The following is a 259,094-nucleotide window of genomic DNA, read 5'->3' on the forward strand; positions in this document are numbered from 1 at the left end:
TTTAATTACATAGTTGTGAAGCTGCTTCCACATTTTCAGGTATTTGTTGTAGTAACAGCTCCACCTCTTAGTGCCAATTTTCTTTCTTAGTCTGTTTTGTTCTGCTGTAACAGAATACCACAGACTGGGTAATTTATAATAAACATAAATCTATCAGCTCATGCTTCTGGAGGCTGGAAAGTCCAAGATCGAGGGGCTGCATGTGGTGAGGGTCTTGCTGCATTTTCCTATGGCAGGAGGGCAGAGAGCAAGAGAGAGAAAGAGAGAGAAAAGGGGACCAAAGGTACTCTTTTATAAGGAACCCACTCCTGCAATAAAGGCATTAATTCATTCACGAGGGTATAGACTTCATGGCCTACTCACCTCTCATTAAGATCCACCTCCTAACACTGTTGAGTTGGGTATTAAATTTCCAACTCATGCCTTTTGGGGGACACATTCAAACTATAGCAAATACTAAGTTAAGGAAGTTTCAGCTCTGTCTGGCAGCCTCATAATATTTCAATGCTTCATCATTTGAATGCTTATTAATTAACCAACTTCCTGTATGCCATGTGATCAGATGTCACAAGAGGAGTTCCTTTGGGATGAACTTAGTTCTTTGTGCACCATTGTGAAGTAACACTGTAGTGATGGTGACAAGACACATCTGGAGCAGTTACCTAGACAAGCACCAAGTATTAGAAGCCTTAGTGTTTCAATTTGCCATCAACTTGCTCTGCAAGCCCAGACCAAACCCTGAGCTTCCCTCTGGCTTTCTCTTTGGTTAAACAAGAAGCCTTTATCTTCATCTCTCCATCAGAACCAGTGGCCTGCTCCTCTCTCCCTTCTCTGCTTTCATTGTCCACCAACACTGAAGTCATAAATGACTAGAGGGAGCTGGAGTGTGAGGGTCCAGAAACTTGTATGATCCAGGTATTCGTTTATTGATTTTTTTTCAAGTAATTAGTGAGCATTTACCATGTATGAAGTGCTGAGGATAAATAATGAGCAAGGCAAGCAGGCTTCTGCCCTCACAAAGCTCATATTCTAGTCCTGCGTATGTGTGTTGGTGGGGGAAATGTAAACAATATACAAGTAAACAAACAAATGAAAGAATTTCAGATGGAGATAAGTGCTATGAAGTAGAACAAGGTATTGTGATAGTGACTAGAGCAGTGCCTGTGGCTAGTCTAGTGAGGGAAGACCTCTTTGAGGAGAGACGTGGATGTTGAGAAGAGCCAAAGAAGAAGCACTCCAGCCAGAGAACCCTGAGTATGCTGTGTTGGGGATACAGAGAGAAGGCCTGTTGACTGTGGGTTAGTAGTCAAGGGGAAATGCATGGCAGACAAAGAGAAAGAGGTGGACAACACAAAGAAATCAATGAGTTTTAATCTGGTCAATTGAGTGACTGGACAATTGCTTCTATTTTTAAAAGAGCGTTCAAGCTGTTACCTGTAGAATGGTTTGAAAGGGATAATAGTAGAAAAGGTAAGATGATAGGCAAGGTTGTCAGGCACAGTGGCTTGTGAATATAATCCCAGCTACTTGGGAGGTTGAGGCAGGAGGATCACTTGTATCCAGGAGTTCAAGATGAGCCTGAGCAACACGGCAAGACTCTGTCTCTTTAAAAACACAAAAAATTAGCCAAATGTGGTGGCATGTGCCTTGAGTCCCAGCTACTCAGGAAGCTGAGGTGGGAGGATCACTTGAACCTAGGAGTTCAAGGCTTCATTGAGCTATGATCATGCCACTGCACCCCTGCCTGGGTGACAGAGTGAGACTATATATATATATATATATATATATGGCTATTTCAGTAGTCCAGGTGGGTGCCAAGATCAAACATCACAGTGGAGACTGAGAGAAGTGGCTGGATTTAGGATCTGTTCTGGAAGCAGAAGAAACAGGACCTGTTGAGGGATTGGATGTGATGTCCTTGGTAGTGATGGTAAAAGGAAAGCAGAAATCAAGGATGACTCATTAAGTTGGAGCTTGAACAACTAGGTCGGTGGCGTGCCTTTTTTTTCTTTTGAGTGGAATGTTGAGAGATGAACAGTTTGAGTGGGAGGTGTGGTAGTCCGTAGGTCTGTTGTGGGTGTGCTAAATTGGAGATGCCTCTGAGACTCCAGGTAAGGATATGCAGTCGGCATGTGGAAGTACTTTTCTTTGGTGTCTCCAGTCTTAAAGGATTAGCATTCTCTCTAACACTCATATAATAATCCCAGCCTTGATTTGTTCGACCATGTATTTTATAATATTCCCTCCCCCCTGGAATTTCTGGGACTCCTTAGAGATATATTGATTCAATGGGATCCATCCTAGTTTCTGCATTTCACCTCTGCCAGCCATCCTGCCCCCACCTCTGTTCAACCCCTTGCCACTACCTGGCTCCCTCTGCCCACCTACTTGGCCCCACATGGTCATCTTTAAGGGACTGATATATGCTGTCAAATTAGTCTTCCCAGAGATTAAGCCATTTGCATTCCCATTAGCAGGGCAGGATTTGTCCATTTCCCCACATTTTCACCAATATCAGGCACTAGCCAGTTAGATAGATGGTAACACATTTCAATTTGCATTGCAAAGATATGCTCCTGAACAGCAGAGTATTCTATGTCTGTAAATAGAAACACAGAATCAATTCAAGTGCCCAGAAACCACATGCAATTATTAGGGAATTTCAGGATGCAGATGATAACAACAGTTAACATTTGTTGAGATCTCGTTATGTGCCGGGCACTGTACTAAAGCACTCTGCAGGTATTATTACAACGTCTTGATAGGGTGGATGTTATGATCAGCCTTCATTTTCTAGATGTGGAAACTGAGGCAAAGGGAAATTAAGTCATTTGTTCAAGGGGCAGAGCTGGAATTCAGATCCCAGGTCTGTCAAAGCCTAATCCCAGCCAGCCTTCCTTCTGTTGCTCCAACGGGGAGTCCTACTCAAAACTGTTCCTGGTCCTGTATGACAGCATTGATAAGACTCCTGGAAATTTTTGTTACTTCCTAGCCTCCACTTTCTACCTTCCCATTTTCTCCTAATTTTCTCAATCTTTGTTGGGGTTTTCTCCTTCTTGACACCTGGCCAATATAATCCTGCAGGATCCTCACTCAACAAAACATCCCAGTCATGAGTGGGGCAGGTAAGGAAAGCCTCCCGCAGGTTTACAGGGTTGGGAGGGGACTCCCTGGCAGGTAGACCGCCATCTCCTCCACCTCGCTTTCCTACTCACAGGAGTGAGGTAAACTTTGTTCTTTCCTGATAATAATAATGAGATAAAGTATATTGAGGGCCTACTGTTTGTGCATGCACTGTTTTAAGTACTACAACTACCCAATGGGGTACTCACCATGATAGAAATTTTATGTGCATATTGTAAAAAATGTGAATAATAGAGTATCTAAAGACTGCCACTGCTAAGATATTGGTGTATTCCCTTCCAGTATTTTTGCCTAACATAAGTATTTTTAATATTTTTCTAGAATGCCATGTCATACATCCAATAAAATTCAACTCTGCAAGCATGAGAGAGAAGAGGAAGGAAAAGAGAGAATCTGAAGTGTGAGTGATTCTGTTTACCATTCCACAGAGTAAGTGGCTGCCTGGGAGTGTGTGTGAGATGGGAGTGGGAGAGAATCTTCTGTTCTTCCCTTGGACCTCAGTTCCACGGAGCTTTTCAGCGTGTAAAACATCTTACCATGGACATTCTGGGTTTCGGTTTAAAAAGATGTATTTTTGGTTTGACACAGTCTCTCACTGAAACCAGCTGCTTCAGCTGACAGTCAAACTAAGAGTCAAGGATTAACTGTACAGTTAGGGACACAGCAGCCATGGCAAAACTTACTGAGAAATGGCCATCTCCCATGTAGCATTCTGCTAAGGGATTTCAAGGGCATTTTGACTTTTGACTTTTTTACCTGGCACGCTGACTTGGCGAGCTAACCCCTGTGCAAGATGCCACTCAAGAAGCCACTCCGTTGTTTATAATTAAGACAGCAGGTGAGGTGGCCCTGTACTTTGAGATTTAAACAATAGTGACTTAAGCTCTTTCTCCTGTTTTCTGTAGGAAGTCCAGCATGCTTACTGAGACTCCCTCCATCCCTGGGGCTGACAGTCCCGTGGGTTTGTTCTGGCTCTAGGTGTCCACCCCCGAGGAGCTCTGAATTCACAGTGTCGCATGAAGGGACAGCACCCTGCTCTCCCTGTGCAAGGCACTGAGCTTCATGTCAAACTTGGCCTCTGTGTTTTGTTCCCACCAGGCCCTTCTCCCAAGAAATGTACACGTAGCAAACTTTACTCAAAGTGTGAGGACTCAGGAGGGATTTTAAAAAATCATAAAAATGCCGAGTTTAAAATTAGATCGTATTAGTGTTGTTTTCCTTAGAAGGAAGAAAAAAAGTTTAAAAATTAAAAAAAGAGATAAAATTAGATCTTATATATCTCTCTCCTGGAAAGTTCCTTAACAGCCTTGCTGTAGGGGAAATGTCTTTCTCACCGAACACTTTTCTTGGAAGATTCCGGCCTTCCACCTTGTTGTTTGCCTTCTCTGTCTGTAAAACATTCAAATTCTCTCATTTATCCTAGAAGGCAGTTTAGCTCTACAGCCCCTACACAGTCCTAGACCTCCTTTCTGTATCTACTATTAAGTACCATTCACACCAAGGGTCACCTACTCTGAGTTTCAATCATTATTAATAAAGAAGGGAAAGTGGAGGCTTTGAAATTCCCATATTTTCTTCATGTCTCTCCACCAGTCTTTGTAAGTGAAATAGAGGCTGATAGAGATTTACTTTCTCATTGATATTAACTATGCTTCTCCTCTTAGAAGACAGAGGCATCTGTAGTCAGTGTCAAATATTTCCCACCCTACCATATATATATATGAAATACATGGATTATGTTCTATGGACAATTGGGTATCTTGTTTGTTTTAGTTACTATTGCTGTATAACAAATCATTCCAAACTTACAGGTTAATCAACAACAATTTATTATGCCCACAGATTCTGCAGATCAGGGATTTGAGAGGATCATGGTGGAATCACTTGTTTCTGTTCCATGATGTCTGGGGCCTCAAATGGGGAGATACAGAGGTTGGGGATGGCTTCGTGGGTGAGGGCTAGAATTATTAAGAGGGTTATCACTTACATGCCTGGCAGTTGATGTAAGTCATCAGCTGAGATGTCAGCTGGGGACATCCACTGAAATACCTACTCATGGCCTGTCCATGTGGTGCCTTAGGCCTCGTCACAGCATGGTGGCTGGGTCCCAAGAGTGAGCATCTCAAGAGAGCAAGGTGAAAGTGCATGACATTTTAATGAGTCAGCCTTGAAAGTCACATAATGTTAGTTCTGCACTATTCTTGGTCAAGGCAGACACTGAGATCTGCCCAGCTTCAAGGGGACGTGGCAAAGACCCCATCATTTGATAGGAGGATCGTCGAGGTCACATTGTAGTGAAAGCCTGTGAGACGAGTGGTGATGTTTCTGCCATGTTGGAAAATGCAATCTGCTACACTGCTCTTTTCATTTAACATATCATACCATTAAAATAATCCATCAACTCTGTGAATACATCCATAGAACTTATTCATTTACTAGTTCCTTAGTATAGGACTTTTCTCATCACTTCCCCATAAGAGAGAAGAAGGAGGTATGGTTATTTTCCTTCCCTAAAACCAAGAGAGAGAGGCCCAAAGAGAATTATTTGACAAGTGGGATTCCTATTCCTGCAGTGTCGACTCCATTAATTTGGGGTCTGTTATCTTTCCTTTGATGGTTTTTGAGTCTTGGACCAGCAGGAGCACCTGAGGCTGCTTAGGACATGGATATAGGGGTCTGTGGCTTCTCAGGTGTGTCAAGGACACATACATTTCTCCTGGGTCGAGGGAACACCTTAGGAAGTGGGACTTGAGCTGTTCTGCCATTATTCCCCAAGTGGGTTTCCCACTGGATGAGATACCCCTGGTAGAAGGAAAGTGTGGGGAAGACTGTGGTTGGGGAGGAAAAGGAAAGGAAGCAGCTGGAGCCCTAGCCAGGCCACCCATGTAGGTGAATATGCAGGGGATGGCCCTACGACATTCTCCAAAGAACCCAATGGATGAGCCCCATGAAGGAGCCACACAGCAGGAGTCAAAGCTCAGTCTGCATTATCCAGGAACCAGTGACCACTGAAATAAAAAGGATCAGCTCCTCATCATAAGCAGCTAAATGAGGAAACATCTCTGTCCTTCCCTCTTTCCATCCTGCCCCAACAGCAGAGGGCATGCGCATAGGAGATGGCGTGGTGAGAAGAGACCATCCTCTTTCCCCTACAACCTTTAAGCAGCTTAGAAACTCAAGTCTAGGTTTGTGTATGTGTTTGGGCGTGGTGAGGAAAAGAGAGTCATTACAAGAAAACAAGTTTCAAGTTTTGAAATGCATGGGACTGAGTCCTACAGAAACAAAAATGTCACTGAATAACCCTTAATAACTGGAAATAAATGGAATTGCACTAAGATGATGTCAAGCACCATTAAAGAGGATTTGAGAACACACAGTTGGTGGCAATTCTGTGTTTGAAACAGTGGTAAGCTGAGACTCCTTGATAAACTAGGTACAATTGTAGTTATTGGGTATCAGCCTTTTTTAAAGACTTAATTCTTAGCCAAAATGCCCTTCCAGGAAGGCTGTACTTTTCCCAGCTCCTTGAAGATGCCCACTTCACGGGATGACATTTATTCAGGCCTGGAGAGGTGCAATCTCATTATGTGGGTCATTAGAGCAACACATTAAAGGCGACAAAGGGAGTGTCGCCAAAAGACTTTGTAGCAAGTTATGTGGAAGTGAGCAAGAGAACACGACTGCCTCACCTCTTGGGGGTGGCGAAGGGTTATGTTTAGATGGGGTGTATATGAGTGTCTGGGGTTTTTTACTCATATTGATGGCCAAATTATTTTCCCCTTCTGATTCCCTTTGAGAATCCACTTCACTACCTGCTTCTTGCTGCAAACTGGGAGTTGTAAAATCAGAGAGTCTAGGGTGTCACCCGAATTGCCCTCATGTATGGCATAGCTGTGTGTGTAGAGCAGAACGAGGTAGGGAGGAAAAGTCATGCTGAGCTCAGGCTGAGAAAGAAGAGGGAATCAGAAAGATGGGCCATTTGAAAGCAAAACTGCCTTGAAATCTCTAATAGGCTCTGTCTTGCAAACAAGAAGGGGAAGATAGGGTGAGAGGGGATGTTAGTTTTTAGCAACTGTTTTAAAACTGACAACAGAGGAAGAGAGACCAGACCACAAAGTTAACATTTGCAACTTAGGCATCATTTGATTGTTTAAAAAAGTCCCCAGTCTTAGGAGGGGCTGTCCTTGGGTGAAGGGTTCTGTTTTGAACTGGAGGGAGATCTGGGTGAAGCATGGATGAAGTATATACTCCCTTCCTCAAATCACTCTCCATCTGCATCACCTGATGCTGGAAATCCCCAGGATTAGCTTTTATAAAGTTTTGGCTACATTATGAAGTTCATTTAATGCCTTCCACAATGGCGTCTCAATTTACAGGTGAGCTAACTGAGGCTTGGAGCAGTTAAGGCAATGAGTGTAAGTCTGCGCAGCTGGTGAAGCACACAGCCCAGGATTTGGACCTAGATCTGTCCGATTCTAAATTCTTTCGATCACACCAGTGGCCCCAGCAGATGCTCACTCCTTTAGATTAAGTACCCTCTCCGTCAACTGCATTACACAGTTTCTTAAGCAAATAGCATGGAGGCTCAGACTATGAGCTTTGGAGTCAGTAGGGCTTGAATTTAAATTTTGACTCCAGCCTTGATCATTTATGTGACTTTGGGCACACAACGCAAAGTCTACTCAAAAAAAGCTGTGAGGAGGATGTGCAGCACAGCTGTGGTAAACACTCTACTAGATTATTATTATTGTTATTATTATTATTTTGAGACGGAGACTCTCTCTCTGTCGCCCAGGCTGGAGTGCAGTGACACGGCCTTGGCTCACTGCAGCCTCAACCTCCTGGGCTCGAGCCATTATCCTACCTCAGCCTCCCAAGTAGCTGGGACAACAGGTGCATGCCACCACGCCTGGCTAATTTTTGTTTTTTAATTGAGATAGAGTTTCACTATGTTGCCCAGGCTTGTCTCAAATTCCTGGGCTCAAGAAGTGATCCTCCCACCTCAGCCTCCTAAAGTCCTGGGATTACAAGTGTAAGCCACCACGCCTGGCCTATTGTTAATTTTTAAAAAGCTGTTGTCTCTCTTTGATCCATAAGTGTGTGATAATAGAACAGGAGGGGGACAGTTAACAATGATCAGAACACTAGCTAACACTTCTTGAGCACTTAGGATGCATCAGACACTGTGCGAATTGCTTTCCATGGTACTATCTTAATCTTCCTAACAATTCAACGATATGTACCATTAGTCAACCTCAACGTATAAATAGAAAGCACATCCAGCTACAGGTAGAGGAGCCAGGATCTGAACCTAGGTGGGTGAACTCTGGAGCCTGTGCTTACACCAGGAGGTAAGCTTGCAGGGGCCCTGCGGGACTTTGGGAGTAGATGGGGATGCTTAAGGAGGGTTGAGTAGGAGGCTGTGGTCCTGGGGTAGTGTGTGGGCTTTGGGCATTGGAGGGTGGGGAAGAAGGTGACAAGAACGGGGTGAGATAAGGTAACCATGGAGTGGGGATTTGGACATTTGAAACAGTTGTCACCTGTAGGATGATGTCTTAGTTCATTCTTGCACTGCTATAAAAGCACACCTGAGACTAGGTTATTTATAAAGAAAAGAGGTTTGATTGGCTCACAGTTCTGCAGGCTGTACAGGAAGCAAAGCAGCTTCTGCTTCTGGGGAGGCCTTTGGAAGCTTCCAATCATGGCAGAGGGCAAAGGGGGAGTGAGGTATTTCATGGGGCAGGAGCAGGAGCAAAAGAGAGTGAGAGGAGGAGGTGCTGCACACTTTTAAACAACCAGATCTCGTGAGATCTCACTCACTGTCATGAGAACAGCACCAAGGAGATGGTGCTAAACCATTCATGAGAAACTGCTCCCATGATCCAGTCACCTCCCATGGGGCCCCACCTTCAACACTGGAGATAATAATTCAGCCTGAGATTTGGTGGGGACACAGATCCAAACCATATCGGATGGTTTCCAGGGAAAGGCATTTGCATCTGAATCCCAAAGGCGAATCACAGACTGTCAGGGCTGGGAGTTCCTTAGACATGGTCTAGTCTGATGGTCTTTTAAACTGTACATATGGAAGCTTAGAGTCCGTCAAGGGTATGAATCGATAGAGGCAGTGGGATGGAGGCTGAGCAAAGGGGTCTTCAAGACCTTCTGGTTTGCATCAACCAAAGTCGTTCCATTTCTCTTTTTACCCTTTTTGTTGTTGTTGAGGTACAGCTTATATATAATAAAGCACACGAATTTCAATTCATGTGATGAGGCTGGGCATGGTGATGCATGCCTGGAATCCCAGCATTCTGGGAAGCTGAGGTGGGTGGATATCTTGAGCTCAGGAGTTCAAGACCAGTTTGGGCAACATGGCAAAACCCCAACTCTACAAGAAATACAAAAATTAGCTGGGCATGGTGGCTCATGGCTGTAGTCTCAGCTACTTAGGAGGCTGAGGTGGGTGGATCACTTGAGCCCGTGAGGTTGAGGCTGCAGTGAGCTTTGATTGTGTCACTGCACTCCAGCCTGGGTGACAGAGTGAGGCCCTGTCTCAAAAGATACATGAAATAAAATAAAGCCTGATGAGTTTGTATAAACTTATGCACCCATGTAACCACAGATCAAGATAAAGAATCTTTCCAAAGTCCCAGTAAGCTCTCTCTGGTTCTTTCCCATCAGTGCTGTCACCAAAGAGAACCACCATTTTCATATTATCTGTTTTCGAACTCATATAAATGGAATCGTAGAGCATGCGTTCATTTTGTCTAACTTCTTTTGTTCAAAATTATGTCTGGGAGATTCATCCATGTTCTAGCATGTAGGAGCCGCCCACCCTTTTTCATTGCTGTGTAGTATTCTGTTGTGTGACTATACCAGAATTTATTTAGCTTTTCTGCTTTTGATGGACATTTGGGTTGTTTCCATATTTTGATGTTATGAACATAGCTGCTATGAACACTCTTGCACAGCCTTTTTGGGGAAAAACGAACACATTTCTGTCGGGTATATACCCAGAGTGGTATTGCAGGGTTACTGGGTGGCTGCATGTTTAGCTTTGGTGGGTAGGGCAGCTCTATTTTTGAACAGATGTTTCATAGAGTAGGAATCCTCATGTAAGATTTTGCCTGGAGAAAGGGTGTGATTGCTTACATTTTTCTTTACATGGAAAAAGTTTCAATTCCTGTAGTGCAATCTTCTGCATTTACAGATGGTGAAACTGACACTCAGAAAGTGATTTGCTCAGACTCAAACTGCGGTAAAGCCACAGCCAGATCACTAGACTGAACATTTTGTATTGACTTTCAAACTCTGTGAAACAGATCCTAAATATCACTCAAACTGGTTGCTGGTCAGATGTGGACAGGAACCCATAATTAGAGTCAGAAGCCTTGGGTTCAGTCTCAAAACTCTCACTAACAAATGTGTGAGTCAGGGTGAGGCACTGCTGTGGACCTCCATCTCCCTAACAGGGAAATGGATGTATTTGCTTCACAGCGTTGCTGGATGGAAGGAGGTAATGATGGGGAGACATTTTATAGCTGGGAAGCTCTTAGCAAATTGTTATTATCATTATCAAAATGTATTCTAAGGGGATGCTTGGGCAAGCATGCTGTTTTCTTGTGGTATGAATGTTTATTCACTATTTTCTGTTTTATATTTTAGCCTGAGTTAATAGTTTTTAATGAACATTTCTTCCCCCTCATTAAAGAGCTAGTATGGCAGTTAGTATTTTCCGGAGATAGCCACACCAAGTATAGCCCATCCTCCATGCTGCTCTTACACTGGGGACATTTTTATAATGAGACACACCTGCATTGAAGCGGGGGTCTGTGTTTCCTCCCCTTGAACCTGGGCAGGCTTTTGTAACTGCCTTGACTCACTGAAAGTGCAGAAATGGCAGTGCGCAAGGAGGAATGCAGAGTTAGAAAGGAAAAGTCTAGATTTCGGGGTGTTTCCTGCAGAGAACAGAAACCCTCCCTGGGAGGAGACACTGCTGTGGCTTTTACTTTTCTGGTTTTACACTGTGGTCCTATTCACTTTTCAGATTTCTTCATTAAAACCTTCCCCCAAAGAGGAAAGCCTATGTCTAGGAACCACCCTGACAAGTTAAAGCTGAGGTGAGAACTGAGTGCTCCATAGCTTCCAATTCAGGCAGAGTTTTAGTCATTTTGGGGGAGCCTGTTGACTCTGGGAGAAAGGCCTAGAGCTCAGATTATCCTGGGGTTGTGGGGGCTGGGAACAGGAGCTTTGAGTGACAGTATACAGGGGAATAGTGACAGCTCCCCTTTGCCTGAGGGGCAGATGGACTCCTAGCACCCAGAACCCTAGACGCAGAATGGCGCCCATGGGGGTGAGTGGTCGAGAGGCACACAGAGAGAGCTGGATTTCTGCCCCTTGACTTTCCCCTCCCTGAGAGCTCCAGGTTTCCAAGAAAAAAGGTCCTCACCACAGTTCTAAAAATAATAACTATCTTGGCTGGGCACAGCGGTTCACACCTGTAATGCCAGCACTTTGGGAGGCTGAGGTGGGAGGTTTGCTTGAGCCCAGGAGTTGGAGACCAGCCTGGGAAACATAGTGAGATCCTGTCTCTACAAAAAATACAGAAAACTTAGCCAAGCGTGGTGGCTCCTACCTGTAGTCCCAGCTACTCAGAAGGCTGAGGCAGGATGATTGCTTGAGCCCAGGAGTTGAAGGTTACAGTGAGCTATGACCACACAACTGCACTTCAGCCTGGGCAACAGAGAGAGACCATGTCTCAAACACATACATTCAACACATACATACATGCCTTATATGTGCAAATCACTTTACATACTGGGAGGCAGTTTCATACATGTGACTTTTTTTTATTTTTCCAATGACCCTGTAAATAAACCAGAGAATTGTATCATCGTCATCATCATCTTAATGTTATGTTTAAATAAACTGAGAGGGTGAATAAAGGCTTCACCCAAGGTCACACAGTAGCAGGTGGAAATGCCAGTGGGAAAACCAGGTATTCTGGCTTCGTGAGTTTTCTTTCATTGCATTGCATACTTGATCCGTGGAGGGGTGGGAGTTTGGGGCACACAGCAGATCAATGGCAGAGCTAACTTGGGGGAGAGGCACCTTTCACCCCTCAGATTGCCCCCAGAAGGTAGCTGTCTCTTTGGCTGGCAGCATGGTGTTGATTCTATGTGAGAATAAAATGTCCTGGGCTGGCCACCTCTGCCCCACCTTTGTCCCCCTACCTCCACCACCCCATGACTCCCCAGCCCCTATCAGAAAAGAACCATTCTCAGTCATTTACACCCTCATTACCATTTAAGGGCTTATGCTTTCTCTTTTAGCAATATTTGCTTTTAAATCTTATCGCTTATTATGATTTTTGTCTCCTGGAAAACATGGTTTCTGGCATCAGTAAGCTGATAGAAAAGCATTATCTCAGGGGCAGGGTGGGAGTGAGTGAGAGAGATTTTATAGACACCCTCCTCGTGTGTCAGCAGATCCTAGCTACTTGAATCACAGCAAGTCACTTATCAAATATCTGAGTGCTGGATGCCCGGGACAGAGTGATGAATAGAAAGTGGTCCATGCAGGTGCTGGGATACAGCATGAAGAGAGTGCAGTTCATGGCAGGGGCCACAGACTGGTGGGCGAGACAGGCAAGGAAGCAAGTAATTATGATCTGCTAAGTGCTACTATAGCTGTAAGTGTTCAGGGTGCCTGGGAGCATGAAGTAACTGGGGTCGGAGTGGGGTGGAGGTGATGTTGTTTGGCGGAATCTGGAAAGGTAATAGAACTTCCCTTTATTGAATATCTTAGTCCAGATACTCTAGACAAGCAAATCTGAGGGATCGTGTGCTCAAACCAGGGCAGGAGTGTGACCTTAGGGAAGAAGGCATGAGGGAAAGGGCGTGCGGTGGTGAAGGAGGAGAGTAACGTGAAGGAATGTGTTACGGTTGTGACCACCGTTCTGCAGCAGCCCTGTAGGCTACTCCATCTTGCTGGACAGTCCCAAGAGGTCTTACGGACCTCTGCCGCCTGAGCAGGGCTCTACAGGAGGGCAAACACCTCTTCTGCTTTTTTCCCATTTTGAGTCCCCCAGTAGCTAAGCTTGCTCCATGGGGAGTCACCTTTTGTGCATTTCTAGTTTGAGTCACATGCCCTGCAGCTGGCAAGTCTGGGGGTGATGGGAACTGCCAGAGATGGCTGGTGTCAGCCATAAGGGCAAGCAGAGATCTAGCAGCCAAGATGCCAGCAGAGACTATAAAAGGAGTCTCTTTGAGATGTCGGAGCATTTGCACACAGTGGATTGTCAAATCCTCACAATGGCCCTGTGTTGTTCATTGAATTGTGTACCCCAAAAAGATAGGTTGAAGTCCTAACCCCTGGTACCTGTGAATGTGACCCCATTTAGAAATAGGGTCTTTGCAGATGTAATCAAGATGTGTTTAAGATGAGGTCATGCTGGAGTAGGGCAGGCCCTTAATCTGATATGAATGTTATCCTTTAGGAAGAGAAGAGATACAGAGGCAGGTGCACATAGAGAGGAGAATGCCACATGAGGACACAGATGCACGGGTGAATGCTCTGTGATGATGGAGACAGAGACTGCAGGGGCACATCTACAAGCCAAGGAATACCAAGGACTTCTGGCAACACCAGAAGCTAAGAGAACGGTGTGAAATGGGTTCTCTCTGCGAGCCTCTAGAGAGAGCATGGCCCTGCCAACACCTTGATTTTGGACTTTGGTTTTAGAAGTGTCAGAGAATACATTTCTGTTATTTTAAGCACCCCCGCCCTTTATGGTACTTTGTAACGGCAGCCCCAGGAAATCAAATGAAACAAGGATCTTGCATTTTCACAGCTAATAATTAGAGGAGCTGGGGTCTGAAGCCAGGTTTGCCTGTTGCTTAGATTTGATTTGAAAAATGGTGAAGGCTTTGCAGGGGTGGGATGGGGGAGACCAAAACATGTTCATGTCTGTGGGTAAATTGTAGGTGTATATATTTTTGAGGTACATGAGATATTTTGATACAGGCGTGCAATGCATAACAATCACACCAGGGTAAATGGGGTATCCATCACCTCAAACATTTATCCTTTGTGTTGCAAGTAATCCAATTCTATTCTTTTAGTTATTTAAAAATGAACAATTATTATTATTATTTTACTATAGTCGCTGTTGTGCTAGCAAACACTAGGGCTTATTTATTCTTTCTATTTTTTTGTACCCATTAACTATCCCCACTGACTACCCTTCCCAGCCTCTGGTAACCATCCTTCTACCTCTATCTCCATGAGTTCAATTGTTTTCATTCTTAGCTCCCACAGATAAGTGAGAACATGTGATGTTTGTCTTTCTGTATCTGGCTTGTTTCACTTAACATAATGACCTCTGGTTCCGTCCATGTTGTTGGAAATGACAGGATCTCATTCTCTTTTATGGCTGAATAGCTCTCTATTGTGTGTATGTACCACATTTTCTTTATCCATTTGTCTGTTAATGGACACTTAGTTTGCTTCTAAGTCTTGGCTATTATGCATAGTGCTGCAATAAGCATAGAAGTGAAGATAACTCTTCAATATACTGATTAAAATAAAAAATTAAAAAACAAGGTGGTGCTCCCTCACACACACAAGAGAGCAGCTCTGTCCAATACAGAGGCCTTGTGGCTACTGAGTGCCTGAACTGTGGCCAGTCTACACTGAAAGGGGCTGTGTGTGAAAAATACGTACTGGGTTTAGAAGACCTAGCACAGAAAAGAATGTAAAGTATCCAATTACTAATTTTTAATATTGATGACATATCAGAATGATTATATTTTGGATATAGTGGGCTAAATAAAATATATCATTAAGCTTCCTTGCACCTGTTAAAAAAAGCAACCACAAGAAAATTATAGTCACATATGTGCTTGTGGGATTTCTGTTGAACAGCACTGCTCTGGAATGTGAGTTCTTTGAAGGCAGAGACCATCTCTGTACTGCTGACTGTGGTCCAAGAGCCAGAGCAGGGCCTGACATACAAGAGTTTCTCAACACATAATTGTGGATAATTAAATGAATGAATAAACGAATGACCAAATCCAATCCAACTCTGAATCTGCTCGTCTGGTCCCTGTGAACATAGGATTGGATGTAATTTTCACCTTGCCTTGTCTCTCTGGGCAGTTCTTCAATGGCTGAGGCTTACAGAGAGAATGCATGCCGCACAGTGCTAGCTAATGGAGAGGCTGGATGTGTGGTGGAATTTGGAGAATAAAAATGGCCAGAGTATTTCCAACCACAATGGCAGTGACCACTTACTGGATACAAATTCTGTGCCTGGCATCATTCTAGGCACATTATATGGAGTGACTCATTTTAATTCTAACAACCTATGACATCAGTCCCACCATCAACTCTATTTGACAGACAGAGGAAATTAAAGCTCAGACAGATAAAATTATGCCCCCAGGGTTACAGAGCTGTTTTTTTTCCGAGTTCTGTCTGACATGACACTTGCACTCTTCACCACCATCACAGAACACAGAGAAGAGGGGACTGGGGGTCCTGCCAACACAGGGTGACACTGAACCAGGTCTGTTCAATTCTGAGGCCCCAGCTCCTGAAAGCAGGTGGCCCCAGCCCTCCAGGATTTGGAAGACTCATTGTCTGTGTCTGGTACCGTGGAGCATTTGGCCACATATCGTCTGTGCATCTAGACAAGTCCTGGCATGCATCCAGCCATATCTTGCCCATGCATCTTCTTCACCAGATGGCGGGACCACCCTCTGTACCTATGATGTGGCAATGACTGCACAGGTGAGTGAGCATTCCCTGTGTTGGAGGAGGGGCCCTGTGGGCGGTGGTTGAATCATGGGGGTGTTCCTTCATGAATGGTTTAGCACCATCTCCCTTGGTACTGTCATCGCGATAGTGAGTGAGTTCTTGTGAGATCTGGTTGTTCGAAAGTGTGTAGCACCTCCTCCTTCTCTCTTGCTCCCACTCCCACCATGTGAGATGTCTCACTCCCCCTTTGCCTTCCACCATGATTAGAAGCTTCCTGAGACCTCCCCAGAAGGAGAAGGAACTATGCTTCCTGTACAGCCTGCAGAACCATGAGCCAATTAAATCTCTTTTCTTTATAAATTACCCAGTCTTAGGTATTTCTTTACAGCCTCGGGAGAATGGACTAATACAATGGGCAATCCAGACTGAGCAAACCAAAGGGGAAAAAGCACAAAGATATAAACCTATGGTTTACATTTGGGGAAGTAAGTAGTCCAGAGTGGCAGTGGTATGTGTGTTTGAGGTGGGTGGACAGAGGGAACATCTTATGGAGAGAAAGCATCAGGGAAGGGGGCTGGAGGCAGATTGTATGAAAATCTGAAGGCCAGGTAAGGGGCTTGGACTCTCTCTGGGGTCCCTGAGGAGCAGGGATAGGATGGGCATTGCTGAATGCTGCCAAGTCTGTTTTGGCTGTTTAGTGGAGAACCGATTAGAGGCAGGAGGCCAGATGCTGTTTGAAGCCAGTTCATTCTGTGTGCTCATGGTAAGTGGGCATTAAGAGTAGATGGCACAGGAACTGTGTCCATCTGCATGTCTTCCCTTACAGCTCTATGGAAAGACTTGTCCCATGTAGGTCCCAGCAGCCTCATTTTCAGGAGTTAGTTTGCTAACAGGTGCAAAGCTTTCTGGGAATCAAGCAAAATTACAATGAGTCTTCATATAATGGAGCACGTAATGGAATTATCTTCCACCTGATCTTGGGACTTCCTTTCCACCCAAGCTCTTTGTACAGCAGGTCATCTGTGGGCCCTAGGAAGCAGGCAGAAATAACAGCAAGCAGGCACCTGCTAAGTGTCAGCCACTGTTCAAGGCTCTTGACATGTGTTAACAACTTTAGTTCCCACAATGTATCATGGAGACAGGAGCAATTGTTATCCCCATTTTACAGATTAGACAATCAGATAGGTCAAGTGACTCGTTGAAGGTCACACAGCCAGTGAGTGGAAGAGCTGGATTCAAACTCCAGAGACCACAGTCTTAACTGCTATCTTATATTGCCTCTCCCTTTTTAGATACGATACTTATTATTTCTACAATGATCACAGCTCCTTATGAAATCGGTAATACCATTACTTTTCAGTTTATAGATGAACAAACCAAGGTTCAAAGAGGATTCATAGTTGTCACAGGTCACACAGCCAGAAAGTGGCTGAGCTAGAACTTGAACCCAGGTCTGTCTGACTTTGTAGCCTCATCCCTGTTTTCCAGGAAGGGGTGAGGAAAGAGGAGAGAAGGTGAATGCAGGGGCCTGCCTTGTGATTCCTCACCAGAGGGCAGGCATCCTCCAGCCTATGATGTTTGGGTCTCATGTCTCCATAAGAATGAGATTTTTTGTTTTCATAATTTGAAAAGTCCACAGTAGGGCACAAACATCGTGACTCTACCCTTGGCCACATCCACCTCTTCTCTTGGCCAGGCCTTTGGCTCTTTCAAGTTGTGACAGCAAAGCCCTGTCTCAGAGCTGGAGCTTGTAAATTTCAGGGCTCCCATCTGGGTCTGGAGGATAGTGGTTTCAGGGAGTGGTTTCTTTATGTGCAAAGAAAACTGCTATTCAAATCCCATCTCACTTCACATTTCAAAACTCTGCTCATAGGCCAGTGTGTGTGCACATCCGTGATTGTCAACAGGCATCCAGGGATGGGGCGGGAAGTGATGCTCCATGGCCACCATAGGTCAGATAGGAACTGGGAGGCTGACATATAATGAATTAGGCGTTGCTTCATTTTCTGATCAGCATCACCTTCAGCTGATGCTCATCTAGCAAGGCTGCCTTTGAGGAAATCTGAGCAGTGTGTAGTAATAACATATTTGAGCACTCATTACAAGCCAGGAACTACATTAAGCATGATATACACACCACCTCACTTAGTGCTCAAACAATGCTATCACAGATTTCATTACCCCTGGTTGAGAGATGGGGAAACCAAGTGGCAAAGTGGGTTGCCCCATGGCTGAGGCAAGATTCGGACCCAGGTCAGACTCTTTAAGTGTACAAATTGAACACCTGTATCTCTGACTACTGTGTGAAAAATAGAATGTAGGAGAGCAAAGACGGATGCAGAGAGACCAGTTAGGAGGCAACTGAAGTAGTCCAGGTAAGACAAAACAGTTGCTTGGACTAAGATGGTACTATGGAAGTAGTAAGAAGTGGGTGAATTCAGAATATAGTTGAAAGAAAGGCAAAACAACAGGGCTTGTCAATGGAGTGGAGGTGAGCCATATGGGAAAGAGATGAATCAAGGATAAGACCTAGACTTTTGGCCTCAGCAACAAAGTACAAGGAGGTGCCGTTTAGTGAGATGGAGTTGTTAAGGGCAGGAGAGAGTTTGGCGGTGGGTGTCCAGAGTTAACTTGGTGGGTCAATTAGACAACCATGTGGAGACATGACCAGGGGAGAGGTGGGGGAAGGAGGTGTGGATTTGTCACCAGTTTATGGATCCAATTTAAAGTCTTGGGGTGGGTGGATGAGATCATCAAATGGAGGATTATAAATAGAAAAATAGCCAAGGGCAGAACTTTGTAGAGCCTAACAATTAAAGGTCAAGTTGAGGAGGGGTAGTGGGCAGAGGAGACTGAGAAGGAATAGCAGCAGGTAGGAGGACAACCAGGTACTGATCAAAGAGGAACCATGTTTTAAGAAGGAGGGGTGATCATCTGCTCACTGGCACAGAAGGTCAAGTAAGACAAGGAGACAGTTGGCCAGTGGCTTTGGCAAAGTATAGCCCATTGTTGACTTTGACATTTCAGGAGGAATGAATGGTTTAGACCTGTCATGTTGGCTGTCCTTGAATTTCTGGGCAAGAATTCCCAAGATTATGGCGCCTAGAGATGGCAGAGCTGACATTCAGACAGTCCCAGGTTTGAACCTCAGATCTGCCAGTAGCTGTGTGACCTTGGGCAGTTACTATCCCTTCTTGAACTTCATTTTCCTCATCTATGCAATGGGAGTGATAATGCTTACAACTTGAGGCAAGGATTGAATGAAATAATAAGTAAAAACATAAAGCAGCAAATACTTAGGAGGTATTAGATATTTTTATTCTTTTTATTTTAAAAATAAAGACAGGATCTCACTCTATCACCCAGGCCGGAGTGCAGTGATATGATCATAGTTCACTGCAGCCTCGACCTCCTGGGCTCAAGTGATCCTCCTGCCTCAGCCACCTGAGTAGCTGGAACTACAGGCATGCACCACCATGCCTGGAGAATTTTTTATTTTTAGTAGAGATGGGGGTCTCACTATGTTGCCCAGGCTGGTCTTGATCTCCTGACCTCAAGTGATCCTCCCGCCTTGGCCTACCAAAGTGCTGAGATTACAGGCATGAGTTACTGTGCCTGGCTTATTATTTTAATTTTTATATATTTTTAAAACCATTGTTAGCACAAGAGTGATACCTATATTTCTGAGAAAAACCAATGACCTAATTTTGAGCAGAGCTTTATTAATGCCAGGGAATCTGACGGAAAATTCTTTGAGGGTTGAGACATTCTTTTCCCTGTGCCACCCCAAATGTCCAGCACCTAAGTAGATTTAATCCAATCAGGTCAATCCCTATTCTGAGCAGTTTTATATTGCTCCCTAGGAAGAGACCTAGATCCCTACCTGGGCTCACAAGACTGGGTAGTCTGGTTCCACCTACCTGTGCTGCCTGGTCACACACCATACTCCCCCGGCGACTCTCAGTTCCCCAACGACGGCACTGTGCTTGGTCCATGCGCTATGGGGCGCTGCACATTCTGTTGCCTCCCCTACACACTTCCTTCCCTGTCCTCTTCCCTGTGTTCATTTCTTCTTGTCTCCTGGGGCAGTGGTTACTTCCCCAGGAAGCCCTTCCTGAACTTCTGGACCAGGTCGATTCCTTTCTTAGAGGCTACCAGAGCCCCTGTTCCTCTCCTTCCTGGCACTTAACATATTTCTGGTCATACATTCTTGGTGCACATCTTAGTTTAACACCTGACTTTATCACTAGACTCTAAGCACATGGGGGCAGGAGCAGACCTGTTTTGCTCACCAGTGTGTGCCTTGTATTGAGCCCAGGGCCTGGTACACAGTAGGAGGGCAACACATAATTGTGGACTGAGTGAGTGAGTGGGTATTTAATGCAATGAATACATGAGCAGATGGCTTTCCCTTTGTAGAGCAAAGCAGGTGTCTCCAAAAGGTTGTTGGAAAGGCAAATATAATACCAAATCCTATTTCATTTACTTTAATTACAATACTAAGGAGTGGAATAAATCTTGCCCTTGAAATGTAATAAAAGCATACTTTAAAATCCCAGCTGTCTTTTTCACTGGCTTATTTTTAAAAATGATAATTTCCTGATAAGCCACAAGTAAGACCACTTAAAATAGATTCCTGACTTGGCTCGGCCACTAACTAGCTGCTGATCATAGACAAGTCACTTACACTCTGCATGTCAGCATTTGCAGTGTATGGTTCTTGTGAGGCTCTGGGTCGATGGCGTGAGAGCCCTTTGATAGCAAGCTCTTATTTATTATCCATTATTCTCAGTCTTATTAATAATAAGAAGGAACAGGCTGCGTGCCAGAGATAGTTGAGTAGATTTGCAGGGCTGGAGGATTGAGGCCACAGAGAAAAATGAAAAGAAATAAGATTGGTTGAGAAATATTTAAGGGGGGGGGGGTTGGGAAATGAAGGGTGGAGGGGACCAGAGACAATAATGGCTGGGGGTTTATGTCTATCAGGCTGAGTAAAAGGTGGGGCTGTTGGTGACCTGAATAAAATCCCTCTCATGGCCAAATTCTTAGAAACTGCACAGGGAAGGAGAGAAAGGAATCAACTCCTTGGCTCACCATGTGGTGGCATAAGAGAGATGCCGAGTGACTCCCAGGTGACCTTGGCTGATCAGAGCTGTGGCTCTGAGGTCGGGGAGGCTGGCAGCTACTGGTGAGGAGGGTGAAGCTGGTGGTGCTTGGTCCACCAGGCAAATTATGCTGCCCAGCGCAACCTGAGCTCCACCACTAGGAGGGGACACAGAAGCCCCCAGGCCTGGGAGAAGGAGCAAAGCCAGCAGGACAGGGAGGGGAGGGGTGTGGAATCCAGGCCTTCAGGGCTGGGCAGAAAATGGAAAAAATTGGGCAGCCCAGAGGCGATGGGGTCTCGAAGAGCCCAGCCCAGTTAAAGGGCAGCAGCACGTCAGCAACAAGCAGCTTGCGCTGTGTGAGGATGCGGCACCCACCGTCTCTATCTAGCTTTTCCAGAGAGGTTGCGCGTCCTTAGTTTTAAATGTGGAATCATGCCATTTGCAGAAAAACAAAAAGCAACCAAGCAAACAACAACAACAACACCTCTGCAGGCCAAACAGGACAGGTCTGATGACTGTGCCTGGGCTGCTCTTTTGTGATCTCATTTGATGCCCCACTTCGGGGCTCCAGACAGGTCCCTGCCCTCCCCGTTCCGGGGTGGGGATGGAGAAGACCATTTGACTCTGTGGGAAAGGGTCCTGTAAGCTCACCTAACCCATCTTCCATCTTTAAGAAAACCACTAGAAGTGAACAAACATAGAGTAAAATGTCAGCTCGCCGTAGGTGCTATGAATAAAGATAATGCAGGGTCAAGGGGAGAGAGAGTGATGGAAGCATTGATTTTCGGTTGGACGACCAGGAGAGGTCTCTGTATCCTTCCTCCTCCTGCGCTCTCAGCGGCTTAACAAGATTTCACCAGGTTTCCCGGGCTTCATTCATAGGTGCTAATGAGCAGCTGGGGGTTGACTGAGTAGCTACAGTAATCCAAAAGGGCTTCCCTTCCACCCTCTACATCCCTGGCCTTAGAATTAGCCTCAGCCCCAGCAAAGGTAGCAGGTGCAAAGCCAAAATCCTGATTACGAGTAAGTATTTTTGCCTCTACAGCTGGAAGCAGCTGGCCGCTGAGTCTGGGATGGGAGGAGGCTGCATGCTGCAGGACAGCAGCTGGGGGAGGGGAGGAAGCAGGAGCCACCAGCTTCTGGCCATGGTTGTTCATCTCCCGCTCAGCCTTACTCAGAGGGCACTTGACAGACATAAGGGATGTGGTCAGTCAGGGCCGGTCCCGCTGCCTCACATATGTCTTCTCTCACCCAGGTCTCCCTGCCTGAAATCTTATCATCAGACAGTAACTTTCCTGAAAGCTGCAGTGGCATCTCTAAATCTCTTCTTTTCCAAGACAGAAAACTGTGGGAGTTGTAATGCTTCCCATCTCAAAGAGAAAAAGAGTTCTCACTGTGAGCTGTAAGGCCATCTGTGATATGCAGCCCCAACTCACTGGGATGGCTACATAATTTTGGGGGCCCAGTGCAAAATGACAAATTGGCCTGCAGCATTATTGCCATCTCCCTGAGCACAGAGATTTCTGTCTTTTTGTTTTGGCTTGATGATGGCTCTATCTTCAGTGCCTGGCACCTGATAGAGGCTTACTATTTTGTTGTTAGTGTTGAATAAAAGCATAGTGTTTGAGTCATGATGTGGATGTATTGGTAGGACTTCTTTCAACATTTATTAAGTTTTTTTGGCATTGGGCTAAGGAAGTGGGGTTTCAGCCCTGGCTTCACAGGGGAATTGCTCCAGCAATTCTTAAAAATCCCAATGCCAGGCTTTACTTTGGACTAGTTATGTCAGAATCTAGTGGGGGTGTGTGAGGGGCCGTCAGCATTTTCAAGCTCCCCAGCTGATTTCAATGTGCAGCCAAGTTTGAGGACCGGTGCGCTGGCTCAACCGCACTTGCTCTCAGTGGCTGTTGTGTATTGTTAGGCAGCTTGTTAACTGCTCAGAAGGTCCAGGGCCATTTTCAGATTTTCCAGATTGTTAAATTTGAGAAGGAGGGTCTGTCCTGTTAATAAGCTTGCCAGGGAATTTTGCTTATACCAAAGTTTGCAAACCTAAACTGTTCTCAATCCTATTCATTTTACAGACAGGAAAAAAGAGACAGAGAGAGGTTAAGTAGTTTGCCCACGGTAACAAAGTAGGTAACTGGCAGAACCAGGATTTGAACCTAAGGCTTCTGAGCTTACCTAGTAGCTTCTCTGCTTTTTCTTTTTGTTTTTGTTTTTTTAAGATGGAGCCTCGCTCTGTCACCCAGGCTGGAGTGCCGTGGTGCGATCTCAGCTCACTGCAACCTCTGCCTCCCGGGTTCAAGCGATTCTCCTACCTCAGCCTCCTGAGTAGCTGGGATTACAGGTGCGCGCCACCACACCCGGCTAATTTTTGTATTTTTAGTAGCAATGGTGTTTCACCATGTTGATCAGGCTGGTCTCCAACTCCTGACCTCATGATGTGCCTGCCTCGGCCTCCTAAAGTGCTGGGATTACAGGCGTGAGCCACTGTGCCTGGCGCTTCTCTGCTTTTTCTTTGTGATAAAAATCTAAGTGTGCTCCAGGAGTTGGTTGTGAAAATAAAATAAAGATAAGGTTAGGTGCAGTGGTTCATGCCTGTAATCCCAGCACTTTGGGAGACCAAGGTGGGAGGATCACTTGAGCTCAGGAGTTTGAGACCAGCCCAGGCAACATAACCTAGTAAGACCCCACCCCCATCTCTACAAATAATAAAAAAGATAAGATTAAGAGGATATGCATGTTATATTGTATATTTTGAAGATGGAGAAGTTGGTATTTCTACTCCATGGTGAGGAAACAGGTCCAGCCTGGGGGACTAACTCCCACTCCCAGGGTCTTTGGGGCTTTAAGAGGCAGAGCTGGGATTGCAGATGTGGGCCATTTTCTCCAGACTCTTAGGTTTTGCAGGTGAATCATTCAACACCTAGGGCATCCCAGAATCCATGTTGATTGGTGCCTAATAGGCCTGTAACCAATGATGAGAAAGTGAGTGGCGGGAAGGCTGGCTAGGTGAGTGAGTGAACCAGTGAGTGTGAAGGAGTCATTTGTCTATTTCATGGATTCTTTCTATTTTTCAAGTAGAGTTGGATCACTAGAGGGCAATATCGGCCAAGAGAAAGAAGAATTCTTCACCACCGTTTCTAGGACTGGTGAAGGTAAGACATCTGTGTCTGTGGATTTAAACCAAAAAGGGAGACTCTAATTTACAGAGCAGTTAAAGTGAGCTTTGCTTTCCCCTGGGCTTTCAGGCTGATGAGAACCTTTCTCAAGCCCCATTAACACGTACAGCCACTCCAGACCTTTCTAGACTTAAAACCAACAGGGCAAACGGGAGAGGAGGGAAATCTTGGTTGGCCTGAAAAGTGGATGTTTATAGATAATAGGAGGTTTTAGAAAAAGACATTTTGTAGCTTCTCAGACTTTTACAACATTGATGGGAGTTAATGTTTCGAGAAATGGTATTATGATGAAGTTGTATGCTGAATTAATTTTCCATAAATAAGACCATACATTTCCACAGATTGCTTTGCCTGCTGTATAATGAGAGTGTGTGCTCTTGCTGGATGAGCATTCTCTCCCCTTCCTCCACCTACCGCCTCTTCTCTCCATGAGCCCTAGAGTAAAAGTGATCTGGGTATGTCTCCACTGGTTGTAAGGCCTTGAGTAAGTCACTTAATTCTTCTGAATCTCAGGGTCATCAATGGTGACATTGCAAGTTTGTCCTGAGGTTTAAACACAGAACATGTGGGTCTCCTTGGAACTCCTTTCAAGCTTCTGTTTCTTTGTCTTCTCTTCTCTGCTGTTCCATTAAGCACCAAAAGTTCTGATGTCAAAAGAGCAGCTAAGTCTTTACTGAGAATTCACCAGTTGCCCCTCCCTGGGGCCATCACTAACCCCAAGATGTGCATTTTGGAAGCTATCTGAATTGGAGGGGGCCCCTAAGGAATGAATTTCAAGTGAAAGCCTTTCAGACTCAGCACCTACTCAGTGCTAATAATCATTACTCCTATTAAGGACATACGATGTGCTAAGCATTGTGCTGAAGGTTTTGTAGGCATTACCTCCCTTAATCCTTGCCACAAACCTTATGAGGTAGGTGTTTTGTTACATCTTTTTTACAGATGGGGAAACTGAGGATCAGAGAACTTAAGTAACCTAGCCAAGGTCACACAGCTATTAAGTGGCAAAGCTGGAGTCAATCCCAGGTCTGATTCCAACCCTTATGGTCAAGAAGGGGGCTAGGAATAACATATGTGTATCATTCACCCCATGCCAGGGTGACTTCCATAGAAAGGTTGTATGTCCAGGATACCAGAAGGAAGAGGAGGCCACACACGATAGAAACACCTGGAGACACTTCCCAGAAGTGGGGTCATTTGAGCAGGGCCCTGAGGATTAGTCTGGGTTCTGGCAGACAGAGATGAGGAGGGAAGAGAGTATTAGAGGAAAGACCAAATGCAAAGACAAGGAGACTGGAGAGCATGGCATTTGTTTTGGGGATGTGGATGTATCCAGTAATGTGCCACCATATGAGCGGGTGCTACCTATCATTATTTGCATTTTACACATTAGGAAAATGAGGCACAGAGAGGGTAACTGATTTGGCCAAGGTCACACAGCTAAGTGGCAGGGCTGGAATTTAAACTGCCATCTCTCTGACTCCACTTCCACAGGGTAGAGAGCACATATGGATCTCAATTCAGTCACAACTAAGAGAAAGGCTTTAGTACCTGCGGCTTCTCGGAGGATCCCAGGGCCAGCAGCCCAGCCATGCCAGAGGTTTGCACATCAATATGCCCCTGACCTGGAAATGTAGCGGGGAGAATAGTGGGGACAGGACAATGTTCAAGTTCTAAGACACCAACAGTAAGAATCTACCTTTGCGCCACACCCAGCTTTCTTCTCACTCCCGCCTTGGGATCAGATTACTCTCTTGCATTCTTTTACATTTCATAAAAACTGTTCATTAACCATGTGCCAGACCCTTAAACAATACTGAGGCAGAAGGTTGGTTTAGAAACCTGTGGGAGGTCATGTAGTGAGCAAGTGGTAGATGGAGGATTCATTCCCAGCCTGGGCTGCTCACTGCTGTGCTATTCCCCTCTCTTGGGGAAAAGAGCAGGGGACAGATGAAGAGATGGGCTCTTGTGAAGCCCATCCTGTTTCTCCTAATGGCCCCACAAGGCAGCTGGTTATAGGTGAGGCTCAGGAGCTCTGAATGGTTTACCAGGGCTGGTGGAATCAACACAGGAGTCCAGATCCTGACCCTTCATGCTGCGCCACGTCCACCTGCCCTCAGAGTCTCCAGGCCACCACCTCTCCTCCAGTCTGTCCCCAGGCAGCAGTTGCTGGTGGACCCTGGGTGTCTCCAACACCACCACAGCCAAGGTCCTGGCCTCAGGCTCTTGTTAACCTGAGAACTTCTGCCTGCAGGGGGCAGGGACCCCAGGCCCCTGGTAGTTCTGTTTATGTGGGTTTTGGAATCAATGGAGTCATGGCTGGTTTCATTCTATGGCCAGAAACTGCCTTGGTCCTAGAGGGACATTTATAGGGCCCCAGGCAATATCCACAGATGGACCAGATGCTGATGTTGGCATACACACAGAAATCCTGTTTGGAGAAAAGTAAGGTATAAAGGGCACCAGAGGGGATCCCCTGCCATGGAATTAAGGGGAATCACCAAGGTAGTGATGAGAGTGGAGACTCATCTCCATGTGTTTGTGGAGGAAAGAAGGGAGTATGTGCATTTATTCATTCATTCATTTATACATATTATTCACTCAACAGACACAGGTGGGGAGCCTATTATGTACCAAGGAATGTGCTAGGCATCAGAGAAATAGCGGGGTACAGAACAGAGTGAATCCTTACCCTCACAGAGCCCCCTCACTATACTGGTGATGACAGGCATTGGGGAAGGGGAACAGCTGATGAGCACATAAATCAAATACCTAAGTTAGGTGATGGGGGAAAGTGACATGGATGGAAACAAACCAGGGAAGGGGCTGGGAGGTCTGGTGGGTGGGATTTGTTTGGAATGGATCATCATCCTCACTCCAAAAGGAGCTAGAATTTGGTTCTTTATCTCGTAAACAAATGGGTCTTAATTTAGAGAATCCAGATTCACTCCTCAGGGGTAAACTGCAGGCAAAGCTCCAATACCTCAGCGGGGAATGCTTGGAGCCAAAATGACATGAGAGTGAAGTTTCTCTTGGCTCCTCACAGCATCAGTGAACTCTCAGCTGATGGGGTAAGGGAGGTGGTTTGCACCCAGAAGCCCGGGCCCATTCTCATAAGGTGGGGATGGCAGTAGCACTTCCAGGAGAAGGTGTCGGTGAAGACCAGAATGTTCTGGTGTCCTATCACACAGTAGGGTGACTACGTCAACAGTAAGGTGTTTTATATGTCAAAATAGCTAGAAGTGAGAATTTTGAATGTTCCCACTACAAAGAAGTGGTAGATGCTGGCAGAGATGGGTACACTAATTACCCTGAGCTGATTATTACACAATGCATACATGTACCAAAACATCACACTGTATGTACCCCATAAATATGCACAATCGTTATGCATCAATTTCTTAAACAGACCAAAATGAATATGTGTCCCTGTGCCACGGGTTGCCTGTAGAGGTGCAGGGCTTCTTGCTGTCTGTTATGGAAGCAGTCGGGCCTTTTCCCGACTCCCAGTGAGATGGCCAGGAGATCTGGGGCTCAGTTTTCCTGAAACAAAGATAAGGACCCAGAGTGTGACTTCAGCTCACCATGTTGTTACACGTTAAAGCGTGGTCTTGGTGCCCGAACTAAATTTGAATCAGCTGCCTTCTATTAGGGCCTCCTTTCGAAGTCTCTGGTGGCCAAAGAAACACAAATTTATGACAGAGTGGCTTTGCTTTGTAAACTTAAGCCCTCAAAAGGGGACTTCACTGGGAATCTCTATTAAGATATTTATGAACTTCATTTTTTAAAAAAATAGTAAATATGATCAGCTTTGAATTATTTGATTTATTTTCATTAATTGCCAGTCATCCAAAAGAATTTATTGAGCACTTGTAGGTACCAGACACTGTTCTAGGCACAGATGTGAGCAAGATACATATGGCCCCTGTTCTAATGTAGCACACAGTGTGGTATTGACACAGAGTAAATGGGTAGTCGTAACATGGGGCTCTGAGAGGGGAAGGAAGCGGGTATCTTAGGAGATACTTAAAGGTCAGGGATGGCTTCATGGAGGAAGGAGTTAGCTGGATGAAGAGTGGTGGGAGCAATGTAGATGCCCAGGTGAGAGTGGGGCCAGCCTGGAGTGGAGAGGGCATTGAGCACACAGCTAGAGTGTCATAACCTGGGGAGGGCGGTTTAGGGAGGTGAAGGAGAGAGATGCTAGGGCTGCCAGAGCAAAGTATCACCGACTGGGTGGTTAAAACAACAGAAATGTATGTTCTCATCATTCTGGAGGCAGGAAGTTTGAGATCCAGGTGTTAGCTGGGTTGGTTTCTCCTGAGGCCTCTCTCCTTGGGTGGTAATGGCCATTTTCCTCTTTGCCTTCACATGGGCTTCCCTCTGTTCGTGTCTGTGTCCTTATCTCCTTTTTGTATAAAGACGTCAGGCATATTGAATTAAGGGCCCCCACACATGACCTCATTTTAACTTAATTACCTCGTTAAAGACTCTATCTACAAATACAGTCATGTTCTGAATTACTGGAGGCTGGGGCTTCAATGTATGAATTTTATGGGACACAATTCAGCCTGTAATGGATGCATAGTCACTGGATCAAGCAAGGCCTTGGAACCATGTTAAGAAACATGGACTTTATCTGGAAGGCAAGGGGGAGTCACTGAAGAGTCTTACACAGAGCGGCGATGCTCATGTTTACATTTGGCAGAGATCTTACAGCAGCGAGGGGAAAATTGGAGAAGGATAGAGTTGGGTTCAGAAGCTATGAGGATGTTGTCTAAGAAAATTCTTGGCAGAGGGAGATTAGGAGGTAGAAACTGCAGAACCTGTGATGGGTCACTCCTGAGGGGCAGAGCAGGGGAGTGTCAAGGTAAGCTGGATTTCTGGTTTGGGCCACTGGGTGCACCATGGAAATCTTCACTGAGAGTCGTGGTCTGGGTGAGGGAAAGGAGGTGAGTCCAACATTAGGGGGGCATGCTGAGTTTCAGGGCCCTTTGGGACATCTGAGTGGGGCAGGTCTCAAGCTCCTGAAATAATTCTGGGTTGGAGATATGGATTTAGGACTCATTAGCTTGGATGGTAGTTGAAGCCATGGGAATGGATGCGGGAGGGGGGCTAGCCATGAGTTTGAATATTCAGAAGGGAGCTGGCAACTCTTCTTACTAATGCTGGAGACGTGTATGTGCCCAGAATGACTAACACCTCCGCTCATATGAAGGCCCAGTTAATCTTCAAGCCCAGGTTTTCCTCTCTGAGGAACCACTGGGGTCCTGGGGTAAGAGAGGATCTTGGGTCTCCTGGGCATTTTCTCCCTTCCCAAGACCTGAGGATGTTTAATCAATTTTTGATAGTTGATGAGTCACTGGATGCCTTCCCAGCTGAGTCAGCGAAGGTACCCCTCCTGGGAAGCACAACCCAGGCAGTTCCAAGTACCGGCCTTGTTTATCAGAGGGATGGGACGAGAGGGTGAGGTGTGACTTCCCAGAGCAGCGAGCTTCAGTGTCTGACTACATGGGGCAAGGAAAGACACCAGTGGACAAAAGGTATTTGCTGGGCTTAAGGGTGCGTGACGCATGTTTTTGGTAGTAGTAGCAGATTTGTCTTTTTAAGATGTCTTTTTTGAGCCACTTTTAAAATAACAACAGCTGACATTTATAGAATCTTCATCAGCTTCCAGACAATGTGCTAAGCATTTTACCTGCATTGTCTCAATTCGTCCTTACAGGGAAGCACTGTGGTTATTCCGATTGTACTAAGGATGTGATAGAAGTCACACGATGTGACTTCTGAGGCTAGGACATGAAAGCGTCTACCTGGCTCTCTCAGTCTGTCTCAGGATGTATGCCAGGGAGCCACAAGCCAACTTGTGAAATGTTTGGTTACCCTGCAGGTGCTGTGCTGGAGAGAGCATGTGGAGAGACACCACAGAGAGTGATGTCCAAGGATCCTCTGCTGTTCTAGCCTCCAGATGTTTGGTACCAAATGGAGAGTGAGTGAGGCTTCCAACCCCACCTTTGAGCCACCCCAGCTGATCCCAGTAGAGCAGAGATGAGCTGTCCCCACCAAGTCTTGCCCAGATTGCAGATCTGTGAACAAATAAGAATTTTTGCTTGAAGCCTCTATGTTTTGGGGTACTTGGTCACGTAGCCCTAGGGCTAACTGAAGTATAGTGAGAAGTGACAAGATTCAAGGTTGTATAGCTGCTTAGGGGAAGAACAAAGAAAGTACACTCTCCTTGCATTCAAAGGATATTTCTTCAATTTGCTTGCAGTGTGACCTTTGGCAAGCTACTGAACCTCTCTGTGCCTCAGTTTTCTCATCTGTATGATAGGGATGAAGATGGTATTTCTTCAGAAGGTAGTGATGAGGAATAAATATCTCATTCTTGGCATGTAGGAAAAAGCTAGTAAGTAGCTGGGTTGGGGTTTCAATTCAGGCAGTCTAACCCTAGACTCTTTACTGGTAAGCTCAGGTCCAGAACATTCCCACCAATCCCTGAAAAGGAGGCCAGACGGCAATATCCCAGGTACTCCCATTATTTTCCCCCATACGGCATGATTCTGAGTCCTCCTTGGCCGCCCTTCTCTGTTCACTGGGCCTTGATACATGATTCTCTGAACTGAAGGCCGCACCATCACTCCTCTCTGTTTAGTGCAGCCCGAGATTACACTGGCTTTTTTGGCAGTCACATCACATTGTTGACTCATTCTGAGCTGGCAGTCAAAATCCTAAGTGTTTTTATCACATGTGCTAGCATCAAGCTGCATTCCTTCCCATCTAGGATTGGTGCAATTGGAGTTTTAAAAAATCCAACTGCAGAATTGTTTAGTTTATTAGATTTTGCTCATTGTGGTAGTGTGCCTAGGAAAGAATCCAGATGAGCTCCTCTCCAGGGTTCTCGGAGACACCCTGTATCCTTTTAATATACCTTTCCTTTATTTCTGTAGTCCATTTGAGTGGCTTACTGGTACTCACAACACAAAAAGTAAGCCATAGAGTGACTTCTGGGTGGTCCTTGCTCAGGAGGAAAAGAGGTGTGGCAGGGATGCTGTGGTAGAGGGCAGAGAAAGCAAATGGCAGGAGCGTGTGCCGGGTGCCACGTCTGAGCCGTGGCAGACCTTGCAGCTGATCATGACTCTCTTTTCTGCTGAGTCAGGAAATGGCCTCTACTTTGATTAGCTGCCACCTGAATAGGACAGAGTTGAGGACTGAGGACAGAGACTGCTTTCGAAGTGGACCCTGGCATAATTAATCAGGCTTCAAGCACATCGGTTGTTCGGATGGTTCCCAATTCCCCCAAATGTGCTGCCATCTTACCCTCATTTTCTCAGCTTGCCCACAAAGATAAAATGATATTTTTATCAAGTCTCATTTCTTGCTGAACTACAAGTTCTCTAAGTGGCCGCATCACTTGATCCTGCTACTCTGGCGATACTATGTACAGTGCTTGCTGAAGTGGTCACTCTGGTTGGTGGGTGCCACAGAAGGTGGGTGGCTCAGAGTGGACTGAAGAAAGTACCAGAGTCTGATGGACCTCATTTCTGCAGTCAGTGGTGAGGTGCTGGCTCCCATGGTGGGGGGATTTTCCCAGGTGCCTTAGCTCAGGAAACATATGGTGCTCAGTGGAATGGACCCTGGTGTGTCTCCAGTGGTCTGCATAGCTCCTGGGCAATATGGAAGGACAGTGCTGACTCAAGCAGAGCCTGAGCCATCTCTAGACGCTTTCCCACCTTGTCCTTGAGTCCTACAAATTAGGTCCTAATTGGTCTGTATTCTCCCCGCCCCCTTACTCTCCAGCCTAGGGACGTCTTTCCATTCTGGGAATAGGACGCCTTACCTTTACTCCACTCATATTCTCTCAAATATGTTGTATGTGCACGAAGCCTTCCTATTTGCCTATGCTTAAGCTCTTGAAGCTCAAGGTTAATCATTAACTTCTTTTTTTTGCCACCCCTTTGCTTTCTTTTATGTCAGCTCTTCCTTGAGGGAATGAAGGCAGACTGCTGGGCTGAACACAAAAAGGGGAGCAGCCCGGGGTAAAAGGAAATTCTAGAATAAAGAGCACATTGGTTAATAGCTTAGAAATGTTATCCCCCTAGACGAGTAATAGAAAGTTCCTCAAACTCGCCTCAGCAAATTATGGGAACTGATTGTAAGAGGCAGCTTAGGGAAGCCAGGGGTGGAAATGGCTGATTGGACCGGAAGTGGCACAGGCGCCTTGGGGACGTGCTCTCACAGCTTCTCACTTTGGGTGCCACAGTCTCTCATCTCTGGCTCCTCTGAATGTCTACCTCATCTCTTCTCTCTCTGGACTGGCTTTCACTGCATTGGTGGACGTATGACATGAGGATACCCAGCCCTGCCCATGGCCCAATTGCACCAATTAGAAAAGCTGCCCCTTCAAGAAATATTGTAATTGCCATCTGCCAGGAGACTCAGTTAAAAACACACAAATAAGTGAGGACCATACATGCTCAATGGACTGCTGCTGCACGTTTGTGTGCAGTGATGGCAAGTGGGACCCGGAACTCTGGCCTCTGCTTATCCTCAGAAGTGGGCGGCAGAGAAGGAGGAACGTGCTTGAGTCGCAGTCCCCAAAAAGGGAGGAACTCATTGGCCCAGCTTAGGCCTGGTGTCTGCCTACCTGTGGTTCAGTCAGCTGTGGTCGGTGGGCAGGACACACCTGAAGGAGCATATCTTGGCTGTGTGGGTTGGGCAGACATCCCACAATGCTCATGTAGGGGGATTCATCTCATTAACTCTGAGTGTTTCTTCGGCATTCCCCCACTATTTTTAACATATCATTTACAATATTGAATTAATAAGACTGGGAATGAAAGTTCTTTGACAGAACACACATGGTAGTTACTTTTGGGACTAATTGCTCTGCAGGTCGCCTCGTGCATTACCGTCTGCTATTTTTGCTTAAATTATATGTATCTGCTTTTATGTCACTTCCTAGGTAAACCTTACTTCCCCCTATAGGAAACATGGTTCACTCAAACAAAGTAAATAAAAGGGCTTTCCTGAAGGTGTGGGCAGATTTAAGGGAATCTGACAAGAAAAGTACGAGCTAAGAAGGTCTGGCAGCCACTCCCCTGCTAAGCTAGAACAGGCAGGAAGGGAGCACTTACTGGGGCCAGGTGGTGGTAGCTGTAGGGATGTAGGACAGGGCAACTCAGGGGACCTGTGGCCTCATGCAGAGGGAGGCAGCCAATCTATAGCCACCTATCAGGGAGGGAGCTGGGCAAATAAATGTCTCCATCTTGTTCTCCTCCTTCTTCTCTCCAATCTCCTGCCAGTGCCTCCACTGGTTGAACCTAGCTGGGAGCCAGTGGATCAAAGATCCAGTGGACCAAAGGATCCATAAATGTGATCCTCCTGGGGGTATAAAAAAGGATAGAAATAGGTGGAAAGTGGATCTGGGAGTGGCTAAATGGAAAATATCCAGGATGTTCCAAATTGCATTCCTCTGCTATATGCCTTCCCAGACCATTGCACTGCCCCATCACAATGCTCATCCTAGTTTGTCATATCTGCTGAAGGATTAGGCATGCAGAGCATATGCCTCATGGAAGTTAAGGACTGTATCTGACTTGTCATTGCTGTATGCCCAGAACCTATCCCTGCATCTGATTATCAATGATGTGTAATGGAGCTTGGAACGTGAATGGGCACATATGTCTGATGTCCTCACCTGACCATTCTTTGGGAGCCCTTTGGGGATAGTGAATCTCCCAGTACCCTACTTGGGCACAATAAGGACTATTTAGTGAAAGAACATTCACAATTGAGTGAATGGATGAATTCTAAGGGTGGATCACTTTGAAAATACCTGAATGTCAATCTCATGGTACCAAGTTTATATCAGAATTCAACCTCAAATTAACTAACTTCCATTCCAGATCTGTTCCTTTCTTGGTGACATGGCAGCATATACATGCCTCATTTTCTCCTGCCTTATATCCATATCCTCTTGGTCTGGTGGCACACCTTCCATTTCTTCACAAGCAACCTGGGATGATTAGCTTAGGTCCCCAGCCCAGCCCTACTCAATGGATGAGCTTCAACTAAGATGGGGACAAGGAGGCTCTCCTGGGATTTTGCCTCTCAAAACCATGGATCATGTGCCTCTCCTCTCCTTCCACTTTCTTTCTTTTTTTTTTTTTTTGGCTTAAATTAAGCAGAGGTGCCATTTTTTGCTTATATTCAAAGAACTCATATCCTCAGACACCAGGAGGGGAGTTCCAGACTTATGAGGCTATACAATGGTATGGTTAAGGTCTTGGGCATTGCAGCTACATTGCTTGGGCTTGGATCCCAGTTCTGCCATTTTTTGGCTATGTGACCCTAGGCAAGTTACTTATGTTCTCTGTGCCTCAGATTTCTGATCTTCAAAGTGGAAACATTAGCTGAGATAAAGCATGCAAACACTCTTAAAACAGTTTCTAGTGCATGGTGAACACGCAGTATATATCACAGGGTCTTGACCATCCAAGCAACTTGAGAAGAAAAAAAAATGATGGAATTATACTTCTTTAAACAAAAAAGAAAAAAATCACAAATCACAGAATAAATTGGAATGAATTCAATGAGTTTTCAAGGGCTGCTATGTCTTCCTACCCACTCTGATGTGGGGTATGTACAGAGAAAAACGAATCTGGAGCTGTTTCTAAAGGAGACATTTGAAAATGAGCTTGTGCCTTTTTATTTTTCAAGAAAAATCAGAGGCCAGTGGCTATATGTGCTGTTCTCTCTTTCTTTTCTGGGAAAGTTCATGAGTTCTTGGCCCCAAATAAGCTTAGTTCTCTACCGCTTCCCACAAGGAAATTAAATTTTCAGGTCCTGCACAAAAGTTTAGTTATCGCTAATATAATCATTGGTGCTGTCACTGTAGGTCTGTAGGAGCTGAGTGGAAGGATGGAATTTGACAGCAATAAAAAAGTTCTCCCTCTTCCCCTGCTCTCAGACACTTGGATACCCATTTACACATATGTGCACAATGTGACACACACCCTCAGGCACACATGCACAACCACACACACACATACATAAAGGGATGGCTTTCCCAGAGACAGTTATCCTGAGTGATGTTTTTAATCCTGAGTTTTATCCTGAGTGATTTTTAAAAAAACTAAATCCATCCAGTATTTTTGGGTGCCCACATAGCCAGAGCTGGGCATGGGGAAATGGGGAAGAAATTGGTGCTATAAGCATGATTAAAGCTGTAGTCCTGGTCCTGCCTTCTAGGAGATTCTGAAGCAGTGTTTTGGGAGTGAGAGACACCTACCAGTATCTAATAAAAGGTAGGTTGTGAAAAGGTTATATGAGAGGTTAAAAAGTTGCTAAAGGTTGCTTTGCTTTCTTTCTTTAATTTTTAATGTGACTCTGGAGTAGTTTCACAGGTTCTCAGTCTAGCTTTGGAGTCAACCAGCCTTGTTCTGCATTGGTCTGGATTTAAATACTGGATTTGCTGCTTATGAGTAGTGACACTTACTGAGCCTTGGTTTCCCAGTCTGTGAACAAGGTACGAACATCACCTGTCTATATGTGTTAAGATTGCATGTGCTGGAAATCACAGAGGTTAGATGGCAGTGACTTAACCAAATAGGAGTTTGTTTTTCTCATGCAATAAGTAGTTCAGAAGTGGGCAAGCCAGGGTTGGTACCATTGTTCCAGGGACTCATCAAGGACACAGGCTCCCAGAATCATCCAGAGCCACAGGGTGGCTGCCCTGGTTGCAGGCAAGATAAAGGGGAATGGAGAAAATGGCAGGAAGCTGAAGACGTGAGCCAGCCACATCTGTACCCCTTTGGAGAGCTTTCTGGAAAGCCCCATTCACTGACTACATCTTATACTTTGTTGGACACACTATGCCAAGATGACCAACACTATCTGCAAAAAAAAAGCTGGGATATCAAGTATTTTAACTGAACATATAGTTGCCTCAAACAAAATTGAAGTCCTGTCACAAAGGAGGAAGAAGAGACTCCAGCTGTATCTGCCACATGATATTGGGAGAGTTGTTGAAGAGATTCCCTGAGATAATTCATGCCAAACTCTTGGCCCAATGCCTGACATGTGGTGACTATTATTATTAGCTGGGACTCTCCCCATTGTCTTCTCAGAGGATCCTCCAGCAAGGTGACAAATGTAAATGCAGCCTCCTCAGTGTTCAGGGACTCCCCCTTCCACCAGCCACTTTCTGTCTGAATCTGAGTCATGCTCATGACTCAGGCCATCTCATCTCTTCCAGAAAGTCTCCCCTCACCTCTGTGGTCCTCCAAGATATCACCTGCTATTTTCAGAACCTGTAGCATGAAATGACTATATCACCCAAATGTAATTTCAAACATATTTCCTAGTGTGAATAGATCTATATCTCTGTGTTTATTTTTTCTCCCAACTAGGTTACAAGTATCTTGATGGCAGGAATTACATTTTATTCCTACAGCCCTGCCACAAAGCTCTGATTACTGGTTCTTATGCATCTCAGATGCCCACACTGAGTAGACTGTAGGACATTCTGAGGTAGCTAGCTTTTGTTTAATTTGCTGTTGGGCTGAAGTGTGGTGTGCCAGGGATTTGTTCATGTATGTGCAATAATGAATCATGCTCTTTTGGGCATTTGCTGTTTTTTTAAATGTTTTTTGAATTTTTTTATTGATATATAATGGGGTACATGTGATATTTTGTTTCATGCATCAAATGTGTAATAATCGAGTCAGGGTATTTAGGGTTTCCATCACCTTGAGTATTTGTCATTCCTCTATGTTGGGAACATTTTAATTCCTCTCTTCTAGCTATTTTGAAATATATAATACATTGTTGTTAATTATAGTTACTCTACTCTGCTATAAAACAGAACTTACTGTAACTCAGGAATGGAAAACCAAATACCATATGTTCTCACTTATAAGTGAGAGCTAAGCTATGAGGATGCAAAAGCATAAGAATGACATAATGGACTTTGGAGACTCAAGAGGAAGGGAGGGAGGGGGGTGGGGGATGAAAGACTGCATAGTGGGCAAAGACTACTGCTCAGGTGACAGGTGCACCAAGGGCATTTCCTGTTCTATCTGCATCAATTTTGGAAGCTCAGATAGCCAAGGTGTTGTCTAGTAACATACACCAGGGTGACCCCAGAACAAAGGGGGATCAAACGTGAGGTTTAGGCCAGGCGCGGTGGCTCACACCTGTAATCTCAGCACTGGGAGACCAAAGCAGGCAGATCACCTGAGGTCAGGAGTTCGAGACCAGCCTGGCCAACATGGCAAAACCCCATCTTTACTAAAAATACAAAAATTAGCTGGGCGTGGTGGTGGGTGTCTGTAATCCCAGCTACTCAGGAGGCTGAGGCAGGGAGAATTGCTTCAACCCAGGAGGCAGAGGTTGCAGTGAGCTGAGATTATGCCACTGCACTCCAGCCTGGGTGACAGAGCAAGACCCCATCTCAAAACAAAAAAACAACAAACAAACAAACAAACAAAAAACATGAAGTTTAGAATGCCCATCTGGAAGCATTCATTCATTCATTCATTCACTCGTTCACCATTTATGTTCCCGATGTATGCGAGGCACAGTTCTGAGGCCCTCCTGTTGCTGTGTCACCTCCCACAGCTGCTTCCCATCAGCTGCATCCCAAACATAAGAGGAGTGTGTTTAATCAGCAATACTCACTTTCTTCTGATTTTGACTCAAGGGTACTTCCCTGCACCCATCAATTTCAAAACCACTTCCTAAATCTGACTTAGCCACTTGATTTCATGGGGTGCCCTGTCAAATAATTGTGAAAGAAGAACATGAAGCAGGACTACTGTGGGTGGGAAAGCCCCATACTTACCTGCCCCTTTTCTAGCCAACTCATATCCTGGTCCCTTCGGGGTCCCCAGATGAAGTACCAGCAACCCCTTTCCCCACACCCCACCAGTTCAGTGGAAAGGACTTATCTTCAGGAAGATTGGATTTTATGCCTCAAAATGAATGAATTCAGCAAAGAATTTCTGAGCTCTTCTTACGTGTAAGGTACTGTGCCGGCATGGGTGACGAGAACACAGCTATATTAACAAATCAATCAAGTAACTGATTACATATTAGACTGTGCTAGCTGATGAGGATACTTTAATCTTTGTAAGATGGATAGAGCACTTTCTCTGTGCCAGGCCCCATGCTTAATGTCTTATGTACATTTTCTCCTTGGATACTCTAAGGATTCACATCAACACTCTGAACAGGTTGAAGATAGAATGATTATCCTCTACCTGCCCCTTCCCTCCTGCTTTGTGTAGAACCCATCAAGGAGTGGAGAGGGCTGGAGATCTAAAAACAGGATCTAAATCCTGGGAAGAGACCACTTGTCTGTTGGGGTGCCCCATGCCAACATGAGGTGGCCTCAGTTGAGCAGTATGCTGGCATTTTGAGTGGAAAGGATTTGAGATATTCCCCAGTACTCTGTCTCTGAGTTTCCCTCAGGTCCAGTGGGTGTGTGTGAGATCTGAAAATGTTCAATGCCCTGTGGTAGAGTAGAGGAAGGTAGTTAAGAAGTCAGAACCAGTTATTTGCATGGGATCATTGTGATGTGGTTTGAGGGGACACTGTGGCAGAGTCTTAGTATGGATGAGCCAAAAGTTGGGGCTGAGAGAGAGAGCACAACAGGATCAAGAGAACCAAGTGGAGGCCGAGTCACAGGGAGGACAACCTACATTTACTGTGCCACTGTCGCATCAGCTGTGGACACTTTAGAAGTGTGTGTGATAAGGAAAAAAGCCAATGCCCAGCCATGACATTGGGTGTTACCTAGACCAGCCAGGATGACAGGTGTTACCTGCCTGGAACAGATGCCCTTCCCAAGGAAGGGGAGAACAAGTCAGGAGGGTATAACAAGTCTGGGAACTTAATTTCGCTCCTGGGGAGACAAGAAGGAGAAAAGGGAGAGAGAGAACTTTCAATTCAGGTGAATAAATTACTCAAAAGAGATGGGCTGTAATCTCTTTTGAGTGGTGTTATCTTGATGTAAAAAGATTGATTTGGTTTTTTTGTGTCAATCATAGAAACAGTTTTTCCAGAATTGTGACTGTGAATTTTATACCCACAACAGGAGTTTAGGTGAAAATATCCTCAACTATTTTCTTTTCTAATCTTTTGCTCTTGGCTTCCTTCTCAGAGTGCCTCCTCATAACCTGACGCACCTGCCAGGACCAAAGTAGATCTTAAACATATAAATAATGGCTGAGGTTTCATCCTTAGACTGCATGGTTTCCCCCAGGGGAGTACATATTTATATTCTTCTTTTAATCAATGGAGAAACCAGAGGATGACTCATTCCCTCAGAGTGGAAGAGGAAGTCATGGTGCCCTTGACTAGAGTCCCTCCGGGTTTTGGTTTCTTCTCGGTGGGGTTGCAGCAGCCCTGTAAGGAATGCATGAGGGAAGGGGGCAAAAGGTGCTGGGAAGAGAGATGGTGGCTGTTTGGACAAAGGGCTCTTTCTGTCAGTGGCTCCATCTCCACCCAGACTCAGGCTCCCGTTCAGAAGTTCAGCTCTCTTCCTTTCACCCACTCTGAGATTCACATGCTCACACTCAAAGCTATTCCCTCACCACCAGGGCTGGGAGGGACCCTGCCTACAAGCCCTTTCCTCTTCCAGATGCTGAAAGAAGAAGTAATTATAGAAAACAAACAAAACAAAACAAAACAATGGCAACACTATGGAGACAGTGAAAAGACCAGTGGTTGCTAGGGGTTAGCCTGGAGAGAGTAATAAATAAGCACAGTGCAGAGAATTTTTAGGTCAGTGAAACTACCCTGTATGAGACTATCATGGTGGATGCATGTCATCATACATTTGTCCAAATCTACAGTATGTACACCAAGGGTGAACCCTTATGTGGTAGTCTCCCTTATCTGAGGTTTTGCTTTCCAAGGTTTCAGTCACCTGTGATCAACTGTGGTCCAAAAATAGTAAACAAAAATTCCAGAAATAAACAATTGGCAAGTTTTAAATTGCACACCATTCTGAGTGGCGTGGATGAAATCTTGAGCCATCTTGCTCTGTCCTACCTGGGACTTAAATCTTCCCTTGGTCCAGCATATCCACACTGTCTATGCTACCCACTCGTTAGGACTGAAAAACATATTGTGTATGGGGTTCAGTACTATCCCAGGTTTCAGGCGTCCACTGGGGGTCTTGGAACTATTCCTTGGGGATAAGCGGGCACTACTGTATACATTATGGACTTTGGGTGATGATGTGTCGATGGAGGTTCATCAGTTGTAACCAATGCACCACTGGGGTGGGAGATGTTGATAATACAGGAGGCTACGCTTGTGTCAGGGCAGAGGGTGTATGGGATATTCCGTACCTTCCTTTCAATTTTGATATGAACCTAAAACTGCTCTAAGAAATTAAAGCTTTAAACAACAGCAACAGTAACCTATCCTATAGAAAGCAGTGGGGGCAGCTTCATCCTTCCCCTTCTCAAAGCATAAAATAATTGCACCTAATTTTTTTTTTTAACCAATGAGGTATCTGGGGAAATTGAAATGGAGAGATCCTCATGGTGTAGATTCAACTTATGGAAACTCAATATACCAACTTACAAGCCGGATCATTTAGGAGGTGATACTTTATTTTATAGGCAACTGCATTACTTCAACACAGGATTCCTATCAACATAATTCCCTAAGGCATTTAAGAATTTGCTTATAGATCATGACTATTTTAGAGAAAGCAGAGGCAGGCAGAAAATCATTTTGGAGCCATCATCTGTTATAATTCTGGCAGAAGTAAAGTAAAAAGATGAAGTATCTCTGAAATCAAGTAAATCAATAGGAAAACAGGATGGATTTCCCAAATTCAATTTATACACAACTTTTTATAGCATTATAAAATATAGGCCGGGCACAGTGGCTCATGCCTGTAATCCTAGCACTTTGGGAGGCCGAGGCGGGCAGATTGCCTGAGCTTAGGAGTTCAATACCAGGCTGGGCAACACGGTGAAACCCCATCACTACTAAAATACAAAAAAAATTAGCCAAGCCTGGCAGCGTGCACCTGTAGTCCCAGCTATTCAGGAGGCTGAGGCAGGAGAATTGCTTGAACCTGGGAAGCGGAGGTTGCAGTGAGCTGAGATTGTGCCACTGCACTCTGCCTGGGCGACACAGCGAGACTCCATCTCTCCAAAAAAAAAAAATTAACCTTTCCAAAGACTCAACGTTGACTATATATGCTGAACTAGACAGTTTATTTGCATGAATCCTCCTAACAGCCATGAGAGGTAGCTATCAGTCTCCTCATTTTATAGATGAATAAACCGAGGCCTGGGATAGGGAAAAGACTTGTCGAAGGTCACAGATGTTTCAAGTTCGTATTACTGTAGTCCATAAATCCAACTGTGTGTGTGGCTCTTTTTTGGGAGCATGGGGAACAAAACACAAGGGGCTAGTCAGCATTCACTCCTCTATTTGAAAAATATTCTTTAAAAAGGAAACTATTTTTGGATAGGGAATTAAAGAGTAAACATGAGTCTCTGCTAGTTTATTTTCACTGAGTGCACACACTCCTCCAACGATAATTCATTCAGGATGTGAGCTGGAACTCATTAGAAGTCACCAGGCCTGGGGGAGTAGATAAAACCACGATTAAAGACATCTGAGCCCTTTAGGACAATTTATTATCTTGGATTTCATATTTAATAGGAGACATTAATTCACAAAAGAAGTCCTCAGGGCAAGCAAATAATGCCCTATAATTGCTGTAGGGCTCTGGGGTTTCCAAGCATGCACTTGCTCCTGGGCTGGGCGAGGTCCTAGGTTTGCTGGGAGGTTCCAGGCCCAGGAACTCCTCTGAAGCTCTGTCAGTTTGGCATTGCAGGAGGAAGAGCTCTTGCCAAAAACCAGAACATAGCTTCAAGTTATTTGTTATAAGTTGGCTATTTTTTTTTCCTCAAAAGCCTCTCCATTCATGCCAATGGGAGGGGAAACAACCCAGTAGATAGGTCTGAAGCATTAAAACAGGTGACAGAGTGGCTATTCTTTTTTTTTTTTTTGAGACAGGGCCTCACTCTGTCACCCAGGCTGGAGTGCAGTGGCATGATCACGGTTCACTGCAGCTTCGACCTCCCTGGCTCAGACATTCCTCGCATCTCTGCCTGCTGAGCAGCTGGGACTATAGGCTCACCACCATGCCTGGCTAATTTTTGTTATTTATTGTAGAGACGAGGTCTCACCATGTTGCCCAGGCTGGTCTTGAATCCCTGGGCTCAAGGGATCCACCCGCCTTGACTTCCCAATGTGCTGGGATTACAAGTGTGAATCAATGTGCCAGGCCAAGAGTGGCTATTCTGAGAGCCCTGTTTTCCATGGTAGCGAAGTGTGTAAGAATGATCCTTGGTGGGCCTCTGGTCCCCTGTTTGTGAAACGAAGAGTTTGGATGACAGAGTCTCTAAAGTCCTTTTCAAATCTGTGGCAGAGTTAGAGAGGCAGAGTGGGGAAAAGCGTCCTGGAGTTCAAATCCCTGCTCAGTCCCTTCCTGCATGTGGAATGTTGGAACTATAATCACAATACCAGCAAAAGAGTGTTGATTATCTACTAAGTGCCAGACATTATGCTGAATCCTAGAAACACTGAGGCGATCCTATGAAGTAGGTACTGCAATATCTCCATTTCATTGTTGAGGCAACGGGAGCATAAAGGGACTAAGTGACTTGCACAAGGTCATATGGAGCAGGATATTTTGGATCCAGGTAGTCTGACTTCAGCATCTGCACTTCTACCCACCACCATCTTCACCCATAAGATGGGATAACTGCCCACCTTATAGCGTTATAGTGAGGATGAAAGGTTGTCCTGAATCAAAGTGCTTAGCATGGATAGTTCCTGACCCATAGTAATAGCTTGTGAAGTAAATTGGGTTTGTTTAACTGGAGAAGCTAATGAGAATAGGAGACTTAATTATTGCCTTCAAATATATGAAAGATTTTTAATGATTCACTTATGTTTGATGAATATCAAGCCTCCACAGAGCCAGACTAAATGCTTTGTATTATTCTTAAGTCTGTGTCATCCAGGAAGAAAATTCAATTTAAACAGGAGAAATTTAATTAGACATAAAAATAACTTGACCTTCATACTGGGTATAAAATTTCAGAATAAATGATTGCAATTAGCTGTGAAGTTTGTATACATGATGTTGAAATAGAGAATTACTATTTGAAGGCCTGCCATGGACAATTGTGCAAGTTGTTTACTGCACGTAACCAGGGACTGCCATTTACACCATAGTCTATGTGAATGGTACCCTCTGGAGATGTGCAATACATAATTTGCATATCCTTTTATCCTGACTATTAACCCTGAAATGTTTAGATTGAGGCTGGTCCCATTCTAGCTGTAGGAATCCATGGCTTTGAATGAAAGTTGAGAGTTCAGACAATTATCTAAGAAAGGTAAATATGTGTTTTGTACAATATGACTCACCACTCAGGATTCCATGGCAGTCACAGATAGTAGACCAAGGCCTCAGAATCTTCTCAATGCAACACTCCAGGGAATTGCTATCAACAAATCAGATCTGCCACTTTATCTAAAACACAAAAGCTGTTTAACATAGTGATCAGAAGCCTAGGCTGGAGCTATAATGACTGGGTTCAAATCTAAGCTCTGATACTTATTAAACTGATGACCTTTGAATCAGAAAGGAAGCATTTTACTGCAAATAATAGAAACCAAACTAAAAGTGTGTTAACAATAAGAAAAAATTGTTAGCCCCCTTTTTATAACCTAAGAAGCATGCACACGTGTGTATACACACACATACATTTTATATTTTTAACATCTCTGATATGAGGTATGTTATGCAATTGCTGTTGCTAAGCATTGCCTGCCCTTGTGCTTCGAACCTGCAGAATGGTGATGGCCTCTTGGGAACAACTCCAGAGATTACAGAAGGGCACTTTCTTAAGAAACACAGCATCACCAATGTTCTTCATGTTACAGAGGACAAGCGTATGTGGAAAAACTAGAACATTGATAACTCTGATTGGACAAGTGATTCAAGAGAGTTTGACTCAATGTAAAGCAGATTTAGGAATACCTTGACTAATTTACTTTATTTATGTATGTATTTATTTATGTATTTATTTATTTTTGGAGATGGAGTCTCACTCTGTCATCCACGCTGGAGTGTAATGGCGCTATCTTGGCTCACTGCACCCTCTGCCTCCTGGGTTCAAGCAATTCTCCTGCCTCAGCCTCCCAAGTAGCTGGAACTACAGGCGCACGCCACCACACCCGGCTAATTTTTGGTATTTTGGTACAGACGGGATTTCACTGTGTTGCCCAGGCTGGTCTCAAACTCCTGAGCTCAGGCAATCTGCCTGCCTTGGCCTCCCAAAGTGCTAGCATTACAGGCATGGGCCACTGTGCCCAGCTAAATTTACTTTAAATTAGTAAATTTATATTTAAATTTAAATGCACAGGAGTGATATGTGGTATAAAAAATCTAGGCATAAGTAAATCTAAATGGACTTTTTCATTAGCTATATTCAAAAATTCTAAAAGTATATTCTAAAAATATATTCTAAAAATTCTAAATGATAATATAGCATCATAGTTAATTTGACAGCATTACAATTTTTTTTAGTCAGAGACAATGTAATGGTGCATCTCACAATTGATGGCATCTTAAATGAGAAGAAATGTGGCATATCATATTACAAGGCCAGAGAAAAGACAGTGCTGGGGTTGGCCAATTTGGCAGCTTAATAACATTGTTAAGGACAAATTTCTTTTTATTCTTTTAGGCTGTCATCCTCCTTCTATCAGCTTGTTCTTTGAGCTGACTCCTCTTGTTACTGGCTGGGAAGTCTTGACTATGAGTTGTTCAGGTTCTTGGCACATTGAGCAAAGAATTGAACAAAATGCACAAACAAAGCAATGGAAGATGAAGGCACAGATTTGTTAATATTAAAGCGAAAGTATATTCCATAGAGTGTTTGTGGGCTTGAGCAAGCAGCTCAAGAGCCTTGAGTATAATGTCCCCTGGGGTTTTTATTAACTAGAAGAACTTAATAACACCCTTTAGAGGCTTCCAGTTGGTTAAACCCTATGCGAATGAAGAATTGGCCTGTGACCAATCAGAGGCTAGAGCCCCTATGCAAATGAAGGCTTTGCCTGTGGCCATTCAAAGGGCTAGGTAAAGGCTGGGCTCATGGCCAATCAGAGGCATTTCCTATTTGTTGACGGGGAAAGGAGTTTTGCTGAGGGAGGGGCCTCCAGCCCATTTTCACCTGGGCATGGAGAGGTGGGGTTTTCCTTTTGGTTCAATTCTAAGAAGAGAGCCATGAGTTGCTCTTAAGCTCCCTGTCTCTAGACCCTATTCTCCTACCTTACTCTCATGATTCTATGAAGACTGCTGCAGTTCTAGGTACTCCAGACAGATGACAATGTCCAGAGACAGAAAGAAAGTCTCTCTCATGTATCTCCTTTTAGTCTGCAAGGATTCCTAGCAGACTTCTTTTCATTTCTTCTTGTGTACAATTGTGTCTCATATGCATAATCATGACCAATGCGAATGGGATTACCATTGACTTAAGCCAATTATGACGTCCCCCTGGGCCTAGGGTAGGACTCCACTCCCCTGCAACACACGATCCTCTGAACAAAACTGAGGTTCTTCTAGCAAGGAGAAGACAGGGAGAATGACTATCAGTTAGTCAATCAGAAGTATCCACCATACTCCGCAAATTGCTTATCTTTTTTGGCTTTAGTATTTTCATGTGTAAAATGGCAATAGTAATAATAATAATAATGACAACTACCTCAAAGGGTAGTGAGGATTAAATAATGCATGTAGGGCTGAGCACAGTGGCTCATGCTTGTAACCCCAGCACTTTGGGAGGCCTAGATAGGAGAATTGCTTGAGGCCAGGAGTTCAAGATCAGCCTGGGCAACAAGGCAAGACCTTATTTCTAAATATATATATGTGTGTGTTTTATATATATATATATATATATTTATATATATGTATACTGCTTGTATATATATACTGCTTATATATATATAAACTGCTTATATATATATAAACTGCTTATATATATATAAACTGCTTATATATATATAAACTGCTTATATATATAAATAAACTGCATATATATATATAAATAAACTGCATATATATATATATATATATATATATATATATATATATACTGCTTAGAATAGTGCCTGATATATGGTAAGGGCTCAAGAGATGTTTAGCATTGATTGATACTGTTCCTGTTTTCACTGTTGTTATCATTATATTACCCTATATCTAGATAGGCAAAGTCTCAACCTGCCACTGAAGAAAAGGAAAATGAGGGCTTAAACTAGCCTTAGATATTAGTACAGATAGTCGTTGGTCAACAGACTTTTTTCTTGAGCAAGTCCTCTATACTAGGTATTGTTCCCAATGTAGAAAGAATTCAAAACACAGCTCTGAGGAGTTTATGTTCTGGTTGTAGAGGCAACTAGAGAGTTGGAAAAAAAAGTAGAGATCTCTTGCCTTCTAGCCTCTTCGTATACTCTTTCCTTTGTCTGAAACACAATTTATCACCACCTCTCTCCTACCTTAGCCTGGTGAACTCGTATTCACCTTATTACGTCAGCTTAATTGCTTCCCTGACCCCAGATTTTAGGTAAACTGTCTATGCGAATGCTTTCATAATTGCCATCATAATAGCAATATTATATTGAAGTGTGTCAGTCTTTTGTCAGTCTTCCCACTTTATGTCTAACTTCCATGAGGGCAGAGACTATGTCTGTCTGTTTCATGACTGTATCTCCTATTCACAGTGCCTGATACAAATGTAGGCAGGCAGGGTGAACCTGTTGAATAAGGGAGTGAATAAAGGAATGTGTTTCACTTAGAACTCTTTCTGTTGTAAGTGACAGATATAACCTGGTTTAATTAAAAAAGAGATTTATAAATCTCATAACTGAAAAGCCCAGAGGTTGGTCTGATTTCAGTCGTGATTTGATTTAGGGGACTCAAATGATGGCATTAATATTCTGTCAGATCTGCCTTTTCCAGTGTGGGTTTCATTTCCAGGCTTCCCATGGTGTTCTTGGCACTTCCAGAGTCTCATCTTTCCAATTCACCTACAAAGGCAAAGAACATATGCCTCTCTCCCACCAGTTCCACCAATATGTGATTCTCACTGGGTCACATGCCCATCACTGAAAGAGTCACTGTGACCAAAGCTGGACTTGAGGTGGGATTTTTCTCCACGGAGTACGTGTACGGTAACCTTACATGTTACCTGAGAGTGCGGGATGTAGTGACTCCCAGGGATAAGTTTGGGATATTATAATTAGAAATGGGGTAAATAGATGCCGGACCACAAAACAACAGATGTTCACTATAGAATGAATGACTGAATCATACAGGACCATGTGATAAAATCAGATGTAGAGAAGAAAGTCCTGCAGAATTTGTGGTAGGATAGAAAAATGCACCCGCCCCTGCACCCCCCACCCCCGGACTTGTTAATATATTACCTTACATGGCAAAGAGGAATTTAGGTTGCAGATGGAATTAAGGTTGCTAATCTACTGATCTTAAAATAAGGTTATCTGGGATTGTTTGGATGGACTCACTGTAATCACAAGGGTCGTTAAAAGGGAGAAACAGAGGTACAAGAGGAGGGCAGAGTGCTGTCATGTGAGAGGAATTCAACCCTCTGTTGCCGGCCTTGAAGATGGAGGAAGGGGGCCATGAACTAAGACATTCAGGTAGCCTCTTGCAGGTAGAAAAGACAAGGAAATGGATTTTCTCCTAGAGCCTCCAGAAAGAAACACAGCCCTGTTGACACCTTGAGTTTAGCCCAGTGAGACCCATGTTGGACTTCTGGCCTAGAGAATTGTGAGATAATATATTTGTGTTGTTTTAAACCACTACATTTGTGGTAATTGGTTATAGCAATCAAAAACTAATGGCGTTTAAACAAAATAACAGACAGTTCTCATAGAAAGAACAAATGAATGAATGAATGAATGGTACAAGACCATGTAATGAAATCAGGGATAGAGAGAAAAATGCTACAGAGTTTCAAACAGGGAGAGCTTTTTGTTGGTGTAGTCAAGAAAGGGCTCTCAGAGAAGGCAGGATGGTAGCTACAGTATTTTATGAGCTTCACACACAAAAAAGAGGGATTTGGGGCTGAGAAAAGTGGAATGTTCAAAGGCAGGAATGAATCAACACATTGGGAACTTCACTGAAATTGCAGGTTGTGGTGGGAGAAGGGTATGAGATGGGGTTGGGTAGGTAAGAAAGGGGGTCTGATGGAGCTTCTGCAAATCTGGGAGGAGATGTTTCCATTTATTCCAGTTAGCCATGAGAAGGCAGTGTAGGTTTTGAGCAGAAGCCTATCATGGTGCACACACACAGAGGTGCCCAGGATGAACTGGGGACAAAGGAGACCAGAGATGAGCCAGGCTGGCAATGTGGAAATGCTGGGTAGGTAGCCTGTCTGCAGGATCCATGGGTGACTCTCTGCAATTGAGTAGAAATGGGAGTGAAAATTACAAAGAAAGCAGAGAATCCTGGAAGGCAGGGAATCTTCACTTGGGGCTCATGGGTCCTCTCTCCTCTGTTCGTGATTTCAGGGAGTCAATGAGACTCCCAAGATTAGATGCACAGTTAGGGGTTTTGTGAGTTTTTCTGGGGAGAGGGCCACATCCTTTATCAGATTTTCAAAGGGCTCTGTGACTCGAGACAGGTAAAAGTCACTGATGTAAGTTTAAAAAATATGCTTTATTGAAGAATAATACACATGTAGAAAAGTGCACATGTCATAAATGTACAGCTTGATGGACTTGCATAAACTGAATACCCCTGAGGAACCAGCACCCAGATAAAAAATCAGAATCATACCAGCACTCTAGAAGTTCCTTCTCAAGCCCTGCCCTCTTCCTGCCACAGTAACCACTGCTTTGATTGCTAACTCAGCTGTAAGGTATTAAGCCAGGGCTGTATCATGTTCGACCTCCTAGAAATTGGACCACCATTATTAAAAGCAACTATAGGCTAGAAAACACATATTGTGGATTTTCTCCAGGGGATTTCAGATAGAATTGGATGAGAAAACCACTGTGGTGCTTTGCAATCATCCCCAGGTTGTTTTGACACTGGGCAGGACTGCTCCAAGCAGTTTCCTTCCCTGGGTTTCTAACCCTCTGACATGCAGCCAAAGCTGTGCTTCCCGCGCCGGGCTGAAAATCTCTGTGCTTCACTCCATTTGCTGCATTAGTCACCGTAATCCTGGGGGCTGGGCCACGGGAAGAACAAAATCTAATTTGGGCATTTCATTTTATGAGTTGATCATTATTTGGTTTCCTTTCCTGGTTCAGAATCAAGGGCCAAGAACACAGGCTCTTAAGTACATAGTTACCATGGCATGTTTTTATGCTGCAGCGAGTGGCTAAAACACATTGGAGGGTAAGAGGATTAGACAGCAAATGGCACCCGCTAAATGTGAAGAGCGAGTCATCCTGCAAGGGGGTTACAGTGCACTCCAGCAGGCCCGATGCTGGAGGGGACATGGATGGGCTATAATAGGGTTCAGAACTGATCTATTTGCGTTTTCAAACAACAGTCAAGTGAATAACAGTAACTGGATTACAGATTCGGCTTCTGCCTAAGCACATAAAAGCAGAGAACCCAAAACAAAAGAAATGAGACAAAGGTTTTGTGGTATCACCAAGAATTAGGGATTCTGGCAGGAAGAAGAACCCCCCAGAAAGAAATTAAATTTCCTTAGAGAAACAGAGAGGGAGGGAACATAACCATACCCTCCTTGGTCCCATTCCTGGTGCCCCCACCCTTCCCACTGACCACATTAGATATCTCTGAGGTCAGAGACCATTGCAATGGGTTTTGTGGGACTGCCCTAATTCTCGAGTTTGGTTGGGATTTTGTGGCATTGATTTCCGTTAGATTTGACATCGCCTGGCCTCTCAAACTCTTTTTGTTTTGGAAAGCGTTTTATTATGATGGTATTTATTCTACTTGGCAGGGCCTCACTCTGGAGAGGTCTGTGAAGAAAGTGGGATTTGTTGGTATGACTTCTTCCCCACCCTCTCTTGGCCAAGCCCTTCTTCTCTTTGCATTTTCCTTCCACTGCTTTTCACATTTCTGCTGTCTCTCTCTCTCTAACCCCGAACTGGCCCTACAGGCCAAGGAATCGCCAGCCTTTTCCAGGACCTGAGCTGAGTTTTCATGTAAAAAAGCTGTCACAGAAAGAGATAGTACTTTTAGTGTCACCTGCTTTTTTTTTTCTTCTTTTTTTAGAAAATATATGGTCAAAGCTAATAGGATCTCAGAAAAGCCCTTAAAATGTTTATTTTCCCTAATTATAATGGGAAATAAATAAAATATATTTATATTACCATAAATAACATACAAAATCAAGGTGCTTTAATATAAAAAAATCAAGATGCCCTGAAAACTTCCATTTAAATGTCACAGAGTGAACAGATGTATTAATTTTGGTTTCTTCCCCAAACTCAGCTAAAATGACATTGATTGAATGAAGGTGGTAAAACCCACAAAGACAAAGAAAGTGGGAAAATGAGAGAAGTCAACAGAATGCAAGCTGGGATGCAGAACTCATAAGGGTCTTCTTAGAGCCAAAGGAAAGCCTGGGAGGCAAGAGGATAGAGAATCATAAAGAGCAAGTCAGCTCACCCCACAGAACCTCTGGCATCTTAGGAATTGGAGGCTCAGAGCTCCTCTGCAAGCCAAGGTGTAGGTGGGTCTGAACATAGGAGGATGGGTTTAAGTCTGATTAAAGAGCAACTGGGGCTGGGCGCGGTGGCTCACGCCTGTAATCCCAGCACTTTGGGAGGCCGAGGCGGGCGGATCACGAGGTCAGGAGATCGAGACCATTCTATCCTGGCTAACACGGTGAAACCCTGTCTCTACTAAAAACACAAAAAATTAGCCGGGCTTGGTGGCGGGCGCCTGTAGTCCCAGCTACTCAGGAGGCTAAGGCAGGAGAATGGCATGAACCCAGGAGGCGGAGTTTGCAGTGAGCCGAGATCGCGCCACTGCACTCCAGCCTGGGCGACAGAGCGAAACTGTGTCTCAAAAAAAAAAAAAAAAAAAAAAAAAAAAAAAAAAAAAAGTAATTGGATTCTCAGAGTCCATCCCCCAGCCTGAGCAATTAGGCAACTTGCCTTTCCTTAATCCAGCAGAAAACAGAATGTGTCCTCTCCAGAGAGTTGAAACTGAGACATTCTGGGCTCAGGACACAGCTGGGCACAGAGACAGAGAACATCACATGTGCTTTATTAAAAGCAGGGGGATTAAGTGAAAGATGCTACACTGAATGTGGAGGACTCCAGCTGCCTTCCAGCGCTCAGCTCCCAGAATGCAGCAGCCAGGCTCACCGCACTACACATTAGATTGTTGTTCTCAGGGAAAGTAGACCAGCACAAGAAAAGAATCCCACAGTTACTGCCCTTTGGGTATCCCCAGTGGAGTGGTGGTGGGTCCTTTCTGGTCAGTATTTCTCTCTTAAGTCAAAGAATAGCCAAAGGCTCCCCTCGATGTAGTCAAAGACTAAGCATGGCTTCTAACTTGAAATGTAGATAGCAAAGTAAATTAACAGGGAAAATAAAACACTGAGAAAACAAAGACAATGCAGTGAAAAAAAGATTTAAAAAATATGTCAGTATTCACTTTGGGAGGCCAAGGCAGGCAGATCGCGAGGTCAGGAGATTGAGACCATCCTGGCTAACACGGTGAAACCCTGTCTCTACTAAAAATACAAAAAATTAGCCAGGCATGGTGGCGGGCACCTGTAGTCCCAGCTACTCAGGAGGCTGAGGCAGGAGAATGGCGTGAACTCAGGAGGCAGAGCTTGCGGTGAGCCGAGATCGCGCCACTGCACACCAGCCTGGGCGACAGAGCGAGACTTGGTCTCAAAACAAACAATCAAACAATAAGTCAGTATTTTCTTCATAGAGATAAAACATTATCTCTATGAAACAATAAGAGGATGGTATAGAAAAGGAACGAGTTTTTCTCCCAGCTTTGTTGAAGTGCGATTGGCAAATAAAAACTGTATATATTTAAGGTGTACAAGATGATGTTTTGATATACATATACTTTGTAAAATGATCACCACAAGCAAGCTAATTAGCAGCCCTCACATAGTGACCTTTTTGGAGGTGGAACGCTTGAGGTCTACTCTCCTGGCAAATTTCAAATATAAAATACATTTCTAACTATAGGTACAAACTACATTTGTACCTTTTGAACAACATCTCTTTCTCCCCACACTCCAGTTTCTGATAGTCACCATTCTACTTTCTGTTAATATGAGTTCAACTTTTTTTTTAGATTTTACATATAAGTGAGATCAGGCAGTGTTTGTATTTCTGTTTGTCTTATTTCACTTAGCATAACGTCCTCCTGGTTCATCCATGGTATCACAAATAGCAGGATTTCCTTCTTTTTAAATGCCAAATAACATTCCATTGTGTACATATACCACATTTTCTTTAGTCTTTCATCTGTTGACGGATTCTTAGGCTATTTCCGTATCTTGGCTATTGTGAATAATGCTACAATAAACAGGGGAGTGCAGATATCTCTTCAAGTTAGAAATTTTACTTCCTTTGGACATATACCCAGAGGTGTAATTGCTGGATCATATGTTAATAATACTTTTAATTTTTTTGAGAGACTTCCATTCTGTTTTCCACAATGACTGTATCAATTTTCTTTCCCACCAACAGTGTGCAATAGTACCCTTTCTTACACACCCTTGCCAACATTTATCTTTTGTTTTTTTGATAACAGCCATTCTAACAGGTATGAAGTAATATTTTATTATAGTTTTGATTTGCATGTCCCTGATGATTAGTGATGTTGAGCATCTTTTCATATACATGTTGACCATATGTATGCCTTCTTTGGAAAAATGACCATTCTGGTCCTTTACTCATTTTTTAATTGGGTTATTTGTTTTTTGGTATTGTGTTCTATGAGTTCCTTACACATTTGGGATATTAACTATCTTGCTGTTTTCCTTTATAATTTGATTATTTTCTGTAGTAGTGTGCTTTAATTCCTTTGTATCTTTTGTGTATTAACTACAGATTTTTGCTTCAGGGTCACAATGAGACATAAGAGCCTATTTAAGCCAATAACAACTTAACTTTGAATGCATACAAAAAGTATACTTCCCCTCCCCATTTAATGTATTTGATTTCATAATTTACATCTTCTTATATTGTGTATCTATTAGCAAGTTATTGTAGCTATAGTTATTTTAAGACTTTTGTCTTTTGACCTTTATGCTAGAATTAAAAATAATTTACACATCTTGATATTACAATATTAGAATATTGTGAATTTGGCTATATACTTACCTTTACCGGTGGGCTTTATACTGTCATATGTTTGCATTTTATTAGTTAGCAGCCTTTTATTTCAATTTGAAAAACTCCCTTTAGCATTTCTGGTAAGGCAGGTCTAGTGGTAATGAACTTCCCCAGTTTTTGTTTGTCTGAGAAAGACTTTATCTCTTCTTCATTTCTAAATGATAGCTTTTCTAGCTAAAGTGTTCTTGGTTGCCTTTTTTTCCCCAACACTTTGACTATATCATCCTACTCTCTCCTGGCCTGTAAGGTTTCTGCTGAGAAGTCCTCTGATGATCTTACAGTGTTCTTTTGTATTTGGTGAGTTTCTTTTCTCTTGCTGCTCTCAAAATTCTTTCTTTGTCTTTGATTTTTGAAGTTTTTATTGCAACAGGTTTGATGAAGTACTCTTTGGGTTGAACCTGTTTGAAGACATTTGAGCTTCATATACCTGGACGTCCATATCTCTCCCCACATTTGGAAAGTTTTCAGCCATTATTTCTTTAAATAAGTTTTTTGCCCTTTTCTCCTCTCCTCCTCCTTCCATAAGACTTATGGAACACATGGTTCTCAACTTACAGTGGTCCAACTTAAAACTTTTCAACTTTATGATGCCATGAAAGCGATACACATTCAGTAGAAACCATGCTTCAAGTACCCATATAATCATTCTGTTTTTCACTTTCAGTACAATATTTAATAAATGACATGAGATATTCAGCACTTTATTATAAAATAGGCTTTTTGTTAGATAATTTTGCCCAGGTTTAGGCTACTGTAAGTGTTCTGAGCATGTTTAAGATAGACTGACTGAGCTATGATGTTAGGTAGGTCAGGTGTATTAAATGCATTTTTGACTTATGATATTTTCAACTTATGATGGGTTTATTGAGACATAACCCCATTCTAAGTCAAGGAGCATCTCTAGCAATTCTCTTAATGGCATCCCACAAATTCTGTAGGCTCTCTTTTCTCTTTCTCATTCTTTTTTCTTTTGTGACAGGATAATTTCAAATGACCTGTCTTTGAGTTCATAGATTCTTTATTTTCTGCTTGATTGAGTCTACTGTTGAAGGCCTCTATTGCATTTTTCACTTCATTCATTGTATTGTTCAGTTCCAGAATTGTTTTTTTAATCATTTCTTTTTGTTGAGTTCATTGTTTTGTTCATGTGTTGTTTTTCTGATAATGTTGAGTTATCTATCTCAACAAAGAGAAGGGTTATTCTCTTCTAGCTCACTGAGCTTCCTTTAAACAATTATATCAAATTCTTTTTCAGGGAATTCATAGATCTCCATTCCTTTGGGAGTGGTTACTGAAAAATTGTTCCTTTGTTGGTGTCATGGTCCTTTGTTAGTGTCACAATTATTTTCTGTGTTCCCTGAAGTGTTACCTTGCTGTCTTTGCATTTGAAGAAGCAATTACCTCCTCTAGTCTTTACTGACCAGCTTTGAGAGAGAAACACCTTCACCAGTCAGTCTGACTAGGGATTCTGAGACTCTCTCCTAACTTTTATATGAATATTCCCCCTCCACACCTCTTGTTCTGTCTTGGGGGGTGAATTATTAAGATTCTCTGCCTTCTCTTGGTCCTGCAGAGCCAAGCCAGGTGCTGAGATCCTCTCATTTGTTTTCCCAAGATGGTGCCCTGAAATACTCAACTTTGTGTACTTTTTTCCTATCTTGCCAAGTCAGGCTGTCTGTCTGCATGTACTTGTAAACCTCCTGCTGAGATGCACACTTTCAGTCCATGAGGCCACAAGTGGGAAGCTGGCATGGGGGTAGGGGAGATATGTGAGGCATGCATAACATTGCAGAGGCCTGTGGGCCAGCTGGGGAGTCTGCATGTGTGTTGTCCCAAGTAGTTTTGGACAAGCTTCCTGATGAAGTTCATGAAGCAGTTAATAAAAACTGCATCCCTTTTCTGAATACTGAGTATTGGTTGCTATGAGTCTCTTCTCTTCTCTACTCGCAATCTCTCCTAACTGCTGAGCTCTACCAACCACCATGGTACTTTGAGTGGCAAAAGAAAGGTGCAGCCCTCTTGGGCAGCATTCCACATGACTGGGGAAGCCAGGTACTCACTTCCTATGTTCTCAGTTTCTCTCATGGGAGAAATCACAGGCTGAGAGATTCTCTCTTTGTACTGAGCTGTACTGTCCTAGGAGAGGAGTGACATGGGTATAGTGAAATTTTTTTTCTTACCCTCTTTAGTGTGCTTTTCTCAGATTTTTTTTCCCCAAAAGTGTGTTGGAACTTCTTTGCTGGATTCTCAGACTCCCACAAAGGTAGTATGATCCATTAGTCGTTGTCAAAAGTGATGCTCTGTGGGGAGATAATCGTAGAAAACTCCTATTTCACCATTTTGCTGATGTTACTTATACTGAGCTTCTTGAGAGTTAAAAATATGGTAACAAGAATAGAAGTTTCAATAAAAGATCTGTGTGATAAAGTAGAGGAAATATTGAAAGTAGGTAGAAAAGAGGAGAGAAAAGCTAGAAGACAAAGAGAAAACAGAGGAGATGTATGTAGGAGGTCTTTCATTTACTTAATAAAAATTCTAAAAAAGGGAATAAAAAACCAAAATGAAAAAATAATACCTAAGAAATAATAAACATATTCAACAACAGATGGACGTGAGTTTCTAGCTGGAAAGCATCAACCAAACTGTTCAAAACAATGACATTTAAAGGGCCCTCACAAAGCACAATATTGTTAAATTCCAGAATGCCAGAAATAGAGGTTTTAAAGCTTTCAGAGAGAAGAAATAGGTCATATACAGAAAAGAGAAATCAGAATGGCATGAGACTTTTAAACAGCTACCTTGGAAGTTAGAAGTCAATGAAGTGCCCTTCTATTACTAAGGGAAAATGACTTTCATTCTAGAATTGCTTTTCCAGATAAACTGTGAATCAAGTGTTAGGATTAAAAGATGCTTTCCAACATGTAAGGTTTTAAAAATGTTACATCTCATGGTAACTCTTCTCAGTTTGTGTTCAACCATATTGAGAGAATAAAACAACAAATAGAAAATCATGGGATACTGGAAGTGGGGGATCCAATACAGGAGAGAGCTGAAGGGAATTCCCAGGCTGATGGTGAAAGATGGCCCACAATGACAGCTGTTTGGCAGGTCTAGAAACCCATTACAGGTTGAAGGGAAAAGGTGGAAGTCTCCACGGTGGATGTTCCTAAGAAGAGTGGAACTGAGAGACTACTAATGGATTCAGGTATATTGAGAGAAATTCTTAGGGCTCCATGGGAGAGTTGGGGGGATAAATTAGTGACAGGCACACAGAAAACTAAGCAAAAAATAATGTTAATCCCAATGACAGCAAAAACAAAGACAATTCCAGAAAAAAACCACAAAGTTGTACAAGAAAGAAAATAAAGTCATAGTATAGTCACTTCAGTGAGTAATACATAGTTACAGTATTGGGAATGGTGATGTTGAAAATTTAGTTACAATGTTAGTAATGCTAGTATTGGACATTTAAGTATTTTTAAAAATACTTAACAAAAGCATGATATAAATGTGTTAGGAGAACAGAGAGAGAGGAAGGGTATGTAGGAAGGGGATCTGTGTGGGAATGTTAAGACCAGAGTAGAAAGTCAATCAATGAGGTATGAAATGCAAAAATCAGAACGTACTGGTTTACAAACATTATTTTTATATATGGAAGGAAATAACCAAGAGAAATATCCCAAAGCTGAAAGTGATTGGCCCTAGAGAGAAGATAAGGGTTACAAAGAGAAATAATGAGAAATCTTGTTTTTCCAGTATAAACCTTGTAGAACTATCTGATTTTTAAAAAGATGTTTTATACAAATTACTCTGATAAATTTAAACTTAAGTTTAACAAAGGGAAATAAAAGCATCTTCTAATCTCACTGTCTGCATATTAATTGTAAATAGTCTAGTGAATATTCTTTTGGACTTTGTTTTCTATGTGTAGTATAACAGAAATATAATTTTTAATTTTCCCATGATTAGATAGTACTATGCAAATTGTGTTCCATTTCTCTTTTTCACTTGTATCTTGGATATTTTTTCCACCTTAGAGAGGGTAATAGTAATACTTTTTAACGAGTTATGTTTTACTAGTCACAACTGCAACTTTTTGCATTGGGGAAATAGCAGTACCTATAAGTAGAAGAATAATTAGGGGCTCCATTTCTTTGGGCCTTCCCTTCAGCTTGCTTAACATTGGGTATCATTTGTTCAAACTCCTACTTAGGTGTTAATCAATAAGGGCTTAATAAAATATGACTTTTTTTTTTTTTTTGAGACAAAGTCTCACTCTGTTGCCCAAGCTGGAGTGCAATGGTGCAATCTCGCCCCACTGTAACCTCCACTTCCCAGGTTAAAGCTATTCTCCTGCCTCAGCCTCCCGGGTACCTGGGATTACAGGCATGCACCACCACACCCAGCTAATTTTTGTATTTTGAGTAGAGATGGGGTTTCACCGTGTTGGCCAGGCTGGTCTCAAACTCCTGACCTCAAGTGATCAACCCGCCTTGGCCTCCCAAAGTGCTGGGATTACAGGCGTAAGCCATCACACCTGGTCTAAAATATGACTTCTCCCAGAGATATTTATGACTTAATAGATAACTCCCGAAGATTAAAGGACCTTATAACTTTAAGAATGAGCTACTAATGAGGAAATTCCAGGTACTTTCATAGAAAGTAGAAGAGATCATTTTTGGGTAGAGGATATCCATTAGATATCTTCTCTCTCTCTCTGTGTATATATATATTAAATATATAAAAAGATATATAATATATATAAATATATAATTCATACATATACATTATATATAAAATATATGTAAACTCTATGTATATTTCAAATATAAAAATTATATATTATAAAATTATATGTTATATGTAGCAATTTATATATATATATATATATATTTTTTTTTTTTTCCTAACCCTGCTTCCTGTGTGAGAAGGGGAACTCCCTATTGTGGGTGCCCTGCCCCCCACTATGAAAATCCTTCCTCTCTCCCTGTAACCACAGACAACTAGGGCATGGGCACCTGCTCCAGTCCTGACACCCTTCTGCCCAGGGCTTTGATCTTGAGAGAGCAACACAGAAATGGACAGAGGCTCATGTTTTGTGGTGGTATGCCATGACAGCAGTTGCATCCCCCCTCTTCCTCCCATTTTTCTCATCTGGTGTCCATGCTGTCATCCGTTGCTGTCTGTTCCTGCTACCCAATCTCTGGCTTTGGGGGTGGGTCTCTGCCGTCCTAGTACATCTCCATCTTAGGGCTGAGCAGAAACCTAGCTCTTCCATGTCCACAGTGCCAAGAGGCCTCGCTGCAGTGTCTAAGGAGAAAGTAGCAATGACTGGAGACAGTGGAAGAGGAACACACATCAAAGAACAATACTGCACAGGATAGAACTGCCTTTGGGTCTAGGGCAGATCCATCTTGCTTAAGACCTGCCTTTATGTGACTGGCAGCAGCAACTATGCCTTCAACTCTCCCCTCTCCTGGAAGTTCTCTAGTCATCTTCCGTATCGATTTCAAACCCCAAACAGAGCAAGAAGTGTTTCCCTCATAGCTGTATAAGGACTGGCCTCTTCTTAGGATGACCGGTAGTAAGAACACCATTTCTCTTTAGGGGAAACCCCACCCTCTCTGCAGAGCTTTGGTCAGACCCTGTGGCTCAGATAAGACTATCACAAAGGAGTTTTAGATGGGTACCTTTCCTGAACTCTGGGGAATTGAGTCTTATGACTAACACTTTGCCACCCTAACAAGAAAGATGCAATTAACAATGCTGTTTGTGATTAGCAGTTGGTAATCTGTCACTCAACGCTTGCACCTGCCTATCTGATGGAGGACCAATACACATGCTCAGTAATCATAGTCCTAATAGCCAAATGAGTACCCATTATTCACATGCAAAAATTCTGGCTGAAGCTGGAGTAGAATACATAGCTTAGGTCCAAGGCCGATAAGGCCTTTCCTTCTCATCCTCAATCTAAATCCTGGGACCTCCATGCTCAGGCATGTCAATAGGTAGTGAGAGACAAGGAGCAGACACTGCATTCATTTGCCCACCAGTGATGTGAGCAAGGATGGCAGGCTTGCCTCAACCATTCACCTGTGGGTGGGCCAGGAGAGCCCACACGAGTAACACTGCTCATGGTATAATAAAATGTCAAAGGATGATCAATCAGATTAGCTTCTCCTCTTTTCTTCCCTCTCTGTGGAGGAGTTGGGTAAAGGGTGGAGGGATAGAAGGAAGTATGTCCTTTCAGGAAAACAAGGAGGAAGACCTTCCCTGCAACATCTAACAGTGTCTGGAACACAGTGGCTACTTAGTAAATGCTTATTAATGAGAAGCAGCAAATGATCAGATTCTAATGAGAGGCACAAAAAGAAAAGGAACTCAGAGAAGGCTTCTTGGAGGAGAGGGCATTTAGAGTCATCTCCTCCATCCTTCTGTGGCCTATCTGCATCTGGGGCACAGCCCATGTAAGCTTCAGTAATTAAAACGTTTTCCTAAGTAGCTAATTCACACTAAGAGATATGATCATGAAGTATTACTACCTGTCATTACTTTGGTTGGATGTTGGCTAGGACTTTTGGATCAATTAGTAATAGTCATGGAAGTTGGATACAAATAATGATATGATCTGGGATCTGGATGTTCTTAAATTTTATTCCACTAAAATTATAAAACTCAGGCCTTCTGAAAGATTATTGACAAAAGGAGAGGAAATCTCAATAAAGCCTCCAGGTACACTTGACTAACAACTGAATCATATCCAAAAATTATATACTATGTATGGAGGCTTTCAACCCACTGCTCTTCTCAGTAAGTCACCCCTGCAGCCAGTCCACACCCACACACAGATTTTGGATGACAGGTGGCACAATTGAAAAAAGTGGGTGTCCATAGAGTCAGTGGCAGAAAGGAAGAAAGGCATTGAGGTGGGAGCATTGTGTATGCAGAAGGAGTGTGCAAGAAACATTCAGGGGATGATGAGCACACCCATTTGGCTGACTAGTTAATCTGCTCATTAATCGCTCTGCCTCTCTGTCAAAAGGAAGCATTTCACTCCGGTCCTGAGAAATTGCCTTCCTAAGGAAAGAACGTTATTGATGGAAATTTAGGGGTGTTTGGGGAATATTACTAAAATTTGTGTGTAACCAAATTTGTGACCTTCTAACAAATGTCCCCCTGTAGACCTGTGAGAAACAATATTAGGGTTGACCCACTCAGTTCATGCTTTTTTTTTTTTCTGTTAAAAAAAGCCAGCATTTCAAGCAGTGAGTAGACCAGTAAGCTTTACCCCAGGCCTTATAGGTCAACAAACCTGCACCAGGGATCCAAATCTTTCTCAGAGTGATCATACCACTGTGTTAGAGTTCTTCAGAGAAACTGAACCAATAGGAGACGATATAGATATGTGGAAAGACTTATGAGGACTTGATTCACTGGATTATGGAGGCTGAGAAGTCTCATTATCTGATATCTGCAAGCTGGAGGCCCAGGAAAACCAGTGAGGTAGTTGCAGTCCAAACCCAAAGGCCTGAGAACCAGAGGGGCCGGTGGTGTAAATCCCAGCCAGAGCCTGCAGGCCTGACAACCAGGAACACTGATGTCTGAGGGCAGGAGAAGACAGATGTCCCAACTCAAGCAGAAAGAGCCAATCCACCCATCCCCTGCCTTTTTGTTCTTTTCAGATCCTTAATAGATAGGATCATGCTTACCCACAGTCTACAGATCCACGTGCTGATCTCCTCCAGAAACACCCTCACAGACACACCCAGAAATAATGTTTTATCAGCTATTTGGGCATTCCTTAGCCTAGTCAGGTTGACTCACACAATTAGCCAACATACCAACCTCACACTTATTTATTTATGTATTTATGTACTTGTTTATTTATATTTTTAGAACTTTTATTTGAGGTTCACAGGTCCATGTGCAGTTTTGTTATATAGGTAAACTTGTATCCCAGGGGTTTGTTAAACAGATTATTTCATCACCTAGGCACTAAGCCTAGTACCCAATAGTTATTTTTCTGATCCTCTCCCTCCTCCCACCCTCCACCTGCTAATAAGCCCCAATGTCTGCTTGTCTCCTCTGTGTATCCATGCATTCTCATTATTTAGTTCTCACTTACGAGTGAGAGCATGCAGTATTTGGTTTTCTATTCCTGTGTTAGTTTGCTAACAATGATGGCCTCCAACTTCATCCATGTTTTTGCAAAGGACATGATCTCGTTCTTTTGTGTGACTGCATAGTATTCCATGCTAACCTCACACTTTTGTTGTTAGGGCAGGCTCTGGGAGCTTTGGGATAAAGGAGACCTTTAAAATTTGCCCCCTTCATTTAGTCATACTAGATACAGAGCCTCTAATTGGTCAACAGGACCCACCAGCCGCTCCCTCTCCATCTCTATACTCAGGCCTCCTTAGCTTGTGCTGTGGATGAGCTTCCACCACATGGCAGAGGGTAAAGGGGGGGTGGCCACAGTCAGCTCCAAGCTCATATCAACCAAGCCTAGCAACCTTGGGAGAAAAACAATTCCCCCAATCCATTTCAGAAGATTTAGAAATGTGGAAAGGACTGATTACTATGGCTTGGGTCACTTGCCTATCCTGTGAACCAATCACCTTAGCCAGGGAAATAAAGATGGGCCATGCACTAATTCTCTCAGAGGGATCATCAGAGTTGGCAGTCCCATCAGACTCACATGGGAAGCCTAACAAGGGGGCAGTGATCCCATGAACGGAGGTGTGTGTGTTGAGCAAGGCTGTTATCTGAAGAACCAGAGGAGAGAAATACTGATAAACCAAAGTAGCAGATGTCCCCAAACTGGGAAAGCTAGAAAAGAGAGCAATGAAATTTAGAATGAAAAGTAAGAAGCAGAACTTGGAGAAACTCCCAAGTAGAAGGCAATACGTTCAAAAGATTTTAGGGTACTGGAGGTTTTAAGTGTGTATGGGGAAGGAAGCTGTTAATGGCATTGGCCAGGCCTTGACACTGCTGGAAAAGTGACTTCAAGAGCCAGTCACACTTCTTATATGAAGGTCAGTAGACTCTTTTTGGCTAGAAGAACAAGGACACTGACCTGTGGGGACATCGTGGTTTTCTTTTTACTAACTTAAGAATAAAGATGTCAGGGTTTCTTTCCCACTGCAGTGGGAAGTTTCTTTCCCATGGCTGGAGATCACTGAACTGGTAGGAAGATTGCCACGTTGGCCAAAGGAAATCTGCCACTTTTGTTTAAGTCCTGGAGATACTCATTGCCTCTAGAAAGGTAGTCCGCATTATGATGTGGTGAGCTCTGATGGAACACCATGGATAGGGAGTGGCACTGAATCTTTAGAAACTCAAAAGTGAGCAGGGGAACCAGAGGGAAGTTTGGATCGACTGAAAGGACAGTCTGCTGAGTTCCTAGGAAAGGGAAGTAAGTGAAAGTGTCATTTTCCCCTGACATATCTCCAAGATAAAATTTTGATGTGATGATACTGATCAAGCTCATTAATTTGTTTGGCACTGGTTACTGAGGTTGAATGATGGAGACTGCTTGGAGTATTGTGTTAAGAAGAATTCTGAAGCAGTATTGGGCTCAGCCAGGAACAGTGCTATAAATGACAAAGCAAAACCTGGCAGTATCATAGAAATAGAACATGGTAGTATGTATCAATCATATTTGCCTTCCCCAGGGAATCTATTTCCCGAGGATTTCTCCCAGGAAACTATTACAAAGGAAGAAAAAAATGCTATATGCCACAAAGATGTTCTCCTTGGTGTTATTTACCATAGCAGCAATTTGTTCTGCAGAAGGAGAATGGTCACTTGTCAGAATTAAATTGTTGATCATGAAGGCCATTTGAAAACATGGGAAAATATGGGACATAAAAAGCTGAGTAAAAAGAAAACATTTATATACATAATATTTGCAGTGAGATAAAAAATGACATATCACACACACACACACATGTATTTTTGTGCATCTAGGGCTCATTTATTTCATATTCACTTGTGTTTGAAACCCAGCTGCTATTATCACACAGTAGGTACACAATAAATACTTTCAACTATTTTGTTGCTAGCTTTACATATTTTTTTGCGATAAAAATAGCTTTTCCCAAAAGGAATAAAAACTAAAACAAAAAATTCAAACATCCAAAAGTTAACATCCAAAAGTGTTGGTTTTTCTTCTCAGAAATAGCAATTTGTTCTGCTTCTCATCAGTCCCACTTAGGCTCTCTCTAGGACTTAACTGAGCAACTCCTAAGATCCAAGTTCCCTTAAATTCCTACAGGCAGTGGTCCCACCAACAAAGACTTCTCTACTCTTCCTTTGCCTCCAGATGCTCAGACTTGGGCTTCTGGTATTCTGAAAGCATCCTTGTTTATTTTCCTACCAGAGATTGTTGATTTGCCCCAAAGGAAGTTTTTTTCTTCCATTTTGTGTAGTGTGAGTGGTGACTAACTATGAGAATGGTCTCAATGGCATCTCTGAGGCCAGAGGAAAGCTTCTGATGCAATTCAAAATTCAGATCTGAAGCCTATGAATATGGTTACTGGGCGTGATCGACAGATTGAGGCCAGGTATCAAACAGATCTCAGATATTGACAGAACCTCTGCTCATTGGAATGACCTCTCACTATGAGGGCAAGTGATCAATTACTGTGTACCTTCACTAACTTCAGAAACTCTCCTAATATTCCCTAATTCCATCTAACAGTATTTTTTTTTCCTCCAAACCACACAAAGCACCCGTAGCCCTTGACTAGGAAATTAAAATTTATTTTCAATTTCCTCAGGCAAGGCAAAAGCAAGTGTAAATTAACAGTCTGTAGCTTGTCTGGGACTAGAAAAGCATTGAAAATGTAGTGAGGAGTCACAATGTAGGAAAATTGTCCAAAGACAATGCAATATTTAGCTGATGGTAATCTCAGACGATATACTGGCAGGACAGCGGCAGTTGGACGAATGGGCAATATCTCTAGAAGCAAAGGAAAAGAGGAGAGGGGAGGCAGTTATTGCAATGATTTAGACCAAGAAAAAAGCCATGGTTTATCTGTCTGTACCAATCTAATATACTAGATGACACAATATCTGTCCGTTTCACTGGGTCCAAAATAGTCAACTCACTGTCACATGTAATTTACTCATTGTAAAGTAATAGTTTTGTCTGTCTTTATTTCTCACCTGAATACCTTCTGTTCCCAGCCCTTTCTTTTTAATAACATCATTTTTTTCTTACCATAACAATTCTTGCGTATATCTATTCTACACATTTTTATTGAATTTCTACCATGAGCAGGCACTATGTGAGGCACAAAAGAAAGAATGGTCAATAAAAACCGGTCAGGGATTGGCCGGGCGCGGTGGCTCACGCCTGTAATCCCAGCACTTTGGGAGGCCGAGGAGGGTGGATCACAAGGTCAGGAGTACGAGACCAGCCTGGCCAAGATGGTGAAACCCTGTATCTACTAAAAATACAGAAATTAGCTGGGCATGGTAGCAGGCGCCTGTAATCCCAGCTGCTCAGGAGGCTGAGGCAAGAGAATAGCTTGAACCTGGGAGGCAGAGGTTGCAGTGAGTCGAGATCGTGCCACTGAACTCTAGCCTGGGTGACAGAGCAAGACTCCATCTCGAAAACAAATAAACAAACAAACAAACAAACAATGGTCAGGGACACAGGTAAATTAAAGAGAAAACTACAATTCAGTGCTATGATGCGAGGATGTAGTAGGGGCTCTCAAAGCACTAAGGAGGGGGCCTAACCCAGGCTGGGGAAGGCTTTTTGGAGGAGGCAATAGATAAGCTAGTTTTGAAGATAAAATGGCTTAGATGGTAGAGGAAACATCCTATAGCACCTTTGATCCCTCTTAGATAAAAGAGCTGTTAACATATATGTGTGTTTTCCTTCAGTATTTTAAACACACACACACACACCACTTGATGAAGAATCAAACACGGGATTTTAGGGCACACACACACAGAGAGAAAGACTGGATTTATAGATATCATAATAATTATCTAGATGTACATAGATGTATAGAACTGTGATCTCTATAGGATTCAATGTTGTTTTTTCCATGTCTTTAAATATGTGTTGAAAACATGGATTTTGATAGATTAATATTATATTTAATAGATGTTTCGTAATATATTTGATCATTCTCTGTGTCTGTCAGAGTTTTTGTTTGTAAGCCACAGAAAACAACACTGGCTATATTAAGCAAAAGATGAATTTACTGGAATCATATTAGGTAGCTATAGGATCTATGGGAGGCATGGAAAAATAGGCTAACAAAAGGGACAGCAATCAAAATAGGCTCAGCAGTGGGACCCCTAGCCAGCGCTGACCACAGAAACAATCTGTCCCTGGAATTTTTGTTTTCTATACTTAGGTTTCAATGTTCTGAATAGGGGCATCTTGCTGACCAAGCCTAGGTGATGTGTCCCACTTTACCTACAAGGGGACAGGCAGTAGGAAGGATTGATTTTGTAGTGAGAAGTAAGGCCCCAACTCCCATTAAGAGTCCCCATGGGGTCCATCTCTCAAACAGGAAAGGCATTAGGACATGACTAGCAGGAAACCACCAAGAACATCTTACTACCTCCCCATCGTTAGATGTTTGGGTTGTTTCTTTTTTCCCCTATTCTATTGTATTATAAAACTGTGAAACATTTTTTCTCTGCAAAATTATTGAGTACCTCTCTGATTATCTCTAAGATAAATTCTCTAGCAATGGAATTTCTGGATGAAAGGGTATGAATGTTTTCTCATCTCTTAATAGATACTGCCAAATTGCTTCTCTGGAAAGTAGCATCCGTTTAAGCTCACTCTTGGAGTGGGTATGAGGTGTGCCTGGTTTCTTACCCAGCTTTGGCATGATTATTTTTAGGAATCATCACGCCCACGCCTTTCTAGGCTGTACTCATTTGTGCAGCCTGTACATCACTTAAATTATGGTTCTCTGAAGTTGAAACACCTAGTGGCAAAGTGAACAACTGAGTAAATAAGTTGTTTATTTTCTTAATTTTATTTGTGATAATTACTTTTATTGATTTTCTTCCTCATTAATTTGATTAATACAGGGGCTGCTTCTTTTACTATGCTGTAGACAAGCTGTTTCTTTTTCTCTTCTGGAAAGATAGCATTTACAAAGCGGCAAGTGCATCTGAAATAATGAAAGGTTGAGTTCTAGAAATGAGGTTCTAGGAGGTGCTCACCCTGCCTTGGCAGGTGGCTCTCACGGATAATGTCCAGGGTATCTCTCAGACCTCCTGGGAACAGGCGGAGAGCTCATCTCCAGAAGCAGATCCATTCAGAAGTCATAGCAGTGATTCAACTCCTATGGCCCCTAAGTTGGGATGAACACGAAACCCAGAGAGGTGATGACGTATTTCGTGACTTTTCTATTAACTTAGAGGAACATCTTTCTAGCAAGAAATTGAAAGGCATGAAAAATATTAGGGTCTGGGCTTCCATCAAGAGAGTCCTAATGATGCCCAAGAAGGACCACTTGATGAAGAATCAAACACAGGGGATTTTAGGGCAGTGAAACATCATATGGCAATTGAAGTATCATATTATAGGTGATACTATAATGGTAGATACATGATGTCACACATTTGTCAAAACTCATAGACCCATGTTGCACACAGAGTGAACTCTAATGTAAACTATGAACTGAATAATAATGTATCAATATTGATTCCTTAATTATAACAAATGCACCACACTCATGCAAGATGTTAATAATAGGGAAAGCTGTGCTGGGGTAGGGGACTGTATATGGGAACTCTCTGCACTATCTGCTCAATTTTTCAGAAAATGGAAAACTGTTCTAAAATATAAAGTCTATTAACTAAAAAACATTTCAAAAATACACACAGAGAAATACAGTGTATTCAGGAAGTAGCACTTGACTAGGAGTCTGGGTCCCGGAATGCTGGTCCTACTCACTAGCTGTGTGGCTTTGGAGAAGTCACTTCACCTCTCTGGATTTTACCATAGGGTTGGACCACATGATCTTTAAAGCGATTCTCCCTTCTGATAGCATAAGATCTCAGGATTACTTACTTTAGATTTGTCACCCGTGTCCAGACTGTGAATGTCGGTAGTAATCAAAACGTGCCTTTCACTTTGCTGTCTGGCAAGAAATAATGGAATGAATAAAACACACATCTTTCCCCCTTACCTTGGGGCTCAGAAGCCTCTCTAGAGCTAGCAAGACCTATATAAAAGTCAGGCATAAAGCAAATAAGGCAAGCTGATTTTTTTTTTCCAGAGAAAGCCACTTTTTTTTCTCTTTGCATAATTTGATTTTAGTGTTCTGCCCTTGTTAAGTTCTCTCCCACTTGTAGACATTTACACAATGGGTTATAATCATATTATTTTATTGTTGGTCATTAACCATGGGTTAACCTTTTACATGGACTTATGTGGTGTATTAAGTATGCCATTCACGAAGACTAGAGATAAGGCCTGATTTTGGATCATGGGTATGAATAAACATCTCTGGGTGTCTGTGCTTGGCCGGTAGCCAGCTTGATGCTGAGCTCTGATTGGTTGGATGCTCTTGGGGCCATGCAACCGTGACCTCAGGTCCAGGCAATGGTGCACATTCATGGGATGGTGGGCTGAGGTAACCTCACTGGTCTTGAAGGAATGTCGATCTCATTAGAAAGTGTATATAGCAAAGAATAATTTTCAATTTTCCCTAAGTAAATATCTGGCAAAGCCTAGAATTGGATCATGTCCAATTCTGCAGATAAAATGCCCCCAAACACGTTTCCTCTGAAGAAAGGCTGAAAATATATGGACATTTATATTTGTCTAATTTAAGTAAATCTCATTAATGTGAATAATGCAGAATAATGTACAGTGATATAGTGGTTTATATTCTCGTGCTAGTCTAGAAGGGAGTTCATTATGGTCCAACAGGAGGTTAGGACTTACTGAGGCCTTCTCTATATGAGGTCTTTACACATGTAAGCTCTTACATAGTCCAGGAATAGCAAATACACAGCAGCACTTGTGCCTCAACTCTCCCTCCTGAGCTCAAAGCAGACATTACTAATGTAAAATGACATTCTTGCCTGCAAAGATGGCCAGTAGACCTCGAACGGGGCTTTCAAGAAGACCTAATGAAGGCTTGTAAGAAGAACCTCCCTGCCCAATTAAGTCAACAAGCTTATCTTCATGGGAAGCCACCTTTCCTGGAGAAGAAAGATCTTGCTTCTTGGAGACGACTGTCTTTAAACTCATGGACTAATGTACCAGGTTGTTAAATTGACTTTCATTGTATTCTTAGAGACTTAACTGAGTCCCCAGAACAGATGTCAGTGATTGCTAAGCGCCCATTCTTTCTGGAAAACATAGATGCTAGACATATCCTTGGGAAGTTTCTGAGAGAGAGCAAAAATGGTCCCTCATGTCCATCATTCACATCCGTCCCATGTAAGAGAAAGAAGACCAGACATTTTAAAAGATAGAATGAAATGAAGGTATGTCTTGGGAGAGAGTAATTCTCCCCAACCACCACTACTACTTCCAGGCAAATAAAATAGCTGCAAGAGTAAATGGTGGAGGTATTTGGGATGCATTCCTCTGCCTAGAAGACTCTGAAAGCTGGAGGCTGGCTGGAAATGACAGTGATGGTGGAGCTAGGAGACAGGGTGGAAGTAGGAGCAACAGCACTTATATCATTTGTAGGGCAAGATGAATGGGTTTACCCATGGGCTGAGTAGACACAGAGGAGGGCAGTCAGGCTCAGCCTCTCTGAAAGCGCTCCACCCCAGAGGGCTGCCTGTCTGTTTCTTTTATGCAAATGTCAGTTCAAATGTTACATCCTCAGAGATGCCTCCCCTGACCACCAGGGCAATATAGTGTTCCTTGCAGTCACACTTTATTACACCACCTGGTTTATTTCCTTGACACCACTTACAATATAAACTTACATTTTCCTTTGTTAGTTTATTTATTGTCTGGTACCTGTCCAAAGTTTTGCAGGAAGAATTAGAGGTGGAGAAGTGAGGAAGGAATCTCAAAGAGGTCATTCTTTACAAAGTAAAATCATCTTATTAAATTTAAGTTCCATGAGAGCAGGACTTTATTCATCTTATTCACCGCTATTCCAGATACTTGGAACAGAACCTGGCACATAGTAGCTACTCAACAAAAATGTATAAACTAAGTACATCTCTGCCAAGCAAGAGCCCTAAGAGATAAATAGACATCAGCTGGTTCTGAGAATGGCATTTTTTCCAGTCCATGGCCTGCTTGTAAATGTCTATGTTAAAAGGGTGTAGAGGGAGAAGCAAGTAGGAACTATAAACTGGAATAATTTTTTTGTCCTCTCTGGGTTTCTATTATGCCTATGCTTCAGTGTCTGGATAACCAGTAAGTAACACTTTAGGGAAGTTTTTTCCTTCTCCTTTCCTCCTAGCCTCTGCTTATAATCTGCAAAGTCTGCTGGCCCCTGGAAACTCACGTGGGCACTTAGTTGGTTTTGACTGATTGGATTGGCAGTGATGAGCTCTCCCCAGCCTTGATATGCCTCCAGGCTTCAGGGAAAGTTGAGACTCTGGCCAGATGTTTGGAGACAATTTGGGAAGGTGGAAATATACAAAGGATATGCATTTGCTAGTGTTATTCATGGCTTTTGTGCACATCCTCCTGAGTCATGTTAAATTAAAATTGTTTACTTTGAGCAAGTGTATGTCTTCAGTGATTGGGACCCCCGAAAAACAAATTTATTGAAAAAACATGGGTAAACCAGGGTATTTTAAAAGCCATTCATTTCTCATGCTTTTGATTAGAGCCACAAATTAAATCTCCATAAACCTAGTCATACAGTGAAGTGAGAAATTACAGCCTTTCCTTTCTGTAAGAATTTTTTTGAAAGATTGAAATAAAAATCAAAATACATTTGAATAGCACTTTGCAGTTTACCGGCGCTTCTACCTATATTATATCATGTGGTTGAAAAAAGATATATCATTTAGTAAACTTTAAACTGATAAAGTCATAAAGCTGAAGAAACTTCTGGGTGTTCAGTGAGTAAATGAATGTTTGAGTGCAATGTGGAGACAGAATCATCATTGCACGTCTTATTTATAATTAGGATTGTTCATCAGGTTGACCTTGAATCATGGATCCCATAACAGAAAGTTAGATACGGCTGCTTTGAGAACTAAAAGGCCCAAAAAGTGCAGTCAGATCCATGTTAAGATTTGTGGAGCCCAGAGTAAGACTAATAGAGAGGCCTATTTACATACGTATGAATATTTTAAATGTGTAAATAAAGCTAGAAAACTGTTAAATTAAAATACAGTCGATCCTTCTACCTTGACAAGTAGAACTTCATGACTTTCTGGAAGGCCAGATCTGAACTGCGAATTCTTGGATGCCTCGGGTGGATGTTTCTGATGGAACATGGAAGGGTCAGACGAGTCTCACTTGGGTGCCACCTCCTTCCCTTTCCACTCCCAGCTCCATCTTATACCACAGGGGCCTTGAGTGCAGGCAAGTGGATATCCCAACTCCATATCCAGTCTCCATCCACACCTCATCAGAAAGGTGGGCCCTGGGGAAGAGGTCTGCCTGGTCCTCAGAAGTGAACTCAGGGCCATAAAGTCAGGCAATTCCAGGGTGCTGGGTACTTAGTATGAACAAGATGGGTGCAGGCTCTGGGTGGACATGTTTCCTTGGGCCCTGGGAGTGCTCACTCCATGAGGAGAGGTATAGTCAGCGGAGGAACAAACAGCCCTCTCTAAAGTGCAGGAACCTGGGCAGGGCCCCTTGTGCCTGGATCTAAAGGTAGTACTAAATTTAATGATAGTTAGTGCTATGGTCTGAATGTTTGTGTGCCTCCCAAGTTCATGCATTAAAATTCTAACCCCCAAGATGATGATATTAGGAGGTGAGGCTTTGAGAGGTGATTAGGTGATGGGATTAGTGCCCCCTATAAAAGAAGCCTGAGAAGGACCTTCACCCCTTTCTCCAGATTAGGTTACAATAAGAAGACCACTGTCTATGAACAAGGGAAATGGGCCCTTATTATATGCCAAATCTGCCAGTGCCTCGATCTTGGACTTCCCAGCCTCCAGAATTATGAGAAATAAATTTATGTTTTTCACAAGTCACCTAGTTTCAGGAGTTGTTGTTGCAGCAGCTCAAATAGACAAAGATAGTTGAAATTAAACTGAGCGTTGTTTGCTTCTCAACTTTTGTCTTAGGTACTCTTTTCTTTAAGTAAACCATTTGTAAATGCTATAGTACCTAAAGCTACCCTAACCAAAGACCTATTTTAAATGATGCTCAATTTAGTTTTAAAAAACATATTGAAAAGGGGCCACTTGGGATGAAGAATCCAGTAGTTAGGACAAATGAACCAAAATTTGAAATAGAAAACAGATAAAGCATTCCATCTCAAGTATAGACAGGTGAACTAAAAGAGCTATAATTACAATAATAGTGCCTTTCAAAGTATAACTTCTTGTTTCCAAAACACTTTCACTTGTATATGTATCATTGAGTTCTTATGAAATTAAGCATCAATTCTTTGAAGTTTGAAATATATATATATATATATATATATACTCCAGACAAATATAAAAAGGAACACTTGACACTGTGAAGAGTAAATTTATAGACTCCATTAGCCAAGGAATGGTGGAAATGAGAGGTGGAACAATGTAGAAAGAGAAATCAAAGGCAGCAAACAGGCTTCAGCCTGGGTCAGCTCTGATCTTTGGATAGTGGCCACTGAAGTGCTAGACTGAGAAAATCTTAGGTCATGCCTAGCCTCAGTGGTTAGTAATAAATTAGCCATGCCTGTTACAATCAAAGAAGGGGCCATGATGGCATGTGAGCTGTGAATGTGCCATTTCTGGGCTGGACAAATGCATGTGGCTGACAGTAAGGGCAAGCAGGATGCTTGGGGTTATCCTTAGTCTTTTGAGGTTGTTGGCAAGGAGAACAATCAATGCAAATTCTCAGAAAGAATTCTCATGTTCTTGAATATTTCTGTCTTTCTCCAGCAAAAACAATTTGGGTTTCTTTGAAAAAGACGTTGCTTTCAACTTACTTTCTGATATGGAAAAAAGATGAGATAGACACCTGTTAAGGTGTTGATTGGTGATAACTGGATGCATAGAAGACTTGGATTCTTTTCTCAACTCTGTCACTAACTAGCTGTGTGACCTTGAGCAAATCCCTTAACCCCTCCAGACCTCTATTTCCTTGTCTCCAAAATAGGGATATTATCTGAGTGATCTCTCAGAGATTTGTGAGGCTTAAAGGAGTTAGTAACAAGGCAATCACTTGAAATATAAAACATTACACCATTGTAAGCCATTATGATTCCACTGAAAAATTAGCACATTAGTCTAGGGTAGCATTTCCCAAAGTGTGTTTTTGGAACATCAGTTCTATGGGATGTCAACCGGTATTACGCTAAAGCTATCAAACAAACAAACAAACAAAAAAGTGTTTTCTGGCCAAATAAATTTAGAAAACTCAAGGCTAAGCAAGCTTACATAGTTATTTTACCACATAAATTATTAGTCTTAATAATTTAATGTGCACTGTGAATCATTAAAATGAGGAAATTATATGCAGTAATTCAGACACTTCTTTGGACACAAGACTCTTATTTTCTCAACATATTAGTCCTTCAGAACACAGTCTTTTGGAAATTATTAAACCATCTACTCTTCAAGTTCTCTTCTGACTTGAATGCCCTCTGATTCATTCATCTGTTTAACAAATATTTATAGAGTCCCTATTATATGCCAGGCACTGTTCAGTGTAAAAAAAATACATCAGTGTACAACACAGAGAAACAAATCCTTGCTTTCATGGAGCTTACATTCTAGCAGGATTTGATGTCACTCACTCAAAGTGTACTCATACTTTGAGAAGTGACTGCTATCCCTTAACTCAAAGATACAAAGTTGTAAAGTAGGATCATTAAAAACAAAGAAAGGCCAGTGGGGAAGGATAGTTTGTGGGGAAAGGAGGGAAGACTGTGTGTCACTCTGCCTCCCTATCCCTCAGCCTCTGAGTTGAGGTTAAACTATGAACTCAGATCTGAAGAAGCAGATGGCTTCTACATCAGGGGCGCACAATCCCATTTGTTTATTTGTTTATTTACTCATTAATGTCACTATTCAGCACATACTTATAGGCATGACATATGTCATACACAACAATGCATAAGACCAAATTTGTACCCCCAGAGCTGACTCCCAGGTGGGCAGGCAGATCAGGACATGAGAGATTGTGCCTGTGTGTTTTATGTGCTATGGGGGAGAGGACAGAGTAATGTGGGGGCACATTGCAGGGGCACTGAACCCTAGACATCAGAGAAGACATCTTAAAGTGACATTTAATTTGAATTATCCAGAGAGCAATAGGAGTTTGTTTAGCAAACTGGCTTAGGGTGAATTGGGGAAACAGTGAGTAGGAAAAGCGCTCTAGTCAGCGGACACAATATGTAACTAACAAAACTCCCATGACAAGTTTACACAGTGGAACTGGCATGGAAGACATATGTATATATTAGAGTTCTGTGTATGATTTTCTTTGAAAAAGGGTTCTGTTATTGAAATAAAACTTGAAAACCATTAGTGGTTTCCCAAAGGAAATTTTTGAGGCTACTCTATGTTTATAATTCTTAAATTCTACTGCTTATGTAAGTCTTTCTGTCAAAAGTATTTGCATTTTCATGGGGAGTTTAGGAAGACTGAGATTTCTTTCAAATCTGAGGTACACATTGCTGCTGGCAGATAGTATTCATTGAAATGATTTTTGTTATAAATGACAGAAACCTCAATTCAAGATGACTTTAGCAAAATAGGAAATTAATTATCTTACATGACAAAACAATTCAAATGGAGAGAGACTTCAAATCCAGTCTCTCTCCATTTCAGTTGTCTGGCCTTCATTCTCAGTCTTAGCATTGCAGCAAGAGGGCTGCCAATGTCTCCATGTCTGCATCTTTCATGTCCAAGTCTAGTGGAAAAGAGGGTTGTCTTCCTGAAGCTGCGACATAAATCCCTGTATTCACTCTGATTGTACCATCTTATCTCATGTGCTCATCCCCAAACCAATCACTGTAGCCAAGAGGGTGAAACTACAAAGATTGGATAGGCCTGGATCACATAATCCAATCCTGGAGCAGGAAGTGTAGTCCCATCCAAACCACATGACTGAGAATGATTTCCTAAAAAGTCCTGAGGCTATAAGCAGAAGAATAGGGAGGGAGGCAGAAGGGGAAGGAGAGAGAGATGGAGATAGGGAGAGAGAGAGAAAGAGAGTCAAGGATGAAGGGAAAAAAGAGAAAGAAGCATCACGGAAAACAGTGATGGATTAAAAAAGGGAGAAAGCAAAAAAGAAAAGAAAAAGAATGAAACTGGAAGTAATACAGTCTAGTGAGTTCTTCCTTAAAGCATCACCTTGAGGGTAATGTTTACTTTCTCCAGTGATACTGCTTTGGCTCAAAAGGATTTTCAAACTCCTCTTGAAATTTTTTTCAGAGCCTGAAGCACGTTCTTTGAATATGCTCATTGGTGGCGAATCCTCATTCTTTGGGGGTGGTTTTGATTTTTGAAAGAAGCCAAAAGTCACTGAGAGCTGAGTGTTGACCAACATGGTGGCTGCTGCATCTGCCTCATCTTTCTTGTGTCCAAAGTAAAGTGCAATGATGTGTTCATAAGTCTGAGATCCTTGTAGGTTCCTTTTAATTAATTCATTCATTTATTGTTTTATTTTAATTTCATTAACTTAATAACCAACACTTTCACATGTTTCACATTTTCAAAGGCACAAAAGAATATATAGTAAAAAGTCCTTTCCCTTCCCTTGCCGCCCAGCCACCTGGTTTACCTTCCATGTTTTGCGTGTATCCTTCCAGAAAGAGCCTACTCCTATCCCTTAATTGACTTGAAGAAGGCCCAGAGAGGTATCTCTAAGTAACTGAAGAACTGCTTGAATGCTGGCTGAAGAGCACTGCAGTGTGTGTAAGCTGTGATAGGTTTATGCCAAATGCAGGTGTCAATACTTTATCCTTAGGACCCTGAGAAGTCTCTGTAATATGAGGCAGTTTCCTGGCTCAGATACCTGAGCTGTGCGAGATCAGGTGGGTAACTTTTTCTCTTGAGCTTTGGTTTTCTCATCTGTAAAATGGCGATAATGTCAACAACCTCCTTCGCAGGGTATTATGCGGTTTAAGTGCAATGATGTACGAAAATGTCCTAAGGAGGTTTATTGTATGTGTCGACTTAGCTCAACCACAGTACCCAGTGGTTTAGTCAAATACTAGTCTAGATGTCTCTGTGAAGGTATTTTGTAGATGTGATTAACATCTGCAATCATTTAACTTTAAGTAAAGCAGATTACCCTCCGTATTGTAGGTGAACCCCATCCAATCAGTTGAAAGCTTAGAACAAAACCTGAAGTTTTCTAGAGAAGAAATTCAGCATTAAGACTGTAGCCTAGAAATCCTGCCCAAGTTTCCAACCTGCTGGCCTGTCCTATGGATTTCAGACTCAACACTGCAACATCAACTCTTACTTGAATTTCCAGCTTCCTGGCCTGCCCTACAGGTTTGGGACTTACCAGCTGCCACATTTGTGTCAGCCAGTTTCTGAAAATAAATCTCTCTCTCTATATATATATATTCTATTTTATTCTATTGATTGTTTTCTCTGGAGAACTCTGACTGATACAGAGGGAGAAAACTGCATTGCAATGAGGCGGGGTGTTGAAATAAACCTAGGTTTTAGTCCTAGGTCTCTTTCTGACTGGCTAAGCAGCTAAGCAGCCCTGGGAAAGACCCTTGATACTACCGAGCTTCTAGTGTCATCACCTGCCTAATGCCTCTCAACATTGCTGGGAAGATGGACATCATGAAAATGACTCGTCAAGCATCATATACGTGTAGGTTATAATTATTCGAGTCGGTCCTCCTTTGATTGCACACATATCCTTAAAAGTCGTGCTTTGGTGGCTCCCAGACCTATAACTTCTTCAGAGATGTTTCCTTCCCAGCATTGATTCTTGGCTCTGTCTCTATGAAGTTCATAGTCAGGGAATGAAATCCAGTCCAGCCTCAAGTAGTTGTCAAGGGGGCTAGAGGGCTCCACCCAAGGCCTCAGTGGGCTCTGCACCCACAGGCAAGGGGAAGCAGAGGGAGGAGGGTAGGGGAAAGTGGAGGGAGGAACTTATGGAGGCGGGAGTAGGAGGGGGAAGGGAACGAGAATGAGAGAGGAAGGAGGACATGTGTTAAGATGGGTCCCCAGGGGTCCAGGGCTGATTTGCTGGGGTTGCTGGGTCTGCTCTGCAGATTGCAGGCTGATTGCAGCAGATTAGCTGGGACCTAAAAGGGGCCTTGTCACAGCCCATGAATCCAGTGCTGAATATTCTGATATTTCTCTTATCTTGGGGTTAGAGCCAATCAAAACAGAGAGGACCGGGGGATGGCAGGGAGAAGCACTATGAATAACCTGCCTCCTTTGCCATCACAATGCGTCAAAACACCACTCAGTCCCATTTCCACTTGTTTTCTCCTTTGCCAGGGATTCAAGAACTGGCACTTGAGAGGGATGAAACTTTCTGTGGTGTCTAAGAGGCTCATGTTGCTTTCCACCCCACCTTGGTGTTCTTTATTTCATCACTCAAATCTTTTCTTTCATACCACTTATCATAAGCTGAACTTATTTGATAAAAAATTATTTACCAAAAACTGCTCTCTCAACCAGAAAGTGCCACCTTATCTTATTTGCCTGCCCCTGTAGTGCCAGTTCCCAACAGAGTGGTGTATGGTAATGCCCCTAAAAATGTTTATTAAGGAATGGGATGGATGAATACCATTTACTAATGGGATGGATGGATGAATACCATTTACTAAGGGCCCTCTTTGTGCCAGGCAAGGAGCCCAGAGCTGTACAGGCATTTGTCATCTGCTTTTAATGATAGTTCTGTGAAGAAGGTATGATAATCTTTATTTTACTGATAAGAAAACTAAAGTCCAGAAAGGTCAAGTAACAAGGCCATGGTCACACAGTCAGACCTGGGATTCTAATCTAGGTTTGACTGACTCCAAAGTACATGGTCTTAATTACTATACCATGGATAAAATATGCGTTTTCTGCCATGCCAGCATTGATTGGCAATTGCTGCCAGGAGCCCTTAACTGAGAAGAATATCGAGGCAATGTCCAACTTGGTGGAGAAGAGTGCAGAGATCAATTAGTAATGTCTGCAAGGGGTGAAGTAGAATGTCTAGCGGCACATGTACCATCTGTTTTTCATTTTAACACATATTATATCACCTCCCTAAAGATGTGCACTAGAGGCAAAGAAAAAAAAAAGAGAGAGCGAAACTAGGAGGCAGAAATGCTTAACTTCTTTTCTGGCCCTAGTTTTCACCCCTTCTTGTTGAACTTTTCTTTAAAATGAGAACACATCTATCTACATGCTTATTTGGAGGACAGAATGCAATCAGAAGTAGGAAAAAGCTTTGAAAAGTCTTGGAAGCAAAGGTTGTAATATTGCTTCTTAAGCTGACTTTATGATGCTTCAGGGGCTTTGGGTCACCTGATATTTCTGTAGGACTCCAACACTCCTGGCAAAGATGCTGTTATTATTTCCCAAAAGCCTTTCAAAGAAATCAGGGGCAGGGAATGAGGGGAGGTGACAGTCAGGCTGCAGAGCTGGACATTGGGAATTGGAGCCTATTGCACTTAAGACTTTGTAATCTGTTGGCCATGGAATAATCATCATGCATTTACCCTGCCAGACTAAAGCCTGGGAGTAGGACAGTAGATTGGTTAAGAGTGGGGCCTGTAGAGTTTAAGTCCCAATATTACTGCTTACTGTGTAATCTTGGACAAGTTATTTAATCTCTTTGAGCCTTGATTTCTTATGTAAAATAGCATCTATCCAAGGGCCTGATATGAGAATTAAATGAGACAGTTTGAGGCCAGGCGCGGTGGCTCATGCTTGTAATCTCAGCACTTTGGGAGGCTGAGGCGGGCGGGTCACTTGAGGCCAGGAGTTTGAGAGCAGCCTGGCCAACATGGTGAAACCCCGTCTCTACTAAAAATACAAAAATTACCTGGAGGTGGTAGCGCACGTACCTGTAATTCCAGCTACTTGGGAGGCTGAGGTACGAGAATCACTTGAACCCGGGAGGTGGAGGTTTGCAGTAAGCTGAGATTGCGCCACTGCACTCCAGCTTGGGTGACTGAGACTCTGTCTCAAAAAAAAAAAAAAATTAAAATAAAATAAATAAAAACATAAGACAGTTTGTAGAAGAAAACAATATGGCCCTGGCATACAACAAGCACAAAATGCATGTTAATTACTGTCTATGAGGAATCTGTATGCACACGTGGAAAATGGAAAATCAGAGCAATGATCTGAATCTGTGTTGTTCCAAGCCAGATAACTGGTGGTATTTTGGTTTTTGTTTGTTTTCCTACTTTTTTGTTTGCATCTGGATGTTCTGAATACCCAAACTTGGTGTTTTTCTCAGAAAGGAGACAGGCAAGCTTGTTCTAAACTGTTCATCTCCTTCAAGTATCCAGTCTATATAGTTCTTGCTGCTGTTAGGCCTCTCTCTAATTGAACAAGGGGAAAAATCACCCTCTCACTGCGTGTTGAAAAACTGGATTTTAAGAATATAAAGTTGGGCATTGCCCCACTTGCCCTTCATGAAACACACTGGCCCAGAACAGACTTTCTTCTCTTCATCTTCTGTAAGAAAGAGCTTAGGCCATGGTTATGTATGGTGATAGCTACCATTTACTATGAGGCACTAATTGTGTGCCAGGAACTTCATTCTCCTGATAGCCCTATAAGGTGGCCACTGTTGCCACTCTTGGTTTGCAGATAATGAGATTACAGCCAAGTATGTTTAGCTCACCTGTCCTAAGTCACACAGTGAGAAAGTAGCAAAGCTGGGATTCAAACCCAGGTCAGTCAGGCCTCAGTATCCCTGTGCTAACCACTTAGTCATATTACCTAATGGGAATTCTGGCTTAGTGAATAATCTGTTTGGCAGAAGGGATGAAATGTCAGATTCATAAAAAATGATAAAGGGGATATCACCACTGATCCCACAGAAATACAAACTACCATCAGAGAATACTACAAACACCTCTACGCAAATAAACTAGAAAATCTAGAAGAAATAGGTAAATTCCTCGACACATACACCCTCCCAACACTAAACTAGGAAGAAGTTGAATCTCTGAATAGACCAATAACAGGCTCTGAAATTGTGGCAATAATCAATAGCTTACCAACCAAAAAGAGTCCAGGACCAGATGGATTCACAGCCGAATTCTACCAGAGGTACAAGGAGGAACTGGTACCATTCCTTCTGAAACTATTCCAATCAATAGAAAAAGAGGGAATCCTCCCTAACTCATTTTATGAGGCCAGCATCATCCTGATACCAAAGCCGGGCAGAGACACAACCAAAAAAGAGAATTTTAGACCAATATCCTTGATGAACATTGATGCAAAAATCCTCAATAAAATACTGGCAAACCGAATCCAGCAGCACATCAAAAAGCTTAGCCACCATGATCAAGTGGGCTTCATCCCTGGGACGCAAGGCTGGTTCAATATACACAAATCAATAAATGTAATCCAGCATATAAACAGAACCAAAGACAAAAACCACATGATTATCTCAATACATGCAGAAAAGGCCTTTGACAAAATTCAACAACCCCTCATGCTAAAAACTCTTAATAAATTAGGTATTGATGGGACGTATCTCAAAATAATAAGAGCTATCTATGACAAACCCACAGCCAATATCATACTGAATGGGCAAAAACTGGAAGCATTCCCTTTGAAAACTGTCACAAGACAGGGATGCCCTCTTTCACCACTCCTATTCAACATAGTGTTGGAAGTTCTGGCCAGGGCAATTAGGCAGGAGAAGGAAATAAAGGGTATTCAATTAGGAAAAGAGGAAGTCAAATTGTCCCTGTTTGCAGATGGCATGATTGTATATCTAGAAAACCCCATTGTCTCAGCCCAAAATCTCCTTAAGGTGATAAGCAACTTCAGCAAAGTCCCAGGATACAAAATCAATGTACAAAAATCACAAGCATTCTTATACACCAATAACAGACAAACAGAGAGCCAAATCATGAGTGAACTCCCATTCACAATTGCTTCAAAGAGAATAAAATACCTAGGAATCCAACTTACAAGGGACGTGAAGGACCTCTTCAAGGAGAACTACAAACCACTGCTCAATGAAATAAAAGAGGATACAAACAAATGGAAGAACATTCCATGCTCATGGGTAGGAAGAATCAATATCATGAAAATGGCCATACTGCCCAAGGTAATTTATATATTCAATGCCATCCCCATCAAGCTACCAATGACTTTCCTCACAGAATTGGAAAAAACTACTTTAAAGTTCATATGGAACCAAAAAAGAGCCCACATCGCCAAGTCAATCCTAAGCCAAAAGAACAAAGCTGGAGGCATCACGCTATCTGACTTCAAACTATACTACAAGGCTACAGTAACCAAAACAGCAAGGTACTGGTACGAAAACAGAGATCTAGATCAATGGAACAGAACAGAGCCCTCAGAAATAACACCACATATCTGCAACTATCTGATCTTTGACAAACCTGAGAAAAACAAGCAATGGGGAAAGGATTCCCTATTTAATAAATGGTGCTGGGAAAACTGGCTAGCCATATGTAGAAAGCTGAAACTGGATCCCTTCCTTACACCTTATACAAAAATTAATTCAAGATGGATTAAAGACTTAAACGTTAGACCTAAAACCATAAAAACCCTAGAAGAAAACCTAGGCATTACCATTCAGGACATAGGCATGGGCAAGGACTTCATGTCTAAAACACCAAAAGCAATGGCAACAAAAGACAAAATTGACAAATGGGATCTAATTAAACTAAAGAGCTTCTACACAGCAAAAGAAACTACCATCAGACTGAACAGGCAACCCACAAAATGGGAGAAAATTTTCGCAACCTACTCATCTGACAAAGGGCTAATATCCAGAATCTACAATGAACTCAAACAAATTTACAAGAAAAAAAAACAACCCCATCAAAAAGTGGGCGAGGGACATGAACAGACACTTCTCAAAAGAAGACATTTATGCAACCAAAAAACACATGAAAAAATGCTCACCATCACTGGCCATCAGAGAAACGCAAATCAAAACCACAATGAGATACCATCTTACACCAGTTAGAATGGCGATCATTAAAAAGTCAGGAAAGAACAGGTGCTGGAGAGGATGTGGAGAAATAGGAACACTTTTACACTGTTGGTGGGACTGTAAACTAGTTCAACCCTTGTGGAAGTCAGTGTGGTGATTCCTCAGGGATCTATAACTAGAAATACCATTTGATCCAACCATCCCATTACTGGGTATATACCCAAAGGACTATAAATCATGCTGCTATAAAGACACATGCACGTGTATGTTTATTGCGGCACTATTCACGATAGCAAAGACTTGGAACCAACCCAAACGTCCAACAATGATAGACTGGATTAAGAAAATGTGGCACATATACACCATGGAATACTATGCAGCCATAAAAAACGATGAGTTCATGTCCTTTGTAGGGACATGGATGAAACTGGAAATCATCATTCTCAGTAAACTATCGCAAGAACAAAAAACCAAACACTGCATATTCTCACTCATAGGTGGGAATTGAACAATGAGAACACATGGACACAGGAAGGGGAACATCACACTCTGCGGACAGTTGTGGGGTGGGGGAAGGGGGGAAGGATAGCTTTAGGAGATATACCTAATGCTAAATGACGAGTTAATGGGTGCAGCACACCAGCATGGCACATGTATACATATGTAACTAACCTGCACATTGTGCACATGTACCCTAAAACTTAAAGTATAATAATAATAAAATTAAAAAAAAAAAAGAAATGTCAGATTCATAAACGAGGGGCTGTGAGAAATGGTGGAGGGGTCGCAGCCATGGTTCTCATGCCCAGCTGCTCAGCTGAATCCCCTGAGGAGCATTCATGAAATAGAGATTCCTGGTACCCACCCGCAAAACTGTTGATGCACTTGATCTAAGATGGAGCCAGAGCTTTCCAGGTGATTCTGATGGGCTTCTAGGCTTGAGAACCACTGGGGCAGAGGAAGAAGGTTTGGGGAGAGATTTAGCAAATTCCTTGTGGTTAGGAACTTTTCCATTCCCTCGTAGGAAGTGGCTAATTCACATTCCAGGTGGTGTACCTTTATCTCAGTATCTCCGTTTGCAGGATGGGGGCAGTGGAGCTTGACAACATTGCAGGCTGCTGTGTGGATAAACAGCTCGTAATGTGCCATTTAAATGGGAAGCATTGGGATGAAGTGTTCCTGGGGCTTGAAGTGACCCCATTTTATTTTCAGTGTGGAGGTGCCCAGGCCACATCTTAAGCAACTTTGAACCATCTGGAACCACTGGACAGCAAATGGTTAATCCTGTAAGGCCAGGGTGTGAGGGATCCGGTCATGCAGCTGGGGGTAACTGGGGAACTCTCATTGTCCCACCCTTTGGTTGAGGAACAGTGTGAGCCGACACATAATTAGAACCACTAACTGGCTTTCAATATGGAGAATGAGATTTGTGGCTCCTGCTCACTAAGGAAATATGAAACGGTAAACACACTTCCAGTTATGGATGGGGCTAAACACACCATTAAACTGAATGCTAATAGCTGCCTCCTTCTCCCTTCGAACATTTCACCGTGGCAACCAGTAGGTGCCCTTTTCTTGCCTTCTCTTTCAGCTTCCCATAATTCTCTTCTGCCGTGGTTCTTTGGATGATAATGGGCACATGCTTGAAATAGTAGTTAGAGAATAAGAATTTAATAACAACAAGAACAAAAAAGCAAATGAGGCTGGAGTAGGTTTCCAGCTCCTCATATTATTTGCTTGTAGGCTGTAGCAATCTCAGGTATTGAGAATAAACCAAAATAGACTGAGATGAACATCTTTAATTGAATGTGAGTGTCTTAAATATACTGCATGCTAAAGGCATTAAGCTTGACTTCTGAAGCTCAGTCACTAAGTTGTGGGAGCACCATTACTCAGGGTTTAACAACAGGAGGCCAGGAGTTTGACATACTTGAGTATAAATCCTTCCCTATTGCCTAATGGCTGTGTGGCCTTGGATGAATAACCTTCTCTCTCTGTACCTAAGCTTTTCCATCTATAAATCATGGCTAATAATAATAAACTTTTCCTCACAGAGCTATTGCTGGGGTGGAGTGGTTAAAGACACATGGGTATAAAGCTTTCAGTATAGTGTCTGGCACAAAGATTCTCAATAATCAATAGCTATTCTGATGATGATGATATGATTAACAACTTGCTGGGCAACGTTAGGCCTGTAACTTCCCTGAGCTTCAAATTTTTCATCTGCAAAAGGCAAGCTAATCACAGTACTTGAGTCATTTGCTTAAGGCTCTAGATAAGAATTAAATGATGAAAAGGACTTGGTACAGGTCTTGGCATATAATAAGAGCTCAAGGAGGACTTGCTGAATGAATGGGAAAAAAATAAATGAATGCTATGTCGGCTGGAGAAACTCAGTCATCAGACCCAAAGTGTTTAATATGAGACACAGAGGAAGAAAAATACAAACAGCCCTGGACTCTTTGTCAGTTACATTTTTTAGCAGCCGAAGACCTTCCGTTGCTTCCTTTCTCCTTGTTGCGTCCGTTCCTCCCGCCCCTTATCAAGACTGTCTGCTGGAAAAGAGAAAGCATAATGCTGACACACACAAATGAAACCCCAGTATCACAAGGGGCTCCTAGCAAGGCCTCAGACAGGAAGGGCCATAAATAACCGAGTGGCCTGTGCAACAGGCTCAGCCTGTAAAGCTGGTCAGTAGGACCTCTTCAGTCCCTGCCCTGGCCCCTCAAGTGGCCAGTGTCCTCACCTTGAGCCCCACACCTCCTTCCCCATCTAGTGCCCCTCCTAGGTCTGTTCCCCAGGGCAGTGACTCATACTCTGAATTGCTTCTCCCTCCTCTGCCAAACTCCAGCTTTCCCTGGGAGAAAACTATCTGGTAAGCCAGTCACTAAAATCATTGCTTAGTCAGCCACTCTCGTGGGGGTAATTGAAATGTCTTTTAAACAGCATTTATGGTTTTAATTTCTAATTATAAAAGTGATACATATTTATTTTAGAAAACTTTGGGGAAAAAATCTAGGGAAAGTATCCAAGCATGTGGAAGAAAATACGAATCCTGAGGCCCAGGTCACAGCCCAGGCCAATTTGATCAGAATTTCTAGGGATGGTATCCTAGAGCAGGATTGTTTTATTAAGTTCCCCAGGTGATTCCATTGCAGAAAAGGTTCTTTACTTAGAGATACCTGCCAATAATACTTTGAAGTATTCTCTTTACCTTTTATATTGATATTCAGATTATACTGTGTATGTTATTCAAAACGCGAATTTTTTTGCCCAGTGATATATTATGAACATCTTCCCATATCATCAAATATTCTTTGAAAACATGATTTTTAAAACGGGCATGTAATGTTCCATCTTATGGATCCACATAATTAGTTTAGCTAACAATCCATTATTAGACATGTTTCTAAATGTTGTCAATTAAAATAATACTGAGATGTATTTCTACTTCTCTCTCTGATCACTTACTTAGCTCACACATAGCATGTAATCGTATGCTGGACATCATTCTAAGGCATTCCATATATTTCATTTAATCCTCACAACCAGCCTATGATATTATCCCCATTTTAGAGATGAGGAAACTGAGGTTCAGAGAGCCTAAATCACATGGCTGGTAAATGGTGGAGCCCATTCATGCTCTGGAATTAAAATTGTGGGGTTCAAAAAAAAATGAACATTTTTAAGGCTTTTGAGGCACACTGCCAAATAACCTACCAGGAAGGTTGTAATGATTCACTTCTTCACCAGCAGCATGGGGAAGACAGTGCAAGGGTCTCTGAATTTGAAAATAATTCTATAAACCAATGGAATCCCTCCATTTAAAAACCCTCCTTATTGCAGGTCTACTATGTATGGAAAGAGTTTTTTGGAGTAGGGTTTTAAAAAATGATATCTAATAGCTGCATAGCATGGCTTTACAGTTTGTAAGTGATGTTCCAAGCATAAGACAGCATATTGCTTTTGTGGAGGGAGGGAAGGGGGACTGCCCAGAATCCTTCAGCTTGTGCCACCCAGTGGCCTGCCCTGTGGGAGAGTTCTAAGACTGTTCCTGAGCACTGGTCCCTCTCTAATTGTCTTTTCTTCCCACCCTTCTTTTGGGGAAAATGCTTCTGGTAAGACAGAGAAAAGAGACAAACATTTCCAAATGCAGTAGTTAATGGAAGAGGTGCTGTGAGAGGAGAGATGGCATTGTTAGAGCAAAATTTGCTGAGCTTTTGATGTTTTACCAAAGAGCCCAAAGCCCCCTTCCATGAAGGAATCTGACTCAACTCTCTTCAGCTCCCAATGGGAGTGAATGGAGCTGCTTTTCTGGGAGCCCTGGAGGGAGGGCAGGGGAGCCCAAAGGGCCAACTGGACAAGGGAATCCCAAGAAAGGAAGGAAAAGCTAGGCAAGAGAGAAAAGATGTCTGGAAGCCCAATGAGAGGCTCGAGGTGGGCTGATGTGTCTCAATGAGAAACATACAAAGCTCTGCGCACCACCCTTTGGCTCCTGTGTGTATCTGTCAAGTGTGATAATTAGCTTGGTCATTATTATTTATCTTTTGGAAGAGGATTGTGCCTCCCCTGCCATTCCCTCTCCCACCACACATACCTACACTGACATCATCAACCTTTCTGAAGGATTTCCTATTTGTAGCAGGAAAGCAAAAAACTTCCCATGACTATGAGTTTCTTGAGGACAGAGCTCCATGCCTTTTTAAAAAAATTATATTCATTCTCAGCGGCTCCAGCAGGTCAAAATTTTAATTTCCATTCACAGGGCAACCTATTGAGGTTTGATTGAGGCTTCAATGGGAGTTATGTTAGTGAACTCTATTTTGGCTGCCAGCTAGAGAAACTCACTTCAAACTTCCTTAAATATAAAAAAGAGTACTATACACCCATAAAAAAGAATGAGATCCCATCATTTCCAACGACAGGGATGGAACTGTAGGTCATTATGTTAAGTGAAACAAGCCAGATACAGAAAGACAAAAAGCACATGTTCTCACTTATCTGTGGCAGCTAGAAATGAAAACAACTGGACTCTTTGATTATGGCCCAATAAAGGAGAAAGTCCAGGATGGGGAGCAGATTTGGCTAGATTCAGAGTTTTGAAGGTTGTTGTTTGTTTTTCTCTCTCTCTCCATCTTTCTTTGGACTGGCCTCATTTTTTCCTACTTATGAATGGGCTTCCTTCACATGTCCAGAGATCCTTTCTTCGGATTTTACGTATGGGTGCTGAGAGAGAGAAATCCCCTTTGCCCAGGTCATTGCTAATCTGTGTTGCTCATGCGTGGGGGGCTGCTTAAGCCTTTCTCTTGCGTGACCCCAGCTTCACAATCTAATGGAGAGAGAAGACTGCTCTTCCAATGCCCATACACCAATCTCAGAGAGACAGACTGGCTGGCTTAGTTTGAGTCACATTAGGTCAACTGACTACTGTTTCCAGTGGCATGAAGTATCACAAGTGGCCAGACCATTTACAGGACAACCCATGTGGTCAGGAATGGCATCTGTTGCCCAAAGAAAAGGGTGAACAAACAGTGTGTCAGGAAAGATACAACTCCCCGAGAACCCTGTAGTGGTTCAGACTCATGTTTTCCCAGTCCAGAGTCTCAGCTGGTCCAGTTAATTTGGATTTTTATTTCTGTCTCTAATAGCATGTCTTTCTTGCACTTTTCTATCTGCAAAATAAGATAAGCACTCATTTTTATTAAAGTCTGATTTTTTAACCTTTCCTCTTGATTCATTGCTTCCCTGTAATTTTAAAACATGCAGATATCATTATATTTACTGCTATTCTTGAATGAGTAGGTCTACTTTAGAAGCCTCGATTTCTCAACCAGTTGCTTGCTGTAAACTGCTTTAAATATCAGGTCTGGACACACTCCTCTGTTGAAGCAGCCTCTTGAGGGCCACTAATGACCCCTGGGTGCTGAACCCATTGTCCTTTCTTGGCTGCATTGTCCTGGCTGCTGCAGCAGTTCGTGATGGGCAATCTTACTTTCCGGCACCATCTCCATTTTGGGAGTAAAAATGTCCTCATAAAGGACCCAGAAAAACTATTTTCCTTCTTGGCACTTCTGCCCTTTTGGGCTGTCTGGTTTTGTTCTCTGTCTATAAATAGAGGAGGGACTCATTGTTCACCCCTCCACCTTTCAGCAGGGCTGCAATTTTGCCTTTGGAACGCAGACCGAACTTGTAGAAAGAGCATGAGCTTTGGAATCAGGCGAACTTGGAATCACATCCCAGCCCCACACTTACTAGTCATAGGATTATCAGTGAGGCCTTTTTGTTTTGTTTTTTTGTTTTTTTTTTGAACACTTCTCTGAGCATGAGTTCCTGCTCCTGTAAATGGAGGGAAACAATAGTGTCTGTCTCATAGGATAGCAACAGAGTTTCATAACAAGGTACTGCACCCAGTAAATGTTCAATGCATGTGAGTTCTCTTCCTCCCTCAAAGATACTTGGTTTGTCCTCTGTCACTGTATTAGTTCTGTGCTGACTCACTCCTTCTGTATATCTTATGAGAATTGCCACTCATTAAATTGTTTAAAGTATATCAATGTCTTCTGTATTCTAATAAAGCTGGCCATTAGCAACAATCCTAAAACTACTCTTTGGTAAAGTCCTTTTCTACCTTTTCTTTTGGAAAACAAGTTTTTCCTTTTATTCCTTCTGGTGTAACAGACGTCTCTCTCTGCCTCCTCCTCTCCATCCTATTCAGCATCTACTCCCTTTCTATGGAAAGGCACCCTCCTTGCTGTGGGGAACTGTTCGTTTGCACCATGTGGTTCTGGTGGGTGAGCTGTGTCATGTGACCAAGGTTTGACCAATCATGGGATCTCACGCATCTTGCGACAGTGATTGGCTTCATGATGGCCACATGACCTAAGTTTGGTTTATTGGTGTTCTTCCCTTGAATTTTACCTCTGAGTGCTAGGAGAGAGAAATCTTTGTTTCCTTGGGAGTTGCAAATCTAGGTTGATGAAGCCTGGAGCTGCCCATGCCACGTCTCCTGCAGTGTGAATAAAGCTCTGCTATGTGAGGAAAGAATGAGTCCAACAGATGGAGAGAAGCAGAGATCTGAGATATGGAATGAGATGGGGTGGGAGAGGAAGGAGAGAGGGAGAGACGATATCATTATTTGAATTCCTGAGGACAGCTCTAGTCCTAGCCTTTGTGGATATGAGCCAGTAAATTCTAATTTTTCTTTATGCCAGATTGGGTTAGGTTTCTGTTCCTTGAATTCGAGGGTCCTGATAAATTCATCAGTTTATTTAAAGTAACTGTTACATTATAAATGAGAGTTGTGTATATGTTGCAACAAAATCCCAACAGTTAGTTTAAGTTGCTAATAAGGAATGGATTCCTATACTGAACTCCTTCTAAGAGCACAGAGGTCTGGGGTTACAGAGCCCCTTCTATGTTTGTATCACTGGAACCTAGCATAGAGCTTGGCACATGGAAGTTCTCAATATGTATTTGGAGAACACAGTAAGGCACGAGAGAGAATCTGATTGGCTCAATGGGTCAGTACCATCCAGCACAGGAGAGTCCTACTGGCTGGACCACGGTTCCCACATGGGCCAACATCTTGGCTACCTATGGGTTAGGAACCTCACCCACGGTCTGGCCAGCTGTGAGTAGAGAATAATAACTTCTGGTGTAGAAAATCACCTCTTTTTCTCATGGTGTAGAAAATAACCCCTTTTGTTAAATATTTATTTAAATTTGACTATGGGTATGGCAGGTACTCTGAGTCTCACAAAGGGAACAGAATAGCAGACAAGTGCTTCACTTGGCTTGTTCAGGCCGTGTGAGTCCTCCCATTAAATCCCTCAGTGAGGGGTCTGAAGAGCGACCGGGGAAGTTCCAGAAAATGCTGGTCTGCTTCCTGCCGAGGGTCTGCCCTTGAGCTTCTCTTCCAGAGGAGAACCGTGACTCTGACCAAGGGGGCAGTTCTGGGAAACTGTGGGAGCCTGCAGCAAATGACAGAAAAGGGGCTGACTCCAGAGTGACCCTGCCAGGCCTTCTGGTGAGAAACACGCCCCTTGCTATGGTGAGGCCGGCCACAGCCTGACACTGCCTCTGCTGGGGATGAGAGCATGGGGAAGCAACAGCATTCCAGTGTCAGCCTGGCTCTGGCTGTGCCCCAGGCCCTGTTCCCACTGTAAGCTGACACTGGCTGGGAGGGGCCTCTCATCTCCTCTTTGAGGGCTCCAGGGCAGAGTCTGTTCTCAGATTTGAGCAGCAGCCTGTGGATGCTGCAGAGAGTGTGAAGAAAGCAAACCAACCTCTGTGGGCCCAGTGAGTCGGGTAGGGCCCTCTGATTTGTGTCTGAGAGGTTGGCGTTTGCAGTAGATTTTAGTCTTGACCTTGTCGACTTGGCAACAGGGTTAAATGGGAGACAGTGAACTGTATCTGGAGGGTCTGGATTGGGGCCTGAAGGCCTAGGGGTTAGCCCAGTTCTCTCTGTAAGCTGTTTTGGGGCCAGGGGCCAGCCTTTGGTACCTGGGCCTCAGGCTCCTCAGTGGTAAATTGAGGAGGTTTGTCGGGCCATGTGCACTTGGAGGTTCCTTCCAACCTGAGTAATCCCCACTCACCATCAAGTAATGGCTCTAAATTCATTTGCTCTGTGGAGATAACCAATATGGAAAAGATTGGCCTCAAATTTAACTTTTTTTTATAGGCAGTAAAGGATAGATGAGAAGTAACATTATTCCAAATAGAATGACAGGAATAATAATTATTACAGTAATAACAATAACAAAACAATGCTTTCAAAATAGTCACTGTAGGCCAGGTACTCTAATCAAGATTTTACATACCTTACCTTATTTATTCCTTTCCAACACTCCCCTGGGTGGATATCATGGTACTTGTTTAGGAGACGAAACTATTGAGGTGCAGAGAGGCTCAGTTACTTGCCCAACAGCTCATTGTTCAAAGGTAGCAGTGCTGGGATTTGAACCCAGGGTCCACTTGATTCTAAAGCCTACATTCTCACCTCCTCCGTTATCAGGTAGGTGAGAGGTGCCTTCTACTTTCTGCTGTGAAAGTGCAGATACAGAGGAGCAGCAGCTGTCCACTTGCTTCTCCAGTGTTCATATGTCATAAATCCCTCAGGGATGTAGCCTTAGACTTATTGTTCCTACCCCATTACTGGCCATTCCCTACCATCCCCACCAAACCCATGCTCCTTCTCCACTCACCACTTCTCCACAGGTCACAGTGGTCTGTGCCTCAGAGCCTTCATAGGTGCTGGTCCTTGTTCTTGAAACCCTAGTCATCTCTCTTACTTCTGGAACATTCCTACTCGGCAAGGTTCAGATGCCGTCTCCCTTTTAAAAGATGCTCTGATTTTCAAATAGCCACAGCCCACTTTTGCTTCTGTCATAGTCTGTATCATGTTCTGTAATTATTTGTTTTAGTCAACTCTCATTCAATAAATATTTGCTGAGTGACTCTTTGTGCTTGGCACTGTGTTAGGTGCTGGGGAATTTTCTCCTGTCCACTTTTCCTGTCCTCTAGACACCCATCACACAATCAAACTCATAGTTTTTTTTTTTTTTTTTTTAACAGAGATGTGCCTTATTTCCCCCGAATCCCAGGTAACTGACAAAGCCTAATACATAGAAAATGCTCAATAGCCACTTGATGAGTGGATCCATGACCCAGTACTTATCTTACCTTTGAATAATTGCCTCTTTCTTTCCATCCTCTACTAGATTCTTAGACTCTTGTGGACAGGGGTTGGGACTTATTTTGCTTTTGTCCCTGTTGCTTAGCACAGAGAAGTAATTTAATATGGTTTGTTGAATGAACGATTATGAGAAGTGTGAGTTCTGGGAGTGGATATGCTAATTCTACAAGCATATGCTAATTTGGGGAGTGGATATGTTCTGGGTTCTGGGAGTGGATATGGTAATTCTACAAGCTAATTCTACAAGCATGTGACCCACTGTGTATCTAGTGCCAATCATTGCTTGGGTGGGCACCATGAAAAGCAAATACCATGCAGATCTCACACCCTCAGGATCCTGAGTGCATGGTGACCGGGCGTATACACACAAAGTTGCAAGAGAAAGATTCAGCAGGGGAAGAGCCCAGGTGCCAACCAGACAGTCACCTTGTCCAGAATCTCTGCTGGTCCCTGGCCCTGTCCTCAGCCGCCTGTGGCTCTAATTTCGATGAATGACTTCCTTCCCTTAGAGGGCTCCTTGCCTCTGGAGAGAAATGAACATCACCTGTGAAAGAGGCTTGCAGAGATTATTGTTCCATCTAATTGAATGTGAATTAAAGTAGAAAGAAAGATTGGCATTCTTACTGTGCCCAGAATCATTGAACTTATGACTGAAAGATGCCACAACTGATCATTTGGCCTTGTTCTCATCTTCTGTCTGCAGAAATACATTGTAGTGGGCCAGCCTCAGAATTCTCTTTTGGGAGAAGACTGCCTTGAAATCCTGAGGGCAAAGTTGGTAGGAGACAAAGTGATAAAGAGAGAAATAATTTTTTTTTTTTTGCATAACATAGGTAGCTTGGATGAGGGGGTTTCAAGAAAGAGAAGAAATAGAGGCAGAGAGGATCTGGCAGAGAGAAACTAGAATTTGAAGTTTGCATTGGTTAAACCTTTTAAGAACAGGGTTGTCTAACTTTTTATTGTACTTTTTTTTGTGTGTGAGTTCTATAAACCTTTTTCTCTCTTTATCAAAGACTGCTACACACACACACACACACACACACACACACCACCTTGTATAAGTGGGCTTTATTTGGGAGGGGGTAGAACAGAGAGAAGTTGAAGAAAGTTGCTGAGTTTTTTTTTTTTTATTGGTAAAGACAGCCCACAGAGGATGGTGAGACCATCGGTAAACTAAAATAACTCACTGGAAACAAGTGAAATAAGGCAAGAGATAATACGAATTCTCCAGAAGGGTGAGGGTCGTTCATCGTGTGTAGGTTGGGGTCTAAAACCATATTTTTATTTGACTCTCAAAGAACAAAGGCACTCACCAGACTTCTTTAGTAGTAAATAACAGAAATCGATAGGCTAAAAAGCCAACAAAGGGTTCCATTGGGAGGATTCTGGGTGGCACGTAGAACTGAAGGGGAAGTTGAACAGTCAGGTCCCAATAAGCAGGAACAAGTAGACCCCACTTCAGGGCAACCCCATGGGGGTGAATTGGCCCAGGGGTTTACCATGATAAGGAGGCTTCCACCAAGTTCAAACCTTAGGAAGAGAAGTTCGATGGCCTGAGTCTGGGTCACATCCCCACCCTCCTTGTCTGGGGTAGCATGGAGTAAGGGTGTCGAAATTGACCGGCCATCTTCTCGGGACCACATAGGAGAATAAAAGATTTGACCAAGGAAGGAAAGGGGGTACTTTTGCCAAAAAACTTGGAGGAAGGGATGCCAGGCAAGCAGAATTAGCAGATGCCCATGCTCACAGGGTACCTCAGCTGTGAGATGTTGCTGCTGACACACAAGAGTGGAGCAGGTGAAATGACTCCCCACCTCTACAATTAATTTCACAATAGGTCTACAGTTAGAACTGAGCAGTGCTGTGGTGTGTCGCTAACAGACGAAGGAGGAAGGAGAAGGGCTGAGGGACCAATCCTTTATCTTCCAGTGCTAGGCCCTTTCCCAAACACCAAGCTACTGCCCTGGCGCCCCTATACCTCCAAGCCTTTGCTTGAGCTCCCTCTACCTGGAGTTCCCTCTTCTTTCTTCGTTACCTATTGATTTTGTTCTTTAGAACTAGAGAGTATCACCTGGAAGAAATCGTTTCTAATCTTGCCCTTCTCCGTGGGTTAGGAGTCTATCCTCTATGTAGACCCGTATTTTATTTCATCATTAAAAGATGTATTGTTTGTAAAAATAGTTAACATAAACACACGGTAAAAAGTTCAAGCACACAAACTGATATAAATGGAAAAGTTGGGCGTTCCTTTGCCTCTGACCCCAGTTTCCCTCTCAGAGGCCACCACTGTTTCCTGTGTCTCCTTCCAGAACACACACGCACACACACACACACGCACACACACCTCTGCACACACCCCCACTGTAAATGGCCTACCTCCCCAGACTCCGAACCCTCCGAAGGCGGGGTCTCCTTGTTTGCCTCCAGGGCCCTAACGACTAGGGCAGCCTGATTCCCTGCACAAATTCAGCAACAGACTGCTGAAAGCCATGCTCTTGCACAAGGAAAAGTGGGAGGGAAGGGGATGGATTCTGTCTGAGATCACTGGGTGCCACGCTCTATGATCTACGAGTTGCTTTTAATTTCCTGTGCTCGGCCGCCGGCAGCCTGATGAAATGAAGCAGATAGCAGGGCTTCAGATCTAGCCCTTCCTGGGCTAGGGCTTGTCTGCTTGCTGCAAGGTTATAATCTCCAGACTCTGAAGAGAGAAGAGCTACGTGCACTGTACCCCCACAACCACCCCCCACCCCACCCTGTTGCTGCAGCCTCCTGAGCCAGGGAATAGGCAGAAATGAAGCTGCTTGATGTTGCCTATGGTTCCTAGGGCAGTGGTTCTGAGTTGGCCATTTAGGCTTTGAGGCCAGACAGAGATGGTTTGGATCCTGGTTCTGTTGCCTCTTTGCTGTATGCCTTTAAGGCAAGTTGCCCTAACTCTCTGAGGCTCAGTTTTCTCAACTGTAAATGACGGCTATAAGTACAATCTACTTCATCCAGTTCTTACGAAGATTCAAAGAGAATGAATTCAGTGTCTGAGCTGAGGTGCCTGGGACCTAACTCCTGCTGAGTTGGTGGCAGGCGCCCTGGTTGTCTGTATCTGCCATGTAGTCACCAGGATCAGCTCTCAGCAAAATGGCCCAGTTGGTGGCTTTCGTCTTCTATCTGCTTTCCTTTTAGTACTCCTTTTCCCTTCCAGGTACTGACTGGTCTTACTTCTCCTCATCTCTTTTGGTGTGGACAACAATAACTCCTCTCCTGCTGCTGCTACTATGACTCCCACCACCACGCCTTCCATCGCTTCCATGTTGACTGTGCCAGGCATTGTGCCCTTAATGTGGGCTGCATCAGCTAATCTTTACAGTCACCATTATTTCCACTTCACAGCTGAGAAAACAGAGTCACAGAGAGTCGAGGGGTTTTCCCCAGATTTATAGAGTGAATAATTAAAATGAGCAGCCTGATGGTCATTTACACTATGTGATAGAGACTTAATGGATTATCTCTATCACAAAGTTTGCATTTTCAAAATGCTCTTCAAAAAGAGGTCAGAGCCTAGTCCAAAGGAGTTAATTGATAATAGCAAGTAAATCTTTCTCAACAGGCTTAGGAAAGAGAGGATTTTGTTGAGGGACATGGAATACCTTCATACTACCCTTAAAAAATGAAACCAAGGCCACTGCTTGCTGCATCTGAAATTTAGATCAGTCTTGAATGTGTCTATGAGAGAACAGTACAAATTTCCTTGCTGCATTTCACGAAACAGGTAGCAGAGTGGAAATTCCTGGGAATTATACTTCTTGATGCATGAGATTGTTTAACAAACACGAACTCTCCCCCAGACTTTCGATTTAAAGAAAATCAAAGACCTTCCCTCAACTCAATGAAGTGTTAATAACACCACGGAGTCCTGAGCCTTCGTCCTGAGCAGCTGCAGGGCTTCCCGCCGCCTGCAGGTGTCGCTGGTGGCTACTGACCCATCTGCTGCTTGGCAGGTGATGGGAACAGGAAGAAGGTATGAGTCAACTCAGTTTTTTTTTTTTTTTTTTTTTTTTTTTAGAGACAGGGTCTTACTTTGTTGCCCAGGCTGAAGTGCAATGGTGCAATCATAGCTCACCACAACCTCGAACTCCTGGGCCCCAGCAATCCTTCTGTGTCAGCCTCCTGAGTAGCTGGGACTACAGGTCCCATGCTCAGCTAATTAAAAACATTTAGTAGAGATGAGGTCTCACTATGTTGCGTAGGCTGTTCTCAAACTCCTGGGTTCAAGCAATCCCCCTGCTTCGACCTCCCAAAGTGCTGGGATTATAGGCATGAGTCACTCCACTCGGCTAGGTCCCCCATTATGACACATTCTTTAGCTCTAGGGACTCTTCAGGGATAATCAACTCTGTTCTTTTTGCAGAGAGGGTGCCCAGGAATGGGAAGTGACCAGGTTTAGGTTCCCCATCCATAGTCAGTGGCCTGGCTTGCCCAGAATTTAGTGAAGAAATGTCTTTGGTGGAAATAATCGGAGTGTTGGATGTTTTTACAGCTTATGCTACTGTTAATCAGGGACGTTGACCTTCCTTCCCCTCCCGTTCCCTCTCTCTATCTCTTCTTTTTCTCTCCTCTTTATCTCTTCCCCCATCCCCTTCCCATTTGGTCTTCACAGCAACCAGGTGAGTCTCCAACACTTTAACAATGAGTAGCAGAGGCTTGGAGAAGGACATAATACGCCTGAATCACCTGAAAGTGGTTGACAGAGGAGAGACTAAGGCCCACCAAACATGTCCCTCTTGGATGCTCCACTGCCTTAGTGGGGCTGTCTTGGCTCAGTTACTGATTTGCTAAGTCCTGGAGCAAGTTAAATTACTTTGTTTCTCTGTGCCTCTGCTTCCTTGTCTGTAAACAAGACAGTAACTATAGCTACCTCACAGGGTGGTCATTAAAGTATATAAAGTGTTTATCAGAGTACCTGGTACTTAGCAAGTACTTAAAAAAGGTCTTTGTCCTGACAACACTAACATTGTCATTATGTAGATTGTGTGCCCTCTAACTAACGTTATATGTTGGACTTGAACTTGTTTTGTGCTTTGCAGTGTAAAATATTTGTTTTGCAATGCGAATTTAAAAGCAATCAATTTTTCACTTGTTGAAGATGTTAATACCTAGTGCTGGTGTGTGTGTGGTAATGTGGGAGATAGGCACTTTCATTGGGGCTGCTGCATTCAAACAGTGCCAGCCAAGGGCACCATCACTTCCCCTAGTATTGTATAAAAAGGTGGGCCTGGCCCTCATGCCCCATTCACGGGTAGAACTCGGTGTCAGCTTTGGGAAGCTGACCAAAGTGCCAACTTTGGTGTTGTGCATTAGATGCTCTCGAATGTTCAACTTGAGACAAAGCAGGATAAACAAAGCCCCAGTGTCTAAAGATGACAAAAAGTCACCTGAAGGGATTTGGACAAAGCAGTAAGCATTCTTCAGGGAGTGACAGTAAAACCAGGGAAGGAAACTGAAGATGCCTCATGCTGGTGTGGTCCAGTGGAGAGGGACAGGTTCAGACTATTGCTAGTCGAATATTAAATAGAAGAGTGACCGCTGAAGAAAGGAAACCTTAAAAGCAACCTGCCAATCCTATGTAGATGACTCACAGACCTCCCAGACTTACCTACCCTCTCGATTCCATCCATCCTATTAAGCTTATTGCTCCCCACTCATCTACTGAACCCATTTCATTCGTTCCATGAGGATGATAAGCACATCTTCCTCACAGAGCCGCTATGTGCAACCATACAGAGACCTTTCCTCAAAGGTTAGCACATACTCAAAAAAAGGCAGCTCTTCTTTTTGGGCCTTCTCAGACCAGATTCCTTTGATATTCCTTTGATACAGACTAGGAGACAAGAGGACTGTCTTCATTTGCTCATTAGTCAGCTGTCCTCATTAGCTCTGTAGTCCTGGATAAGGCCCTTAGGACCTTTGAGCCTCCGTTTTGCCATCCATGTGTGAAATGTGAATAATAATGGTACCTGCCTCACAAGGTTGTTCTGAGTATTAATTGGGATAGTGCATAAAGCACTTGGCATGATGTCTGTCTCAGAAGTGGTCTGGAAGTCCCCTTTATAATTGTTACATAACAATGTTATAATTATTACATAATTGCCTCTCTGAGAGTCGGCTGACTTCCACTAATCTACATCCCTGGTGTTACCCACTGGTTTGATTTCCACAGTTTGCCCACCTCTGAGATGAGGAATAGATTCCAATACCCTCCATCTAGCAAGAAAAATGATGATGGGCACACTGGGAGCATTTCCTTTTGCACTTGCCTTGTCCTGTTGCTGTTTTAGAGCTATGTGCTGCGTGCCATTTGCAGGTAAGGCCATTGCCACAGCAAGATTGGGACATCAGGCACAGGGTGCCTGGCTCTAGGTTCTCCACCTCATTGTTGACTTTGGCAAGGGAATTTTAGAGGAGGGCTGCCATGGTCGCATTCTTCAGCACAGCAAAGAGAAGAGAAAACAGTGCGACTCTTGCCAATTTCCTTGAGCTCCAAGGGAAAGAAACAGAAACAAGTAACATGAGTAAGAACACTAAAATGAGTTTGGAAGTGTGTTGGAATGAGCTGAAAGCCTTTGGGGCATGCTTCAGGAACAATAAGCTGTTCCTGTTTGGCTGCCCAGGATTTTTTATTAGGCTGAGAGTAGCAAGTTAGGGAAGGGAGGTGGAATCTCGCTGGTGGAGGTGATAGGGCACCTGCGGGGAGGGGATAGATGGTGGGAAGACTAGAAAGAAAAGGTGGTGATGTCTACGGTAGACTCCAAAAGTTTTCTTGTGTAATGGGAAATGTACCTGTCTCTCCACTTTCCAATTCAACTTTCAATAATGTCTGCATTAATCTCTAATGCTTTGGGAATTGGGTTTTTTGGAGGGATGTGGCAGAGTGCTGCATATAAACTCAAGGTTGGCATGAAGCATGAGCAGAGGCGGCCAATGGGGACCTGCACTTATTCATCACCACTGTATAAAAACGCACTGACCTGCTTACTTTTACAGACCTCACCTTCCACCTGACATAAAAGCCTGTTGTATGGGGAACACTCAAATTACTGTATTCGTGTAAATTCATAAGAAACACTGGTTGGCATAAACCTCTTCTCCCCCCACCCTTACCCCCTGGCAAGAGAAGCCAATATTGTATAACTAAAGACAAATGGAGGGGAGATTTTATGGGATCTTTCCAAACGGGGAGGAGGAGACAGAAAATGTTCCTTAAGGTTAGAGAAGCAGAAGAAACTGTTGATACCTCAAGACGGGTGTTCTTTTTATCCACTGCTGCTTTAAAAAATGCCCTGGCTTAAAACAACAACATTTATTTTACTCACGAATTGGCAGTTTGGCCAGGATGCTGCAGGAACAGCATGTCTGTCTCTCCGCTCAGCTGGGACGGCTGGAAGGCCAGGGCTGGACTCCTCTCATGGTTTGCTCACTCACATACCTGGCAATTAATGCTGGCTGTCAGATCTGGGGCCCTAGCTGGGGATGCCAGCCAGAACACCCACACCTCTCTGTGGGGCCTGGGCTTCCTCCTCACCATGTGGCGGCCAGGTTCCAAGGGTGGGCGTCTTGGGAGAGAACTAGGCAGAAGCTCCATCACCCTTTCTGACTTAGCCTGAGAAGCCAGGCGGCATCATTTTGGCTGCATTCTATTCTATAGAGTGAGTCCCCAAGGGCATTAGTTTGCTGGGCTGCCATAACAAAGCACCGCAGAGTAGGCGGCTTGGACAACAGAAATTTGTTTTCTGTTCTGAAGGCCAGAAGTCTGAGATCAAGGTGTCGGAAGGGTTGTTTTTTTTTTTTCTGAGGCTGCTCTCCTTGACTTCTGGATGGTCATCTTCTCCCTGTGTCTTCATGTGGGCTTCCTTCTAAGTGTGTGTCTGTGTCCTAATCTCCTCTTCTTACATGAGGAGAGCAGTTAAATTGGATTAGGGCCCCACCCTACCACCCTATTGGTCTTATTTTAACTTGATTACCTCTTGAAAGGCCCTATCTCCAAATACAGTCACATTCTGAAGGTACTGGAGGTTTCAATATATGAATCTGAGAGGAGGGGAAGGACACAGTTTAGCCCATGACACCAAGGATCGGCCATACTCAAAGGGAGAGGAATTAGGCTTCACCTCTTAATGAGAGGAAGGTCTGAGGGTTTGCAGACATGTTTTAAAACCACCACAACTGAGGAAACGGCCAGGTTTGAGCAAGTTCTCTAGTTGTCAGGGCCCCACACTCCATCCATACTCAGCACCCTCAGAAAGTTGCGGGATCTCAGAGCACAGTTGGAACGTAGCTTTCAGGAAACACCCAGCAGCACACAGGAGTGAGCAGCACATTTCAAAGGGCCATGGGTTTCAACCATTGGCGTGTCAGCAGTGAGCTCGCTCAGGATGACTCTTCTTCTGTTACCTCATCTCCAAATAAGATCCTGGATTCTGGTATGAATTCAGGGGCTAGAAGGGCTCTCAGAATCATGACTGAGACTGAATTTCCTACCAACCTCTGAGTGAGGACTTAAGAGTTAGATTTCATTGGACTTGAAGTAATGCAGCGTTTCTTCTCACTGAGTTGGGAAGCAAAATTCATACCCATTTCCTGGGGTATGGGCACAGGGTTATGAGCAGGATGTGAGTTATGCCAGCTTTCCATCTTAGATAACTCTATTGCCCCCTTTCTGTTCACCCAAAAGCAGTATAGTAGAGTTCCCAACTCATCAACTCCATTCTGACAAACCATCTGGGATCCGAACAGCTGCAGTACCTGGTGCACCTCCCCGCTGACCACTACTGCCGTCGGTGTGATTTTAAAAATCAAATTAGGCCGGGTGCAGTGGCTCACGCCTGTAATCCCAGCACTTTGGGAGGCCAAGGCAGGTGGATCATGAGGTCAAGAGATCGAGACCATCCTGGCCAACATGGTAAAACCCCGTCTGTACTAAAAATATAAAAATTAGCCGAGTGTGGTGGTGCATGCCCGTAATCCCAGCTACTGGGGAGGCTGAGGCAGGAGAATCGCTTCAACCCGGGAGGCAGAGGTTGCAGTGAGCCGAGATTACACCGCTGCACTCCAGCCTGGCGACAGAGTGAGACTCCATCTCAAAAAAAAAAAAAAAAAATCAAATTAAAATGGCATTTTTAGAGGCGGGGCTGCGCTGAGCAGTGGAGAGCAGTTAGGGGAGCTGACCCTGGGGCAGAACCCGGGGCAGGGTAGATGTGCTCATACGCTGACCATCTCCCCTCCACCCTGCCCACAAGTGTCCTTTCCCACAGAACTTGAATGTTTGTCACCTCCCTTTTTATACTTCTTGAAGTGCCACCAAGAAGAGATTCAATTAAGTCGACATATTCCTCTGGAAGGTTTAAGGGGTGATCAGTGGGTTCATTAATTTTGTACCAAGACATTTTGGTTGAATTAGGGACTTGTGTCTTACTCCTCCATTAGTAGTAAGAGGGGACCTTCCTTTATGCTGGGGAGAGATGGATGGGCTATTTGCACCTATACTTTTAGGAGCACAGTGGCCTCCTGGGAGGAGAAAGACAACAACTTCAACTTGTTCTCTTGCAGATTCAGTTATGACATTTGTTTGGTGGGTGACCCCCACCAAGGTCACATTGCAGAAAGAGTAATGAGGCCCCAGAAAGATAATTCTCCACGAGGGTAAAGGAACGTGGACCAACCAACTGTCTTTTGCACCAAAAGTGAAAAGTGAAATGAGTGTTGCTCTGGGTCTATGAAAGTAGCTGACCCAGCACCAGTCATAGCCTTTCAAGCAGGTGGACCAGTACAACCTTCCTCCCACTCTTGTTTCAGCCTTGTGTCAACTCCAAGTCTCTGGCTTCAGAAAGGACAAAGGGACAGGCAAATACCATCTGAAGTGGGTCATCTCATTGCCTATTCTTCCCCCATCACACCAGTCTTCATAAAGCAAAATATCAATAAATGTGACTACATAAAATTAACATGTCTTTGTGGAAGCAAATTCCACAAAGTCAAGAGACAAATGATAAAGTGGTACACGATATTTGAAACACATAAAACAGACAGAGATAATTTCCTTATTTTACAAACAGCTTACACAAACCAATAAGAATAAATATGAACAGGCCAACCAAAAAATGGGCAAAGGATATGAAAGGCAGTTCCCAGAAAAACGAATGCAAATATTCAATAAATGAATGAAAAGATGTTCCAGTTTCATCAAATTAAAGACATGCAAGTCCAAACAACAAGGTGCGATTTTTCACCTATCAGATTGGCAAAAATTTAAAATATATGATAATAGTCATCCCTTGATATTCTCAAGACTTTGGCTCCAGGACCCTCCAGTTACCAGAATCTGAAGATGCTTAAGTCCCTCATATAAAATGGTGTAGTATTTGCATATAACCCACACCCATCCTCCTGTGTACTTCAAATCATGTCTAGATTATTTATAATAGCTAATGCAATGTAAATGCTATGTAAAAATTGGTTATACTGCATTTTTATATATTTTTTGTATTGCTGTTTGTATTTGTGTTTTAAAATATCTTCAGTCTGAGGTTGGTTGAATCCATTGATACAGAACCTACAGATATGGAGGGCTGACTGTACTCAGTATTGACAAATGAATGAGGAAACAAAGGCTTTTATTCAGTTACTGTGCAGATAACTGGATGCAATATTTTAGTTGTGCGTTTTGGTAATGTCAATCAATTATAAATGCATCTACCCTTTGACCCATGGGCAAGAGTTTAATTTACTTATACATTCACAGAAGTACATCAGATTATTGATACTAGAATGTTCATTGCAGCATTGTTTGTGAGAGGAAAAAATGGGAAAGGGCCATAATTGGGGGTTGAGTATTCCAAGTATGGTACATTCTTGTGGTGGAATATTATGAGGCCATTAAAAATTTGCTAAACTATTTCCAAACCTATTAAGTGAGTCAGAACTTACTGGGTAGGGCAATGACCAGCAAAAGACACCCCTTGTAGAACAGATGACACATGATAATTGTCAGCCCAATTTATAAGCATCTCATGAGACATGGGCAGTAGGCTCGGGATGCTGCAGCCCTCTCTGAACAAGGCAGAGTCAAAACCGAAATATCTGGGTTTGTTCTGAAACCCCTCTGTATTTATAGCTTGGTGGGATCTAGGAAAACTTGAATCACAAGAATATATTTTCTTTCCAGTCCTCCAGCCTCTGTCCAGTTCCGGTTATAGTTTAAGGTAGAATTGCAGTCTGGGGCAGAAATTGAATGTACCATTTATTATTGAATGAAAATAGGGCTTTGAGAATGTCAGTTCTTGAGAACAAACCCCCAAGGATGAAAGATAGGTCCTTCCACTTTATTTACATCCTGTGATTTGTTTTCAAAGCAGCAGTGCTGACCTGCTCAGGGACAGATGATTGGCTCTTGCAGGGTGATTCTGCATAAGAGCAAGGCAACATCCACGGCATCAGACCACCCTTCCAGGCAATGAACACCAGTAAGAAAGGTGCAACCCTGTCCCATTGGTGATGTACAGCTTCCAGTCTTAGAGCCAGAGTATGCACAGAAAGAGTCGAATTATTTCAAATGAACTCTAGTTTTTTACCTCCCATTCTCTCTCTCTTTTTTAAATTATACTTTAAGTTCCAGGGTACATGTGCACAGTGTGCAGGTTTGTTACATATGTATACATGTGCCATGTTGGTGTGCTGCATCCATTAACTCGTCATTTACATTAGGTATATCTCCTAATGCTATCCCTCCCCCCTCCCCCAACCCCACAGCAGGCCCTGGTGTGTGATGTTCCCCATCCTGTGTCCAAGTGTTCTCATTGTTCAGTTCCCACCTATGAGTGAGAACATGTGGTGTTTGGTTTTTTGTCCTTGTGATAGTTTGCTCAGAATGATGGTTTCCAGCTTCATCCATGTCCCTACAAAGGACATGAACTCATCATTTTTTATGGCTGCATAGTATTCCATGGTGTATATGTGCCACATTTTCTTAATCCAGTCTATTATTGATGGCCATTTGGGTTGGTCCCTAGTCTTTGCTATTGTGAATAGTGCCGCAATAAACATACATGTGCATGTGTCTTTATAGCAGCATGATTTATAATCCTTTGGGTATATACCCAGTAATGGGATGGCTGGGTCAAATAGTATTTCTAGTTTTTTAGATCCTTGAGGAATTGCCACACTGTCTTCCACAATGGTTGAACTAGTTTACAGTCCCACCAGCAGTGTAAAAGTGTTCCTATTTCTCCACATCCTCTCCAGCACCTGTTGTTTCCTGACTTTTTTATGATCACCATTCTAACTGGTGTGAGATGGTATCTCATTGTGGTTTTGATTTGCATTTCTCTGATGGCCAGTGATGATGAGCATTTTTTCATGTGTCTGTTGGCTGCATAAATGTCTTCTTTTGGAAGTGTCTGTTCACAACCTTTGCCCACTTGTTGATGCGGTTGTTTGTTTTTTTCTTGTAAATTTGTTTGAGTTCTTCGTAGATTCTGGATATTAGCCCTTTGTCAGATGAGTAGATTTCAAAAATTTTCTCCCATTCTTTAGGTTGCCTGTTTCCTCCCATTCTCATGCACTGTGGAGATAGTAGTCTATAGCACAGTTCTCAAACTTCAGCAGCTATCAAAATCACTTGGAAAGCATATGAAAAAGAATTTCTGGATCCCATTGCCAGGGTATCTAATTCAGTAGGTCTGGGGTGGGGCCTGAGAATTTGCAAATTCCCAAACCACAACGATGCTATTATAGTGGTCTTGGAACCCTACTTTGGGAACTACCAATTTATAAAGATACTTTATCAATTTTTTTCTCTCTCATCAACAACCCTCACATAATTTAACTATTCTCATGCTTTTTCCTTAAAACTCAGCTAAAAAGATGCCTTCTTTCATAATCACCAGTCCTTGGACCTCTTCTCCTCTTTTCCTTTTCCAAAGCACCCATCTGACAATGGCAGAAGCCTCCATGAAAGGGTGCAGAAGAGGAAAAAACTCAGCAGGAGAAGCCACAATCCTTTTTTCAGATAGGGGGAGGACTGGGAAGTTGATGTGTTAATTTTTGACTTCTCATAAGACAAGCAGACATTCATCGTCTATCAGGGTCTGGGCATACCAGCAGCGTGCAGCAGGGGGTAGCTTTGGTCTCTGAATCTCCCCTGGGGCTGCCTGAGGATGGGGGCAACAGTCCTGTGGCCCCATTCCCAGAAGGAAAATTTTGGCAAGAGAAGAGGAAAAGCGATCCAGAATGTTTGTTTTTAGAAGCATGCTCAGTGGGGCCTGGCTCCCTGCAGAGCCCTATCAGTGCTGCTCCCACTGGCTTCCCCTTCTCCCACTTCCAAAGCCTCTTCTACCTCCTCAGCTGATGGCTCCCTTCATCCAGGGGGCTGCGCTGGTAGGCAGGTCTTGGGCCACACACGCAGTGATTATCCCAGGGGGACCAAAGCTGCTGGAGAAACAGGAGCAGATAAATTCTTTTGTTGGAAAATGGCAGGATCTTTTTTTCCTCTCTCCATTTTTCTAATGGAAAATAAAAGAAAAAAGAAGAGAAAAAAGAAGGAAAGGAAGGGATAAAGGAGGAAGAAAGGAAGGTAGAAAAGTACAGAAAGAATCTGATTTGGAGTTTACTTAGGTAGTAGGAGTTGAATAAACCTTGTCCAAAAAGCTATCCCTCCTCCTTCTCTAGGTGATATTAGTCTGCTAGGTGGAAGCAGCTCTTATCTAAATTCAAAAGTACTTTTCTGGAAGTAGGAGAGAGACTCAGCCCAGCTGTTAATCAAGTGGTAACACAGAGCACAGGATAGATACATAGAGCTTGAGGTGTATGGGAATCCTTTGGGAGTTTTGTGAAATGTAGATTCTACTTCAAGAGGTCTGGGGTGAGACCTGAGGTTTTGCATTTCTAACAAGGACTCAAGTGATGTTGATGCTACTGGTCTGAGGACATTGCTTTGAGTAGCAAGGTCATAAAATACTAAGGGTTAGAAGCAACCTTGGCATACATTTGAGTGCAATCATTTTACAAATGGGAAATCTGGTCTCCCAAGTGGTTATGTGACTTCCCCAAGGCCACCAGATGGTTAATAGCAGGACCAGGTCTAGAACTGGGTCCTTGCACTCCTAGTCCCATGCTCTGTCTACTTCCTCAGGTAGGAACTGAGGCAGGAATATAAAATGGGTGCTGGACACACTGGAATATGAACATTGAAAAGGAGCGTCTGGACCTGAGGAAGCCAGTATGCACAAGTCCACTCTGCCAGTGGTCCCAAAATTGGGACCCAAGACTGCAAACCTCTTCACTATGGAGCTGGTTGGTTGCTACCGCCCAGTCACCTGACAACCTTACTCCTGGCCCATTAGGCAACCCCTGGAAAGAGAGAATTCCATGATACTGTATTCTCAATCAGCATTTGGTTAAAAAAAAAAACCCTTGTGGCCGGGTGTGGTGGCTCACACCTGTAATCCCAGCAATTTGGGAGGCCAAGGCGGGTGGATCACCTGAGGTCAGGAGTTCAAGACCAGCCTGACCAACATGGTGAAACCCCGTCTCTACTAAAAATACAAAAATTAGCCAGGCGGGGTGGCGCGCACCTGTAGTCCCAGCTACTTGGGAGGCTGAGGCAGGAGAATCACTTGAACCTGGGAGGCAGAGGTTGCAGTGAGCCAAGATCTCACCACTACATTCCATCCTGGGCCACAGAGTGAGACTCCGTTTCAAAACACACACACACACACACACACACACACACACACACACACACGCACACGCACACACACACACACACAACAAAAACAAAAACAAAACCCCTTATATAAGTGGACCCGTGCAGTTCAAACCTGTGTTGTTTAGAATCAACTGTATTTGAATTATCCTTATTGACTGAGCATCCTTAAACCCCAAATCCAAAATCTGAAATACTCCTTTGAACATCCTGTCGATGCTCAAAAAGTTTTGAATTTTGGAGCATTTTGATATCAAATTTTTGGACTAGAGATGCTCTACCTGTGTATTATAAATGAGTGGATGTACAATTCCTGAGAGCCTTTGCCACGTCCCAGACCCTCTCATTTTTTACATTGGTATACTCCTCCTCATGGTTTCAAAGGTAATACTTTGCCCAAGACATCTGGGAATTCTGAAATTGGAGGTCAGACTTTCTAGAAAGAAAACCATGTAGTCTGCAGTGTTGATCAGGGCAGACCACTGTAGTGAGCCAGGTTACTACAGGAAGGCACCTGGGATGGATGCGTAAAGACCCGAATTTCAGGCCTGGTCCTGCTGCCTCCTAGCTGTTGAGTGGGTTTCTAGGGAGGCGGTAGCATTCACTCATTCACTCACTCACTCGCTTCATTCAAACAATCAACAGATATTTTATTGAGCACCAGCTGCTGTGCCAGAATTTAAAGACACAAACAATATCTTCTCTGCTCTCAGGGAATTCATAGTCTAGTATGGGAGGTGGATAAATCAACTAATAATTACAATATAGCTATGAGTGGTGCAGGAAACACTGTGTGCTCTGGGAGGGTCAAGGAGGGGCTGTGACGTCAGATTGGTGGGTGGAAAAGCTTTCCTGGAAGAGGTGCTAGCTGGTCTGCGTATTGAAGGAAGATTGGGGAGGGGTTAGGGCCACACAAAAGAGCCTTCTAGGGAGAGAGAACAGCATGACACAGTCTAGGGCCTTGAAACTGCACAGAACACCCAGGGGATTGCAAGCTATTATGTGTGGTTGGATCACAGGGTCCCTAGTGGTGTGATGTGGGTGGGGTCAGGTCACAAAGGCCCTTCTTTACTGAGCTGAGGTCAAGTTTCAGTTAGACAAAGCTGTGGAGATAATGCTGGTATTATTAGTTATAGTAATAATTGTAATAATCATCATGATAGTTACATTCATGAGCCCAATGCTATCATTTGCTCCGCACGGCAACTCTGTGAGGCAGGCACTGATGCTATATCTGTTTGTACAGATGTAGAATTTGAAAGGATGAGTAACTCACAGCCAGGCAGCTGATGTTCCAATACAACAGTATTCACAACCCCATTACATTTAAAGTACCCTTTCATGATTGATATTTTTAAACTCTCTTTAATGTGAAATGAAATTCAAACATAATATAACCCATTTAGAATGTACTTTGAAATATGTGTAATACTCATCTTTATTATAAAGAAAATGTAAAAGAAAAATAATTTAGAATAAAATAATGTGTATTTCGATAAGGAAATGTTCAGACCTCACTATTCTAGAAGCAAAATAATCAATGTGTTTACTTATTATGTAAAACCACCTTGAATGCAGCAGCTCCAGTTGCTGATGGACACCTGTGTGCTGAGAGAGTGAAGTAAATACTATCAGCAGTGAAGCTAATAGTGAACTGATTTTTTCAAATGGTGATCCATCCTTGGTAAAGTTCTGAATGACAAGGTACAATATTCCCTTAAAAACTGGTGGGAAAACTGGGATTTGAGCCCTCATCAGCTAATTCCAGAGTTTAAGCAAATAATTCCTACCTGGGGATGACTGCTCCCTCATGGAAGGGACCTCGTGTCTCAGAGGTACCAGGGGCAGGCTGGCAGGGACCTGCAGAGAGCCCTGGGAGAGCAGAGTGTGGTTTTGCTGAGTCCCAGGGCTCCCCACAGAACATCAGAATGACAGTCAGTCTGCTTTGCTTGCCTTACATTGTTTTCCCAGTGGGTGGGATCTCTTCAATTCTGGGCTTTTGACTGAGTAGTTTTTCCATTCCTTCCATGAAGACTTCCACATTTTATGACCACGCTCTTCCAGGGCTCTAACATTATGTAGAGGTTCCACATATGCACTATGGACTGAATAAGACTCAAAGAACAATGGACTATTTATTGATTTTCCATGTATTTTTTTGAACCTCTATTTTTTTTTTTTTTTTTGCTGACCTATGGTTGCTAACAAAGCACTCCAAAACTTGGTGTACTAAAATAATAATCAATTTTTCAAGACCTTATGGGTTAAATGGGAGATTCTTCTTCTCATGGTGTTGGGTGGGGCACTTAGATACCAGTTGTTCAAACAAGGGCCTTGTTTCTCTCTTATGTGAGTCCCTCCACAGAGCTGTTTGGGCTTCCTCACAGGATGTCTGCTAGATTCCTGAAAGAAACTCTGTAAGTGGCCAAGGCAGAGGCAGAGGTTACAGGTCTTTTAAGGCCCATCCTCAGGAGTTGCACAGTGTCATTTCTGTAGTATTCTAGTGATCAAAACAAGTCATGGAGCCACCCCAGATTCAAGGGGAAGCAAAATAGACTCCATCCTTTGATGACGAGTTGAAAAAAATGTGCAGCCAGCTTTAGTCTACCAAAATCTACTGTGTGCCAGGCACAGTGCTAGGTGCCTGGGGATATGAATGGTGAACAGAATCATACATAATCTTTGCTCCCATGAGCTTATAGTTTAGTGGGGGGAAGAAGAAATCAATTATCCACACCACTAAAAGTGTAAGTAGAAGGACTACAAAGGGATATGCTCAATGCCAGAAGAGCATAAAACAGGGGAACAAAGTCATAATCAAGAATGTCGAGGAGAGTTACCTGATAAAGGAGCACTAGGGCTGACATCTGAAGAATCAGTAAAGTTATTTAAGTTGTATGTATGCCTAGCACATGGTAGATCCTTGACTAATATTTGCTAAATGAATAAATGATGGCATGAGAAAAACTCTGTGACAAGAAAGACAAGGGACTGGGGAACAAAGAAAATGGAGGGTTGTAGTGTGGGATAAGGCCAGTGAAGGGTAGATGGTATAGATCTTTGAAACCACATTGAGTATCTGAGTCTTCAGCCTCAGAGCAATGGGTTTGAAGCCAGAGCAGGTTGGTTTAATAAGTTTTGGGCTCTGAAAAAGTCACCTTGACTACAATGTGGAGAATCAAATGGTTCGGAGGGCTAGGTAGTAGCTGGGAGGAGCAGAGAACGAAAGGAGGAGGGAGATTGGCTAGGACACTCTGCAGTAGACCACACAGGTGGTGGCGATGAATATGGAGATGGAGAAAACTCTGAGGAGATCTATCAAGACTGGGAAAGAAATGGCCCTGTGCTGTGGCCAGTTCCACGCCTGTCAGCCCCTCCGGCCCTGGGAGCCTGTGGAAATCTATAAGTAGTCTACACCAACCTGCGGGCATCTGAGCTCTGAAAGGGAATCTGTAGCACTCTCAAGGAAAGGCAAAGAAAGTGAGGCCAACACAACTCGCTTTTTGCCCTCAGAGCTGCAGTTCAGACTAGGTGCCAGGCGCCTTCTCCCACCTCAGGCTCTGAAGAGGAATATTGATTTCTGCAGCTGAGAATATAATGTTGGTGCTTGCTCTCAGGCCTCTCATTTTGCACTGCTTGTACCCTGGGGGAGGAGAGAGACCATGACTCCTCTGGAGATCAATGGCTGTGAACGGGATCGAGGAGAGGAGACCACGGTTTCTTTATCAGCCTATGCCGTCCCAAGGTGGCCACACAAACAAGGGCCATGCATCTAGGATTCTCCATCAGTGGCACTGTGAGAGTTTTGCTTTTACCCTTTCTATTGGAGAAAATATCAAACTTATCTATAAGTAAACTAGTGAAAGTTACCATTTTACCATCAGCTCCAACAATTATCAGCTCACGGCCAGTCTTACGTCATCTGTTTCCCCAACCTCTCTCCCCCTGCATTACTATGAAGCAAATCCTAGACAGCATATAACTTCGTAGGTAAATATCTTAGTTTTATTTTTTAAAAGATAGGCGCTCTTGAAAAAAAAAAAGCACAGTCATGGCATTATCACACTTAAAAATATTAATAATTACAAATGGATTTGTAATTATGATGCATCATACATTATATGATTATTTGATATCATCAAAAAAATAATATAATAGATGTTTGTTCACTTTTCCCTACTTGTCTTATAAAAAGATGTTGTTATTTGTTTTTGTTTGTTCATTTGAGTCAGGGTCCACACAAGGCCCGTACGTTGTAATTGATTACTGCATCTCTTAGGTCCCTTGTAATCTACAGGTTCTGTCTCATTTCTCTCTTTAAATAATTTTCCTCACCAGTATTTTGGAAAAGAAACTGGGTGGGTTGTCCTGCAGAGTTTCCCACATCTTGATCTTGCTGATGACATCTTTGTGGTGATATTTAACAGATTCCTGGTCCCCTGTGTTTTCTGTCAATCAGTAGTTGGATGTTGAATTTTGATTAAATTCACTATCAATTTCTTTTGGCAAGGCTACTTCATCGGTGGTGCTCTCTTTATCTAGCAGAAGGCACACTGTATTTGATTGTCCCTCTCTGAAATGTGAGCAGTCACTGGTCATTGCTTAGGTGCATTAATTCATTAGGAATTGCAAAATGGTGATAGACTAATTCTATATTCTGCCTTTTTTTGTTAATTAGGTAGAATGCTTCTCTACAGAGAAACTTTCTCTCATGATTATGCTGAGGCATAATTCTCATAGAAAAACATGATTAATATTCAATTCTTTACCCTTTACCTTCTTTTTTTTTTTTCACCAGTTCTCTAAATAATGTGCTGGTTCTGCAGCAACTTCTAAGGGTGACTATGGATGTTTTTAAATATCATGGATTTAAACATACTAGATATCATTTGTAAGTTATTAATTCTCAAATTATCTCATTTTTGGCCAGTAGGAGTCTCTTCATATTGGCTCCTGAGTTCATTTGACAGAATCCTAGTAATTTTTTATAGTTTCCTTGCTTTTTGATATGACAGATTCTCCAGGCTCATTTTGCACATTACCTGCCCCAGACATGAAATGAGTCACTTTGCCAAGGATCCTGGACTTCTTTTAGCAAGAAGTGGTATTTATAGATAGCAAACTAGGCACAAGGAGTGCTCAGTGCTTCTGGATTGCTGTTGCTAGGCCTTTCCTGTACTGATATGCATCATACAAGTAGTTTTTATTGAAATTCAGAATTCCAGGATTTTAGCTACCATCATCTATCATATATATATATATATATATATATATATATACATGTTTCCTTTCTCCCATGTTGAAATTCCTGGTTTTCAATGACACCCACAAAATGATTCATTTGATTTATCCCAAACTACATTCACAACCATCTCAGGCTAACAATACTAACACTACCACCATTAGTATAATTATTATAAATAATTTGTTTTCTCCAGTTCTCTTTTTTTCTTATGCTATATCTTAGTAGGGATGTACAGTCACATAACTGTGCTTTGAAGCAGAGCTGAAGCACTTTAAAGCACTTTGAGAAGTTCTTCTCTATGTGGTTATGTCAATGACTGGTTACAAATTTCTGTTTCGTTTCATTTTACTTTGGATATTTAGGGAGTACTTTTTAAAACAAGATATGTTAAAAGAAGTCTCTGCCATCTCCACTCAATTTCCTCACTCCCACTATAAGTAACCACTTAACATTTTTACAGGTTTTCTATTGCATAGATATAGATATAGATATACAATGTTTCCTGTGGTTGTATGAGTTGTACTCACCACCTCACTTTTCTTGGCTAAATTGTAGTATATTATACAAATCATTTACCATTTTGCTTTCACTTTTTAAACCAATAATGTAACCTGGATCACAAAAAAATGGATTCAAATCCCACCCATGCCACTTACTAGCTATGTGACCTTGGGCCTGTATCTTAAATGCTCTGAGCCTAGTTTCCCTATTTGTAACATCAGAACAATAATATCCACCACCTAGGGTTGTTGAAACGGTTATGTGTGCAAGTGTGAACATGGCAGGTGACATAGAGTAGGTGCTCAATGTATAGTAGCTCTAATGGTTTTATGGATGTTATAATGCTTAATAATTTTTATGCACTTCTCATTTGATGAGAGCCTTGTTCTTTCCCATCAATGTCACATAGTGAAGCCTAAGAGGGGTAGGTGGGGAATTTGAGAATCATTGAATGAGGACTCGAAGAATTAGAATGTTAATACAGTCAAGAACCCTTAGAGACCTGAACAATTGTCCTGCTTATTCTACAGGAAGAGAAATAGATACACAGAGTGACAAAGCAATTTGCCCAAGGTCACAAACCAGGGTGGGGAAGTCTGCTGTTGATGCCTTGTTCAATTATTTTTCAAGGTAACTTTTCTCTAAAACAAAGTTCATCTTCTGCTGTTCATAGAAGTTTCTCTGTGCATTCCTGCGTTCTCTCTGTAAAAGGAGAAACCGGGTGAGGGACGGGTCAGAGAAACTATGCCTTGAAGAAGCGTTTCTTCACCCTCTTGGTATGTAAACACAGCAACAGTCACTGAGGCTGATCCCTATCAGTGAGTAAGGTCTCATTAATACAGTCAGCAGGGGATCCTGGAGATAAAGAAGTTCAAGGAACAGTGCCTTGCCCTCAGGGGGCTTTACAACTATTAAGACAACGTCAAGCTTATTTGAAAACCAAACATGGCAGCAAAAATATGTGGCAGTGTTTAAAATAATCGTTCCTTTTAATGACTTTGTTTTATTTTCATTACAATAACCCTAGGAGATGGCCACTATCCTTGCATCTCTTTTACATGTTAGAAAACTAAGGTTTAAGTAGATTTTTGTGACTCTCCCAAAGTTATACAGCTAATGAGCAGAAAAGCTGCTTTTGAATTCAGGTATGTCTGACTCCAGCTCCTGTGCCCTTTAAACAGATGCTAACAGGGGTGTGATGCATTTCCACTTCAATCCGTTGGTTTTGAGACAAAGAGAAGGATAAAACCTGATAGGGTATTCCAGAACAGTTTGCAATCATTTGATATTTTATTCATCCACTCATTCATTCATCCATTATTTATTCTTTGCTTACTAAGTGCCTTAAGAATCTGAATGCCAAAGCCAGCCTGGGTTTGAATGCTGACTCTACCACTTATTGGTAAGAAGGTGACTTTCCTTCCCTGTGCCTCAGTTTCCTCATTAGGATAAAGAGAATAATAGTAACTACCGTATGGGCTGTTACGAGATTTAAATGAGTTAATATGTAAAAACACTTACATATAGAGCTTTATAATTGCCACTTGTGCCTCTGCTGCTGCTACTGAGCTTTATGCTTGGTGATTTGTATTTTAATGTTAAGAACCAGCAGTCCTGGATACTGCTTTAGCTCTGCCACCAGTGAGCCACGTGATCATGGGCAAGTTATCTTTAAAGTTTCTCCACCTCTGATTTTCTTTTTTGTTTTATTATTAATATTATTTTTATTTTTATTTTTTTTGAGACAGGATCTGGATCTGTCACCCAGGCTGGAATGCAGTGGCACAATCACAGGTCACTCAGCCCCAAATGCCTGAGCTCAGGTGATACTCCCACCTCAGCCTCCTGAGTAGCTGGGACTGCAGGTATGCACCACTGTGCTCAGCTAATCTTCATTTTAACTTCTTTTAGAGACAGGGTCTCACTATGTTGCCCATTTTGGAGTGCAATGGTGCAATCATAGCTTACCGCAGCCTCAGCCTCCTGAGTAGCTGGGACTAACAGTATCCACCACTACAATCAGCTATTTTTTTAAAACTTTTTTTTTTAGAGACAGGGTCCCACTGTGTGGCCCAGCTTCAACCTCCTGGCCTCAAGTGATCCTCCTGCCTCAGCCTCCTGAGTAGCTGGGATTACGGTGCCTGGCCAACCTCCAAGTTTCAAGGTTTAGAGGGGTCTGTTTTCCCTCTTCTCCTTGTTACAAATGTGGGAACTGATCTTAAAAGCAGAGTCTTTTTTTTTTGTTTTTTGTTTTTTTTTTTTGAGACACAGTCTTGCTCTGTCACCCAGGCTGGAGTGCAGTGGCGCAATCTCAGCTCACTGCGACCTCCACCTCCCGGGTTCAAGTGGTTCTCCTGCCTCCAGAAGTCTCACTCTGTTGCTCAGGCTGGAGTGCTGTGGGACAATCTCAGTTCACTGCAACCTCCACCTCCCGGGTTCAAGCAATTCTCCTGCCTCAGCCTCCCAAGTAACTGGGATTATAGGCGCATGCCACCATGCCCGGCTAATTTTTGTATTTTTAGTAGAGATGGGGTTTCACCATGTTGGCCAGGCTGGTCTTGAACTCCTGGCAGCAAGTGATCCACCCGCCTTGGCCTCCCAAAGTGGTGGGATTACAGGCGTCAGCTACCACACCCAGCCACTAAAAGCAGAGTCTTTATAAGCTAGAAGCTAGTTTTTAAAATATCCTATTTTATTCTCAACAGATAGGAAAAGTGAGGCCAATGCATTTTCTATCTTGTGTTTCTCAAAGTGTGATCCTCAGACCTTCCACATTAGAACCATTTGGGCTGTTGGTTAAAAATACAGATTCCTGTGCCTCAGCCCTGAACTACTAAATCACAGCATCTGATGGTGGAACTTCAATAAGTAACTACCTGTTTAATATGGATCTCAGGTGACTATTGTGGGAACTCATGTTTGAAAACTGCTGGACAAGAGAGGAGAGAAAGAACCCCAGCTTTGAGTCAGGAACACTAGGGTAGGGCTCTCAAACTTGAATGTGCACATCAGTCAGTTGAGGATCTTGTTAAAATGCAGATTCAGATTCAAGAGGTCTGAGGTGGGGCCCAAGAGTCTGCATTTCTTTTTTTTTTTTTTTTTTTTTAAATTTGAGGCAGAGTCTCCCTCTGTTGCCCAGGCTGGAGTGCAGTGGTCCAATCTTGCCTCACTGCAACCTCCACCTCCCGGGTTCAAGTGATTCTCCTGCCTCTCATGCCTCAGCCTCTTGAGTAGCTGGGATTACAGACATGCACCACCACGGTGTCAGCTCTCTCTCTCTCTCTCTCTCTCTCTCTCTCTCTCTCTCTATATATATATATATATATATATATATATATATTTTTTTTTTTTTTTTTTTTTTTTTTTTAAATAGAGACAGGGTTTTGCCACGTTGGCCAGGCTGGCCTCGAACTCCTGACCTCAAGTGATCCACCTGCCTCGGCCTTGCAAAGTGCTAAGATTACAGGTGTGAGCCACTGTGCTCAGCCCAAGAGCCTGCATTTCTAACAACCTTCCAGGGGATGCCAAACCTGCGGGTCCATAGACCATACCTTGAGTAGCGAGATTTTGGAGCCCCACTCATGAGCTGTAGAACCTGGGGGAAAGTATTTAACTTTTCTTATATGCAGTTTATTTATCTATGAAGAGGGATAAATGTGATGCCTACATCATAGAATTGTTAGTTGGGTTAAACCAAATAATGTATGTTAAGCTGCTTGTCCGAGCACTAATCACATGGGAAGCTAAAAAAGGTCCTCTGAATAAATATCACAATAGAACTTTTATTATCTGTAATAAAAGTTCTATTGACTCAGACTCTCATGGGGTAGGATGCTGGGAATGTGCATTTTTAACTGAGATCTGGAGGTGACTCTAATGAACAAGGAAGTCGATAACCCTGCACTCTGTACCCACTAAAGACAGGAAAAATCCTCAACTTGATTTGAGTTCCCTAAATCCCACCAGCATCTGGTTTGAAAATGTTCGATTCAGGAAGCAATGTGGTGATACCTTCAATAAAGCTGCAGCTCCCCAAACAGCACAGGTAATGAGAGCTTTCTGAGGCAACTTTCATTACTTCCAAGCAAAGGTCCATGGGAAGGTGCCTAGTCCCCTGAGAGTGTCAAAGATGAACCCAAATCATCAAATACATAAGCATGAAAACCTAATCCTACTATGAAGCATACACACTGGGAGATAAACACGAGAGGTACCTGGGACGGAATGCCGAGTCATAGGCTCCAGGCTCTTGATGAACGGAGATTCCTGTGGGAGAGAAAACCGTTAATAAAACAAACCATTTCCCTTTCTATGTAGAGCCTCTGGCTATAAACTGACCTGGATTTAGATTCTGAGGCTTTCATTTATTAAGTTTGGGAAATGCAATTCAACAAATCTCTAATGAGCATCTATCGTGCCAGGCATGGCACGCGTTAGGTGCAGGGACACAAAAATAGCAAGACTGTGTATATTCCTGGTTTGGAGGTGGCAGGTGATAAGTACCTGTACTAATGAATGAATGAGACCATTTTAGATTCCAATGGATAGGAAGGGAGTAAGCAAAGATATACAATAGAAAGAGACAGAGTAAGTCTGTATTTGGAGAGGATCAGGGAAGGCCTCTCTAAAGAGGTGATAATTTAGCTAAGGCTCCAGCATGAACGTGAATTGGCTCTTCAAAGATGGAATTCTGGAAGAGCGTGCCAGGAGGAAGGAACAACATGTGTGAAGACTCTGAAGAGGTAAAGAGCTTGGCTTGTCGGAATAACTGGAAGAAAACTAACATGGCTGGGAATTGTGTGTCGGTGGATGATGGAGGGAATGGGTGGTGGCCTCAAATGAGGTTGAAGGGATGACAGATAATAATGGGTAACACTTCTTAAGGACTTTTGTGTGCCAGGCACTGTTCTAAGTGCCTTTCTGGTAATACTTCCTCTAATGCTCTAGAGGAAGGACAGGAAAAATACCCAACCTGGTTCGAGTTGTATCTACAACAACTAATTATATCCATTTTACAGATGATGAAACTGAGGCTCAGAATAGTTAAGCAGGGTCAAAGTCAGGTAAGACCTAGTCTACCAGGAGTTACAATGCAATGTCTGTTCCCTGCAAAGTGAGATCAGAAAAGTTAATTTGGGGACCCTTGCCCCAATGCCTTCATTTTTCTACTTCCCTCTCCTTACGTTTTTGGTGATTTACCTTCTCACCGCCAACCCTCACTCTCCAGTTCCCACCCCTGTCAGTCATACAGAATATTAGAAAGAAGCTGAAAGGCTGAAAAACCATAGAGGTAAGGATTCTTCTGCTCATTTGATCTCTATGCACAGCCATTTCGGTTTTGCTAAAAATTTTTCTCTTTATTTATAATGACATTTAATAAAGATTGATTCAAGGCAGTGTGGCACAGTGATTACAGATAAGAAGTCAGATGGAGCAGGTTTGAAGGTCAGCTCTGCTGTTCTTATGTGTCCTGTAGCCTAAGAAGCTGTCTGGTATACGATACATTATTAAAGTCATAAAAATGGGTCAGGAGAGAAATACTACACTGAAAAGTTTCTTCTGTTGTGAGATAATCTTTATTCCAGAAATGTTAAAATGTGAGGGGGCTAAGCATGATGTTTTAAAACAGGAAGTAGCATGTGACAGTGGGATGTTTCCTCTAAACCTCAGGTGTCTTATCTGTAAAATGGATGCAATCACATCACCTCGCTGGGTTATTGTGAGCAGTTCTAGATCTGTGAACACAGGCGGAACAAGTATGTGCTTCAGGCCCTAGCAAGAAAGAGAAGGAAAATGTGAAAAGTTCCACTTTGATGCTTGAGTTCCAGATTTTGTAATGACACATTGGGAAAGAAGCTATTTTTCAAAATGCATGCGGATTTTAAATATTTTAATTTAGCATGTATAGTTGTTCTTATGTTGAATATGGTTGAGGGGTACAGTGGAATCTTTTCTGTGCCCATGTCTTCTAGAAGTCTTATCTAAGCCTTGTTGGGAAGAATAAATGAAATAATGCACGGTGGATGTTCAACACAGTGCCCAGTATATATCAAGGGCTGTGCAAATATAATTTTCATTATTACTACTCCAGGTTGGGGCTTGGGTTCTCTGCTGGGGAGACAGGAAGACCCATAAGTAGGTGACAATCTAATTTGTCACCCAAACTGGCGCAGTTTTGAGAATGCAAGAAAGTGTTACTGTTAATTAAACAACAATGATGGGCATTAACTGGGACTGTCATGGGCAAGCCAGGGTGTGTAGTTTCTGTAACCACAAAGTCCATATATATACTAGCTAATGGAGCATTATCAACAAACCCCACTGACCCTCCCCTCATTTCATGGCATTCAAACCCTCTCCAAGGCATGGACAATAATCTACCCATCTGACATTTCTCTACTGTAGTTGAAGTTTCCTATAACAAAAGATCTTGCCTTGCCCATTTTATTATAATACGATTTTTTTCACAAAAATTTCAGCAGCCATGAGGATACTGTTCTCTGTGATGTAACAGTGAAATTCCTCTCCCATCTAGGGAGAAAATACTTACATTCTAAATTATAATGTCACAAGGAGAAAAAAGACAATTAATTTCAGACTCCACTAACCTGGGGTTTGTATGAACTTGGACAGAGCCTGGAACTGATGCTTCCTTTTGCATTAGCTATTAGTAAAATACATTTTTAAAAAGGCATTTTTTTTTCTTAATGTGCATTGAAGAGAGGCCTAGATACAGTGTTTAGAGGGTGTTAAAACTACATGGTAATAATATATTTTGAGCGCTTGCTATGTCTCAAGCTAGGCTTTTATGTGTATGAATTGATCTAATTCTCCAGACAGCCCTGTAAAGTTGGTACAAAAGCAGGAGGCTGAGGCCTAGAAAGGCTTGTTTCATTTTGCACAATTATTAAGAAAACTATGGAGCCAAAAAACAACCTACTATTCTCTACTGTATCTCAAGAAAAATAAACTATTTTACTTACAGATAATTGACATCTGAGGTTATCAGACTTACCCAGGGCATGCGGAAGAAATAAAACGACATGTAGCTCAAATTTTACCTTTACTATGAAGCCCACAGAACCTTGGACATTTAGCTTATATTCTAAGGTTAAATTTTTCATTTTTGCCTCCCCCTTGACTTTGAGCATCTTGTAGTTTTATGCACATTTGCCACACTTGGTATCTCACACATTGCCTGGCACTCATGTCAGTGCCCATTCATTTGCTTATGCTGATTGTGGGCTGTCTATGTGGCAGGTGCTATGCTGCACGCCAGTGATAAGCAATGAGGAAGACTCACATGGGTCTTGCCCTCACTGAGCTCATCGGCTCACACCCCTAATGCGTCATCGTTCAGTGAATAGTCCTAGGAAGAGCAAACTGAGCCACCAAGTTGAAGAAGCCTTAAGTTCCCTCTAATTTGCCTCATAGTCTCTGTCAGGACACAGCCTTTAGGTTAGGGTAAGAGTGAAAGCAGGGCTCTTGACAAGGCAGGTAAAAATAGTACACTTCTCACCCCCCAGGATGTGTACTTATCATCTGAGGCACTCGTGAAAAACACAGATTTCAGGGCCAGGTGCGGTGGCTCACGCCTGTAATCCCAACACTTTAGGAGGCCGAGGCGGGTGGATCAAGAGGTCAGGAGTTTGAGACCAGCCTGGCCAACATAGTGAAACCCCGTCTCTACTAAAAATGCAAAAATTAACCAGGCATGGTGGCGGACGCCTGTAATCCCAGCTACTTGGGAGGTTGAGGCAGGAGAATAGCTTGAATCCAGGAGGCAGAGGTTGCAGTGAGTTAAGATCACGCCATTGCCCTCCAGCCTGGAACAGAGCAAGACTCCATCTCAAAAAAACAAAAAAAAAAAACCCACAGATTTCAGGCTCTGCTCTTAGAGAATGTGATTTAGTGGGCCTGGGGCACTCCAGAGAGTTGATTTATAATTTATATATTCAACAAGTATTTCCTGAGATCTTCTTATGTGGCAGGCACCATTTGGGACCTTGCAGTTCAGAAGTTAATAAGCTAGAAGTGTCCTTATTCTCAGGGAATTTACATTCCAGTGGAGAAGATGAAGAAACAGATGAATAAAGAAGATGATTGCAACTTTGAAAAAGTGTGATGAAGTAGGTGATGCGTTGAAGGATGGCCTGAAGGAAGGGGTAAGAGACTACTTTATGCATGGAGCTGGGAGACTGGGTCAAGGGAGGCCTAAGTGAAGAAAGGACACTTGAGTTGATTCTTGAACTACGAGAATAGGCAAGTCATGCAAAGAGATGGGGAAGAGGGTCCCAGGCAAATATTCTGAAAGATTGTCATGTTCAAAGAATAGAAGGGAGACCAGTTGTGGGGGCTGGGCGCAGGGGCTCACGCCTGTAATCCCAGCACTTTGGGAGGCCGAGGCAGGCGGATCATGAGGTCAGGAGTTCGAGACCAGCCTGGCCAACATAGTGAAACTCTGTCTCTACTAAAAATACAAAAAAATTAGCTGGGTGTGGTGGTGGGTGCCTGTAATCCCAGCTACTTTTGAGGCTGAGGCAGGAAAATTGCTTGAACCCGGGAGGCACAGGTTGCAGTGAGCCGAGATGGTGCCACTGCACTATAGCCTGGGTGACAGTGTGAGACTCCATCTCAAAAAAAAAAAAAAAGAAAAAGAAACAAAAAGGAGACAAGTTTTGGAATAAAGCAAACTGCAAGATGAGGGCAGAGAGGTAGGCAGGGGCTAGATCCTATCTTCTAGGCCATGGAAAACCGTGATCCTTGCTCTACACTTTGAGAATGAGAAATATTGACCCAATGACTCTGCCTCAGCCAAAGAAATGGGCTCCCAGGAATTTTAGCTTCATGCCTTTCCACCTTCCCAGCATTAACTGTCAGAGTAGCTGCCATGCAGCCGTCTTCCATGCAGCCATCTTTCTCTGTCACTCCCATTACCTGAGGGCTAAGAGCAAGTGTTTGGTGAGGAGCTGTGACAGACAGTCAACACAGTCACCTCATAAACAGGTTATGGCTCACTAAGTAAGTGGTATAACACTCTTTTGGAAGCCCCAGTGTCCTGAGGAAGAGAGAACAGCTGTTTCCTCTGCTCTCATTAAGGACTTAAGCCTTCTTCATATTGAAGAGCTTCCATAAACAAAGCTAGAGATTACTGGACATTCCCACAAAAATTATTTGTGTAACTGAAATGTGTCTGTATAAAGGGGAGCTCTTGGTGTTGGCAAATGGCATAACAAATGTTCTCTCCTGAGGCCTGGAGGGGGCCAGAAGGCCAGAGCAGGTTCCCAAGCGACATGGGATTGTCCTTCCTGGATTAACTTAATTCTAAGAGATGAGTCTTGAACTTGAGGAAGTGAGCCTCCACCTCAAACTTCTGATCCACCACTGATTTTATCCTGCATGTGTCTTCTTTCTGGGCAGCTCTGGGTCTCTTTTGAATTAGAAATGCATGCTTGATTTATCTTTCCCAAGTGGCAGCACACTATTCTTCTTGGGTTGTTCTTGCCTTTGAAACCTTTTTATATTCCCCCAAATGGAAGATTATGGAGAACTCTGGAATCTTCCAGAGAATGCAGGTGACATTAGATGGTTCTTCCTAAAAAGTCTTTTGTAAACACTGTGTTATATATCTTTTAGACTCAGGCAAGTCCTCCATCTTTGTCTCTGAGAACAGCCCTGTCCTTTGGCTGCCATGTCTATAAAATGGGATCCTTGCCTTCCAGGTGGCTATGTTGTGAATGTGTCCCCCAAATTTCATGTGTAACAAATCCCTTGTAAACATTGTGTTATATATCTTTTAGGCTCAGGCAAGTCCTCCCTCATTGTCTCATGTCCTTTGGCTGCCATGTCTGTAAAAAGGGATCCTTGCCTTCCAGGTGGCTGTGGTGTGAATGTGTCACCCAAAATTCATGTGTTGGAAACTTAATCCCCAGTGCAACGGTGTTGGGAGGGGGGATCTGCAAGAAGTGATTAGGTCATGAGGCTCTGCCTCATGAATGGATTAGTGTCGTTATTGTGGGAGTGGGATCCCGATAGTAAGCATGAGTTTTGCCCATTTTTTTCTCTTTCTTTGTCTCTCTTCTCTTTCACCTTCTGCCATGGAATGATGCAGCAAGAAAGCCCTCATCAGATTTGATCTCTTTGACCTTGGACTTCCCAGCCAACAGAACTATAAGAAATTGATCTCTAATCTTTATAAGTTACCCAGTCTCAGGTATTCTGTCATAGCAGCACAAAACAGACTAAGACACTAGCCAAGGCTGACTGGATGAGGTATGAACAAGTGACTCAATATGAGCCAATCAGATTATGTCCTGAAAGCTTGACATTCAGGACATTCAGAGATGCCAGACCTTTCCCTGCTGGCTGCTAGAAAAAAAAAAAAAGACATTGAACTCTAGATCTGTGCTGTCTGGTTTGGTAGCCACTAGACAGTGGCCATCTGAAATGTGACCAATCCAAATTGAAATATGCTATAAACGAAACTACAGATTGGATTTCAAAGACTTAATATAAAGAAAAAATTCAGAACACTATCTCATTAAATTTTTTATATTAAGTTACATGTTAAATGATATTATAAATATATAGATTAAAATATATTTTTAATATTAATTTTACTTTATTCGGCTTCTTTTAAATGTGGCTACTAGATACAAAAGATACAATTACATTTGCAACTCACAAATGTACTTCCATCAGCATGTGCAGCTCTTGATCTTGTCCCATGTGCCTGGAGAAAGAAAACCAATCTACAGAGAAAGAAGGATGGAACAAATGATCAGAGAGATGCAGATAAAAATGAACATGTGTCTCTGAAGAGAGTTAGAGGAGAGAGAAAGAAAGAAAATAAAGAGAAGGAGTGGGGTGAATGGGGGGACAGAAGAGTTAGAATAAGGCAGAAGTTAAGTGACAGAAAGATTCTGCCTGGGTTTCTGATGACATTTCATTTCTTGGTTTCAGTCCATGGAGATGACTGTCAGCACTTCCTATCCCTGGGTTTCAAGAGACACCTCCATGCTCTTATATAATACATTCTCCTTTTTTTGGTTTAAGTGTATTTCAGCTTACTTGCAACTAAAATATATACTTCTTATACTTCTAAGACATAATGATCGATAGATTGCTGAAATGTAAGAAGGTTAAAGAGTCTAGATATCATGATTCAGTGTAGGGCAGACCCCTGGTGCATAGGCTACCACTTTCTTATCCCATACTGCATTAGACACTGCTACTCAATCACAACCTTATGTGTGATCTTATAATCTTTTCAATGCTAGATCTTTGGCCAGCCACCACCAATAGACAAGAGAAATGTCATATGAGGAAAATCCTATTTGTCGTTCTTGGGAAAAATCATTGAGGTAGATGTCATAGGAGACACAGGTTTTTGGTCTTGCTGAAACATGAACTTGTTTTGCCTTTAGTGAAATCATTTTCCTTCTCTGAACCTCAGTTACCTAGTTCATAAAATGGCAATCATAATCATATCTACCCACAGGGTTGTTGTGAGAAGGAGATATAGTAATAGAAATGAAAGCCTTTGGGAAACAGAAGCACAGGTGTGTGTTGCTATTCTGACTGAAGCCCTCGGCATTCAGAGCCAAGTTAAGTCACACCTCCTTTCAACTTAGCCTCAAGACTAAGGAGAAGGACCCTACCATAAGTACCTAGGCTTTGGACGCAATTCCCAGTAACTCTAGTAAATTAAAGGAGGTTGTTTCTAGAAGCCAGCCGGGCACATCAATTTCATGTCTTCTTGTTTTAATTTTCTGCACAGAGGATGTTGGCACTAAGAGGCAGGACTTGACAAAGAAGATTTGGGGAAATGACTCATTTGGAATTTGTTGGCGTCTGAAACTGGTGAAACTTCAGCCTTTGGAACAACAAAAAAAGTGTGTGAGTGTGTGTGTGTGTGTGTGTGTGTGTGTGTGTGTGTGTCCCTAAGTACTCTGCTGTCCCTGCAGCATGTAGAAAGCAGTTCTCAGGGAGGGAGGGCACAATATAACTGGTTCTGGGTGAACATAAGTGATGTTTTTTCTACAGCAGTTACAGTGTTTGCTGAAGGGACAGGACTATGGATTCAGGCAAATGAAATGTATCCATAATTATGGCAAGAATGTAGGGCAGGCAGGTTTTATTTCAAATGGTCATTTCTGCTTGCTTGATAAGTGTAATCAGACTTATGAAATTATATAGTTTAATTTAAAGTTCTGAAAAAAATATGCCCACCACACCCACAATGCACTGCTTTCCTTCCTCAAGCCAAAAGGAGACTGTCATTGTGACCATTTCTGAATTATTTACATGGCCAAAGAAATGTATCTGTCAAATAGTGTCCATCTTTCCATGCCCTGGCTTCAACAGCCTCTTATCCTAAGAGAAGCCATAAATTAACACAGTGAATAATTCTGATAGTACCTAACAGTTATGTGGCACTTAAAATTTGCCTCATACTGTCCCAAGCACTTTGCATATATTCATTTAATTTAATCCTTACAACAACTTAAACAGGTAGGGACTATTATTATCCCCATTTTATAGATAAAAAAACTGAGGCAAAGAGAGATTAGGTAATTTGCCCACAATCCCACAGCTGGTAAGCAAAAGAGGTCATACTCTTAATGACCCTGTAAAGACCTAGTCCACTAGACAGGGAGAAGTAAATTCCAGAGCTGTTATGAAGGAAAGATCAGTTATACTCAGATCAGAAATAGCAGTGCAGAATGTCAGATGGAAAAGGAAGTCAGTGACCATGCAGCCCTCCTGACTTATTTTAGAAATGAGGAAACTGAGGTCCAGAAATGTTAAGTGAATTGCCCAAGGTCATGTAAAGAGTAAGTCACAGAGCCAAAGAGATAATTCAAGTTTCCTGACTCCTATTCTATTGTCGATCCAATGATGTCCTCACAGCCTGTGGGCCTGAGGGTAAGTGCTGTCCAAAGGCTGCCCATGAACTTTGCATTTTAGGTCTGATAGAATTCTTCCTGTTCCTTTGCTTTGACTGATCTTTCCTGAATAGGGTGAACTGAGGTTCCCATCTCAGAGTTCAAATGCCGTTTTAGACTTCCCTCTTTTGTCTGGCACTGCCATCAGCCCACCCTTCACATGCCCATCAGATTGCTTTTCTCACAGCACTACTTGACAATTCACCTCTCCTCTGTCTCCTCTAGGATGTACTTCTAGGTACAGAGGGCCACATTCCTGGGCCACAGTGATTGGTGCAGGGTTATGTTTGTGACCTCAGCTGAGTCAATGACATTTGATCCTGGATCTTAGCAAAGAGTAAGGGGTTGCTAAGCTCATAGGATAGAAGCCTGGTGGGCCACCTGAGACCCTGTCTAGGAATAAGCAACACAGTGGCAAGCAGTACCAACAGAGAGAAAGTAGGGATTCCCAACGACATGGAACTACCAAGGGGCTTCTCTATTATGTCACCAATATATTCCATTTTTTTTGCTGAAGCCAAATTGAGTTGGATTTTTAAGAACTTACAACCAAACAACTCTGAGAATATTTCCTGTTTTAAAACAGAGGAATATATTGGTATTTTCTCAAGTTTGTTCCCAGGCTTTCCACTAATTGCATAAATATTGAGTATGCACCATAAGTAAGTATAGGTAACAAAGACCAAGAAAGATGAATAGGGAGCAGTCCTTTCTCTTAAGGGCTTAGTGGTCTAGTAGTGAAGCCAAGACTCACATATATTGTCTATCACACAAAGTAGAACATAAGGAGTGGCCTGAGAAAGATGCAGACTGTACACTGTGAAGATATAAAGGAGGAAGAATCCACACTGAATTAGAGAGCAGAGTGGAACATTTCTTATAGTATACAGGATTTGAGATAGATTTGAAGATTGGGGAGGAACAAGGAGACTTTCAGACAAAGAAGCCAACATCAATTAAAATGTAGAAATGGAAACTTTCTGCAAATAAAAAGGGAATAAATTGATAGTCTAGTTTATTTGGAGTGTATATTTCAAGAGAAAAAGAAGCAGGAAATTAAATTTGTTGTGTCCAGTAAGGCACAATGTGGACATATTAATGTTATATTGATTAAAGTCTTCCCACCTAGAATGGGCAGTTGTATGTGCAACACTTGAAATGTTTTTTGAATGAATGAGTGACTGTTTTCCTTTTCCCCACTAAACAGAAGCTCTGTGAAGGCAGGAACCTTGCTCATCTTGATCTCTGTTTTATCCCCAGTTCCTAGCACAATGTTTGGCACAGAGTGGATGCTCAATAAATATTTATTGAACAAATGAATGAATATTATAGACATCTTTTAATCTCAGACCAAGGACTTTGTCTCTAACCAAACAGATAAAGGAGAGTCCTCAAAGATTTTCAAGAAAATCCAATCTTTAAAGAGCACCTACTATGTGTCATCCCCTCTGCAGATTTGTGAAGGATCAGGAGTTGCTTTAGGAAGGAAGACTGGGTAGCAGTAAAGAGGAAAGAAGAGAAATTGGAGTAAGAGTCAGCTAACATCACCACTAACCCATATTGAAAGTTATTTGAACCTGCTCTTAAAGAGAGTGTTATGAGAATGGAAAGGAGAGAACAACTGTGGAAGTAAAATGTCAGGATTTGGTCCCAGTCACAGAAAAGAAGCAGGGAGGAAGATCTGATGGATGGTGTGGCAAATTGTATCGTCCACAGATAACTACAACAGGATCTTCTTTCCCACCACATCATAAAGTCAGGTTCCACTGCTCTTGGTTCTGAGAGGGCTAATCATTTTTGTAGGTAACCAAGAGAACATGGTGGAAGTGATATTACATGACTTCTGATGGAAAGTCACAGGAAGTGACTTAGCTTCTGTCTTGCTGTCTGGAATAATTCCACCCTTGAACCTTTAGTCACCATGTAAACAGCCTGACAGTCCAGAGGCTACCATGCTGCAAGGAAGCCCAAACTTTCCATCCATGGAGAGGCCACAAAGGGAGGCCTTGTGACCACACTTGGAGATAGATAGAGAGAGAGAGACAGAGAGGGAGAGAGAGAGAAAGAGAGAGAGAGAATGCCTTGAACAGACCCAACACGTGCAGCCCCTCTCACTGTTTCAGCACCAGCCTCATTTATAGACCCTAGGGAAGAACCATCCAGCTGAGCACTTCCTGAATTTCTGGCCCACAGAAACCATGAGAGATAATAGATGTATTTAGTTCTGGTCATGGTGAGTGTAAGTTTACAAATGGTCCTGCAGACATGATATCCAGCTGTCTGTTGGAAATATGGATCTGGCATGTGTACAACAATAGCAACAATTTCCCTAGAGAATATGTGCGGAAATTGAATTGCTAGGTAATAAGATATGCATATCTTTATCTTTTTATGATAATGCCAATTTGTTTTCCAGAGCAGCTGTTCCAATCATCACTCCCAGCAGCCAAGTATGAGTGTTCCTGTTGCTCTACTTCCTTGGCAACATTTGATTTGATCGGATTTTTTAACATTTGCTAATCTTGTGGGTACAAAATTGTGGTTTTAATTTTTCACAAGTCTTGTCTGTTTAGGCCAGAGGTCATAAGCCAGCTGTGCCTGGCTGGATGAGGTCTTCTGTCTGGATGTCATCCACTGAAGTAGATTTGAGGGGCATTTGAAGAGAGGTGCTTCTGGAAGTTATAGGAATAGATGGAGTTGTCAATTCAGAGAATGTAGCCAGAAGAAGGCAGGCTCAGGGCCACATGTGGTTGGATGAGGAAGAGGAGTTGGTGTAAATGGAAGAGATGTTACATAATTAGATGTTGCCTAATGTAAAAATAAGTAGTTACAATAATTATTAGTTGGCTCATATGTTTATTGTGTGCCTCCCCTGGCTAGACCATCAGGTCCATAAGAGAAGTGATCAAGTCTGTTTTGCTGCATTAATAAGTGCATTAATCAGGCTTGCTAACCTAATAAACTACCCAATCATCTCAGAGGCTTTCAGCAACAAGCATTTATTTTTTCATCCCTGTAACACTCATGCTCCCCTGCAGGTCGGCTGTGGTTCTGTTCTGGGCAGCATTCTGTTCCATGTGTCTTCTCATTCTAGGTCTGGTGGAGAGAACAGCCTTTGTCTGGGACATGCAGTTCTCAGGGAAGAGGGGGAGAAGCAAAACATCTACAGAAACTGGCAATGCCTCTTAAAGCTTCTGCCTACATGTGGCTCATATCGTGCCTGTTCTAATTGTATTGACCAAAGCTTGACACGTGGCCAAGCCCAAAGTAATCCCCAGAAAGCACAAGTTACACAGCAATGGGTGAATGTGGGTGGTGAATAATTGCAAGCAATAACTCACCTCTTCATTCAAAGTAATGCCAGTGCCTAGCACAATCACTTGCACTTAGATCATAAAAGCAGATTATGCAGTATTTTCAACCTTTTTTCATGGAAAATTTTGCAGACACCTGTCTCAGTTGTGGATCCTGCAAGATAATTCATCTGCCCATAGTTCCAGGATGCTTTCATTCTGCATGCATCTCCTGAACCCCACCCCTCTTTGCTTGCTAGTTTCATTTAGAGCTCTTAAATGGGACCTATTTGGTATGAGGTTATGCTCCTTGCTGAGCTCTTGGCAAATCAAAAAGCTGCAAAGATGACAGCAACTATAAAAACCAAGTGTCTGTGTGGTAAGGAACAAGCCATTCTCCACATCTTTTGCTGGGAGCAAGGTCAGGCCACATTCTTCCAGGGCATGGAGATGGCATTGCCAAACTGACTGTGGATATTAAGGGGTTTCAGATGAGGAGAAAAGGGAGTGAGGTCACCTCTGAAAATGCTGGTGTGGTGTAATTTGGAAACATTCATGCAAACCATGTTTGTTAGCTTTTTTATTTTTAATCCAAACTAATGAAAAACTGAAGGGAAACGAGATGTTCCATGAGATTTAGCCAAACACTAAATAGGTCTTGTGGACTCTGACTGCAAAATTAGTTATAGAGGGCTTTTGGCAAAAACCATTATTGAAATTAAAATACTGCTTGCCTGTCCCTAAAAAGTGTTGATGCCAATTGTGAAGCCTCTGGTGGGCTATTGCAGGAGCCCCTGTTGCTGTCCCATTCATAATTACCTAAGAGATGAAAATTTTAAAAAGTTTAACTGTAGCATATGAGCTATGCTTAGTTGGGGTTTCTGGCCAAGGCACCAAGGATCAAACAGCAAGGACAGAAAACTTTTAAGTTAGATTCTGAAATATTTGTGTGTCTATGTGGTATATGTATATGTGTGAGTACATATACACACACATACACCCATATATAGATATATGGAAATGGCATAGAGAGGAAACAATTTGTGAATTGGAAACCACAAGAAAAGCCATCATTGAATGGTTATAATACTTTCTTGCATGGAGCTGAGTAGCTCGCATGAATTTGTCTAGCTTTAATATCTGAAGATATTTTGGGTAATGAACTCTGATCCTCTGAATGTCTGGACTTAACCTCTGGTCCTTCAGCGTAGGCAGAAGGGGAATATTTGAGCTTAATATTCTCTTCCTTCTAACTGATTGGTAGTTTAGTAGAATGTCATGTTAATACAGTGAAAGCCTGTGGGTTAAATCCAGTTCATTTTATTTTGACATTTAGATTTCATACATCATTCTGGCTTGCTTGTCAACCATCTTGAAAATTGGGTGGAAGGATGAACTCAGACTTTTCCCTCATTGCAAACAAGCTTTCCAGTGTGAATGCACCATGCTGCAGCCACAATGAGCTCCTCTCCATCCCTCTGAGCAGGTTAAGCTGTTTGCATGCTCAGAGTCCTTGCAGGGCTGTTCCCTCTACCTCATATGTTCTTTTCTCCTTTCCTGGCTAACTTCACAGACCTCAATTTAATTGTCCCTTCTACAGAGAGGACTTTTGTAACCCTTTATAGTCCTCCCTATTCCGTCTAAGCTATGTTCCTCCTCCATTGTGTTCTCATAGCATCCTGTTCTTTTCACCATTTATACATCTCTATTTGTTTATTTGATTGTTTAACATTGTCTCTTCTACCACACTGTAAGGACAGGGGCAATATCTGGTTTGTCACAGCATCCTCAGCATCTATCAGAATATCTGGCATATGGATGGTCTGTAAATAGTTGCTGAATGAATAAAGGTTACACTAACAATGGGTTAGTAATATCTAGGATTGCTTCACATTAGAGATGAGAAGATCTTAGAGGCCTTAGAAGAAAGATCTTACTTAGAAGTGTATACCCAACCCTTCAAGACACCAGATCCATGTTAATTGATAGCACTTTAGTTATTTTTATTCTGTTCTATGATTATGCCAAAGCTTATTTAATCTTTTAATTGGCATTTGATTTGTTTTCAGTTTCTTGCCATAATAAACAATGCAGCTATGAACATTCTTGTATGTTCTTTATATGTTATATGTTTCTTCGTGCACATTTGCAACAATTTCCCTAGAGAATATGCCAAAAATAGAATTGCTAGGTAATGAGATATGCATTTCCTTATCTTTACAAGATAATGCCAATTTGCATTCCAGAGCAGCTGTTCCAATCATCATTCCCAGGAGCTGAATATGAGCGTTCCTGTTGCTCCACTTCCTTGGCAACATCTGATTTGATCAGATTTGTTAACATGTGCTAATCACATGGCTGCAAAATGGTGGCTTTAATTTTTCACAGGTCTAACCTGTTTAGGCCAGAGGTTGTAAGCCAGCTGTTCATGACTGGATGAGGTCTGCAGTCTGGATGCCATCCACAGACCTAAAGAATGTTTTTTGAGCCTAAAAATTGAATTAGTTGCCAACATTTAAAAACTGGAAGACTTCATTTCAGAATCTGGATCTCTTTATTTTCTTGGGGAGTAAAAATCACTACACAGGGCTGGTATTCACACAGGACAACAACTGACAGTAGTTGAGTAACAGCTGCCTCTGCTTGTCAGGCAGGAAATGTGCTTTGGAATTGGCCACAGTAAACCTGCACCTTTTGGTTATCTTAGTTTCTTGGCCCCTGCAGGCTTTTAAATTGTCTGTCTTGCATTGAGCCTTCATGAAATAGAGAAAGGGTTCAAAAGTGGAGTGGTGGTAGGTGGGCACCTCCCCTACTCATATTTGACCCAGGAACAGTCCTTCCCAACAGAGCACTGGACACACGGCTTCCATATAAAGACTAGAATAGCTGCTGGGCTCAGGGCTTCCTCCCTAAAACTTGTCCATACCCTTTCTCAGATGTGATCTCCCTTTCTCTGAACTTCCTTAGCCCCTTTGTCTGTACTCCTTCTCTGCCCTTTTTTATTTTCACCATTATGATTCTCATGTACTTGTCCTCTTTCCTGTATTTTGCTGAAAACTCTCTAAGGGTTGGGACCATATGTTTATGTGCTTGGCTTTTTGTTGTTCATGTAACTTTTTATTTGTGGTCCTTCACAGTACTTTAAAGTGGAGACTTGCACATGGAAGTTTCACATTCAACAAACATTTACTAAGTGCTCATATGCCAGGCATGGCACAAGGCACTAAGAATATGAGACACTATCATGGCCTGAAGGATCTGACAGAACCCTGAAGGAAAGGACCACATTTGTTCATTTATTCATTTATTCAAACCACAAACACATACTGAGTGCTTACTTCAGGCCAGGCACCATGCTAGTTCCTGGGAAGCAAAATCAGACAAGATCCCTTGCCTCATTGTATTTACAGACTATACATTTTCAGTTGCCTAGGATTTAAAAAGTTGGCCTAGCCTGGGAGTTGGGCTTGGGAGGGCGGGGTGAGACTTGAGATTGAAGGGTGAGTAGAAGCTTATCAGATGATGGAGGAAGGTGGAAAAGAATATTTGTTCCATGCTCATGCAGAAGAGTCAGCACATGTGAATGCCTTATGGTGGGAGAGAGGAGGCCCAGCTCACTGTCTAGGAAGAAGAATCAATGCGGCTGGACCTTACAGTGTTAAGTGCCGGGTAGTGGGAGATGAGGCTGGAGATGTAGGTAAGGGCCAGATTCCAATAGAAATAAGTACAATAAAGTGTACAGGTGCTAAAATAGAGGTGAGTACGTTGAGCCACTCAGTTATTGATTGGATTAATGCACAGGTAAGTGATTGTATGGGTAACATTCTAGAAACTTAACATCTAATAGAGAAGATGGATAGGCTAATAGACATGTTATTATTGTTGTTGTGTAATCAGGAAGGGGCAGAATGGGTGTTGAACATTTCAGAGACCTGCAAACTCTACACTTTCTAGCACTAGCTACAGTAAGAAGAATCCTGTGAGCTCAGAGATTTATTAAAGAAGGATGGCTCTTCCCCCTCAAGCCTGACTAGAAAAGGAATGGTTTTTTCCCCAGGTTTCCACAGTCCCAGAAAAGAGGAGGATTGTTGCCTGTGGAGGATTAGCTGAAATAGGTCCATAATGAGCCAGCTCTGAGTCATTCACAGCACTTGGTACTTAACTGTGAGGAGCTGGACTTATTTTCTAAGCTCCGACCTCGCTGGTGTACCTCAAAGCTTTCGAGGCCAACAATTCTAGTAAGTGTGTTTTTTCTTCCTCACCCTCTGCTGCACTGAGGCTAACTGAAAGCTTCCTGCCCCTGTGTTGATATTCTAGGCCATGCCAATTGCAGGGCTTTCTCAGGCACACAATTGAAACCTAAAGCATCTTTGGTGAAAGCTCCCCTTCTACCCAGTGCCACTCTTAAGAATGGAGGAACTTTTGCCTCACAGAGTTTATTATCATTGATCTCTGAAAATTATAGCTAAGAAATGTGAGACCCTGCTGCCCTTTGGGTGGGTGTTTTGTTTGTTTTGTTGTTGCCAATTGATCAGGTATTAAGAAGAGGAGTCTCTGCCACTCAGTGCTGGGTGTCTCCTCTATCACTTTGCTTGCTTTGTACTTTTGCCTGCAATGTCCTCCCTCCTTTCAAGGGTCGTGTCTTCCAGGAAGCCCTCCCCAGTAATGCTAGACCAACACTCCATCTCTTTCTTGACCTGCTCATAACTCTTACCAATTGCTCTGTACATTTTGGTATTTTATTATATTGTTTATTTGTGGATTTTTTCAGATGCATATCTCTTGGTTCTTCATCAAGATTACCACTTGGTAGTAGGCCAATAAGTATTTGTTGAACATATTAATGACATGTAAAAGTCAAGGACAAGGACTAAGTTATATCAATCTTTGCTCGTTCCTATGTGCTGAGTCCATTGATGGGATCATATGAAATATTCAGTAAATATTTTTGAAGCAAATTATTAATAAATCAACTGAAGTTAGACTGGAAAGTAGTGTACCACAGTGATTAAGAGCATAGAGTATGGAATCAGGCAACTCCAAGCTACCAGCTGAAGACATAGACAAGTTCAATAATTTCTCCGTGTGTCAGTCCTCACATGGAGTTTGCAGTGGTTTCCACTTAAAAAGATGTTGTTGAGATTAAATAAGATAATGCCTATGCACAAAGCTAAACCACAGCTAAGATTATCTGCAGATGAAACTGTGAACAACTTTACTTATGAAGGTTGATGGTTTAAACAGAGCTTTCAGAGTGTAGAAGGAAGCAAAGAAATGAAGAGTTTTGTGGGATCGTAGAATCAACCTCAAAACACAAAGTTTCAGGAACTATTCCCTGGTGGGTGACAGGTAAGAGATGGTGTAGGACAGACAGGATGTCACAGGCTAGTACTTCCCAAATTCACACCTGTCCTACCAAGCCAATGCAGTTATTCCTTTTTCATTCCTTTTCTATCCTCTTAAAGAAAACTTTGATGGACTTTTTGTTTGATGGAATCTTAGACTGCCGGTTGTCTATCCTTGTTCAGCCCCTCTTGAACCCTTGCTAATTTCTTTTGTTGTGGATGAGAGCATTTGCTTCCATCTCTGATCCTTTGATAGATCGTTGCATTTCAACTAGAATTTAATTATAGGTCTGCTGTTTATTTTTTGACTATCTTTTATTTCATTTAATTAGTAATACTGTTTTTTATCTATTAATGTTTAGTTATATAATATTTCCTTTTACATTTATTTTTAGTAAAAAAAAAAGAAAGATCAAGTAAATAGGAGTCTAGAAGATTCATGGATCAATAAAATATCATCAAGGTGAAACACAAATGACCGATTAGAAAATCTGTGGGTTGATGATTAGAAGTGACCAGGTTCTGTACATACCAGTTCTGCCCTTAAGTAGATATGCAAACTTGGAAATTCATTTCACCTGCCTAAGCCTCCCATTTTCTGATCTATAAAGCAAATGAGCTGGACAAGAGAGAATTACCATGGTTCTGTCTAGCTTACATGTTCAGACAATTGGTTGGGGAAAGTGTCAGAAAATTCTCCTTGATGGTGGTGGTGGTGGAGGGCTGACTTGGCGTGGAAGGACCTGCTTTGCAGAAAGGTGGGCAGTGTTGAGGCTGAACAGGGGAATCATGCCAGAGACATGTAGAGTGTGTTTATTCTCTGAATATATTTATTCATGTTCATGAGCCCCAGGATGCAATCCTCATTTTAGGACTGAAAATGTTCATTTCAGACACCCAGATTTGGAATTGGCAAGTAAATTGACACCAACATGTGGTCAATTCAGATACTTCTTTATTTCTCCTGATTTCCTTTCTTTATAACCTTGGAAAAATAACGTTTTCACCCCTTTTAAAGAAAATGCCTTAGGTGGATCCAACTCTCTGTTTCCTGTCTATTATGCCAAGAACTGTCATTTACCAAGCTTTTAGCATGTACCAAGCACTCTGCAAAGCACTTTAAGCACAATAATATGCTTAATCTTGCAACAATTTGAAGAGGAAGATACTGCTATTATCCCTGTTTTACAATGAGGAAACTAGGGCTCAGACAGCTTGAGTGATTTGCTCAAGGTCAAATAACTTGTAAGAGGTAGAAATGGGATTCAAGTACATGTCTGTTGGATTCCAAAGCCTATCCTCTGAAACCCTTAAGTCATACATTGTTAGCATTTTTCATATCAGTTTTTTAAATGTTAAAGCAAAATTCAAAGTGTCAAAGATCAAAAATTGAGTTTCTTTTTTTAACTTAAATGCATTCAAGAAATGTTAACAGAATGGAATACTACCAGGTTATTAAAATAACAAGAACCTGGGCCATGCCAATGCACAAGAATGTTTATGTGAAATACCATTTGTGAAAACCAGTGTGAAGGGGAAGATACATACTAATTGCAATTCTGCAAAAACATTTTCAATATACATTGGCGAAGGCTGTACAGAACTTGAGGGATACAGATTGTTCAGAGTTTAATGTGTTTTAGACTTTTTTTCCTGCAAGTTATTTAATTCCTAATGTACAAAGAAGGAGTAAGGAAGTTATTTTTCATTTTGTTTTGTTTTGAGTAAACCTGAAATAATTCTTAAAGGATTCCAGCTGTGGCTGGACCTCTGGACTGACACATCATGGGCCCACCTAACGCATTTAGTGAGCAAGTGACTCCTGTTTGAGACCAGACTGAATTAAAAATCTTTCCTGAACTTCCCAGTCCCTTATTGTTTTGAGTCAACTCTACTGAATCAGAATTTTGAGAGAAGATTCCTCTTCCCAGAAGCTCATAAACATTTTGGGTAATCAACCTCAAGAAAAAATGCCATGTGCACATACATATGGTACTTTGGCAGTAATTACAGTGGACGCATGGGTCCCTAGGCAGGTGAAGGGGCCTACTAAGGAAATGCCTTCTGAAGACCCTGATTGGATAGTTGGAATGAAGTCATAGTGAACCTGAAAGGGTCTGGTCTCACGGCAAGAAGGCAGAGCTGTTTATTCTGGTGGCCTCTGCCGGTGAGGCCTTGAGGGTTTTACAAAGGTCTTCTGTGACTGTTTGATCTTCAGAACCACTTTCTGGCTGCACAGAGCAAATGATGCTGTGATTTTTAGAATGCAGATTCTGGAGGCAGTGGCTGGGATTCAGATGCCAAGTTTGTTACGTATATTACACATGTAAAAGTGGGCATGTCACTTAATTTTTTGAAGCCTCTGTCTCTTCCGTAAGGTGGAGATGATAATAATGATGATGATAAGCAGGACTTTGGGTAGTTCACTGGCTGGCTGCAACAATTCAGTGGTACATGTTGGGTAAGCACTTAGCACAGTGCCTGTCACAGAGAAAACTCTGAGTAAATGATAACACATTTGCTTAAGATAATATAGCTAGTAGTGATCAGGGTTGAGCCTCTATCTCAGATCATTTGTCAACTCCAAGTCTACTTCTCCTTATTACAAATTATAATGCATTCATTTATTCATTTTCTAGCTATCTACTACATATAATTATATAGCTATATATAATTATATATTTTTTCCTTTTTTTCTCCTTTCACATAAATTAAGCATCTTTTCAGAGAAATCGGTAACCTGATCAGGAAGTATTTCTGTCAAGTCTTATTTCATAGCAAGATTAAAAGTTTTTTCTTAAGATATACTTGGAAAATTTTGTCATTTAATCAAGGACTTCGCTGTATGCCTACGTGGGATAAAGCTTGCCAATAACTTATGGAAAATTGCTGGTGATTAATCCAGCCCCATTTCTGCCATGCTGCCCCTTGCTCTCTCCAATGGCCTCTTTCCCTGATCCTGCCCTTCCCAGTGTCTACAATGTGGATTCCTCCCCGCCCTCTTACCTCTCAGAGCTGGGTTCAAATGTTGCTTCCTCCATCTTTCCTCCTCGCTTCCCTGACCTCAGTCTTTCTCCCGTCTCCACCAAGCTAGCAGTTGCTCTGCGGAAATTCTCACAAAATTGCGTTCCTTCCCTTTATTGTACTTACCTCTGTTTGTAAGTAATTTGGGGGATTATTTGATTCATATCTGTTTTCCCCATCAGATTATAATGGACAGGAAAACAGGGCCTGGATATTGCATGTCCACTCTTGTGCTTAACTTCTGGTTGAAGCAACAAATAAATGATTTTGTTTGGGCACTGACTCTGTGCCCGGCCCCTAGAGTAACACATGCTCTCATCCTTACAGCAAATTTTCAGGCGGGCAGCATTTTCTTCATTCTATACTCCAAGGAAGAGGAGGGTCAGAGAGGATAAATAACCTGCCTCGGATCTCAGAATAGGTAAATGACAGAGACTCCACTGCCTCTGTGATTTCTCTCGAGGCCCTGGGACCCTCAGATGGTGAAAGGCAAGAGTCTGCGAACCCCTGGAGGTCTGGAAGCAGGATTCATGGAGTTCTTTCCCCAGAGAGGAGCAGTCAGCTCTGAGTCAATTAGCAGAGCAATCATCGGAAATCAAGTCCCTGACTAATGAGGTGCCTGAAATTGAGATGTCACTTGTAATCTCTTTTCTCCTAGACGATCTGGATTAAGATTCCAAGGTATTAAGAAATCATTTTTATTTTTCTCAGGGAAATCTAAACACTTCAATGTTAAAAAAAATCTTGTTATTGGGGAGAAAAGTAAAATGGGCTTCAGTATTAACTTCTTAATGATTTTTGAAATATGCAGATCTTGCTGGAGCAGACATGCAAAAGTGGTTGGTTTCCAGTGTCCCTTTAAAATCTGGGATGCCTTGGAGGCTATAAAAATAAAATTCTAAACACAAATTAATCCTGGCAAAGGCTGGGTAGCCATTCTGGATTGAACCAAAATATCTAATTGGCTCAGGCACAGAGGATCAGTGCTGTTCTTCAGTTGGTGAACTCCTTATGTGGAGATTAAATGGAATCATAAGATTGTAATTAGTTGTAATTATAGAAATAGTGTCTTCTGGTTTTGTCTCTTTGCTGAGACAGTTGCTTGGGATGGCTTTGGAAAAACTTGTTCCTGAGGCCAGGAAGGGCTCTGAAAAGGAAGTTTTCCAGTCAGCTCTCGAATACCCCACTTATGCCCTCAAACAAAAAAATGAGTTGCCTTTAGGATGATTCATTTCAAAGGCTTTTTATTTCTTCTCCCTTAAACTGCAGCTGTTTGGCTCTGCAGGGGTTTGGGGAGGCAAGGAGGCCAGCTATAGGTGCAAAACAGCTTCATCGCTGGAGGGACACCATGCCCAAGGTGGGAATGGTAATAACGATGAAATAGACCCGAGAAACATCCATTCCCTTGGAAAAACCAGGAGTAAGAACCTACTGCTCTTGCACTAGGCCCTTGTCATGCCCACTTTTGTGCTCTTTTCCAGTTACGGGGTTTTAATACGAGGGTAAATTACTACCAGGACGTCTGGAGAACCTCCTCTATGGGAGACTGGTTTTACTCTTCCATTTCCCATCCGATTGCTGAGATTCATTATTCCATTATTTCCTTCCACTCAGTAAGAGAATTCTTGGATGAAAATATCCACCATGTTACTCTTTTTGTAAGCCCATTCTCTAAAGAGATATAAAGTAACATCAGCCCTGCCAGGTCTGCACAAGAAAAAATCTAGAAATGCCTTACCCAAAGCAAAAGTACACTCTTTGTCTGAATCTGGGCCCTATTGAGGTTTAGAAACATAGAAGACAGGGTAAGAGTGCATTTACAGCTTATCTTGGAGCCCTTTGGAAGGAAGCTCTGTCTTGTGAGGTTTCTATTCCTCAGAAGTAATAATAACAAGCAACAATTATATAGCAGTGACTCTGTGCCTGTCACTCAACAGATTTTCATTGCGTGCACACTGTTGTCAACACCATTGAAGCCACTGGGAAGAAGGCAAGGAAACCATTACTGGCCCTATCCCTACCCTTGTGATCTTATATTGCAATGGGGAGCTGGGCTTAAGTGTTTGAAGTTCTGCACACTGGAAAGGGAATTAGACTTGCTGGGTCATTCTGGGAATTACACGGAAGAGGGAGTGGAAATTACAGGGAGATGGATGGGATTAAGTCACCTGTGCAAATTCTAGACCCCACCCTACATCTACTGAGTCAGAAACTCGGAGGGTAGGACCCAGCAAGGCAAGTTTCACAAACTCTACACTGATTCTTATGTGCACTGAAGTTTGAGAACCACCTGGATTTGACATATGGAGAACACTCTATCCAGTGGAATTTTCCAACAGCAAAATGAGCTGCCGCTGCTGATGGCATAGCATTCTCCATTACTGGGTGTGTGCAAACAAGACCACTTGAAACAGAAGGAATGAGGGTGTGAATTTCAGCATTTCCCAAGTGCATTTAATGATGAAATACTTTTATAATTATGAGATGCTGATAGGACATTGATAGGAGCTTGACAATTATGCATTAAAGTCTATTGCAAAAAATACCCCCAAATGAAATAATTGCTGCTGGAAATTGTCAAAAGTTGTTCTTGTACTTTATAACATACAAACAAAACAAATTAGAGTAATAAGGTCATTTAAATTTATTAATACATCAATGTGAAGATTACTAAAATAAACAGCCTCCTCCATTCCCCCTGACCCCCATCCCCCGCCCCAGAAATATCTATGACTGTATCAAGGATGGAAAAATCAAATGCTCTGGTGTTCCTTCCAATCTGGGACAACATACTTTAGAAAAAATACTGGAGGGTAGCAAACATTGTATTTGAAATCACCTTGCCCTTTTCTGTGACTTCTCCAGCTCTCCATCACTTTCTTTTCCTCTTTTCTGGGCAATACTCCATCCTTGCCTCCAAGCCCCCTAGTACCTAGGTGCCATGTCTTCATCTCTCTCTCCCATTCGAACCTTCCCAATTTCCTGTGTATTTGCTCCCAGGAGGCTCACGTTCAGTCCCGTAGCCTATCCGCCCTTCTCAGCCCAGAGCTCTTCCCTCAGAGTGCAGTGCAGCCATCTGCTCGGGAACCTGTGCTGATGGGATAGCAGTTGATAATGAGTTACTTGTTCATCTCCTGGGTAACCTGTTTGCTTTTTAACTGGAGCCTCCTAGGGCCAGTGCCTGTGAGGGGAAGAGCTTTAGAAAGTCAGCCTGAGAGAGGGGCACCGTGTGGAGGGAATTTCTCGGTCAAGTTCAAACTTGATCTGTCTAGTATTTTCCAGGTCTCTGGAGTTCCATCTGCCTCCAGAACTGAAGTCAAAGGTGAAACATAACCACCAGCTTGGCCTGAATTTGATAGGGGCTGCAGAAGAGAGGATGTTCTGGCCACACTTACATTACTCCAGCAGTCTCAATCGGCTACCTCCTTGGGGTTATAATTCTGTTGGCTTTTTTCCCCAGTTGGTCCAGAAAGGGGAATGACAAGATGAAGACAGGAAGACAGGAACACTTTTCTCTGCTTTTCCCATAATCTCTGCATGTGAATGGAGACCTGTTTATGGTCACTTATTACCACCCCCTGTCTCTCCCCGATATTTTGGCTTCATTTACAGTGGGGATTAACATGATCTAGAGGCAGCCTTCTGGGTTCTTTTGTGATAATCTAAAAATAAACAAAGCCCAAAGGATCCATTTCTTCTTCCCATTAATTTGAAGAAAGGCAGATGGTGCCCAATAACCTGATTTGAATTGCCAATAAAGTGCGTCATTTTTTTACTAACTTGCCATTAAATTTTAACGGATGGTGTCCATGGTGCAGAATGAGCTCCAAGAGAGGTTATTCAAAGCCCGTGGGGTGGGATAGTGAGCAGTCAGTCTGTGTCCACACAACCTCCCTGAGGAGGAGGAGATTTGGAGCAACGAGAGAGGCTGCAGAGGGCTCTGAACTGTTGAGAATCTAGGGAAAAATGCAGAAAGGGGTGAGCTGGCAGGAAAGTGGTAGTTTTCAAGAAGCTTGAGACCCATGTTGTAAATTTGAGGGCACCAACCATATCTCACCTATTACTACTTCCCCACTACAATTAGGTGTTCCGAGGGCAGTCACTAAAGGCTGGCTGAAGGAGTGATGCAAACTTTTGATGGGTGGAAAGCATACATTTTAGTGAAGAGGGAAGAAAACACAACCAAGGTAAGAAAAGGAGATACCTCCCACAACGTACTGCAGAGTTGAAAGAGTCCTAGACTTGGGGACTTGGGTTCTACTCCTGACTCTAACAGTACATCACTGAGAAAAGTCTTATAAGTCTCCAGATGGAGGAAGATAGGTAACAAATTGCTGAAGGGACTTGCCTCCTTCATCTGCAACCAGAACCTGAGACTCCAAAACCTTCTAGTGATACTTCCACAAATGAACACGTTTGCTCTTTGCTTATGTGCTCAGTGAATGGTTTATTGAATTTTCTGACTCAAAATGGTTAATTCTGTTGATTTTTTAAAATGTCAAAATTAAATGGCTGGACTGGAGATCGATAAGATCCTTTTCAACCCTAAAATTCTATGGTGTGTTCTACAATGTTTGTAAAAAGCCAAGTTTTGTTTTGCTAGTGCAGAGTCTCAGGGTCCCCAGGCCAGCCTAATTCAGTTAGGGTATGGGAATACCTTGCTGGATCATCATCTGGGAGGAGAATAAATAGTGGCATGGCCATCTCTGCTCCAGGAATTAGACATGTTGCTCCAGTGTGCTGGACTTCGGTAGTTTTCCCTGCTTGTTATCCTTTCCTTCTATTCCTTTCAGCTCTCCCCTTTGGAGAACCACCTCTCTGCCATTCTCAATCCATGTGGTGATGGTCAGGCTGAACTTCTCACCCATTCGTCAAGTGGGCACTTGACTAATGTTCGGCCAACCAGAATATTCTACACCCTCTAGCCACAGTGTTTGCTTCAGGAATGAGAACTTAAGACAGCCTAATGAAAATCAGCCTATAAGGATTTTTGCCAGAACAATTGAGAATGAGACTCTCTCTTTGCTTTAGAGTCACTAAACTACATGGATATAAGCTTGAAGCTGCAGGTGGCCATCAACCCTTGAGGGGATCCTGGGCCTGAAAATGAAGGCATAAAGGAAAACAAAACTGAGACATAGAGAGAGATGAATTCCTTGAACATGATGCCTGAAGTTAGATTTGCCCCTGGCTGTTTCAGTCCAATGAGCCAGTAAATTCCCTCTTTTACTTAAGTTGATTTTAATTGGGTTTTGTCACTTGCAATGAGAAATGTCCCAACTAACACAGTCGCCTTGATACTCAGGGTGATATGCAGGGAGAGGAGAAAGAGACACCTGCAATATAGTGAGCAAATTCAGTGAGCAATAGCATAAATACAGCTAAAATACAACTGATCAGTTAATACTTGACCCATTGTAGTCACAGTGATAATGTGGTGGGGAGGGTTTGGTAAAGCAGAATCCTCAAGCAATTGGCATCAGGGTCATCCAGGGAGGTTTTTTTTTTTTTTTCTTTCTTAAGAATTTAGATTCCAGGGCTTTACCCAGACCTACTATTCAGAATCTGTGAATAGAGGCCTGGAATTTGCTTTCCTAAAAGATTCCCAGGGTATAAAGTTTGATATTCACTGTCCTAGTAATGAGAGCTCAGACTTTGAAATTAGAAGGTTTGGGTTTATATCTAGTCTCTGCCATTTACTACTTGTATGACCTTGGGCTAATAACCTTCAGTCTCAGCTTTTTCAGTGGTTAATAATGCCTCATAGGGTTGTGAGAATAAATAAGAAAATGTATTCATGTAAAATATTTACCCTGCTGCTTTTTTATATAGGGAAATTTAGAAACTATTGTTATTACTAAAACCTACACCTATAAGAGAAGGGAGCAGACTTAAGAAAATGCAAAAGAAACATATAAGCATTACGTTTGAATTATGGTGCTCCTTGGAATCTATGACATAGCAGGCATAGTGGTTAAGACTGAAGTCTCTGGAGTAGGAATGTCTGAATGAAACTCTGGTTCTGCCACTTACCAGCTATGTGACCTCCTGCTGAGCTGCTTGTGCCTTTGCTTTTTCATCTGTAAAATGGGATTAATATTGGTACTTAACTTACATCTTTTTTTGGGGTAATGATGAAATAAGATCATGAATGAGAAGGGCATAGATGATACTTGCTAGTTTTATTACGACCATTTTCTTCTTTTCCAATTACATTAATGCTTTTCCCTTGTGGTTAACCCCCACATAGCTTTATTCCTCTGAGATCCTCTTCCACTGGCCTCTGCTCTTTTATTAAATAAAGAAATTAGATTCAGAGATGGCCTCCCACTCCCAGCCTTGAACTTGAGTTGAATCTCCCTAGAGAGGGCCCAAGGCTGGGGAATGGTAGAGATACCTGCTTTGTGCTATGGGGCCCTGGTTTTTATGCTGACAGCCTACGTGCTTGGAGAAGTGTCTGGAACTTCAAGTTGACATTTGCAATGTGTCAAAGCCCTGAGCATTTCCTTTCTAACCGAGCCCTAGGAAACCTCAGGGCCCAATGTATTAAGCACATGAAGAACTCAGGGCCCAATGTATTAAGCAAATGAAGAAAAAGCAGCCGTGTTTGGGCAGTAAGTCATGCTGATGGATGTAGCACTCCAGTCCTGCCTACTATATCTGTGTAGGTATTGAACATCCAAAGATCTGTTCCATACAACTTTTCAAGTGAAAAAAAAATAACAGCAAGCCTCATAACAAGAAAATAATTGCAGGAGCAAAATGACAATGTTTGGCAGTGCTGCAAAAGTGCTTGGAAGAATTTGAGGAAATATCTGTACCTGAAATACAAGTTGTGCCTCATCTTCCTCATTTATTAAGTTGAAACATAATATTTAATGTTGCTTTTAATCTGGATTATTTAAGATTCTTAGATTCAAGATTCTATGACATTATCCAAAGGCACTTCTCTTAGGAAGTCTCTCTGTTCCCACTGGTTTCCAACAGTGGGAGGTGGGATGGGTGACATCTGCAGATAAAACCAGGCCGTGCTGTTGAACAGTTGGCAAATCCAAGTGATTCTCTTCTCCCTGGAATGGGTGCAGGGTTGCATATTAATTTACAATTACTCATAAAGTAGACAGCAAAGGCTTCTCTTTTGTCAACACTTAGACATACAAATTAGGTAATATTGAATGGGCAATGAATATTTCATTTCCACCTTGCCTCCTGGTGCCAATCACTGTAAATGAGGCTAGATTAATATCCGAAATGACTCACACTCCGTTAGGTATCCAAGTCTGGGCCCCTCAGACTCGCTCTATTTTGGCCTTAATTTGTCAGCTGGATTTTGTTAGTGACTATGCAAGACAGAAGCAGGAACACATAGTTTACCTCAACTTTATGCTGGACATGAACTTCAGTGTTTCAAAGTGATCTTTGGTTCTGATAATATGGCAGAGCAAACTTGTACAAAGGATGAATAAAAAATAGAAATAGAATTTTTAAAAATATTCCGGCATAAAAGAAAAAAAAAATCCCCAGGTACAAGAATTGAAGAGAGAAATCAAAGCCAGGGCAGTAATGGAGAGTTGGTATTTCAGCAAAATTTTCTGACCCAGATATAAGCCCTAAGAGCTGAAGGTTGGGGATTTAACACCCACTGGGGTACAGGAAATGTGGCCTCAAGCCCTTGCTAGGTAGGGAAAATAGAACTAAGCTTCAGCATAAAGCCATGAGCCTTGAAAAGTTGCATTGTCCGTGGGATGGTGACTACAAAAACTCCACATCTGAGTCCAGGAAAGAAGCAAGTAAGCTTGCCACCCATCTAGAACCCCAGTTAAAAAAAAAAAAAAAAAAAGAAAAAGAAGCTGTGTCCAAAAAATCAAAACCCCAGGTCTGGGCCACATATGGGCATGGTATCTAAATGTATACCAGTGATAAGTTAGCATAGATTGCCTAAGTCTATGAAACCCCTAGGATATAATAGGGGAAATTGTGAAACTGAATTGTTGGGACATTTTTACAAATCAGGGCATGAAGTACTCACACCCAGAAATTTACCATCATAAGGAAGATACTAAATGCTTCAAAAGGATAATTAGCACCTTAAAGATTCGAAATAATAGAAATATCTTTATGAGACTATAAAATAAGAGCATTTAAAATTATTAAAGATAGAAGAAGTAGTATGATACAAGAAGCAGAAAATTCAAAAGAAATATATAAATAGGACTCATGCATAAGTTGGTTTGCCCAGCACGGAGGGATTTCTCAGGAGACAAGATTCTCAATACTAAGGGAGACTCTCATTAGGCAAAGCATGTGGTGGTCATGTTACTTCCACTGGGTAACCAAAGAGGTTTTAATGAAGAGACCGTTTACAAACGTGTGGACAGAATTTGGGGAAACCAGCAAGGAACAATACAGCGCCCTGGACCTAACCACAGGGAGCCACTACTACCAACTCTGGGAGGGAAACGGCCGACAGAAGTCAGGACTAACTTGCAGCTCCCACTCAGGCAGGCAGAGCAGCGTGTGGAGACCCACATCGTAAACTTTTGCTCCATTACTATCCTCAAGTCTGAAGGGGCAAGGAGAGGGTGCCATTACTGAAACTCCGAGAAATAAGCCCCACGGAGAAGCCCTTAATGGAAGGAAATAGGAAAGAAGCAAGGAGAATAAGCACACCATTTTCACTCTCCACCTACCTTCCCTCTGAACTCCTGTTGAGACCTCCCATTGGCCAGACTCAGCTAAAAGCCAGAGAGCAAAGAAGTTCTTTGACCTAGTCTACACAGGCCAGCCTCCTGAAACACAGATCAAGAAGGGTGCAGAATGGATCTTGAAGGGTAAACGAAAAACAGTCGGGACAAAAGCACAATGAAATTGACCATCTGAATACCTGTATATAAAACCTTGCAAGTTAAAGCAGGTTGTGCAAAACCAGAGTTAGGAGGAAAATAGCAGGCTAAAAGTTAGAAGAGCTGAGCCCTGGTGACACCTTTGGTATTTACAATCAGTGTGACTTTGAGAAAGTGTCTTTGTTTACTCAAGCTTCTATATTATTAATTAAGAATGAGGCTGGGCATGGTGGCTCATGCCTGTAATCCTAGCACTTTGGGAGGTCGAAGTGGGTGGATCACTTGAGCGCAGGAGTTTGAGACCAGCCTGGGCAACATGCCAAGACCCTGTCTCTACCAAAAGAATACAAAAATTAACCAGGCCTGGTGGCACACACCTGTAGTCACAGCTACTCGGGAGGCTGAAATAGGAGAATCGCATGCACCTGGGGAGGTCAAGGTTGCAGTGAGCCATGATTGTGCCACTGTACTCCAGCCTGGGTGACAGAGTGAGATGCTGTCTTAAAAAAAAAAAAAATTAACAGTGAAATTTTTCTAGAATAGAAGTCTCACACTGGAAGCCCTTGGATCAAATCTTAGTGGAGTATATTGTTTACAGAATGTTTTAGACTAAATCTGAATAATTCAATAACATTGAAAAATTGAGGAAAATTCATAAAATAATGTGGATTTCTAGCTTTCTTTGTGTTTTCGTTTGGCAACAATTGTCTAAAGGCAAGGTCCTCACTCCCATTTCTACACCGACCATCCCTTCTGGCCCACTTCACTCATTTCTGTTACCTGCCTGCAGCCCTGTGGGAACTGGTATTTGCAACCTTGAATAGCACTTTCAACTTTCAGGTTTAACAGTCTGTGAAATTTAAGGCATCACTGTAGGTTTTGACTATGAACATGGGCTTTCTGAGTTTTTTAATCGAGGTGGATTGGGAAGTTGGCAGGTGGCTTTTTGCATATCTTCCTTTACATCTTAAACACAGCACATATGCAGTTTTATGAAGCATATGGTCTTCCATGTGCATAACTACACTTTGTTGATTTTTCCTTTTCCTAAGTTCTCCAAAAGCCCAGTAGAATAAACACAAGCTGCCACTTGGAAAACAATTCTGAAGAAAAGCCCATCTGGGGAGAAAAAGTGAGGCAATCCAAAAAGCCGCCAAGTGACCACATTTCTGGAGTAAGTTTTTACAGTTCACAGAGACCATGACTCTTTTCTCCCCTTGGCATGATATATGATGAGCATGGTGTCAAACAGCTCGTGGTGACATTGCCTTTGCTCTTTGGGCTTGTGGCAGGGAATGGGTGAAAAAGGCAAATTCAACCTTTCTGTGGCAGACCTTGATTGGAAACAACGTGTGAACATTTTACCTGGTGATGAGCCCTGAGTTTTACATCAGCCAACAGCCATGGCAGCAGATGACAGAAAAAAACGGAATCTTTTCCAGACTTGGAGAAAGATAAATCTGAAAAGGAGTTTTTCCCTATAGACCAGCTCTGCTTAGGAGATACTCACTGTGAGTTGTCAGATCAGGGAACTTTGAGGTAAGCATTAATGAGAATTGCACTAACTTTCCCTGAGGGACCAAGAAACTGGGATTCTCTAGCCAACATTTTGTCCTGAGAACGATTGCTCACCCAGCTCCATGGAGGATTTTCCCTTCAGCCCATCCCTCAGGGCTTACCCTGTGCACAGTTTCAGCTACTACTGGAAAATGACTCAAAGAATTAAAGTGTTGAAATAGATGCCCCTAACTCCTTTGCTAGAATAAACAAGGATTGTGGGTAGAATGTAAATTATTAAAATGCATTAACTTTCTCCTGGACAAGTCTGGTGCTAATCACCTTTGCCGCGAGGAAAGATAAATGGGTTGTGCGTGTTGCAGGCTGAACTGGCACCTGACGAAATCGTGAAGTAGCAAAGTTTGTCTTGATGATTCCTGTTCCAGAACATCTCCTATTCCCTTTCTGGAGTCCTTTTGTTGTCCACCATTTCCCATTCCTGTGCCTTCCTGTTGCACACCTGATACCTCCTATTAGCTTTATATGCCTGTCTCCCCTCCAAGCGCAGCTGTCCCCTGGCCCTCATCAAGGCTCACTTCTCCTCTGTGCCACTATGTCAATGAGATTTCCTGATGGATAGGGTGATCTATAATTTAGTATCCAAAATTGGACACGTTTGAGAGTAAAAGAGAGTTAATAATAATCATCATAGTCTGTTTGGGCTGCTGTAATAAAATAGTATGGACTGGGTAGCTTATAAGTAACAGACATGTCTTTCTTACAGTTCTGGGGCCTGGGAAGTCCAAGATCAAGATGCTGGCAGATTCAGTGTCTGGTGAGGGCCTGCTTTCTGATTCATAGATGGTGCCTTCTCACTGTGTCCTCACATGGTGGAAGGAGCAAACAAGCCTCTTTGGGCCTCTTTTATAAGGAAACGATCCCATTCATGAGGGTGGAACCTTGCAAAATGCCCCACCTTCTAATACTATCACCTTGGGAGCTAGAATTTCAACCTATGAATTTTTAGGGGGACATAAACTTCACATGATATCAATCATTATACCTACATGACAACATTTTAGTCCACCCCCAAGAGTATATTTGTATTTCCACAGGGTCTTCTAATGATATTTTGTCTTGACTCCGAAAGGGACCCTTAAGGTTGAAGATTCTGATATTCTGACATAGTAGCAGGTGAGCTCAACAATTTGGGGGCAGGTAAGGCTTTTGTAGCAAATCAGAGCAAACCATGTAAGTGTCTAGGGAGTCCCATTTAGAAATAAATAAATCTAACACCTACCTTTGGAAACTTTTAGTTTAATTTGGAAAGTCAGGACCAACAGGGATGAAAAGTGTTTGAGACAGGTTTAGAGAAAAAAGTGATGGGTGTCACTTTTTAATTAAAACAAATTTTAAACCTCCATCCTCTTCACCCCTACAACAACAACAACAACAAAATACTAAACTATACTATTTATGGAGGTGGGAACTTACCTTCTATGGGCTGGCAAAAGTAAGTAGATTGACCAAAAAATAGCAAGGATTATTAATAAATGCTATGAGAGAAACAAACTAAGGGTGAAGACAACCAAGTAGGGCTACTTCAGGTACAGTCAAGAAAAGCCTCTCAGACAAGCTGGCATTAGTCTTAGACCTGAAGTATGAGGATGGCCCAGCCATGTGAAGAAGCAGGGGACAGCACCCAGGACAAGAAGGCAACACATGCAAAGGCTGTGATTCCTGGGGTGAGCTTGAGGTGCCTGGAGGATGGTCAGGGAAAGATAGTGTGGAACAAAGTAAATTGGAAAGGCAGGCTGGAACCCTGAAAGTCTCCATAGAGTCTGGATTTTATTCTAAGTGTAATGAGGATCACTTGAAGTTTATGAAATTTACATATGCTGAAATGTACAGAGCTTGAGTGTGCCATTCTACCAGGAGTGATAAGTCCATATGCCCTACAACAAATTCCCTAGTCACAACATAGAATATTCCCATCAACCCAGGAAGTTCCCTTATGCCTTTTTCCAATCAATTACCACCCCCAATAGGCAATCACTCTTCTGATTTCCATCACCATATATATGTTTTGCCTATTCTTAACTTCATATAAATAAAATCATACACTATGTATTGTTTTGTGTCTCGCTTTCCCTCAGCATAGTGTTTTTGAGATTCATCCAAGTTGTTCATTCCTTTGTATTGCTAAGTAACATTCTATTGTATAAATGTTCATAATTGGCTTATCCATTCTGTTGAAGGGCTTCCCCCAGCCCCCAGGTTTTGGCCATTATAAATAAAGCTGCTATAAACATTTCTATATAAGTCTTTTTGAGGACTTCTCCTAGGTAAATAACTAGGAGTGGAATTGCTGGATCACAGACTAGGTATATTATTATTTTCTTTTATGTTTTGAATTAATTAGCTTTATTGTGGTATAATTTACATACAATAAAATTCACCCTATTTTAAGTAAATTATTTGATGAGTTTTGACAAATACATGCAGTGTGTAACCATCACCACCATCATAATATAGAACTTTTACATCATTCCCCAAATTTTCTCATGCCTCTTTGCAATCAATGTCCTTCCCCTACTCATTGTCCTTGGCAGTCATTGATTTGCTCTCTGTCATCACAGTTTTACATTTCCTAGACTTTCATATATTAATGAAATCATATGTTATACTGTCTTTTATGTCTCACTTCTTTTACTTATAATGCTTTTGATATTTATCCATATTGATACATGTATTACTAGTTCACTCCTTTAAATTGCTGAGTAGTATTCCATTGTATGGATATGATACCATTTGTTCATCCATTCATTCATCAGTTGATACACATTTAGGATGTTTTCAGTTTGGGGCTGTTATGAAAAAAGTTGCTATAAATATTTAAATATGATTTTTAAGAGTGAAATTGCTTAGTTATGTGCTAAGTATATGTTAACTTATATGAAAGTGAAAAATATATTCCAATGTAGCTGTTCATTTTACATTTCCACTAGCAATGCCAGAGAGTTCCAGGGGCCTCACAACCTTCTTAAATTTTGACAATTCTAGGCCGGGCACAGTGGCTTATGCCTGTAATCACAGCAGTTTGTGGGAGGCCAAGGAGGGAGGATTGTTTGAGCCTAGGAGTTTGAGACTAGCCTGAGCAACATAGTGAGACCCCATCTCTACTAAAAATATAAAATAAAATAAAATAAAATTTGACCATTCTAGTTAGTGTGTAGCAGAATGTTATTTGATTTGGCTTTTGACAATTTGATTATGGTTTCTCTAGGTGTCAGTCTCTTTGGCTTTATCTTACTTGGAGTTTGTTGAGCTTCTTGGATATGTAGGTTAATGTCATTGTTGGTTTTTTTTTTTCGTCAAATGGAAAATTTGGTGATTATTTCTCCAAATACTCTTTCTACCCCTTACCTACCTTGTCCCCACTCCCATTTGGCATCTCTTGGTATGCTTGGTGTTATTTCATGGGTCTCTGATGTTCTGTTGATTTTCCTCCATTTTCTTCCCTTTTTATTCTTCAGACTGAGTCATTTCAATTGACCTATCAAGATGCTAATTAATATTTGCAAATTCTTTCTTTAGCCAGTTCACATATGTGGTAGAGCCCCTCTGGTGGATTTTCGCTTCAGCTATTATGCTTTTCTACTCCAGAACTTGTATTTGGTTCTTTTACATAATTTCTATCTCCTTAGTGATAGTCTCTATTTGGTGAGCTATTAGTCTCATAATTTCCTTTAGTTTTTTGGACATGGCATATTTTAGTTCTTTAAAGACATTTAAAATAACTGATTTAAATTATTTGTCTAGTAAGTCTAATGTCTGTGCTTTTTCAGACAGTTTCTATTGTTTGCTTTTTTTCCCTGTATATGGGTCATATTTTCTTATTTCTTTACATATTTCATAATTTTTTGAAAACTGTTATTTTAAATAACATAATGCTGCAAATCTGGAAGTCAGTTTCTCTCCCCTTTCTAGGATTTTTTGTTGTTGTTGCTGCTTTCTGTTGTAGTTATTGTTTGTTTAATGAACTTTACTGACCTAATTCTATCAAATCTGCATTCTTTGTTGAGGGTGGCCACTGAAGTCACAGCTTAATTAGCTTACTGGACAGCTAATGACTGTGCAAATATTGTCTTAAGTGCCTAGAACAAATAAGTCACCCAGTTTTTGCAAAGCAGCTATGTGTGAATACAGGAGCATTCTCTGAACACTTAGCAAGAGAGTTGACAGCTCCACCTCAGCCCTCAATTTTCTCTTTCATGGAGCCTCATGGTCAGCCAGAAGTGAGAGCTTAGGGCCTTCTCAGGCCTTTCCTGTCACTGTCCCATGCACATGGCTTCTTAGATATTCAGGAATATGTCAGAGCTTTTCAGAGCCCCTATGGACATCTCATTCCTCAGATTTTCCCTTTAGGCTCTTTGGTTAATCAATTGTTTGCCCAAGCTTTATCCAGTACCTCAGACAGCCATGATGATAAGCAGCTGCCAGTAACTATCTCTGACAAATGCCCCCAGGGAGGCACTGGCTGCGCTCTGACTCAGGTAAATAAATACAGCCTTGCTATTGAAGTCTTCCAGGGAACCACCAGACAGGTCAAATGACAATTCTCTGGGAGTGGGATTTTAAAGGAGCTCTAACCCTACCTATTCTGCCCCTTCCAGTGGCTGCCAGGTTGCTGGTTTTCACTGTGATGTGGGGCTGTTAGTTTTCAAGGCTAAAGTGAAGCTGGAGAATGGGGATGGGAGTAGGTCAACTTACAATGCCACAAAGCTCATTGTTCTTCATAAGGTTCACCTGTTTTTCTTGAATAACTGCTTCCCAGATTCACACAAGACTTTGGTTAATTCCTAGAATTCTGAAAGAGTTAATCCTGACCATTATTGCAAGTTTTCTCATTGCTTTTACAGAGGAATTTTCAAAGACGCTTACTTTGCCATTTTTCTCACTTGGCTTTATTTTGCATTGTCCTAATGACTGATGATATTGAAGAGCTTTTCATATGCTTTTTTGTCATTCTCATAGACTGGGGAAACATCTGCCTAAATCTTTTTACATTAAAAAATTACATTACATTCTTGTTAATGAGTTTTGAAAATTCTTTCTATATTTTGTATACAAACATATCTCTCTACCAGAGATATGTTTGGCCAATATTTTCTCCCAGTTTGTAGCATGTATTTTCAGTTTTGTAACGGTATATTTTATAAAGCAATTTATTTTTATTTGGCTGAAGTCTAATTTATCATTTTTTTTTCCTTTTATGGTTAATGCCTGTGTCCTGTCTAAGAAATCCTTCCCTAACCTAAGGTCACAAGGTTTTCTTCTAGAAGTCTTATAATGTTAGTTTTATGATTAGGTTTATGATCCACTTTGAGTTAATTTTTGTATCTGGTGTGAGGTTCATTTTTGTAAAGGTATATTCACTTGTTCATGAACCATTTATTGAAAAGACTATCCTGCTCCTCATTAAATGTCTTTCACACCTTTATCAAAAATCAATTTACCATATGTAGTGATTCTATTTCTGGATCCTCTATTCTGTCTCATTTTTGTGTATGTCTATGCTTACACCATTATCACACTGTTTAATTAAAATAGTAAGTCTTGAAATTATATGGTATAAGTCTTCTAATTTTGTTTTTTTTTTTTTGATAGGTGCATATTTATAAAAAACTTCCCACAGTATTCCAAAGTAGATGTGCCATTTTATCCTCCAAACAGCAATGTATTAGAGTTCCAGTGGTTTCCAAAGCCCCTGTCAACATTTGGATTGTCCGTCTTTTTTGATTTTAGCCATCCTAATGGGTATGAGATAATATCTCATTGAAATGTTAATTTGCCTTTCCTTGATAATTAATGACTTAGAGCACCTTTTCATTTGCTTTCTGTCCTTACATATGTCTTCTTTAGTGACGTGTTTTGTAAAGTTTCTTTAATTGAGGTTTTGGTCTTTTAATTATTGATTTGTAAAATGATTATATATAATATATATTATAATATATATATATTTTATAATATAGATAATATATATTATAATATATATTATATACATAATATATATATTATGTATATAATATATATATAAACATTTTCCCACACTCTAAGACTTTTTCTTCTTTTTTTTTTTTTTGTCTGAGACAGAGTCTTGCTCTGTTGCTCAGGCTAGAGTGCAGTGGTGTAATCTTGGCTCACTGCAATCCCCGCCTCCCAGGTTCAAGTGATTCTCCTGCCTCAGCCTCTCCAGTAGCTGGGATTACAGGCCTGTGCCACTATGCCTAGCTAATTCTTGTATTTTTAGTAGAGATGGGGTTTCAGTATGTTGACCAGGCTGGTCTTGACCTCCTCACCTCATGATTCTCCAGCCTCGGCCTCCCAAAGGGCTAGGATTACAGGCGTGAACCACCATGCCCAGCCTCTTCCATTTTCTTAACTGTGTTTTCTGATGAGCATTAAGCTTTTAATTTTGATGAAGTCCATTTGATTTTTTTCTTTAATCATTAGTGCTTTTTGTTTTGCCTTTCCCAAGGTTGTGAGTGACTTTCTTAACGTTTTAAAATAGAAACAGCACACTTTTAGCTTTTATGTTTGGATTTATGATTCATTTTGAATTATATTTTTGGCCATTATAGTGGTTAGTTGTTGTTTTTTTCAGATGTTTATCCAGTTGTTTCTGAGCCAGCTCCTTTCTCGCTTTGAACTGCCTTGGTGCTTTCTTGAAGCATTTTTTTTCTTAAATTTTTATTTTATTTAATCTTCACAACAATGCCACTGGGTTAATATTAGCACCATTATATTTATTTATTTATTTATTTTATTATACTTTAAGAATATACATCCTTGAAGCATTTTAAGCAGAGAAGTACTATGATGCATTTGCTGATGTGAGGAATATGGACTGGAGGTAGTAGGGAGATCAGTTAGGAGGCGACTGCAGCAGTCCAGGAGTGTTGTGATCGTGGTTGCAGTCAAGGCAGCAGTAGTGGAGATGGGGAGAAGAGGAAGTCACATTGTTAGTCCAGATTGTTGGACACTGATTTTTGTTGATCCTGCATGCTTCCCACTTTCACCAGTCTCTACAGTTTCAGCACACAGAAAGGGACAACACAATGTGATAGGCCAATTCCATGAATGATGAGTCAAGGGTTAGCAGTTTCAGTCCAGGCTCTGCCACTAAATCTTAACTAATCTTATGAAAAGAGCATTTTCTCATAAAAAACTAGGTCATTAATGATGTTGTCTTTCATACTAAAATGATATAATTCTATGCTGTTTTCTGAATGCTCCAGGAAAGGTGGCCAATGAATTCCTGATGTCAATAAACTCTTTTTTATCTTTACCTTATCTGAGCTCTCTGTAACACTAGGGACTTCACCAACCATTCCTTTCCTCTTGAAATTCTCATTTTCCTGGGCTTCCATGCCTCTACTCTCCTGATTCCCCAATTTTCTCTCTGGTCAGTTTTTCCCAGTCTCCATTGCTGCTTCCACTCCCATTTGCACAACTTCTAAATGTTGGCCTTACCAGGAGTCTTACCGTGGGCACATTCTAATTCCACATCTCTTCTGGGTCATCTCTTTCATATTCATGACTTCAGGTATCTAGATACTATTTCTTCAGGTATCTAGATGCTATTTTACATATTGCTTTTTTCTTTTTTTGAGACAGAGTCTTGCTCTGTTGCCCAGAGTAGTGACGCAATCTCGGCTCACTGCAACCTCCGCCACCCAGGTTCAAGTGATTCTCATGCCTCAGCCTCCCAAGCAGGGGGGACCACAGGCTCAGGCCACCACACCCAGCTAATTTTTGTATTTTTAGTAGAGACAAGGTTTCACATGTTGGACAGGCTGGTCTCAAACTCCTGACCTCATGTGATCCACCCACCTTGGCCTCCCAAAGTGCTGGGATTACAGGGTGATACTATTTCACACATTTCTATCACCAGATGATATCTTTCTCTCTTGAATTCTGAACTTACGTAGTTAACGTTTACCTGGTCATCTGTACCCAGCTATGTCCTAAGTCCAAAATTTAACTCATTAACATATCCTCCAAAACAATCTCCCCTCCTTGATTCCTGTTTTGATGACTTCTATTTCTACCTACCCAACCTCCCAAGTCAGATGCCTGAGAGTCATTCTAAACTCCTTTCTCTCCTTGACTGTCCACAACCAATCCCAAACACTTCCCTTCCCTTTCCTAAATATTTTTCATGTTCTTATCCACGTTGGAAGGCTTATGAAAAAGGGTCACTATTAGTAATAATGCAAAGATAACCAGCGTAAACCAGTACGATTCTGGGCAAACAGCAATGTATGATTAGCCTAAAGTTGAGAAACAGAAATAATTCATTCCAGAGTGGTTTGAGAAAGCACATTGCTCTCGAAGAACTGAGAGAATTACAGTCTGCTTGGTCTAGGATGTGTGATGGGGACTTATACAGTGAGAGATGAAGCTGGAAAAGTCATTGCAATACCAGATTCTGCAGGTGTAAAATGTTTCTCACCTTGAAATTATCCATGAGTGGTAGACAGTACTGGTTGCTTGCTTAGAATTCATTTTCTTTCCTTCCTAGCAAAAGCCATCTCCCATGTAACCACATGCTTCAGGAGAAGCTGACCCTACACCTAGCTCCACTGGTGAGTCTAATTGGTCCAAGGGTCGTCTTGGTCCCTTTGCCAGAGATTGGCTTATGGGGTGAATGATCCAACTCCAGCCAATGAAACATTAGGGGAATCTGCTGAAGGATTTCCAAAAAGAGTTTCCTCATTCCAAACAGAAAACCATAAGAAAGGAATGTCATGCCTATAATTGCTGCAGCTATTTTAATTCCAAGTATGAGGTTGAAACAATCATGGATGGCCAAGTGAAGAGATGGAAAAAGCAGGATTCAGGATAACTTTGTGAGTTGCTAAGTTACCAGCCCCTGCCCTACTTCTGGACTTCTGAAATATGATATGATACTTGCTTTCTTACTTAAGTTGGGTTTTTCTGTTACTTATAGCCAATGACACTCCGATATGCCATGAAATTTAAGAATGTGAAGTAATGGCCTTGACTTTCGCAGAACTGGAAGGAGTGTGACTGCCATGTCACTTACTGTCACTATCACTTGTTTGACAATTACGGCTGCTATTTATCTTACCTTGTGTTGTTGCTTATCCTTCCATATGATTATGTTGAATATCCATCTAATCTGGAACTTTAAAAAATCAAAGTCAGTGATAGATCTTTTACTTCTTTGTAGGCCCATAATCCATTACATAACCCACACATTTTTGTCAATTATTGACTTCCCCCTTATTCTACCCACATAGATTTTTTTGGAAGATGACCAAAATGCTATCTCTATTTGGAGATAATAATTAGTCTCATCTTCATTGGCTTCTTCTCGAATGCGGAGGGAATTATCGGATGAGTACATTGGAACATGGTCGCCATGTGGCCTGCTGCCCCCGTGTACCACTTGGAGACCAGCCTAGCATGGAAATGACCAGATGTTGGAAGCTGAGCTACTGGTGAGTGAAATAAATAAGTTAGCTGTCCCACTTCCCATCTGCATGGACAGCTTCTGCATTGCGAAACTGCAGGTGCTTGTCATTTCACATGGCAGCAGTTAATCTCTTAACCCCTTCCTAAACTTGGCATTGGAAAGCCCTAGATGGCCAATTAGGCTGTGTGGGTGTATGTACACTAGTGCCCATCTGCCACAGGAATGGAAGCAGTGGCTCAACTCACATCAGTACCCAGATACACAGATGCTCCGGGATCTGAGGAAGTGACCTATAGAAAATGAAAAATGACCAGGTAAAGGCAATACGAAGGGAAGTAGAGGGGCTTATTAGGCAGCTCTGGACAAGCAGAGAAAAGTGATGGTTCAACACGTAGGGTGCGCCAAAAATGGGCTTGTTTCACTGGTTATTTGAACACAGAAGCAGGGCTGTCTCCCTCTCTCTCTCTCTTTCTCTCCATTCATTAATTATTTTTCTGAGTAGGCTAATAATATATGCTTTTTGTGAAACATTTGAGAAATGGAAGAAAGTATAAGAAAAAAATAAAAATCACTTATACATGTATCTTCTAATATTTCATTATATCTATACAGGCCCTTTTCTTTCTAGTTTTGTGATCATTTATTCAGTCAACATTTCCACAAATATTTAATGCATTTTGTATGTGTCAGGCACCATACCAGGCACTAAGAATATAGTCGTGATCAATAATTGGCATAATTCCTTATCTCATAGAACTTTGGGTCTAGCAGAAGTGACATATAAACACACAACTGCATTAAGAATTATTTAATCTCAAATTTCACAAGCTCTGCAAAGAACAAGTACTAAGTCTTCGGGAAGAATTGGGAAGTCTGGATGTAGGGAGTGAACCTAAAAGAAAAACTTTGAAGCTGAGACTAGACTAGTCAGAAACTGCTGGCCAGGGGTGAATGTGTTGGTCCTAGAGGGGTAGAGTAGGGGCACGCTAGGAATAGAAAGGAAAATTGCTGGTGGAGGGAACAGCTTGCCTGAGGTCCTGATGAGGAGACAGTGACTAGATGGGGGTGAAATGGCTTTGTGGAAATTAGAAAGAAAAATAGGAGCCAGATCCTACAAGACAAGTGTTGACAAACAATAGCCCAGAGGCCAAATCCAGCACCCCACCTGTTTTTGTAAATAAAATTTTATTGGAACAGAGCCACACCCACTCATTTATATGTCTGTGGTTGTTTTCACACCATGCTGGCAGTGATGAATAGTTGTTACAGAGACTGCAGGGTCCACATAGCTTAAAATATTTACTATCTGGCCCTTTCCAGAAAACTTTGCTGACCTCTGCTATGGGGTTTTGTGGCTGAGCGTATGGTGGAATTCTTTTATCACAAGTACAATGGAAAGGCTTTGAGACGAAAGCAAGGAAGACATCATCAGATTTTTCTTTAAAAGAACTCTAGCTATGGAAGCATGTAGAGATTAGAACTGGGGACTCTGGGTGGATATTGGGCATCTAAGAGTATCCAGGAGACAGTGGTTGATGGTTTGGACTCCATTTGTGCCAAGTGGGCACAGGAAAAAAGAGACAGATTTGAGATCTCTTTAGCATTTGTATCAGACAGGACTTGGTGGCTGATTGGGGAGGGGAAGTAAGGATAGAGAGGTGTTCAGGAACACCCAGGTTTCTGCCTGGTGCACCTGCATGGATGAGGGTGTCATCAACCAGATGGGGAGCCATGGAGGAGAAGCAAGATTGAGAGGGAAAGTCAGGAGGTTTTAGTGCCTGTCTAGTTTAATCACAATGGGTAATACAATAAATCCCCTATTAATGAACATGTAGATTTTTTCTATTATTTTTCTTTTTTAAATAATGCTGCAATGCAGCAAAAGGAACAGTCAGCAGAGTAAATAGACAACCCACAGAGTGGGAGAAATCTTCACAATCTATACATCTGGCAAAGAACTAATATCCAGAATCTACAGCGAACTCAAACAAATCAGTAAGAAAAAATAAACAATCCCATCAAAAAGTGGGCTAAGCACATGAGTAGACAATTCTCGAAAGAAGACATACAAATGGCCAACAAACATATGAAAAAAATGCTCAAAATCACTAATGATCAGGGAAATGCAAATCAAAACCACAATGCAATACAACCTTACTCCTGCAAGAATGACCATAATAAAAAAATAAAAAAAATTAGATGTTGGACTGGAGGCAGTGAACAGGGAACACTTCTACACTCCTGGTGGGAATGTTAACTAGTACAGCCAGTATGGAAAACACTGCGGAGATTCCTTAAAGAACTGAAAGTAGAACTACCATTTGATCCAGCAATCCCACTACTGGGTATCTACCCAGAGGAAAAGAAGTCATTATTTGAAAAAGACACTTGCACAGGCATGTTTATAGTGGCACAATTCACAATAGCAAAATCGTGGAAGCAACCCAAATGCCCATCAGTCGACGAATGAATAAAGAAACTGTATATATATATATATATATATATATATATATATATATATACACACACACATATATATACACACACACATATATAAACATATATGTATATACACACATATATAAACATATATATACGCATACATATACATACACACACACACACACACACACACACACACACACAATGGAATACTATGCAGCCATAAAAAGGAATGAATTGACAGCATTTGCAGTGACCTGGATGACATTGGAGACTATTATTCTAAGTTAAGTAACTCAGGAATGGCAAAGCAAACATCATATGTTCTCACTGTTACGTGAGAGCTAAGCTACAAGGATGCAAAGGCATAAGAATGATACAATGGACTTTGGGGACTTGGGGGAAAGGGTGGGAGGGGAGCAAGGGATAAGAGACTACAAATATAGTGTGGTGTGTACCGCTCGGGTGATGGGTGCACCAAAATCTCACAAATCACCACTAAAGAACTTACTCATGTAACCAAACACCACCTGTACCCAAATAACTTATGGAAAAAATAAAATAAAATAAAAATAATGCTGTGATGAATTCATTTGTGCATATATCTCATTGTTTCCTTAGACTACAATCCTAAAAGCAGAATGGCTGGATAAAAGACTACACACATGTTTAATCTCTTTGATCCATATTGCTAAATTGTCCTCCAGAATGTTATTTCAATTTATACTTGCACCAGTGCGTGCTGCTGCAGCCATTTTTGGTTCAATAGGCACCAAATTGCTCTAGGGTTGGGTGTCAGAATCTGTCCTATGTCTTAAAATAAAACAAAAAAAATCTCTATTGCTTCCAGCTCAAGGTATTAATGCTTGAAAGATATTCCATGTTTGAAGGGATTTTTGTGGTGCTGGCCTACAAGTTGACCTTTTTGACGTGAATAAGAAACATTCTTCAAAACTGTGGTTGACATCCAAGGTAGGAATTCTGGCACAAGAATCTTTCGAGTTCCATTTCTCCTTGGTGTGATAAAAGGTAACTTACAACCCGAGTCACATTAAGCCCCTAATACATGTGAGCTGGTGTTCCAGGCCACATCTTCTGTCTGTCTCCAGAGAGGATTTTGTTTTTTGTGGCACACCCATCACCTGCCACACTCCACAGCCACACCGCACACTCCACAGTTTCAGCTGCCACCTAGTAGCAGCCAGACTCATGAAGCCTTTTGGCACAAGGCCTAGGTTTGCAGCATCAGGGAAGCCTTCTGGGGTGACCATGTCGGGAAAGGGAGGTCTGATGTTGAAGCCAGGCACCCTTGGATATGAATCCCAGTTATATCTATTAGTTGTTTTCTATCTTGTTAGGTCATGTAACTGCTCTGCCTTCACTTTCTTGTCTGTAAAATGGGAGATTTTTATAGCTAGCTCAGAAATTGTTGGGAAGAGTAGTGACAAGGCCCAGCAGATGCTGAAAAATAAAGCTGGGGAGTGGGAGAGGGTCTGTGGAATTTGGGGGGCGTCTGCCCTTGCACTTCAGCCCCGTAAACTCTGAGACCCTAAAGTCTCAGAGTTAATCACAGCTCAATACACCAAATTAATCATAGTCCTTTATTTAAGAAGGAAGAAATAATGAGTGAGTTTAATTTTCCAATCCCACTTTAGGCGGTCAGCTCTCAACCCTGAGTTCTAGTTTGATTGCACTGTGGTCAGCTCTCAAGTAGAGGAAGATAATCATGGGTAAGGCGTGCTGCAGGGCCTGTTTTCTGCAGATGTCTTTCTCACTAGCCGAATGTTCCACCTGAAATTCCAGCATGTATCTTGTTGTCTCCAAGATGCCCTTGTTAAAATACAGATATCTTTAAGGGAAGCTGCTAGACGTTAGCACAGACTCTGGAGTCAGATAGGCTGGGGATAAATTCCCGCTCCCCGACTTGTTAGCTATGTGACTTTGGAAACATTACTTCACATCTCCGTGTCTCAGTTCCTTCATCTGTTCAATGGAAATAACAATAGTGTTAAGGGGAGAGTAGATGAGATAATGTCTGGGACAAGATAAGTGCTCAATTAAAGTTAGCTATTGTTAGTAGCTATTACTAAACCCTGAGAAGAAGGGGTAGGTGGCGATATGACTCCACCAAGAATATGCTTAAGTTTCTCCTTCATCTGGGTCAGTTTCCATAGGCTTTGCAAAATAGATGCTATTTCACAAATGAGGACAACTAAATCTCAGAGAAATTAACTGGTTCTGAGTCACACAGCTTCATCAGGATGCCATGAAGAAACAGGATACAATGCACACTCTCCTTTAGCTGTGCCACCAATAACCCTCCTGCATAACTTCTGGCTTCCTAAGAGAGGACTAATGGTTGTAGCCCCTGAAATCCACCTACACACTCTCCCTGAGATAGTCTGTAGTGGACAGCTCCCAAATGCTTTCCATTTTGAGGAAAGACAGCTTGAAGAGCAACTTGCAAATGCAAGGTCAGATACCAAGCCCAGAGGCCGTACGGATGTCACACCTCAGTTCTTATGGTGATGACTTGGCATTTAGAGATGAAAAAATCATCTCCAAGGCAACGTAGGTGACTTATTTACAGATGATTAATCCCATTGTATACTACTGCCAAATCCACTTCTGGCTTCACGCCTGGTGACATGGGGAAAATACCACGGCTTCTTCGTCTTGGGTACATTTCCATCTGCTGGGCATTCTCTGGGTTCCAGGGGGAGGTGAGTCAACAGTCTGTCAATGCTATGGATTTAGTGTCTTGATGTGGGTTCTAATGAGAGAGTTTTTATAATGTTTCACGCCCTCCCACCCCTGCCAGCCACAATGGTAATATCAAACCCAGAGACCAGGAACAGAGGAACTTGCTTTCTTCCAGCTTTTGATCTTCCACCTAATATGATCAGAGAATTCTTATTTCATTTAATATATCTTTCATAAGTGCCTACTCTGCACCAGATACTGTCCCAGAATAGAAGAAAGTACACTTCCGGAAAATTTGCTATGATCATGAAGAAACTGAACTCAGACAATAATAATTATAATAATATCTCCTATTTATTAAGCATTTGCTGTGTGCCAGTTGCTGTACCAGGAACATCACAGTTTATCCTCCCCAAAGCCCTTGGCTGTAGGTCCTATGGTATCCCTGTTTTTCTCTTAATAAAGATAAAACACAGAGAGGTTAAGAAGCTTTCCCAGGATGGCACAGCTGGGCAAGTGGTGGAGTTGATTTTACGCAAACACAGTCAGTTCTCATTATTTGTGGCAGTTATGTTCTATAAAGTGGCTGTGAGCACTGAATTAACAAGTACTAAACAGTTGCTCCTACAGGAAACACAGGGTTAGATTCCTTTGAGCCTCTGATCAATATATAACCTTGTTTTAATTATGTTTTGTTTAAAGATATCTTATTCAATATACACTTTTGATTCATTAACACTGAACTTATAGCAACAGCACTGTGACTCATCCCCAAATGATGCTTCTCTTACGCATATATTTTGTCTGTAAGGCACACAGCAGCCTTCTACTTAGGATCACTTTAGCACTATGCTTTGGGACCATTTTAAACAACAAAATCACCATCATGAAGCATAAAAATGAGAAAAAATGGGGCACTAAATAGACCACAAAAGAGACACTTGTTCTCAGGCTGAGAGCTGAAATGAAAAAAGCAGAGTGTCACTTTGTTGTCCCACCTCAGCTAGGAATGCTTGTGTTGAGTGACTCAAATTTTTTGCTGCTCTAAGAATACCTGCAAGTGACCACAAATGTGCCATGAGTGTTGATCTTAAAGTTACAAATAAATTTTAGCATGTAGAGAAATTCCATTCATAAGGAGAATTGGGTATAGTCTTATTCCAGAGTATGTTTTTACTCTTATTCACACTTTACCCCCCTGTGGTCAGCAGCCTCTAAGATAGCCTTCAGGGATCCCCACCTCCTGGTCTTCATGCCCTTGGTAACACCCTTGGTAATGCCAATCCCCTTGAGTATGTGCCAGACCTAGTGACTCATTTCTAATGAATAGAATGTGGTATAAGGTCATAGGATATCACTTTCAAGGTTCAGTTACAAAAAAACTATAGCTTCCATCTTGGACACTCTTTCTCTTTTATTAATTTTCTGGGAAGCTTGCTGTCATGTTTTGAACTGCCCTATGGAGAAAGCAACATGGCTAAGAATATGAGAGAGCCAACAGGACAATGAGGACCTCAATACAGCAAGAAACCAAATCCTGCCAACAACCATGTGAGTAAATATATCCTCCCCCAGTCAAGACTTCGAGTGAGATTGCTGCCCTGACCAATACATTAGTTGTAGCCTTGTAAGAAACCTTAGAACCAGAGGCAGTAAGCTAAGCCATGCATAGATTCTTGGCCCAAAGAAACTATAAAATAATAAGTTTTTGTTTTAAGTCACTAAGTTATGTTTTAAGTCACTATGTTTTAGGGTAATTTGTTACAAAGCAAAAGATAACTAGCACAACTGCCTTCTCACATGCTACATTTATTAGATTGCATGGAATTATTAGCTACATTCTTTACAATGCTCTACTACATCTAATCCTCACCATGACCTGGTAAATTACTGATATTATTCTCATTTTGTAGATAAAGCAACTGTCCATCAGAAAGATTGAGTAACTTGACCAAGGTAACACATCTAAAGGTGAATCAGGTTTTTGACCACAGATTTGGTCAACCCCCAAACTCTCAAGCTAGACTTGATTTGCACAATACCATTGAGCTGGGATCAGAATGCATTCCTCTTGATTTCAAGGTCCATTTTTTTTCCTGTTTCTCATTTAAAAAAATAAACCTTCAAATGAAAGAAAGATTATATGAGATGGAAAGATTCAGGTGGACATAATGATATTCAGTGTCTACCACTACTTCTTTCTAATCCTCATCTGCAAAAGAAGGCCTTTGAGCAAAGGATTGGGCAAATGCTATTTCTTACAAAGTTACCGCACCTGGAATCTAATTGTATTAATCTTCTCAGGTTTCCATAACAGAATACCAGAGGTTGGATGGCTTAAACAACAGAAATTTGTTTTCTCACAGTTCTGGAGGCTGAAAGTCTGAGACCAAGGTGCCAGCATGTTCAGTTTCTGCTCTGGCCCCTCTTCCTGAGTTGTAGATGTCCACCTTCTTGCTTTGTTCTAACACGGCTCTCACAGAGAGAGAGGGTTCTCTAGTGTATCCTGTTCTTGTAAGGACACTAATTCCATCAGATTAGGACACCTTATAACCTCATTTAACCTTACTTCCCTAAAAGCCATATCTCCAAATACCATCACATTAGAGGTTAGGGCTTCAAGATAGGAATTTTGCGGGGGTGCTGGTAGGGGACATAATTCAGTTTATAATATAAATTGACATTCATTTATTGGCCACTAGATCCAAAACTGGATAGAGATTAAGGATGCCACTCCCAGTGTATAAGCCTGAAACTTGATGTGGAAAGGGACCAAGAGATATCCAGTAACCAAATCAACTTCTTACCTCTCTACTCCTTGATTTCTGACAGACACACTGAGACTGATAACCCTGCAGTGGAGGCCTGAACTTAGGCTATGTGTAGCATTAGTAAATGGCTCAAACAACTCCAAACTCCTCATTTTACAAATGAGGACCTTGAAGCTCAGAAAGATAAAATGACTTGCCCAGGGTTGCAGAGCTGGCTAGTGGCAGGGCCAGGCTTGGGTTTAAGTATAATGGCTTTCACCCTCATGCCCCTTCCCCTTGGCCAGGCTAGAAGATGGGTGTCCTGAGAAACCCTCAGAAGGAGAACACTGGACAAATCCTTGAAGTCTCCCGGGCACGTGGGGATTGTGATGGAGGGGTGTATTGTGTGTGTGAGTGTGTGTATGTGGAGTGTTGCTGGGCAGCACAAGACAGCATAGCTGGCACCTTTGTTTTCCTCATGATTCAGTTTCTTCTCTTGGGCCCCTCTTCCTGTGTAAAATAAAAGCCCCTCCTGGCAGTTTACTAAGGGTAGGGATTGACAGACTTTTTTTTTTTTTAGGCTCTTTAGGCCAGACGATCTCTCTTGCAACTCAACCCAGCCATTGCCGCTTAAAAGTAGCCATAGACCATGTATAATCAAATAGGTGTGGCTGTGTGCTAACAAAACTTTATTTACAAACAGAGAGCAGGCTGGATTTGTTCTAAGGATATATTTTGTAGAGCTGCTAGAGCTAGGGTGCTTTCTTTGTCCCTGACAAACATCCTCACATGAACTTACTCATCCCTTTTCTTATTTTGCCAAGTTCTCAGATTCTGAAGACCAGGACTCCTCATGAATCTGTCAGCCCCCCTCACCCCAGCTCTGGGCCTCTGTGTCACCACCACTGCCACCTCATCATTATTTTATTTCATGCCAGTCACTAGACTAAACACCTTACAGGCTTTATCACATTTAATTCCTTCAGCAACACCAACAGGTAAGTATCACTCCACATCTAACACGACTTGCCTGAGGCTTAAAGAACTAAGTAACTTGTCCAAGGTTGTTGTAAATACTAAGTGCAGATTTTTACCTTTTTTTTTAAAAAAAAATTTGTGAATCCCAAGCTCTTAATAAAATCTCTACTAACTCCTGAGTAGATGGTTTTAAACTAGCACAATGAGAAAAATCACCAAAGTTAAAAGAATATAGAGTAACAAGCTGAACCCTTTAATCTCAATTGTAGGCCTAGAGATCTAGAGCAGTGCTCACTAGGCCAGGGAACAAATGAAGGTGAGCATCAGATTCTGCTGGGGAGATTGTTAAAATGCACATTCCTGGGCCCCGCTCTCAGTTATTCTAATTTCTTAAACACAGGAGGAGACCCAGGAATCTGCATTTAAGCGAGCATCCCAGATTCTAGGACCAGTGAGAGGCACACAACTTCTGAGGTCCTACTAAAAAAATGCTGTCATCAGACTTGATGCAGCTAAGATGCTTTGGGGCATCTACTTCTGCATCTCCGGTCCTTTTGGATGGCTCAGCAGCATGACAGCTCTCGCTCTGATTCAGCACTAATGTCCTAACATTATGCTCCTTAGAAAGCATAACTGCTGTACTTTAAGTACAGCCCCAGGAGAATGAGAGCTCTGGTTTTCTTTCCTTTTCTCTTCTCCTCTTTTATTTCTCAATTCTTGGCATGTCTATGAATATCAAATGAGTGAATTTTATCAGAAACTTTTAATTTCTTAATGTGGCCCTTTCAAGCCCCCCCCAGGACTTCGGGGAAAAGAGAAAGGGCTCATTTCAATTTGAACCTTCAGTAATCGCACTAATACAAATAAGCAAGGGATGACTACTTGGCACATACATGGTTGGTATTTATGAGAATGTGGAGGTTAATGCAGATTTTGCATGCACGATTTTTTTCTTCTGCTTGGCGATTTAGGCACTCACATCTCTACCCCACCAGCAGCGTCTTAGAGGCAGTGAGAACTCTATTTTAGAAGGTGAGTCTGTCCTTTCAAGTTGACAACTTGCTTGCCTTTCGGTCCAACCCCAGTCACCTGCCCCAGACCCATTCTAGAAGTGTCCCATTCTCCTCATGAATGAGAAATGAATGTGCTGTTGCAGGCTCGCAGGCACAATGCATCATTCTGAGTGTGTGCTGGGCTCCTCGGCTTATATTCCAAACATGCTGTGAATGCTCAATTGCAACCACTGGGTTTCTTCAACCTGACTTGCAATCAAATGGATATCGTTTGTGCGGGGGTGGTAGAAAGTGAGTAATGGTGTGTAGTTTCATGGAGATGCTTGTTCTAATAAAATATTTCAAGGTCCAGTGTTCCAAATCTCATTACAATTTTGCTATGAAAAGAAATGGGGTATGTATGTGTGTGTATTTGTGAGAAACTGGTAACAGGTAAGGTTTCTTTCTTTCTTTCTTTCTTTCTTTTTTTTTTTTTGAGACAGAATCTTGCTCTGTCACCAGGCTGGAGTGCAGTGGCACAATCTCAGCTCACTTCAACCTCCGCCTCCCAAATTCAAGCGATTCTCCTGCCTCAGCCTTCCAAGTAGCTGGGACTACAGGTGCACGCCACCACACCCAGCTATTTTTTGTGTTTTTAGTAGAGACGAGGTTTCACCATATTGGCCAGGATGGTCTCAATCTCCTGACCTTGTGATCGGCCCACCTCAGCCTCCCAAAATGCTGGGATTACAGGTTTGAGCCACCACACCTGGCCTATTTCTTAATCTGTTAGGAAAACAGAAAACAGCCCGGGAAAAGAAAGAAAACAGAAGTCAAGACGTCCCATCTGTGATACAGAATAACCCATGACTTAAGAATATTTCATGTAATGACTTCAAACTACAGTAAGACTTCAGTACTTAAGAGCATAGATGTTGGAGTGAGATGGTTGGGTCTAAATCTTGGCTCCACCATTCATTGGCTCTGTGTCTTTGGGAACCTTCCATAACCTCTGTAAGTCTCAGCCTCCTTGTCTGTAAACTGAAAGTAATAATAGTCCTTCCATCATTAGGCTGTTGCAAAGATAAAATGAAATAGTGTATGTAAAAGTACTTGCATGCCTGGCACATAGTAGGAGCTCAATAACTGTTAGTTTTCCATTCATCAGGTTTTCATTCAAAAAACATTTATGAAGTGCCTGTTACATGTCAAGCACCATTTTTACGTACTTATGAAAAAGCAGTGCACAAACAGACAGGAATCCCTACCTTTATATCTAACGGGGTCAAGCAAGTAAAACGCAACTGATATGAAGTGGTGTTGAGTACTTTGGAAAAAATGAAGCTGGGCAACAGCGCTAGGTAATGGCAGAGTGAGCAGGGGTCATTTTCCTGCTGCCCCTGAGCTGCATGAGGATTGCAGTCTGGGACATAAGGAGTGGTGTGGGAATGTTGAGTGTCTTGTAATGATAGAAGAAAACTGGGAAAAGAGGCATAAAGAAATTAGCACTGACCTAATGATGTCAAGGCAGAGAATATTAGTTAATGGAAGCTTGGGAAGAAGTGGCTTTATAGATGATGATTATTATCTTTACTATAAAAGGCTCCCCAGCTTGGGATCAATGGATGAGATAAAGGGGGCATCTGGAACTCCTGAATTTTTATGTAAAATTATATACATATGGGTAGGTATGTGCAAGGAGAAATTTCATACATTTTATCCCATTCTCAAAGGGACCGAAGACCAAAACAGAGTTAGGACTGCTTATCTCCTTGGTTCATAAGAAGGTGGCCACACTGAACAGTGTCAGTTGACACCTTTTGTCCTTGCAAGAGTATGAATGATGCTCCCTTTCATCCTCCAAGCTGTGGAGATAATTTTAGGGTCTCCTGAGCTGTAAGGCTCCTACCTTACTTCTTTGTTTGATGCATCCCTACATCTCTTAGACGGTATTCAGCCCTGGGTTGAGAAAAAGAGTCTAGAACACCTTTCAAATGGAATATTGGGAGCACAGGTTGTACAGCTCACTATATGCCTAGGCTGATGTCCTTGGGTGTTCCCTGACCACAGAGGAGAGGACAGGAGTGGCTCCCCTTTAGGAATCGGGGTAAGTTTCCAGAGGATTCCTTCCAACATGCTCTTTCCCATAAGTTCGCTTTCACGCGCTCCCTCATTTCCCAAACTGAAACTGTAACAGTGTGCCAACTTGGCTGTAGGCAGGACAAAGCAAAAAACAAAGCACCCGGACAACCAATAAGATAGATGATGAGAGCTGGGGGCCCCTAACACTGGGAACTTGGGTGGCAAAAATCCCAGATCTTTTTCCACTGGACTAAGCTTGAGGTATGTGTCTGAGTGTCCAAGAAGTTTATTGAAAATGGTGACTGGAAGATCCTTCCCTTCTAGGCACTTAAAATGTCTGAATTTTGCTTCCTTATCAGCAAAACGAACAGAGGTAAATGGAAAGTAAATGTTAAGCTGCATAAAGAGCCAACAGAATTAAATATAGATGAGTGACCTAATTCTAGCATCCCCACTCCTGACTTTCTACTTCATTTCTTTTTGGTCTCCTTATGTGGCTACCACTTTCCCTGAACAAGAAAGACTTTGGTTAATGACTTTGGACTCTTTTGGGTCTTCTGACCTTGGAGCAGCCAGAAAATAGAGCTGTGTTCATAAAAGAGAGAGAAAAAGAAGAAAAAAAGCAAGAAACTGGGAATTGGAGTGTCCATTGAGTGTCCATTGGAGTGACCCTCTTGGTCATTTTTGGAAGGCTCATTGTTTAAGTTTGGAAGTCTAAGGCCATCGGTGGATCATGTTACATTTGCTGCATGGCTTTGGTATTATAAGTGTAAACCCACTAGTGGTGGGCTTTCCAAATGATTCAAATTTATTATAAAATTATTGGACATAACAAAAGATTATCCAATATGAAACTATCTAATCTGACTAAACCAAACATTTTCTTAAGATATACCACAACATAGGCACATACAGATTCCTTTGGGAGAGAAGAGGCCACAGCACCCCAATCCGTCTACATGGTATTGTGATGGCTCATGTGGGTGTGGCTTGAAGTTCTGGATGCTCTCTCACTCAGAAGCCACCTAGAACAGTGCTGAGGATGGGATCTTGGATGAGGTCCAGAGTTCCCAGTCCGAGACTGCACCTTCAAGTGCCAGGACAGTGGAAGCAAGTGTCATGAAGCTGTGGAAGCTCAGGGCTCTTATACTTGGTAAACCCTGCTGGATATGACCAGTGTGCATGCTGGCTCTTCTACCCCCACCCATCAGGCTGTAGACTTTACGTTTACACAAATCAGGCAATCCTAATATGTTGATCCTGATACTATGCAGTGGCCCTCGATGGGATGTCGGCAGCTCTATTAGATTGATACAATAAAGTATTATGGGACTCAGAGTCATAATTGAACATATACACCATACTGTGCAGAGGTCATGGGTCAAATTGAGTCAAAAAATGTTTTTTTTTCTACTTTTGTGTCGTTTTTGCCTTCACAGTGGGTTTGTTTGCTTGTTTTTGACACTCACATTTTAAAACCATGAGACTGCATATGACAATGCAATTTCTGGTTTTGTGTATATGTGTGTGTTTTTTTAAACAGAAGATATAGGTTTCCTAGGCCCTCATTATCACACACCAAACAGGAGCAGACATTTGCTTTCCATTTGGCTCCTGTTTCTACCTGGCACAGTCCTCTGTCCCTGCAGGCATGTCACTCTGCTGCCTTGATTTGGAAGCCTAGATTCTCCTACAGTCTCAGGTCCAGACTGGTGATGTCCAAGACTCCATTTAAGGAAGGACCTTCCCAATGACCTTCTCTACCCTTTCCGGATGGTAGTATCCGTGGCTGCTACCTGCAGGACTTGGCACATCACAGAGAGACTGTGATGAGAGCCCACGACTCCCTTAAGATGAAGGCACTAGTGTTAGAGCACCCCATGAGTAAAGGGGAAGTGTCTTAGTCTATTTGTGCTGTTATAACAAAATACTGTAGACTGGGTAATTTATAAACAACAGAAATTTATTGCTTACAGTTCTGGAGGCTGGGAAGTCCAAGATCAAGAAACCAGCACATTCAGTGCTTGGGGAGGGCCTGTTCCTCATTGGTGGCACCTTTTGTGTGTCCTCACATGATGGAAGGGCAAAGCAGTTCTCTAGGGCTCTTCAATAAGGGCACTAATCCCATTCACAAGGACAGAACCCTCATTACCTAATTACCTCCCAAAGGCCCTGCCTTCTAATATTATCAGCTTGGTGATTAGTTTTCACTCTATGAATTTTAGGTGGACACAACATTCAGAACATGGAAGGAGGGGAAGCCTTGGCTTTTCTTTTCCTTTTTGTTTTTGGAATGGAGTCTTCCTCTGTCACCCAGGCTGGAGTGCAATGGTGAGATCTTGGCTCACTGCACCCGCCACCTCCCAGGTTCAAGCAATTCTCCAGCCTTAGCCTCCCGAGTAGCTGAAATTACAGGCACCCACCATCACACCCATCTAATTTTTGTATTTTTAGTAGAGACAGGATTTCGCCATGTTGGCCAGGCTGGTCGTGAACTCCTGACCTCAGGTGACCCACCCGCCTCGGCCTCCCAAAGTGCTGGGATTACAGGTGTGAACCACTGTGCCTGGCTGCCTCAGCTTTTCTATCTCAAAAGCTTATTGGTAATTTTCTCCTCTAACTTCCTCACTCATAGATGTGAAAACGCAAACCCAGAAAAGTTCCATGGTTGTTCCAAAGTCCCACACCGAGCCAGCAGTAGATCCAGGATGAAGGTAGAGGTCTTCTGATCCTTGGTCCAGATGATTTCCCTGCTCCTTTTCCCTTGTCAGTGTGTTATTCTGGGATGAAGCCATCACTCTGTCTGCCCTCACAACAGAAGCTTCTTCATTTGTGTTCACTTTCTTTCTCCCTGCTGGTCAGTGGTCTTGAATTTCACTAAGTACTGCAGGTGTGAATTGCCTTGGGTTACATCTTTTGGATGGAGTCTATGGCAGTCAATATTTTCTCAGGATGCTATCTCTCAGCAAGACTTAAGCCAATAAATGGCAAGCGGGCAATCAACAAGGACTTATTAATCCCCTGATCTTTGTTCAGCACCACAGGCTTTCTGAAGAACTATTATATTTAATTCCTTCTGTAGCAAGTAACAGACACCCTTGTCAAAGTTGCTTAAGCAAAGGAAGAATTTATTGGCCCCAGAATAAAATATCAAGTCATGGGAAGGGGAGGGCCATAGCTGGGCCTTGAGAAAAGTAAAGTAGAACTTCAGCAAGATCAATATTCTCTGTTTATATCTCACATCTGCTTTTTACTGTATGTTGGGCTTATTCTCCATATGATAGAAAAATGTCCACCAATGTTTCCTGATTGTATTCTCTCTACTTTGGCCATGGGAAAGAAAAGACTTCCTCATTCTGGGTCCTCCAAGCCTATGGAAATTCTCTGATTGGTCTGACCTAATTCAGGTGCCTATCCCTGGACCAATCAACTATGGTGTGGATGGAAGTGAAGGAGATACTCAGGTCAATCAGCTGTGACCTGAGGCGGCCCATGTTGTACTAAGAGGACAGCTTCCACCATAACTATATGGAAGTGGAATGAGTTGAAGGTGCAGAAGCCTGTCTCAGAAAAAAAAAAAAAAAGGATGAGAGTCTTAAGAAGACTAAACATTGCATCCAGTACATCTGCATATAGGATTTTATAATTGAATAGGGAGTTAAGAATTACATATAGAAACAGCAGTGATAAAAGACTGTTGTGTTACTGATTGTGAGATGAAGCAGAGGCTCCTTATAGGGACCTGCTGGATTTCCCCACCCCCTTCAAAGTATGAAAATAAAGAAAGATTTGAATCCCTTCAAGGGAGATTCTAGGCACCTAGCTTGCCCTGCCACCAGCAATTAAGGAAGTGAGTGAATAACCCACTAAGCAAGAAGGTAATAATAATGTAAACAATAGTCACTCAAGTAAGTTAGAGTCACATGATGTTTGGTTTCCTATAGAAACAAAAGCTAACATCTTAACATATATTCTTGAGTTGTTTTGAGTTGTTTTTCAGAAATCTGGACCCTCCCACCAAATGTAAAATGTTGACTGCTGTGTGTAGACCTCAGAAAATTGGGAACTGAGGACTTAACTCCAACTGCCATTCTTTGTTCTGTCTTTTTTTTCCCTAAGGAGCCTGGAGAGAGTCACACCCATAGGCCAAATCTTAACATTCCTTTCTGCTGACCCCGAGTTTTTAGACGAGCCTTCCTTAACCAATTGCAAATCGAAGAATCTACCTATGACCTGTAAGCTCTCACATCAAGATGAAACCACCACTGCAAAATTATAAGTGAGACAGTGAAAGAGATCTGACTTAACCAACTCCATCTCCCTTCTAACCTGCAAGCTGTCCTTTTTCATTCCTGGGCATAGGCTGAACTAACTTTGGGATGAATTTAGCTTATAGTTTATAGTTTAGAACAAAGACAGTAACAGCCCTTTCCCAAAACAAACCCCCTTCTTGCTTGGGGACTAGACTGCCTTTGTAGGACTAACAAATTAGCCAAAAGATTAGAAATTATGGTTTAGCAGTCATGCAGCTGAAGGCTACAAGATTCTGACCCTTCCCAAATTGCTCCTGGGGATAACATCACTATTATAAAGCCTAAGATCAGGGTTTGAGATATTTTGCAGATTCTTCACTCAATGGATCAGCTGGTACCACCCAGATTGATAAACTGGTTCATCTCATCTTGTGGCCCCCACCCAGGGACTGACTCAGTGCAGCTTCAACTCCCTATGATTTCATCTCCAGCCCAATCAGTTAGCACTCTTGACTCACTGGCTGCCCCCCATCCACCAAATTATTCTTAAAAACTCTCATCCCCAAATGTTCAGGAGACTGATTTGAGTAATCATAAAACTCCAGTGTCCTGCACAGCCAGCTCTGCATGAATTACTCTTTCTCTATTGCCGTTCCTCTTTCTTGATAAATTGGCTCTGTTGAGGCAGTGGGTAAGGTGAACCCATTGGGTGGTTACAAAGATACTCCCCCTTTTTGGGCCAAACAAATGTATAACCACTGTGTATCAAGCTATAATTTTCCCTGTAACTTCTACTTTCTTGAAATATACCCCTACCTTTAAAAACCATTCCTTGTAAGTCACTGGGGAGTTTGTGTCCTAATCATCAACTGCCTGATTCTTCCTGCTTGATGCCCTGCAATAAATGCCTCACTTTCTCTTGCAGCAAATCCTGGTATCATTATTTGGCTTTTTTTGTGCACTAGGCGAGTAGACCCAAGTTCCATTCTGTACCAATTTTTAGAAATAAGTGTGCAAAATGGGCTGGTATCAAGAGTGACACCATCTAGTGCTGGCTTTTTCAAATTGAAATAGTGGGATAGAAGAAACTTGAAATAAACATGATTCTTTCTCCAGGAGTTTCAATTTTACACAAAATCAGGGTGAGTTCATTAAAAGCAACACAAAACACAGAAATATAGAGGATGGTACAAAATTTGTATGATGCTTAAAATAAATGTACAGTTTTAAAACTAAAAATTCAATCTTTTTGGCCAGACATGGTGGCTCATGCCTGTAATCCCAGCACTTTGGGAGGCTGAGGTGAGTGGATCACCTGAGGTCAGGAGTTTGAGACTAGCCTGGCCTACATGGCGAAACCCTGTCTCTACTAAAAATACAAAAATTAGCCAGGCATGGTGTCATGCTCCTGTAGTCCCAGCTACTCAGGAGGGTGAGGCAGGAGGATTTCTTGAACCCAGGAGGTGGAGGTTGCAGTGAGCTGAGATCTCACCACATCACTCCAGCCTGAGCGGCAGAGTGAGGCTGTTTCAACAACAACAAAAAAAGAAAAATTCAAGCTTTTTGACCTGGGACTCCAGTCTTCTTGTCAATACACTCTATTGCCCTAATAAAACTGGTGAAGAAGTTTTAACAGTTTGGAGGGTAACTTGAAGTTCTTGACTATTGCTTATCAAGAAGCCGTGTGGTCTTGGAATACTTAGCTCCTCTGGGCTAAAAGAATTCGAGGTTGGTGGGGAGGGATGATACAGACTGTGGAAGGGGATTCCTGAACTCCCTCTGGCAATAACATTCTGTGTAGGTTTTGTTTTGTTTACTTTGGAAAGCAGGATTTAAGCAATAGAGCCACAGAGTAAATGAGGTTTTATTAGTTTATAGTGCTTTTACCTCAGTTTGGGGATCTAAAGACTGTCCTTGTGATTAGCATATTACCTTCAGTACTTTCTAGGAAATGCTGCTTAAGTAATGCAAATGAGTAGAGCTATTTTGCTAATTAGAGGTACTAGACTGAAGGACACCAGGCCTCAAATAGGACAATAGAATAAAGAGAGAATGGAAGTAGTTGGAATGAGGTCAATGAAGGTGGGAGGCCTTTGGGTAGCTGTTGGGTAGCTGCCTGAGGGGCAGTTGAGCCTAAAAAGTAGATTTGGAAATAAGAAGGTGATTTTCTCCCTGGGAAAGCTGGCAGTACTGACTTTGCACTAGGCTTTTCACACCTATTCCAGTAGAAGCCACACTCTCCTTACGTAGGACACATCTTCCCACTTGTGTTCTAAACACCTCTCTTCCTCCCTTGTCTTGGATCAATTGATTTCCAGTAAGTATCACTTATCTTGTATATTCCTGGCCTCTGTGTCCTGGTTGGTATCTTCCATCAATATTGTATTAGCTGTTTTCATGCTGCTGATAAACACATACCTGAGACTGGGCAATTTACAAAAGAAAGAGGTTTATTGGACTTACAGTCCCACATGGCTAGGGAGGCCTCACAATCATGGTAGAAGGCAAGGAGGAGCAAGTCACATCTTACATGGATGGCAGCAAGCAAAGAGAGAGCTTGTGCAGGGAAACTCCCGTTTTTAAAACCATCAGATCTCATGAGACCCACTCACTATCATGAGAACAGCATGGGAAAGACCCACCCCCATGATTCAGTCATCTCCCACTGGGCCCCTCCCACAACACATGGGAATTATGGGAGCTACACGATGAGATTTGGGTGGGGACGCAGAACCAAACCACATCAAATATTAAAGATGCTAAGTCCCTTCCCACATTAAACACCAGACAACACACCACTGACTTGATGTCAGCCCTTCAATAGTGGAATTCTATCTATCTCCTGCCATTTACAGCCAAGCTTCTTGAAGTATCCATACTCTGTTTTCACTTCCTTACCTCCTATTCAGGGATCAACTCAGCAATTCTTTGCCTACTTCAATTATTCTGTGGAAACTCCTCTCTCTGAGGTTACTGAAGACATATTTGTCCCCAGGTCCAGTGGATATGTCTTTATCCCCCCTTTTTTTTTTTGAGACAGAGTCTCGCTCTGTCGCCCAGGCTGGAGTGCAGTGGCACAATCTTGGCTCACTGCAAGCTCCACCTCCTGGGTTCATGCCATTCTCCTGCCTCAGCCTCCCAAGTAGGTGGAACTACAGGCACCTGCCATCACGCCTGGCTAATTTTTTGTATTTTTAGTAGAGACGGGGTTTCACTGTGTTAGCCAGGATGGTCTTGATCTCCTGATCTCGTGAATCCACCTGCCTTGGTCTCCCAAAGTGCTGGGATTACAGGTGCGAGCCACTGCGCCCAGCCTGTCTTCACCCTTGATCTCACTTGGCCTCTGAGTAGCATTTAACTCCTTGAGCTGATACGTTCTAGAAATTCTCTTCTGGTCTCCATGGCACCCCATTCTTCTGGTATTTTGTTCTCTTAAGTCTGTCTCTTTGTGCACTCTTTTTCTTTTACTCATCTCTGTTCTTGCTCCGTGTCAGGAAGGAAAAACTTTTTCTTATACTCCCTTAGATTCAGTGGCTGGGGCCAGTGAATCCAACTAAAAAGGGAGGGGTTAACAGAAGGAAAGATACAGTTTTTATTTAATATTTACATGTCCAGGAGTACACAGAAAAGATGTGAAACTCAAAAATCAGTTAGATTCAGGGGCTTATATGCCAATTTAACAAAAGAAAGGAGGTTTGGCTTCAAGGGATGATAAATTATAGAAAAATGACTAAGAAATATATGGGGAAACTAATGGAAAAGAAGGGTTGTTTTAGTAAAGTCTAGTTATACACACTTGTTCTGGTGTTGACTCTGCATCTCCAGTGATAAGTATGCCCTTGTCCTGGCATGAGGGGGCATCTTCCCCAAGGGAAAATGTATGCCCTGTTTTTAGGCTGATAAGGGAAAGGCAGAAAACTTTCCTGCATCTGTTGATTCTCAGTTCCCTTCAGCTTAAAATAATCTTTGTGCAAAAGTGGCCTGTTTTGGGGTGGCACATTCTGATTCCTTTCACCTGCATCATCAGTGTTTCTCAGTATTGAACCATTCCAGTCAGCACACATCTCAACTGCTATTTCTCTCAGCTTTAAAGAAATCCTCTCTTGGGCTGGGCACGATGACTCACGCCTGTAATCCCAGCCCTTTGGGAGGCTGAGGTGGGTGGATCACAAGGTCAGGAGATTGAGACCATCCTGGCTAACACGGTGAAACCCCGTCTCTACTAAAAAAAATTTTTTTTTAATTAGCCGGGCATAGTGATGGGCACCTGTAGTCCCAGCTACTCAGGAGGATGAGGTGGGAGAATGGCGTGAACCAGGAGGTAGAGCTTGCAGTGAGCCGAGATCACGCCACTGCGTTCCAGCCTGGGTGACAGAGCAACACTCCGTCTCAAAAAAAAAAAAAAAAAAAAAGAAATCGTCTCTTGACCCTTCTCCCCACTTTTGCTTCTCACCATTTCTCTCTTCCCTTTACAGAAAACTCCTGGCAAGAATTATCTACAATGCCCAGTTCCTCTTCTCATTTCTCTCTTGAGCTCTCTCTAGTCATGCCTTTGCTCCTGATACTCCACCAAAACAGCACATATCAGGCTACAACTTGGATATGCTAAAGGCTTCTCAAACTTAATTTATCCAAAACTGAACTCTCCTGGCCTACACTTGTTCCATCCACCATCTTTCCCAATTCAGGAATAACAATCCCATTCTTCATTTGTTTAGGCCATCACCTTGAAATCCTTATTCTTTCTTTCATACCCCACATTTAGACTCCTCACATTCTGTTGGCTTTGCTATGAACTGAATGTTATGTCTCCCCAATCCCACCTAAAATAGGTCTATTGAAGCCCTAATCCTCCGTGTGAAGGGGGAGCCTATGGGAGGTAATCAGGTTTAGATGAGGTCGCAAGGGTGGAGCCCCCGTAATAGGATTGATGCCCTTATAAGGGGAGAAAGAGATCAGAGCATGTGCTCTCTCTCTCTCTCTCTGCCTTAAGAAGATATAGCAAGAAAGCATCCACCTGCAAACTAGGAAGTGGGTCCTCACAAGGAGCGAGATTCATCAGCTTCTTAATGTTACACTTCTCAGCCTCTAGAACTGTGAAAAATAACTTTTGGTTGTTTAAGCCACCCAGCATACGGTATTTTTGTTATTGTAGCCTCAGCCAACTAAGACAGGCTTCATCTTCAACTATTTATAGACTCGTGTTTCTCCTCATCACTTCCATGACTGCCACTCCAGTGCAAGCCCCTGACATCTCTCACCTATATTAATATTATAGCCTCTCTACCTCTGCTCTTGAATTGTTCAGTATCATCTCATCACAGCCAAATGTTGCTGTTAAAATGTAAGTTGGACCAAGTCAGTCCTCTACTTAGTACCTTCTAATGGCTCCCATCCCACTCCAAGTAAGGGCCAACTTTCTTACAGTAATCAGAGTCCTATGGGATCTGCACTGCTGCCCTTCCCTCCCCCCATCTCTTAAACTCTGGTTCATTCCTCTCCAGCCACATTGGACTCCTTGCTTCCAGGCATGCTCCTGCTTCAGGGCCCTTGCACTTACTGTTTCCCTTTGCCAGAATGTTTTTCTTCAAAATATCCACAAATCATACTTCCCTCTCTCCTTCAAATCTTTGCTCAACTGTCATCTTCTTGATGGGAACTTCCTTGACCTTGAAATCTAGAATTTCAACTCTCCTTCTCCAAACTTATTATCCACATTCTTGTCTTTTTATCTTCTTGGAACTTATTTGTATCTGATGTACTATCTATATTTTACTTATTTGTCTTGATTATTCTCTGTTCTTCCCACTAGAATATAAACTCCAAGAGGGCAGGGATATTTTTGTCTTTTGTTTACAAGTGGATTTCCAGATCTGTTGCATAATAAGCCCTCATTAAATATTTGTGGAATGAGTGTAATTATTTTAATATCATGTTTACAGTTTTTGCTGATGTTTTTCTTTTAATTGACTCACCTGAAGTATTAGCTAATTTTGCATTGCCATAAAGGAATATCTAAGACTGAATAATTTATAAAGAAAACAGGTTTATTTGGTGCACAGGTCTGCAGGCTGTACAAGCATAGCACCAGCATCTGCTGATCTCCTGGTAAGGTCTCAAGAAGCTTTTACTCCTGGTGAAAGGTGAAATGGGAGCAGGCATGTCAAATGGCAAGAGAAGGAGCAAGAGAGGAGGAGGTACCAGGCTCTTTAAAGAACCAGCCCTGTGCATGAACTAATAGAGTAATAACTCACTTATTACTGCAAGGAGGGCACCAAGCCATTCATGAGGAATCTGCCCCCATGACCTAAACACTTCCCACAAAGCCCACCTTCAACAATGGAGGTCACATTTCAAAATGAGATTTGGAGGGAACAGTTATCCGTATTACATTATTCTGCCCCTGGATCCAAAATCTCATGTTCTTCCCACTTTGCAAAATATAATAATCTTTTCCCAAAAGTCCTCCAAAGTCTTAACTCATTCCAACATCAACTCAATCAAAAGTCTGAAGTCCAAAGTTTCTAGACTCTAGGCAAGTTTCTTTCACCTATGAGTCTGTAAGATCAAAAACCAAGTTATTTACTTTCAAGATACAATGGTGGTACAGGCATTGAGTAAAACATTCCCATTCGAAAAGGGAGAAATTGGTTAAAATAAGAGGGCAATAAGCTCCACAGAAGTCTAAAACCCAGAAGGGCAGACATTACACCTTAAAGCTCCAAAATAATATTTGACTTTATGTCCCACATCTAGGGCACGCTGGTGTGAGGGGTGGGCTCCCCAGGCCTTGGGCAGCTCTGCCCCCATTGCTTTACTGGGTGCAGTCCATGTGGCTGCTTTCACAGGTTGGAGTTGAGTGCCTGCGGCTTTTGCAAGCTGAGGGTGCACATTGCCAGTGGTTCTACCATTCTCTGTTCTGGAGAGCAGCAGCCCTGTTCCCACAGCTCTGCTGGGCAGTACTTCAGTGATCCTCTGTGTGGAGGCTCCAATCCTCTTTTCCCCTTGGCACTGCCCTAGTGGAGTATCTCTATAGGGGCTCTGCCTCTGCAGCAGACTTCTGCTTGGGTACCCAGGCTTTCCCATACATCCTTTGAAATCTAGGTGGAAGCCACCAAGCCTCCTTCACTTTTGCATTCTGTATACCTACAGGCTTAACACCATGTGGAAGCCTCCAAGGATTATGACTTGCGCCCTCTGGACCAGTGGCCTGAGCCATGCCTAGAGCCCTTTGAGCTCTGGCCAGAGCCAGAGTGGCCAGGATGTTGGGATCACTGTCCTTAGGCTGCACAGGGATCAGGGTCTTGGGCCTAGCCCCCCAAACCATTATTTCCTCCAAGGCCTCTGGTTCTGTAATGGGAAGGGCTGCTTCAAAGATTGCTGAAATGGCTTCAAGGCCTTTTCCCCATTGTCTTGAATATTAGCACCTGACTCCCTTTTTGTTCATGTGAATCTCTAGTCAGTGGTTGCTCCACAGCCCACTTGCATTCCTCTCCTAAAAATGCTTTCTCCTTCTCTACCACATGGCCAGGTAGTAAATTTTCTAAGTGGTTATCCTCTGCTTCCCTTTTAATTATAAGTTCTAACTTTAAGTCATTTCTTTGCTCCTACATCTGATCCTAGGTAGTTAGAAGAAGCCTGCCACCTCTTGAATGCTTTGCTGTTTAAAAATTTATTCTGTCAGATACCCAAGGTCATCAGTCTTAAGTTCAACCTTCCATAAATTCCTAGGGCATGAACACAATGTTTCCAAGTTCTTTGGTAAAGGATAGCAATGGTGACATTTGCTCAAGTTCCCTATAAGTTTCTCATTTCCATCTGAGACCTCATCAGCCTAGCCTTTATTGTCCACATTTCCATCAGCATTTTGGTCACAACCACTTAACTAGTCGCTAAGAAACTGCAAACTTTCCCTCATCTTCCTGTCTTCTTCTGAGCCCTCCAAACTCTTCTGACCTCTGCCCATTACCCAGTTCTAAAGTTGCCTCCACATTTTCAGGTACTTTTATAGTAATGCTCTACTCTTTGATACCAATTTTCTGTGTTAGTCTATTTTGCATTGCTATAAAAGAATATCTGAGACTGAATGATTTACAAAGATAATAGGTTTATTTGGCTCACAGTTCTGCAGGCTGTACAAGCATAACATTAACATCTGCTTGGCTTTTGATATGACCTCGGGAAGCTTTGATGGCAGAAAGTGAAAGTGGAATGGGTGTGTCACATGTCATGAGATGAAGCAAGAAAGAGAGGAGGAGATGCTAGTTTCTTTAAACAGCTATCACTCTCATGAACTAATAGAATGAGGACACACTCATTACTTCAAAGAGGGCATGAAGCCATTCATGAGGGATCCACCATCATGACCCAAACCCTTCCTATTAGGCCCACCTCCAATAATGGGGATCACATTTCAACATGAAATTTGGATGGAAAAAATATCCAAAGTATATCACTTTATATACTCAATTTCCTTATAAGGAAGTTTTATGTCACTGTTATTAATGGAAAAAACAGTACAATTTGCCATATATGAAAAATATGGCTCAAACATTTAAAATAAATACATAGCCATTAAATAAAAGTATACTTCTATATAATCTAAACTCAATTTAGCACCAATGGTATTGAAATGACATTTTGGGAAACATTTCCATAGATGCGCATATTTCTTGGGTTTCTGCCCTACATCATCTTTTCATATGCTTTCCATGGGTGAACTCATCAACAGCCAATGATCTCAATTTCTGCCTTGTTCCAACAACAATTCTCTGATGACAACTGGGTGTCTTGCAATTTAATTCAATTCTGACACTAACTACCCAGAGTTAGCGCAGACCCCACAAGTTAAGAACAACATCCTTCACAAGATTGCCCCCACTTCAGACACCAAACGTCAGTCTCAGTCAGCCACTGACTGACCAGCTACAAATTCAGGGGTTTCTATGACTCTCTCAGGTTCAGTAATTTGCTAGAACAGCTCATAAACTCTCTGAAAGTGCTATTCACATGATTACAGTTTTATTATAAAGGATACAACCCAGGAACAGCTAAACAGAAGAGGCACATAAGACAAGGTCTTGGGAGGGGAAGGACACTGAGCTTCTCTGCCCTCTCCTCTAGGAATCCAGGCATATTTATCTCTCAGCACATCAGTTGTTCACCAACCAGGAAGCTCCTTTGAGCCTTGGTTTCCAGAGTTTTTACTGGGGCTTCATTATGGTTGATGGATCAGATCACCGATGACTGATCAAATCACGATTGATTAAATCACTGGCCATGTTGTTGAGCTCAGTCTCCAGCCTCACTTCTCTCACTGGACATTATTGGGCTGGCAGCCTAAGGTTCTAACACTCTAATCATGGGATTGGTCTTCCTGGTGACCAGCCCCCATCCTAAAGCTATTTAGGAACCCAGCATGAGTCATCCCATTAGCATAACAAAGACATTGTTATTACTCAAGGTTTCAAAATCTTTGCACCAAGAACTGGGATAAAGACCAGATATATTCTTTATTATATCACATATATATATGGATGAATCACAAATTTATATTTCAGCTCCTACCTCTCATCTGAAATTGAGACTTTCAGATACAACTGCTACCTGGGTGTCTTTTTCAGGAGGTACCACTTGTATCTCCAAGCCATCAGTATTCATAAATAAATCCCCATACCCACCCCATCACCACCCCATCACCCTAACCAACGCATACACTCTCTTCCTCCTATATTTCTTCTTAGTAAATGTCATCATAACACCATTCTCCCAGCTACCTAAATCTGAACCTGGGTTTTACCTTTGTCTTTTCTTACTCACATATAGTTTCCTCCGTTTTGAAAGTTCGTCTTGCTTCCCCTTCTCTTTCTGCTTACTGTTTTGATCTTAGCTTAAAAGTCATGGTGTCCAGGAAGACTTTGCTGGTCTCCCAGGACGGATCAGGTGCTCCTGCACTTCCATAATCGTGGATGTGATCATTTCCTGTTTGTCTCTCTTGCCTAGTACCTTGGTGAGGGCAGTAATTGAGTCTATCTTATTCACTTTCATACCCTTGTACCTGGCACATAGTTGACGCTCAATAAATAATTACCCAGCAAATGGATAACATGATACAAAGTTGGAACATTTCAAAATAAGACTTCTTATAGATAACTACTTTCTATACCAGTAATTTATCAACTTTCCAGTAGAGGATGCCTTGGCATAATCTTATTTTGAGAATTAAATAATTTGTTTGTTCATAATCGCTGCCTTATAAGTGTATTTATTCATACATTCGTTCTTTGGATATTTATTGAATATCTACTAATGTGAGAAGCAGTGCCCTGGTCCTTGGGGCTGGAAATGGGTGAAAACCTAGTCACAGTCTACTGAAGAATTATGTATTTCTATAAGCACAATTGCAATAAAATATCATGGGTCCTATAAAAAATGGATGAGGAACATATTGTAGGAAATATTCAGTGTGATTATATTGAATTATTGTTCTCAACTCTTTATTCCTTTCTATAAAGGATTATACACTCACAACCTCTGCCATATACTTTCTAGTGCCTGTCACAATAGTAAACAGAGTATACATACCTGCCCCTACTTACTTACTTGGACTTGGCTATGTGACTTTTTTTGGCCAATGAATATAGGCAGAAGTAAAATGAGAATACACCAATTCTGAGCAGACACTTTAAGAGACAGCAAGTTTCTGTCAAGCGTCTCAAACTTTTTACCTTTGAGTAAGGCGTACGTTCCCAGTAATCATTACTCTTTCAGCCTGAGTCCTGGAATAAAGACATACGGAGCAGGCATAAACCCAAACCACAGATTGGAGTCTAGCTTAGCCCAGCTGAGCAAAGCCAATTCACAGGCTGCCTATATCCCTATCAACATTAAATTGAATTTTTTTTTTGTTAGCTATTGAGGTTTGGGAGGAGGGTTGTTGCTACATAGAATTATTACAGCAGAAATCTGCTGATACACTGAGTATCCATCTGTCTACCAGTGCAGTATGAGACATGAGACATAAGGAAAAGGCTACATGGTTGTGCTCTTTCCCAGGACACAATGCTCCCAGTTCTCTGATGGTTGTAGACATTTAGTTAAAAAAAAAAAATAAAGCCAATACAATGAGCTCAGTGGTTTTTTCCGTATGATGTGAAACTTAAAAATTCAGATGTGGCAAGAAATAAACATGGGGTTCCCTAAAAAATCTGACGTAGCTGAGCCCAGAAGCTCATGCCTGTAATCCTAACATTTTGGGTGGCCAATATGGGAGGATCATATGAGGCCAGGAGTTCAAGACCAGCCTAGGCAACATAGTGAGACCCTGTCTCTACAAAAAAAAAAAAAAAAAAAAATTCACTAGCTGGAACTAGTGGCTTGCACCTGTAGTCCCAGCTACTTGGGAGGCTGAGGTGGGAGGAACACTTGAGACCAAGCGTTCAAAGCTGCAGTGAGCTATGATGGTGCCACTGCACTCCAGCCTGAGTGACAGAGTAATACTTTGTCTCAAAAAAAAAATTGTATATATATATATATATATATATATATATATATATATATATATATATATATCCTGGCCTATTTATAGCTGAAAAAGCTACCTTAGATTTACAGGCATTTCTCCAATAGCTTATTTTCAGAATGCAAGCTAGATGTAGTGGCATTGACCAATTAGGGCATTCAATTTTAACTGTGCAGAACATTAGAGTTCTGATAGAATCACTGTATAATTGTCATCACTTAAATAAGAAAAGTTGGTTTTCCAAAACACAGAAGCACACTGCTACTTGTAGGAGTGGTTGGTTTCTCAGTGTGAGTTTACTTTTGTCGACCATTTGTAGTTGTGAACTGTTCTATAATTTATTTTCATTTTGCACTAATAATGAGCAGCAAAAGTAATAAAACTGTATAAAAGAAACTCTCTAACTCCTAAACTCTTTTTCTCCATTTCAACAATTTTTTATTTGTTTTCAATGAGAAGTGGTCGAGCACAGTGATTAGGAAAAAACACTCTGAATTAGACTTATTTGAATTAGACTTTGAACCTAGGCACCATCAAGAATAGTGTAAAAATCATCTAAGCACTCGGCCTCAGTTTTTCATTTGTAAAATGAGGATCATAATAGTGCTTATCTTTAGGGCTGTGAGGAGTCAATGAAATGATCTTGTGAGACCTCAGCACAGTGTCTAACAGATAATAAGCAGTCAATAAATGACAGAAATTATTACAGGACAAATTTTGTTAGTGCAACTTTTCTTAGGAAAGCAGCTGTTTATTATAGAAAGACAGGCTGTGTCATGGCATTTGCCTTGACCTTCACTATTGAAAAAAAAAGCCTCAGGACCCAAATCATGATTAATTTATATGCTATGTTTATGAACAGCTAAGCTTTTTCTACTTTGGTTCTCTGAGAGGAATAAGGGTCAAAGACACAGAAAATTTGAACTCACCACAAAACGAATACTTCCCAAACCTTAATTTGGCTAAGATACAATAGACTGGACTCTCTGGTAATGAACTGTGGGCAAGTTTCCAGGCAAACATGTTGTGCACTTGCATTCTTCCACGCATACTATGCTGGAGTGACAGCAACTGTGCTGTGGAGTGGCCATGGTCAAATGTTCCCCCAGTGAATTTGCCAGGAAGATAAGAACATTCCAGCAGTCTGTGTGTTGCCCAAATAGCAGGACACCTCATTTTCAGATCTGCTCATTTCCTGATTGCAGAGAATACCAGTGTAGACAGCCTTGGGTTTACGGAAAATGTGGTAGCCAAGCAAAGTTAACTCTCTTTGGAAACTGTGAATTGATATTGGTAATAATGGTTTTGATATACAAGAAAGAATTTGTTATAAGACGTATTTGGCTGTTTACCTTGAAACATCCTGCAAAGCGTATGTATGTTTGTGTGCACATGCATGGGTGCATGGGCAGGTAACTTGCTTAAAATGAACAAGCAATTGTAACTTCAAATTATACGAATCAGCCATCTGAAATATGTCTCAAATGCCTCCCCTGGAGAAATACAAGACTTTTTCCCACTTCCAGGCATTCTGCTTCCTAGTCCTTTTACTTTCACTCAGACATTTCAGAAAGCAATGGACTCAGATGTGAAGCTAGGATAAGTTACAAATTTATTTTTTGTAATACAGAGCTTGAAACTTGCTCCCATTCAAAAAATACATACACAGTCTTAAGTTCACTTAGAAAGAAGCCATTAGTTTAATGTATAATGCTATAGCAAAGATCAATATGACTCACATGAAGAATTAAGGATGGGCCACATAGTAAAAATCCATTTTATTTTTTAGAAAGAAAATGTAAGATATTTTGCTTCTCTGAGGAAAAAAAAAGGATAGGAAATAATATGCCATTATTCAATACATAAAGTAAATTTTTAAAATATACCCAAAAAGCATACATTGTACAAGGGAAGTGAGAGAGAGAGTAAAGAGAAGAAAAAAGAAGAAAGAGAAAATGAAAGAAAGAGGCATGGGGGAAAGAGTGAAAATAAAAATATGGGTCAGATACAGACTAACGCATAAACATATACCAGACAATTTTCAGAGAGGAGAATTACTATTTATCCTGTTACATTTTCTAACTCTAGGCCCAAATCAGGACTTTTAGTTTGGGGCACATGCTCTTTGGTCTGATGAAATTTATCTATACTTCTTTATATTATTTTTAGTAGTTATATAGAGATTATTATAATAGTTGTTCTTTAATTTATCATGTCCACCTTAAATTATTATCATGCCAATCCATGAACAATGTTAGAACCTTGCTACAATATAATTTCATTTACCAACCCCCTCCACCTTTTGTGCTATTTGTCATATATTTTACTTCTAATATATCATAAACCAGAGAATATATTGTTGTCTATACTTTAAATAGCCAAAGTCTTATAAAGAAAATTTTAAAAATCTCCTTTTATATTTATGTACACATTTTTTCCTTTCAAGTGTTTTTCATTTCTACCTACAGATATAGACATATTTGCATCATTCTCCTTTCAGCCTGAAGAATTTTTCTTAATACATATTTTTACAGTGCAGGTCTGCCAATTATAAATTCTCTCAGTTTTTACTTTTCTGAAAATATCTTAATCTGGCCTTCATTTTTGAAGGGCATTTTCACTAGATTTTAGGTTGATAGAGTATTTTTTTTATTTCAGTACATGAAAAATGATGTTTCATCATTTCCAAATGAGAAGTCAGTTGCAATTCTTATTGTTGTTCCTATAAATGTAATGATTAAGGTTTTCCATTTACATGCAGAATGAAACTAGACCCTCAACCCCGGCATATACAAAAATTAACTCATGGTGGGTTAAAAATTTAAATATAACAACTCACACTATACAAATCATAGAAGAAAACCTAGGAGGTACTCTTCCGGACATAGCCTAGGCAAAGAATTCATGAGTAAGTCCTCAAAAGCAATTGCAACAAAAACAAAAATTGACAAGTGGGACCTAATTAAACTAAAGAACTTCTGCACAGAAAAAGGCACTGTCAACAAAGTAAACAGACAACCTACAGAATGGGAGAAAATATTTGCAAACTATGCGTCTGACAAAGGACTAATATCCAGAATGTATAAGGATCTTAGATCAACAAGAAAAAAAAAAGAATAATAACCCCGTTAAAACATGGGCAAAGAACATGAACTGACACTTCTCAAAAGAAGACATGCAAGTGTCCAACAAGCATGTGAAAAAATTCTCAACATCACTAATCATCAGAGAAATGCAAATCAAAGCCATAATGAGATATCATCTCACACTAGTCAGAATGGCTATTATTAAAAAGTCAAAAAATGCCAAGTGCAGTGGGTCACACCTATAATCCCAGCACTTTGGGAGGCCAAGGCAGGTATATTGCTTAAGCCCAGGAGTTTAAGACCAAACTGGGCAACATGGCAAAACCCCATCTCTACAGAAAATACAGAAAAAAAAAATGTAGTCCCACCTACCTGGGAGGCTGAGGGGAAGGATCTCTCGAGCCCAGAAGGTTGAGGCTGAAGTGAGCCATGAACGTCCCACTGCACTCAAGTCTGGGTGACAGTGAGACCATGTCTCAAAAAAAAAAAAAAAAAGTCAAAAAATAACAGATGTGGTGAGGCTGCAGAGAAAAGGGTACACTTATACACTGTTGGTAAGAATGTAAGTTAGTTCAGCCAGCCCCTGTGGAAAGCAGTTTGAAGATTTCTCAAAGAATTAAAAATAGAACTACCATTTGACCTAACAATCCCATTACTAGGTATACATCAAAGTAACAAATACATTGTTCTGCCAAAAAGACACCTGCACTATTATATTTATTGCAGCACTATTCACAAACAACCTATGTGCTCATCAATGGTAGACTGGATAAATAACATGTGGTACGTATACAACATGGAATACTATGCAGCCATAAAACAGAATGAAATCATGTTCTATGTCACAACATAGATGCAGCTGGAGGCCATTATCCTAAAGCAAATTAATGCAGCAACAGAAACCTGAATGTCACACATTCTCACTTATAAGTGAAAGCTAAACCCTGTGTACACATGGACGTATAGATGGGAACACTAGACACTGGGGACTCCAAAAGGAGTTGTGGTGGGGAAAGTTGAAAAACTTCCTATTGGGTACTGTGTTCACCATCTGGGTGATAGGATCAGTAGAAGCCTAAACCTCAGAATCACACCATGTACCCTTGCAACAAACATGCACATGTACCTCCTGAATCTAAAAATAAAAATTTAAATAATAAAAAAGCCTTAGAATGTGCTTGTTGTGTGTGTGTGTGTTTTTTTTTTTTTTTGGTATTTATTCTGATTTATATTTGCTGTGCCTTTAAAATGTATGGATTGAAGTGTTTCATCCATTTTGGAAAATTTGGAGCCATCACTTCTTCCACCATTTTTTCTTCACTATTCTCTCTCTCCTCTATTTCTGGGACTTCAATTACACTTATGTTAGCTGAGTTTGTTTATATTGTTCCACAGGTCTTTAATATTTTTTCATTATTTTTACATTTATTTTTCTTCTTATGCTTTAGTTGAGATAATTTCTGTTGACTCACTTCCAGTTCACTAATTCTTTGTTCTGCTCTGTCCAGTCTAATGTTAAGCCCATCCAATACTTTACTTTTTAATGGTATATTTTAGTTACAGAATTGCTATTTGTTTCTTTTGAATAGTTTTTGTTTATTTGCCAAAATTCTCCATCGCTTCTTTCCTCCAAATTGCAAAACATTATAATAATTGTAAATAAATATTTTTCTCTGAAAATTTCATCATATGAATCATCTGTGGGTCTGAGTCTATTGAAAAGTTTTTATTTCTCTTAACTATGAGTCATATTTTCCTGCTTCTTGCATGTTATAATTTTTAATTTTATTTCAGACACAGTGTATATGTAAAAGACCAATAGAGACTGAAGTAGATTATAATTTTCCGCAGAAACGGCTCACCCTTTTGCTGACAAGCAGCGATTGTTAGGGGCTGAGCTCATCAATTTAACTAGTTGAATAGTATTGGGGCTTGGAGTAACAGTAGAGTTAGTTTCAGTTCACTTCTGGTTCAAATGACTCGGGAGAGATTAGGCCCTTTGCTCCAGCAGGATTTTGGATTTTGGGATCTAAGCACCACAAGACTATGAGATCTCTCTCTGAGTTCTGGACCTCATTCCAGCTTTCTGATTATTCTACTTTTTGAATAAAATTTCCATGGGAGTGAATTGGGGTATGGTGAAGGCTAACTCTGAGTTTAGGGCTCTTCCAGATTCTGATCCACCATGCAGCCCAGGCACCTCTCCTAAAAACTTGGATGATTTCTCCTTTTTCACACAAAGTCCCTCCACCTGCAGCAGGCTTGCTTCTCCCCCAGACTCAACAACTCCCCTATGAATTGAAATGGTCTTCCATCTGCTCACTCAAGAAGGGTCTTCTCCCTCTATGAATTTTAGTTTGTTTAGATCTTGTTTTCATCTGCAATCTTCAATGGCTTTAAAGAGAAATAAGATTTTTTTTTTAGTTTACCTGATATTTTTGTTGCTATTAGAATGATGGCTTTTTATTAGCCTCTATATCCTAACTGATAGCAGAACTCTTGAGTCTGATTCTGATGAATTAATTCAGCAACCTATTTTGTTTAAAAATAAAGTGATTAATGATTTATCAAATTATAATACACTTGCAGGTGATTTTTCTCATCTGCAGTGCCCAAAGCCAACCAACTCAAGAAACCTTCAAATTCTACTTCCCTGCCTCCTTGAAATGTTGAGCTAGAGATGATAACCTAATTTATATAATAGAATGAAAATGAAGAGAAATTAATTTTTATTAAGTGTCATGATACAGTATATCTCTAAGAACTCTGCTTATCCCTTTTCATACATCATTCTATTTTTTAAAATGCAAAAATATTTATTGTTTTTTTGGAGTAGAGAAAACCAGTAGAGATGGGGGGTGCAAGGCATTCCTTGGGTCAAGGTCCCAGCCAGGAAACATAAATAAAGATGAGGGATAGGTCCTTCTGAGGGAGGAGGGGTGCTGAACAGTTCAGGTGTTGGTCTTGGGAGTGAATTTACTTGTTCCTTATTTAGTGAGTACCGGGAACCAGGAAATGAGGCATCTGGACCTCACGTGTAAGCTGCACACACTGATGATTGGTTCTGGTTCCCTGTTTAAAAATAGGACCCTTAGGCACCACTAGGGTGGGAATAACAAAATAGGACAATCTCACAAATGTGGAATGCTTAGTTACCCTAAATTTCCCACTACTTTACAGACATTTCAGTTACTTTCTCTGTTCCATTTCCTGGGAAAGATTTTGTTTGTCATGGAAATAATGACACCACATGGTAGTGCCCTCAGGTGAAGGTCTGGCTCCTATGCTTTTTATGCAGCTTGAACACAACTGATGAAATTGTGGGTAAGCCACATTATACTCTGTGGGAAATGGTATACTTTGAATGATGTTCCCCTGAAGTTACAGTGATGCCTGCTGAAAAGAAGATGAGCGGTTTCTTCCTGTTCTTGTCACTTAGCCCTTATTTCCACCTTGCGTAGTTTCACTTGACATATATATTCTCTCCCTTCCCTGCCCTTCCCCTTACCTCTCTTCCTCACCTTTTCCTCTCCCTTTCCCTCATTCCTCTCACTGTGTCTTATCCCTTTCCCCTTTCCCTTCCCTGCACTTTCTTTTGTTTTCTTATCTCTTCTTTTTTCTTTTTCTTTCCTTTTTTTTGAGACAAGGTCTCACTGTGTCACCCAGGCTGGAGTGCAGTGGTACCATCATCATCATCATGACAGATTTGCACACAGGTCCCATAAACTTAGCCTATAAACTCCAAATTCTTATATGCCTGTCTTTCCCAAATGCTCATGTGTCTTATTACTATAATCTTCCAAAATTCCTCTACTGAGAGGATTTTGGAGGAGAATAAGGGCAGTGGGTTAGAGGAGGAGATAAGGGCAGCCTAAATTTTAGGGCCCAACTCTCATCTAGCAAGATGAAGCAGAAGAGAGTGAGAAATTCTATAAAAGAGACTTTGCGGGACACTAGGGAGCTCAAATCCAGCTTGTTCCAAGTGCCACCTTCTTCTCAGCTGTCACAGCGTAATATATTCTAGGTTGGTGCAAAAGTAATTGATGTTTCGGACCGTGAATTTTAAATCATTATAACTAGGTTCAAAGACATCTTTATTAATCAGAATAGGAACCATTACAATCAACACATTTTTGCCAATGAGAAATAAGATTGTGTATTCCTGTAGCATAAAAATCTGTGCTTTGGGATTCAATGAACTCTTGGAAAGCATTTTCTGCATCCTGCTGGTTGTGGAAGCATTTTCCCTGCAAAAAGTTGTCAAGATGCTTGAAGAAGTGGTGGTCAGTTGGCAAGAGGTCAGGTGAATATGGCAGATGAGGCAAAACTTTGTAGCCCAATTTGTTAAACTTTTGAAGCATTGGTTGTGCTACGTGCAGTCAGGCATTGTCAGGCATTGTTGTGGAGAAGAATTGGGCCCTTTCTGTTTACCAATGCTGGCTGCAGGCATTGCAGTTTTTGATGCATCTCATCAGTTTTCTGAGCATACTTCTCAGATGTAACGGTTTCGCCAGGATTCAGAAAGTTGTGGTTGATCAGACTGGCAGGAGACCACCAAACAGTAGCCCCACATTTTTTGGGTGCTAGTTTGGCTTAGGGAAGTGCTTGGGGGCTTCTTCTCGGTCCAACCACTGAGCTGGTTGACACCAGTTGTCATATAAAATCCACTTTTAGGCTGGGTGTGGTGGCTCACACCTGTAATCCCAGCACTTTGGGAGGCTGGGGTGGGCGGATCATGTGAGGTCAGGAGTTCAAGACCGGACTGGCCAACATGGTGAAACCCCGTCTCTACTAAAAATACAAAAATTAGCTGGGCATGGTGGCACAATCCCAGCCACTCGGGAGGCTGAGGCAGGAGAATTGCTTGAACCTGGGAGGCAGAGGTTGCAGTGAGCTGAGATCATGCCACTGCACTCCAGCCTGGGTGACAGAGTAAGACTCCATCTCAAAAAAAAAAAAAAAAAGAGAAAGGAAAAAAAATCCACTTTTCATTGCATGTCACAATACAATCTAGAAATGGTCCGTTGTTGTTGCATAGAATAAGAGAAGATGACAATTCAAAAAGACGATCTTTTTATTTTCACTCACCTCATGAGGCACCCACTTATCGAGCTTTTTCACCTTTCCAATTTGCTTCCAGTGTCAAATGACCGTCGAATGGTCGATGCTGAGTTCTTTGGCAACTTCTTGTATAGTTGTAAGAGGATCAGCTTCGATAATTGCTCTCAATTGGTCGTCATCAACTTCCGATGGCCTGCCACTACACTCCTCATCTTCAAGGCTCTCTTCTCCTTTGCAAAACTTCTCGAACCACCACCGCATCTGTCAATCATTAGCAGCTCCTGGGGCAAATGCATTCTCGATGTTGCAAGTTGTCTCTGCTGCTTTACGACCCATTTTTGAACTCAAATAAGAAAATCACTCGAATTTGCTTTTTGTCTAACATCACTTCCATAGTCTAAGAGAAACATAAAGTAAACAGCAAGTAATAAGTCATTAGCAAAAAAAAAGTGAGAAATGTGTATTAAAATGATGTATAACATAAGCACGCTTAAGAATGTATTCCAATATCAAACGTCAAATCTCAACAATGCAAAAACCACAATTAACCAGTGGTATAAATGAGGGATTTTATAACTTTGGATGGTGAATCTGAGATGTGAGCATCTCATTTCTTAAAAAATCCCTCCTTTATACCACTGGTGAATGGATTCCAGAAGTAGCAGCAATGTCACTGGGGGATGGGAAATTTCAAAGGGTTGAGAGAGGAGGAAAAACTTGAGTTCCCTGGCTCTTTGAGGAAGGTAGGTTTTCTGCCTTGGGAGTGCGAGTGGGGCATGTGTATGTATGCATGCATGTACATGTGTATTATTTTAATGCATAAAATATTTAGAAAAGATCCCTCCCTTACACAGTTATTCTAGAGGCCAAATGTATCAGTTGAAATATTTTGGGCTGCAAATAATAAATAAACCTAACTAGCAGTGACTAAAACCATAGTTATATTTATTTATTTATTTTATTTTTACTGAATAAAGGCAGAAGTTTCTTTGAACTTTGCTAACTCCCGACTCTGGAGAGTTGGCAGCTAGTATGGTTTGAATGCATGTGTCCCCACAAAAGTCATGTTTTGGAGCCTAAGACTTAATGTGATAGAATTAAGAGGCAGGGTCTTTAGGAGGTGATTAAGCGATGAGGGCTCCGTCATCTTGAATGGGATTAGTATTCTTATAAAAGGGCTCAAGAGAGCCAGCTAGGCCCTTCTGGCCTTCCATCTTTCGCCACGTGAGGACAAAGCAACCTCACACCATCATGGAAGCAGAGAGCAGCCCTCACTAGATACCAGATCTGCTGGCACTTGATCTCGAACTTCCACAATAAATTTCTATTATTTATAAATTACCCAGTCTCAGGTGTTTTGTTAATGCAGCACACACAGACTAAAACAATAATTTAACAAGATCATCAGGACCCAGGGCTTTCCATTCTGCCATCCTCAGCATTTTAGTTTTTCATCCTCATCCTGGAGGCCTCACAATTGCAAAGTGGCTACCTCAGCTGCAAATCATCACATTTTCTCTTGATCACATACAAAGACAGGAAACAAAGGCAGGCAGAGTGTTGAGAAATTGTCTCCTGTGTCTCTCTCTCTTTTTTTTTTATCAGAGAGGAAAGCACTTCTCAGTTCTCAGTACACCTCCCTTTCCTTTTCATAGATGAGTACTCCATCATGTAACTACCTATGACCACAAGCAAAGTCTGGAAAAGTGAGTATATTGGAAAAAAAAAAAAAGCCAAGTTTATTGTGATTGAATTAGCAAGAGCAATCATGATTTATCTCTCAGGGCTGTGTACTTGGCAGCTGAGATAAAATCAGGATTCTGTTAGTGCTGTATTGTGTGCATGGTAATTTACTTTAAAATACTTCAGTACAAGTGGTGTGATGTGTATATGTGTAAGTTAACACTAATCAACACTCTAGCAATGAGTGGTTAATTAGTATATGAAGAGTCCTTACCTGAATCAATACTTTTGAGTTAATTAGCATATGGGATGTTAGAAATAATTTTTTGTTGGTGAAATTCATTGTGCATAAGATCAGTTAGGAGTAGGGTAGCAGGATCCACCACTTGTGCGTGAATAAAGCAGAAGAAATGTGCACGTTCAGCCATCGGTACCAGAGGTGGAAGTTCTGGAGCCCATTGGTCCTACATCCTCCCACTTCATGGAGGATCCCTCTAGCTGGCCCAGTGATGGGGCCTTGGATCATACATTTAGGAACCTGTTTCTCAGGGAACTACTCCTGCAAGGGGCATGTCAGGGAACCCAAAGGCAGAGAGAGGGGGAGTTTTTCCCAAAATACAAGTGGTTGTTTGCCTGCTTGCTAAAAAATGATGTGTATGGTTGACAGAATTTGGCCTGAGACTTGCTTTCATATTAAGACACCACCTTGAAGCAAAGTTGCAGGAAAATAATCATATCACCCCCTCCCCCTCCCGCCTCTAGAGGCTACCAACCTGTACTAAGAAGAATCTAGTATCTGCCAAACAGCCAAAGTAACATAGGTTTGGTCACTCCAGTTAGTCAAAGAGGAAAGGGGTGGGTTGTTGGGGAGACCATGAGACCAATAATATCACATAACAAGATGTTAAATTGAAACCATTTCAACTAAAACATGATGGGTACAAAATTCCAAAGTGAGATGATAAACCAAAATACAATTTTTCAAAAAAAAATTATTTTAGAACATAAATCGTCAATATTTGATTTTGAAAAAGAATTTGTAGCAAACTGTATTTGGGTATCTGCTTTTATTCTGTGAGCCTCATCTTCCATGAGTCGAAGGAAGGGTGTTCCGCCCCTCCCCTCAACTGTAAAGAGCTTTATTAGAAAGCCAGTCGGCCTGCTGATGTATGCCCCTTGTACATGGGCATGGCTATGGTAGACTAATGTTTGATATGCTCTGTGGAAATCTGAAGGATTTCTGCCATAGATGGCAAGGCAGAAGGAAATGGAGCTACTACTTTGTTGAGGAATAACTATCTCTCCTCTATAGGCAGGCGAAAGGTGCATGAATACTGGGCACCAGATGCTGAATCCATAGCAGGAATGTTAGCATGGGGTTGTTTAAAAAACATCCTGTGGGAAAGGGATTCTGCCAGAAGCCAAGTTACCCCAACAGAATAAGCCTATAAGATGTGGCCTTCCAGAAAACAAACAGGCTGAGGACAGAAGTGGGAAGAATTCACATAAAGGGGAACTTTTGCCTGCATCAAGGGAATAGCAGACAGGGTGATCCAGCAGGAGAGCCACTGAAGTCACTCCAAAGTGTTCTGAAAATGAAGACACAGCTTCACACCCTTGCCAGGCCTAGAGCCCAGAGCCATCTCCCAATAGCGCCAGACAAGTAAGTGCTTCCCTTATTCTTTCCACTCACTCATCTCATGTCTTCTCATGCTCCAATAGTGGAGAGGCCAGAGCCACTATTTGCAAGCCGAGGAAGGAGAAGTAGGGAAATAAATGAGACAATGACCCCACACTTGCTCAGCAGACAGGAGGCTGGCCCTACCTGAAAGAAAAGAGAAAATTTAAGTCTCATTACAGGCCAGTTTTGATTACTACAAGGGACTAGGCATCCTAACTTCCAAAAGAAGACCATGTTTGCTATTTAAGTGGTGGTAGGGCTTTTTGTGAGCCAAGAGTCATGGGCCTGCTGGAGCTTCCATTGGGGTCACCAAGCATATTTAAAGGACAGGGGGAGCCACCTCACATGGGCATGAAAGGAGTCCTGCCCCTGTCACTTCCCTCCTTTGCTTTGATCTTTCACCTTCTCCGCTCTTCTCTCCAGCATTCTGCTTCATTTTAATCTTGGCTTCTGTGTCAGTTCTCTATTGCTGCATAGCAAATTACCGCAAACTTCATGACTTCAGAAAAGCATGCATTCGCTATTGCATGGTTTCTGTAGATCAGGAGTCTAGGCATATCTTAGCCGCATGTCTCTGGCTCTAAGACCTTTCACAGGGCTTTAATCAAGGTGTCAGTCCGGACTCCAATCTCATCTCAAGGCTCCACTGGGGAAGGATGGGATTTAGGACTCATGTGGTTATTGGCAGAATTCAGTTCCCTGTGGCCTGTTGGATTAAAGCCTCAGTTTCTTGCTGGCTGACAGCTGGAAGCCACCCTCAGTTTCTAGTCTGTTGGCAAAAGGCTGTACTCAGTTTCTTGCCATGTGGACCTCCCAAATATGTCTACTTGCTTCATCAAAACCTGCAAGAGTCTTTTTCATAAGACAAGTGTTACAATCTTATGTAATGTAATTGCAGAAGTGACTCACATTGGAGTCATATTGCCATATTCCTTTTGGTTTGAGGCAGGTCCCAGATCTCACCCACATTCAAAGGGAAGCAATTACTACACACGGCATGAATATCAGAGGCTGGGACGATGGGGGGCCATCTTGCAGACAATTGCAAGTTGTCTGCCACAACTTCTATTCTTCAATCCATGTGTATCTCTAGCCTGGGGACAGGGATGGGGGAAATTGCCAAAACATCTTCAGAGTGAAATGTCTATTAAACAAATATACTGCCCTAGTGTTGAGATAAAACAACTCACAGAGGACAGGCCCAGTGAATTATTATGGGAGGAAGGGTCTGCTTCTTATTTCAGTGTACCCCAAACCTTCTGCAGTGTCAGTTTAGAGTGTGCCGCCTAGAAGGAGCTGGGTTTGGGCTCCAGGGAAGGGAAAGGCTGAGGAGATTAAAAAAAAAAAATCCATCCCATCACACTGACTTGTATGATGCACATGCTAAATACCAGGCCTATCTATGCCCTTTATATGTATTATTCAAATAGTCCTGACAACAGCCTCATGTGAAGGTATTCTTTTTACCTGCATTTTACAATTTTTTTTTAAATGAAGGTTTTATAGGTCTCAGTAGCTTGCCCAGGGAAAGTGATGGATCCAGAACTTGAAAGAGGTTTGTCTGCTCTAACCTGGATCTTATCACCATCTTAAAGAAAATGTGGGCACCTAGACAGTGGAGGCAACATGCAACAGCACTTTATTTGGAATCAGAAGAGCTGGGTTCAATTATCACTCAGTTGCCTCTAAACTGAATGACTCTGGGCTCCTTTCTCAGCCTGCTTGGGCCTCACTTTCATGTGTATGAAGAAAATAATAAATTATGTCTCTTCTTCAGGTGAAAAAAAGTACCTTCACCCTTATTTCCCACCATGCACAGAAAATGAACTTAAAGTGGAGCATAGGCTTAATTGTGAGAAACAAACCTGTGAAATTTAAGTTAGGCAAAGATTGCAAACCTATAAAAGAAAAAAGTGATAAACTGGACTTCATAGAAGTTAAGATTTTTTTCTTTTCAAAAGACACCGTTGAGAAAATGAAAAGAGAATGCCATTGTATGGAAAAAAATTGCAAAACATATATCTGATTAAAGACTTATATCCAGATTATATTGCGACCTCTTACAGCTTAGTTATATGGCAAAAAACCCAATAAATAGTGGGAAAAGATTTGAATGGATTCATTACCAAAAACAGATATTGAAATAGACAATAAATACATAAACAGATGCTTAACATAATTCATCATTAGGGAAATGCAAATTAAAACATCAATGAGGCCGGGCATGGTGGCTCACACCTGTAATCCCAGCACTTTGGAAGGCTGAAGGGGGTGGAACTCCTGAGCTCAGGAGTTTGAGAACAGCCTGGGCAACATGGTGAAGCCCCGTCTCTATAAAAATAAATATAAAACAATAAGCTGGGTGCAGTAGTGTGCACCTGGTCTCAGCTACTCGGGAAGCTAAGGCAGTAGAATTGCTTGAGCTTGGGAGGCAGAGGTTGTAGTGAGCTGAGATAACACCATTGCACTCGGCCTGGGTAACAGGAGTAAAACCCTGTCTCAAAATAATAATAATAATAATTAATAATAATGAGATACCACCATATACCTACTATGCCATATATTAATTATGTCTTTAAATCCTTACCAAGACCCTTTAAGTAGGGCTGTTTTTATTCCCATTTCACAGATAAGAATACTTGCTGCCTTAGGTAGGTACTCAAGGTCACAGAGCTAAGGTGCAAGACAGCAAGCTTCAACTCAGGCAGTCTGATTGTAATGCCTATGTGCTCCCTGTGACCTTACTAAGCCATTTAATGTCATCTCCATGAGGGCAAGGACTTGTCAATCTTGTGCACTGCTGGGGCTCCAACACCTAACACATAGCAGACACTCGATATTTGTTGAATGAAAGCCGGCCAGTGCACACTGGGACTCAGTTGGCACTTACTCCTACCTTCACAGAACCTTCAAGTATGAATGAATCATACCAACTTATAATTTAGGATGCCCTTTTATGATACCTTTTATTTGATCTTGGAACACTCCACAACTAGCTTCACGTAGGTCCTCTCCACATTCCTCTTCTCCCTTAGTTCTCCTTTTCTCATTCACTCCTCTTTCTTCTCTCTCTTCTTTTCTTTTCTCCAGTGGCTGGTGTGGCTTTACCTCACTTTGGAGAGGATACATGGTGATGCTGACCTCCAGGGCCAGCTGCTTGGCTTGCCAAGACAGTGTCCTCAGAGACTGTGCATGCAGACCCACAGCCTACCTGCCCTGCCCCCGGGTCCTTGCTCTGTCTTTAGCCAGCCTTTGTGGGCGTTCACTTCCCAGCACTACGAGGGAGGCTGACTGGCCTATTTCCTCCTGACTCAAGGAAGGTTTGCTTGCTGAAAGATTATCCAGTGAGTACCAAATGTTCCTTTTTATTTTTATTTACGTTTTTAGAGATGGGGGTCTCACAATATTGCCCAGCCTGGGCTGGAACTCCTGGGCTCAAGCGATCCTTCTGCCTAGGCCTCCCAAGTAGCTGGGACTACAGGCATGTGCCACTGCACCTGGCTAATGCTCCTTTCTAAGATAAAAACCAGAAAAGTCTAAGAATAGTCCCTGTGAAGGAGGGAGGCAGCAGGAATCCAGGACTGGAAGGTCCAGGCATCACACAGCTAACTGAGGCCTGCCTTCCTCAGGCTGGAAGATAGAAGAGGCAGGACAACAAAGTTTGCTTCCTCTCCTGCTAAGAAGGGAGGATGGGGGTTAAACTGGATTTGCTTTCAGCTCTTGAATCAACATCGAGCGCCCGTCTTGTCTGCCAGACCATATGGTATGCAGAGGCAGACTTGGACTGGGTTTTGGCAGATGGAGGGAGCTATGCTGAAAATGACAGAGTCTAGCAACTGGGGAGGCATGGGGGCTGGCAGGTGAGAACCTCAGGAGGAGGCTGGTTGGGAGCAGGAGGAAAACGCAAGAAGCAGGAGACAAAGCAAAAAGAAATCATTTTCCAGTAGAGAAAAAGGGAAGAAGCATTATTTGTCTTGGAGAGTAGCAAGGACCGCTGAATAAGGATGTGTGTACAGTGCAACACAATGTTTTCCCAGATCTTTTATTTTGCCACATTTGTGTGCTACCTATACTATATTCAGTTAAGATTTTTTCTGTATACTGACTTTTGAAGAATGTAAACAAATTTATTTTAAAAGAAAGGTTTTATCACTGCCACAGGTGAAAAGTTTGTCATAACTGTATGGTAATCCTAAGCATGAATAAAAAGAAAACTTTGTGACGATATTAAATTCTAACCACATACTACAACCTACTAAAGACTGGACTTTCATCTACTGTTTCTTTAAACGAAAATAGAGTATGGAAGACATAACATCATCAAATTCAGCGTTTTTCTTTGATATTTACAGAAAGTTTGAAAAAGAATATGATTTGATTGATTTTGGAGACAGTTAGAAGATAGTGGATAGGAAACAGTACTAACATGCAGCTCTCACTTGGATGGAAGAACAGCATGTGGAGACTCACATTGTGAACTTTTGCAGTGAAACACACCAGGAAAACTGAAAGAGTTAACAGACTCTTTGAAAGAAGTGGCCTGCCACTGCAAACTTCCCAAGACAGCCTAAAAACTGAGTTCCCAAAGTGTGAGGGGGAAATGTCTGCCTCCGTACACACATTCCCACTGGGGAACCTGACAATCCAGATCATGGGAGAAGGATTTAACCTTACATAAAGCTGACATGGATTTAGGGAGTTGAACAAAATATAACAGTAGAAGAAGCAGTGAGAAGAGCCCTGTAGGTACTCCTGGTCCCCAGTTTGAGCCTAGGGAAGCTATTTCCAGCATTATCTCACAGGGCTCGTATGGAAGGCAGCCAGTGGAATTGAGGAGGAGCCACAGAATGAAGGAAGCTCCTAGTTGAACTCTAATAATTGTGACTGAGCATGAATTTTCCGAGCAGAATCTTGGGGCAAGGGTGGGGGTACAAATGGGAAATACTGATACGAGTGCAGAAGTACAGCTGACTATGTGGGCAGGCAGGGAGGGGCAAGGTGTGAGAGCCCTGCTTGCTTTCTCATCAGGGAGGCTCATAGCCTGGGGCAAGATCTCAGCCCTGCTCACCAGCTGTCTGGTGAGCACAGATATAAACTTTGTGCTGTTGGTGGGGCACAGTGGGAGTGAGATAGGCCTTTCTGGCTGTGTGAGAGCTGGGTGAGGCCTGTCACTTCCAGCTTTCCTCCACCTTCCTGGTGACCTGTATTACACAGCAGAGATAGCCATAATCCCCTCGGGAACACAATTTCACTGGCCTGAGAACTGGCCCCCATCCCCCACAGTGATCACAGCAAGCCCCACCCATGGAGAGTCTGAGCTCAGACATGCCTAACCCTGCCCCCACCTGATGGTCTTTCTCTATCCACCCTACTAGCTGAAGACAAAATATATAAACTCATGGAAGCTCTGTGGCCCCTCTCATTGCCTAAGAAACCCAAATACTTATCCAGGCATCTTAGGGTAAGCTTGTATCCCCTCTATACTACCACAGATGATGCTCTCTTGAAAGCCCTACCTTTTGGCTGGAGGTCAACCAACTCAAGCCATGACAGCAACTCAGGACAGAACAACCCTGCTCCAAAGAAGGAGAAAACGACAGCTCATTCCACTGCCTGCAACACCCTGGTGAACCAGAGGTCCTAAGTCTGTCCATGTGACCACTTCACTGCTAGCATAACAAGCATTCCAGAAAACTACTGCACTACACAAAACTACAACTGAGGACTCCCACAGAGTCCACTTCACTCTCCGGCCACCTCCACCAGAGAAGGTGCTGGAATCCATGGCTGAGAGACCCAAAGACAGATCACATCATAGGACTCTCTGCAAACATTCTTCAGCACCAACCCAAAACTTGGTAGCCTGGCAGGGTGGCTATACCCAGAAGGGCAATAACAATCACTGCAGTCTAGCTCTCAGGAAGACCCATCCCTAGGGGAAGACACATCAAGGGATCAGCCATGGGACAAAAGAATCTGAGCAGCAGCCTTGAGTTGCAGATCTTTCCACTGAAACAGTCTATCCAAATGAGAAGGAACCAGGAAAGTAATTCTGGTAATATGACAAAACAAGGTTCTACAACATCCCCCCAAAAATTACACTAGCTCTCCAGCAATGGATCCAAACCAAGAAGAAATCTCTGAACAGCCAGATAAAGAATTCAGAAGGTTGATTATTAAGTTTCTGGATTCAGAAGCTTAATAATCAACCTTCTGAATTCTTAAAAGCTTCTAATTATTAAGTTTTCTCCATATTATCAAGAAGATACCAGAGAAAGGTGAAAACCAACGTAAAGAAATTTTTAAAAAATATAGAATTTGGATGAAAAGCCTCCAGAGAAATAGATATCAAAAAAAAGAAAAGACAATCAAAACTTCTGGAAATGAAAGGCCTACTTAAAGAAATGCAAAATACACTGGAAAGTTTCAACAATAATATCAAACAAGTAGAAGAAAGAACTTCAGAGCTTGAAGGTTAATTCAAAAAGCTTTTGAATTAACCAAATCTGACAAAGACAAAGGAAAAAAAGTTTAAATGAACAAAGGCTCCAAGAAATTTGGGATAATGTTAAGTGACCAAACATAAGAATAATTGGTGCTCCTGAGAAAAAAGAGAAATCTAAAAGTTTGGCAAACTTATTTGAGAGAATAATCGAAGAAAACTTCCCCGTCTTGCTAGAGGTCTAGACATCCGAACACAAGAAACTCAAAGAACACCTGGGAAATTCATTGCAAAAAGATCATCACCTAGGCACATAGTCATCAGGTTATCTAAAGTCAAGAGGAAGGAAAGAATCTTAAGAGCTGTGAGGCAAAAGCATCAGGAAAACTATAAAGGAAAATCAATCATATTAACAGCAGATTTCTCAGCAGAAACTCTACAAGCCAGAAGGGATTAGGGTCCTATCTTTAGCCTCCTTAAACAAAACAATTATAAGCCAATAATTTTGTAGCCAGTGAAACTAAGCTTAATAAACGAAGGAGACAGAAAGTCTTTTTCAGACAAACAAATGCTGAGAGAATTCACCACTACAAAGCCAGCACTACAAGAAATGCTAAAAGGAGTTCTAACTCTTGAAACAAAGCCTCAAATACACCAAAATAGAACCTCCTTAAAGCATAAATCTCACACGGCCTATAAGACAATAGCAAAATGAAAAAACAAAAAGTATTCAGGCAACAATAGCATGATGTATAGAACAGCATCTCACATCTCAATACTAACATTGAATGTAAATGGCCTAAATGCTCCCTTTAAAAGATACAAAATGGCAAAATGAATAAAAAATCCACTAAGCATGTGCTGTCTTCAACAGACTCACCTAACTCATAAGGACTCACACAAACTTAAGATAAAGGGATGGAAAAAGATATTTCATGCAAATGGAAACCAAAAGTGAGCAGGAGTAGCTATTTTTATATTAGACAAGACAGACTTTAAAGCAACAACAGTTAAAAAAGACAAACAGGGACATTATATAATGATAAAAGGATTAGTCCAACAGGAAAATATCACAATCCTAAATAGATATGCATCTAACACTGGAGCTCCCAAATTTATAGAACAGTTACTTCTAGACCTAATAAATGAGATAGAGCAACACAGAAATAGTGGGGGACTTCAGTACGTCACTGACAGCACTCAATAGGTCATCAAGACAGAAAGTCAACAAAGAAACAGTGGACTTAAACTATACTCTAAAACAAATGGACTTAACAGATATTTACAGAACGTTCTATCCAACAACTGCAGAATATACATTCTTTTCATCAGCACATGGAAATTCTCCAGGATAGACCATAATATAGGCCAAAAAACAAGTCTTAATAAATTTAAGAAAATCAAAATTACATCAAGTATTCTCTCAGGCCACAGTGAAATAAAGGTGAAAATTAACTCCAAAAGAAACCTCAAAACTATAAAAATACATGGAAATTATAATCTGCTCCTGAATGACCTTTAGGTCAACAATGGAATTGAAATGGAAATTTAAAAATTCTTTGAACTTGAGGCAGGAGCATAGGGTCTGGGGCAGGGAACCCAAGGATTTCCTAGAACTAAAGCAAATGGAAAAACCCCAACTTTCTACAACCAGGTAAATAACTTTGTAACTCTATTTCAGCTATGACAGGAAACATTCTCTTCATTTGCATAGGGTATACACCAAGTACATAACTTTCTAACTTCACTTCAGCCTCTTCATTTACATAGAGCATACACCAAATAATCAATGGGAAACCTCCGGAGGTATTTAAACCCCAGAAAATTCTGTAATCCAGCTCTTGAGCCACTTGCTCAGGCCCACTCCCACCCTGTGGAGTGTACTTTTATTTTTAATAAATCTCTGCTTTTGTTGCTTCATTTTTTCCTTGCTTTGTTTGTGTATTTTGTCCTATTCTTGTCCAAAATGCCAAGAACCTGGACACCCTCCCCCAGTAACAACCTGAACAATAATACTGACACAACCTATCAAAACCTCTGGGATACAGCAAAAGTGGTACTAAGGGGAAAGTTCATAATATTAAATGCCTACATCAAAAAATCTGAAGGAGTACAAATAGACAATCTAAGGTCACACTTCAAGGAACTAGAGAAACAAGAAAAAACCAAACCCAAACCCAGCAGAAGAAGAGAAATAACAAACATCAGAACGGAACTAAATGAAATTGCAACAAACAAACAAAAAACAATACAAAAGATAAATGATACAAAAAACTTGTACTTTGAAAAGATAAATAAAATTGATAGATCATTAGTGAGATTAACCAAGGAGAGAGAAGATCCAAATAAGCTCAATTAGAAATGAAATGGGAGATATTACAACCAATACCGCAGAAATACAAAAGATCATTCAAGGATACTATAAACACCTTTATGCATGCAAACTAGAAAATTTAGAAGAGATTGATACATTCCTGGAAATATACAATCTTCCTAGATTAAACCAGGAAGAAATAGAAACTCTGAACAGACCAATAACAAGTAGCAAGATTGAAAGAGTAATTATTTTTAAATGTCAACAACAACAACAAAAGTCCAGGACCAGATGGATTCACAGCTAAATTGTATCAGGCATTTAAAGAAGAATTGGTACAAATCCTACTGAAACTATTCCAAAACTTGGAGAAAGAGGGAAACCTCCCTATATCATTCAATAAACCAGTATTACCCAAATACCAAAACCAGGAAAGGACATAACGAAAAAAGAAAACTACGGAACAATATCCCTGATGAACATAGATGAAAGAAATCCTCAACAATACTAGCTAACTGAATCCAACAGCATATCAAAGATATACGCCATGATCAAGTGGGTTTCATAGCAGAAATGCAGGGTTGTTTTAACATACACAAGTCAATAAATGTGATACACCACAGAAAAGAAGCAAAAACAAAAATCATATGGTCATCTCAAGAGATGCAGAAAAAGCATTTGACAAAATCGAGCATCCCCTTATGGTTAAAACCCTTAGCAAAATCAGCTTAGAAAGGACATATCTTAAGGTAATAAAAGCCACCTATGACAAAGCCACAGCCAACGTTCTGCTGAATGGAGAAAAGTTGAAAGCATTTCCCCTGGAGAATTGGAACAAGACAAGGATGCCCGCTTTCACCACTTCTATTCAACATAGTACTGGAAGTCCTAGCCAGAGCAATCTGACAAGAGAAAGAAATAAACGGCATCCAAATCAGTAAAGAGGAAGTCAAACTGTCACTATTTGCCAATAATATGACTGTGTATCTAGAAAACCCTAAAGACTCATCCAAAAAGCCCCTCAATCTGATGAACGAATTCAGTAAAGTTTCAGGATACAAAATCAATGTACACAAATTAGTAGCACTGCTATACACCAACAGTGACCAAGCTGATAATTAAATCAAGAACTCAACTCCTTTTACAACAGTTGTAAAAAATAAAAAAATAAAAATACTTAAGAATATACCTAACCAAGGAGGTGGTAGATCTCTACAAGGAAAACTACAAAACACTGCTGAAATAAATCCGTAACACAAACAAATGGAAACACATCCCATGCTCATGGATAGGTAGAATCAATATTGTGAAAATGACCATACTACCAAAAGCAATCTATAAATTCAATGCAATTCCCATGAAAATACCATCATCATTCTTCACAGAATTAAAAAAAAAAAATCTTAAAATTCATATGGACAAAAAAAGAGCCCACATAGCCAAAGCAAGACTAAGCAAAAACAACAAATATGGCAACATCACATTACCCAACTTCAAATTATACACAAGGCTATAATTACTAAAACAGCATGGTGCTGGCATAAAAACAGGCACATAAGCCAATGAAACAGAAAAGAGAACCCAGAAATAAAGCCAAATACTTAGCTGAGCACAGTGGCTCATGCCTGTAATCCCAGCACTTTGGGAGGCTGAGGCAGGCAGATCACTTGAGGTTCGAGACCAGTCTGGCCAACATGGTGAAAACCTGTCTCTACTAAAGATGCAAAAATTAGTGGGGAGTGATGGTGCATGCCTGTAGTCCCAGCTACTCAGGAAGCTGAGGCAGGAGAATCACTTAAACTGGGAGGTGGAGGCTGCAGTGAGCCACGGTCATGCCACTGCACTCCAACCTGGGCAACAGAGTGAGACTCCATCAAAAACAAACAAACAACAAAAAAACCCCACCAAATATTCATATCCAACTGATCTTGAACAAAGCCAACAAAAACATAAAGTGGAGAAAGGATGCCTTCTTCAACAAATGGTGCTGAAATAACTGGCAAGCTCCACATAGAAAAATAAAACTGAATCCTCATTTCTTACCTTATACAAAAATCAACTCAAGATGAACCAAAGACTTAAGTCAAAGACCTGAAACCATAAAAATTCTAGACCATAATATCAGAAAAACCCTTCAGACATTGGCTTAGGCAAAGACTTCATGACTAAGAAGCCAAAAGCAAATGCAAAAAAAAAAAAAAAAAAAAAAAGAATAAATGGGGCTTAAGTAAACTAAAAAGGTTCTGCACACCAAAAGAAATAATCACCAGTGTAAACAGACAACTTACAGAATGGGAGAAAATATTTGCAAACTATGTATCCAACAAAGGATGAATATTCAGAATCTACAAATAACTCAAACAAATCAACTGGAAAAAAAAACAAATAATCTCTTCAAAAAGTGGGCTAAGGACATGAATAGACAATTCTCAAAAGAAGATATACAACAGGCCAATAAACATATGAAAAAATGATCTATATCACTAATTATCAGGAAAATGCCAATCAAAACCACAATGTGATACCACCTTCCTCCTACAAGAATGGCCATAATTAAAAAATAAAAAAAAAGACATTGGCGTGGATATTGTGAAAAGGGAACAATTTTACCCTGTTGGTGGGAATGTAAACTAGTACAACCACTATGGAAAACAGTATAGAGAGTCCTTAAATAACTAAAAGTAGAACTACCATTTGATCCAGCAATCCCACTCCTGGGTATCTACCCAGAGGAAAAGAAGTCATTATATGAAAAAGACCCTTGCACATGCATGTTTATAGCAGCACAATCGCAATTGCAAAAATATGGAACCAGCCTAAATGCTCGTCAATAAGTGAATAAAGAAATGTGAATAAAGAAAATGTGGCATATGTGTATACCATAGAATACTACTGAGCCATGAAAAGGAACAAAATAATGGCATTTGCAGCAACCTGAGTGGTGTTGGAGACCATTATTCTAAGTGAAGTAACTCAGGAATGAAAGACCAAACATCATATGTTCTCACTTATAAGTGGGAGCTAAGCTATGAGAACACAAAGGCATAAGAATTACATAATGGAGTCTGGGGACTTGAGGAGGATGGTTGGGAGGCAGATAAGGGATATAAGACCACACACTGGTGCAGTGTACACTGCTCGGGTGATGGGTGCACCAAAATCTCAGAAATCATCACTAAAGAATTTATCCAAGTAACCAAACACCACCTGTTCCCCCAAAACTATTGAAATAATAAAAATAAAAATAAGAAGGATGATGTTTCTCACTGTGCAAGCCAATGTCATTTAATGCAGCAATATATCAATGATGCAAGTTTTACTAGAACATTTTGGAAAACCTGTGGGATGGGGCAGAACAAACATAGCCCTACGCATTAGAAGATGAGGCTTCCAGTTCTCTGCCACCATCATTGGGTCATCTTTGATATGTTTTCTTATAATGAGTCTCAATTTTCTCATCTGTTGGAAGGTATGGAGTTAAACTTCCCAAGAAATAGTATTTGGTTTCATCTTTCGGAGTTAAGAACAATTCTGAAGTTTGATCCAAGTTCAGTGGGAAAGAATGCCATGATAGATAGTAATGTCTGCCATAGGTACAGAGCTGGAAATGGTGAGATGCATGTTAGTTATCTGCCACTCTTAGATTAGAAAATCTCTAAGTTACCCCCACAATTCTGACAGCCTGTGATTATATAATTTAAATACTCATCCAAGAGCATGTTTGGCTTGCTTATTTGCTCATGACTGATGGCAAATTATGAAACAAGACAATTTTGGTAAGTAATAGGCCAACAAGTCAGTTCTGCTCAATAAACACTCATCTAGCACTGTATTATGCCAGGCTCTGAGCTGAGAATGCAAAGATGAATAATAAGACTTAGTCCCTATCTTAGAGGCGCTTGCAGTCCTAAGCAGTGTGTGCAGGGGGGTTGATGACAGAAACCTAAACAGATGTCACACAAGTTTCAATATGATGTAATAAGTACTGTGCTAGAGGTACATGTGGAGTCCTGGGGGACCTCAGGGCACAGTCAAAGGATTCCTAGAATCATATCCTGGCCTGAGGGATGATGAAGTTATTCTGGAAGTTCTCAGAGATTCATGGGATTTCACTATTTTAGGTTGAATTGTGTCCTTCAACAACTTATATTGAAATCCTAAGTCCCAAGACCTGTGAATGCAACCTCAATTGGAAATAGGGTCTTTGCAGATTATTAGGGGTTGAATTGTGTCTGCCTCACTATCTGTCCCCCGCAAAAATATAGAGTCTTAACCTCTGATACCTTAGAATGTGACTCTATTTGAAGATAAGCTTTTTACAGTGGTAAGTAGAGTAATAAAGTTAAAATGAGGTCATCGGGGTAGGCTCTAATCTGCTATGACTGGTGTCCTTAGGAAAAGAAGAAATTTGAACACAGAGAGAGACATGCACATGAAAAAGGTGATGTAAAGAGATGAAGGAGGTGACAGCCATCTATAAACCAAGGAGAGAGCCTGAAACCTTTCTTTTACGGCCCTTTGAAGGAACCAACCCTGCTGACAGCTTGATTTTGGATTTCTAGTCTCTAGAACTTAAAGACAATAAATTTTTGTTGTTTGAGCCACCCACTTAGTGGTACTTTGTTATGGCAGCCCTAGCAAACTAATAAACAGATGTAACTAAGTCAAAATGAGGTCATATTGGATTAGGGTAGGCCTTAATCCAATGTGTCTTTATAAAAGAAGGAAATTTGGACACACAGAGACACACACAGGGAAGAATGCCATGTAATACTGGAGGCAGAGATTGGAGTGATACTTCTACAGGCCAAGGAATGCCCAGCACTGCCAGCAGCCACCAAAAGCTAAGAGACAGGCACAAAGCAGACTCTCCCTTAAACCCATTAGAAGGAACCAATCTTGCCAATCCCTTGATTTCAGACTTGTAGCCTCCAGATAACTGTGAGAGAATAACATACATTTTAAGGCACCCACTTTATGGCTATTTATTATGGCAGCCCTAGGAAATGAGTGCACTGACCCTGTCCGTATCTTGCCTGCTCCTTCCACCCCATCCCACCCCAAATAGCCTCTTGTTCCTCCTTCTTTGGGAAATCTGCTCACAAAATAGGTTATACAGGCTACCAAAATGAACACCATGTTTGTCAGACGAAAAGGTGAGAAGATTGTAACTTTGAGATATTGGCCTGTGGTTTTCCCATGGTATTTTCCATAACCACAACCTTCCTCCCCTCCGTGCCACATTTGGACAGGTGGGTGCCAGCTCTCATTGCTTTGGAAGAATGCACAAATCAGGTCTTGGTTTTGAGGCTAACAAGTAAAGCTGAAGAGGTCTTATGATGGGAAAACAGGACAAAGCAGTGACCTGTGTAGGCAAATAGCCAGAGGTTGATGAGGACAGGGCCCTCTCAGTGCATGTCTCCTGAGTGCCAGGCTATGGCACCAAGATCAGCCCTCCTCAGCTCACTCTAGCTTGTACAGGGCCACTAAAGCTCTGACACAATCCAGGGAGATGGAGGTGAGAGAGAGACATAGGCTTGACTGATATTGCTTCTACTATTGGCAGAATGGGATGTGTATGGGAGGACAGTGTGAGAAGAGGGACAGAGAATACAAATGAAGTTCAGTATAGAGAGCCAAAAGTGGCATTTTTTTTTAACTCTCCAAGGTTGAGCATGGAGATATGTACCTGCTGCAAGAATGTGATTTTTTTCTTTCCCTCGAGGGGAAATAAGCTCAAACATGACTTGCATATTTGAGCTTTTATTTTTTGGTAAGTTTATTGAAGTATAACATATATGCAAATCAAAAGTATATAGCACAATTAATATTCACAAAGTAAACTTTCCTGTGCAACCAGCACCCACAGCAACAGAACATTACTAGCACTGCAGAAATCGTAGTGCCCCCCTCTTAATCACTAATCCCCCCCAAACGGTAATCATCTCCTGACTTCCAACAGATTAGTTTTTATTGCTTTTAAGCCTTATATAAATGGAGTTAATCAAAATATACTCGTTCATGTCTGGCTTCTTTTGCTCATCATGTTCATGAGATTTATTTATGGCTTCGCACATAGCTATAGTTCATTTCATTCTAAGGCGGCAGGTGTTTCATTATATGAATATACTAGGATTTATCTGCTCTATTCTAAGCAGGCATTTGGGCTATTTGCAGTGTGCATAGAATGCTGTCATGAATGCTCTTGTACATGTCTTTTAGTGCACATGGATGGGCATTTCTGTTGAGGATAATCCTAGAAGTGGAATTGCTAGGTCTTACAGTACATGTGTGGTTCAGTTTTAGCAGACACTGCCAAACAGTTTTCCAAACTGGTTGCACTATTTACACTCCCACCAACAGTGCATGAGGGTGCCAGTCTCTCTATGTTCTTCCCAACATTTGGTATTGATTATCTTTCATTTTGGCCATTCTAATTTTTGTTAGGATTTTAGTCAGCATGTTTGGAGGGTGAACACAAGTAATGAGGAGCTAATTTCAAGACTCTGCAAGGCTTTTTCTAAGTAATTTCCAATTTTAGGTAGCCCAATCCCTTCCTCCTCTCTGTCTTTCTTAGCCCATTTGTGTTGCTATAAAGCAGTACCTGGGACTGGATAATTTATGAAGAAATGAGGTTTACTTGGCTTATGGTTCTGCAGGCTGTACAAGAAGCATGGTGCAGGCATCTGCTTCTGGTAAGGACTTCAGACTGCTTCCACTAATGGTAGAAGGTGAAGGAAAGCAGGCATCACAGAGAGGAGAAGAGAGAAAGGGGAGGAGGTGCCTGGCTCATTTAACAACCAATTCTCGTGGTAACTAAGAGTGATAACTTATTCAGTCCCACGAGAATGGCACCAAGCCACTCATGAGGGATTTGACCTCGTGATCCAAACACCTCCCACCAGGCCCAATATCCAACATTGGGGATCATATTTCAACATAAGATTTGGAGGCCATAGTTATCCAAACTATATAACCCTCTTACAGAGAATTTTAGAAAATAGGGACAACTCTGTTCTTTACCATTGTAGAATATTGCAACTGAAGAGGTCCCCTTCAAGATCATCTATCTCACCTCCCCATCATACACATGAGAAAACTAACCAAGCAGGGGAAAGTGAGCTCTGAAGAATCTTCTTGCCAGCTACTTCTCAGGTGGCAGGACTAGGACTAAGGTACCCATGATGAGTCTACTGCTTTATCTGCCTCCTTGTGCTATTTCTCCATTATAACTTCTTCCAAATTTCACTGCCAAACCCAACAATAGAGGATATTCTTTGGACAGTGTGACAAGTACATCTTAGCCGATGTCTGGACTGTCACTCACCCGTGCAGCCCATCTCTTTGGGTGGGAAGGACAATGATGGTGAGGTTTCTAGACAGAGTGAATGAGCTGCACTTCCCAGCCTTGTAGCCTGCCTGCAGCTTGCGGTAAGATTTGCATCTCAAAGCTTCCAGAAGCCTCCCTAAATTTCATTTCTTACCAGCCTTGGCATCTGCTCTGTAACTCTGTTGTCCTAGTTCCCAGACAGAGCCATGACATTACACTGGGGTAGAATGTGGTGATTTATGCTTTTTCTTTCTTTCTCTCTCTTGCCCTCTCCTTCTGTTTATGCATCTTTTTATGTCAGTAAACTGGTCTAGTCACTTTTTCCTATGTGGGCATAATAACAACACTTACTGAGTGCTTACTATGTGCGAGGCATTGTATCATTCAATGCTCACAATAGCCCTTTGAGGCTGGTATCACTTTATCCACATTTTCTAGGCAGAGCATGGGAGCCTTTGAGAAGTCATCTTGTCCAGACCCACTGTGAAGTGGCTGAGCCAGGACTCGAACCCAAGAAGTCAGGGCCACACTCTCAACCATGACTCCGCAGCCTCTGTTACTGGGAACTATTATCATGGGATTGAGTAGGGAGAAAATGCTGGCTCAGGGCATGCCTTTCTTTAAGAAAGCCATATAAAGGAAAATCTGAAGCTATAAAGCAGACGTGTTTTCTTGCAGAAGGAAAGCAGTTCAAACCCAGAGCTCCACCGGGAGCACTTAAGTGTGTTTTCACAGAATTTACTACTTGACTTGGGGGCTTGGCAGAGTCAGAGAAACTCAACCAGAGTGTTAGGGAACTTCTAGCCTACAGTAATCATTGGGAAACCAGGATAAAACATCTCTTCTTTGGAAGAGAGCCAGAGAGCTGTAGATTTGGGAGCTACTTCACAGGCAGGAATAGCTACAGGTGTACAAGGTAGTAGGGAAAGGAAATTGAGTTGCACAGGGCAAATTCAAGAGGGCTTCCTTTCAAAAATGGAAGTATACCTGCCATTCTTTTCCTGGGAGTAGAGAGGAGCCTATAAACAGCGTTAAGGTGGGAGATTCAAAAGGAAGAAGTCAGATGTACATCTGGCTGTGATGGTGGACTGGAGAAATAGATCAACTTACATTAGGGAGAAGGATGTTTAGAAAACAGGGTCAAGAACCTATAAAAATTTATGTGGAGTCTTAACTGAGGGTAGAGGTCAGTGTTGAAAATTTTGATTTTAAACATCTGAATCCTGCTTCCCACAGTATCTCTCGTGTCACTGTCCCCACGTTTCTGCCTAAAACCTTCCAATGGTTTCCCATTGCCCTTAGAATAAAACTCAAACTCTATACCATGACTGATCTGGCTCCTGTCTGCTTTCCCAGCCTTTCTTCTGTCACCCTCCCCTTTATTCCTCCAGCTGCAATGGTCTTGTTTCTTTTCCTTCAACATATTAGGCTTCCTCCTGACTCGAGTCCTTTGCATTACTCGTTCCTTTCCCTGGAATGCTCTTTTCTGGTTCTTTGCAGGACTGATTCCTAGTCTTTCCAGTCTCAGCTCCTAGGGCAACACCTTAGAGAGCCTCACATTTATCTGATGATCCTGCTTCCTTCGTAGGATTTATCATCATCTCTAATCACCTTGTTTACGTATCTCTTAACTTTTCTTTTCCTTTTTTTTTTTTAAATACAGAGTCTCACTGTTGCCCAGGCTGGAGTGCAGTGGTCTGATCTTGGCTTACTGCAACCTCTGCCTCCTGGGGTCAAGCTATTCTCCTCCTTCAGCTTCCTGACTGCTGGGATTACAGGCACATGCCACCACGCCCAGCTAATTTTTGTATTTTTAGTAGAGATGTGGTTTTACCATGTTGGCCAGGCTGGTCTCAAACTCCCGACCTCAGGTGATCCACCCGCCTCAGCCTCCCAAAGTGCTGGGATTACAGGCGTAAGCCACCATGCTCGGCCTTCTCTTTGTTTATTACTTGTCTTCACTCACTAGATTTCAAGTTCCAACAACAACAAAAAAAGTGTGTGCATGTATGTGTGTGTGCACGTGTGTGCGTGTGTGTGTGTGTGTGTGTATGTGTGTGTATTTAGCTCAAAATCATCAGCACCTAGAACATTGCTAAGGATTTCTGGACATTTGACATAACTTTGTTGAATGAATGAATGAACTACTGGTAGAACCAGACATCTCACTAACCATGAAAGGAATATTCAGGCTTCTAGTTTCTACTAATAAACACCAATTATAAAATGAAATAGTGTCAGTCATTCTTTGAAAATCAGTGTAAGTCTTCTCTAATGATCAGGAGTACCACACATCACAGATCTAAAACTATCAAATAAAAGATCTTAAATGCAGACCATAAAATTGATTTCTGAATGACAGTGTAAGGAGCTTTGTGGGCCTACTACCTAGTGAAACCAGTGAAAATTATTTAAAGCAAACATTTACAGCCTTCGAAAATGGCCCTAAGGGCATATAACAAATGAAGAAACACCTATTCAAGACAATCTGTGAAAATTCAGTAAGAGCCAGGCGTGGTGGCTCACGCCTGTAATCCCAGCTCTTTGGGAGGCCGAGGTGGGTGGATCATGAGGTAAGGATATGGAGACCATCCTGGCTAACACGATGAAACCCCATCTCTAATAAAAATACAAAAAAATTAGCCAGTCGTGGTGGCACGTACCTGTAGTCCCAGCTACTCAGGAGGCTGAGGCAGGAGAATTGCTTGAAGCTGGGAGGTGGAGGTTGCAGTGAGCTGAGATCACGCCTTTGCACTTCAGCCTAGGCAACAGAGTGAGACCCCATCAAAAAAAAAAAAAAAAAAGGCAAGAAAGAAAAGAAAAGAAAAAAGAAAATTCAGAAAATCCAATAAGAAAAGTGAACCAAGTATTGATATTTGAACAAAGACTACTTCCTTTATCCTCTCTCCCAACTCAGTGAGGTGGAAATTCTACTCCAGACTGGTGCAGTCAACACACAAGGCACCTTCTATCCCCAGCTCCCTGTCCGGGGCTTTCTTCCTAGGAGAAACAAGACATCGGCATTTCTCATCCTGCCCCCAGCTACCTGTCACTAAGGCTAAGTCCTAAGTTAGTGTGGTCAAGGAGTTGGGAAGCTCCCTTGTCCTACCCATTTCCCACTCATGAAATGAAGGTCTAGCTTGGACACAGTGTGCTGAGAATACTGGAGCACTGATTGCTCTCGCCTTGGGTTGTAAGTTGGAGATTCCATGCCAGAAGAAGCAAGTAAGAAGACCTTAAGTTACTGAACCCCCTCCAACGAATGCTCAGCTCCTAAAATTTCTCTACTCCCAGCTCCAGAGCTCTGGTTCAGAAATTCTGCCTGGGGCAGAAACAAGCCACACTACAGATAGCTGCTTCTCTCTTCCCAAAGGAATCAACTTTGCTTGCCACAGAGTGTGAAGAAATTGAGATCTACGGGTGCTCTCAAAATCAGTGGAGGTAGGTGTGAAAAATTATTTGAAAAAATAGTGGCTGAAAATGCCTCCATTTTACTGAAAAACACTAACCTATACATCCGGGAAGCTCAATGAACTCCAAGTAAGATATACACAAAGAGATCCACAAACAGATAAATCATAGTAAAAATGCAGAAAGTCAAAGACAAGGAAATAATCTAAAAAGTAGCAAGAGAAAAACAACTTTCTTACAAGGGAATCACAATAAAATTAAAAGTTGACTTCTTAGCAGAAACAATGGAGACCACAAGACAATGGGATAACATATTCAAAGTGCTCAAAGAAAAGAACTGTCAACCAAAGATTCTATGTTTAACAAAACCAGCTTTCAATAATGAAGGCAGAAGAAAGACACTCACAGATAAACAAATACAGAGAGAAATGTGTTGCTAGCAGACCCACCTTATGCAAAAGGAAGTTCTCTCCACTAAGGGAAGTTATTCAGGCTGAAAGCAAGTGACTCCAGATGTTAATTCAAATACCACCCCCTGCAACACACACACATGAAAACTGATAAACGTTATGTACTTATAAAAAAAGTATAAATGCATATTTTCTCTTTTCTTCTCTTAACTGATTCAAAATAAAATGTACAAATAATATGTATATAAGATATTATTGGGTCTATAACATATAGATATGTGATATATTTGTAATATGTTTGCCAATACAGTACAAAGGAGATGAGTGGTAGTAGATCTGTATTGGGCAAAAGAAATGACTACAGATGGTAAAGCAATAATTATAACAATGTAGTGTTGGGTTTCTAACATTAAGATGCAATATGAATGAAAATAATATCACAAAAAGGGAAATCAAGCTATATATGTAAAAAAACATTGCTATGTATCACTATAACTAAGCTAGCATAACTCTGAATCTAATTGCTATAAGTTAAAATGTATATGGCATACCCTAGGGTATTCACTTTGGAGAAAACTCAAAAACTAGTAAAACAGTTATTAAAGAAATTTAAATGCTTCATTAAAATTATTCACTTAATGCAAAGAAAGTAATGAAGGAAGACTAGGGAGACAAAAAACACAAGACACATAGAAAATAAAAAGTAAAATGCCAGACATAAATCCAATTATATCAATAAGACTGTAAATTTATTAAAGAATCTAATCAAAAGGCAAAGATTGTCAGACTGAATAAAAAACAAGATCCAAGTATGGGCTATCTACAGGAGGCACATTATGGATTCAAAGATACAAAGAAATCAAAAGAAAAAGAATGGAAAAAATATACAATGCAAACAGCAACCACAAGAAAGCTGAAGTAGCTATATGAATATCAGACAAAATAGATGCTAAAATGAGAAATGTTACTAAAGACAAACAGAAATATTTTATAATGATAAATGAGTCAATCCTTCAGGGAAATATATCAATCATAAACATATATGCCCCTGATAATACAACACAAAATACATGAAGCAAAAACTGACAAAAAAAGGCAGAAATAAATAATTCAACAATAATAGTTGGAAACTTTAATACTTCATTTTAACAATGGATAGAACAACTAAGCAGAAAATCAACAGGAAATAGAAGCTTCCTAACAATATTACAAACCAACTAGACTTAATAGACATCTACAGAATAGTCTACTCAAAAACAACAGAATGTACATTATTCTCAAGTGTATAAGGAATGTACTCCAAGATAGATCACATGCCATGTGAAATGAGAAATTAATAATGGAAAAAATTTAGGAAACTCACGGTAAGTGGAAATTAAAAAATATACTCCTACATAACCAGTGGATTAAAAAAGAATCAAAAGGAAAATCAGAAAATACTTCAAGATGAATGAGATTAAGACAAAACATACTAAAACTTATGGGATGCAGCTAAAGCAATGTTCAGAGGAAAACTTATAGTTGTAAATGCCTATGTTGAGAGAGAAAAAAAATCTTAAATCTATAACCTATCTTTTTACTTTAAGACACTAAGAAAAAGAAGTACAAACTAAACCTACAGAAAATAGCAGAAAGATAATAATAAAAATCACAGTTGAAATTAATAAAGTAGAGAACAGAAAAACAATGGAGAAAAAGTGATGATGCCAATCTAGTTGTCTTAAAATGTCAACCAAATTGACATACTTTTAGCTAGGTTGACCAAGAAAACAAGAAGACTCAGATACTAGAATCAGAAATGAAAGGATATCAATACTCACCTTGGAAAACTAAAAAAGATTATAAAGAAATATTATAAATCATTGTATGCCAATAAATTAGATAACTTAGATTAAATAGAGAAATTTCTAGAAAGACTGAAATAACTGAAACTTACTCAAGAATTAGACAATCTGACTAGACCTATAATAATAAGTCAAAAGATCAAATTAATAATAAAAATAATAAAAACCTACCTACAAAGTTAAGCCCAGGTCCAGGTGGCTTTCCTACTGAATTCTACTAAACATTTAAAGGAGAATTAGTACTATCTCTTTAAAAGTTTCCAAAACTTTAAATATTTTCTAGAAATTTAAGTATTTATTTAATGATTTTAAAGAAAAAGATCAGTATTACCCTAATATCAAAGCCATACAAAGACATCACAACAAGAGAAAACAAGAGATGAATATCTCTCATGAATAGGGGTGTAAAATTCTCAACTAAATACTAGCAACCTGAATCTAATAACATAAAATCCAGGAAATCTAATTTTCAGTCAAAACAAGGAAAATTTCTATTTTCAATGCAGTTCTGCCTCCATTTCTGATTCACAAACACACTTCCCAGGAAAGTAAGCCTCTTCTATAAGTATACATCTCATGCTAGTGTGCATGCAGCTTGAGAAGTCAGCTGCATGGAGAGGAGCTGGCAGAAATAAAAATTTTTCTGAAAAATTCAGAGAAAACAACAACTGTAATGTACATATCATTTTGCACAATGGCCCTTGGCCTCAGAAAATTATAGGGAAAGAACATAGATGATGTGAAGAAAAATAATATGAAGAAAATTAATTTTTGTTGGTTTTTCAGACTTTCTTGGAAGAAACAGTATTTCTTTCCTCATATCCATTCATGTTAAGAATTCCTAGGATGTCTCAAGCACACCCTCAATAATTTACAATTGTCAAGCCACAATTTGTAGACACTCACAACTTTAAATTAAAAGGAATTCCTAGAGAAAAGTTATAATAATTAGCTCTCATATTTGTGTTGTTTCAGTTAGGATGTTTTTGTCCATAAATAATAGAATATCAGATGAACAGTGGCTGAGACAATAAAGTCATTTATTATCTCACCTAGCAAGAAGCCTGCATGTAGGCAGTTCCTGGGCTGTTTCATCAGCTCAACAATGGCACTAAAGATTTAACATATTTCTACTTATTTCGTCATCCTTAACTGTTGGAGTTTTGTCCTCATGCTCATTGCCTTGTTATCATAAAACGGAAGCTACAGCCCTAGACATCACATCTGTGTTCAAGGCAGGAAGAAAGAAGAGATAACACAAATAAACTCTTCATTCATTGGTATCTTTTATGTAAAAAAACACAACAAATTTTTTTCCCCAAAGACTCTTGGCAGACTTTTGCATATATAGTTGACCCTTGAACAACATGGGGGTGAGAGGCACTAATCTCCATGCAGTTGAAAATTTGTGTATAACCTTCAACTCCCCAAAAACTTAACTGCAAATAACCTACTATTGACCAGAAGTGTTACCAATAACATAAATAGTTATTTAACACATATTTTCTATGTTATATGTATTAAATACTATATTCTTATGATAAAGCAAGAGAAAAATAAGACGTCATTAAGAAAATCATAAGAGAAAATATATTTACTATTCATTAAGTGGAAGTGGATCATCATATAGGTCTTCATCCTCATCATTGCCACACCGAGTAGGCCAAGCAGGAGGAAGAAGAAGAGAGTTGGCTTGCTTTCTCCTGGGGCAGAGTCAGGAGAATATCCATGTATAAGTGGACAAACAGTTCAAACTTGTGCTGTTCAAGGGTCAACTGTATACGACTAGACTGAACTGGGTCTCACAGCCATCCCTAAATATGAGTAAAGCTGGAGAAAAACCTGATTAGTAAAAGTGAAAGGCTGCTAAGATTGGCTTAAAACAACCATGATCTAGTTCTTGAAACGGAAAAAGTACTTCCTTGAACAAAATCAGGATTCTATTAGGGAGGAAGTTGAGAATGGCTGTTGGTTGGGCTCCTCACAGTGTATGCCACAAATGCCATGTAATGTTCTTTTCCCTGAGCTATTTTCCCTTCTATCCAATCCCATTCTTAGAGTCTCCCAAGGAGTTAGATAGGTTCTGTGTGTCACAGATAAGTAAAGTTAGACTCTAGTAAGTGAGCGGCTCAGAGTGCTCTCCAAAGCTTTCTAAAATATTTCTCAGAATGAAAGCTTAATTCTGTGGTTAAATTCTTTTGAGGAAATACTATCTTTAAAACATAGAGCACTTAAGCATCTCTTATAAGACAAGAGGTGTGCTAGATGCCTTAGATGTATTATCCAACTTAATCCTTTCAGCAAGCAGATGACATAGGTCCTGTTATGATCATCTTGTTTATGTAGATAAGCAACCCAAGCTTTTGATAGGTTAAATAACTTTTTCAATGACATACTAATGGTAGCAGTGGCTCATCTGGAGTGGCTGCTGCCATGATGCCATCTGCAGTGGGACAGGTGCAGCAAGGAGCTGGGAACAGGCAGAAACCCCACCCTATTCCAAGTTGGCAGGGTAGGAGCCTCGTGCTCCCTGAGTGCAGCTGCAGCTGCCCAGCTATGGTTCCAGACCCAGGCATTCTCATGTTCTTGGGGGCCAGGAGCAGGCAGGAGCCCCACCCTTCCAGATGCAGCTGCAGCCGCCCAAGTTGTGGCTGCAGACCCAGGCATTTCTGCACTCTCGCTCACCCAGGAAGGCACAGCTCACCCCGTGATCCCCACAGGCTTGGAAGTGCCTGCTCCCACTGCCTGGCCTCTCCCAGCTCCTGGCAACTGCTCCAATCTCGGAACAAAGCTGAGGCTGAGTTTGGACACTGTTGCAACCCACTGGGTGTGTGTACACTCAGGGCAGCACTGACTCTAGACTTTGGGTGCCAATGTGCGTGGGAGGGAGGCTGGCAGGGGGGCGGGCTGAGGGCAGCTTGGCGCTGGCCTGCAGGTGCCCCTCAGCACAAACTACCTGGGTGCCATGAACAGCCACAGGAGCCAGACAGGCTCCAGGGCAGAAAGGGGTGGGTCCGCAGTGAAGCCCCACCTTCAAACCCAGGAAGGCCTAAAGACTGGAGGCCAGGCTGCCAGTCCAGTGGAACAGAGTGGGAATTTATGGTGCTTTTTCCATGCCCGCCCATGGTTGTCCGTGGACCAATCAGCACATACTTCCTTCCCTCTGAAGCCCATAAAAAACCCAGACTCAGGGAGATGACAAGATGACCAGCTGCAGAAAACAGCTACCTACTCCACGGTCTCCTCTCTGCTGAAAGCTGAACACTCAATAGGATGACCTGCCTGCAGAAAGGACCTACCCACTCCAGGGTCTTCTTTCTGCTGAGAGCTGAATACTCATCAGGACACCCTGCCTGTGGAGAGCAGCTACCCACTGCAGATCTCCTCTGAGCTCTTCTGTTGCTCAATAAAGCTCCTCTTCACCTTGTTCATCCTCCACTTTTCTTTGTACCTCATTCTTCCTGGGTGTAGGACAAGAACTCGGAACCCGAAGAATGGCAGGGCTAAAAGAGCTGTATCACAAACAGGGCTGAAACATGCCCCTTGCTTGCTATGTTGCAGGTAGCAAGAAGGAGAAAAGAAAGAAGGAAGGAAGAGCCCTTGCTCTTCGGGGAGTCTAGGCCTAGGAGCTCCCTAAGCCAGGGCTGTGACACTCTCTTTGGGGCTCTGTGGTTCCTGGAATCTCCAAGTTTCTGGGTGTCACCACGTTCCCCAGTGCCAGCTGTGGGAGCTGCTTGCTGTATGCCTGGTCCAGCCACAGCCTCTCAGGGAGCTGGCACCCTCACCAGCACCTGGAGCTGCCTGCCCCGCCTCAGTCAGCATGCCTGGCTGTGTGCAGTGGCCAGACCCCATGCTTGCTGGCTCATACACCCCTCGCCATTCCACTCACCCTTGGCAGGCATAGGATCCAGGACTGTAGTGTAAGCCAAGCACAGCTTACCAGGCTGAGTGGGCAGAATGAGCCCAGTGGGCCCGAGCAAAACTCAGGCAAAGGTGTCACTGGCCACAGAGGTTTCCAGCTGGAAAAGCATCACCCTGAGAATCTCGTGACAATGCCACTGGTCAGTGGTAGAATCATAACGCAGATCAAAGGAATCTCTTTCCAAAGCCTACATTCTTTACCAAAGAGTGCTGCAAAAAGATTGCCTTGTCTCAGGACTTCTCAGATCCAATTCCCATGCATTTTATTTTAGACAATGCATTTACAGTAAATACAGTAAAATGTATTGGATGCATTAGAATCTCCAAGAGAAGGATCTAAATGATTGATCAGAGAACTCTATTCACCGAATGTCTAGGAGGACTTTGAAGGACTAGTGTCCTGAGTAACACACTTCGGAAAACACTGGTGCAGTGAACAAAATGTTGAACCGTGAATTAGAAAACATGAGTTCCCATTGTAATTTCCCAACCCAGCAAACCTTTTTCTTGTAGCTAATTCCTATTTGTCTTTCAAAACGTCAACACTGCATTTCAGCACCTTTTCTCTAGGTAGATTTTCTGGATCTCTAGGTCTGATTTTAGTGTCTTTTCTATGATTTCATATTGCTCCATGTAGTTGTTCCCACCAGGGGGCAAATGTCCCCTTATATTTGTCAATGTATGGGGACATTTGGCAATGTATGGGGATATAGTTGGTTGTTATAACTGATGTGGAAGACAGTGCGCTATTGGCATTTAATGAGCAGAGGCCAAGGATATTCTGAACATTCTACAATACACAGGACAATGCCCTCACTCCCACCCTAAGCCCACAGCAAAGAATTACTCAGCCCAAAATGCCCAGAGTGCAGAGGTTGAAAGACTCTTCTCTATAGGACTTTTCACACTGCCTGAATCTTGTATTTTCTGTGTGTGTTGGTCCCTCTTTTAATTGTCGACTTCTCGACTAGAGACCAGGGCTTCTTAAAATTTACTGGGCACAAACAGGTCTCAATATTTCCTGTTGAAGGAGAGAAGTTAGTAATAGATTTTAGTAGGTGCATTTGGAGGTGTCTACCTACCTCATAGCCTCCCATTCTCGAGTTCTACCACACATTACATTGGTGGGTCCTAGCAGCCATGTCTATACTACACAACTCTATTTCTTTGTTCTAGTCGTTGAAACAGAGGTGGACACTGATCCTCACCTCAGTCCATTATATTTTCTCCACAGTGAATTTAGAATTAATACTCAGAGGCACTAGTCTCCAGTGGCTGAGGGCTATAGAACAGCATCTTTGGCATAGTGAGTGATAAAATCTGGTAAATTCCAATTGTCTGCACCTGCAAATAGGTGTAGACATGTGAGAATTATTAGATTGATGCAAAAGTAATTGTGGTTTTACCATCACTGTCAATGGCAAAAACCGTAATTACTTTTGCACAAAACTAATAGCATGCTACAAATAGTAACCTTGGTTTTCACAGTGGCTTTCCACTGAAAAGCCATTGCTGGTTCCACGGAGCCCATGTGTTCCCCCTTGCATGTTCTGAGGTTTCATTTCTTTACTCCTATACTAAATTCCCTCTGTTTTATTTTGGTCTGAGTGAGTTTCTGTTTACATAGAATCAAAGAGTCTTGATTAAGATACAAGTTGGAAAACATATCCCAATGTTCTTAACTTTAATATAAGATTCTTCCTTCTCCCAAAACATGAAAGTTTGAAAGAGAAAAGAAATAGTGTCAGAGAGTCTATGAAATGGACCTAGAAGTCACCTCTGTCATACCACTTTCAGTGTTCTACAAAGGGTAGCTGGAAAGGCCATTCCTATTTTTAGATGAACACCCAGAAAGGGTGTCTAATGCCTGGGGGGGCTTGCTTTAGACTCTAAACTATATAATGTTGCACAGGCATAAATTCTCCTCTGTAAATGAAAGGCATTACAATCTACTTCAGTTTCAATACGTCAAAAGAGGCCCGTGGAGACAATTATTTGCTGAAGGGGCACATGACCTTGTTGGACCTGACATTTATTTTGTCTTCCTTTGAAAATAGTTAAAATTGCATAATTGATATTTTGCACTTCTAATCTTTTGCTTCTTGATGACTACCACAAAGAAATAATAATAACAGATTAAATCTGGCTGTTGTCTTGAAATAGACTTTGTATTTTTCCCCCCTAAAGGAAAACAAATAGAAAACTAGCTGTACAATGTTTCAGGGATACAGCCACACAAGTGTAAAGTGTTCCTGATCACCTCTAGCTGTGATGGCCTGGAAAAGCACAGAAACAGCAGCTACAGTTGCTGGTCCAAGCCCAGCCATCTTCAAGTTCAAGTTCTTTGCCTGGCTCGAAGTTTGGCATGAGGACAGATTTCTGTCAATGGTGTGTTTTCTAGTACAAGGCTGGCCATTTCCCTGAAGTGGATCTATCCTCTGCTTGTTCCTTGACCTCCTCCCAAAAACCTGGGAGAGTTTTCTAGATAAATAGCTATTATATTCCCCCACCAAATTTGTCCTTGATTTACCCAGCATGGATGCCAAGGAACATTTACACGATGAATTAAGACCCTCTGAGATCATCACTGCTCTTCTTCATGGCGGACTGTATTTGCGGGAGTTTGACTACACTTTCATCAACACCAGCCATTTGTTCTTTCCTTTACCTATTAGAATTTCACTCATACTTTTTTTCCCTTTCTGGGCCTACTCATTATTGTTTCCAGATCACGAAATAATTTTTCGCAATCTGTTTTTCTTTGGTGACCCCCAGTTCCAAACACCTTTCTTTTTGGTGCTAGTTGAATTATTATTTTTTTATCTTGTTTTTTAAGAGCCTTGATTTTAGGCTATAGACTTTCACTGATGCAGCCTCTGACACAAGAGGCTGTTTTCTGCTTCCTAAAGCTCCGGTGTCAGGCTCAGATGTGGAATAAAGAGTTTAAAGCATCTTATTAACTTGGTAGTCAAACAATAATCTCAGATTCAGAAAATTTTCTATCTGTATGAAAGGATTTCATATATTGATTTTAAAAAATAGACAAAAAATAAGCTGATTCCTTGGATGTAAGGCCAATAATCAGAGTCAGGATTTCTCTGACTCTCTGGAAACAAATCCCATGCTAGCTCACTCACATTTTTTCCCCAGAAGCCTGTATTAGAATGTGGAAAGCAGCAGGGGTGGGGGGTAGAAGAGTCTGTAATTTTAATGGGACTGCAGAGACCACTTTGAAATATTGAACACCTCCATGAGAACAAATATTACAGCTTCCATCCGATGTCATAATCACTGTTATCTTTAAGGATCCAAGTGTGTAGATGAGTTTTCTTGACATAGAATATGACTAGGTCCTTCAGGATACTGCAGGATGTCATTTGCAGGTCACAAATGACTCCCTGCTCTGCGATTCTTCCATGAGCCGGGGCTTTGATTTCAGTGTTCCTTTTCTAAAGCCATGGCCATTGCAGCCGGGCAGTGACTCAAGCAGATGGCTGATGGTGACAAGCCTACTCCGATTGGTAATAAAAATACCAGAAGCTACACTACATTGTGTACAAATACGTGAGGCTATTGCTGATTCCTTTGTATCTCTAGATTCTATTTAGAGAACGAGTTGATCTTTTGCATGCAGAACCCTCTCAGAATGAACCATTGCACCAGGTGTATTTGAAGCATCTACTGCCTTTTGTGAAAGTCAGGATTTTTTTTTTTTTAATTAGGCTTCAAAACCACACTCTTACCCTCTAAGGTTTCTGGCAGACTACCCATGATTTGGGGTTGGGGAAGAGAAACCATCAGAGGCACTCCCAAACTGAAAGACTAATTTAAATTGTGTTGTTTCTCTCTTCTCTTAAGAGATGTTGCTAATGAACCCCCAAAATGGGAAAGTGTAGAATTAGAGGCAGAGGTGGGAGTGAGGGTAGAATGTAAACACTGAGTAATCCATTCCCTAGGTAATGAGTCCAGGAATAGTTGAGAGTCGATTTTGAACTAGGCAGTCCCTGTGGTTGCTTTGCTTAGTTTATTAGATTGCTTCTCAAACCTTTGAACATCAGGATCACCTGGAGAGCTTTTATAAAATTACAGCTTCTGGGATCCCACCCTCAGAGGGTCTGATTTAGCACATTTAGGCTGGTGCCAGGAAATCTGTATTTTTGAACAAGAACCTTGGTGAGTCTAACCTGCTACTACTGCATCACAATGTGATATTAGTAAGTCTGAAAGTCTCAGGTCCAATTGCAAATCCAAGTTAGCTAAATGCTCATGTTGTGGCCTCTATCTGCCAATCATGAGCATTCTGGTAAATGGGGTGAGAAGCAGGGAATGGAAAGAAAGGATAACAGATGAGAGATGGGAAGGTCCATTGTCCAGTCCTTGCTCCAACATTTATTAGCCATATGACCTTGGGCAAATGTCTCTGAGAGGCTCAGTGCCTCATCTGTAGAATGGGGACCATAATTCCTGCCTTGCTTACCTCATTGGGTTATGAGGACCAAATGAGAAATAACTTTGTAAAACATTACATGTTAGAAGTAACAATATTTTTATAGAGAAGCTGTATTTTTATTCCCTTGGATCTAATGATGGCACAGTCACACTCAGAATCCCCAGACCCAAATACCTTCATTCAATAAATCAAAGGACATCTGCTCTAGTGCAAGGGCTGGTTCCCTGAACACAGTCATTGTGGCTGGGAAGGCAGTGGTTTTCAGAATCACCAGCTGCATATGGGAAATGGGAAAACGCTGGGGCTCCTTCCTGATTGAGAATCTCTGCAGGTGGGTGGGAATTTGCCATTGTAATAATGCCAGAGATCATTCTTAACATATTAAAAGTGAAGGAGTCACTGGGCATGGTAGTCACAAAGGCTGGGAGTTTCAGAGTTGAAGGTGACTTTGAAGGCCTCTTTCCTACTTCTTTTGGCCCTTAAAAAAAAAGTGTCTTGGTGCCCCATTCTCTCCTTCCCCACTCCTCCCTCCACCCACCCTTCTCCTCTATCCTATTTACTCTTTTTGCCTCCCCTCTGCCTGGTTCAACTACATACTCCTGAAGCCTTTGCCCTCTGCTTGCCTTCCTCTATCAGAACTCGTTTCCTTCCTGCCAGGGCTCAAGCTGACTTTCCCCAACCAATTTCACATGAAGGGGCCAGTTACAGCTTCCAGCACTCTCAAGTCTCAGTTTCTGTTTTTAAGCAGATCTTTTATCACTTTATCAAGGCGTTCCTAGAGAAATTCCAAAAGAAGAATATCCATCATCTGTCCCAGGTAAGTGAGGAATATACTGTGGGACAAGGGCCCCGTTCCCCAGCCTGTGTAGCCATCACAAGTCAGGCCAGCAGGTCCTCATACCTGACAGCCTGATTCCCAAATGGCCAATTCCTGGACTCCTTCATCCTCTACCATCTCTTACCCTCCTCTACTTTCCAAAGCAAGAAAACAGGGTGTTTCCTTTTTGCATAGGAAAAGCCTCCTTCCCCTGGCCTGTCTTCATCCTATTACCCAGCTCCAGATCTCGGATCGCGACCTAGATTTACTAATGCCTCCAATTCATTTTCCAGGGAGCTGGCAGCTTCCCTCCTGGTCAGGGCCTGGCCCGGGCCTGGCCCATGGAGCCCTATTCTTCTGTTTGCTGATTTCTGCTGCGACATTCGGCTCATAATATCAGAATTATCAAGGCTGATGCTTCCCCAAATAATTATTAATAAGAACCCATTCCATGAGTTTTTTGTTCTAGGAAGGGAGTTGTCTTCAACATATATATATTTGTTTGTTTGTTTGTTTTGAGACGGAGTCTCACTCTGTTGCCGGACTGGAGTGCAGTGGCACAATCTCGGCTCACTACAACCTCTGCCTCCCAGGTTGAAGCGATTCTCCTGCCTCAGTCTCCCGAGTACCTGGGACTACAGGTGCGCACCACCAAGCCTAGCTAATTTTTATGTTAGTGGAGACGGGGTTTCACTTCAGCCAACATTTTAAAAGATTGTTTTTGCTTGGTTTGAGGAATGGTTTTTTTGAATTTCTTTCTTTTAAATTGAGAGGAAGAATAAAATAGACCCGAGGGTAAAAAGATAAAGATGGGAGGTAGGGTTGGGGAAAGACTAGTATTTTAGCAGTCCGCAGTGCGGGATGGGAGATGGTCAGCCTTCCAGCTGGGGAGAAACCAAAGTCAGGAAGCCAAGGGTGAGAATCCCGAGAACTAAGCAACACTGAGACTGGCCAGAATAGTCACTCTTTTACTGTACGCTATGTCTTACAGAAATACCTTCAGAAAGAATAGGTTGAAAAAGCCCTGCTGGGCTGGGCGCGGTGGCTCACGCCTGTAATCCCAGCACTTTGGGAGGCCGAGGCGGGCGGATCACGAGGTCAGGAGATCGAGACCATCCTAGCTAACACGGTGAAACCTCGTCTCTACTAAAAATACAAAAAATTAGCCGGGCGCGGTGGCGGGCGCCTGTAGTCCCAGCTACTCGGGAGGCTGAGGCAGGAGAATGGCGTGAACCTGGGAGGCGGAGCTTGCAGTGAGCCGAGATTGCGCCACTGCAATCCGGCCTGGGCTAAAGAGCGGGACTCCGTCTCAAAAAAAAAAAAAAAAGAAAAAGCCCTGCTGCACCTCATCAACATCTAGAACAGGGGTCAACAAACTATAGTCCACCCCCTATTTTTGTAAAGTTTTATTGGAACAGAGCCACACCCATTAATATTCTCTACAGCAATTTTTACCTTACAACAGCAAGAGTAGCTGTAACAGAGACCATATGGCCTGCAAAGTCAAAAATATTTACTATTTGGCCCTTTACAGACAAAAAGTTTGCCAACCTCTGGTGTAGAATGCTGTATCCTATAATGCACCACTTTACAAACTTGTTTCCTTAGCAACAGAATGCATTTCTGTGAAAAATATTTTAAATGTGGAAACCCACGAAAAAGATAAGTGCAGAGAAGAGACAGCAGTCACAGTCCCAAGACCTCAGCCTTCCCTTTGCTCCCCTCTCCTAATGGTGTTTCTAAAACCCAGGGTTCCGTGAAATCGAGTTTGAAAATAGCTTCAGAGCACATGCTTTTTGAGGGCAAGACACTGCTTTAATTTCTTATGTGTCTATTTAGTAACTGGCAGCTAAAATACACTCAAGTTTGACAGATGAGGGATGAAGTGCTTCTAGTCAAGACCCAAATCCCCATGGCTGCTGTTGAACATCTTTCTGTCTTCTGTCATCCAAACTCCCCTCAAGAGTGACTCACACCCACTGTCTTCTCTTCCTATACCTTCATGTCACTGGCTTTTGACTTTAGCCCCATTGCTGTGCTTGAACTGTTGTCACCAAGGTCCCCAGTGATATCTTTAGCTACTACAGGACATGGGCATTCTCCAGTTCTTCTCCTCAGGTGACCTTTTGAGCATCTGACAACTCCTGGATCTCACTACCCCTTTGGGTTCTTTTTTCTAACACCTTAGTTTAAATGTATTTTATTTTACTTTTAGTTGACAAATAATAATTGTATATATTTATGGGGTGCATGTGATGTTTTGATACATGTAGACATTGTGGAATGATCAAATCAGGCTACTTAACATACTCATTACTGAAACTTTCCTTTTTTGTGATGATAACATTTAAAATCCATTCTTTTAGCTATTTTGAAATATATAATACATTATATTAACTGTAGTCACCATACTATGTAATAGAATACCAGAACCTATTCTCCTGTCTAATGGAAACTTTGTACCCTTTGGCAAACATCTCCCTTGTCCCCGTTCACATCCTCCTGCCACCTTCTATTCATAGAGTAAGGGGTTAATATCTAAAATATACAAGAAACTCAAACTACTTAATAATAGGAAAACAAGTAACCCTATAATAAAATAGGCAAAGGATCTGAATAGACATTTCTTGAAAGAAGACATACAAATGGCCAGCAGATCTATGAAAAAATTCTCAACATCTTGAAGCATCAGAAAAATGCAAATTAAAACCACAATGAGATATCACCTTACCACTTTTGATCAGCAATTGTAAAAAAGATGAAAAATAAAAAGTGTTGGTGAGAATGTGGAGAAATGGGAATGCTTGTACACTATTGGTGATATTATAAGTTAATATAGTCATTTTGGAAAACAGTATGAAGATTCCTCAAAAAGCTGAAAATAGAACTACAATATGGGGCGGGCACAGTGGCTCACACCTGTGATCCCAGCCCTTTGAGAGGTCAAGACAGGTCGGTCAACTGAGGTCAGGAGTTTGAGACCAGCCTGGCCAACATGGGGATACCCCATCTCTACTAAAAATACAAAACTTGGCCAGGCATAGTGGCTCACGCCTGTAATCCCAACACTTTGGGAGGCCGAGGCAGGTGGATCACGAGGTCAGGAGTTCAAGACCAGCCTGGCCAAGATGGTGAAACCCCATCTCTACTAAAAATACAAAACTTGGCCAGGAGTGGTGGCTCACGTCTGTAATCCCAACACTTTGGGAGGCCAAGGCAGGTGGATCACGATGTCAGGAGTTCAAGACCAGCCTGGCCAAGATGGTGAAACCTCGTCTCTACTAAAAATACAAAAATTAGCTGGGCGTGGTGGTGGGTGCCTGTAATCCCAGCTACTCGGGAGGCTGAGGCAGGAGAATTGCTTAAACCCCAGAGGCAGAGGTTGCAGTGAGCCAAGATCGCTCCACTGCACTCCAGCCTGGGCATACAGCGAGACTCTGTCTCAAAAAAAAAAAAAAAAAAAAAAGAACTGAACTATGATATGATCCAGCAACTCCACTTCTGGGTATGTATCCGAAGGAATTGAAATGAGTATGTCGAAGTGATGTCTGTACTGTCATGTTTACTGCAGCATTACTTATAATAGCCAAGATATCAAAATAGCTGAAGTGCCCATCAATTGATAAGTGGATTAAAAATGTGGTCTACATACATGACAGAGTACTATTTAGCCTTTAAAAAGAAAAAAATTCTGTCATTTTCAACAACCTGAATGGACCTAGAGGACATTAAGCTAATTGAAATAAGCCAGACACAGAGAGACAAATACCACATGACCGCACTTACTGTGGAATCTGAAAAGTCAAAACTCTTGGCTTCTTGTTACTCCACAATCTCCAGGTTATTTTTGACTGTCTTTGGCCTTTGCTTCCCTGTGTCTGAAGTGAGCTCCTCTTTCTCTGACCTCTTCTTAAACGAAGATATACTTTAAGCATTGACATCATCTCAAATCTAAATCTAAATGTTGAGTGCTCACAAGTTTCTATTTCAAGCCCAGGCTTACCTCCTAAGTTTCAGACTCATTTATCTAACTCTCTGCTAGATAACTCCACCTGGCACTCCAAACTCAACCTGTCGCAATTTGAACTCACCATATTCCTTACAGCTGATTCCTCTTTGGAATTCTCTCTGTCACTTGAGGATACCATCATCTGGCCAGTTGTTGTCAACTACAACCCTGTGACCTTGGCATCTTAAATCAAACAACCAAATTCTACCCATTTTGTGATCTGAGACTTCTTGGCTCCATCCCCTGTCTCCCTCCCTTATTATCTCTCTCAAGATGGCTATAGCAGCCTCCTACCTGGGCTCCTGAATCTTGTGCTGTAATCCATTCTGCATTCTGCAGCTACAGGAATTATGCCAGTCACCATCCCCAACATTCACATACCTGTAAGCCATCTATGGCTTCCCAGTGCACACAGGGTAAAGGCCAGATCCATGGTGATGGCTTACAAGGGCCTACAAAGGCTGGTCCTTGTTTGTCTTTTCCTGTCTCATTTTCTATATTCTCCTTCACTCACTGCCTCCCAGCTATACTGATCTCTCTATTTGTCAAACATGCCACGCTTCTTCCAACTAGAAAGGCTTTATCCATGTTGTTCCCTCTGCTTGGTGAATAACTCCTATTCATCCTGTAAATCTTAGCTCAAACATCACTTTCTCTGGGATGCTGCCTTCCCTGACCAAAAATAAAATATAGTCATCATGGGATCCTAGGCACCATGAACGTCTCCTTCTTAACTCATCGCAGCTATAATTTCACACTTGTTTTTATAATTATTGCTTAATATATATATTCACTTACTAGACCCTAAACTTCAAGAAGGCAGGAGCCAAGTCTGATTTTTCTCTTAGACATATCCCAGTAGCTCCCCCAGTTCTGCATATCCACAGCCCTTAGCACAGGGCTGGCTTCTGAAAGTACAAATAATTACTGTGTGAATTAAATTATTTACTGTTGTGGTTTGAAGGAATGCTCTAAAACTCATGCTGACACTTAACCCCCAATGTGGTAATATTGAGAGGTGGGAACTTTAAGAGGTAATTAAATGGTGAGGGCTCTGCCCTCATGAGTGGATTAATACATTCATGGATTAATTGATTAATGGGTTATTGTGGGAGTAGAACTGTTGGCTTTATGAAAACAGGAAGAGAGACCTGAACTAGCATGCTAGCACACTCAGCCCCCTCACCATGTGATGCCCTGCACCACCCTGACAATCTGCAGAGAGTCCCCACCAGCAAGAAGGCTCTCACCAAATGCAGCCTTGGATTTCTCAGCCTCCAGAACCGTAACAAAAAAAAGTTATTTTCTCTATAAATTACCTAGTTCCAGGGATTCTGTTATAAGCATCATTAAACAGACTGATATACTTACCTTTCATCCAGACTTGTTCCCCTGAAATCCACCCTGAACACATTCTACCTAAAATACCCATGAGACCTTGTCCCTGCCCTGCCCTTCAGTGGCTCCCCTTGGCCTGCAGGATGAAGTCAAGCTTCATGCTATACAAGCCCCATCACAATCATTACCACTCTCTAGGCTCATCTCTGCCCTCGTTGCTGGGCACATCATGCTCCAGAAGCCCGGTTCTGCTTCCTGATTTCAGCACACATCACGCTATTTCACACCTAGGACGGCTGCTCCTGGGATGTAATTCACTGGGATTCACCAATTGTTAATGTTTTAGCACAATCACTTCTTCTCTCTCTCCCCCTGTATGTGTGCATATGTGTGTATGTGTATTTGGGGGAGCATTTGAAGCCATCATGGCACTTCACCCCTGAACGTTTCTGAAGGTGTCATCTAAGAACAAGGTCATTCAATTTCATCACCACAACGTAACTGTCACATCTGGGAAATTAAGCATTAATATAATACTACTCTAAGGACCGTATCCCTAATTATCTAATTAATGTTATAGTTTTTTGTTTTGTTTTGTTTTCTCTGATATCTCATCTCATCCTCCCTGCCCCTCACCCATCTCCAGTCTACATCTGGTTTGCTGACTCTACTTCCTTTTTTCCGCAATGATTTCAGAAAGGGCAGAGATGACCAGTTGTACACCAAAACCTGTTTCTTCTTCTTCTTCCCCAGCACACAGCTTGACCTCATTTCTGAGCCTCCCTTGAAGCTGTGTATGTGACTGTATGGCTGAGTTCTAATGACAGAGGTGGGTATGATTCTCAGGCCACGGTTTTTATGAAGCAGCAAGTTCTTGTGCATGCTCTCTCTTTTGTCAGCTCAGTGCCAACGATGAAGACAAGCCTTTAGGGAGGAGTGGAACCACAAGATAGAAAGAGCCGTGGGTCATCATATCAATGGATGGAAGAGAGTCTCATATCAAGCAGGAACACCTGCCTTGGGTTTATAGGTAGGTAACAATAAGCTTCTATTATGTTTGAGCCATTTCACAATTGAAGATCTATTTGTTATAGCAGCCAATGTCACCAAATGTGGTTAATATTCTTCTATAGAAAAGGGACTAGATGGATTTTCTTATCTAGAACCTCTTACCTTAAGAGAAAATGAGAAGTAGAGGAGAAGCCTTGGGCATGATTTTCTAGGCAGAAGTCATCCCAGGAGCTAAAGGGAGGAGAAGGAGCATGGATAGATGTAAGAACTCAGTGTATGGAAACTCCATCCCCAGATCTCTGTCTGCTAACATGCGTGAGTGTGCTTGCAACTAGTTATACCTTTGTGCAATGAGGATTCCATTTAAATCTTAAGGAGCATTGGAGAAAACAGTTAACACAGAGACTGTTTATGAATGCAGAACGTCTAACAAAGTGAAAAGAGAAAATCTATAAAAGTTTGCTTTAACAATGTGAAAGTAAATGAATAAATAATTATAGCCATTATGTAAACTTCTCATTTTGTCTAATTACCATGCAACACAACAATAAGATTTATCATTAAATATGTCAGATTCACTTTGTTGTTCATTCATTTGATCGCAATTCCAAATTTTGTTCTTGAATGTACAGCCTGCATTGTTTGTTGTTCATAGCTGAAGAAATTAGAGGAAAACTTACTCAACACTCAGCTTTATAGCTGAGGAAAACTTGAGAACTTTTCATCAGCATCTAAATGTTATGGTTCTTCATAACTTGTTTTAATTTTCGACCATGTGGACTGAATTGGAAGTAGGCTGAAAAGTGAGAAATGTTGCTGAGCCAGACATCTCAGGCTTTTGATGGGTCCTCTGGTTCCATCCAGTCTGGGGTGCTGCATGCCGCATTCCTGCTCAGTTAGATGAGGCTGGAGTTTGTCAATTCCAGAGTCTGACTTCACTTCCAATCCCTGGACATCTCGGTATATCTAATTAATTGCATGTATATTATTTGTATATATTAATTGCTTAATAATATACCAATGATGCTAAAGTGCCCCAGCAGAGTTATTCTATGTGAGCAGAAATGGAAAATATTCAACACTTCAACACCATATAATGCTAATAACATAATATAATTATAACATAATAACAGCATCTGACACTTACATAATTATACATAATAACAGCATCTGACACTTACTGGGCATGTACGTGGTGTCAAACACTGTTTTACATCTCAGTGTATCTTTATAACAATTCCACGAGAGAGGTAGAGTGGTTCACTACTTTCCAACCTTAAAGTTTGAGGGCCTATGGAACTTGCCCAAGGTCTCAGTCCCCTGGTAACTGTTGGAAGTTCTCATTCATTATTTTTTCTTACAATATCCTGAGATAATGTCAATCCTGGTATAGGCAAAACTGTGAAGTGGGGGAATTTGTGTTCACTGCTCTTTCATTGCTCTTTGAAGAATTTGGGAATATGGACGTTGGTTTGGGGTTGAGTGGGAGGGCTCATTGGTTTGGGGTTGGGTGGGAGGGCTCACTGTAACAAGTTATATATATACATATTATTTACCATGTATATATTTTGCTGAGGCCAACCCAATTCTCAATGAGCCTATGATCTAGTTGAAGAAGGCTAAACAGTCAACAGGCAGTTGCAATCCAGTGGGATAAGTGCTGTGATGGGAGAAGTTAAGACTCTGTGGAAACCTCTAACCAAATTCGAGGGCAATCAGGAAAGGCTTCCTGGAGAAGGCATCTATGTTGAGGCCTACAGGACAGGAGGCAATAAACCAGAAGGAGTGAGAAGACAAGAAAAGAGGGTTCCAGGCAGCAGAACCAGTACAGCTGTGTAGATGAGAAGAGACTGGCGAACAGGTGTTGACAGTACACTGGCTTCATCAGATAAGCATCGAGTGCTCCTTTCCAGAAACTTTTTCCTTGCCTGCTACAGTGCCTGATTTTCTCAACATTGATCCATTAACAAACAATTCTATCAATACATCTATAGCATTTATTACTTATTTACTACACAAAGCATTGGGTAAAGAATTGAGAATTCAAAGAACTCTGAGACCCTGCCTCTGCCTTCTAAGAGTTTTACTGAGTGCGGGTGGGGTTGGAACATTCTCAGAGAAAAAAGAAAAATGTAAATAATAAAGCAGGTTTTTGAATAAGAGGAAGAAAAATGCCATGGTGAATCACTCAAGCTTTGGAGTCAAACCTTACTTCCACCATTGACTACCTAGGTGACCTTGCACAAATTACTTACCTTTTTGATCCTCAGTTCTCAATCTATACAATTGGAATAATAACACATCATTTTCAAGACTGTTGCAAGGACTAAACAGTTAATGCTTGCACGGCACTTAGAGCATGCTGCTCAGCACAGAGCAAGCTCACAATAAATGTTTTAGCCATTATGATATTACTATAATTAATTCACCACATAAATACTTGAGTGCCTGCTCTGTGATGCCTTTCCTGCTTTTTACTTCATGCCCTTTTGGCTCCATGCCGTACCAGCCATTGCCCTAGCACCTGTCTCTCCTCTTTCCACTGGATTCTTCTCTCCAGTCAGCATCATCTGGTCAAAGAAGCATAAACCATGAGCTCTGGAAAAACTGGTTTGTCTGTCTCACAAGCAGGCCTCAGAGTTCCCTGGGCACCTCTCTAAATCTCCCTGGACTGTTTGTCTTACCATACAGGGAGACTATTCTCTCCTGACCGACTGCAACCTTCTGTTCCCACTCACATAGCAGTGAGTTATATACAACACAGGGACATCTCTCACTGTGTTATGATCTACTTCTATCTATTACTAATTCTATTAACATTTAACATTTGCTGAGCCTGTATTAGGTACTGGAAGGAGTTGACAAGGGACTTGCATAGGATTATTAAGTTGGGATGAAACATCTAGCCTTAAACCATTATGGAGTGCATGCTCAAATAGAATCAGCAATCAAAAGCAGTTTTTTTAAAAAAGACTAAAATCTAGTCAATTTATGTATTTACCTACTTGTTTACTTATGGCCAATGTTGATATCTCCTGTATTTCCAAACCCAGTGCCAGGGAAAACTGGAACACCATTAAGATAAGCTGGAAAATGACATGGGAGAGCAGGCCTGATGATGCTGGTGGGACATGGTAGGTTTAGAGTTGTGGACAAGTTAATTTCAGGGCCATCCAAGGCACGGTGTGCAAGTGAAAATGTCCAATCAAGCAGTTGGCAATTTGGGAATAGAGTCAAAGAGAGGGGACAGGCAGCAGTAGATTTAGGCATCCTTCCCAGAGGAATGGCCACCCCTTAAATAAAAGTCTTCTGGGGCCGGGCGCGGGTGGATCACGAGGTCAGGAGATTGAGATCATCCTGGCTAACATGGTGAAACCCCGTCTCTACTAAAAATACAAAAAATTAGCCAGGCATTGTGGTGGGTGCCTGTAGTCCCAGCTACTCGGGAGGCTGAAGCGGGAGAATGGCGTGAACCCGGGAGGCAGAGCTTGCAGTGAGCCGAGATCGCGCCACTGCACTCCAGCCTGGGCAACAGAGCGAGACTCTATCTCAAAAAAATAAATAAATAAATAAAAATAAAAGATAAAAGTCTTCTGGGATCAGAAGTCCCGGTGAAGGGGCGAATATTTTATGAGGGTTTTGGTAACACTTCACCAGGGGTACTTAGACTTCTTTGCCAAAGGTTAGAGAAAGTGGACTAAGACCCAAGGGGTCTGGGCTGCAACCCCCGGCCGCTTATCTTTGAAGTCTCTTGTTTTAAAACATCGTGTGAATTTTTCATTCCATTCCACAATATACAAATAAGGTTTTAAATTACCTTTGAGTAAAACTGACATTGCAGTATGACAGGTGGCATTTAGCCTGCGGCTCCACATAGGATAAATTATTCTGAGCACACATGCATAGAAGGAGCTCACACTTCAGCTTGAGACACAAGGCATTCAGCGAGGAGCAGGAATGCCACCATCAGATGAGCTGGAAGGTTTGCAAGGGAAGCCCTAGAGGGAGTGGAACTCCAGACCAGGGGGTTTCGATGAGGGTAAGACCACCTGGAAAGGTCTGGTTGCCAGGAGGGTGTAAGGTGGAGGGGTCACCTGGGTGATCTCAGGTCTTGGGGCTCTATATGATGGGATAAGGACCTAGGAAGGGATAAAGAAGTGCTGGGAGGCCAAGCATTGGCAGTGCCTGTTGACTATGGGTAGAAGGCAGGGAAACTGCCTGGGACTGGGTGATCAGGGAGCCCTTTGCTTTGGGATTCTGTAAATGAAGGACTTTGGGAAGTTCTCCACGGGGCCACTAGCAGGCTGAGATTTCTCTCCTGAGTGGAAACAGATTGCCAGAGCTTCAATCCCACAGCATATTTCACTGACAGATTGGGTGCGATTTTTCCCGAGATGAGGGCGTTTCAAAAGCAGAGGAGGAAAGGGAGGCTGGGAGGGGAAGGTGGGTGGGGGAAGACAGCTGTCAGCTTCAGTGTGGCTTCAGGACAGCTCTTGCAGATGTGGGCAGAGCAACAACTGCCAATTTCCCAAGCCTCGGGCGATTCTCCAAATCTGGGGTCACAGGAGGGTGGGGGCAATCCTGATTGTACAAGAGGGTCCTGAGAGGCTTTGGGGACACAGAGCCTAGCTTCAGGGTGGGCTCACTTTGCATGTGAAATGAACATAACTCCTTGTACCAAATTAAACCAATTTGATCAAAATTTGTAATGCAGAGGAGCATAATTAAATTGAAGATTTTAATTAGGCACAGTTTTGATGAAACTTAACGGGAGCCGGCAGGAACAGTCTTGCTGTCTGCTAAACATAATCCTGCCTGGTGAAGAGCTCTATAGTTGATGATCTTTAATGACTGCCCAGCTCTCAGCTTCGTAGATGGTGTTGCAGTCAGTTTGGAGGAGGCCGGGGAGGTGCGAGCAGACTGGGGGAGGAAGAAGTGAGGTGGGACTTGCATGCGCAGGGAGGTGTCTTGTCTCTTTCAAAGGAATGCTGCTGCTAAACTTTCGGGGTACCCAATTACTCGCTTTTCATCTGCCAAGGTGGAGAAATTCATAGTGGAGAATTACATTGAGGGCTGTTTTACAGTAATGAGGCAGGAAGGAGAGGGCAGGGCTCGCTCCTGGATTGAGAGGGCCTCTGCGGGACTTCTTTGCTAATTGCTTTGTGCCTCTCAATTTCACTTCACAAAGCTTGAATTTTCCCTTGGCTCCCAACAACAACAAAACACAATAAAAGGCCTCTGGGAACAGAGAGTGGGGAGAGCCCTCAGCTTTCAGGACTAGATGCTCAGAAGGGCCTGGCCAGGATCTGTTTCCCCAGCACAGTATTCAGTATATAGGGGAGATAGTAAACACCACATCACTGAAGGGATGAAGAAATGAACACAACAGTAAATGGATAAGTCATTTACCCTAGGACTCTCCTGACAAAGAGAAAGAGTTAAAAATATGAGCCAGTTGGTCGGGCGTGGTAGCTCACTCCTGTGATCTCAACACTTTGGGAGGCTGAGGCGGGTGGATCATGAGGTCAGGAGTTTGAGACCAGCCTGGCCAACATGGTGAAACCCTGTCTCTACTAAAAGTACAAAAATTAGCTGGGTGTGGTGGTGGGTGCCTGTAACCCCAACTATTCGGGAGGCTGAAGCAGGAGAATCATTTGAACCCGGGAGGCAGAGTTTGCAGTGAGCCAAGATTGCACCATTGCACTCCAGCCTGGGAAACACAGCAAGACTCCATCTAAAAAAAAAAAGAAAAAGAAAAGAAAAAAAGACAAAAAAGAACCAGTAATGTTTGCTGCCTTTTAACAAAAAGTACCTGTACTTGAAGAAGGAATCTTCCCCTCCTTTCTTCCTTTCTCTCTCCTTTTCTTCCTTTATGCAACATATGTTTACTGAGGCCTCACTGTATGGTCAGCACTTTACCAGGCTCTATATTCTGGCAGATCCTTAAGAGTCCAAGTTCCTTCCTGCCCTCATAGATCTAGCAGACTAATGCAAGAAACAGCAGTGGGCACATATTTATGATTTATAAGAAGCTTTGTGTAGGAATAACAGAGAAGTCATACTTTGGTTTAAATCAGGGATCAGCGAGTGACAGCTGAGGGCCAAATCATGCCATTGTCTATTGAAAATAAAGTTTTAATGGAACAGAACCATGTCCATTCATTTACATATATTCTATGGCTGTGTTTGCTACAATGTCAGAGTTGAAGATGGGTAGTTGTGACAGAGACCTCATGGCCTGCACAGCCTAAGATATTTACTATCTGGCTCTTTATAGAAGACATATGCCAACTCCTGGCTTAGATGGTCAGGGCAGACCTCTCAGAGAGGATGAGGTTTAGCTCAGATCTGGAGGAGAAGTTTAGCTGGTTGAGGGGTTCCATACCCTGGGGTTGGTGGGGAAAGAAGTGATGGCCCTGCAGTGGGGATAAATGTGGGGTGTTCAAGGACCTGGAGGAAGGTCGGTTTGATTGGAAGATGGTGATGGGAGGACACAGGGCCTGGATGAGATGGAAGAGGAGGGAGGGCCATTTTATTCAGAACCTTGTAATCTAGCTCCTGGAAAGGGATTTGGATAAGATTCTGAGTGCACTGGAAAGCTCCTGGAGGACTGTAAGCAGGAGCATGTTCTGATGTAATTTTTAAAGAGCACTCTGGCCACTGTGGTGAAGGTAGCTTACAGAGGTAAAACATTCAGATGTTGGTGGCTTGTATCAAGTTCATATTAGTACCAATGGAGAGTCATGGGCAGATTTGAGAGGTAAACTGACAGGATTTAGAAATACATTAAATGTTGGAGGGGGTAGTTAGGAAGAAGGAGAGGTCAAGAATGATCCCTCCCAGATTTTTGGCCTGAGCTGCTGGGTCCCATTTGCTGAGATTAGGAAGACTTGGACTGGGGTAAAAAGAAGTTTGGGTGGGTGATTTAAGAATTCAGTACTTTTTGTCCTTCTTCAAATTGAGATTCGTGTGAGACTCCCAAGTAAAGGTGACAGGGAGACAGTTGAATATATGACCCTGAAGTGCAGATGAGAGGCCCAGGCTAAAGATAAAAATGTATGAGTCATAGGCATAGAGATGGTATTTAAGCAATGAAGTTGGATGAGCTCACCTAGGGCAGGAAGTAAGGAGAAAGGGAATAGGACCCATAACTGATGATTTTTCGAAGATGCTTAGCTTTAGTTTGTCATATTACTACTCCTTGCTATTTATCAAAGACTGAGAGTAAAACACTAAAATACTAAAGAGACTTAATTAAGGAATATGCTTAAAGAAATTCAATGAATTATTCTTAGGCATATAGGTATATATAGTTATTCATACACTTAAGAATAATTCATTGCATTTCCTTAAGCATATTCCTTAATTAGATGACCCCCCACGAAAATTGGCATCAAATGAAGGGCCTTGTATATTTCTATATAATGAAAATGTAAGTAGAATATGCATTGCATAAATGGTACATGAATCGTTTGCTCTTCTGAACATTTTACATCCTTTTTCAAGTTAACTGCTAGTTGACTTATTTAAAGTGGTGGTTGTCAATCACAGCTGCCCAGCACAATCATCTGACCAGCTGGTTAAAACTATGGACCACTAGGACCCCACCCAGAGAGATTTAGTAGGTCTGGGCTGTTTCCAGGAATCTCTGTTTTTAACAAAGACCCCCAAGGGATTCTGATGGCCATGGTTCAGCATTTGGTAACCCCAGTTTTTCTGGATTATATCAAAGGCAAACTTGAGCTCTGCACCATGCAAATAAATAATCAATTTTCTAAACTGACAGGGATCTAAGTTGACAAGGTTGGGGGAGGATATAAATGTTTTGCTTATACAGGCAACAGGATTATTGACTTATCACATGCTTGCTTCCTTCCTCTTCTTTCCTCTCTTCCACCCCCATTAAGGCCTGAAGATCTTAGTTCACACAAATCTTTCAGCCAGTGCACATATATGTCCTGCTCACATACACACATAACGTCTTTCTCCTTCCCTCTCTCTCCATCTTGCACATACACACACATACTCTCTTCTCTATTTATGTTCACCAACACTGCCTCAGTTCAAGTTCTTGTCAACTTTCACTCAGGCCATGCTCACAGTTTCCTAATTTCTTTCTTTGCCAGACCAGCCACTATCACCTCTAGTCCATTCTCTAGGTGTTAACTGCTGGAATTAACTTTCATAAACTAAGCCTGATTCCCTCAGGCTCCTTCTCTATGAGAAAATTCTCTATTGCCTATTGGAAAAATTCCAAACCTCTTGGCGTAGCATTCAATCACTGTTATAGAGTGATACCAGTGTTCTTTGTCAGTGAGGCTTCCTCCATTACCAATACCAATTCGCTTGAGCCCCATCCATACCTACGAATCCACACTTGTTTCTTCACACCTGCCTCTCCACACCTGCCCTCCCACACCTGTCTAGACACCTCGCCTTTGACACCTGCCTGTACACACCTGTCCATACACACCTCCATGCCTTGGTCGGAAATTCATTCATTCCTAGAACTGCCTGGTCAACTCTTCCTCATCCATTAAGAACCAACTCAGATGTTCCCTTTCCTCTAAAGTCTTCCTCAGCTCCATAGCCAGAGCCTGTTATTTCTTCCTTTATTCTCAGTGTAGCAATTTGCGCATATCTTTATTGGGACATTTACCATGTTTTCTTGTAATTCTTTCTTTCTTTCTCACCAATCTCCTAAATCAAACTGTAAAATTATTCACCATTCTATGCATAGTGCCTAGCTCTATGTCAGGCTTAGAGTTTGGGTCTTCAATAAATACGTGGAGAGATTTTTTTTCTCTTTCCTTGCTGTCAAGCTTTCAATAAGCTGGGTTCTTAAAGTGATCAGTGTTTCTGTCTGTAGCAGCCCATCTTCTGTCTTCTGATTTATTTGCTGATATCTAGGAAAGCACGTAGCTGAGCTTATTAGAATTTCGCAAAAAACAAGAGGTAATAGTTTTCTAGAGGGCACCAGAGTGACTCTCTTTGAATAAAATGCATCGGCTTTAGTATGTGGTCTTCCTGCAGTCTCATATCTTGCTTCTTTCTGGGTTCTCAGTATGTTCTGAAGATTTAGGCTGCTGTGTAGTTATCTATGGACAAGTAAGAAATATATATTATGGAAATTGAGCCATGTTGTTTATTTTTTTATTCCCCAAAATTAAAATAAAAAACAACAGGAAAGAGAGGCCATGAAAATTCACAGAAGTTTCTTTTTCTGTTGCTTATAACAAAGTACCTGAAACTACGTAATTTATAAATTAAAGAAAACATTTCTTACAGCTATGGAGGCTGAGAAGTTTGGGGTTGAGGGCCCTCATCTGGTGAGGGTCTTCTTCCTGGTGGGGACTCTGCAGAGTTCTGAGATGGTGCAGGGGAACACATGGCAAGGAGCTGAGCATGCAAGCTCAGGTCTCTCTTCCTCTTCATATGTATGTATACACACACACACACACACACACACACACACACACACACACACTCATATTTATTTATTTATTTATTTTTGATACAGGGCCTCTCTTTGTCACCCAGGCTGGAGTGCAGTGGTGTGATCACAGCTTACTGCAACCCCTGCCTCCTGGGCTTAGTGATCCTCCCACCTCAGCCTCCCAAGTAGCTGTGACTACAGGTGTGCACCGCCACACCAAGCTAATTTTTTAATTTTTTTGTAGAGACAGGGTTTCATTATATTGTCCAGACTGGTCTTGAACCTGGGCTCAAGTCATCCATCCTCCTCGGACTCCCAAAGTGCTGGAACTACAGCTATGAGCCACTGCACCCAGTACCTCTTCTTATAAAGCCACCAGTTCTACTCCCAAATAACCACCAATCCATTAACCTATGAATGGATTAATCCATTCATAAGGGCAGAGCCCTCACGATCCAATCACCTCTTAAAGGTCCCACCTCTCAATACTACTGCATTGGAGATTAAGTTTCAACATGAGTTTTGGAGGGAATGAATATTCAAACCATAGCAATAGGTGTACTTGACCTGGAGTCCACAGACAGACATTAGGCAATCCATGAGCCCTTGCTGCATTGTATGCAACATGCATGCGCATGCATGTGAATTCTAGGGGTAGGTTCCATAATTTTTATAAGGTTCTCAAAGGGTTCTGACACCCATAAGAATTAGGACCCACTAATTTGGAATATATTTTTGTGCCTTTTGAAAAAATGCTCGTATTTAAAATTAACACATGAATCTTAAAAGGCCTTGGGAATGTGAGTGATTTTAATGCTATATGCTGTTTTTCATGTCCTCCAATCTTCCCAGGAATCTCCAGACTTGCATTCTTCACCCATTATTTTAGCCTCCAACCCAAGAAGAGAGCAAAGTGGTATTATTTCTAATAGGTCCAGTAAATAAACACAGCAACTGTTGCATTGGATCACTACAAAACCATTCCCCACGGCCCCAGGGATTAAATAATAAAAGAAAATGCTTTCTGCTAAACCACAAATCATAGAAAATATTCTCACTGGGATAATTTACACAGATTACTTCTTAACAAATTGGTTGTTTGAGCTGATCACATTGATCACTAAAGCACTGTGCAGACTTTCTTCTGGGTTTGGAAATGTTACAAATGCATCGTGAGGCCCAGGGCCTTTGCCACTGACTGACTCACTAGCTTTCAAATGCAGCTTAAGAAATGCTTGGTGATCTTAAAGCCAGAGTGAGCATGTTTTGCCTACAAGACAGTTGTCTTCAACCTTTCATGTCAACAGGTAGAAATTACCAGGGCCCATCTAACATTCTTTGAGCAGTGCTGCCACCAGAGTCTGCTGGGAAAAGATGAGGCACCACTTGAGGGTGGGTGGCCTTGATGGCTTCATCTCCTCACCTTTCCCTACTGTTCCCAACTTGTTCTTCCTCATATATTTCCATTTCATTGAATGATGATCATTCAAACACTTAACTAAAGAGAAGAATACAAGCACCATCTTATTTCCTCTCTCTCCTTTCTCCTCACCTCTAAGTCTCGTTGAGTCAACCCTCTTATCTTCTTATATCTGTCCATGTCCTTTGGTTTGGGACACTGAAGTCTCTCATCTGGATGAAAGTAGTGGTGTCCTAACTAGTTTTCCTTACTCCCGCCTTGCCCTGACTCCAGTTCAAAGAAATTTCTCAAAGCACAAAACTGGCCATCCCTTTCTTGTCCTCCCTCATGCTCCTTTTCCACCACTACTCCACCCAGAGCTCAGCAAATAAATGTTGAACACACTTCAGTCTGAAGAAGAGTCAGACTGAGAGCCAGCAGGATGCCCAGGGGTCTGGCCACACCTGGTTGACATAGAGCCCACCATTCTCTGGGTAACTGCCTGCTTGGTTGTTGGTCTCTACCAGCTTGTGAACCCTGGGAGAGCGGGAGCTGGGTCTTGTTTATAGCTATAGCTGTTTTCTACCAGAGTGCCTGGCACATGGTAAGTAATCAGTACATATTTAATAAATAAATAAATACAACTTGAAGACAACAAAAAATACTTTTTGATGGCAACATGGATAATGAAAGTACAAGTTTCCTCCTACTAAGGTAATCGATGGGATAGAAATAATCTGAGCATGTCTTTTTCTGATGTTTACTAATCCTCACTTAAGTTCAGTAATTTTTAGTACAAAATACTTTTCCTTGGATCCCAAATACTAGTGAGAGGCACAGCTGGGGTTCTAGACCTCACTTCTGATTCTAACTCCTTGCATTCAATTTACCGTGCTACATTACATAGAGGATAAGCGAAGGGGGCCAGTTGGTGGTATATCTGGAATTAGAATGAGGTTCTTCTCATTCTAAAGAAATGGTGATATTGTATAATTACCTAAGTCATAAATGTGTTATTTTATGCGTAGCTAAGTTTATTACATTAGCTTCAAAGCCTAAGCAGCTCCACACAAGACACCAGACATTCACATTCATCTAGGGCTGGAGGGCATAATTCAACACACCTTGTCTGCCAAATCTTTCCTGTGCTTGAACTAGAGACAAAATGAGGAGCTCCTAAAATAGTTGACAATTTCTAATTCATTCTTTTATTTCCAGTGCCTTTGTCCAAATTGTAATAGCATAATTCTGATAAACAAGTACAGGTATCCTTTCCAGGTATCTAGGTGCCAAGTGCCCATCTGCCTAATGGGCACAGGGTGGATTGGGTAGTATTACATGTACTTTTCCATTCTGCCCCAGGTTGCATGTCCTCATTCATCCTAGGATAGAGTGTTCTTCTTTGCTACAAGTTATGGGGCTACAAAATCCAAATTGAAGCTGAGCAAGAGGTTTAGGAAACTCAATTTGAGAAAAGCCCTCCTTGGTAATAATAAGTTTTTAATTACTTATTTTCAACCTTATTTTTTATTTAAGGAAACTCTTCTTCCATCCTCTGAGGCTGTGGGGGAATAGGAATCATTGTCTCAGCCCCACTACAGAAAAGACCTGTGACCCAGACTGGCCAATCTGTGTACTGGACCACAGTGGCTTGTTCAAATTTTAGCGCAGAATTAGAGTCTTGTAGGATTAATATTTGAACACAAAGAGAAAAATTCTCTTTCCTTTGAGGATACTAAGGTTGAAGCCTGCAGATAGATGACTCCTAGTAAATATTTTGCCATTTGTTCAGATCTTATCTGCAAAATGAGGTTAACAAACACAAATGATGATGATGGTAGTGGTGGTGGTGATGACACAAGACATTTATTGAGTGTTACTTATATACCAATAACTACCCTAAGTGCATTACACTTAAAGCATATTAACTCATTTAATCTTCACAAACCTTATAATTATGATTACTGTTATTATGCTTATAATGATTATTGCTATTATTATCCTCTTTCGCAGAGGAGAAAACTGACACACTGAAGTGTTGAGTAACTCAAGGTTTAAAAACCTATTAAGTGGGAGAGGCACAATTTGAACCCAGGCAGCCTGGCTCTTGAGCCCATGTTCTTATCATTTTACTCTGCTGCCTCTAACAGTACTGGCCAAGGAGGAGGAGGAGGACAAAGAGAAGAACTAGGTTTCCAGGATACTGTGAAGCCCTTGGATCCAGCCGTGTCTGAACCTAGGGCACCTGGATTCTTGGTTAAATGACCCAGTACATCACAATTGTTATTTAGCCAGTTTGAGCTGAGTTCCTATTCCTTGAAACTTGCCTAAAATACTCTACCACCAGCATCTCTCATTCTGATTGTGCCTTATCATACTGCTTTACCATAAAAAAATAATAATTTACAAAATAATACTAGAGCATTGTAGAAATTTGGAAAATGCAAAAGGATACCATAAATGAAAAGAAATTGCATATGATACAGCCAACTTGAGATTATTATTTTTGTTTTCTTCCAGTCTGTTTTTAAATCATGTACATATACACCTGTAAAGTTGTATATGTTTCTTGTCTTTCCTTTTTCTTTTAAGACTACATTAAGTATAGTGTTATTCCCCTATATTAAATAATATGTGTTCCCCTATATTAAATATTTTTGAGACCATAATTTTAATGGCAATATAATTTGTGTGCACACGTGTGTGTGTTCATGTGTTATGCGTGTATGTGTGTGTCTTTCCATCCAACTTCCGTGTGCTTCCTAGTGCTTTACCTCTTTCCTGATTTCACCTTCTGCTCTGGAGCCAGGAAGGATACCAAAGGCTGTAAGAACAATTTTGGCCTCTGCCTGAGCTCCCTGGCCTTTGTCTCAGTGTTCAGGGCCTGAGGACCAGTCCCACAACTCACATCAGCTCATGCCACAACTCAGTTTCTCAGGCAGGAAGGTGACTATGTTAGAGGCAGAGGCTATTTTGCTGTTCCCTGTCCCTCTGCCCATGAGCAGAAGTCACCTGGACTCTGCAGCCAGTAGGTTGGGAATAAGACAGGCTCAAGGAAAGGCCCAAGCCTCTGTCACAGATCAGTAAGCATAAAGCCAGGATGGCTCAGCTGCTCCAAGCACGATTTATTCTAAGGCATGCAGAGTTCCCAGTTAGCACAGTAAGAAATCTTTTGTTCCTGCCTTTTTAACTCCACACATCAATAATAATTTGCTTGGCAAAGCCCAGGGTTCTAGGCCTAAATATGCAAGCCACCAGGGGGAAACACGAGGATAACATTGAGAAATTAGCTTTAAAATACCAATAAACTCATTTCACTGTATTCCTCCCAGTCAGTGCTGTATAAAGGCTCATAACATTTATGAAGCATTAAATGCCACATAAATGACTAGTTATTGATGTGTAGATGAGAAAGAGAGAAAGTGATGGAAAGAGTAAAAATAGAACAACTGTACATGATGCAGATGGCAGTTCCATATTCAATAAATCTCTGGGTGTCACCCAAAGCCATGAGCAGTGGTGAATTAAGATTACAGGCTTTTAAGCCCCAACCAGCATACCTAAGGCAAAAGTTAGAAACAGAAGGGGTGCTAGGTAGTCCATGGTGAAGGAGAATATGAAGCCAGACGAATTTAGGACAGGGTAGTCATAGCAACTCAGGTATGATCGTGAAAGTAAAAGCATCCCTCTATCCTTTCATTCATCCATATTTCATTAACTCTCAGCTAACCTATTACTATTGCAAATATTAATGACTCAGTTTGAGACTTACTACTAATTACTATCATTTATTGAGGGCTAACTTTGTGTCAGGTTTTTCACAAATTGTTTTTACAGGAATCATCTCATGTTTTATGTATGACCATCATAACCATCCTATGAATTGGATGTTTCCATCTCTACCTTATTGATGAGAAAACTGTAGCTCAGAGAGCTAAAGCAACCTGTGGAAGGCCTAGCAGAGGGCATGTGTCAGATCCACAGATCCATCAGTCCAGCCTGTCCTCTCCTCCATTGTGTAGTTATCAAGTTCCTACCATTTACCAAGCTTTGATGAGACATTGGGCTACAAAGGGACATTAGCCATGCCCCCACAGCACTAATTCCTGGCATAGGTAAAGCTGGAAATGAGCGGATGATGCCTCAGAGTCAAAAAATTGATAGTTTCAATGGCTGTCCCTGGAAAACCCAAAAGACAGTGTCCACTGGGTCATGGCAACTTCAAAAAGAGATACTTGACTCTGTTTGAATGGGTTAGGGATAACTCAACCTGGACCTTGAAGAGCGATGAGTCTTGTTCATGAGATAGGTAGGAAACATACTCTAGGTGGGGGCAACAGCACAGGCAAAGACACGGAGACTTGGAAGGGTGTGGCTCTAACAAACAATTTAGAGACCACACAGCAGAGGTGAGAGGATGTGGGAACCAAAACATCACCTCTACCAAACTGCACATGTTTATGTACAACTGACTGCAGCTGAGCCTGAACGTGCAAATAGGTCAGTGTCACTGCAGAGGTGACAATGAGATGTCCAGGGCCTGTTCACAGTCCCCTACCTAAAGCCTCCACCCCACAACCCCAGTCTCATTATACTGGATCTCTTTACTTTTTCACAGCACTTAACACTGAAATGTTATATTGTTTGCTTCTTTACTGGTTTATTGCTTCTCTCCCCACCAGAATATAAGCCTTCTGAGTGCAGAGATTTTGTCCAATTTGTTCTCTGCTCTTTCATCACTACTTAGAATAATGTTTGGCATGTGTTAGACCCTTGAAATTTGCCGGATAAATAAATGCACCTGACAGAGAAAAGGAGGAAGATCTTGCTGCTAGTAAGGGGTAGGAGCAATGGAAGTCCTGTTATAGAACAGGGTCCTGTCACTCACCTGGGACTCATGGTTTCTCTCTAATCACTTTTAAGTGATTTGGAATCAAAACCACTTTTATTCCCCTTGAATGACTTGTAAAGCTTAAAAAGCAGGAGTCCTTTGCTTGCATCCGTGTGCTTTCTCCTGCCCACCTTCAAATGCTGGAAGGCAAATTGCTTGCATTTGGCTACACTTCTCCCTCCTGTGCCCATGGCAGACATTGCAAATCAATCATGGCAATTTTTCTTGTGGCCTTAGAATCCTTGTCAATGCAACACTCCAGACAGACACTGCTAATCCATAGGAGGTGGCATTAGAGATGACATCTACTTTTCATTCTGAGCATGAAAAGAATTAAACAGATGTGAGAAGGGAGCAATATAAGTAGGCACAAGGAGAAAGGGACAAATCCATATTCCATGGAAATATTGTAAGCTTTATGTCTTCAGACTTGCGTAACAGTGACAAACAGAAGAGCTTGCAGATGACACAGCATGGTGATTATGAACATAACTATCGATGTCAAGCTGGCTGGCATCCAGTTTTAGTTTCTATCGTTCCTAACCATGTAGCTGTAAGCAAACCACTTGACCTCTTTAAGCCTCAGTGTCCTCATCTGTACAATAGAACTAATAACTGCATCAAGTTGCCATGGAGGAAACCATAATCCATGTTGGACCTGGCGTGATGGCTCATGTCTGTAATTCTAGCACTTCGGGAGGTTAAGACAAGCAGATCGCTTCAGCTCAAGGGTTTGAGACCAGCCTGGGCAACATGGTGAAACCTCATCTTTACAAAAATTTTAAAAAATTAGCTGGGTGTGGTGGCACACACCTGTGGTCCTAGCTGCTTGGGAGGCTGAGGCAGGAGGATCACTTGAGCCTGGGAGATCGAGGCTGCAGTGAGCCGAGATTGTGCCACCGCACTGCACTCCAGCCTGGGTGACAGAGTGACAATCTGTCTCAAACAAACAAAAAAATCCATGTACAGCACCTAACCCAGTGCCTAGAACACAGGAGGTAATAAATATATATCAGTTATTGTTTTTTTTTTAAATTGACAGATTAACAAGTATAAAGGTCACTAGGGGCTGAGTCTTGAACTCCAGAAATATTTCAAATGAAATGGTCTGCTTCCTGTTAGGAAAATGTAAGACAAGACCACTTTCCACTCAACCCCAAGAAGCTTTCTATTTACTTTGTCCAATTTTTATTCACATCTAAACCACTATTATAAAAACATTAAAGAAAACATTTTAAACAATAAGCATTTACCCATAATCACAGCCCTCATACACAACTCATTTCATTTTTCACATTTCTTTCCAGTCTTTTCTCAAAAGTAGAGTTTTTAAAAATATGATAATCTTGATCTTGTTTTTTTCTATTAATTCTCTGAACCCAGAGATTTTATTTCTAGGCTTCTCTCCACGACGGTTGCCACACGCAGGTAACTTGATCTGTCTTGGGCCCAGTGCCCTTGTCTGTCAAATGGGAATAATAACAGGAGCATTGCTGGCCTCATAGCTTGTTAGATGGAGCAGATGAGAAAATGGATATGAAAATATGAAGTCAAAAACATAACTGTTGTAGTCATCTCAAAGGAGAGTTATTTACAGGAGCCAGTGAAATAACAAATGTGAAGGAACTTATGTAAAGTGGTATTTTTAAGTGAGCAGGGAATAGAGAGTTGAAATGTAAAATTTAAATAAGATTAGAAAATAATACATTAAATTGTAGATATGATTTAAAGTGCTTCAAAAATGATGGCAAATATCACTCAAATAACTCCCTCTGGCAATTATGGTAAATTGTTGGATTTTTTTGTTTTGTTTTGTGTTTCTTTTCCTCTTTTCTGCAATACATTTTAGATTTAATGGCCATTTTTCTCTACCTTCATAAATAATACAGTATCCTCCAGGGTCCTCAAATATTTAGTGAACATATTAAACAAAATCATTTATAAGTTGCACTACGTAGTAAAGAAAAAATAGCAAACTGGAATCACAGGCAAAAGTAGATACCTAAATGGATGTGTATAAAACCCTGACATTAACAGTCACTTCATGGTCCTGGAGCTCGCCCCAAGGAATCTTCTGCCATCAAAGTATTAGTGAGCAATGTTGAATTTACTGAGGATCTCATGGGGGAGATGACGGAGGGTTTATCATATGTTATGGTTTGGATGTCTCCTCCAAGTCTCACGTTAAAATGTAAACCCTGATGTTGAAGGTGGGGCCTGGTGGGAGGTATTTGGGTTATGGAGGCAGATCTCTCATGAATGACTTGGCGCCCTCCTCATAGTAATGAGTGAGTTCTCACACTGAGTTCACGCAAGATCTGGTTGTTTAAAAGAGTGACACTTTCTCTCTCTCTGTCTCACTCTCTCGCGCTCTCCCCATGTGTCACACCTCCTCCCACTTTACCTTCCATCATGAGTAAAAGCCCCCTGAGACCTCACCAGAAGCCAAACAGGTGCCAGAGCCAAGCTTCCTGTACAGCCTGTAGAACTATAAGCCAAATACACTTCTTTTCTTTACAAATTACTCAGCCTCCAGTATTTCCTTCATAGCAGTGCAAGAATGGACTAATGTAGAAAATTAGTAGTAGGGATGAAGCATTGCTATGAAGATACCTGAAAATGTGGAGGCAGCTTTTGAACTGGGTAACAGGCAGAGGTTGGAAAACTTTGGAGGGCTCAGAAGAAGACAGGAAGACCAAGGAAAGTTGGGACTTCTGAGAGACTTGTTAAGTGGTTGTGACCACAATGCTAATAGAAATATGGACAGTGAAGGCCAGGCTGACAAGGTCTCAGATGGAAATGAGGAACTTATTGGGAACTGTGGCAAAGGTCACCCTTGCTCTTTGCTATGCCTTAGCAAAGAGCTTGGCTGCATTGAATCCATGCCCTGAGAATCAGAAGATGTAGGGTAGCTGGTAGAAGAAATTTCTAAGCAGCAAAGCATTCAAGATGTGACATGGCTGCTTCTAACCACCTAGTATCAGAGACAAGAGCAAATAAATGACTTAAATTGGAACTTATATTTAAAAGGGAAGCAGAGCTTACAAATTTGGAAAATTTGTAGGCTGGCCATGTGGTAGAGAAGGAAAAAGCATTTTTAGGGGAGGAATTCAAGTGGGCTGTGGACCAATCACTTGCTAGAGAGATTAGCATGACTAAAAAGAGGAAAGTGCTAATACCCAAGAAAATGAAAAAAAAAAAAAAAAAAGCCCTCAAGAGCATTTCAGAAGTCTTCAGGACAGTCTCTGCCATCACAGGCTCAGAGAGAGGCCTCTAAGAAAAGAATGGTTTCAGGAGCCAGACCCAGGGCCCCACTGTCCTGCACAGCCTCAGGATGCTGCTCTCCACATCCTGGCTGCTCCAGCTCAAAGCAGCCCAGGTACAACTCAGGACACTACTTCGGAGGGCACAAGCTGTAAGCCTTAGAGGCTTCCACGTGGTGGTAAACCTGCAGGTACACAGAATGGAAACATGAAGTAGGTTTGGCAGCTTCCACTTACATTTCAGAGGATGTATTGGAAAGCATGGGTGCCTAGGCAAAAGTCTGCCACAGGGACAGAGCCTCCAAAGAGAGACTCTACTATGGCACTGCCAAGGGAAAATGTGGAATTGAAGCCCCACACAGAGTCTCCACTGGGGCACTGCCTAGTAGAGCTGTGGGAAGGGGGCTATTGCCCCCTAGACCCCAGAATAGTAGAGCCACTGTCAGCTTGCACCTTGAACCTAGAAAAGCTGCAGCCTCTCAATTCTAACCCATGAGTGTAAACTCACTCAAGTAAGCCATAGGGAAGGGACTGCCCAAGGCCTTGGGAGGCCACCCCTTATACCAGTTTGCTCAGAATGCAGGATATGACGTCAAGGATTGTTTTGGAGCTTTAAGATTTAATGTCTGTCCTGTTTAGTTTCGGTCTTGCATGGGACCTGTTGCCCTTTTCATTTGGCTAATGTCTTCCTTTTGAAATGGGAATGTTTATCCAATGCCTGTACCACTATGGTATCTCGGAAGTAAATAACTTGTTTTTTTGTTTTTTAATCATACAGGCTTATAGGTAGAAGGAGCCTGTCTTGGGACTTTTATGAGATTTTGGACTTTGGATTTTTTATTTAGTTGATGCTAGAAAGAGTTAAGACTTTGGGGGACTACTAAGAAGGGATGATTGTATTTTGCAATGTGAGAAGGACATGAGATTTAGGGGGCAAAAGGTGAAATAATATGGTTTGGATGTTTGTCTTCTCCAAATCTCTTGTTGAAAGGTAATCCCCAGTATTGGAGCTGGGGCCTGGGGAGAAGCGTTTGTGTTATGGAGGCAGATCTCTCATGAATGTCTTAGTGCCTGTCTTGTGGTAATGAGTGAGTTCTTGCTCTGAGTTCATGCAAGATCTGGTTGTTTAAGAGTGTGGTACTTCCTCTCTCTCTCTCTCTATTCCTCTCTCTCTATTGCTCACTCTCACCTCACCATGTGACACACCTGCTTCTGCTTCACCTTCCACCATGAGTCAAAGCTCCTTGGGGCCTCACCAGAAGCCAAGCAGATGTCAACATTATGCTTCCTGAACAGCCTACAGAACCATGACACAGTTAAACCTCTTTTCTTTATAAATCAGCCTCAGATATTCCTTTATAGAAATGCAAGAACCGACTAACACACCATAGCAGACAACCTGAAATATTCTATATCAGTCAGTTGAGGTTAGGTAATGTTGCAGTAACAAACGTTTCCAAATCTCAAAGCCTTAGCAAAACAAGTGTTTATTTCTCCCTTGCTCTAAATATTCAAAAATGGGTTGACAGGAAGATGCTGCTCAACGAGCTTGTTCAGGGATAAGGCTGATAGGGACTCCATTGTCTTTTCCCTTGCCATGATCAACTTGGCAAGGGAAAGGAAACAAGATCCAGAAGTAACAAATGTCTCTTCTCATCACTTCTGCTCCCATCGTTGACAAAAGCCAATAACACGGTTTCACCTAGCTTCAAAGGAGGTGGTGAAGTATAATTCTGCCTGTACCTGAGAGGAGAACTAGAAATGTTTGGTGCACAGCAATAATGGCTACTGTGTAGTCCTGAGATACTTCTTCATCTCTTAGATCCTTTTATCTCTGTTCTTTCCAAGTTGGGTTGGAGAACAAAGGGAAGTAAGAGAAGAGGTGAAGGGCATTCTTTTGTTCTTCATTTCTTGTTTGCAGTACCCAGTCTCCCAGGCTTCTATGCTCTTCTAGATTATTCTCTATAAAAATACAGAAGTTGGGGAGGCTAGGTACTGCAAATACCTTCCCTCCAAATTCCTCACTTTAAAAAATTATGATGAGTAATTCTACTGTGGCACACAGTGTCATTGGTCACAAGTTTTCATACCAAAGCTATCACTGGCCTCAGCTAATAAACTTTCTGCTATCAGATTCCACCTTCCTCAGAAAGGTGTGTCGGTGTTTATTTTCTCTCTCTCTCTCTCTGTCTCTCTCTCTGTGTGTGTGTGTGTGTGTGTGTGTGTGTGTGTGTGTGTGTGAAGCAATAAAATAAAACTATTTTTCAAATATCCAGATAGTTATTGATAAAGTAGGAATTTCTCTGAATTTTATCTTGGAAAAGCTTTAAGTAGAGAAAAGAGTTCAGTTTCAAAGTCAAGAACATGAGATTTAATATTGAATTCAAATTTGGCTCCTTCACTCATCAATTGTGTGACCTTAAGACAAATTTTTAATCCTTGTAAGCTTCAATTTCTAATCTGTAATATGAGGGAATAATATTAACTTCTATCTCAACATAGAACATAGAGTTGTAATGAGGGTTTAATGAGCACAGTGCCAAGCATATAGTAAGCATTCAATAAATTCTGGCTCCTATAATAATAGTCTTTTCCTCTTCCAACGAAAAACTCCTTTTTAACCTTTGTGACCAGCACAGAAAACAATGAGATCATCACCATCTTGAATGTGGCCTTTTTTACTTTTATTAAATCACAAATATTCACTAGGGAATATTCATTCCCTAGAAATTCATTATTTGGTTAAAAGGGTCAGAAAACCAAACACAAAATGTCTTAAGCAAAAAGATAAAATTTACCTGATGTATATAAATGAAAGGCTTTAGGCACAGCTAGATCTAGTTGCTCAAATAACATCACCAGATTCAATATCTGTTGTCTTTATTTTCCCTTCTTTGGTTTTATTATCAAGCTTTCTTTCCTCTCATAGTGCTAAAAGGATTGCCAAGCAGCTCCGCAGTTTTATCTTATTCTCTCAATAACCATGCTGAATAGTCATAGTGAGATTTCCTTTTTTAAAACATAGCAAAAATCTCAGAATTTCATTTCATTGATTCTGCTGGGACCACCTGATCACCCTTGAAACAATCATGGTGGCCATGGGAATGTGGTGCACTGGTAGGGCAAACCTGGTCCTCTCCTGTACACCAAATTGGTAGTAGAGTCAGCAACGCTGGAATTATTTGTGTGGGGAGTGGTGAAGGCTTATATATCCAAACAAAAACAGGTTTCACTTACCAGAAAAAGAGTATAGGGATGGACACTGAGCAAGAAAAAACCGGGTGACTACTACACGTTTTATGAATATACACACTTTTGGAAACAGCAGGGTCCCACCATTGACTTAGAGCAAAAAATGCAGTATCTCCACTGGCACCCTCCCATTCCTTGCCCATAGCTAACACTGCTAATCATTCATAGCCCTCTTGTCCATGGAGTTCAGAAAATACTTCAGAATCCTCCTTCTTCATGTTTTCTTGTTTATTTTTTTATTTTACATTTGTCTTTAGGCTTCTAATCCACAAGCACAAGCTAGTTTATTTTGTAAGTTCAGCACATGCTGTTTATACTTCTTACACTTTATCTAGTCTCATTTGGTCTGTTGTCCTGGTCTGTTGAGATCTTAGGTGAGCACTCATAGTACCCGGTTTTAACTTCATATTGCTGACAGAGCCAGTGAAGAGACTGAAAAACAGTCCTGAATCTCTAATGCCACCCCGAGCAGCTGTGGTGGCATGGCATGGAGAGCATATCTGGTTGCTGGTGGAGAAAGAACACAACAATTGTGAGGCATTGAAATCACCGCCGTCCTGTTGGAGCACGAAGGAAAACTGGACCAAACTCAGCTGACACTTGTCCATGGAGGGAGCATTTAAAACCAGCCTTACCCAAAGGGGAATCTCCAATCCTAGTGGTCCAAACTTGAGTTCCCACAAACCTTGCCACCAAGGACTACAGTGCTCTGTGTCTCCAAGTAAACTTGAAAGGCAGTCTAGGCCATAAGGACTGCAACTCTTAGGTGAGTCCTAGTGCTGAACTAGGCCCAGAGACAGTTGACTGGGTGTTGGGGGCAGGGCGTGTGACATACTGAGACACTAGCTAGGGCAGCCAAGGGAGTGCTGGCATCACCCCTTCCCTAACCCCAGGCTGCACAGCTCTTGGCTCCAAAAAAGACCCCTTCCTTCTGCTTGAGAACAAGAGAGGAAAGAGTGGGAAGGACATTGTCTTGCATCTTGCATACCAGCTCAACCACAGCAGGATAGGGCACTGGTCGGGGTCATGAGGCCCCCATCGAAGCCCTAGCTCTCAGATAACATTTCTAGATATGACCTGGGCCAGAAGGGAACCCACTGCCTTGAAAGAAAGAACCCAGTCCTGGCAGCATTCATTACCCGCTAAGTGAAGAGCCCGTGGACCCTGAACAACCTTCCTCAAGCAGAAGGAAGGTGTCTCTTTTGGAGCCAAGAGCTGTGCAGCCTGACATTAGGGAAAGAGTGATGCCAGCACTCCCTTGGCTGCCCTAGCTGGTGTCTCAGTATGTCACATGCCCTACCCCCAACACCCAGTCAACTGTCTCTGGGCCTAGTTCAGATACCTAGGTACTACCTTGAAGGCCTCAGGTGAACCTCCAAGACTTGCTGGCTTCAGGTACCAGCATGGCCACAGTCGGGTAGAACACCAAGCATGCTCTTAGAGTGCCCAAGTCCAGGACTTGACTCTTGGATAGCATTTCTGGACCTGCCCTCGGCCAGAGGGGAGCCCACTGCCCTAAAGTTTGCATCTCAGGCCAGGCAGCATTCGCCACAGGCTGACTTAAGAGCTCTTAGGCCTTTAGGGAACATCAGCAGTGGTCTGGCAGTACTTGTTGTGGCCCGGAGTGGCAGTGGCTGCAGGGTGAGACTTCTCTGCCTTTGGAAAGAGGAGGGCAGAGTGGGAAGAACTGCATCTTGTGATTGAGTGCCAGCTTAGTCTCAGTACAATAGAACACCAGGTAGTCTTGTAAAGTTTTTGACTCTAATCTCTGACTTCCAGGTGGCACCTCTGGACCCACCCAGTGCCTGGGGAACCTTGTTTCCTTATGGGGAAGGACATAAGCAATTTAATTTAATTTAATTTAATTTAATTTCAGCAATATGAAGTTAAAACCAGGTACATAAGCCTGGCTGACTTTGTCACCTGCTTGTGATGGAGCCCCAGGTCCTTGAGTGAACATAGGCAGTAGTCAGGGAGTAATTACAGCAGACCTTGGGTGAGACCCAGTGCTGTGTTGGCTTCATGCTTGATCCAGCAAAGTCAAAGTCATGGTGACCACAGTGGTGCTTGTGTCACTCAATCCCCAGCTTTAGGTGGCTCAGAACAGAGAGACTCTATTTGTTTGTGAGAAAATAAGGAAAGAAAACAAGAGTCTCTGCCAGGTAATCCAGAAAATTCTCCCAGATCTTGTCCAAGACCATTGTATTAGTCAGTTCTTGCATTGCTATAAAGAAATGTCTGAGACTGGGTAATTGATAAGAAAAGAGGTTTAATTGGCTCACAGTTCTGCAGGCTTTACAGGAAGCATAGTGGCTTCTGCTTCTAGGGAGGCCTCAGGAAACTTACAATCATGGCAGAAAGTGAAGCAGAAGCAGACAGTCCTTATATGGCCAGAGCAGGAGGAAGAGAGCAAGTGGGAAGGTGCCACACACTTTTTAAAAAAATCAGATCTTTGAGAACTCACTCACCATCATGAGAACGTCACCAAGATGGTGCTAAACTATTCATGAAGGATCCACCTGCATGATTCAATCACCTCCCACCATGCCCTACCTCCAACACTGGGGATTACAATTCAACATGAGATTTGGGCAGGGACACATATCCAAACCATATCATTCTGCCCCTGGCCCCTCTCAAATCCCATGTCCTTCTCACATTTCAGAATACAATCATGCCTTCCTGTAAAGCCTTAACTCATTCCAGTCTTAACTCAAAAGTCCACAGTCCAAAGTCTCATCTGAGACAAGGCTAGTCCCTTCTGACTATGAGCCCATAAAACAAAAAACAAGTTATTTACTTCCAAGATACAATGGAAGTATAGGCATTGGATAAATACTCCCATTCCAAGAGAGAAATCAGCCAAAAGAAAAGAGCTACAGGCCCCATGCAAGTCCAAAACCCAGCAGGGTAGTCATTAAATCTTAAAGCTCCAAAATAACTTCCTTTGACTCCATGTCTTGCATCCAGGACATACTGATGCAAGGGGTGGGGTTCCAAGGTCTTGGGCAGCCCCACCCCTGCGGCTTTGCAGAGTTCAGTCCCCATGTCTGTTGTGTTGGGCTGGCACTGAGTGCCTGAAGTTCTTCCAGGCAATAGTTGCAAGCTGCCAGTGTATCTATCAGTCTGGAGGCTGGAGGCACTCTTCTCACAGCTCCACCAGGCAGTGTTCCAGTGGGGACTCTCTGTGGGAGTTCTAACCCCACAGTTCCCCTCCACACTGCCTAATATGGTTGGGCTGTGTCCACACCCAAATCTTATTTTGAATTGCAGTTCCCATAATCCCCATGTGTCATGGGAAGGGCCAGGTAGAGATAATTGAATAATGGAGGTGGTTTCCCCCATCCTGTTCTCATGATAGTGAGTTAGTTCTCACAAGATCTTATGGTTTGATAAGGGGCTTCCCCCTACACTGAGCTCTTATTCTCTCTGCTGCCACCCTGTGAAGAGGTGCCTTCTGCCATGATTGTAATTTTCCTGAGGCCTCCCCAGCCATGTGGAACTGTGAGTCAGTAAAACCTCTGTTATTTATAAATTACACAGTCTTGAGTATTTCTTCATAGCAGTGTGAGAATGGATTAATATAGTAGATTGATACCTCAGGGTGTGGGGTACTGCTATAAGGGTACTCAAAAATGTGGAGGCAGCTTTGGAACTGGGTAACAGGCAGAGGTTTGAATAGTTTTGAGGGCTCAGAAGAAGATAGGAAAATGTGGCAAAGTTTTGAACTTCCTAGGCACTTGGAGGGCTCAGAAGACAGGAAGATGTGGGAAAGCTTGGAACTTCATAGAGGCTTGGTGAATGGCTTTGACCAAAATGCTGATAGTGATATGGACAATAAAGGTCACACTGAGGTGGTC

At 42.0% G+C, this 259,094-nt stretch overlaps 4 long non-coding RNA genes across 5 annotated transcripts, besides 7 other annotated features; 1 reads left to right on the top strand and 3 right to left on the bottom strand.

The window, feature by feature from the left end:
- Window positions 6,908-6,987: an enhancer, noted in NCBI's record as "active region_23547". NCBI's record gives its function as "activates an Ori minimal core promoter by ATAC-STARR-seq in GM12878 lymphoblastoid cells {active_cell/tissue: GM12878}" and the evidence as "EXISTENCE:reporter gene assay evidence [ECO:0000049][PMID:35858748]".
- Window positions 15,393-15,893: an enhancer, noted in NCBI's record as "NANOG-H3K4me1 hESC enhancer chr5:158862958-158863458 (GRCh37/hg19 assembly coordinates)". NCBI's record gives its function as "activates a minimal SCP1, AML or CMV promoter by ChIP-STARR-seq in primed H9 embryonic stem cells {active_cell/tissue: H9 hESC(primed)}" and the evidence as "EXISTENCE:reporter gene assay evidence [ECO:0000049][PMID:30033119]".
- Window positions 19,747-19,796: a silencer, noted in NCBI's record as "silent region_16571". NCBI's record gives its function as "represses an Ori minimal core promoter by ATAC-STARR-seq in GM12878 lymphoblastoid cells {active_cell/tissue: GM12878}" and the evidence as "EXISTENCE:reporter gene assay evidence [ECO:0000049][PMID:35858748]".
- Window positions 27,999-45,719, bottom strand: LINC01845 (long intergenic non-protein coding RNA 1845). The gene is made up of 7 exons (NR_027110.2): window positions 45,570-45,719; window positions 43,661-43,780; window positions 38,984-39,092; window positions 37,868-38,244; window positions 32,832-32,974; window positions 32,025-32,236; window positions 27,999-28,899 (listed from the first exon to the last, which is right to left on the bottom strand). It is a non-coding gene; the product is annotated as a long intergenic non-protein coding RNA 1845 (long non-coding RNA).
- Window positions 36,234-36,573: an enhancer, noted in NCBI's record as "active region_23548". NCBI's record gives its function as "activates an Ori minimal core promoter by ATAC-STARR-seq in GM12878 lymphoblastoid cells {active_cell/tissue: GM12878}" and the evidence as "EXISTENCE:reporter gene assay evidence [ECO:0000049][PMID:35858748]".
- Window positions 38,086-38,255: an enhancer, noted in NCBI's record as "active region_23549". NCBI's record gives its function as "activates an Ori minimal core promoter by ATAC-STARR-seq in GM12878 lymphoblastoid cells {active_cell/tissue: GM12878}" and the evidence as "EXISTENCE:reporter gene assay evidence [ECO:0000049][PMID:35858748]".
- A 38,489-nt stretch (window positions 45,720-84,208) lies between the features above and the next one.
- LOC124901123 (uncharacterized) lies at window positions 84,209-91,301 on the bottom strand. Its single transcript, XR_007059022.1, has 2 exons — window positions 91,028-91,301; window positions 84,209-84,379 (listed from the first exon to the last, which is right to left on the bottom strand). It is a non-coding gene; the product is annotated as an uncharacterized LOC124901123 (long non-coding RNA).
- Window positions 89,369-89,869: an enhancer, noted in NCBI's record as "H3K4me1 hESC enhancer chr5:158936934-158937434 (GRCh37/hg19 assembly coordinates)". NCBI's record gives its function as "activates a minimal SCP1, AML or CMV promoter by ChIP-STARR-seq in naive H9 embryonic stem cells {active_cell/tissue: H9 hESC(naive)}" and the evidence as "EXISTENCE:reporter gene assay evidence [ECO:0000049][PMID:30033119]".
- A 593-nt stretch (window positions 91,302-91,894) lies between the features above and the next one.
- LOC105377685 (uncharacterized) lies at window positions 91,895-99,756 on the bottom strand. Its single transcript, XR_941142.3, has 4 exons — window positions 99,675-99,756; window positions 98,880-98,992; window positions 92,143-92,281; window positions 91,895-92,041 (listed from the first exon to the last, which is right to left on the bottom strand). It is a non-coding gene; the product is annotated as an uncharacterized LOC105377685 (long non-coding RNA).
- On the top strand, window positions 95,020-209,060 carry LOC105377684 (uncharacterized). 2 transcript variants are annotated; one of them, XR_941139.3, is made up of 20 exons: window positions 95,020-95,527; window positions 97,727-97,870; window positions 136,947-137,300; window positions 140,704-140,806; window positions 146,515-146,636; window positions 146,795-147,001; window positions 147,744-147,794; window positions 148,075-148,153; window positions 152,630-152,779; window positions 155,547-155,610; window positions 155,751-155,874; window positions 156,289-156,489; window positions 159,757-159,878; window positions 163,043-163,160; window positions 165,184-165,357; window positions 166,309-166,369; window positions 193,988-194,038; window positions 195,328-195,678; window positions 198,787-199,040; window positions 208,848-209,060. It is a non-coding gene; the product is annotated as an uncharacterized LOC105377684 (long non-coding RNA). The 2 variants fall into 2 exon arrangements; XR_941141.2 differs by lacking the exons at window positions 95,020-95,527; window positions 97,727-97,870; window positions 136,947-137,300; ... (2 more) ...; window positions 146,795-147,001; window positions 152,630-152,779 and having other exon boundaries at window positions 147,780-147,794; window positions 148,110-148,153.
- Window positions 95,353-95,402: an enhancer, noted in NCBI's record as "active region_23550". NCBI's record gives its function as "activates an Ori minimal core promoter by ATAC-STARR-seq in GM12878 lymphoblastoid cells {active_cell/tissue: GM12878}" and the evidence as "EXISTENCE:reporter gene assay evidence [ECO:0000049][PMID:35858748]".
- Window positions 209,061-259,094: the final 50,034 nt, after the last annotated feature.

Source organism: Homo sapiens, chromosome 5, assembly GCF_000001405.40.
Source record: "Homo sapiens chromosome 5, GRCh38.p14 Primary Assembly".
Classification (NCBI taxonomy): Eukaryota; Metazoa; Chordata; class Mammalia; order Primates; family Hominidae; genus Homo; species Homo sapiens.